This window comes from Apis cerana, linkage group LG10, assembly GCF_029169275.1.
Source record: "Apis cerana isolate GH-2021 linkage group LG10, AcerK_1.0, whole genome shotgun sequence".
Lineage (NCBI taxonomy): Eukaryota > Metazoa > Arthropoda > Insecta > Hymenoptera > Apidae > Apis > Apis cerana.
The window spans coordinates 1,951,569-2,239,926 of NC_083861.1; the positions used below are offsets into that span (position 1 = coordinate 1,951,569).

The window sequence follows — 288,358 nt, forward strand, 5'->3', positions numbered from 1 at the left end:
AAGATCTTTGTAATTGTTGCGCGATAATGAAAGCCTCCAAAAATTTAATTTATTTTGTATATTCTTTCACCGTTTCCTAATTCCTCTTTCGAGGTAAAACTTCATTTTTCTATAATTAATCCTTCGCATTACGTTTTCTATATTAATTTGAATTAATAACACGTTAAAAATTGATTTTCGTTCTCTGTTTACCCATGGTTTCTCTTCTTTTCGAATTGCAGCGAATATCAATACATATATCTATACATATATATTCTTTCTCAAAAGAAACAAATAAGATTCAGGGTTAAGCCGGATTCACTTAATATTTCGTCGAACCATTCGAAGGAAATTCCGAGTTTCCGAGTGTAAATTTCAACACGACGAAGCGCAGAAGTCGCCTACGGAGACCACACGGGTATCGAAGATAGATAATCACGCTACTTACAATAACAAAACTCTGTAAATAATCACGGCTGAGGCCGTACCGCCGATCGACTTCGAAGAACCGGCCACGCTCCGCAATTTTCGACGTAATAAAGAATCGCATATATGGAGATTCCATTACCGGCTCAGCTGTTTCAGGGTCGCGGCGTATTAAGTAAATTTATACGGCACCTGACTGTCATAAAAGACAGGCGGCATGCCGGAGCTCGCGTCACCGCGAATCGTGCTTTCGTCGCCGTTTAGACGCGCTAGAGCCGACGCGCCGAGTCGTTTTCATAATTTTAACAGTCACCGGAACCAACATCGACTCGAAACGAAGGAGAGGAAAAGAAGGAAAAGAAGAGAATCGAGAGGAAAACACGGGGGAGGGGGAGGATTGGGAAAAATCCGGTGGAACGCTAACGAGAAGAAGATGAACAGCTGGCGCGGAGGAGCGCAGAGGAGGGACGGCGTTGAAGAAACTCTCGATGATGGTCGAGAGAGGGTATGCGATCGGGAACGAGTTGGGCGATAGCAATGACACTCGTTGCATCGTTCGAGAGGTTGGTTCGCGGGGTCACGCTTCTCTGTCTGTATCGGGAAGGTGTTAGAGGGAGAAATGAACGGTGTTGGGCCGAGATGGAGCGAGAAGGAGAGCGGCGCGAGGGTCACGGAGGGGTCAAGAGGCTGCCGGCATGCGGGGTTGACGGATAAATATAATGATTTAATGACCATTTCGTACGCGAACGACACGAAATTCTATGATCGCTGCGCCTAATGACACGGCACTTGCCACGAGGCTCTGCAATTATTTTGCGGCACGTTGGTCTCCGATGACGTCATCGTCCACGTACCTTCTCACGCCCTATGACCGAGCTACAGTACACTCCGCCCTAGAACCTATTCTACTCTCTACTCGGTGTTTCTTCCAGCCATTTTTGCTTGTGTTTTCCTTTCAACTTGGTTAATTTGTTCCTTCGTATCTTTAAAAGAAAGAAGATACGCGTCTTTAAGCTCTTTTTATCATTGCTGTGTCCTTCGATTTGATTGGATATAAATGAATTTAAAAATTCAATTTCCTTTTTATAATGGATTAAAACGAATCAAAGGAATGTATCAAAGGATACGTTATAAAAAATATATTTTAACATTTATTATATGAATATTAATTTTCTTCTTTCTCGATTTGAATTCGATGTAGTAGAAATATAATAATTTCTTTCTCCGTATCGAATATCGTGTGCGCAGCAAATGTTTTCGCTCCTCAACATATGTTCTCGTATATTTTTATGAATACATTTTTCTTAAATTGTCGAGGAATAATCTCCTTCTAAAACATCTTGATAACCAATTAAGATCCGCTCTTGTGAATAAAATGTATGCATTAAGCGTTGATATATCATCTGTATTCATAAATTACCATAGATGATTTTAATCATTTAAATTGTTGCTTTCGTAATGGGATGAAATGTTCACAAGATCTTTTACGTAACATTTTTTTTATAATGAACAAGTCGAGACGACATGGTCGAGAGAACGATCGACTCTTATTATTTATTATAAACTGTGAATGTATTCGCGAATTTTCATTTGGATAATTATAAGAAGTTAAGTTAAAATCAATTCGTGACAACGAAAAATATCCCCAGGGAAACATGGCCGGATTAATATGATTTTCTGGAACAGAAAACAATTATAATTTCGTTAATATTAAAAGATTTAACGATCGAATGTAAATTTTCGCGTATATTATAGAAAATATATTCTATCAGAATGTATTTTTTCAAAGATCTATATTTCTATTTCATGATCGACGATTAGATAGGAAAAAAATCTTTTGGAAGAATGTTCGCGGGCAGTGTCCAAGGTGCGCCCTGCACGTGGAGTTAAGTGTTACCCATTCCTCTTTCTTTCTCCCTCCTCCTTCTTTTGTTTCCTTTTGATTTTCGTTGGCACAGGGATCGCGATTGTGAGCCACATTGGGAATTCCCTTAAAGCAACTAGGAATAGTAAAAAGGAAACTGGCGAAACGCTATGTCTATCGAATGGTAAGTGACGAAAGGTGAATGAAATGGTCCGTTCTCGATGAAACATTATTCCACGAAGCTTCTGATTCATGGAATGACTATGCCAGGTTAATTTAATCCACTCGTGACAGTTGTTGAAATGCGTCCAATATATTTAAATTCGATGAACACCTTTCGCGAAACACTTCGTTTTACGCGAAAGATATGGCCCTAAATACAATTACACCCGGAATCTTAATATTATAACAACATTATCGAGAAAAAAATCTTCGATCCATGAAAATTAGTATTGAATACAAATTCCACGTTCACACGCTCATCGAGCTTTAATCATGTCCACCGACACAAAAAGACTCTCGTGATCTTCGAAGAACTTGAAGAGAAATACTCGTCTAGATGTCGCAATCTCACCCGATGGACATACGATTTAAATAAAATATCAATTAACGCTTCCCGCGAGGCCGAGCGCGTAACCGCGTTGAAAAGCAACCGTTCGCCTGCGTTACTAGCTTCGTGTTCAATATAAATCAGATTGTATCATCCGCCGGTTGGATCTCGGTTTATCTGACTTGTGGATCTCGCTTGGTCTCGTTCGTTGGGCAATTATCGTCGATACATCGACGCAGGGGAAAATGTCACCGTTCCGCGCTCACCAGAGAAATCCGTGATCCCTCTATTCCTCTCTCTCTTCGTTTAATCCCCTTATTTTTATCTCCCTCGTATACGAATAATTACATCCGCGCGTCGAGAAATTCGATTCATCTCGATCGATTCAGCCAGATTAGTTTCCACGGGATGCGACTCACTGTCACGGAGGAGGAAGAAAAATGATCCTCGCGTTATGTCAGTTCGCCGCTCGCGGATCCATAAATTGCTGGTTGAAAGAAGTCGCGAGTTGTTGTGCGCCTCGTTGTGTCCCTTTTCCACCTCGCCACGTCCATAGCGTTTTTCCTTCTCCATTTTATGCGCGCTTCTCCCACCTTTCAGGAGGAATTACGCGCGCGTGGATGCACCTTGAGAACGAGAAATAAACGTGATTGCACGCGTCCCGGAGCGCACGGGTATTGTGCCAACTCGGCGATAAATTTTCTATTACGCCGCGACGTTAATATACATTTGAATGATAACGCGGCCTCTTGTATTGTCAGCGGTAGATTCCCTCGACACGATCGTGGAACGATTTAACGATCATTGTTTTAGTGTTTGGGAAGGGCGGAGGGGGAGGGGTTGTCGAGGAACGTTTCGAGATAGAGTGCGTTTGTGGGAGTGTACGTGTGTATGCGCGTGATTGTACTTTGTCGATATGGGGGACAAGTAGAGGTAGAGGTAGAAACGGTTTGTGTTGGGTGATGAAAAGCTGAAGATCGATCATTTGTTTGCTCGGAGACTTTATGGGTATGGGGAGTAACGAGTTGTTATGGAAAGGTGGGATGTTCGCTGGAATTGGAATAATGGAATTTATGTGGTGCGAATTAAGTATTTGGGGGAAAGATATAAGATATATGATTAGTGTCGTTGGAATAGAATTATTGGATGATTGTACGATTAATTAGATTTCATAGTTCATTTGAAATCACGAGTATTTTAATAATAAGTGCAAGTTATGATGAATTAAAGAAAAAAATATACCTAATTCGTTCTTATTAAATCTATATCTCGATACATTTCATATAACATTATTGTAACAATCTTATAATTCTTGGGAAAGTTATTCATCCATTAATTTCAAGATTCAAATAGGCTGACGCGAAAATAATGACACGAAGAACGAGAAAATAAGCATAAATTCGAAATTTTAGCTGGCAGTTTTTTTTCTTATTTTTAAAATAATAAAAATATTTTATAAATACAAGGTAGCAAAAAACCTCAAAATCGTAAAGGTGACAAAATTTTTACAAACACGTTTTATAACGTACAAGAAAGAAAGAGAGAGAGAAATAAGATACAAGGTACTCCAGTTTACGTGAGAAGATGGGTTAGCAGTTTCATATCCGTTTATCTTGCTCTGGCCTCTGTTAAAAGCCACGGGGTGCAGTAGAGTTACCAGGGTAGAGAACGAAAAACGACGATACCAATGAAATTTATGTTTCAGGACTAGAAGCGAGGACGAGCTCCCTTTTCGACGAAAAGAAAAATATCGGGGCGCGATGGGGAATGCGAGCCTCGTAATTCCTGATACTCGGAACGCCCACCGCGACGACACTGATGTCAAGGGGAATGGAGCTCGGACGATTTTGTCGCATCACTTTTAACACGAGATTTTGCATATTGTTGGAAAGTTTCGAAAATTTTCCAATACAAAATTGCCAAAAAATAAAATTCTTCTCTCTTTAAATTCTTGCTTTCTTGGAAAATCTTGCTGGATTTCATTTGAACGTAAAAATTAAAAATTGAATTGGAATTTACTTTGGATTAATTAAAATAAGTAAATTTTCTTCTTTTTTTTAATTCAACACCGAACAATTTAAATAAAAATGGAAATGAGATTAGACATCACTCGACAGACTCGATTAAAAATACAATTACAATATAACAAATGAAATGAAGCCCACGAGTAAGATAATAGCCGCTTGATTTACCGAACGCGCAACGATTACGGATAAAATAATCCTTGTATAAATTAATCCGATAATTAAGAATAAAAAAGAAGAAGAAGAAAAAAAGAACAAGATACGATTTTTAGAATAATGAAAAACCTGATCGCAGAGGATGTCTCATCTTCCCGATTTTATTTCCTCACAGAGGGGATACGTGTACGATCGCACAAACACACCTGTACCGTAAACACGACACGGTTCTTAATACTCCAATTCCAGTTTCACCGAATTATCATAACGACCGAGGTCGGAGTCGAGAGATGGAGGTCGATTTCTAATTCCTCGTTTGCGGTGTTCAACGGCCGTCTCCATAAATTCTCGAGTTTATGCGCGTTTGCTTAGTTTTTACGATCCGCCCAGTTTTCAACCGTTGCCCACCGCGCTGGACCGTCCGAATCTCTCCCAATCGGCCATCGCCCGTCTTGATTGTCCCCATTCGTAGCTTTCACAATCCTGTGCCTCTCGAGAGGATGATGAGAATATCCTAAAACATCTCTACGAGGCGAACCATTGCCCGTAATCGAAGCTATTTTCGAGCGATTACGCGAACCCGGTCGACCTTCGTCTATCGATTTCCGTCGTTCTCCCTTGTGATTCTCTCGCGAGCCACTCGTTCCAGAACTGGATTTATTCAATGTTAAATGTTGTTAAATTCCGTGTTAGATGACGCTCGGTCGCTGATGATTCAATGGATAAGCAGGAAGCGATTGGAAATGTTTTTGTTGATTCAGCATCGCGGTCTTTAAGACGGAATATCAATATCAAATCTAATCGGAATAATGATTACGATTTAAAAAAGGAGGAAGTTAGGAGGAAAAAATAGACATTCGGTAGATGAGAAAATTGATAAATCAATAAACTCGAAATATAATGTTCCCAAATTCTTAAAATTGAAAAAGAAAAAAAAGAAAGAAAGAATTTCAATCAATCACTTATCCAAATCCAGCAAATCAATTTCTTTCGCAATCAAATTTTCCGTTCAAGCCCATAAGACACCAGCACCACCACCCTTTCCCATCCGTCCTCGTGCGCGATCATCACGCATGCTATGCAGTCATAATGGTCTTATCTATCGCGACGCTGAACAAGCCGTGACATATGGTAATTAATAAATTCTAGGGAACCAAGCTGGATGAAAGGGTAAAAAGTAAGAGTTAAGAAAGCTTCGATTGCTCGTTTCACGCGGCTTGCGTCTATAAATAAGCCCCGAAGACAATAAAAATATACGACAATAGGAGCCCCTCGCTAAGGGAATTTAATAACGATCGTGTGCAGGCTCGTTGATTACGTGTCAACTAAACGCGTGTGAGTGTGTATCTTATTGACGCAAATCGTTCGAACGGACGTATTGCCGATGAAAAGTTAAAGCGCGTCCTTGTCGCCCGTAGTCAGCCGGCCCTTAACGTGTAATTCCGTGTGTTAACGTTATTATAATCCATCGGTTCCCAGCCACGGCCACGGGATGATTGTGCGCTTGAAGCTCGAGCGTGCGCGCGCATGCGCACGAGCGGTCTCCATAGAGCTCGGCCGGCTTACAAAGCAGCTGACTTGTAAAAGGATGTAGACGCCGCGCGTCCGTTAATAGCTGACATCGTGAATGGCGGGAATTTCATGCCTTTCCCGGCCGCGACAGGTCCCTATCCACCTCTTGCTTTTCTTTCGCTCGTTTCGCGTCATAATGAACGAGACATCTGTATCCTTGACGGGGCCGACCTAGCTCCGGTTTCACCGGGTTCCGACCGATGGATCGAGGTTAGCCCCTGTTTCCTCGCAACGGTAATGATCCCCTTTGGAGAACGTTCGTCCCTCCGTGCGTCGATTTCTCGTTGCTTGGAAGGATGGTACGAGCAAAACTTTGTTTACGGAATTAACGAAATATCTTTTAATCTTCGGTGTTATATAAATTATCGAATTTCGACGAATTGTTCAACGAATCACTCTGATTTTTCATCATTTCTATATATATACCTTTCATAAATACTAAACGCAAAAAGGAGGAGAAAAAAAAGAAGGAACAAAAAATATTGAGAAACACTGTTACGACCGAAAATAGTCACGGTTACCAATACCTCAACGGCCGCGTAAAAAAAACTCTCTATCATGTGGGAACATCTGAGATCACGCGATTTTAAACTTGTTTGCGGAGCCTCGATTCGTAGCCTCCATAAATTCGAATAATCGAGCCGATTTTGAAACACCGAGAAGGCCTAATACGCTCTCCCGTTACGTGCAAACTCTCGCGGGCCTTGGTACACCACCGTGAAACCGAGGCCCAATTGACTCCGTTCTCAGCGATCGGGGCACAGGTGATCTCGTCTCGGGGTCCGAAGGGCCGGCGTGTAGGATGAAGTCTTCCCCGCAAAGCGACCATTATCGTTATGATCGCGGCCAGGTAGATGCCACCCCGTGATTACCGTATCGGGCGGCGATCGACGGCGACAGGACTCGCCATTATGCGATCGACACCTTCCGAGACACGTTCGCGCCGTAAATCATCGGCTAAACGGAAAAACCCTGTGGCTGTGTTCACGGGCGAAGGGAACGGTTCGCTCGGGCCACGGTAACGTGCACGCGCCTACACGTGCATTGATTTCACGCCAGGACACAGGTGGGTGTGAGCAAACACGCCGACACGCCGTGGAGATGAGCGCACGATCCGGGAAAAAAGACGGTGGTTGCATTTGCGGTGGTTGCGTTGCTCGCGGCAAGGCTTCGGAGAGAATTGAAATTGCTGGTGGAAAATTGGTGGTGGGACGAGTGGATTGTTTAATCAATTGGTACATTGCTGACACATTGGACGATGATGATGCCGATAAATCACATGGAAAAGTAAATAATGTGATGTTTATACGTGATGTTTATACGATATACTGGCTCGTCGGGAGGAAATGATTTTTCTCGAAAAATTCACGGTTAAAAAATATTTGAGGGGATCTGATTGGACACGATTTTACGATTGTTTTAATAAAGTTGTATTAATCGACTTGGGCGATGTGAAATTTCCCGTTTCTGAATATTTATAGGCTGTCAACGAAATTCAACGAAACGTAACGACACGAAATATATATAAGGATTGTTTGATTTGATTTTTAGAAAAATAATAAAAGATTATGCGATGAAAGATGATGCGAAAAAAGGGACCAATAATAAAAATGTAATAGATATGATAAATCTTATGCTCTATTATACTCACACATTATACAATTATATATAGTGATAGAACGAACAGCACAAATTATTTATTTATTTCGCAAGTGGAAAGCATTCGATGGAATATTCGAACGATTTACATATTCATCGGGTTCGACGATTAAAAGCGATCGAGAGGAGAGCGCGCAGGCATTACGATGACAGGCATTAATTTATCGAATAAAGATAACGCGGTACAGGTATGGATCTATGATAATCGATTCATTACGAATTCCACGGGGGTATGAAAGGTTCGTTACCGTCGATCACGGAACGTTTGATCGGTCGTGCATGCGGCCGGTTACACGCGACCGATAAATGGGCAACGTTTTGCTCGTGAGGCGCGCCACGAAAAATCACCAAAATTGACAGTAATTTGCGACGCTCGTAATCTTTAGCCCTCTCTTCATTCACACCGCGAGCGCTCGCGCGCGACCGGCCACTACACCATCATCATCATCGCCGGATGAGGTCGAGAGACCATCCGCTGCTACGTGATCGGTGTGGTGTTACAGCAATTTCTACGATACCAAGCACGTTGCCGTACGTGAGCAACGTTGTCGTGAACGCAGTCTCGAACCGACAATAAGGGAATCCTATGGATCCTCCGTATCCTTTAGAGAGCTTAAGAATGCTTATATTGTACAGGGAGAAGAGAGGAGAGATCGTGATCTGAAAATCTGTAACCTCGATTCCGTTAAGATCAATTTTTAATACGAATTTTGGAAAATCGTTACGGTTTCTAAATTGTATCGGAACGCAAATACGATAGGATAGAATATTTAGAATAATGGATGAATTTTGAGGAGAGAATTTTTTAAAAGTCATCGATTCGAGAATATTTAAAAATTTAATATTTACTTTTTCTAACATAGGATATTCTGAATTCGTAACGAATCCAAATGCGTCCTTTTCCAGGTACGTCTCGCGCTCACGAATTCTTCCAAATATCGGAATAAATTATGAAATATTCCGTTAAAAAGAATCCATAAAAAATTAGTTACTATCTTACACGTTCACCGACGACACGAAGCTGTGAGCAAACAGTCCGGTTAAAGATCGGATGGATTCTCTACTTCGTTACTCAACACATCGAATTTACATTCGTCCACAATATTCTGGAAACACGTCCCACGGCACATGTCAACTCGTCTCTTTAAATATTGCCATACGATGATGCTCGAGGCTCGTTTCTTCTTTTTTTTTTTTTTTCGGCGAGTCGCGATCTAAAAAATTCGCCGCCCGAGGCGTCGTTAAATCGTTAAATCGAACCGTCCCGATTTCAAAAGCTCGGCACGCTCACATTTCACGCGAATCCTACGCACCGACACCGAGAAATCATGGCTGGAATTAATGCCATCTGATCGTCCCCCTGTTTGAACACGGTGGCTATAAGTCATTGAATAAATCGGCAGTCAGCCATTTAGGCTACCCGTTCGCGCGAAACTGACGTCACCACGTGGGAAATCGTGGGTGAAAGTTTTTAAACCGTGCCTGTTACGCGTACCTCATTCGCGCATTCCCGATCGTTCCGTGATTATTTATCGTTGTTAGACTGGATTGGAGACTAGGCCGGACCGGATTGACCGAATTCTTGCCACCGATACATGGGCGTGCCTCGATGATCGCGAGACAGGGTGATAAATTTCGTCGATCGTGGTCGAAAAAGGTAGAAACTTTGATCGGATTCTTTGATTTCTGAATGGTTTCTTAGTTAACGTGTGATCTCACCTTTTTCTTTTTTTCCGATCCTTCTTGGAACTTGAGATTTTGAGGAATTTGATACATTTTTTCGGCTCATTAAATTAACTTCTTTCGTTCAATTTTCCTTTATTTTCTCTCGTGTTAATCGCAACACGAGTACACCAATCGATTTTTGTCCATCTTTCTAAAATGACTTACTCTTTCCATCAACTATATACCTCTTCGCTCTCCATCGAATAATTTCAAATTACTCTAATCTCCGTCGAAAATCATCGGCATCTATCCCAAGACGCTGATTTTCCAACATTTCCTTTTTATCCCAGCAGTGATCATCGACCAGCGGAATCTCGTGAATCTCTCAGGGAAAAAATGGAGCCATTCCCCGTTTCTGTTCCCTAGAATGGTGAACGTGGTAGAATGAAAACGGGCGACGGAAAGAAAAAAGAAATCTCTCTCGGCCCCCTTTAATCCTGATTTAATCCTCGGACGATTTTCACGGAGGACGTCCTCTCTAGGGGGTCGAGGCGCCCCCGCCTCCGCATACCGTCACCCTTCCCGGCTGTCGGGCGTGGATTTACAGGGAACCGCTTATCCACCGTCGATCTCTTCGGGAACGCAAGCTCATTTAAAACAATAAACCGGGACAATTTCATAAATTTCGCCGCGGAAATCTCGCCGGATCTCGGCAGAGTAATTTTAATCAGGAGTGCCGGCTCTCGCCACGGGGCGTCCTCCTGCGTGGTGTATAGGATGCGAGGGGATGGGGCCAAAAGGGGACTGCTCGCATCCCCGCGGGACCCCTTGCTCTGGTAAGCCGCGCGGTCGAAATTCGGGGCCCCACGCTACTAATTTACCGCTACCTGGGACATATGCACAACGGCTCATGGCCGTTGTTTCCTAAGTTGAATTACGGCTGCGATGGCGAGGCATACACCGGCAGCCACCATGGGCCTCCCCTTTCCAAGGGAACGGTATAAATAATTCCCCCGAAGGCAGAAACGGACTGCCGGACACGGGGGGAGGGGGGCGGACGGGTGGTCCGTATTCGTTTCCTCCGCTGCCTTGTAGTCACACCGATACATAAGGGGACGCACACTGGATCGTGGATGGGGGTAAGTGATGGTTTAGGATGACTTTTGAAAAGTGGCAATGATAAAATTGTGGCAAATTTAGAAAAAAAAATAATAAGGAATATCTTTTGATTTGAAGTTGAAGATTGGGAAGATCTTCCAATCCAGAATAGATTCTTCCTACGAGGTGAATATTTCTGACGAAGAAGAACTCATCAGCGCACAAGTGTAGAATCGTGTTCCGTGAAATTCCGTCACTGTCGAGTCGAAAAAGCGTAAGATTCGATGGGGATTCGACAACGGAGAGCCGGTCTTCAACCAGCCGTTACGGCTCAATTAAAAAAAAAGCCATCTCTCTCGCAGTGTAGCACGCCACAGACCGCTATTAATCTTCCAGTTAACCTTTATGATTATATTTTTGACGTTCCGCAAGGGGAGGACGCGATCAAATCGACCGAGAAGGTGAACACACGCGGCGTACGTCGCGGGGCCCGCGACTCGGGGGCCCCTCATGTGCGTGCGTGTGTATCGTGAGAAAATTATGGAATCTCATCTCGCGGGAATTCCGATGGAACAGCAGGTGCGGATCCCAACGGTGCCAATCACCGTCCAGGACGAGTCGGTTCGATCATGCTCCTCTAGGCTCCTCTCGCGTCCGAGTTTAGCTTAATATCAATCTAATTTAGCCGAGGATTTCGCGCGGCTAACGGTCCCTCGCCATGGCATGGGAATCGTGCCGTGATCCGGACAAATGGAGCCGGGTGTAAAAAACCCCGATTATCCTTGCACGCTCGTTTTACGACGAGCTTGCTCGGTCTCGTCGAGGATTCTATTCCGAGGCTCGATTTCCAGGATGCCGTTTCGATTAATTGGCCCCTGTTTCGATTCGATCTTGCCGCGGGATATTTGTGATACATAGTAATGGCTCGTTCGTCGATAGTTTATATACTTCTCGACTTTGATCGAAATTATTCTTCGATGAAACGTATCATCCTTTGTGTTTATTTTTTGGTCACAGAATATTTCTCCTACAATTCTTCTCTTTTTTTTTTTTCTTACGAAGAGAAAAGGAAGTTTGTTAATAAAGTGTTCATATCAGTAATTTGAAGAATGATTAAATCTCTCATTTAGAAAAGTTCTTGGTGTATTTAATTCCTTCTTTTGTTTTTTTTTTTTTTTTTTAGAAAATTCTCGCAATAAAATATCGCTTGTCATACGATTCATCAATGACTTTGATTTTTTATTCTCTGCTCACCCCTGAACAATCTTTTTTATTCTTCCCTTTTCACAAAGCTCTCGTAAAGAAGAAAGGATTGCCATTAAAAATATCGCTTGTCATGTGATCCACCAACGAGTCCGTGTCTTAAAATTAAGTTCTCTTAATGAAGCGATCACTCCGGGATCACGTGGCCGTGGGGATAATGAAATTTTTTCCTCTCACAATTGAAAGAACAACGAAGGGAGGGAGTTTCGAGTTGCGCATCGAGTCACGAGGATCTTATTTCTTCGTAAGTTCTTTTCTTCTCTCTCTCTCTCTCTCTCTTTCTCTCTAGCAACGTCGACAAAGGGCGAAGGGTCGAGCGAAAGGCTCGACTGGAAAAGGAAGAAGAGGGCCGATTAATAAATTCGCGATGTCCACTTCCGGTAACCGTAACGCGTGTCTCATTAGTTTCTTAGGGCCGGCTTAAAGAGAAATTAAATACAACGTCCCAGGGATGGGTGTCGACTCCGTGGGGACCCCATGCAGGGTTCCATCCTTATAATGAACGCTCGCAACATCGTCTTTAAGCGTAATGCTTGAACATGCAAAAGTCGCCATGCTCGATGAACGTTTGTTAAGCCTGTTATTTTGTTAATTTTGGGAATTTTGACAGTAAAGAATATGGTACGGAATTAAAATTATGAATTAAAATTAAATTCATTTCTAATTATTATGTACGATACGATACTTATGCAATTGTTTTGTAAAAATTATTAACATGGTAAAGATGGATTTGTTAAAAGAATGAAGAAATTAAAAAAGAAAAAAGATAGATAAAATTTTGGAAAAAATAAAAAGCTGTAGATATTAAAATTTTCCAGCATTATATCGATGAAATGTCCCGATAAGATGATATTTTCCACTTTGAAAATTAGTTTCATTAATAGGCAAGTTGAATATGATTTTTTGAAAACGTCAAAATTACGATTCATCCATCATCAAATTGAATAACGTTTACAATTTCATAGATACTTCGATATTTCAAACGTGCTGCGCTTCTTCTGCGTTAACAAAAAGGGTTAATATAGTAGAAAAGTGTGAAGCAATTTTAAATTTTCCAATACGATCATCCTTACCATTCATGCGCACAATGATCCTCCAATTGGCGCCTTAAATCGCTATTCTGCCGGATGAGGATGCAACTAACATCGGGCAAGGGAGGATAAAATGTTGTAAACAGCAATGGAACGAGGAATTTTCTTTCATATCGGCGGTTTCAATTAAATCCGTGTTCACAGGGGGATTTCTTTACAAACGGCGACGTGTACCTCATCGATCAGGCCGCGAATGATGCAAAAGGCGTAATCGTCCCGGCGGATTGTAGAAAGGTCCGTTGTCGTGTCCACGGCGGAAAGCCGTCGATTTACGCGACAAAGCGACGCAGGGTCGACGTTCCTTTCGCCCAGGTTAATCCACTTGTCGGCGTTCGTGATTTAACGTGCGGTTGCACACTTTCTGTCACTCGTTGCGGAATCTCGTGAAATATTGTGATTAATACTCTTTTATCGCGGCCGTTATTATTACACATTTCATCCATCGTATTTCCTTTTCTTAGATTCTCCCCCTTTCTTTTCCTTTCTTTTCTCTCCAATACCGATTTGCGAAATAATTTGTATTATCTTGAAAACCTTAATTGCCATGATTTATTGCCAATGATTGCTGATGTACGAGCGGTAGTTAATAAATTGTCGAATTAATTGATATCGCGTTATCTTTCGTTTCTTTATATCGAAGATGCGCAAGAGGTTTTGAGCTAATTGAGGTAACTGGAGGAGACTAAAACGTACGGATGGGGAAAGAAATTGCATAAATTTCGTAAGTTTTTCGAAACTTTCTAGTGAGACAGATGGATGATTAATTGCACGATATAAAATGGTGATTAGTTATTAGTTTTTTCTCTTTTCTCTCTCTCTCTCTCTCTCTATTCAAGTTTGCTTGAAGAAGTCTCGCAATTTCTCTGATTGAGGGTACCGGTGTTGGAGTCATCAGGTTTAGCAAGTTGAAACGTAAAAATTAACGTAATCGTTAAACGATACTTCTCAATCTTCGTGTCTATCGCGAAATTAATTTCAACTTTTCTCAACACTCAAAACTATTCATTACAAATCATTCGACGCGAAATTGTAATAGTATAACGTAACTTCGTAAATAGAATTTAATTACACAATTTCTGGAGAACTCGTGAATTTTTCGTGCCTCTGGTAATACCATTCACAAAATTATCAATTATCAATTAAAATATTGTTCTCGTTATTTAATTCCACCGATCGATCAGTGCTGCGTCGAATCAAACAAATCCCTTTCTGGCGCGGCAGCAACAAGTACACGAAGAAACCCATTGTTCGTCTTCCTAAAATTTCTTCGGAAAATCAGAGGTAAAAGCTTCATCACGAGCGAGGCGATTTTCGTTTCGAGTTTGGCCGCGCCAGGACGCCGATGCTCCGGCGTAAATCACCGAGCCACGCGGAGGTTTTCCGTTGCCAGCAGGGCATCGGGGCCCCGGCGCGGGCCCCATGGCGGTGTAAATGTATAAATACTAGCCACAAATCTGCCAGCCGGCTAATTTATAAATTTCACGCCGATCTCGTAAATGCGTTTCTGATTTAGCGCGTTTAAATTATCGCTAAACCACTTCTAACTGCCTGCCCGTGTAATCTCTCTCCGTGACTTCGGGGCCCCGGACCCTCCATCCCGTTCAACGCGGGCCCGTGTTGGTATACGCTCGATAAATGGCATACGCATAATCGCGAGCAATACTTCTGCGGCTGGACCCCCTCGAACGTGCGAGAAAATATGGAGATTGCCGGATAATGGATAACGTGGCGCGGATTTTTCGTTGTTAATGGACGTGGGTCACGTGGATGACGATTTTTTTGAGGAAGGGGGGGACTTTTATAATTTGTCGTTTATATATTTTATCGGATTCCGTTTCGATTATACGCGATGCCATAATAATTCATCCTCGATGATATTAATTTCGTGCTTCTTGAATTAACGAAACGTATCTAAATAGATGCATCTCGCGTTGTAACGTATAAAGGATGACTTGTCTAGGATTTTATCTCTGATGAAATAAAACTTCAATCGACTTAAAAGCGCTTCCATTGTAAATCGTTTATCAGATCCGTCCGGTTCTATTTCCATCTCTCACCCGTATCCAATATTCCAGCGAATAAAATCCACAATCGGTGCCCATCGGGATCCCTGGGGGTAATGGCTGTCCGCCATTTACCCCATTCGAGCAGAGGTCAACGACGCCATCTAGCGCGTTCAGTCACGTATCATTGGTGAACGATGAATCGAGTGCGTGGATAGCCTGTCCCCCCGGCAGTCAATCGCGCTTACACACGGGGTAATTGAAAATTATTTGGTAATACGGTTGATCGATTGCGACCCGTTAACTCGTTCATACATCAACCGCGTCCACGGCTCCCCTCCTTCTCTATCGTTTCTATATCTTTTTTCGCCGAAGATCGGCGCGCTCGCCTCCGCGCGCGAGAGGCGTCTTAGCGGGGTCAGGTCGGCCAATAAATCCAATACGCCACGGTTCGTCCAGCGCGAGAGCAGCAGTTTTACAATTCATGAATTTATTATGGGCACCACCGAGGATACCGCGGGGCCTCCGCTATTGATTTATCGTTACGCTTCGCCGGGCCCCATCCACCTCGATGCACGCTCCTGGCCGAGGAGTGGGCCGGGGAGGAGGCGACGTGAGAAAATTAAGCTCATCCCCCTCGCTGGAGATATTCACCCGTCATCGTTATCGCCGTACTTCGAACTTTTGTGAGAAATGTATCCTGAATCTTAATCACGCTCGATGTTGCTTGAATAATGATACCCCTTTCTCCAATTGCTGTTCTTTCGAACGAATAAACTTCGATCGGTGGGGATTTCGTTAGAAGCAGTCGTCCGAGTAATTGAAAGTCTGATTATAAAATTTCCAATCTCTTCGAATTCTCTTCATTTTTCACCTCCGCCGTATACGTAGGAGCGCCGGGTGAAAACGGAAGCGTATCCAAGACAACGAACCGTCTGGGAGAGGAAAAAAGAGAAGCGTCAATTCTTCACGTTTATTCGTGACAAGTACGTATCCACGAGTCGAGGGGTCGAATCGGTACGCGGAGACTTACCTTAGAAATCCCGTAGTTCATTAATCAAGCAACGCCCGGAGTCGGAATGCCTTCGTATTTCGAGAGTTGCAGTCCATTTATCACGGCGGAAACGTATTTGTAGGCAGTGGCTGCGCCCGCTTCGCTAACAAGTGGATACGCTGTCCCCGTGGATGATGTAGCACCGGCTAGCCTCGGGACCCCCTACGGCGCCCGACACCTCCAACCTTACAACCTTCGAACCCGCGCTCCCTCGAACCTCAACCCCTCGTTTAAACGAATTTTCCGCAAGCGGAAAAGCGTGCGGCATGCGCGCGGGACCGAGACGAAATGTAAGAAATCACGGGGGAGGGAAGGGGAGGCCCCTGTTTGGCGGCCTTCTCTCTCGAGGCGCTTCCCGGTTTCGTCTGGAAGAACTGGAAGAACCGGCGATTAACCCTCAGGGTAAAAATGCGAACAGGGGAATGGAGCGGCGAATTTTCTCCAGGAGGAAATCGGCGAGAATCCAACGACAGGCCGGTTTCGAGGCGCGTGTTCCTCGCGGGGAGGGTGTAATTTATCGAAGCGAGCCGCGGTCGGCGCGGATGGTGACGCGTTACATAAGTTACAAGTTGTCGGGTGCTTTTTACGCGGCTCGCCTGCCGCTGCTAAATTAAATATTAAAATGCCGCGGATTAGCGGCCGTTCGGATACCGATCCCGGACGTTTACACGAAGGGAGAAGCGTCCCGTGTACAATTGCCACGCGATTTATCGACGAAACGCTAATAATTAACTGCGAGTCCGTCTCCATTTAATACGTTATAATTAATATTCTTGGGTAATTTCTGTTTGGACTGTTATTAATAACGGTTTTATTTTTCTTTCCTTTTCTTTTCTCCGGGGCTGGAATCCCCGTGAGTTAACCGAAAGGTAAGTGTTTTCGACGTTGGAGGGATGATCATGCGACGATATTGCGCGAATCGTTAATCGAGATTCTTTGGATTCTGGAAAAGTTTACACATTATTTTGCGGAATGGAAAATCGTTCAAGGAGAGAGAAAAGAAGAATCTTCGATCGATAAAATTATGCGTCGAAAAGGATTCGAATCAATTATCCGAAAAATTAAAATATAGTACCATAATAATAGTAATACGAAAGTGCAAAGGAATTTTTTAGAGATCCATTAAAACCACCCCCACATATCTACTCGTCGTATCGTCTTTCCCCGTGTCACGGATCTTTCAGAAACAATGCCTCATTACGATTTTTCCGAGCCGCCCATCCTCGCACCCACAATACCACAACCATTCGAGCGATTCCAAGAGCGAGAGAGCTCGCGACTCGCAGATCGACTGAACTGGATCCCGATGTCGGCCGAAAGGTTAGGTCTAGATCTAGAAATCGTGGTTCGTTCACGTTGCATGCAAAAGGGCACGGCATTCGCCATAATTCGTAGCGCGGACACGACCGAATCGGAATCTCGAACGCGCTTTTGTCCGCTTCCTCCTGCTGGCACACGAGCCGCGCCAGGTGAGAAACGGGCCCCTGTAATAAGCGTTTCCCTGCTCGATCGTAGCGATCGGCTCGATTATCCAGTTAGATCGAATCGCGTAGATTGAATTTTCGATCATCGTGGGGAAAGGGGATGGTCGGGATTAGAACCACGATCGTTGTTGTTGTTTCGTCCCGATTTCAATAGCAGGCGGAACGAGCTCGCGTGTGAAGCGAGTGAAATTTTTACCAATTGAGCGAGAGAGTGAAATCGATCGAGCCAACTTTTCCACATGGAGGAGAGTTATTCGCTTTCGGGCGAGACCGTGCTCTCGATCATCGCTTTCTACGCACGATTACATTGTTGTATTGTTTGTTCTGGGAGAATGGAATTGATAATCGAATGCTTCGCGTGTGGCAGGAATACACCATATGATATGATGGAATTGGAAGGTTATATATATATGTGTGTGTTAAAAGTTGGTAAAAGTGTGGGAAGTAAATGAAATTTTATGGGAAATATTCTTTCATTATTGTGACGTTATTTATACGATATATACAAATAATAAATAATATATTTTTATTATATAAATAATAAAAATTATTTTTGTACGTACAATATATTTATATTTTAATTAATTAATTAATTGTATTATATGTATTATATAATAAAATAATAAACATTATTTATATATCTTATATATTCGTAATAATATTGAGAATAATATGGAGTATTAATACGGAACGAGGCACGAGGAATAATAATAACACCGGTTATATATTAATAACATCGATATTCAAAACATTGATTTCGATTCAATCGCTTTCCGGACACGGAGCGGAACGGTCGTGTTTCTCTCTGTTCTCCGTGCAAATATTATATCGAAAAATTATTAAATATCGTGTAAACGATTGTTAATAATGACTATTGTAAAAAAGGAATTTAAATAAAAAAATATTACGGAGGAATATCTGCCGGATATAACAATATTATATTATATTACATGTATAAATATTGTAATATTAATATTACCAATTGTTATTTACATATTATACCATATATTATATTTAATTATTATTGCACGTTTTATCGACTTTTGTTATTATGATTCTTATTATTTCCTTTTTTACGATAATCTTACAACTTGATGGATTATTCGAGGCATCTTTATTTATAGATCGCAATTTTAAATTCCAAACAAGAAATCCATAATTTGTTTATCGAATATTCCCTATAAAGTAATAACTGCAACTCAAATAACTAATTCTACACCGCTTTTTCAAAATAGGAAAAATAAACTCCCGCTGAGATGCGATTACAATAATCCATTCAATATCCAACGATTCTCTACAATTACCACCGCGAAACTTCATGATATCTCCACCGTATCCCACATTACTTCACCTTAACTTCATATATCTCTTCCTTCGAATAGCTCAAGCCCCGTCACGAGTCGTTCATTAGAAATTTGCCTAGGGTCTCTGGACGGAAAATACGATCCATCGGTAGCCGTAACCACGGCATGATCTACGACGAAACCGGTGCCCGAGGCTCGCAAGGATCCTCGCCGCTGCGCATCCTCGAGTTTTCGCGCGCGAGATGCAATAATGCTAACGTGTCCGCGTTTATAACGCGGCCGCTCCACCCCTTTCCTCTGGGCCCTTCTTTTCCTTTTCTTTCTTTTTTCCTTTTTTTTTTTTTTTAGAAAGAGGGCAGATCCGACCGGGGAAAATAAATAAAAGGCAGAGCGGAGTTATTGAAATCGGCCGTCCACGATGCTCGTTGCCGGGTTTGAGGGGCCAGATCGCAGGTTTGAAACGTGGCCAAGCGCGAAACTTGACGTCCCGACCCCTCCCAACTGCTGTTGGTCTTCCTTCCATCGAGCTCGTCCGCCTTTCGTTGGCTTCGACGCATATTGTATTTCTATTCGCGCGTTTCGCTCACCATCGATGTGGGTAATCGACGAGATTAATCGTTGAAAGCTTCTATATATTCCTCCGTTTAACTCCATTGTTAATTTCTTTTTTTCTTTATTAATTCTTCGCCTCGAGAATAATTTAAAATCCAGCAGGTTATATCATCATTAATTAATATTTTAATTCGCAAAACGATTCTCGTAAAACGAATTAAAGATATATCCTCCGAGTTTTATAATCGCGTGAGACCGAATTCCACGTGGATGCGTGAATTTCGATAGAACGAGAACTCATTGTTCACTTCATTCACCATTGTCTTCGCAGCAAGTCGTTCTTGTTACCCGCTCGCTATGCAGTGCACATATCTCGCGCACCTGCCTCACATAAGTTTCTTCCCTTTCCCCTATATCTCCCCTCGCACACATTCCAATCCGTCCAATCCTCATAATCTTCCACCAAAGAATTCATCGAAATGCTCGCTCTCAACTGCCTTCCTTCCTTCCTCATACTTCATCTCACCCCCATAAAACCCTTCAAACATCCTTTGAAATCTCTTCCACTCCATCTTTCCTCGAGCAATACGTTCCACCGTTACTAGCCTGAATTCCACCGGTTACAAGCCAATGTTCGCACTTTGTTCGCGTCGACCGATCGCACGTGCCCACGAAGATAGCTCAGGTGGTGCTCTGCCTCGAGCTTTATTTCTGCCAGGGCGAAGAGATTGCTCACCCATCGGCCGAGCTACTTGCTTATCCGATTTACACCGTCGAATTAACGCGAATTGAAGATCTCGATTGAAATTACACATCAACTCGAGTATTTTGCCAAATAATATATCATCGTCTTCTTCAGATGATAACTTGTGAGAGTATTATATCGAGCTGCCTCCTATGTCCTCCTAAACATTTGAGAATTTGCATATTCGTGGCTTATAAAGCGGGAATAATATGTTTCTTTTGGCTCCCCGATCACAACAGATGTAAATATTTCGATTTAATTTCTTCATTTTCGTTATCGTATCACCTCCGTTATGCTGCAAAATCGCGATTTCAAAACTCTTCGCAATCCCTCCTCTCGTTAATTACTTTTCGGATAAAGTCGCGTTAATATTACGCGCTTATAACACAACGACCAGTTTTCGTAATCGATCGATCGCGGTTCGGCTAACTGTTCGCCGGTGAATTGTAAATTTTTCTAGAATAACAGATGCGCGATCCGCTAAGTAACGAGGATCGCGATCTCCCCTCCCCGGCGCTCGTGCATCGTAAAGCTCTCTCGCGAGGCCGGCTGGAATTCGGCGATGCCTGCGGAATATTCAGGGACTCGCCGGCCTCCCAACAGATCTTCGGGGATCTACATATTTAGAGTCGTGCACGCGAACGTGACTTCGTACTTTAACGATCGGCGAACGAAGGTGACGTTCGAGGGAAGCCACGTCCTCCTTCTTCCCTCCCCCTCCGCCTCCTACGCGGAGGATACCTACACACGCCGCATAAGTCTAGATTTGCATTCCCGTTAAGGATATTTCTAGATCTGTTGTGCCAGCGCCATTTCTCGCCACCAGTGCCGCATTCTCGCCATGCATTCTTGATGACGGCGGCCTCTCCGCTCCTCCCTCTCCCTCGTCCTCCGTATCAATTAATCGTTGTTCGATTAATCGAGGTGATCGAGGTCGCTTGATTCGCATTGATCCGTTGCGAAGTTGTTAGATAGCGAGGGGGAAATTTTGATGGATTTTGATGGGAAGATGAGATGCGCGAAGAGATTAATAATTGGTGTGGCGATGCGTTGTGAGGAATTTGATTGATTTTAATATTACGTTTCGCCTAATTGAAACGTTCTTCTTCTTCTTTTCCTTTCACGTTCTATCCGTTCTTCGATTTTTAAACAAACGCTTGGCGAGAATCTAAAGTTTGATTCGTTTCGAGAGACATCGCAAGTTTTCACGCGCGTTTCAAAATGACGAATAGAGTGGTGGATTAGCTCGGCTGGAAACCACAAAAATAACGATATTACCGTTGAAAAATAATAAAACGAATAACAAATACAATCAAAACCTACCCCCTCGAAAAGTATCCCTCCATCAGAGACGTACACGATACATACATACGACACGCACACATCTCACAAAATCTCCATTACGCGAGTACACGTCGACAATACTCACGGGCGAAAATCCACCGCGGAAGCGAGCCGCTAAAATCGCGATAACCACAACCCAAAGCACCCCGCTGTCTTTCCCATGACACCCGACCCTCTCCTCCACGCGTAATCAAACGTTAAACGCCTCGCCACTGGCGCGAGTTTCGACTCCAACTCGTATAAACCTTGGAGCACGAGTCTGCGCCATCTCGAGAGAGAGAGAGACACCGCTCTCTCGATCGATTCCACGAGAGGAGAAGATGGCGAAGATACTTTGCTTCCGCGGGATTAGCGATCGGCCGAGCGGTCAGCCGAGGCCGTGGCTCGATTCATTCGTGAAAGCACTACGTGGGAATACTACGTCGCCCCCTTCTTCGCACGGTACACGTCTCCTACGAGTTCGCGAGCGTGGACGCGTTGGGGCGTCCAAGCGTTATCTCGGGTTGCACGCGAGCGGGCGAAAGGAGCGACCCGCCGCGGATAAGTATTCACTTTAGCCTGGCCGGTGGTTCGTGACCTCGTATCGCCGCGGCATTACAGCCCTTCGCTTTTTATCGGGGCGCCACGTCACGCGGAGGCTGCAATTACTAATTTAGAGGCGAGACCGAGTCGTGCCAAATCCCTCGCGGAAAGCCGCCCTCTTTCTCTCCTCTCTCATTCGAACAACGCGTTCCGCGAGGAAGCGAGCGAGTACGACCTCGTGGATCATGGCTGCATACAGGGTGAGCCGTGATCAAAATAACTCGAAGCAGTTAACAGTAGGGGCAAGAAAATTTCTCGTATAAATTATTAACTCGACTCTTTCTCTTCTTCTTTTTTCTTTCTTTCGAATCGATGCTGCGATTCCTACGAAGAACAAGGTTTTCGGAAAGTCATACGTTAGAAATATTTCGATTCGAATTTTCCGATACTCGTACTAGAATACTTGTCAAAAATACCTCTTTCGTGGGAATAAATTTAAATCAGTCGATAGGCAGGAATTTTTATTACATAAAAAGATATACAAATGTTGGTACACGAGTCTGGACGCTTCTCCCGATATAATAAATAAAGAGAATAAATTAATCTTTATTTACAACTAAGAAAATCATTTCGACGCATAATAATTTTTGTACGAAACACGCGTTTCTTCGAATTATTTACCAAGTTATCGAAAGTAAAGAGATTCACCCTGTATAGGCCCCTCGTTTCCACCTCCCGACACTGAGAGCACGGAGAGGCCGTGGTAGCCGCGGGTAACCCGTGGCCGGGTATATAGCATCGCGATATGCAACCATCGAAATATGCAGAGCCCTGGAGCCCTCGCTAATTACATGCCTGTCGCGGCGCGCGAACGTCGTTTCCTAATTGTAAGCGCGCTCGAGAGGAGAGTGTCTGGCCATCGTCGGCCGTCAGATCTGCTCCGGGCATTTTTCGCGCTCCGACATGCTGGGGGTAATAGAAAAGCGGCCTCGGATTAATTACGCCCGCAGAGTACACATATTTCGCGGCCGCTTATGATTCGTACGCGAGTGTTGTTCGTTTAGTGAATCTTGACGGGTTGATGCGTTTCAGGTCTGTGCACGTAGGTGGAGGCGTGAGAGATTTTTCGGCTTAGATTACATAAGATAAGCGAATCGAGGATGCAGATGAGGTTGGAGGATTATTGGTATTAGGATTCGTTCTTCTAATAGTTCGGTATTGCGTTACACGAATATCCGAACGAAGACAATTACACTTTCACTTCCATTGTGTCTCGTTTGAACGCTGTGTTTTGCGTCTATACGCGTTTAATATTATTTCCCTTTCGCGTGTATTTTACAACGAGACAAGCGATGCTAATTCCGTTCTTCTCAACTGTTCCAGTCTCGTCCGGTTAAAATTGTCCTATTTAATATTGCGAAATATTCAACGAGTTTTAACGTTTCCTTCCTCTTCTTTTCAAGATAAATAAGTACAAGAAGGAAGGAATTGGCAAATTTTAAATTTCTAACACACTTTCTATTATTCCAAATTCACTAGATGTCGCTCTCGCTCGTTAAGTCCGTAACAAAAGACGACTAGATTCAACAAGATTAATATTCGGAATGGAAATCGTGTCGTCCATCCAATACACCTTTCCCGTTCGACGAATCTTCCCCCGTGTCATTCCTCACCCGTGTACACATTCCCTCGGCCAGCAACGCTCGGCCGGTCCTTAATTCAACTCCCCTCTCTATTTCTGTCCGCGTGTTCGAGCGGGACGGAACGAGACATCGAGAAACGGGGGATTCGTGGAGCCGACCCTCGGCTCGGTATCGTAGAACAATGAAGGGCCGCTATTAATATTGGCTCACTATCTCGACGGTATCGCGCGTTTCACACTCCCCACGCACTCGAGTAACACGGCCCGCGCAGGGACATTTTCATTGCATATTAATGTGCCTCATTACTGCCACTCCGCACCGCATTACTCAATGCTACACCGCCGGCCCGTCTAGTGTTTCAAACGGGATCGAGCCGGAAATGTTATTGACCGCGTGGGTTATCCGACCGCGAAAAACTCGCCCCCGCTTCGTGCGCACTCAGGTCCCTTCTTCCAAGTTAGGAGGTTCGTTAACGATTGACGTTGACGAATTAGTTAGGAAAATCTTTATCCTCGTCGACTGGTTTAGTTACGTAAGTTTGATAATTAGCTAACGAAAACGAAGTCCAATTTCTCCGCGATATTCTCTCTATACGCTCGAAAATTAATGTAACGACTCGCAGGATATGGAATACTGTCCCGTTATAATGGCCAATTTTTGGAAGAATAATCGGCCGACTCGTGGTAATTTTTCCAGAATTTTGTGTAAAATTTATGAACTTTTCAAAGAAATAATTATTACGAGTATAGGCAATGGAAGAGAAATATTTTAATAAACTCGAATAGCTGCGTCATATAAATATAATTTTGCGGACGGAACAGTTATGTACCGATAAGGTATATAGGCAGAGATAAATCAAAAATAATTAAAAAAAAAAAAAAAAAGAGAGAATCTAGAAATCTCCACGCAACGCAAGATTCGCATTTAACACGGATAACGAGTCGTTCCCAAGCCTCGATACGCGTTTCCCATCGTGTACATCTTCCAAAGAGCAATCTAATACTTCCCCTCGACTCGCGGACACCCGATATTTCTACGTTTCCGTGACAGTCCATTCTTAACCTTGTCCCATCTAACGAGCGGGGAATTAATAAGATTATTAATAAGCGAAAGTCTCGGGTGAGGGATGCGCGATACCTTTCCACGTAGCACCGGTCGGTCCGCTTTCCGGAGATCCCACGAATCGTGCGTACACGCGGATGTACGTGTTGGAAGCGCACGAAGCTGGAAACCTGGTGGTGAAAAGACACACGCGCAACGCCTTCGGGATGATTATTAATCGTTTCCCACCGGATCTGGCCAGGGTTCAGGGGAAACCTTTCTTCTGTGCATCCTCTTTCTCTCTCTCCTCGGGGTTCAACGGTTGAGGTCGTGTTCGCCACTAAAGTGTAGAGGATGCGCCTCTACATAAGAGACGTCCGGGACATTAGCTATCGAATCTGCTGCCCCGTGTAGGAAATACTTAAATGTCGAGGACGAGGGAGAAACCGTTGGCCGGGTCGTGGTTTTATCAGAGCGATATGTCAGTGCGTGACAGCGCCGTGTGTAGACATCGGTCACGGGACGAGCAACATTTCTCACCTCTTAGAGGCTTAGGCAGGTAAGGACGTCGCGGCGATGCCGTGTCGAATCGCTCGATTAAATTACACCATTTTTCACGGCCTCGTTCTCGTCTTTGGAACATCCGTACACGTTTCTACTATTTCCTCTTTCACGACATTTCTGCTTTCGTTTCCTCGCGCTTCTTTCCGATATTCCATCCAGATGTTGTGACAGGGTCGGATAGGGTGGTGAAAAGTTTTCTCGCAGGAATCGAAGGAGGAAATTAAAGAAAAATATATAAACGATAGAGGGTTGACTAACTTGATTCCCTCCAGAAAGAGCAAATTATTATTCTATATAATCAAGTATAGGAATATTGCTTCGAATTAAAACTTCGGGATTATCAACGAGGAATAAAGGTTCTGTCCTCTCCCCTCGGACGGAAGCGACACCGCTACTTAATTGCGAGGACATTTCTTATATGGAAGTTATCGGTTGAGCCGCGCGTGCCGGGGTGGCACGACGCGAAACGCTTAATGGGCCCCTCTCCCTCCTCGAATATTTTTCAATGCTCTCTTCCGCGCTCTCTTATCTAAATACGATTCCCCGTTATCCAGCCGTTGTCTGGACTCATCACCGAGGGCCAGAGGGTCTTGGTCTCCCTCTTACTTGTCCCACCATCGCGGAAACAACAAGAGGACGAGCGAAAGAAAAGAGGCGGAGGAGAGAACAACGGGTGGAGAGGAGTGGAAGAAAGGAAGAAAGGCCGCGACAAAGAAGAAGAAGAAGAAGAAGAGGAGGCAAGCTCGAACAGTCCAGTCGGGGACTTTTCTTCGGTGGAACGTATATACGCGGCCACATATCCCGGTTGGCTCTTGAACGGTCTCTCTCTCTCTCTCTTTTTCTCCACGATGGCTGTACGTTCCAACGTGTACATACACACACGGGGGCCCCCGCGCACGTCCCCCTCCCCGTATACCGCGAGGAGAGATCGAGATGCAAAGGAGACCCGCGCCGCTTTTAAACTCGCCGCCACGAAGCGGATAAATTCGCCCGGGTCCCTCGATCTATTAATTCGAGCCGCCGTTGCATTCCTGCGGGGTCTCGACCGCTGGGGCCCCGAGACTCCGCGACCTTCCTGCTTTCTCGCGATTGCCTCCGCTGCTGGCCGCCTCGCTCCCTCCAAGAGAGTGTGCACGCCTGCCGTTTCAGCTCGCTTCGCGCGTACCCCGCGTCATCTTGTCGCCGACCGACTCTTCCACGGCTTTTCGGGGGGAGGGAGGGGGTTGCGAGAGCGCATTAAGCAAGTGGAATATTTATAGGATCGTATTGGATCGAATATAAAATTTAACGAAACGGGAATGAGAATTTTGGAAGAAAGATTCGTCAGTGGTAGTTGTAAAGATAAAGTATTTGATAAAGGTCGCTTAAATTTTCCAATTCCCTGTGTTCATCAATCTTTCGATATCTGCGAAATAAATGAAATCAAATTAGAAAGGAAGGGATCCTACGTGAACACGCGTCTTCTATTCCGCGTAAGTTGATTCGACTCTACACATCTCATCTTCCGCGAGAACTTTCGACTTCCTAGAACTCGTTACGCAAATACTCCTCTCCCCCCACGTTCATCTCGAATCCACGATAAAACTTTTATTCAAGACCCGCCAAGGTATTCCTCGTCGAAATAAGATAAGAACGAGAAGAAACACTTTCGTCCGTTACTTGCAGAGGGTTGATCTGAAACCTCGTCCAACTCGGTCGTCTCGTCCCCTGCGAAAAGAAAGAAAGAGTGTCAATCACCGTTCTGTTCATCTTTACGATCCCAACTTCCTCGAGGTTGACGAGCTCGCGTCCAACTCCGACATGAGCTACACGTCTCGTTGCGAGTGGGCCGGTTGTATCGCATAATTACCACGCTTTACATCGCTCTTTACACTTGTTTCCTCACCACCGTATCTCCCTCGGATCGGCACCGTGTAACCGGAGATCGGCGGCTTCGGAGAAGAGAAGGAAAGGCGCGGGAATAGGCCTCGCTTCCCCCGCGAGCAGTAAATCCGCGCCGCGGATTTATCCAAGAGGTGAGGCGGTTTTTATTCACCGCTGCGTAGATAAAGACCTATCGGCAATATAGTATCAAGAGCGGCGTAAATAAGGATAACGCGGCGTGGCGAGGGTACACTTCCTGCCAGGCGTGTAGGTGTAACCACGGCGTAAAAGGTAGATTAGATTGGCATTACCGCGGACAGTAAACTAGCCGTGGTTATTAAAAGGCGACCGTAATGTCCTGGCCAATATTGTTAGCGTTTCTTGGCGCTTATCGCCCCTTCGATTCGATATAATTACCGCGAGAGAAATGGGTGGGAAATGGATGGGATTTTTCGAATTCGTTTTAGGCAAAGGTTCGCGGAGCTTTCAAAAAGTGCGATTTCGATTTCGTGGAATCCAAATTCATCTCTTACGAATATTTCTTATTGTTGCGTCTTATTAACGAATTAATTATTGGGATGAGATTGGATGCAACTCTATTATCTTCTTCTTATCTACTATGAAATAACGTAGAATATTAATCAAACGCGATCTTTAAATGTCAATGAGGAAAAATTATATAACATTTTTATTGAAACGCAGGTATGAAGTAATTTTTAAAATTGAAAAATTACGAAGGAGATATTTTTCATATGTATATATATATATATATATGTATAAATGTTGGTAAACGCGAACGCGGAGTAAGAACGTTTACAATAATGTAGACGTCACTCTGAATGATGATGAATTACGAATCGCGGACTTTCGATAGAAAAGTGCCAAAGTTCATTCGAAACGAATCCGGCTGATAGATCAAATCATCCATAGGTTTTTGCCGCGGCAAAGAAATTCCCAATTTCAATCTAATAGCGAACACTCCTTCCATTAATGGCTCTGGAACGAGTGTGCAAACATGTCTTCATCGTCATTTATTCCTGCACTTTAAATTCAATTAGCGATTTCTCTATCATTCAAGTAAATTAATCTCCGCCAAATGCGTTTGCGCGGATCGATTCTGTACGAGTATCTATTCTTTAAACACTTCGCTTCCTCCTCCCAAACGAGATATCCGAAAAAAGAATTACTTTCCACGCGTATCCTTCTTTTTTTCCTTTTCCTTTTTCTCGTCTCTTTCCCTTCCCTTTCGATCCCCTCGAACCGGAAGACACGTCGATCGACGACGGATATCCCTCTCCTCTCCTGCATTCCGGTAACTCACGGTTAAGGATGGCGGCCGTTGGACAGCCGGTCAACGACGGATCTCTCGTTGATCTCGTTGAAGATCCAACCGTAGTCTCTCTAAGCGGATGTCAAACCGTTTAGACGCACGAGGATAGGACTCTGGCCGGTTTCTCGATTGTGCGCGCCGCGTATGGTCTCTCGAGAGGGAGCGAGCGTCCGGAAGGGCTCTGGCGGAGAGAAGTGCAGAAATCTCCTCTCCTCGGGATGTATGAAGCTATAAATCTTGCGCGACAAATCGCTAGCTAGCTCGCTCGCTCGCTCGTTCTCAGGCTAATTGTTGGGACGCGGTCGAATACTCTGGATGCAGCTCGGCTCCTCTTGTGCGCCTAGCCTCCATCCACCAGCCCGGCATCGATGAGCGCACAATCGATTAATCGATTATCCGCTCCCGAGCCCCGTGGCACCGCGTTCCGCACCTGCGTATCCGAGGAGACGTCCCACGGCGAGGATTATTCTGTCGCTTCGCTCATCACCCAAGATTTCTTCCTTAAGGCTCGGGGATACGATTCTTCGTCGAGTTGTCGTTCCCCGGCTTGACGAGATTCTCTGAGATTTCTCTCAGACAGGTGGGTGGCTGAGAGAGAAGTTTCGATTTAGTTTCCAAGATCATTAAGATCGGGATTTTTCTTATTTTTCATTGTTAAAATTTGGAAATAAATATTCGCGAGTGAATTTTATTAAATGTAATAACTTGAAAATACTTGAATTATATAGTGAAGGCAAGTAGCAACGAGTATTGAACAATGATGATTCTTGAATGATAAAGAATTATCGAGCGAAACTATAAACGTAATATTTATTTCCATCTTTATGAACGCATCTCAGAAATTGATCGATATAATTTGCAATTCACGTCTTTTATTACTTTAAAACCACGATATTTCCGTTCTACGACGTGTGAAATCTTCGATTCTTTCTTTACGATTTCTGTTATTATTCATTAAATTTTCCAAGGCTCGATATCAATTCAAATATCGATATTTTTATATCGACGCTGATATATAACTCGATATTACCAGTAGCGTTGTATTGATTGACCAACTTCCTACTCCTTTCAATAAGAATCCTTTCGTTATGAATCTTCTTGGCTTGAAAATCAATTGAAAAAGAGCGGTCCATCGCTATTAAACAACATGCTTCTCGGTTATATGTAAGTATTTTTTTAAACGGGAGAGAAAGAGAGAGAGAGAGAGAGAGAAAAGGAAAAATTAAATATCATACGTGCGTGTGTCACATTACTCAACAAGTTGATGATGTTGTCCACGCATCTATTCCAATTTATTTCAACCTAAATCATTCCAATCTGCGCTGGCTTGTTGGAGAATCAAGGCTTGCTGAACGTGTCATTGTGTCGCGCTTATCCAAATGACGAACGCGCGAAGCGGTTACAAAAGAGAAATTCGCACATCCATTCCGGTTGTAAAGAAACTTTCTCGCCTAGCGCAAACATCGGTATCGCTGTAAAACGAGATAAGTTCGACTACAGGTCACGATCTATGGGCGCGCAGGTGCATTTTCCAAGGAGGAACAATCTGCGCCTCGATCGTAAACGAATAAACAGGTGCGGTCCACAAGAAAAATCACGGCGAAGCGATAAAACCAGTCACCTGCGAATCGATTCTTGGTTGGAACAATAAACGACTGTAGTATTCTCCGTGATGGAAAGCGGATGATTGTCGTTTTACTCGTAACACGTTTTCACGTCGTCTTTTTTTCTTTCTTTTCCCTTCTTCCGAGATGCAGTAGAAAGTGGACACTTTTTCGTTCCGGGAAATGCAGCGAATTTGAAAATTTCTTCGCACCTTGGATAAATATTCGATTATTGAGAGCGTGATCGAACATCGAAAGTACTTTTTAATATAAAACGAGAGAAAGAATCACGCGGTAATGCAAGCGGAGCTTCGAGTTTCGAGATCGTAAAGTAACCAAGGGAACGAATGCACGCTCATAATTGAATTATCACGACAAAACGAGACGGAAAATTCGTTGGCGGAAGGTAAAAAATTCTCAAAAAGCTAATCGATCTTTTCGAGAAAAAAATTCTATCAACATTATTCTCGTTGTCAACGAATCACTTGGAATTTACAAACGAATCTAACACAGTATCCTCCAACTCTACTAAATCCATAAGAAGAAATCGCACGAACGGTCGAGGAAGAGGAGTAACGACGTCCAGAATTCCAGAGATTGATCGAAGATTAATCGCCGTGGGAGGAAAAATGCCGTTCGTTCGGCGTGGTAACGGTAACCGGGTGTACGTCGGAACGATGGCTGGCTAGCGACTTTTCCAAGAAGGGTTCTGGCAAATCAGCCAGTGGATCGTCTCTTCTGTTCGCGGTCTTGTCGTGCGCGCGGAGTCGGCCCCTTTACCGTCGTCGCCCTAGACGCCCGTCCGGAAAGTCAAACAATGCGACGTGCAGATTCCGCCTTATTTACTCGCGGTATCCGCTAGAAGGGCCCTCGACATGCAAAGCACGCGTTGTCATTTGCTCCCATCTCGAGCGGATCGGTTTACGTTCGCCGCGCTCGAGAAAATCTCTCTCGCCGCGCACTCCACTCGGAACTCCACTCCGACTTCCTTCTTCCTCGGGCATCCTTCTCGCTGTCCGCTTTGTTTTCGCTTCGGTACTTTGCATCCTCGTCGACGCGGCTCCCTCCCTCCTCGCTTCACTGGTTTCGGGGCGACTCTCCGCGGAGGAAAGTTTCGTTCCTTCCTCGATCTATCTTTCATCGGTATCGGTGTTCCATCCTCTCTTTATAAAACATAGCGGCCAAGTCGGCGAAGAGGTGAAAGTGAATCGAATCGTTGCATCCTTCTTCACTCGCCGATACTTCGATAACTCTTTGGAAAGAAAAGAAAAGTTCTTTTCCGAGATTGAACACACCTCGTTTCAAAGAAACGTACGCATTTTGTGGAAAAATATTTTCATCGTTTCCTATTTTCTCCCTCTTTTATAATCGTGCACGTACAATTTCCTTTTCACACGAAATTCGAATTTTAATAGAATATTTTACTATGACATTCAACAATATGATGAAGAAGGAGACGAGCCTGAAACGGGCAAAGTTTCTCGGAAATTTTTCGCGAAGAATTCGAACTTTTCCGGGAAGAGGAAGAATCTGGAGAGTCCAACGCGTGCATTTTTCGTATATCCTCGTTCCAAGAATTAATCAAGCGGTAAAGAGGGGCCCGCTGTTCACGCGGTTAAGCTCGCGAGAGAAAGCGGAGCGGCAGATTTACGGTAGCGCGAAAGGAGGGCGGGCCCTTAATCAGGGCAAAGCAGCCGGCGTGGGATCGCAGGCCGGAGGCAATGCGTCATTGGATTAAGATTGTATCCAAATTATTCATCCGCATGGTGGACGTCGCGCGTGTAAGATAGCCGGGGGATGGTTTATATCTGATATATGGGGACCACACACTGCCGCTGCCTAACGGGAACTTAAATCAGAATTAATAGCGCCCTTCGCGGGACGTTTCCAGTCCTCGCCGCGTTTACGCGGCCTCGATAAGGCGGGATACAAGCGACGCGAAAAGAAAAGAAAAGTATCGAGAATGAAAAGAGTCGGAGCGGGTGATTTAAACGCCTTCCGACCGATCCCATAATTCGTGAATGCCGGTTTTCCCGGCTACCGATTAACGGAGCCGCGTGTATCGTTAGATCGAGGAGATTACAAGCGGTTGAATGATCAGAGCGAGAAAATGATCCTTCGAGGTAAATCGCCACTTTCCTTCGTTCGTTCGGGGAGGAAAGATCATAAAGGACGTTTATTGGTTGGTTGAGTCGAGTCACGATCGAAGCATGCCGGAAGCATGAGAATCGCGAGTTCTAATCCCCGGCGGAGCCAGGTTGGGGATAGAAATAAATCGGAACGTCGTATGAATGATATAATTGTTCACGTTATCGAAGGATTGTTTTATCCAAGGTTGAAGATACAATGGATAACTTTGTTCGAAACTTGTTATCTTGGAGAAAGATCTCCATAAGAGATTCTCTTGCATAAAATTAACAAACAATCTCTTTTGTTCCTCTCTTTATATATATATATATATATATTTATATTTATATATATATATATATATATTTATATTTATATATGTGCGTGTTAGAATTACGCATTGTTTGGCGTAGATAAAATGATATTTCTCGATGATGTATCGTTTTTTTTTCCTTTACATTTAATGCTATAGTAATAAGCTTGAGGAATTATTGCTAATGTTGCATATTAACAACATTGTTATCTGTTATTATTATTAACAATACGCGGGTACATTTGTACAAATATTCTATAGAATTCGACTGAAAAATATCAAACTCGGAAATCTGTATAATTAAACAAAGTGTACATAAACTACATTTACAAACGGTTTTGTGAGAAATTTGAATGTAATTAAGACAAGGTAATAATAAAGATTTGCTCGGAACGGCGTCTATAAAATAAGAAAGAATAGAATAAAGAGGAGAGATTCCAGCATCACAAAGGATTACTTTACCACGGATTTATGAATCGCGTTAATTTTATGCCATATTACAATATCAGTCGTTGAAAGTGTTACTAATTCTGCGAACAAGTGTAATTTATTTATTTGATCTTGGCCGAGTAAATTCCCTTTTTAAAACTTCTCGACACACAAAAGAGTCACACGCGGCAATTCTCGACTAATTCACGGCTACACGGGGCAAAAGCGTGGTCGGAACGTGGTCGGAAGTCGCCGCTCGTACTTTCTTCCCTCTCCCCCTCCTCCCAGCTGGGCCTCAGGAATCCGGCGCTGAATGGTTTGTAACCGTGTGCACGGAATTCCCGCTATAAATCAGACGTTGGAAACGAAACGGGGGGAAAAATGCGGCCCGCCGTTGTTCGTGGCCCCCGCCGGACCGTGTAACGTTTCGCGGATCTCTAGTGTTGGCAGTATTTCGTGCCAGTGTTCACCCTCGCTCGTCCCGCCCTCGTTCGCGGTTCAGAAGCGAATGTACGAAGCGTAAACGCGGGGTACGGGCCGAGGACCACCTCGCGGCTACAAATTGCATTGTTCGCTCGTGTTGGCGGTCAAGGTGTGTTTAATGGTATTCCTCCTTTGGCGAACCTCTCTCTCCATCCGCGACATCCTTTATCATTGCCGTGTTAATCGGGAATCTTTTAGATTTTTCAAAAATCCCTCTCGCTCGTTATATATTTATTTAAAACGGCAATTTATTGTTGTTTCAATCTCGTCGGTAATTTCATTTAGTCGGGGAACTTAGGGAACTTAAATTAAACAAATTATTAAATCTCGTTTCTTATCCCCAATCACCTCTGCTGCTCGATCATTGAATATTAAAAATCTTACAATATCTTTGACCAGTGAGTAAAATTTACTTATCGATTCCCCTATTATCGTTGGTTGAATAAATTATTACGCGCAATAAGTTAGATTATTATTGAAAGCTTTCAGGGGGGAGGGGAAAAAAATGCAAACTATCTCTAAACCTATTAGATCGTTCACCATTACCAGCGTGTCTCGGTTCAAAGGATAATCGTAAAATCCTTCTAAAATGCGATTGTCTTGAAAATTCAATACATCCAATTAACCAAATCCAATCGAAGGTCTGAAAAAAGCCCAACACTGTTAGAAACACCGTCCACGCTATTGGTGTCTCGGTTTAAACGTCTATCTCGGCGAGGTCAATGGTGAAATCATCTCGAAAGTCGTCCGGCTGTTTCACATACCTGGGTCTCGCGTTCTTAAGCGTTCTGCGGTCTCAATCGGTCCAGCAAGAGCGGTCCGTGACGCGGGACGGACGAGAGGCCGAGCACGGAGGTCGAGCAATAAGGAACAGAACGGTTTTGCGGTTCGGTCTGCCGGCTCTCTCCCGCGGGGACTCTATTCTCCTTGTCCCCTGTGTACGTACATACGTAGCCCGGCCGACCATCATCAAGAAATATGATGATTGCAGGCTGCTACCATTTACAGTAGTGCGGTTTTGTCTCGTACAGGCTCCCTCTCCCTCCCCTCATACCTTTCCGCCTGCGCTCCTTGTTCTCCCCTGCGATCCCCCAACTCTTCTCACGATTCTAAGTGACTTTAAACTAATGCGCGTTTCGAACGAGTAATCGTTGTAGGAGAGCATGGGGAGCATGTCTCAATCTTTCGATACTTTGCCTCGAATTTGATCTCGAATTTTCGAAGGGTTCAATTTTTCTGATTCGTTGGAATTGGATTAAACGGTTTTTTTTTACTCGAAGAATGGAAGAGAGATGATCTTGGAGATTCTCTCCTTTATTTCTCCGTTACTCGAAATTTCAAGAGAGAGAGAGAGGAGAATAATAGAAATTGCGAAAGCAGAATAGAAGGAAGGGAAGATGGAGAGGAGAAGGATCGATAATCTGGTGGGATCTTCGTAATCGAAGATCCATTTCGATGATCGCGGCAGACAGAGTCACCGGTGCGCCGGTTTTCGTAAGCGATAAATCATCGCGCGCCTCCACGGTGCTCGCACAATGCCGTACTAATCTTCCATCACGCACGCACGATATAACTACGCCCGCATGGCGTCTCGTGATTTACCATCCTGCGGCTAACCTCCATTATGTATGGCGCACGGTGGAAACTGTTGAGAATACCGTGCACCTTGCGCTCTCGGATAGTTACGTACAGCCCGTGTCTCGAAAGTGTACGTAAGGCCGGCGATGAATCGATTTTCAAGTTCCTGTTCACCGACACGGAATCCATTCGATCATCGCCAATCTCCCTTATTTAACTTTCGATTATAATTTCACGGGGAAATAAGAGGCGTTTGGAAAGGAGATTACTTTTATATTTCAATTATCTCTCCTTTCGTTCAATTATCTTTTAATATTCTTTTCTATTTTTCGAGCAGATTAAATCTGAACGAAAGTTGATGAACAAGTTTTTTTGAAAAAAACAAAAGAAAAAAAGAAAAAAAAGGAGAAAAAAAAAGAAAAACATTTCGTTATAATTAGGCAAGCCTTCTTCTGAAGAAAGTCTTCTTTTATTGATTATTTTAGATGGGATGCCTATATGTGTATATATATATATATATATATATATCTTGACGAATAATAGAATAATTTCCATAGTAAATTTAATAATTTTCGTAGTAAGTTAATTTTAAAGTTAAATTATGTCCTATTATAGTAACTTTTACGATCTATAGTAACTTTTTACTCAATCAACGAAAACAAATTATTATTAACTTTCATTCATAAATGAAATCCGTGAAAACTATTGCATCTAATGTGATATATTAAAAAAGAAAAGAAAAGAAAAGAAAAGAAAAAAAAAAAGGAAAACGAGAAGAATGTGTCTCGAGTATATACACCTAACCTAAAAAGGTATTTCGCTTGAAACACACCAACAAAGAAGCCTGGGATCGTTAACAAGAGACGGACACCGGTATGACGATAATTCTCTCCGGATTTAATTGAACCAGAGCTCATTCCTTTCAGCTTCGGTTAGATCCTCGTTAACATCGATCCCTAGCCGGCCATCTATCGGCGAATATCCGTCACGGGTTATCTATACCTCTCCTCCCCCCTCTCTATTAGAATTCTTTCCCGGCCACCATTTATCCCCAGCTTATTCGCGGCTTAACATTTGAGATTTTCTCTTGGTTCTGGCGCTCGATCGCAACCGGCCACCATCCTCGTTACGATATTCTCGTTCTAATGTCCGTTGACATTACAACGTCCTCGGAGATTCTTTATCGGCGACCCGTGTGAGCCCAGGAAAACCGCCGTCTGGCAGAACAAGCGGCCGTGAGAAGGAGACTGATAGAGAGAAAGAGAGAGAGGACAAGACGAAGGCAAGGGGAATGGGAGAGAGAGAGAAAGAGAGAGAGTCCCGAAGAAATAAGGAGATAACGATATTTGCGCGCACATAACTCGCGTCCGATAGGAATAGGTCGTCGTAGTCGTCGTCGTCCTCGTCGTCGTCGTCGTCGTCGTCGTCGTCGTTGTCGTCGTCGTCGTCGCCGTTGTCGTTAGGTAGCCTGGCGCGTTTCAATGAATGGAGCAATAAAGGGGTTTACCGTATATGCGAACGCGGGGTCCCTACGAGGAACGTACGATCGGGGGGATTACAATAATTAAGTGTACACATCGCATCACGATAAAATTTCATGGCTTTGCGACCGCGGCTAATTCGCGAGAATTCACCTGGCGAACAACTGTTCCTTCGCGGAGGAATCCTTTTCTCCCGTTGGCCTAACGACGATCGGGCTTCATCTATGATAAGCTACTTGGGAACTTGGGTGTCTGGTTGGTTAATCTGGTTGGTAAACTCCATTTTTCTTAACTTATGGGGGAATAGACAGGCCAGTCTTGGAGTTGGGTAAATTGACGAGTAGATCATCGATTTCTCTTATTGAAAAGTAATGCAGTTAATGCAGTGAGGCAAACAGTAAAACGAAAGGATGATCGATCCTTTTGTTATGAAGATTCTTTTAAACAGGATTTTCATTTTTATTGCACGGTTTAAAAATTAACAAGTTGTGGGTTGTGTCCGAGGGTGGTAGCGCAAGGGTTAAGGTCCGAGTATAAGAGAGCATAACCTAAATCCGTGTTTCAACCGTGGCTCTGAGTTGGGATTAAACGATCGCGGATTACTAGGTACAAATTATGTATAATATTTCAACGTCTTGGGTCTGACACGGCGTTAAAGTGATAAATACCTAATACCAACACATGGAAGCGATGGAAAAATCGTAAGGTAAGGGATCAATTATATAATACTACGGTTAATTATGAAATTGGAGTTAACCTTTCCAGAGTGTGATGAAATTACCAGGAACGGATGACCTTAGACACTAATTATTCCTTTACAATCAAGCTCTTTGACACTTTTGATTTAAAATTTTTTAAATTTATAGCTAATAAATTTCAATAATTATTATGTATAACAAAATAAGTACAAACTATGAAATTTCTAACAATTTCAATTCTTGTAACAGATTATTCGAGGTTCGTTGTTCACAGGCTAACCGATTCCACTCGTGAAACGTTCTTCAATAATAATTCTCTATAAAAATAAATCTCCTTTAAAAATACCCACCCGTTCTAACCTTAAACGTTTCCTTTCCAGGCTATCCAGACTATCGAACCGTCTTTCCATTTCAATTTCCTGCCAACTTATATCCACCCACAACATCGAGATTCACCTCTTATAAAGAGTCGCGTGGACTCAAGCGTATCATAAATACGAATTCAGTAGCCCCCATTTTCGATCCTTAAAAGCCGAGCGATAACGAGCACTCGCTTATTCTTTAGCCCACTTTCCCCCCCGGCCGTCTAACGTTTCGCTTCGAGCTCTTCTCTTTATCGAACTTCCGTAACCGTGGAGACTTCAACGAGGGAGAGGAGACGCGAAATTGCATGGAGCAGGAGGAGGAGGAGGAGCGGAGGAGGGCGAGCAAGTTGTATCTACGAAAAGATAAGGGGATTTACGCGTATACATAACTCGGGGCAGATAGGGATAGGTCTCGGTTGTCGTTAGTAGGTTGCCACAGAGGTATGGAGCAATAAAAGGAGAACGAGCGGGCAGAAAGGCGCGATCGCCCTCGACTCGCCAGCAGGCTTTTTACGACCGATTTTCACGGAGTAACGGTCGTACGATCGAGAATTACACTACGGCGATCGGGGATCCACTCTCGGTGCTAATAGCGTACAAATCGGGCGGCTGGTATTATTCACTCGGCCGTATATGTATCGATTCTCTCTCCTCTTGCAGATTTGCGACCTGCTCGATCCGATACGTCCGTTCAGAGAGCTCGAGATTGACCACTATTTCTTCCACTCCGCATTATTAATTGTCGAAACATCGAGTCGGAAAGTTATTGTTGCAAGAAGAACTCGTTTTCGAACGATGATCATCTCGATCGTTGGATCATTGGAGAATCCACCGCGAATGTGGAAAATAATCTTAACGGGTTGGACGGCTAAATTATGGTCGTCTAATCGAAGCATGTAGTTTGTAGTTGCAGCAGAGATTGGTCGTACGGTAGTGCGAACGAACGAACGCGCGAATTAATCGGTTTTTGCGCAATCGGGATGAATAGTGTTGGAATAGCGGGCCGCCTCTGGTGAAATTAAGATTGAGTGACAAGTACTTGCGAGAGCCAGCTGATTGAGCGATCTTGAGGGAAATGATGGGAACTCGTGATTCGTCCGCCGATTTATCGATGCTTAAGGATGATACCGAAACAGAGATTATTAAGTTTGTGCAATGATTTTTCTCCGACCATTTTTACCGAGTGTTTGAAATAAGTGTTTCTAATGGGATATCTCTTCCAGTTTCTTCACTTCGATGATCAATCGTAACGTAGTTACAGCTATGGATACGGTAACACGATCAATAATTTTCGCTCTTTCGTTCAATTCCTCCCTCGACTTGCACAAGGAGCCATCACCGCCCCACGCATCGAGCAATTTACAAGGAGAACACCAGGCGATATCCATATTCTTCCTCGTAATTCGTAATTCACGATATCCTTTGGTTCTCGCTCGTGGCTGTTATTACGCGCATTAATGATGCGCGTGCACGTCTGGCGAAATACACGGACGTCGCATAAAGACATAAACGGATGAAATAATGGTGTGACATAATCGGCGGGTGTGCGTGGCTTGATCCCACGGTTAATCCACCGGCTCTGGACTGGCCAGCTCTAATGACGCAATCCAGCGAAAGGAACGTCTCTCCTCTCTCTCTCTCTCTTTCTCTCTCTCTCTCATAGGTTTCGTTTTGATTTCATTAATGGATCGGGTGCGCACTAATGCGACTTTGTTTGCTGAGCACTCGGCTCGCATTAAGAGGAGCTACGCCGCGCTGGACACACGCGTCGTTTCGCGCTTCACCGTCACACGAGATCGCCTCTCCTCTTATTTTTCTTCTTTCCTCTCTATTTTCTCGTTTTTACCGTCGAGATCTTGTTCTCTCCATTTACCTTTTGCTCTTTGCTTCGACCCCTTTTCTAGGACTCTGGAAGGATGACGCTATGCGAACGGTACTTTGCGTCGAAGAGATTCCATTTTTTTCTTTGAAAAATTGTTGATTCTTCATCAATTTCTCAGAAAAGAGAGAGAGAGAGAGAGATACAATGATCAGAATTATTTTTAACAGTTTTTAATAATTTTTAAGAAGTTGATAGTTTCCTTATTTTAATTTTCCACCCCAAGAATTTTATGTATCTTATTTTCGCAGCTCCTTCACTTCATTCTATTACTTCATTTTCTTCTTTTCTAAAGTTCTTAACCAAACAATGCCACTCCTCCTTCTGTCTTTGCAGTGCCTTCTTCACGCATCTTCCATAAGTCTCTTAGATTCTTTATACTTCCTTTTTCTTTAAAGATTCTTCTTCTTTAAAGAATCTTTCCTCTTATCTTTCGCGCATCCTCTCTCTTTCCTCTCCCTCCAACTACTCCCCTTCGAATATATTTCATTTCCGATATTTCGCTTTTCTTGACACTTCTCCTCGCGCAATATCCTATATTCTCTCCTCACGAAAGAGTCTCGCGGAGATATCACTGTCAAAAGATAATCGGTTTCAAATTAACGACCGTATTATTATTAATATTTCAACAACAATATACATATACATATATTATACATATATTTCCTTGGACGAGCACACATCCCTCGCCTCTATCCTCGTCGTCCTCTTCCTCACCCTGTTCCACGGTCACCTGACCACGCGGCGACCTAGCGAGGAATTAACACTTCGAGGAGCGTCGTACCGTGCGCTCGCCTCGCTCGGTTTGCTTATGCTAATCGACGCGAGCGGTTTCGTGCCGTCTCGCCGCGTCGCCGACGCTTCAAATATATTAATTAACATCGTCATTAAGCCGCCTGGCCGCCAGTTTACCGGGCCTTCCTCTCCTCTATCCTTCTCTACCGTCCTCCCTTTCTCGATTCGTCCGTCTCTAGCAACTATCTCGGCAAAGGTGTACACCCAGGACAACTTTTGAAACGAGCACCACGGATAAACCGACGACTGTTTGCGAACTTGCGGCTTTATTTCCACGTTGATTGCTAGAGACGAGCATTACAAGTGCCGACGCTAAATCCAAGAGCTTCATTCGCGAGGACGCGCTAGATCGATCGCTCGATTATGTTAATGGGATTAAGTAACGGGCATCTCCCGCGACCATCACTTGGCTCTTTGCTTCTTCTTTTTCCTTTTTTCTTTACAGTTTTTTTTACAATTACCACGTTAAGAAGCCCGAACGGTTTCACGATCTAATCCGGATTTCTTTTGAACGAATTGTATTGCATTGTATCACAGCTCGATCGTTCGTTGTTGAGAGGATATTTGTTTATTCGAAACGTATAATGATAATATAATTAATTTCGCAGAAGGGAAATTCGTTTCTATTATTCGTCTATCTTTTATCTTTCGATACCAAGCATTAAAGTATATAAATTAATAACACGCGTTTCCTCCCTGATTATCCGAAAAGTTTTCCTCTCTCTCACGAATCTCGTGATCCATAAGCACAGACGACGAACACGGAGACGTTTCTCCGCTGCTCCTGCGAGTTGGTCGACTCGTGCGAACTGCAGGCGGAGAAAAATGGCCCAGGAAACGGTATCACACGTTGTGTACCGGTAATTAACGATCGAGTCGCCCCGCTTTGCCGCTAATCATTTTCACCGTGTATCGAAAGTCGTCCGCGGAGAGGAAATATGGCCTATCTAGCCGGGGCCGTGCACCGCTCCTTAACTCGTTGTTCGATGCAATCGCTCCGACGATACACGATCGTCCTAATTAGGCGGTAATTAGATTCTGTTCGGTGATTCGAGCTCGTGCACCGGTTCGTGGCATCTGGCGGGCACCGCGCGCTGCCATCTTCTCGCGGAAGCGTTTCTGCTCCCAACAAAATTTCTTTCGGCTCCGTGACCCGGTTACGTCTCGAAATCGTATTTCGCCGATAATTTGGGCCAGGATCGAAGGGAGAAACTGGCCACCCACGCGTGGACGCAACGATCCACCGCACATGGATTTTCTTTTTATCGATTTCTTACTCTTCTAAAGATAGAATAAGATAAAATAACCCGTATATTCGTATTCTTCTGTTCAAATCATTTTTTTTAATGATACCAGTACTTTGAATTACTGAATGTGTTCGATTCAAATATTATTCTTAAAAATTTCGTCCAAAGAAGAAATGAAATGACAACGGAGGAGCGAATTTCGATTCCGCTCGAGGCAGTCCTGAATTCCGCAGGCGGCCTCCTGCACCATCCGGCTTCGCTTTGTCCGCTGTTATTTACTGCGCGCAACTCTGACCGCGTAAATTATGGCGAGGCCGGCTTTCATAAATTCCGGGGCGAGATATGGAGCGACAAATTCAAGTCGGTGAGCCTGGCGCCCAGGTCGCGGTCCCATTGCCTCACACGCGCGCGATCTGACGGTAGCTTGCGGGAGATTGATTTCACTGATTTCGCGAGAAATGGGGGGAAGTGTAAAAATATTATAATTTTATTCCTGTCTTAATTCCTCCTTAAATTCTCTCTTTCGTTGTACAGATTTTCGTTGTTTTTAATTCAAAATTCAAAATGTCGGATCGACGAACTTTTGTTTATGGTGAAAGCAAAGTAACGATGAGTAGATTTGTCAATTTCTCTCTTCTCTCTCTCTGAAGCTTCCATCTTCTTTCTCGCGAATTCTTAAAAAGTGAGTTTACTCTGAGCTGTAAGTGGATCGAGTCTCGCCAAGGGAGAACCAGAAGATCGTCACACGGCGGAAACGACATATTTTAACAGGGTGAAGATGCGGGTTAGAATTTATAGGAGGCTGATAGCGATAAGGACAGAGGTCGTTTGCGGTTGAGCATCGCGTTATTTATTGGCGTACTCGATCACTGGACAATCTAGCTTACCCCATAATAAAAAGACTCTTCTATTAGATCAGGCTGATAATTAATCGTGAAAAATCCATTATTCTCCGTACGCTTTACATCCATAAACATATGGACGAACGAGAGCGGAGAGAATGTTCAGCATAATTAGAAGAGCGAGGATGAATCTTGGTTCTAGACTAGTTTCACACTCGGACCTTAGTAGAAGATCTTAAGTAGCAAAAAAATATGGGGGAACATTGACGGGAAGGAACGAAGGAAGGAAGAGCAAATCGAGAAGGTGCACCGTGTTTCGCGTGGAAAGGGAGGAAGAAGAAGAAGAGGAGACGGTGGTCCCGAACGACGTCGAGGAGAGAACACCACGGAGATCCCAATCTTGCGTGGAGGCCTCTCGAGCAGTGAGTAAAAGGTGGCTAACATCTCGAACATCGTCCCTGTAATCTAATGAGCACCTGCTAGGAGCGCCGCCTACGCTTTGTATATAGACGAACACTTCTATGCACAGCATCGCGTACATGCTCTTCAGGGCCGTAGTAGTCCCAGCAGCCCACACGATCACCTTTTCTCATCATTTCCTAACAAATTCCCTTCTATATTTTACTCCGTGTTTCCGAACCGAACCGAACTTTCACACAAACACAGACCATCGCGTTCCTTTCCGTTTATTCGGATAATAAATTCGCGCTCCTTACTTCAATTTACCAAAATATGTAGCAATAATGCAATGATACAGCTTACCGTCGCGAACAAACGCGAAATTTCCAACCCATCCGAGCGGTGTGGGACGAGCGAAACGCGGAATCGTTAGAAACCATGTCCCCCTAACAGCTGGCCGGAGAGGCGATCCCATGGTGGATAGTCTTAGGGCCGATAGAGCACGAGCACGAAGACGAAGAAGGTAGCCGGTCGTATCGGATATCAACGGCAAGGAAGACAAATAGCGAGACGCAGCGAGAACGTTCTCTTTGCGAGGCCATCCACCGCGCAGGGCCGCATATCCTCGCGCGAGATCTCGAACCCCTGACGGATCGCTTCCACTGGCGTAGACACGCAGGCGAGGAGAGAGAGAGGGAGAAAGAGAGAAAGAGAGAGTATCGGGTCCAGTTGAAGGTGAACGAGTGAAGAGAAGAGACAAAGGAGAAGAAGAAGAAGAAGAGGAGGAGAAAAAAGAGGAAGAAGAAAAAGAAAGAACGAAAGAAAGGAAGGAAGGAAGGAAGGAAGCGGGTAGTGTCGCGCGACGGTCCTGCGCCTTCTCGCCGTCAAACAAACGGCCGAACGCACGGTCCAACACCCGCGGATGCGTATGCACGAACGTAGACGTCCGCTCGGACCCCGGGTAGAGGGGCACGGCTATATGTTATGAGGGTACAGGTGCCGGTTTATCCTCCTTCTTCCACCGTCGTCCTCTTCCACCTCCAGCTGAAAACGCTCCTTGTCCCTCCCCAAGGCGCGTTCTCTCGCCGTTGTCTACGTAGCCACGCTGCTGCCTGCCTGCCTCCTCTCCTCTCTCTCTCTCTCCGTACTTCGTTTTTTTCCTTCCTTCTTCTTTTCCTCCCCCTCCCCATACCCCCCTCCGCCATCTCCCTCTGTCTTTCGCGCGGGCCACGCTCCTTTCGTGGTGGCTCCGCGCGCGCGCCTCCACTCTTCGTGCTCTCCGAGCTCTCGTGCCTCGTCTCGTGGTGTGGTGTCGTCCCGCGGTGTCCGTGAGGACGCTTCGCCTCGACCGTGCCGCGCAGAATCCCACAGCTCGTATGCGTGAGGTCGTAGCGAGTGCGGGTGAAAGTCTACCGCGGGTCACCAGCCGCCTCTACCCCGCCCCTCGCCTATATGTATATATATATATATATGTATAGGTGCACCTATATCGCGCGATGGTCAACCCGTGGAGAGAAGGATGCCCTTCCCTCCTTGTGAAAATGCCGGGCTACCATCCACGCAGCCACGCCGCGCCACCGTATCTCAATATCTCTCTTGCCTCTCTGGGATTCGAAAGATAGCCTCGCGCCGATAAAACCAATCTACCGACCTTAGCTTCCTGCTCCTCTCTCTTTCCGTCTCTCTTTTGTGTTGCACTTTTTTATTTCCCTTTCCTTCCCTTTGTGGAGCTAATATTTCGTTATTTCGGCTCGAATACTTGGGGTCTTTGTTCTGGAGGAGGATGGATCGCGTGGGATCTCGAAATCTCGGTTCAAAGTGGAGAGAATTTATTCATTTCGGAAACGCCTGCTCCAAATTTTCGAATTTTCACGTCACCGTCTTTCCTCTCGTGCTCTCGACTCGCTGCCTCTCGAATCCAGCGACAGTTCACCTCGGTCCACGATCGGTGAAAGCGTCGGGTGTAACATTGTCGCGAGGCGTCGGTCGCGGGGTTAGGCGCGAAACTGCTCGTGGAATCGAGTGGGGGGCCCTCCCTTCCCCCTGTACGATTCGTTGACTCGCACGCTCCAGGATGTCGTTCCTAAGCTACGCGACCTCTCTCGGTTCCACTTTTACCTGTCGCTGACTCGGACTGACTCGATACGAATGTTATATTCCATCAAATCGACGCGCGATTATCATTCAAGCTTAACGCGAGGAAAAAGAAAAAATTTTCGAACGAAATTATTCGAGGTTTCGTTTCTCAAGTTTTGTAGTTTGCTCCTCGTCAAGGAGGGTTTAATTAGTTGGAAAGAAAGAAAGGAAAAAAATAATAAAGGAAGGAACAGTTTCGAATGAATTTTAATTAAAAGGCCGGCTAATGGAACGTATCGGGCAAAAATTCAAATGAAATTCGATTTTTATCTGGAAGAAAGTAACAGAACCATTACTCGGTGTGTACACGTCCACCTAATGAACGTATCCTGATAAGTATACAGGAAAGGAACAGGAAGTCTTAGGCGAGCGATAGTTACTCGCGACGAGGCAAAGTTACGAACGGACGATTTCTAACGCGTGCCAACCTCTCGCGGAACTAAGACGGCGTTTTCACGGAGCGATGCGGCTTGGTCGCGCGTAACTCGCTTCATTTGCCGCTAGTCACGTGTCTCCCTGACAAAGTACCGGCTTGTAATTCGCCTTAGGTCCGTGGCTGCCTCCAGAGTCCGTGTATCCCTGTGTATCCGCGTGCAGCGGGCACCAACGACACTCCACTATTTCGAGTGTCGATAAATCGCTTAAGGAACTCTATGCGGGTCTCTCTATGGCTAAAACCTGCTTGAGTTGTTTAGAATTATTGATCATTAAGAGTATCTAATTTCTGAAATTCGAATATACCATACATATAATTCTTATTATCGCGATTCAATCTCTAATCTCTCTCTCTCTCTCTCGTTCGACGTTATTTCAATATATTCCCGATTTGTTTCCGTATGTAAAAGAAACTTTACTCGATTTTCTCCGATCTACCGTTTCAATTTTTAATCTCGTAAAAATTCTCACCTCGTGCTCCTTTTTAATTAGCGGTCGAGTCCGTTGATCGGACAACGCCGAGGATGACAACATCAACAACTCGGCCACGATCGGCGGAACAGCGTAATTTATAAACCGACGTCCACGTCGGATCGGTAAGCGTCCCGAAGGTAATTACCGTCGAGCTTCTCGACCTGTTCGAACTTGGAGTCACCGACGACGACCTGCCGCTGCACAAGAGAATCGAATCGCGACGAGGTGGAGGAGGAATGTAAGAGAGAAAGAGAGGGAGAGGGAGAGGGAGAGGGGGGCGAGAGAAGAGGAGCGAGGAGAAGGTGGTAGGTTCTCCTGATTTATGCTATGCGCTTTATGAGCGGCGCGCTTCTTGCTCGGCCGCGGCGTAAATTTTGTCCGTTGTTGGCTGCGAATCGGCGCGGATGCAGGAAATACGTAGCGAGGAGGAGACGTACCGGGGAGAAGAAATCGAGACCTCGCCGGTTAGGCCCTCCTAACCCGAGACTTTCTTTTTAAACAACGACCCCGATCGCTTTCCCCGGAACGATTTTCAATGTACCTGCAGTTCAACAGTCGAGGATCGAGAGACATTTATGGACCTTGGCTTGATACATCCTCCATGTTCCATCCATGTTGATTTATTTACGAACGTGATGAACTCTTCGCTCCTTCGATCCGTGGATTGTGCGGGGCTTCGATTCGAATGAGGATTATCGCGATAGAGAATTTATCTTTCCAATTTCTTTTCTTGAACTTCGTTCAGAAAATAGTTGTTTCATTTTGTTTCTTAATTCCAAAAAAATCCACAATGAGAGGAAAATTTTCCCGTCTCTCCGTGCATTTTCACAATTTCTCTAAAATTTCTAATCAACACTCGAATAGGTCAAACAACAACGCGTGCGCGTGAATTTCGCATTCATCACAGATATGAATCTGTTAACCCCGCAACTTCGTGTTCCGAGACTTTGTAATAACGATACCAATCCAAGAATCCGAAAAATCACCCGATTCGTGAAAATTAATCATCCCTTATCGATCCTTATTTCCCTTTCCCCGAGAAAGAAAATCCCGAATATCCCAAAAATTGAGGGAAGATAAAAGATAGAACTCTACATGCAAACATATAGATAGATCGGCTTCCATCACGGTTCGCAAAAGTTTCAGACAAAGGCTAACGAGGTTGATGAATTCCTCTCAGATTCTCACGCGCTGCCTCGCCGTTTCCTCGATGCGTGCGCTCGAGAGAGCATCGGGGAATAAATCAATAGCGGTATGTAAATGCTGAAGTCACAATGGGCCGCGCGGCGGATTGAGGAATCGGCTTGTGGCCGGCACCGGTAATTTTCCCACGTGTCCGTCGGTTATCTGACCGGCGCTCTCGCGGGAGCATCGCTTTAACCGATGTCGCTCAACGGCGCGGTATTATACCTCTGCGCATAGCTTCACTTCGCCGCGGCGGAGCTATGCGACCGGGGCACCTATGCGCGCATCGCTGCTCGCAATCAACATACCTGAAAGCTATAAGGGGGGAGGGAAGGGGAGGGGGGAAAGCGCGCCGCCCCTGATAGAATTCTATCCCGCGTTCGGCTATGCGCGTTTCCTATGGATATATTTTTCATTGTCATTGTTTCGTTGGTTTTCGTTCGAGTTGGAATAAATATTATAAGGCGAATTATCGATCCTTGAATGGATGTTAAACTTTCGGAAGTGGAAATGATTTTTAGAGATTGGAAGATCTTTGTTTTTTTTCTGCATTGAATTTCTAGGAATTGTTTCTGTTTTTTTTTTTTTTTTGTATTGCATAGACTTGTTTCATCTTTGTAAATTATTCATGATTTTTCATTTTTTTTTTCTTTTTTCTCTTTCGGAATAGTAATCAAGGTGGATTATATTTACACGCATACTTCCATCTCCTTTGAATTTAAATTATTTTGTTTTTCAAAGTGACTTTTAACGTCATTTAAAGAAGCTAATTTTATGGAGAATCGTGTTGTCCTATAAAATGAAAAATAACCGCATAAAGAGCAATTTGTGATTCTATCAATTTATAAACTTGTTGATTTTTTAATATCGATAATTGGTGAATTTTGCGTTTAGAAAGTTAGGAGGGAATACACGAGTTATTGAGAAGCTAGAAGAAAAATCGATTCTAAAATCGATGAAAAATAAACTTTTCGCACGATTGCACAAGTGCAAACAATGTGAAACGCTTTTATACAATGTCGGAAGATGAAGATATTTTAAATATTTGCGGTATTAAATTATATTTTACAATATCGATTGCATTGTAAAAAAGGAGATTTTTCAATCTTCCCTATCGCGCTTTTTCAATTACAATTTTAAATATTTAAAAGTTATTTTCTATGAATTTTCCTATTTTTTCTTTTTTTTTTTTTTGAAGAAATCATCTTCAATTTTCTACTCAATCCCTAATCCTATTCCTGCTAATTCCTACTAATCCTACGAATAGTTTTCGAATTTATTTTTAAAATACAATAGTTGAAAAATTAATAACGTTTCGACGAAAAATATTCCAATAATCGGCATCGTAATGTAGAACTCGAAGCAAAAGACTGCCGATTAAAGATTACTAGCTAAAACGTGTAGAAGAATTTAAAAAAGTTGAGCATCGCGAAAAATCTGACTTTCTAGCGCCAATTTTTCTTCCGTTTCATTCCAGCGCATCGTTCCTTGTTTCTAATCCTAAAGCGCTTTAATCGACGTTTTTTTTTTTCTTTTTTTATGTCTGCGGTATGCACGTATCCACGAATAGCAACGTCATTGCAATCAATCAAAAGGGAATCGCAATTAAGGAGATTCCCGAAAGAAACGATCTGCATAATTAACGACCGACGATTTCCTTCGTGACTTTACGATCGAATTTCACTTTCTTACACGGCCATCGCGTTGATCGCATCGATGTCTCGCTTCTAAATTCCAGCAATTTCGTTTCAAAATAGAATTTGTACCAACGGGATAAAACTGTGCACGTTTTTCGAAATCGTGCAATGACTTTCCAAATTTCTTCTATCCTCGAAAGAACGTACGTAACGTTATAAAAAATAAAGATTAAACGTACGACAATCGATTACGATTTGTTTGAATTACAAGGTAGATAAAAGAATAGAAAAACGTGATTCGTTTCGTTGACTTCGCATACTCTCCACTCTGCGAAATAATTTAGCTGTGGCAAATGTGAATATATTACGAGACCCATGTAGTCAGACGCATATATCTCATTCAAAAAATTTTCGAGAAACGAGTAAAATATATAACTCGAGTCTCGTGGATTGCTAGACTAACTTCTCAATCGATCAAGAAAGTTACTCGTCGAATCGCATACATATTGTAGCTTATACCACTTTGTCAAACCCGATGCAAAGATTTGTACAAAAATTCTTCAACATTCGCAACTTGTCAACCTCTCAATTTGTCGTGCTACTTAAAATCTTGCAGCAAACCGCTGCAGACCGTTTTATTAATCGACTTTCCATTTCGCAAGAAGATTAATATCAACGACTTAAGATATAAAACTTCGATCAACCGAAGATTTATACCAACGATTCCAAGACTGGAACGGAAGAGTTTCCATTTCTTTAATACTTCCACGTATAAAAATAAAACAATCCATGCACTGTCTCCCTCCCTATCCATCTGCCAGGTCCACGTTGCGAGCTGCGCAACTTCTCTCCAACGTGGAATCGCAAGAAAAACTTCTCAAGTTCTCGGCAAGTTGCGTGGCCAACAACCCAGCCTTGGCGCACTCATCATCATCATTCGTCTCCCACACCACGTTACGCGCCTCCATACTCGATTACGAAACTAGTTGGCCGCTTCTGCGCGGCATCTTCCCGTCGAATCTCATCTTCGGCCCCTTGAAACAATCTCGCGGAAGCCAATCATTATTCTCGACCCAACCAGAAGCAAGATCGTTGGTGTCTTTACGATCGTCGCGACGCGAAAACGTCGCCCCTTCCCCCGCTCTTTCCGTACTTGAAACGCGTCGTATCGCCGTCTCCTTCCCTCGTCCCCATCCTCGCCTAGCCTCCTCCTCCTCCTCCTCCTCCTCCTCCTTCCGCTCTATGGCGGTCGCGATGAATGGTGGACCGTTTTCTCCAGCTGGTTTACGACCAAATTCCATTCTCTTCTTTCACGCATGACCAGAGGAAGGCCTGGGGCTGTCTTTCTGCCGCTCCAGGCACGGGAGATGGAAGGAGACGCGGATGGAAGAGGACGCGAGGACTCGGTCGTGGACACGAGGGGGGGGAGGCGGACGGATCGCGAAAACGAATGCCCCGGAATGGGGCATGGCGCGCGCACGAAAAACTGGTCGCGCCACCTACACCGGAGCCGAGTAGGGTCAAAGGTCAGCCGCTCGTGGCAGGATCTTTTCTTTTTTTTCTTTTTCTTCGTCGCATACGCCAACGTGTGCCAATGAGAACAGGGTTATTAATAAATCGACGTATCGCCGCGGAGGAATGGAGGAAGATCTGGAGGGAGGGAGGGGGTGTGGAAGAGCGTGGTCATCCTCGGTGGCGATTTTTTATAAGGCCGATGGGCGGAATAAATTAAAAATAAAATCAACGGAAGAAGAAGGTCAGGCGTCGCGACATCGCGTTAATAAACCTCTCTCTCTCTCTCTCTCGCTTTTCAATAGTCGCCTTCTGTCCGAACGGTGATATCTCTTTTCTTGCCTCTTCTTCTTCGAGACTAAACGAAATACCGGTATACAGTCGAGCGCTTAATCGTGGCCCGTCTTAACTCGTGGATTAGAGGGGTGTTCAACGTTTCGGATTCAATACGGTACCGCGTATAAAGTAGTCGAATAGAAGTCGGGAATTACGAATGGCATAAATAAGCGATAAAGAACGGACGAGATCATCCCATAATGGGATCGTTTCGTCGAATCAGTTCCACGCACACACGCACGTATACATATACGCATAAAACGGAGAATATCGGCTCGAGTTTTCACGGTGAAAACAATTTTTCAACCGCCGCCCCCTCTCGAAGGACTCTCGAGTGGTGGTTGCCGTGGAACGCGGGGCGAACCGTGGCATCGTTTCTTCTTTGGGAACGAAAGGGGTTCGAAGGAGGAGCAGTATCCTGGATACACAGGCATCTAGATACTTCCTTGGCGAGCTTCAGTCCCGTATCTGAGCGTAGATCGGAATTCAGGTACACGGTAGCAGTACCTCGAGGCGCACACGGCTCGTGAACGCCACCTCCGTGGAGACTGCCTTCGGAGGAGAGAGAGGAGGAGGCTCGCGAGGGAGGAAGAGACGTGTGTAAGGGAAGAAAGGAAGGAGAGGAGGGAGGGGGGAAGCGAGAAGAAAAGAGAAGAGAACAAAAGCGAGTGGGGAGAAGGGGAGAAGAGAATGGAGCGTGCGAGAGAACGGAGAGAATCGAGGCCCTCTCTCTCTCTCTCCCTTTCTCTCGAGGTCCGCGGTGATCTACCGTCCCGAGCCAAGCCCCTCATTAACGCCTTTGCTAAGAAATTACACGCAGTCGGTGGCAAACAAGAGCAAGAAGGTGTTGGCCGTGCTCGTTCGAATACACGAGACCTGTGCGAGAGTTTCTTCAGCCCCTCGCCCGATCCTCCTCCACCTCCTCCCCACCCTGCTTCTCTCCTCTCTCTCGTCCACCACCGCCTTCCACCACCTTATTCCCTCTCCGTCTTCGAGGTTTGCACGTCGTAAACCGTGCGAACCTCCGCAGCCAATTCGATCGAGATTCTGGTCCAGATAGCCAGCCGACCGACCGCTCACCCTCGCGCAACCTCCATTTTTCTGCCTACTTCCGCCCGATACCCTCACCCGATACTTCGTTGCCGTCGTTTCGCGGAAGGAGGTATATGGAGGTTCTTCCATTTTTTTTTCTTCTTCTTCTTCTTCTTCTTCTTCTAAGTAGAATGCAAGCGAGGATGATCGTATCGATATCCTCTAATGAGATTAATTTAACGCTTAACAAGAACTTCAATTTATCGAACGAAAAGTAAATCATTTTGTAATCTGTATAATCTTCGTTCTAAATTTACGCTGAATATCATTCTCAAATTACAAGCTCAAATTTGTGCTATTTTTCCTTGTCTTTTAGAAATGAGTGAAATAAATGTACTTTCAGGGATATTCTCGATATCTCAATTCAACCGACCCGCTTGCATCTCTTCCTCGTGAAATCTCGATCTTAACCTTTCCTCTTTGTTTCTTCTTTTCTTCCCAGAAGGCCCAGAAAGAATCACCCACATCAGTCACCGGCACGATCCGCCCGACGACATTCGACAGCGGGGGGTCGCGATGTTTCCCGTCAGTACGTCAGTCATTTCGATCGTAACACGCACGGAATTCGGCCGACCGACCCGTGAAACATCCTCGACGTCATCGATGAACGACGTCACTCGGGAATGGCTCTTCGATAAATGTAACATGCTCGGCACGATCTGTAGAGATAACGATCCTGGGTATTCAACGGGACTCGTTGAATCGTACGCAGAAGTTGTACAAGAACAAGGTTAAGGAATTGGGTTTAAGAAAAACCTCTTGGATGGAGAGTGGAGAGAGCAACTTTACATTTAAATTAGCTCGAAAGGCTGGATGTTCGGGGGATAAGAGAAAAATTCTTTCCTGGTCGATTATTATACCATTGATCGGCGTTGATCGAGTCAAACTCGTGTGAGAAAATAGAGAGAGAATTTAACTCGAATTCCACATCGATACGACGGACGGAGAAGCGAATTAACATCAAGACGAAACGACGAGGCGATAGAAGGAAAATTTTCGGAAAATTAGAAAAAGATTTCCTCGCGTTTCGGGGGGTTGTTCCTCAGGCCGCGTAGAGAAATACAAGGGAATGCGTTCCCGTGTCTGGCGGATGTCTAAATGTTGACAAGCAACGGCAAGCAGCTAATAGCCGTTTAATAAGATTACGTCTCCGGCCGGACGGACTTGACGTGGCCGAAACACGCTCACCCCGGTTCGTCTCTGCTCTTACGGCCTCGTTTATGGTCTCTCGCTGTACGCGAGAGTGGCTTATGGCCCCGTCGCGGTAAATATCGAAGACTATTGCAGTAATCGTGCTCATCCCGATACGACTCGAACACGATTTTTCGCGGTGGATTCCAGTCCCTTCGGCTGTGTCAACAACTTTCATCGTCTTTGACTAATCTCAAGCTCGCGTCTTCGTTCCCCTGTCATCTTACACGGCTCTCAACGTCGGACGGTGAGAATGGTACACGGTTTGATGGGGCACGAGTGAAACGTTGATTGGAAATAGACGTGGTTGGATTAGAGGACTGCGGCGTGTCGAACGTTCTAACCGTCTCTAGAATCCGTCTCTTCATTCTTCCCCCGTGATAATAATAATAGCCCCTATGGATCGTGTTCGACCGTCGAAAAATATTCCAGAGATAGCGAAGAGTACGAAAAATACTCTTTACTCTCCTCCAAAGCAAAGCTCTCTCCTCTCCGAGTGATGGAGCTTATCCCATCCCTCTCGACTGTCGCTCTCGCGATCGCCAAAATCGAAAGGACACGAAGGACGAGGAGGAGGAGGACTCGAGTACGAAGGGGGAGGGAAAGGTTACGAGGCATCTGCATATTCTTATTTTCGAGCGCAGTTTCACGGGCAATATCGCGAAATTTATCGGGCTGCGGTTTGCGATGATATTTTACGCGTCGAGGCCGGTGGTTGGCGCGGGCCCACCCATGGCGGGGCCCTCGACGTCACCCCATACGTTTGGCCCCCGTGCAAGAGGGACGGAGGCAGGCGTCGAAGGAGGCGGAGGGCGAGCGAGACGTGCGCCATAACCTCGCTATTATTCCGCTATTTATACCAGGTGCGCCCGCTGCTCTCGGCCACCTAAATCTTCTTAATACGCGCCGGTTAGTGCACTTTATTAAACCCCGCGTGTGCACGCGCGCGATTCACTTTCCCCTCTCTCGTTTCTTTCCTCTTTCTCTTCTTTTTTTTCTGCGAGAGTCTCTTTTTTTCTCTCACTTGGGGAAGAAGGGTGGTGGTGGCGGGACAAGGAACACTGCAGGATGTCGAATCACTTACACGATCCACGGGAATCCAATAAGAGACCGAGGTCGAGAGACGTCTATACGCGTATATTAAATTGGACGTAATGATCGCGAAGAATCTTTGAGAGGAATCTATTTCGATTTTTTTGACGCTGCTCGATCATCGTTTCATTGTCTATATAGAACGAATTTCTTCAAATGATAAACGTTACTCTTCAGACAGGTCGAGAAATTAAAATTTTGAGGTTTGGTGTGTAATATACACCAGTCATTACAAGCAAAAAAAAAGAAAGAACTTGAAGTTGTGTACTAATCCCCCAGTGTATATATATATAAGATTATTTTCACATTAATAATAGAGAAAGAGTACACGGTTAATCTCTCGAAAGATCAACAAGCAGCATTAATCCGTTGCACTGTTATTAACCGTTTCGGATTTAACATCTCATGCTTCCGCGAAATCGTGCAGTATTAACTCGTTATACTTTCCGAGCGCAACGAGACACGAGCAGATCTACATTATACACGAAACGTCGAGCCGATATTAACTCGCTGCGGTTGAATATCCAGTCATCCACGATACGACCGTGCACCATGTCTACTTTGTAATATTCCACCTCTAAAAAGGAGAAAAGTGCGCAATGGCCGTGGTCATCATCGTTCCTTTATCGTCGACTGTAAGACGGTTCGTTCTACAAGGTTCAGTTGCAAATTCTCGAACGGCGAAGAACGCTTCTACGGTAACGAGGGTCGGAGAGACTCGCGCGCGGACTTGACCTCAGTCCTCGCGAGGAGATCAAAGAAGTATTCTCCCAGTGGGGAGATTTCGCGTCCATATGGGCGCGTCAGAGGTGTAAGATAGCAGGGCCGCGCGATGGCATTAAAGTCGATAATTTACTGCCTTTTAAGGAACTCTTACCAGCGACCCGCCTATTATCCGCTTCTGATCGTCCAGCTTCATCCTCCTTTCTCCCCCGGAACAAATGAGCTCGAGATGCCGCGCTTTTATTCCGATCTCTATATGTAGACGCTTCGATACAAATATCCATCCAACTTCGTATCCTCCAGCAAATTCCACCGATCTCTCTCATTAAACTAGCGTCTCAAGAATCCTCCGACCGATGAATTCGCGTTTTAATAAATGTTTCCAACTAATTGTTATTTTCTTGCAAATATTCTAATTCCTATTATCGTATTTTGACGTCTAAGAGACATTATTAATATATAACGAGTATAACAATAAACAAGTTCCTCCAACAACTTCGAAATTCCATCGCGATATCGTTCCCCAAAAATCAAACTTCTCGACTTTACCTTCAAGCTTCCATCTGTCCCAGCTTTTTCTCGCAGGCGAGCCACAAATTTGCATTTGTCGAGATTCGATCTTCATAGAAGTTCCTCCTTCGCCTCCTGGAACGCGTCAGCGCGGTGGGTGATTGTCAGCCGGGAAATTTATACTGTCGCAAATTCTCTGGAATCGGTCAGATACGGGCCAGATTTATATAAAATTGTAAAATGCGGCGTCGCACGTTGTATAACGAGCGAAACCATAAGCTGCCCTTTCGAAGAAAAAGGGAGAAAGAGAGGAGGAGGGAGACTTTTATAGCGGCGACCGCATCGTGGATCGTTATACTTGCTTGGGATTTATAGATTTACTCTGGACACTGGCGCGACCCGGTAGTTTGGGGCGCTTTTAGGACGAGGGAGGGAGGGGGCGAGTAACGATCGACTTAAAATCCATCGTTTAACGACCGTTTTAAATTCGCTCGAGTTGCATTGCGTTCCTTGCAAAAATGTGTTCTTCTTATCTTGGGGGACGTGCGAGGAGGATTCGAAGTTCTCCTGGAAAGTGAATTTAATTGCGTCTGGTTTCCTTTTCTTCTTTTTTTTATCGCAACGATCCTTCTATTGAGCAGAGACAAGAGGAGGAGGGGTTGTTCAAACGTTGTTGAAGCTGTTTATTATTTATCGATTTACCGAGCTCTAAGCTGGAATAATATTTTGATTTTAAATGTTTGTTTTCATGCATCAAAGTGTAGAGGGAAGTCGTAAGAAGCGTAATAGTTTTAAACACGATTTATTATTTTCGTGTTTGTCATGTATAGCGATGATACGCACGTTGTATATAATATCTTGGCGTACGTGTAATAAACAAAGAGGCATTAACATATTGTTTTAATCCTTTCTTTCGCGAATCGCTTCGTATTTCGAATTGATGAAATCGTGTGTAATAAATACGCAGGATGAATTTCATTTACCTCTCTCGCATTCGCTTCACTTTCGAAGAATCCCAATTCGATTTCACAGCCTATCTCCGAATCTATTCTCTCATTCACGATTCAGATTCATAGCCGTTCGATCTTTGATTCTCGGCTTACTTTTTTCTTTTTATTCCGTTCTTTTCCCTCTCTCTCTTTCTCTCTCCCTCTTTGAGAAAGAGTCGTTCGAAGGTCAGACAGCTATCGTTTTAAATTTCACGGGAAGTCCGATCGCAATATCGGCTTAATTTCCTCCATTGTCGTCTGCGGTTAAGCATCGAATCGCGCGCACGGTAATTTACATTAATTTCAGAACGTAAACTTTCGTTGAGGTTTACGACTGCTGGAATTACCACGGAATATACTGCCTCGGTTTTTGCCAGGCTTTATGCGAATTGCACGAGCTTTACTGAACGTATGAGGCGAGTAATTGGGCAGGCCATTAGTTGTAAGGTCGAAGTTCAATCTAGGTCATTTTCAGGAAGATAATATCGTGACGCGAACATATTAAATACGCACTTATACTTTGCCTACGCTGCTTTATACCATAGCTAAAGAAATTTTTTCGATTCTTTTAAAAGGAAATTTTATAATAATTAGACAATTAATGTACAAACACATTGGATACGCGGAATTACACGGAAAGCTCAAGAACGTAGAAAGAAATTCAATCTCTCGGAGAACTTTGTTACTTGGGGAGGAAACGTTTCACGATAAAACTTAAAAGAGGATTGTTAAGAGATTAAGAGATCTGGAAATTGATAACAAGTTAATAAATAATTTTGAAGAGCATCGATCAATTAATCCAACGACGAATCGTCCGTCGAAACGTCTGCTCCCACCCACGCCCACCGCCTCTCACGATTCGTTTCGCGATCAAAATCGTAAATGGCGTACGCGAATCGATCGTTTCCGCCGCGATTCCCCCGGAAGTGACTATCCCCCGGCCAACGGAATATCCCGATAAATATCTCGTACACGGCTGAGACGAGGGAGGTATGGCGAGGGGGGCTCCTCCTCACCCGGGGGAGTACGTGCTCGAGGGTCGGCCGAGCACGAACGAGCGAAAGACAGCGTCGTAATCACATTACCGCGATTTTTCCGCGGCGTCCGGCTATTAATTCCGCGGGTGTACATATATGCCTGCCTCGGTAGAACCACCACCACCACCATCAGAAGAAGAAGAAGAAGAAGAAGAGTAGAACGATACACGCGAACGAAGTGCAAAGGCGAGGAAGAACAAGGAGGAGTAAGAATACCGAAGATGGAGGGAATAGAGGAAAGGAGGGAAAAAAGAGGAAGAGGAGGAAGGAATGAATGAGCTAGAACGAGTAGAAGAAAGAGGCAAGCGAGAGAGGCAAGAAAATCAAGAAACGCCAAGAAGGAGAAGAAGAGGAGGAGGAAAGAAGAAGAAGAAGAAGAAGTGTACAGGCCTGGGGACCCCACCTAAGCGGGGCCCCTAAGCATCGGTGTGCGGGTGTGGCGAATACGTGCCGGGGTCGGAGGGTCGAACCTCGATGGACCCCTGGAACCTGGATCTTCGTGAACGCGCACGCAGCGTTCCAGGCCCTTCTTCCTCCCCCCCTTCTCCCCCTCCGAAGAGGAGCGAACGCGTGTGCGAGCGCCAAGCACACGCACGGAGCTCGCGCGACTGGGATGGGATGGCGCGAATAGGCATAGGCGTGGGAGAGTTCATTGAGAGGCAAGATACTATCGCCGATTTTATTCCTAGCCGGATATAACTGCGCCCGTTAACCTGGCCGACGCAACCCTCCCCCCTTCTTTCCTTCCCTCGAACAGACAACAACAACACGCTCCGACGATCCCTGCCAACGCGTATCCCTGGCCCTCTCCGCCGTCCGGGGATTTAAATTAGAAAGATAATTTTCTATTAGTCGCGCGTGATAAACGCGCCGTTGTTCGAGCGGAGTGATACGCGCGTCGAGGCTTTAAAGCCGAGGCGATCGGTTTCTTCTCTTCGGCGGAATCGGCCAAAGTTTTTTCTTCCCTGGAGGGAGGAGAGGAGAATCTCTCTCTCTCTCTCTCTCTCGGAGGCTTTCCGAGGCTGATTTTATCTGGCCGTGCGTGACGGAGTTACCGGAGGATCCCGCCTCGTCTATGCGGCTCGTGGTTGGTTGTTGGACGCGGCGGGATAATTCACGGGGCTTTTTGCGAGATTTGATAAATCGTTGGCTGGTAACGGTGCTTAGGAAGGAAGATTTTGCAATTAGCGAGTTTTCGCGATTTAATGCCGTTTCCTTAACGATGCCGTTTCTATCTTGAACGGTGTAGGTCTCGTTTTTTTAAGATCGATCTAAAAATTAATTTTATCGTTGAGGGTGGAAACTATTCGATAAACTAAAGTTGCAGGTATGACTGAGGCTGAATATAAATCAATTACGATTATCTTTCGTTCGAATCTATCCGAGAAACAAACGTAAAAGAATTTTCCCGATCCCATCGAATCACATTTCATACGAGGGTAGAGAAAATAGGCGTAGGTAAAATTGCAGGGAAGAGGGAATAGCTTCTCACAGTAGCCGCGGACAGAGCGGCGCCTTCCCTAAGTAACGTGGTTTCTCCGCGAGACGAGAGGAGGCGCCTCGAAGGGATTTCGTTTTCATTAGCCGCGCAAGTACGCACACCGCGGTTGCAGGCATCCACCTTCGTCATTTCAACCCGTAAAAGTTTTAACTCGATTATGCGTCTAACTAGCAATTTCAATACTATTAAGAGGTCGGTGGCGGGGCTGTTTGATCCACCGGCAAAAAGCCGACGAGATTTGCATGGACAATAGACCACAAGCCGGCTCCTTCCCTCGTATCCGAGTATAATTCATACGAATGCGCGTGGTTGTCGAGTTCTCATTCCTTTCGATATTCCAATATTTTGACTTCGATCGTGGAATATTGATGAATATTAAAATATAGGAAAAACTACTCGATAAATGTGATTAATAAAATAAAGGTAAAGGATTGAACGCAGCGTCTCGTCTCACTTACGCTTATTTCTATCCAATTATCGTATATTTGAATTATTGCGAAATTAATTAAGAAGAAAATTTAAATAAACCGTCAACTTGTTCGAGATAACTTTAGATTCAAATGAAGTTTCTACAAGAGAGAAGATATATATAGTAAAGATCTTATCTAATGATGTTAGAAATGACACTAATCATTTGACGAATGATCGTCTTCGAAAAAAGCTCCTTGTTTCACACCGATCTCCTATTAGAACGTATCCCCGATCTTTTCACCTGTTTGACAAGATCTCGCGATGTCTAACAGCTTTTATGCCGGTATCTATTTTACACGCGTTCCTGTTCGAGATCGAAAGAAAGGAAAGGAAAAGAAAAGAAACGAAGGGGAAAAGAAAGAGAGGGGAAAAAAGGCGAAGAGACACGGGGCGGGCGACACCGATCGACCGGTGTCGGGCATGGACAATGCTTCATTAGAGCATTGTCGGTGTACAATATCGCACAATTAGCCCGTGCTTCGAGCCTTCTCCGCGCTCTTTAAAAGATCTCTCCACGTCTCGGTATCCGGCCACCGCGATCGGCATCGCCACCATGATCAAACGATCGATCGGCCCCCATCTCTCCTCGATCGGCCGTTACGTGGCTGCATTATGAGCCGGACATAATGCTCCTCTTTATGCCGTGCCCCTATACCGCTAAAATCTCCCTTGCATCTTGCGCCACAGTCCTCGATGTTCTTCGACGTCGAGTCTTATGAATCTTCTTGCATTATACCTGGCTCGGAAATCGGGATCGCGGAATAGTTAACTGACGAAAAGAGAGATGTTATTTCGATTCGAGTTCTCTCTCTTTTTTCTTTATTATTATATTTTGTAAAGTTTGTAAAGTAACGCGTGGAGGTGATATTTCTTCGTTTCAATCTCTTGTGCGCGATGATGAATCAATGTTATCCATTTTAATAGAACGTCAGAGTGGTACTTGTCTCGAAAATCTTGTTGAAGATGGTTTCCTTTCGAAGAGTTTACTTGATAAGTAAGAAGAAACGAAAGAAATGCTCGATTTTTTTAAATCGTATTCACAAAGATATTAAAATAATAATAATTTTTTGGAGACAAAAAGACGCAGAAATGACGATTCTTTTTCTCTTCGCCGCGAAAGGTCAGTCGAAGCTTCGCTCGGTTGAATCGAGATCCGATCGAGTCGTAAGACGATAGGATTCCTGGTCGGCGTAAGGCACGTTTCACGCGCGTGTACACCGGTGTCACAAGTTTAGATACACTCCTCACCGTGGTAGCCGTTTCGTCACGACAAAGTTCCGCGCTAATGAAAATTCCGGTAAAGCATATATACACGGTTGGGAACTCGGGTGGAATGCGGTCCAATTAGAAGACGTTCTCGCCCAGCCACGCTTTCTTCCCCGGACAACCGAGAGGGAGAGAATTGGTTTATTACTTCCAAGCTGGCGATACGGTTCTCCCACTAATGGCGATTTCGTTTCACACTCTCCGCGCTGTTCCCGTATTTATTGTGCCTCGATATCCCCTTTCGAAACCTCTCTCCAACGTGTGCCTTCCCTCCTTCGCTCTATCCCACTGCTAACGAATCAATTCGATGTTCGATCAACGAAACCGTCGTCATTTTTCTAAAAATGAAACGAATATATCCACTTTAATTAATCGATCTTTCCCAATTAAACTTAGTCAAACGAGAAAAGGCGGTTGCAGACATCTCCATGATCTCGAAAAACCGAAACAATTTCATCCCATTTTCATCCCATTGACCAGTACGATTCGCAGGTTGATTACACAACACGGAGAGAAGATAGGCTGGATTCGGTGGGGCACGGTTCCTCGAAGCTAACCTGAGATTCGATGAGAGGAAGAAGAAGATGGATAGATCGGTGTTCTCGAAAGCTTTTAAACGATCACGAGGAAGGAAGACACGGTGAACCTGTCCGTCACGTCGCGGCTGAGACGAGCAGCACCCACTTCTTCGGGACCTCGCGCTCTTCCTCTCGGAGCTGCGTGCCGGACCCCGGTGGGAGGTGAGAGGTTAGACAAACACGAGCTTATCTGATGGCCCGTCAGCGGCTCTCGGCCCTTCTGCGCCCGGTGCCTTCTGGTATCCCGTAACGCATTGTCCGCGCGCCGAGACGAGAAGTAGAGCCCTTGAAAGGTTACACGAGGCACGGCTGAATGCCTTCTCCGTTCTGATAGATTCAATTTCTCTCTATCGGAACAGGGATATCGATTCTCGACTCGATTCTAGCAACGACGAAGAGTCTAAGACTTAAGGGATTCGACGATGAAAGTGTTCTATCCTCTTAAAGTAAAGAATAGGGATAAGAAGAAAAATTTCTCGATCCGCCTCGCGGTTCCCTCGCACGTAGAACCGAGGATCGAAAAACAATCGAAACAGCCTCGATCCAGAATTCCATGACGCAGCCCTCTTAAAGATCGGCCGATGAAAGAATCCAGGGATCGTGAGAGCACGTCAAAGAGAAGTGCATCTCTCCACTCGTGTGCCCGCCTCTCGATCGTGATCCCGCCCCACCCGGTATTCGATTCAGGTCCGTCGTCCCGATTCTTGACCCAGAACTCGACCTCGTCCCTCCTTCTCCCCTCTCTGAACACGCTCGAACACAACACTCGCCCCGACAGCGGTACAGAATCCTTTACACGCGGCACGTATTATATCGATAAGCCTCGGTTTCACCTGGGATATACCCGGGGTATTCGGTGTATGGTTGGGATTATGTAACGCGTCGTGTTAAGAGTCCGGCCGGTCGGCTGGCTAACACCAGTTTTAAGTAACCTTAAGTGCTTAATGCTCTTTCGATTCGAAGACTTTCGAAAGAGGAAGGAATACGGTAAGAGAGAAAGAGGTACGAGAGGAGGCGAAGAAGAGGCGACCATCTCTCTCCCTCCCTCTCTCTCTCTTGACGACTCTATCTACCCGTCCCCACGTAGCCCCACGTCCTAGAAAGCGACGGCGGAATAAACGGAGACGCGTTCCAGCCTCGCGTGCACCGGCGTCCAGCGCGGAAATCTCCTCGCCATAAATTGGGGCCCGTAATTGAGACGGCTCCATCGGCCGTCCACTAAATCCAAAGCGTACCATCCCGCGGCGTGTGTACGCCGCGTGACTTACTAACGCGTCCCCCTTAAACCGTGAACCGTGTACACACGAGGGGGAGGGACGGGGGACACGTCCAGCGCGCGGGATGCATTAACAAATTAATTCCACCACCGCTATCTCGCTCCCTCTCCATCATCCCGACTCTCCGCCCCGGCAGCCCGGCTCGCGCTGCAACAAGCACCGGTGCATCGCGCCGCTGCGAAATTCCGGGAAGCGGCGCGCGTGTGTGCGTGCGTCGGCGAAATTTACGCGTGCCGCGTTTAAATACGCGATGCGATCATCGCGGGCGAGGAGGGGGAGGCCGACGACGGGGGTGCGTTGTCGTATCACCACCGCCGCTGCTACGCGAGCACGGCCCTTCGAGACAACCACCGGCCGCCGATTTAGGATCCAATCGGCCGAGTTTATGCGAGCTTCGCAGCTGGATACACGGCCGGTCTTATTTCACGGCAACGTTATTACGCGCGGGGCCGGGTCTCGCGGATACGAGCCTCGCTCGAGCGTGTACAACCGGGGCCTTATCCGGCTCACAGGGTGTCCCTCGAACCGACGACAGCGCGGGGTTATCCCTGCGGGCAAAAGCCGCGGCGGGACGTGGCTTCTTCGATTATCGAGCCTCGTCCTTTCACGGCAAAATACGGAAATTGCGCGCGTAGCTTCTACGGACGGATGCCTGTTTGGACGATCTCTCGTGGAGGGTACAATTGGGAGGGGGTAGGTTTAAAGGGGTGGGCTGGAGGATCGCGTTTGTGGAGGAATTTGAGACACCCTGTGGATGGAGCGGGCCGCGTCCCGCTCGAGGATAGGCTTGTTCGGTAATTAGGCGGTCGGAAGGTGGCCGCGGGGGGCCTGTTTTGCCTCGAGGTGGATCGCGTGGGCGTGCGCGCGCTATGCGAACAGGGTTAAAATGTTGGCGGTGAAATTGACGGCGACTCTCTAATTAGGCGCGCGACCGGCCGCTTCCATCGATTCTCACTCGATTCGTGGTTTCGTCCCGGCACAGATTTCCGCCGAGTCCATTCGCGATCGGTCGCAAATTGGCGAGAATTTCGAGGTGCGGACGCCTCTTCGTTTCTTGGAAACGAGAAAGCCTTGGGAAACGCGCGTCGGGTTCCCAGAAAGGTATGAGCAATCGCCGGGATATACTCTAATTAGCGGTGAATGGATTTGAGTCAGCCGTCTAGCCACAGATTTTCGCTAACTTCTCGCCATCCTTCGACTCGTTTAAAATTTCTTCCAAATTGACAACAATGAAATTTCATATTCGATTCATTTCCCCGAGTTATTTCGCGTGACTATCCTCCTAAAACATGCGAGATTATATACGCGTACGTGCATAATTGTACGAAGAAATACGTGTTTTAATGAAACACGCGATAAAAAGAATTATTCAAACCGAATGGCTGCGCGAAGAATTGTTACGATGAATACAACAAGAAGAAAAATTTATGGGTGGTCTCGAAACCTCACGAGGCGAAAATAAAACAAAATTAGCCCCGACTTGCGTCGTTTCTCTCGAGCCTCTCCGCGCAGGGTAGAGATACAGGGTGTGACCGTATTAAATTATATCGTAATTATAATCAATGCCAGGGGGATACGGTCTCTATGGGTACTCTCCCGTTCGGCAAAACAGAAACTCGAAGCGATCGAAGAACGCGAGGGAGAGAGGGACGGGCGAGAAGGACGTCCACGACGCTGCCCACGCGCTCGCGAACATCTCTCCGTATGAAGACATAAATCAAAGGCTTTCGTGGACTCCGATGCTCGCAATTACGTACGCGTAAGCGTAACGTAATATATAATGACGCACGCACGGCGTGGGGTACGCAGCGAAGGGCCTCGTTATAATACGCGCCAGCTTCGTTTCCGAGCCTGAATCTCGGCCTGGCCTTCCTCTTTGCACGCGAGACAACCGATCACAACCGGTGTGGGAGTCGTGCCAATTTGCCCGCTATCTGGACCGCCCTTTCGCATAACGAGATGCTGCCCTTTCACCCTTCCCGAGTGGAGGGCAACGATCGAGTCGAAAGACGCGATACACCTTCATCGCTACGCTCGTTATTCCGACTAAATATCCACACGCGCGTGTTAAACGCATCATCATCGACTGGCAATTAATCATCGGTGGAAGGGCGCGCGTATGGAGGAGCTGCGCGCCGCTTTGATGGAAATGGAAAGTTTTCGACCTTTCCCGCTCAAGAAGATATTCTTTTCGCGACTCCTCTCGGTTGCGCAACGAGCTTCCACGAATCTGTTTCCGTCCACACGTTGTCCCGCTTCGACAAGAGAATCTAGGTTACGGACTCGTAGATTAGATTAGGGATCCGCGTCGAGGGATTAGGAGAAGTCATAAGGAAGAGAGATAAAGCGAGGACGTAGGAAGACAAACGAGCCATGATTTCCTAGCGGAACGGCGGGACATCGCGCCGAAGAAGTAAACAGGTGAATCCTCGATGATCGGTGACGACTTTATCGTGGCATCCGTGAGATAGTCAAACAAGCGGAAGGAGATCTGTAACGGGCCCGGTCTTTTGTCGTCGGCTCGTGTGCCATATATATATCGGCGTGTGAACGCGCACTCTCCGACTTGTTTGGTGAAACAGTTTGACGGGGTTACATAATTTGCCGAGCAAACGTTGACTGTCTTCGACAACTCGGGGAACGTTAAAGGAGGGCAAACATTCACGAGATAGAGACGTACCTGGGATCCGTTCGAGCCGAGCCATTCCATCCGACGTATTGTTCCACGATATGGTCCCGTTTTCTTCAAGTCGTCGACACGAGGCGAAGATCGATCGGATTGGGCGGATGATTTATCGATCGGGAAAAGCTTCTCTCTCTCTCTTTCTCTCTCGTTCCCGTTGATCTGACAAGACGCAAAGTTGTAAAGAGAGGAACGGTTGCCTGCGGCATTTTTCGTCGTTTCTTCCGTAATCTGTAACAAAAAATAGGGGAGAAATCAGTGGGGCTGTTTTCATATTATGTAAAATGAAAATATTTCCGAGCGAAAATACATCACATCGTAAGAATAGAAATTGAAGAAGATTGAAAGGAAATACCTGCAAGGCTATTAGTGATTTTCAAGATTTTTCTTACTTTCTTTGTCTTTCGATTGATTGGACAGATGATTCGAATAATTCGAACACGAAGCTTTAACCCTAAAGTTTTCTCGATTACTATATTTATTTTACAGCGATTGATTCGCGTGGGTTTCCGGGTTCGCACGAATCTTAGCCGCGAGCCAAGGAACCCGTTAACAACAAATTATATCAATTTGTTAGTGGCGCGAAAGCGGTCTGCGGGGGTGGCGCGTTGCATGCGTGTTCCATGGCTATAGATCAACGTGGCCGGGTTCGCAAAAGGCGTGGAAGAAAAAGGACTATGCACGACTGTGAGCAGCCTCGTGGGCCTTGCGAAGAGAATACGAAATGAGAACGAAAGCGTGTAACAGGTACTTCTTTCAGGACCATCGGATTTTCGGTGAGTGAAATTTGAAGAATTTTTGTTAAATAATATCTCGATGAAACTGATTATTTTAGAAAGATCTTAGAAATTTATTAGTAATTTGGAGGAAATTTTTTATCGTCGTTAAATAATAGATATTCATTGGCGCGTTAATTTAAGGCTCGAAATTTAATATAATTTGAATATATTTTTATTAATCGTCGTCGAATAGTTTTCTTATATATGAATTCATGTCTAAAATTCAATATAAAAATTGAATTGGTTGGTATTCGCAAAGATTTTGTTCTCAAAAATCGTTGGCGAGAAAAATCTAAATTACACTATTATATAAAAATTCTCTACTGTTTTAAAAATTCTATCGAGCATTCGCTACGACGACTTTTTGATTTTCACCCCGAAGGAAGAGATAAAAATAAACTTCTTTCCCGTTATCAGTTCAGAGGACGAAAATAATCTTCTCGAGAAAAGAGAAGATGATATCAAGGCGGACGCATAATAATAATGGCGAGCAGGTTGGATGGCATTAGCCAGAGAAACAGCGCGATGAAATAGATCGCAGGTGCGTGGGTGCCCGAGCACCGGTTGTGGAACAGCGAGGGTGTTACAAAATATGAAATTGAGCCCATTTGTTCCAGTGGCCTCTGTGAGAGCCGACTTGCCGTGCCGCAGGGAACCCAGTTCGGGCCTTCCTTCCTTCCTTCCTTCCTTCCCCACTCTGTCTTCCTCGTCCACGACCCCCTCCCTCCCCCTGGTCGCCTCACCCCGGCCTAATATCATAAATCCTTCGAGGTGTTAATACGTTCGCACATTCCTCGCCTCTTTCGGAGCGCGGCACCGATTTGGCCCCACGTGGAGATCCATTCGGGGACCGTTCCATGCCCTTTGTCCTCGCAATTCTCCCCTCCCCGCATCTTATTTGTCTTCCTCGAAACCCAACTCCTCGAAATGATCCTTGCTCGAATCAAATGAACGCGTGATCGCTCACTTCTTCTTCTTCAGTTTGTGTTATTTAACAATTTTTCCATCTTATCGCGTTTCGACAAATTCTAATTTGAAGATCGACACGAGGCTTGAACAACGCGTCGAAACGTTTCGAGAATCTTTAAAAGAATCCCTTGATATGTTGTACGCGATATTTCGTAATTATACCGACAAATATCAAAGGAATATCATAAATCTTCCTTCGCGACGAAACAATAAACGATAAACTCTTAAAAGACGTCTTTTGCCCATCGCTTCGTACCCGCCTTATTCGTATCAATCAATTCCACTACTGCTGTCGCAATAAAGGAGAGAACCGCAACCTCGTTTGAATTCCACAGGTGAAAGATTGCTTTCCGTCCACGATTAATTCTCCGCCCAGGTGTATACCGAGCCGAGCACGCGACGGGACTTTAATCGCGGAACGCGTCCGAACCAATTACGCTCCGCCGAGCGTATCCTCGCGCTCTCCCCTCTCCCCACCCTCTTCAATAGCAAAGCAGCGTACACATTTTTTTCGCGACACGCGCGAACATTCGAAGAAACGGTTCTCCTCTCTTTCTCTCACTCTCCTCGCGTTTCACTCGATGCACCCTCGTCGAGTCGAGGAATTATCGCAACATGCCGTGAAACATAATAATTAGTTCCAGTTTAGCGAGGTAATGAGCGCCGGCCTCCATTACCCGGTCTCATAATTGTAACCAAACCCCTATTAAAATCGACCCTATAAAGGGCCCTCTCCCCCTCTCCCTTTTTTCCAGCCGAGAGAGAGAGTGAGAGAGTTTGCGCGCCGCTATCTACCTCGAATCGCATAAGACTGGCTCGTGCGATGCCCCGCGAATAACACCCTATAATTTCCGACATACTACACCGCCACGCTCTTATCCGATCTCGTGAGCTGATCGCTCGATTTCCAGATGGGATTTCGCGATCCAACCTCTCGCAGAATTTTTATCCTCTAACGAAAGCAAAGAGAAGGTCGCGTCGAGTATCGCTGGTTAATTGAGTCGATAAATAAATTGAATCGAGACGAGAGATCGTTTCTCTCGTCTCGTTACGTAATTTGCTTTTTTTGAATCGTGCTTCGGTTCGATGGATGCGGTAAATATATACACGATCCACGATGAATTACGCATTTTCAAGTCGTTACGAATTTTTGTAATATCGCAGCATCCGGTAAGCAGCATCGGGTTAATGCTTATAAAATGTTCGTTTCCTTAATGGAACTCCTCCAAGACGCTTGACCTCGCGTTCTTCATGGATTCAAGTAAAGTATTTGCCTCGAAATTAAATATTCCTCGGCGAATCCTCTCTATCATTCGCATTATGTGGAGCGAGAAACGCGTTTCGGTGAATTTTCTTCTTCCTCGAGTTATTCCTTTAACGAAGAAAAAATTCGTTTCTAAAATAAACTATCCATGGTCAAGAGATATCTTCCTCCGTCGTATTCACACTCATCGCGAGTGAGATTTAGTCCGTAACGATTTCGAGATCTGGAGAAGGGACGAAAAAGGAGAACGATAAATCCATTAACGCGAAGTTCGACACAAAGTTCATTTAGTAACGGGGTTTGTTTTTGCTCCTCTCGCACGTCCCGCGAACTCTCACGACTCGTAAGTTAGTGGTCTGGGAGAGGCAAACCAAGGCTGTTAAAGATTTAGAGCCGGCCGTTAACGGTCCTCGGCAATTTGCATTCGCGACGCGCCGGAGAGTGTTCCAAGATTTCTGTTTTCCTTCTTCTTTTTCACCGTATCTTCTCGGAGGAATAACGAGGATTCGCAAAAAACGAAGAGTATCGATCCTGTAATGTATTGTCCACAGTTCCCGCGAAAACCTAATAAATTCGATGATAAACGAAAGCCTTGGGAGGGGCGCGAAATCGTCATTGTCATCGTGTTAAATCTGAATATATCGTACACGGACGAGTTTTAATTTTGCCGATAGATTCTTTACATTGAAAACTTTGTAGTGAAAACGAAACAAGAAGAAGAAGAAGAAGAAGAAAGAAAAGTATCATCGATCAATTTCTCAAATGTGCATCCGTGTTAATCGTTAAAAGTGTAAAATGTAAGGAATGTAAGTGGCGATCGAGTAGAACAACAACAACAATAATAATAATAATAATAATAAAAAAACTCGAGTTTGAACCCATTCTCCGAAAGAAAATTCGCGCTTAACACCCGAAAACCTTGAACGGTATTTATTACAAAGACTCGAGTCGTAAAAGTATCCACTTACGCATCTCGTTAACTCGTGTATCCTTGACGTTATAAAGCATTTTACTGACAACGATAGAAACATTCAATTTTCCGAGAGCATTGATTAACATTCCATCCGACGATATATCAACCGAACAAATAAAACTTTCCACCACGGCAACAACATTCCATCGTCCCAACAATAATCGATCGACCCATAAATTAATAATAACGTTATTGTAACTCGATCGACTAGTTTCCAAACGTTTCACTCCTTCTTCTATCCGAACAAACGATTTCTAAAACGATATACACCGATTCGCACACAGGAAGCCAACCAGCCGTATTATTCACACCTGGGTCACGAAAGGTTCAAGAATCTCATTAATTAGTCCCCACTTATCTACGTCTCATCGAGTCGATCGATTATTTCATTTGTAAAAGGAGGAGGAGGGAGGAGGAGAGGGAAAAAAATAAACGATCGTCAAGGGAACGTTTCCACCCACGTCGGTTAAAAAGTACGATTTCCCGCGAAGCATCGATCAACATTCCGTTCAACAATACGTCAAATTAAGAAAGACTGGCGGTCTTCTAACGTAAGCGGGAAGCTTCTGCTTTCCAAGAATAATTGCGTATTCTGTTAATGCGTCGCTTATCAACCGTACGACACTCGCGATTACGTAATTGACGAGGAATTACGTGGGTTTGATGAAAACGTGCAATTTTTTATCTCCTCGCGATAGAAGCGTCCGGTTGAAAGATTGCTTTTCGGCGATGTTACTTATTGATGATTAGCTGTGTGTTCGTTGCCCATGTCGAATGCATAATTTAGATCCGACGGTGAATCTAGATTTTTAAACTGCCGTAAAGAAAGATCGCGTCGAAAACGAAGACCAAATTACAAAAAACAATTTTTCCATGCCTCGATTTTTGAAGAACTACGATAGAAACTTACTTTTTCTTTTTTTTCTAATTCAAACATTAACGTTCCTCGAACCTCAAAGCTTTTTCAAGCTTCACGCAAAATTGATTTCAATAACGTTCCTTGGGCAAATAATCGATTAATTATATCTCTATTTGTCTACAATATTATATTATAGACGGGAATCGGGAAAATTTTCTTTTTCTTCTTCTTCTTCTTTTTTTTTCCTTTTCGCATTAAATTGCGTTAAAAATCGCAATTTTCCAAGAAACACCGATCAACATTCCATCCGTCTCATCCTCCTAGTGCCCAACAGCCAATCGTCAACTCTCATCATGAGCGGCGTCCCATTAATGCGGCGATAATTAATAATATTACACTCACAATTACGCACGACTGTGTTTGTTTTATCGCGATCTATCGGGCAGGGATCTTCTCATCGCAGGAGAGGCACGTTTCACCGAGGTGCGTAACGAGCCGTCGTCTCTCGCGTGCGAGCCGCGCGCGTCCAACTTCTGTAATTTATGCGCGCGCTATCGCCGTGCATAAATTAATACTATGTAATACGCGCGCACCGTTCTCGAGATCGGATCGAACACTCGCGCTGACGATCGCCGAGCTTTAAAAGGATGTTCCAAAGGATTTCGTTAGATTAATTATTGTCTGGACCGTGTCTTGACGTCTTCACTAACTCTTCCTTTTTCTCTCTCTCTCTCTCTCTCTCTCTTTGCCGTGAACTTTCCCGTGAATCGTGAGAGATTCGTTTCGTATCATCATTGAAATGATTACTATTACGGGAAGAGGATAATGGAACGTGGATAATAGGTTCTATATTAAGTTGTCGCATAAACGAAATGATCAATTAATTCGTAAAGTTCGTTTAAAAATAAAGTTGTATGTCAAAACTCTTGTGTATTAAAAATTCATCTTTAGCAATAACTTAACACACGTACAACGCACCGTTTGAAATATGGACTTGCGCAGATATTAATTTTATGAAGAGCCAAGCATGTTTCTGCCATCAAAATTTATAAGTAATTAATAAAGATTCACGAGGATGCCGGAAAGACAGAGAGAGAGAGAGAGAAAGATAAAAATTATCACAGAAATACTCTACGTTCAACGTCATCGTAGATCATCAGAATCGATATTCGAAGTAAAAAGTTGGACGATCGGCTTCGAAATATAACGTCGTTGGAAAATTAAATTTCAATCTCAAGCATGTGCGCGCATAAATAAAAAAGAACCTTGCCTTCTACTACAGGAAAATAGGTGTGTATAGTAGACAAGGAACGAGAGGGGTGGGTGAAGGGTCACCGATGCTCGAGCCGCGATTTAACCGCGAGCGGCACGCTTGAAAGCTCGCGTGAATTCCCGATCCGGATTATATTAAGATAAAGGGTTTGATGGGCGTAGCAACCATCTCGTTACAATTTCGGAAAGGTGGAAAGGGGGATGGATCGCGCGGCGATCGAGGGTCGAGATTCAGCATGGCGCTCGAGATGGTGGCCCGATAACCGCGCCACGGTGCCCCTCCTCTTTATACTCGTCCGCTCGAGGGCTATCGCGGCGAGATATCGTACGCTTAATTAGAACTTTTAGCGGCGGAAACTCGTGCCGCTTTTATATTATCATTGACAGTGGGGATGGACGGAACGAGCCCGTTATCGGTAACGCGATAATCCAAAATGGTGGAGCACCAATTGTGAGTGGAAGATTTTCTTAATTATTGGACGGGGGGCACGTCGAGACGAAACAACGTGAAATTAAGCAAGTTGTTTCATTTTGGATAAAATATACGTTTAACTCTACGTAAAAATGTATCGAAAGTAAACTATACTTGTAATATTTAATAAATGAAATAGACGCGTTGAAAATATTAATTTGTAATTAGTAATCGATGTTTTTACAAATCATTTTCATATCATAGAATGATATGAAAAGATAGATATTCGTTTAAAAGTGACTATTTTTTTTCTCTTTTTCCAAGAACACACAACCACGTTTCAGAAGCAGCATACTATTACCATGCGAGGTTATCGACTGAAACGTCTACCGGTATTACGAATGGTCCATAAAAGTTTCAAGAAGGGGATGAAGCATTGGGACGAGTGCTCTGATTGGCGTGGCTCGATCCACTTTACAAAAGGGCAAAAGAGGGGTCCACGAGTCGAGATAAAAGACCGATTTTACGGGGCCCCGCGGAACTCTGCCGAGCTGTTTTCGAGCCATCCTGCGGCCTGATCGAGGAAAGTATAAAGGGTGCCGACGGGCATTGTCTGGCGTTTAGTGCTGGCCCGACCTTTGCTACATGTATCGCGGCCCCCACGGCATCCCGATGGGCTTCTTAAACGTTCCCCTCTGCCGTTCCTCGGGCGTCAGGTCTTGCATCTCGCTGCCGTCGAGTCGTAACATCCGCGCTTACGACTCTGCGCCTCGCACCTCGGCTCTCCTCTCCTTCTGCAACTTCTCTCTCCAGAACGGGAAACTTATTCCCTAGAAATCCGTTCATCGAACGCGTTTTCACGATTCCTTTCCTCTCTTTCCTCTTCTTCCTTTCTCAGCGAGATCAGCGAGAACGAAATTTTTTGAAAGCGTATCGATACTATTCGTCTTATCGGATGTTAATTGATGAGATCTTCTATGAAAAACAAACTTTTGATAAGATCAAAGTTTTAAGACGAGCCGGCGATCGATAAAGAAAGAATTTATTCCTTGGATCCGTACGAACAAAAACGTCTCGATGGTGAGGGAACAAGGGATCTCTCGTCATCCTCGCGAATCTCGCGTGCCTACCGCTGGAATCCGTAATTAAAATCAATCAGAGGATCTATTTATATATATTCGTGTCGTGGCAAAACGCCACGGCAAAAAGAAGGACGGCTATCGATTCTTCATTCCGATGTCGTCCTTTTTTTCTTCCTTCTTTTTCATTTTTTTCCCCCGCGAGTCGTCCCATCGCATCACCATTTTCGTCTCGCTCGTGTCGTTAGGCGAAACACGCGTCGTTAGAAAACGCACACCTACCCACGGCCCCATTAACAGGCCGATAACGGACGCCGGTTTTTATCATCACGTTTAACTCATTTCGATAATCGTCGCGGCAAATCTGCCTCGCGTGCCCCTCCGCCTCCGGGATGAGCCTCCGAGGTGGATCGTTGGAAGGAGCCCGCGCGTTGGAATTTCCTTTACCTTTGGAAATTAAGCGTAGTTTCAGAAATCGACGTTGCACCTGGGGGGTCGTCGATGGGGACACTCTTTAAACAGAGAACGTTACGTGCACCGTGCAAATGTAAACGACCGTTACTCCCTGACCTCGTCGTATCTCGCATGAACGTTTCCACCGGTTGACACAGGCCGTTGTACACGCGTTAACCGAGAATAGGATAAACCTGACTTTCTGTATACCGTTTTATGGATTTGCCCGGCGAGCCATAAAGGATAATGCCGCGCGGCCGGCTACGTATTACATTTATGCATGTGTATATCACGCATCTAATTGTGGGGGAACGATAGGGCATTACGATGATTGTTAACGGTGACCTGGCGACGATGGTTGCAGTAATAGAATTCGAGATTCTTTCTCTCGTCGGTCGGAAGATCGATTTAATATATTTATACGGTACGCGAGATTTTCCTTCCCCCCTTTTCTCTCTCTCTGTCTCTCTTTCTTATTCAGTTTATCATAAATTCGGGTGGAAGATTTTCGCGATAGATTTTCAATTCCGTGATAATTGTATTAGGTCTTCTCTAATATATTCTTAGGTAATTCAGAGACAGTGGTTATTGCGCAATAAAGAAACCGAATAATTTCTCTAATTTTTATTACCCTCTATGGGAAGATGAGCGGCAAATTATTTGAATATTGCGCAAGAGATCGCAAACTTAGAAAAAGGATTGGAATGCATTGTTACAAACGCAGATGAACGTAAAATCTGGATGTTGAATAATCATTTCGTAACGAAGAAAGTTTGCGAATGCGTAATATTTAAAACTTTAGTGGTGGTGGTGGTTGTTACACCATTTACGCATTCCGGGAATTATTGTTGCCATTTTAGAAACATTCGATCTACGGCGGGCGAAACGGGCGAATTATATAATAAATGTTTCTAAAATTTTGAAAATCATGGTAAAAATTAACATGAGATTTAAGGAGAAAAAAAATACATGGAATACATTCGAGAAAAGGTCAAATAAATTTGCATGAAATTTAATAGTATTTCGGTTCGGAATTGTGACATTTATACGTAACTCTCTACGTCGTAAATCCGTGACAATTTTCATATTATTCCGATCTTGCCTATTTTTACGAGATACACCGAGAAATTGATCGAGTCGAAATCGAAAATGTTACAAAATTTATACGAGAATTCATCACGAGCTCTCCCTCCCCCCGCAATAATCATTATTTCATGCAAATCGAGCCGATCGAGCAACGCATTGATATTAATATCGTTCATCCAAGTTCCACGATACGATGCGTGTTCACTGAACAAATTAATCGGAGAAACATTTCTTCGCCGTTCCAACTTCCACCTCTTTTGCATTTTCGAGGAATACTTAATAAATTGGAGACGAATCTTTTTATCTTGATTAAATTCAAAAACATATTAATTCACCCGTAAAAGCATTCACCCGTAGATCTAAAAATTTAGCCTCTATTTATGGATCGAAAAAAATTTACGTTTCCCCTTTTATATCACGTTGAATTATAAAGGAAGGCGAAAATGTCGAAAATACTCGTTGAATAATTCATGACGATCCTGACGAAGTAGAAAGTTTTGGACGGGATCGAGTCCCCTCTCGAAAAAGCACAACAAGTTTATCGTAAACATCGCCCTCCGTCAACTTATTTATACCGCGAAACGTACAAAAGTCGGCATTCAGCGTCCCCTTTACATCGAATTTCTTCTTCGTCGCGTTTACTTTGTTGGCGATAGTCACCGCGAGCACAACAGTCACGGCCAGCGAAGGAAGGATCTGGGAAGGGCTGACGGTCGGCAATGCATGAGCATGCATTATCCAAAGATTACGATTATTTTATAGCACTATACGCGCGAGTCATAAAATTCGCGTGCCATTTTAACAACTGGCTTCCTGCTGATGCAGACCTGCACCGACCTCAAGATCGCGGTTAAGAGACGGGCGTGTGGACCGATACGGGTACCATTTAATCGACGAATAAATCACTCCCGATCACTGGCCACGATCGAGGCTCGCTCGATCGACGTTCATCGTTCATTCATCCCAAGAAAGAATAGAATTTTTTAGCAAGAGAATCTTCTTCTCTAAGAATTTTTCACGAACCTCCTTCTTTCTATTCTATCCGATACATATTTTCGTAATCGATTCTTGCTCGTTCGTTCGAGTAGCCTATTCTCCCCCCAAAAAAGGAGTCTCCAAGTTCGACGAAGCGTGCAATTAATGGAAAAGTGGCGGGGGACGAGGCGCTCTCGCCGGCTCATATTAATAGCGAACACGACTTCTAGACTTAGCTCCAGCAGCAGGTTACGGAAGCCACGGAGCGGCGATTATTCGTCCTCGGGGCATTGTGGTCCTCCCAGTGGGGGCGCGTTTACACGGTCTATCGTTCCTTTCGTTTCGACTCGTCCAACTCTTTCCGAGGAGGCGAACAAGCCTTTGTACCACCGACGTCGTTCCACACTAGACCTCCGTGTTCCGCTTTTACGGCCGGGATGGATCCTCGGCCGACCTCGCTCTTCCTCGCTCTTCTTCTCTCTTTTACGCGCCCACCAGTAGCACCACAGTTATTTACCTACTTACGCGTCGCAGCCACACACGTGGCGGCCGACGTGTGTGCATGCGCTGTCGGGACATAATGCTGGAGAAATATGAGCTCACGACCCCGCGGCTATACGCGGATTCTGATGATGAGAACGAAATGAGGCTGAGCAAGGTAGCTGCATCCGGAGGAGATCGGAGAGTGATTCATCGGCCGAGTGGCGGGGATTAAAAATTGCCCGGAGTCAGAGGTGGATAGTATGTTACTTCGAAAATCGAGCGATAGCACAACACCCCTTCCTTCCTTCCTTCCTTGGCCGCCCTCTTTGTTGCAAGGGGATAGAAAACTTCAAGGGGACGGTATTGGCCTCGAGCAGTCTACTCGAGTAGAGAGATTCTATCCTCTCCTTTGCGTTACGATTTAATTTATTATTCGCGTTTGGGAGAAAGAGAGGGGGGGCTAAAGTGGACGGAAGAAGAAATCGATAATTGATATTTTAATTTGCAATTTCGTAATGAATCGAAAGAGATAAATGTCGAAGCCGAATAAAGGAGCGAATTAGATTAGATCACTATCATTTGATGGAAGATGGAATGAAAATTTGATGGAGAGGGGGAAATTACGAATATTGCGAAATTGAATCGTGTAAAATCCATCGATCCGGGGCTCGAAGAAAGGGTATTGTGAAGGAGGGAAACGAATAAAAACATTGAAAGCGGCGAGTCCGTCTGTTCGCGGGCATCATACAATTATTCCACGTTGGTTACCATACAATGCTTACTTAAAGTCAGAGATTTCGTCGCGCGATTTCTAAGAGCTACCAGCAAAATGGCTTCATCAGCCGGGCTGTTTGCATGCGGCCAATCGTTCTGGCCCATTCTCCGTCGTGTTGCACACGTACGGCTGCTCGGAGAAGATTTTCTCTCTCGAATCGAATCTTGTGCTTTCGAACACGTCAAACTCCTTCCTCCTCGAATCCCCGTCCTCGGGATTTGGATTACTTAATAACGCCCCTCCACCCCCGTCTCGTTTTGTTGAAATTACATAATAATTCTATAATCTCTAAATCGCGCCGAACAATGAAAAATTGGAGAACTTTTTCCGGTAAAATTACTCTATTCTTTTCCTGCGGTTACTCATTCCTTTAGTTCCAAGCCTTTCATCGAATCGTTGGAAAACTAAAGAGAATAACCCTTTCACGCCAGCTATTTTTACCCACAATTACACACCTCATAAACATCTCAACGCGGCCGATTCGTTCCACGCCGATGTTTATCGTCGTTCGTAGCTTGATCGTTGTGCCGTCCAATAATAATAAATATGCACTGGCAACGTCCATAATCCGTCGTATCGTGACGTTTGCTCGGTCTTCTCCTTTGTGCGCGCGGATCCTCGTAGGTTAGACATCACGTACCAGAGAGAAGAGAGAGAGTGACACGGAGATTCGAATCCGGTGTCACGGGCAACACAGGTGCACAATGCACGTGAGAGAGTCCCGTATGATAGACTATTTAAAATGCATTGGCAATAAGCCACGTCGCGTTACGCGTCGCCGTTCGAGCGCCTGAGACTTGTCTATGGGCTGAGCCATTCATGGCTTCGTCCAACCTGTGCCAAGCTTAAAACTCCTCTCTCTCGTGTGTGTGTGTGTGTGTGTGTGAGCAACGTTTACACGGAGAGGGAGAAAAATTGTTCGAAAAAGAGAGTGAAGCAACGAGTGGAGAACAATAATTTGGCAAGATAGGAAGACGATAAGATTAAAAATGAAATTTTGTACTCCGCAAATTTTTCGATTGAAAGATATTGATCATATCTCGAATTAACTCTTCTTCTTAATTCTTTCATACCGATCGTAAATCGAATTAAATTAAACCATCAGCTTTCCATTTCTCCTTCGACTTTCTAAAGTTACTTTACATCCGACTAATTTTCACGATGTATCGTGGTCCTATCGTGCTCGAAGGATTCCCGCAATTAACCATGCATTCGTAACAAGAAGATTAATTGGGAACGCTATTAAAATCATCTATCGCTCTTTCTCGTCCATACTTTTGGTTCGCTAACCAAGAACGCGACGTTTTATCGCCTCCAGAACCTAAACTCACGATCCAAAGTACGAATTTCTAATCCAGAAACCATCAACGTGCTTCCAGATGAATAGGAATAAATGGTACCGAACGACGAATTTGAGTATGAGAACATCTTTTCCATCTTCTTCTCAGTTTCATTTACAAGGATTGAAGTTGTAATGGTGAAAGGTAACTCTACCCAATAAGTAATTCAACCATGGTCGCGTCAAAATGCGTTATAAGCTGCCCCACTAGTCGTAATGGTGTTTATGGGCAATTCTCGACCACCGGTCTGTGGTGCTGCAGGTAGCAACGGGTTGCTTGCACCGGAAAAGTACCGATGCCATCCAAGGGAATTGCGAGTGGAATAAATACTACTCTCTCCTCTTCCCTTTCTGACAACTCGCCACAATTTTATCGATCAAAGAAACCAGGTGATGAATTTTCCCGCAAATTTACACGTACCTTTTGCACTTTCATGATCGGAAGATTCTAGATTATTTTTAATTATCTATCGTGTGCGTCTAAGCCTACGAATTTAAGCAAGCTAATGTATCAGAATTCCAGTTCCATTCTGGAAACAGGAAACGGGCAAATGTCTCGAGCATAGCAATGGTTATCCCGAACAAAAGCTGAATCCCATCCCAATGGTGTATCGCCGAGGTTCTCACTCCCGTTCGCGCGATCGTAAAGCTAGTTCATTTGAATATGAATAAAACGTTCTCGTCGGTGCGGTATACACACGGCCGAATGCAGCCACCCATCCCCTTCCAGTTAGGTCGCCGGCTCGCCTCGCCCCGAACTCGGCAGTGTTTTACGCGCACGCATTTATGGATTGTTTAATGGCGGCCGCCTACAAATTAGACGAGCGGTAAATCAGCCATCGAGCAGACCACACCGTGCTAGCCCGCCAACAATCGCACGGTGTGGGCATTGTTGGCGAGGTGGATCGTGGCTTGGCCAAATAAAATATTAGGTGCACGCGCTGCTTCGGGCGACACGACGAAAAAGGGAGAGAGGGCGATCATTTCTTCGCGTATCCTTTTCCCGGCTCGTCACACCAAACAGGACGAACGTGGATAACGCAATGCGAGAGAAATAGCCACAGGCTTGACCCGTGAGAAAATTCGACGAGGAATAGGAATAATACGAATGTATTGTCGCGGTAATGGTGAAACTTGGGTAAAAAGGGGGGAGAAAAGAGTACGGAAAAGGAGTTGTTTCTTCTCTCGGGTCGCCGGCCTGTTTTTCTCGTAACGTTGGCTGGGTAAACACGTCTGAAGAGTGTTTTCTAAGGAGGCCGCGGACGTAACGCGCGGAAATGACGGATTATCGATGCGTCGCGGCAGACTGGATACGCGTATCAAATTGTTGCTGAAAAATTTCTCACGCTTCTTACGCGACGATATATTTAATACACTTTTCTTTTCTTTTTTTAAACGCGCAGGTATGGCGAATTGGAAAAATTTTACAGATCGTCAAGTTACGTAAGGTAGACGTCGATATAATTTTCTCTGCAACTCGATTAAAAAGGAATGATTGGAAAGGGAGGAAGAGAGGAAAAGGGAAATTATCGTCAAGATCGATTCGAAGGTCGCGCAAGGATGAATTGGCGGCCAAGGTCATTTGAAAGTTACAAATCAGGATTGCGAAATGGAGGTTAGAGGCTTATTCGAAGGTCGTAGCGATCGTTAATGCCATCAAGATCGTATTCACTAATTCAATCGCGTTAAGCAATCGAATCGTTGTATAGTCGAGCAGAATGAATTCTGCTCATAATTGCGCGAACCATCCATCCATCCATCGATTATTATTGATTATTCCACCATCGCGTTTCGCGTAATTGTCGCGTTCCACTTTTACGGAGAGACACGAGCTAGAGATTCCTTTTACCTCGAAATAGGATACAAGGGCGCGCGTACATAATCGGTTCAACGTGCCTTCCAATCACCGAGGAAAACCACAATTATTGGAAATAATCGAAGAAACGTTACGGTCGAAACATCATACAGCACCGGTTTATATACAGCGGCGAGGAGTCGCCATGAAATATGAAAAGACACCATGTGCGAATAGCGATTACAAAGGTGCTCCCAGCTATGGCTTCGGGTTGATTATCTCACCTGTTCTGACTCTCGCTCCTGCTATAATAGGTTCCTCGTCCCCATTGCCAGTGGTCTGCCACAGTCTCGCTATGCGATTATATTTCTTGCTCCCATATATATCTTCGCTTCGCCCTTCCACTCCCTCCCACATACCATTATTTCTTTCTCTTCCGCAATTTCTACCTCTTCTTTCAATTCTTTCTCGAAACATTTCAAACAAGGAAATAATATACATTCGTCCCTTCCAATTTTCCCGAAAATCAATTTCAGCGAAATCCTCGTAATTAACGAAGAACATTTCGTTCAAGAGTCCGTCCGTATCTTTTCCCATAGATCTCGTTTCCTCCCCATTTCTTGCCCAGAGGTGTTCGTCAGCGGCGCGAAACCAATCTCGGAGGGAGGTGAATCGAATCGCCGAAAGAAGAGGCTGCTGTAGCCGCGGCTAGGAGAAAACTCCATTAGACGTTAGATCGTTCTTCTCGATGCCTCCTCCTCGTGATTCCGCCATGTGTGCACAGAGCACACCGGCGTTGTAAAGCGAGACGTCTCGGGCTATCCTGGGGGCGGTGGAGGCCGGAGGTGGAGGGGACTTTGCGGCGGCGGCAACCGCGAGCAGAAGAACACTCGCTTTTTTGTCCAAGTCAATATATCAGCGCGGGGGCCATGTCTAACGGGTAATGCACCGTCCGATCCCTTCTGGACGCACAACTGGGAAGGAAGCTGCCTTCCATACGACCACCTCCATAGTTATTCAACCGGTGGAGCTCCAGGCGCTCCAACGATTGTCAGAGAAGAAAACTACTTCATTTTCCACGTTAGGTGGCGGACGGGGGCTACCGGAATGCGTTACTCGGTGGGATATTTTTAGCCATTTGATTTTTACCTCCTCGATGACTGGGGGGGAGGTTGATACGGACAGAGGGAAAGGCTGTTTCTCGTAATTCTCGAGGGGAGAGATTGAAAGTAATTTTGATTAACGCGAGGAACAATCGGACGATTCAAATTTAATTCTCTCTACAGTGTTTTTAACACTGGTACATATACATGAACTTGGAGCAAAAATAGAAGATTGAGTAATTGAACTTTCCTCGGTTAAAAACGTACACCAAGTTTTTACTATGAACCAAAAAAAAATTCGCACGTTAAAAAAAGAAACTTGTTTTTAAAAGCAACGATGAAGAGGATATGCTCGCGTATCCTGGTCGCGTCACCATCGAACACTCGCCGTTCAATTAGCCTCGCATTCCGGCAGCGACAGATGTTGCCACCACCCGCGGCGCGGCACCGTGAATTTGATCGAAGGAATATGGATACGGTCGCCGTGGTATCAGTGGTAAAGGTTTCTCGCGGCGTGTCGTATTCCCGCGTGAAATATCAAATTCAGAAAAACGATTAATTACAAAATTGCATAACGACGTAATGGCGCGGTGCATGTGCACGCGCGCGATCATCGAGCACGATATGCATAATGCATGACAATTTCACCGAAGCAACGAACCTTTTTGATTTAAACGAGCGTCCCGATCATTAAGCGCGATCGTTCCACGGACGAGCCGCTATCGATCAGACTGGCCAGACACCGCTCGATCCCCTACCTCTCGTGCCCACTTGTGCCCACTTGTGTGGTGACGTCAAGTTGATTAGCATCTGCTGGCTTCGATCGAGCCACGAATTATTGTCACTGGACGCTTCCGGGATTACCAGGCTCTCTTTTCACAAAGACGCCCACGAGAGATCGACACGGTTGCCGATCAGAAATCGTAATCAATTCGCCGAGACTGATCGCCAGGGTATAATTACCGTAGTTGCGCGACGATTGAAGAAGAAGGCTATTTTAGAGTCGATGATTATCGGGTTAATTTTAATGACTTTACGATTTTCTTAGCCAGTTTGAGAATATTAATTTGACGGATGATCAAGGAGAGATGGAGATTGCTACCGTTGCGAGTAATTTAATCCTTTTTTTCTTCTTCCTTTTAATCCTCCCGAGAAGAAAAGGTTTTAATGGAATCGGAGTTCAAGGTTTTCGTTCCCGATCCTGATATAAAATGTTGTTAACGCGAATTGCTACGAAGTTGATGCACGACGTTAACAGAAGAGAAAGAATATCGGATTCGTCTTTCCAAAGCTGGCGAAATAATTCCAAATAATTCTAAAAATTAATTCGCAAAGATTGAATCGAATCGAGGAGTGGAAGATGATCGATCGGGCAACGATTTCGCGCATCTTCGATCGTCTTTCGCGCGTAAGACACGGCGTAAGATTCGTTCATCCTCCCCCCTTTTTCCTGCTCGTCCTCCCTCTTGATTTACGATCACCGACCGATGGCCACCGAGCGAAAGTCACCGGCGAAAAATGCGCTCCTCCTGTGCGAGCGCATCCGCGCCGATGGCGTCCAACTCGCGCGATTTTCTTTCGAACGAACCGCGAGGCAAGGGCACCGCGGCGATCTTCCTCCTCCTCTTCTTCTTCCTCTTCTTCTTCCACCGCGACGGCTTAAGTAGCCGCGGCGTGCCGTAGGGTTTGCCGCCTCAAAATTACCGGCACGCCGCTATGAAAATGATAATTTACTGTGACGGGCCTCGGGCCCGTGTATCTGGTTCACGCCGCTACCGTGTTTTCATGCTCGTGCCGGGGCTACAGGCTGTTCCTTGGATCACTAGATGAGGCCGATAGTTATTTCTGGTATACGAGAGGATGCCACGTTGTTTCGAAGTGCGTACATAACGTATATTTCTCTTGAATTATCATCAACGATTGATGAATAATATTCGCGCAATAGCGATGCTTTCCTAAACCTTTCCTTCTTGTATCCGAATTTGTCCACAGATTTTATTTCGAGTCAGAAATGATATTATTGAACGAAAGCTCGGAATTTCTGTCTTGTGCAGTTTCAACGAGAAAATGGGAAGGAATGAAATCGAATCAGCACGTATTTGGAATTGAACGTTTCCCGTCCAACCGAACATTAATTAATAACAAACATTTATCCACGAACGTGGCGATTAAGTCTATCGGCGAGCCGGTTCCCACACAGAGAGAGCCGTTCGTTAGGGAGTGAGGCCGTCTCAGAAACGTAATCATTACCGTTGTTATTATCGTTATCGTCATTATTATACCATGAATAACTAAAACGTGCAGACGGAATCGGCGGAGTCATTCTCGCCCTCGTCTTGCGGGAGAAGAGGAGAGATGGCGGGGAGAGGAGGAACCGTAGAGACTTACGGTCACGGCTACGGACCAAGATGAAGAAGCAGGCAGGGGCCTTACAGGCGCGCTACACGTACATTTTCATTCGTTCCATCCCGTGCCAACTCCCCGTTTACCCGTCTCTTTCCACGACACATCTCTCTATACACATGGACGCGCGCACACGGGGCCGAGTATTCGCCAATTAAGCTCTATTGAAGCGGTCAGGCACCGCAAGGTGGCCTCGGACCTGGCCGTTAAATCCAGATTAAGAGCGGCGCATGACACGTTGAATCCGTGGCTCGTCGATCCAGAAACATTTAATTTAGACGTTACCGCCTGTTGCCAGGAGGAGATATCTCTTTATTCGAGCTACGTACGGGCGCCGCGCTCACACAGGCGGATTAAAACGTCCCTCCCCCTCCTCTCTTACGCTGGGAATTTATTATGAGCGATTCTTTTTTCTCCTTTTTCAAAGGGATACATTACTCTTCCAGAGATCTTCGTTACTTCGCGGAAATCACGTCGAGGACAGATCGATCCAAACCACGATCTAGAAGCGATCCTAGAGTTATCACTAAGGAAAATATTACACGAAGTTTCTATACTCTTCCTCGAGTAAGCTTCATTTCGTTCGAGGTGAATACGGAGGGTCTGGTCCAAAGGAGGGAAACGAGACGTGTTCTCCACCTACTTGTTCCTTTCGATGTGTTTATTCGATGATAACAAATTACCGAACGAATCTGTGCAGTCATACTCTATAATTGCGACTACCGTGGCGACCCGGTGGATAAAGCTGGCCGATGAATCGTTCCGGGAGGATCGCGAGATCCGCGAGAAAGTCGAAGGTGAAAAAGCTGCGGCAATAACAAGGGCCGAGGCAATAGAACGGCCCGTGTAAAGAGAGTCAAAAGGATCGCTAAACAGTATGTTCTCGCGCTCGAAACTATTCATCCTATTTCTTTATCGGCGGTGTGGTGATTATATCGCTCGAGCTTTTTCCCCCTTTCGTCGACCTCCTCTGTCTCTGTATACAGCGTCGATATCCTAGCGTGGAATTATTCTCTCCGTCGAACGGAGATGAACGGCCGTTAACCTTTAACTGCAGGATGAAACTCGACTCGATATTTCGCACCGTGGACCCAATACGATTAGCATCTTGGACATAATTGGCCAACATTTGTCGACGATCGCGACAAAGCGATAAGCCGCTATGCATTTTCTTTCTTTCTTTTTTTTTTTTCCTTTTTTACACAGCCGCATACAGCGCGTTCAAAGCAAGTAAGGATACGTCGATTCCTCTATCTCTGTCTCTAATACCCGCTTCCCAAGGAAAAACTCTTTCAAAGAGAATCCCTGGCTCGCGAATTGAACTTCTCGTCCCTCGTATCCCTCCAGATCCCGTCAAACGTCAATCAAAAGAGCGCAGAGCCACGAAAGTATCATAAAGCATGAGCGTGGAGGAGGTGACGTCGTGGAGGAAAATCGATAGAGGGAGGCGCGAAATTGTAACGCGGAAATTGGCGGCGGCGCGATCGTGCACCGTAACAGAGAGGGGGCTGTCGGCTCCTCGGGAAGCCGGCAAACTCTCACGGCCTCTGAACTCGTCATAACTGCAAATGGAATGAATACCTGGCCGCCTATAGTGGTAGCCACGAGTGGCTGGCCATTGCCTGGTGGATGGTTACTGGCATTTACGGCGCTAACCCAGTGAATGCAAGCTCTAAGATTGGCTCGAGATATTAAGCGCGGCGTGTGTACACACGCACCAACACGTCAGTGGCGAGGGAGGGGAGGGGAAGAATGTGAGAGTGCAGAGGCGAGGATATACCTATCTGTCCTGGCCGCGTATGTCGGCAGGTATAGGAGGTGCGCACGAAATATACAGCGTGGCTCGTCGTCGACGGCGTCTACGTGTGCACGGGCAAGAAGATCAGGGGAGCAAGGTGCGAAGGTGGCGTCGCCGACTCGAGCACCTGCCACCGTCATTATCATCAGGAAACACGGGGAGAGGAGACGCGGGATTCGAGTCTAATTCCTGCCTACGGCTGCAATCCGCTCTCGTTGCTCGCGTCAGGGCATGCACCCGGCCTTTAACCGATTTACCGTGCCACACTCTTCGTTGGAGCCGGCCATTATCGCGTGGCGTGACCGCGAACGATCTTCCCCAGGGCGAAAGATTTGTCGAGTGACTTCCGGTAGCCTTTCGAGCCGATGAAGCAGTTATTTCAGAGAATTAATGGGGCAAGAGTGTATTGAGTCCTGGGGAACAATATGTCTCTCTGTACGTGCCTTTTTTCTTTCTTTTCTCGGGAATAACGTAGGTGTACTTCCAATAACTGTACTCTCGAGAATCGTCTACGAGAAGTAAGTATTTTCTTTCGATACATTCGAATCTATCTTTCACAATTCGATCGTGGAATATTTCTTCATCTGTCTATTACGTTACGATTTTTATCGATATATAAATAAACGGTAGTGACAATTTCAGAGGCTTAAATGTTGCCCTAAAGAATTTGGTTGGGTAATAAACATGTACGCGTGGCTCGATCGAATTTGAAGATACTCGATTCATATGTAAAACAAGGATATAATAAAAATTATAAACGTGTCGCTTTCGAAAGTCGAAATCTATGGGGTTCCAAGCGGTTTATAAGCGGCATAATTTTGCCCAAGATGGAACGGCGGCTTCGTTTCAGAATCTATCCTCTCGGGTAGATACGGGGACAAAAGTAAATCAAACGGGGTCCACGTTGATTCGTTTGCATCGATAACGATCCCATGGAGAGGAGTATAAACCTCGCGCAGGCACAAGCCTAAGCCTAAGGAAAGTCGAACCTCTCCATTTCCCGGTTTATGAGAGATATATATTTCCACGAGCAAACAAGGTGCCGCGGGAAAGAATAAACGGTCCGGGAGAAAGGTATGGCACGATGCGATCGTATATTAGGCCGGTGTTGGGAAACGAGTGGCGAGATCGCGAGAATTCGAGCGGAAGGAGAATTATGAGCCGAAAGAACGTTTCTTTCGATCGGCACGAGATCGATGTATCGAGTTATCGATCGAATTCGAATTATTCCAAAACCTCGCCTCGGGCCTCGGAACGATCGATTTTAATCCTACGGTTGAATTATTGGTATTTGACGAGGATATCGATAGCTCTATTAGGAAACAGAGTGATCAAAACCCGAAGAACTGTGATTTATCGATCGTTCTCGAAATTGATTTTGTTTCATCTAACGTGGAATAAATGGAAAAACTACTTTGATAAGTATAAGAAAAAAAACATTTGTCGAATTCGATTTGGTATCGATTCAATTTCGATCGCTCTCGACGAGTATGAATAATTCGTGCTATCGAAAATGAAGTTCAACGACGAATTATTCAATATTTGGAAAATATTTGATACTTAAAATTTTGAGTCGTTGAATATTATCGATCGTTCTAATAATGGTAAAGGTATTTTAAGGGTGTTCTTCGCGTTTGCCCAAGAAATCCCCGTTGTATTTCAGCAAAGGTTCGAGCCTCCATAAAGAGATGGCACTGGCTGCACTGCTCGTGAGAATTCAAAGATCCCTTAGCTTCATCCCTTCTCAAACGTTTAACAAAGAATCGACCCATTACCCTCGAAGATTCAAAATCACTTACTTCTAATCGTACAATTAAATTACCGAATTAAATTCAAAGACGAATCTTTCGTCCCTTCGAATTCCGATATATACAAATTTGACCAATAATTTAATGTCGAAAGTAAGAGATTTAAAATCCAACCCCCTTTCTTTCTCCCACGGTAAATAAATCCCCTCGAGAGGAGTGCAAGTGACCAGCTTATATGCTTACATACGCATCGTATAACCGAGCTATCGGCTCGTAAAATAGGGAAGAAGCTCTCGGATGCATAAAGAACACGGAAGGAAGAGATAGAGGCGAGGCGCGAGGGCGAAGGTGGAAGATAACCGTCGGGAGTGGAGCATAGGAACGGTGTACCACCCAGCGAAAAATTAATAAATCCTGCTCTTAAACAAACAAACTCCACCCACCCGCGGATCGGATAAGGGGGGCCGGCTATTGATTTATTAATTTAGAGCTGCCCATTCTAAGACGTGGCCACGGGAACAGGCCGGAGGGGGATATGCCTCGCTCGCGCCTGCGCCCTCGCCCTCCCCCGTGACCGAGGGCTTCAGGATCCCGAAGTTAAGGATCCGCTATCCGACGTGGTATCGGTAATTATAGCCCTGATCCCGGGCGCGCGTCGGTTACGTTCATTACTGAATTATCGGCTCTCCTCTCGGCAAACAATGTACCCCTTTCAACCCTCCCTCCCCTTCTATCTATTCCCCCCGTCTACCGCGAGGTTCGTTACTCTTCTTCGTTTTTCCTCCACCTCCTGCAATATCGCCTCTCCTCGCTCTCGAGGGAGACTGGATGGGCTATCTGATGGGCCACGGGCTGAACTACGACCGGCCCCTTCTTTCCTTCCTCGCCTTTCGTTCGGCTCCCTGGTTATCTCGCGAAATCCCGTGATCCTTTTCTCGCAAATGGGAATTGAACGATGGAGAAATCGGAAATAGACGATTTTCACGTCCGATTCGGAGAGGAACGGTGAAGGGAATGGAATTGAAAATTTGAGGAGAATTTGAGGAGAAGAAATGATTAATGGAGTGAGTCATCTGCCGGAAATTTCGTATAGAGTTTAAGAGAAATGAGAGTTGGGTTGATTTAATAAATTCGACGTTTCTCAAAATCTCGTTACGATGTTACGTACGGATTCGCCACGGTGTTATTAAGTGTGAATCGACCTTAATACCTAGGTGAATCGTGTATGACTGTACGAAAGACGTGGATGCATCTTTGCTTCGTCATCCATGATGAGGAACGCAAGAACCGCGCATTACCCACGGATCGCCGCGGCTTTTCTGGTCCACCGTGCGACCGCCTCGACCACCACCATCGACCGTCAGTCCACGGTTCACGGCGAAATTTCTCTCCCTGTCAACTTGCCCTTTCTTCTAAAATCAAACTGCCAAAATTCTCATTTGTCTATGAAAAAGGATCGTAGCGATAAATTGGAGAAGCTTATCGGTTGATACATGGAACGATAATTGTCGATTCATTCGAATTACTTCTAAAGAGCGGGAGTAAGAAGAAAAAGAGTTGGATTCGATAATCCCTATCTCGGAGGACGATTATCGGGCCTCATGAATTGCAAATCGAACCAAATCATCCGAATGTAAATTCGACCGTGTAGATAAGTGCTTAGGGACTCGTGCTAGCAGGTGTCGATGATTCACGAGGAGCCGGCCGCAAGGCTGCCCGGTTACAATTTTCGAGGCCGGCCCGATGCTTTATAGAGCTGGCCAACAGCTTCGGCTCGTAGGTCACGGTAGAGAAGAATTTCTACGAAACCATAGTGGATTTCGAGCGAAACGGTTCCCCCTGACGCGAAGTTTATGGTTCCAGTTGCTGCGGTGTTGGCCGAAAAAGAGAAAGAGAACATGCGAGGAAATGCGCGGAGAGAGGGATGGAGGACTCGTGTAGCAAAATGTAGCAGTCCAACAGTTAGGTATAAATAGTTGCAGTTCACCCGCGTCCAAGTTACGTCGGCGAATAATTTATGCCGCGGTGGTTCCGCGCCGCCCATTTCGCCCTAAAAATTATTTATTTGATTGAACACCCGTTGGTTCGGGGAAGGCTATTCCTGGACCGACCCATCCGGATCATCCACCGTTCGCGTTATGAGGCTCATCGCGTTTCGAGGCGCGGAAGAGGAGAGCATAGGTGACGAGCTTCGAAGCTTCGTTGCATTATTCGTCCGTTCCAATAGTAAATTACGTGTGAAATTTGAGAAATGATGATGATTGCCAATTCCAGAGATGCAACTCTTGAACCCGATATAATAACGATCTATGCCGAGGAGTGGAATTAGCGTGCAGGCGAATACCCTGCGCGCTATCATTAAAATTCGGAGCGTTATTCAGTTACGCGATCCCATCGATTAACGCGAAGAAAGAGACGACACGTTGAACTTCGGCGATGCATCGTAACGAACGATAGTAATCTGGTATAATTAGGTATAACACCTGCGAGGCTGATTGCCAAACAACGTCGCTTCACGCGTGAATCACGTATTCCTAAATGACTTGGAGGTCGAGTTACGTTAACCGATTGCGATCGATTATTCCTCCCACTCCTCCTCGACGAAATGCGACAAAATATAACTTTCTACCATAATAACCCATTAAACTTCCCACGACTCGAGTCCCAATGAACAATGCCAACCATTGTCTCGCCTCGACTATAATTCGTAATTAGTCCTCTGATTAATTATCGATTTATCGTCCAATTATTATAATTATCCCGGGTCCGAGAGGCATCTTCTTTCCACCTCTCCTCTCCACGAGATTATATAACTCTCTGGCCGAGCTTCTTTCGCGGATAGACGTTAGTTACCGGCAACCAGCTGGCCTCGGCATGGGTCCGAGCAAACGAGAGCCTTCACCACCGCTATCTATATATCCCGATTTTACGACGCGGTACAGGAAACCCCCAGGTAAATTGGCACAATTACCCTCCTCGATATCTTACTCGAAGAAGAGGCGCGCGTGTACCAACGCGAATCGGGATCCGCGACCAACGCATCGGGTTACAGGGGAAATAATTCATCTGGCTAATACGCCGAGATAAATTACGTAGGATGATAATCGATGTCTACGCCTGTGTCATCCAAAGTAATAAATGCACCGCATAAAGATCTACGATCCTCCTATCGAACTATGCTCTCGAGCGCGGTGGAGACCGTTCTATCTTCCTCCTCGTTTCCCCGTTTTCGTTTCGTCCGTTCCTCTCTGGTGAGCGCCGCCAAGTCTCGTCGATTCACGTCGTAGATCGACTTGGAGTCAAAAATCATCGAGGTTTACGACGAGGCTAACGTTTAATGACGCCGCGCGCGTGTACGTGTGTGTTCTTTTTTCTCGGATATTCGCGAGTCCGAAGCGGAATCGGGACGGCTTCGACGCGAGCTCGACGGCCGATTGGAGGAGTGGCCGATCCCAGATACGAGGGTCGACCTAACTTTATTGTATTTAATTAATTACTCCGTCCGATACCCGATCCTGCAATTTGTACCTTCCCATATCTTCTCCTCGCCTCTCCACACCGCCGTTCCTCAACGTTGCTCGTCGCCGCCTCCGCGATCTATGGAATCTCTTTTTTTTTTCTTTTTCGTTCCACGAATCGACGAAGTATCGAAAGTCGCGTTTGCGCGATATGTGTCAACGTAAATCGCAATAGATCGTCTATTTATCTTGCGAAGAACAAAGTATATCTCGATAGACGTGAAGAGAATCGTAAATGAGAGGAGAGAGAATAAAATATGAATTTTTCAGTAGATTTATTAAAGAAAAAGAGAGATACAAATTATCGAACGATCGATAATAATTAATATTTTATGTTTCTAAAAGATTTAATAAATGCACGAGTTTATATAAACAGTTAAAAATTATACCAATATGCTGATATCCAGATTAGAATTTTGAAAAATATCTGTTTATTAAATCTTAAAATATCCAAAAAGATAATAAAATAGAATCTATCGTTCAAGAAATCCTGATGATATTGTAAATCACTAAACTCGGTTCACGATAAGGAATAAACTATATATATCGGCGTCGTGAGTCACGATTCGTGGCATAAATCAGAGTTAGAATGAGCTGATCCTACGTAGGGACTTGTCACGGATGATCTGTACGCGTGTAAAGTGGCGTCACAACATCGGTAATGCGACTATAATGCTAATTTACCGTTTACAACGAACGAAACTACCCTTTCCTTTTCCCAATCCCTCCCTTACGTCGCACCGATCGTTTTGTTATTAACGCTGGTTTCTTCGAAAGAAGCTTGAACTCGACCCTAGGCTCAACGATTTGCATTTGCGCAAAAATATAGGTATGGATGGTGAACAAACGACGTCTCGAGAAGCTAAGCCACGACTCGGTCTTGTAAACGTCCTTATTTTTTCCTGATTTCGAGTTACGAAGCTTCTTAACAGTGAATTTTAACTCGCGAACGGATATCTATCTCTTTTTGAATGTGTCTACCTGTACGTGAGAATCGGTTATAAAGAAGCTACCCCGGGAGATATTATGCGGGTGATGTATTATTGCACGGTAAGATCAGGGTTGTGTTTCATAACAAGATAAAGTACCGCAGGCATGGAAAGTAATAGGGTAGAATTTATGTTCATACATTATTGACGATGCGTTGCACGTGTAACCTACTTCCAACACATGCATAAGTTTGGTTGCCCTCCGGTGGATTTATTTTCCTAAACCTCCTCGCTTTTGAGTTATTGGTTTTTAATTTGGCATTGAAACGATCGTGGATGAAATATCGTGATGAAATAGCACGCAACTCATAAATATTCATAATCGCACGTGAAATCATTTTTATAATATAATGGTATATCGTTATAGGTTAGAATGATAGGTAGAAAAAAAATCACGATTTTGTTGCATGCAATTTTTATGAGCCACGACTTATTCTAATATCTTCTAATAAATTCTCCCGATAATATCAAATTCAGTAATTAAAATTAATATTACCGAATTTTATAAATATATAATTTTATTCATAAATTATATATTAATAAAATTCTCTTACATATTTAAATCTTGTTATAATTTTCTTTAACCGAGATGATTATTAATTACTGAGATGATATTCAACATAAAATTATAAAAGTTATTATTAAAAAATAGAATATTATTAGTTCAAAAACGATACGTGCGCGGCAGCACTGATGTCTACTTTTTTCTAAATTGCTCTATAGTTTATAAAGATAGATAAGATGTCGCTGATAGAAATATAATTTAAACAATTAAGCTCGAAATGGATAAAATCCTACCTTGTATTCCGTTGTATCTTTGCCCTTGAAGAATCTGGAACTCAGCATACCGCCCACCACGTTCTGCGACTATTAGCTCGAATTTAGAGCTCTTCATCCTTTCAGAGATTCCTTCGTCGGTGTTCCATTCTTCGGCACAGCATCCTGAAGTGGCTCCCGAAGTGGAGGTCGAACGAGAGTTTCCAGCACAGTTCAACATGCGGATAAACATTCATCGAGCCCGAGGTAGGTCGGCTAAAAAAGCGTTACACTATTGAGTCACCGACAAGTGTACTTGTATCAGGACATTTGCAAGTCACTTTGAACCGTGAGAAAAACAAATATGGTGGTGGTACGTACGGTTAGAAAATTTTTCGTCGATTCTTTCGCACATGATCACTGTTATTATCACTTATGGTTCATTTACACGATCACGACGAACAACATGGGACGTTATAACGTGATATTATTCTAATCACACCATTATTTGCGAATCAAAACGTACGAATAATATGAATAATGCGTAATAGAAATTCCGACGTGGTCCTCTCTCGGTGACACGAAATTTTACTGAATGTGCAGAAGACTACTGCGCATCGGTTTGAACTTGAGCGCTCTGCGCATGGGAACGCGCAGCTGAAATTCGCGGGATACGTCGTCGAGACGGGACAACACCAGCATTCGTACGTAATTTTTGATCGAAATAATTCATTTAATCGAACTGTGTGGACATTTCGTGATCTATTTTGTGATTCTTATAGTGATATGTGATACAGAGACTCAGAATCGTGATAAAGTTTCGGAATATAACGTCGAGAAAGGACAATTGTACGTGTTCGTGAATCATCGTTCTCTACGAAGAGCTCGGAATCGAAGAATTGCGTCATTCGCGTTCGAACGAAATGTAAACAGAAGAAAGGTCAGGAGCAGTTTAATTGTGGCGTATATTTTCATTGCCTGGGGCTTCGATTCTTCACAACATAAAGAATCTACGTACAGGTACGTTAAATATATATCGAAATATATTCTCGACGATACGTATAATAATTCGAGACACTTACCGACGAAGGTATCATTACGAAACCAAGTTATCGACTATAATATCGAAAAAATTCAATTTATTTGATCGATTATCGCAATCTAATCATCAAATTATATGATATTTAATAAATTATCATTCGTATAAATATATTCATCGTAATCGTTTTATGTAAAATTACGTCGTAATACAAATGACGTAATTTCCTTTACAGCGCCACTCATCCCAACTAGTAACTAATATGGCGCGTTTTTCGAATTGAATTTTATGGATTAAGATTGCATGCACATATTGTATAACGTTTTCAAACATTTATAAATATTGAAATATTACATCTTCTTGTCTGAAAATGATATAATATTCGTAATTTAATAAATATTATATTATTTTAAGACTATAATTCGTTGATTTTCTTACAGAATAGAATTTTAATAATTTTAATTTTAATAATATACGATTGGAATTAATTTAAAAAATTATCTTTCTTTTATTTTATAATAATATCCGATAAGAAAGAAATATATATATATATTGATCTTCATATAAATAACATCTCATAAATAATATCTCATAAATTAATACAATTAAAAACAATTTATTATGCACTACTCGATATGAAATGAGACCTGATTATAATTCTCGTTTAATTATATGAAGATCCTTTAATTATTATGAGCTCGATCCATCCAATATCATCTCTCGTTAATCCGGACTCGAGATACACGGAATGATTGGCCGTTTCCCCTCTCTGCTCGTCGTTCCCGCGCAAGAAAGACACGGTATACAAAAAAAGTAAAATAAAACGAATAGGAAGGAGAAAGGACGGGAGAAAAGCGTGGAACCTGGCTCCGGGATATTAACATTATAAATCGTCCAGGCCGGCGACACGCCCGGGGCGGAGTCGATCGTATCGAGTCGATACCCACCTCTAGGCTCGATATCGATTACATTGGCCGTGATTGGCAGGATTCGTAACACGCCACGGGGATATTGTGGTGCGATCGATCGATCGTCGATCACGCGCGTATCTTTCGATAAAACGCGGTTAATGGACGCGGATTTCCGCTCGAACGACACGCGAGAGAACATCGAATTAGAAGGAACAATAGATATCGATATCGAGATCTTGGAGATGAATTCTATAGAAATCTCTTGCTACCGTTTCGGACAATTGATTTGAAGCGAGTTTTGAGAGAAAATACGTTTATAATCCGATACGTTAATCGCGTTTAGGATGATCGCAGAATGTAGAATCGGTTAGAATGGTATCCATTAATAGAATTAGTTTTAGAATTGAAAAATAGTTATTAAATTCAAGAAGTTAGTAATCAAAATTTCGTCGAGACCGAGAAAATATATTATCGGAACAATTGGCTTCATAGTAGATAGATTTCTACACATTTTCTACGACTTTATGTCCCAGAAATCGATTTTACGATTAAAAAAAAACGCGAACAAAGTCCCTTCTCTATAGTAATTATCCTGCAATTCAGCGATCGAATTACGATCTTGTTGAAGATAATTTTATCCTTATTATAGAATAACCCACACGAAATTTCCTTAAAAAGCGGAATGATGCCATCTGGAAACTTTCGCCAGTAAACAATCGGCAAAAGACTCTCCCCGAACGACTCGGTGAGATATCGTAAAGCAGTCTGGCACGAGGGACAAGGCACGAAATTCGAGTCAAAGGGGGTTACAAGTACCGAGTCTTTTATTCGCCACGCGGGCAGTGAATCTTGCATTGACGGCGACAAGAACGGCGTATGTTGGCCAAATTAAAGTATTCAAAGGAGTGGGAGCGTCCGGGCTGTCGATGTACGGTAAACGATCATATTATAGTACGCGGCGCGATCAACGTCAAGGAAATTTATTGGGAAGTCGCGAAAAAGCTCTTATCGACGCCGAGTCGAGCCGCGCGCTTTCACCATATTTATTGACACTAAAGGTGAAAACTCGTCACCCCGTTGACGACAGCCGTTGTTGCGCGCGTCCACGTCGCGGAACCCGTTCGAGGCGCGAAAGGGGCCCCCCTTCGACAGCGAGTGAAATCGTTCGTCCCGCGTCCTCCCAACGGAATTCAACCGGGGGCCCCGGGCCCAGGCGTCAATAATCTTGACGTTAACTGTCCAAATGTCATTGATGCCACGCTGAATTCCCGTCGTTCATAGGGCGGTTTTATGGCCGCTCGAGAAGCCACACCAAGCCCCGTCCCTCGTTTCATTTCGCGTTCGTATCGCTGACTTAGATCCCGAGATTCGTGACGTAACGAAACGTAAACGAGAAAGTAGGTTAGAAGAGGCGATCGATCGAGAATTTGTGAAAATTAAATTTCTCGGAAGGAGAGAAAGTTGAAAGGTAATCGTGATAATTAGGAGCGATAGGAATAATGGATTTGGGATAGGTTTGTAGGTTCGAGGTTAGGTTCGACGAGCGTTCCGTTTCCCTTTGGTGGGATGCGTAATTCTTCGAAAGGACGTACGAATTTGTTGGAACACGGCGAGCACGAGCGTGCTGGCTGGTTTCAAGATCGATTTTACGATGCACGGAAACCGGGCGTGAAAAAGTCTTGGAAGTTTCTTATTCCCTTCGCTCGTCCCTCTTCGCGTTAACTGCTGTGGCACGCCAGAGAACGGGCCAACTTTGCGGTCGTGATCGTTCCGTTCTTCCGAACAATGGGCAGCCAGTGTTCAGGGGACTGTGTCAAACTGCCCTTTTATTGGGCCGTATTTTACCCTTTCGTATTCGAGAACGCACGCGTAACGATGCCGGACGATTCACGGCGGACGCTGTCGATCGATGTCCGACTCGTGTACCTTCTTTACCTTAATCCAATTTTACCCAAAAATTTATTTTAAACGTACGAATAATTTTTATAACTTTTAATATTAATCATCGCGGAAGACTAATTAGCGAATAATCGATGCAATATATCAACGTGTCTTTGCAAATTAAATTTCTGCATTGCAAAAAACATCGTCTTTAAACAAAGTTAGAAATATGTTTTTTTAAAAATCTATTATTTCGCTTATCCCAACACGAATATACCCGCGTTTAACTTAATTCTCAAAGCTTATATGGAGTGAGATCAATTTTCAAATTCCTCGATTATTTACGATTTTACGCGTTCACGAGCGGGCTCTCGCTGGCAAGATTGAAATTCTCGAGCCGAAGGGAGTCGTCGATTGACAAGAAGCCTTCGGGATTTCCGCGGGAAGAAGTCGACCGCACGAGAACGAAGCGTAGTGAGAACGCGAGTGTGGGCACGTCGCGTCATAACTCGCCGGGCACTGTAAATCACGGTGGACGCCACGGTGCACCCATAGAAATGGTTATATTCGGCCATAACGGCTCGTACCCACCGCGACGACGACCGGGCAATATTTTAATAGTAACGATAAATTACTTACGAGGAGGGAATGCGCCGCCTCACCTCCTCACCGGCGATGAAACCCTCGCGCGGAGAGGGCGCGATCTCCTTATCGAGCTTCTTCCCCTCCACTTCCCCTTACCTTCAATTACACTACCACCACTACTGGGCTACTGGGTCAACCTACTGGGTTCCCATAAACATTTACCATAAACTGTTTAGAAATGGCCGGCAATTTTTACAGACAACCGATTTAATAGTAATTTCCAAGCAAGCATATAAAATTATCAATTTACCACATGTGGTTACCACAGACTTACCTTTCACTCAACTTGACAATACCCATTCACGCGGTCATTTTTGCCAAGATAACTCCCGGTCGTGGCAAGAAATGCCTACAAATTGCCACATCGATTTATTGCCAGGTGGCATTCTTCATTTCCCCAAAGAGAATGCCAGTTTTCAAGAAGATGGAAATTCGTTGTAATGCCAACGTGTCAGATTTCTCTCGGGAGGGGCAAGCGCCTTGGTCGTGTTTCGTTTAATTGTCGGCGATCCGGCGCACGGTGGATAATATTTTCCGCCGCCCACGCGTGCCGCGCGTGCTATGGGGCGCGTGTGTTCCAGAAACGCAGGACTCGGACCCTCGGTGGATATGTAATCACGCTCGTTTATCAGAGGCCGTGCACGATTCTCGCTTTTAGATATCGCGCGGGTGGTGGTGGTATTACGGAATCCCGAAGATTAATGTTCCCCTCGTGTCATCGTTCATTAATACCCCGCGAGCACGGGGTATGTTTAGGATTACACCCCGTGATAACACGGAATAGGAATCGTAGTGACGTTAGAGATCGTCGCCGCGAACACGACACGCGCGTACTTAATGAAATTCCTTGGTATCCGACAATTTATATCGCTCGGTGTATCGATATCGCGCTTTCAGAGGCAAGGCCACGTGGGTGGAGATGAAACGAGTGAGTCTGAATCGTAACGTGTAATTATGATTTTGTATCATTTTATTGTGTGCTTGCCGCGACAGGTTTAATATATTATTGGATCTTTTTTAAAAGTAACGAAAATTAGTTCTTTAGGATTCGACAAACTTAATTGAGAATTTAATAGCAAGGAGAGGGCAAATTTATTTGATCGTCTTAATGAAATGATAGTATTTTTCAACGCGTACGGAAAATTTCAGTATATATTTCTGCAATTTTTATTATTTGCAAGGACAGCTTCGAACTTGAAAAATTCCCCAAGCAATAATAATTGCGCAAGAAGTTTATTTCAATTTCCCTGAAAGTAGACAGAAATTAATTTCCATTTCAATTTTGCTGAAAACTTGTAGAAATAAGAAATCGCGAAGGAATTAAACCTTATTGCTCCAATTTTCTCTGTTCGCCCTTATAATGCTCCCTTTGATCCCCTCTACTGCGGAAAGCAGCAACTTGCGCAAGCCAGGCTAACTGCTCGCCCACGCGGCGTGCAAGGTGGTCCGAGCACTTGAGATCTTCGGGTCTCGGTCTCTGGACACTTTTATGCCCCCGACGACGAGCGACGACGACATCGCCGAGCACCTTCCACGCGGCGTGGGCGAGTCATGGGAACCTGCAGTCCGTCGTATCCTCTTTCCTTGTTTCCTGCCCGCCCATTTGTACAACGTTAATGCATAACGTTCCACTTCGTTGTATATGAATACATATCCACTTCGCTGTTGTATTTCGTTAGATATCAATAGCGCGAAGAGAAAGAATCTGAGAGCCTTGATTTCGTTTCGTTCGTAAATTTGTTGAAGAATGTTTGATTTTCGAGAAATCTCTACGTTCTACGATCCCAAGCTCGAAGTAGATTGCAATTACGTTTAAGCGCTTCCGATTTTCGTCGGGACACGTTACATCGAGCGATTTACCGTGGTGGAATGCGGCGCAAGGTGGTACGCGATAGAGAAAGAGGAGAAGCTTGCTGCGAGAGAAGAGAAGCTCCGTGACTCGTACTCGACGTTCCTACATACCCATCTCGTCGTCTCTTCTCTCGTCCATGACGGTGCCCTCCCTCCACCTCTGTCCACCCCTCTTCTCTCCTTTTGCGCCTCCGTTCGTCCTTCTCGATCCGCGTACGTGTTGGTTAGGGCCCCGTGAGAGAGCCGTGTGTAATACCCCGGCGAGGCCCGGAGAGCGTATAAAACGCGTCTTTGTGCGCGCTTGGGCCAGCTGTTTGTCTAACACCTCGTACCTGCCTGAGGTCAGTGGCGATTCTGTTACTGTAGTCCCCGGGAACTCCGTTCGATTCAGGGGCCGGGGTCAACGTTCCACGTTCCTGGCTGGATCGACGCCTCTCCTGAAACGTCTGTCCACTATATAGACACCACGTTGTGATTCGCGATCAATTCTATTCTGGAAAAATACACTCGTTTTCGTAATTTAATAATCTTGTTGCCGTGATCGATTAATCTGGTATCGTTATTAAAATATTTATTTCAGAGAGAGAGAGAGTTTCAATCGTCCCTCCAACGATTGATCAATCGCAGTAACATTCCAATGTCGTTAAATTAAAATATATTCCAACCCCTCTCCCCCCGTTCACTTTAATTGGCCAGCGTAGCATATATGTGTACAGGCGGGGATCGGTATTCGCGGCAAAATCGATTAATTCACTTTCCCGCTGAGAGTTCTAGCAACTCGTCCAAAATTCCAATCAACGATCATCTAAGCAAGAAGCCCGCCACTCATACAATATTTAACAACGCGACGTTTTAAAACGACGCGTTCCGTCGCTAGCCCATATTCGATCCCGTCCAATCGAGCGCAAAGCCGCCCCGCCGTTCGCGTCCCTCGTTGGAAGAAGCTCGTTCGAAGCGCATCTCGAGGCAGGGGGAGGAGGGGACAGACACCCGCCTGTGCCCTCGCGGAGGACGCAATAACTCGGTCGTGATCTTCTGGCGCGCGTAGAGAAGCGAAAAACTCGGTCGCCGGTAATAAATACATCGCGAAACGGGGTAAGTTCGGGTCGGCCATTGATATTCCCGTTCTTTTCTTTCACGGGCGCCGCTAATAACTTATCCGGTAGACGGTGGACCGGGTTCTTGCCCGTCTATCGGGCGTCTCTCGGGTCGAGAGGGATCCCGTACGCACGCCGTCCCCGTCCCCTTTTCGACCAGCGTCTCGGGGGCGAGTTGATGTTTTCTGGCGCGGCTAGCATCGCTCTGTGTGGTCCTCGTGTCAAAATGTGTCAAAACTCGAGTTCGCGGTCCCGGCGTAGACCGCAAAAAGCGGTTCGACGGCCCTACAAATTAACGGCCCGTCCGGCGTCCGCGCAGTGGTGGAAAGGGATCGTGGAGAAAAGCTGTGACGCCACACGATACCCCCCTCCCTCTCGTCTGACGTGCTTACGGCCTCTGGTCGTTAAATTAGGAACGCGCGACATCGCGAAGATATTAATGTACGCGGATGAATTGTGCGGAGACTGGATTCGATTATATACCGATCTTGTTTATCCGTGTTGATTACTTTAGAACGTAATTCCTCGTAAGAGTGGGAATTAGAAATTCGATTCGAGTGGAGGATGAATAAATGGCTTCGATTTAAAGCGGGCTCGAGGAGAAGAATTCCACGAAGAGAATTCCACGTTTCCAACGTGTTCAAATAGAAATACCACGTTGTTCCATGAAACGTTACTCCATGTTTCCCCGGTAATTATCGCAAGTGTTAAAACGATCGTTAAGCCGACGCGGCCAAGATGTCCAAGAGGATACGTCTATTCAACCTTTAGAATGGCATCGTCTCGGCTATGCATCGGTTGAATGAAACGGTCGATTCTCCTTCAGGGAATTGCACAACGATCGCTTGATCGACACCGGATTTATCGACGCAGCGCTCTCCTTAACCAACCGATTGCGACTTGCCGTCGACCTTAACACCGTTGGAATTTCGCGCCGACCTTCGCACGCCACGCGTCCTCCCCGTTTCCTTTTCAGCGCGCGGCTTCCGGCGCGCTCCTGGCCATCAACCGAATCAGATAAAATCGCGGCTCTAACGGGACGACGCGAACGGCGGCCCTTTGTGCCGCAGAATCGAACCGTTGATTTTCTATGGGGATACGGCATTGTGCGAACCGCAACAACTGGATGCGCTTCGATATATACACCGCGCGTATACATCCGATCCGTGCGTTCTCAACTTGACGAAGTTGTGTTTGGTCTTCGCCTCTCGATTTCCACGAGATAAAATATTATATTGCTCGCGCCGGGGTGAAAGAATACAACCGGATACGGACCGGGGTGCTGTTGCGACGCGACATCTGTTGCTCTTTCGTGTTTTCTTTTTTTTTTTCCAACGTACCCAACGATAAATACGTTTTCTAAATAAAGAGCGATACATCGTCAGGGCTCTTTGTTGCTCGATCGTGAAATAAATTGTATAGGCGTGAACTTTTCTTCGTCGCGTTGATAAGATCGAGAGCTGTTGGAAATAATTATGAGATCTCGCGTACGAATCTTGCTGACAGAAATGGAAAGATCATGGAAAGATCGTGGTTCGAGAAATAGCAGCGTGTCGAACTCGTGGAAATTTAACATTGGAGGGTCTGATATTCAGGACGCAACAAAGAAAATAAATGAATTTCCTCGGATTTCTTTCTAATTTCTAGACGCACTTCACATTCGAGAAAGAGGTTATTGCTGTTTATTAAAACGAAAATAATAATAATAATGTCTGCTTAGCTTCGAACCGGGTTGAGAATCCCTTGATCTAAAAGAGATTGAAGACTGCTAACGAGGTTGTCCATCGTGTAAAACTCGATATTTGCTCGATTATCCAGCGTAGGTATCCAACATGTACGACACAGTATCGTTCCGTCGGGATACGAGGAACGATTTCCTCGTCGATCGACGATTTATTTGTGGATCTGCAACATACCTGATAAATCCTTATTCGCGGCTCAAGGATCCCGGCGTCGCTTAGCCACGTTTGCTGCCACTCTCTTTCTGTATTATATACTTGTCCGACATTGTTATTATTGCGAGCACGACTGCAGCTGCTCACCAGGAATAATAATGATCGTTCGTGCACCCCTTCGTTACACGGGCTGTATCGAAGTCACGTACGCTCGGGTTATTGTTATTTAATCTGAGGCATTCGTTTAAATTAACCGAGCGGCATCGGTTTGTATCAATCTAAATATTTCTGCGTTGTCAGACACGGAAACGTTAGAAAACGATCGAGCGAGCCGATTAAACGGCGTTTGTAATCGTGCACGCCACACGACTTTTCAGGGACGTCTCCCGGCATTGATAAATAATTGAATAATTCTCTCTCTCTCTCTCTTTCTCTCGTTGCTTCGATATCTCGCCATCCTCGACATCTGTCATCGTGTTTCCTTCTCGCGAATTAAATCAATCGCGAAATAATTTTGAAAGGATTTCGTTCGAATTGTTTAAACGAAGGATTTTTGTTAATTTTGAAAGTGTCGAACAAACATTTCGATACTTTATTCTATACACAACATCCCCGATTATCCTCCTTCAGGCTCGACATAAATCACTTAATTTAATATTAAAACAAAGAAAAACATAATTGTTCGATAATTTAAAAATTAATATTTCCATACTTCGATCGCGAACGATTCTCATCTGGAACCGTCCATCAACGACGTTTCACCACGCACAATTTGATAAATCCCCTCGCGAAGAAGGACCTCGGTTCGTCGATCACGCGTTAATTGACTCTCGCAACGTTGTTATTATCCAATCCGGTGAGGATGCATTAATAAGAATCGCGGTGAAAGAAAGAAAGAAGAAAAAAAATTCTCAGCGGAATGTTAATTGAAAATTAAGAAGAGTGCCCGTTTCGATTCGAGGCACGGGAAGGAACGGTCGGGGGCGACACAATGGACGGGCGGCAATAATCCTTCGGGACAGCTTCTGTACAGCTCGAATCCCGGGGCGGATTCGAAGGCATCGTGGCTCGTTATATTACGGAGGCGAATGAGACGACCTCACGCACGCACGGACAAGGCAAAAAGTCGTTTTCGCGTAAAACGATCGGCGTTGCTCGGCTTTCCGTCGTAAAGTAGCGCCCACACGCGCCGATGGGCCCCGCTCGCATGGGCCTCGTGCCGCCAGCAACAACGTGAGAATGTCCACGGGACGATAAAACTTATGCTCGTGAATATTACGAGGTTCCCACCCTCGTGTCCTCGATCCGTGAACGACCGTGAAATATCGGCGAGTGCACGCTCGTCTTGCGATAGTAGTTAACGTGAGTGGCAACGTTCATTTTTCTTCTTACTCGATTGTTTGTCTTCCTTTTTTTAAATCTTCCACGATCGAAAGATTTTGAGAATTTTAGACGCGAGAATTATGTGCAAATTTTAATGGATACGAATTCAATCGTTGCATACGATAAGTAATTCTTTTTCGTTCTTTACGCATTGGTTAATTTTTTCATGTATCGTTAAAGTCGGTATTATCGGAGTGAAATACACGTACAACGTATGAGAGTCTAGAGAATAGGAGAGCAGAGTGTGGAAGAAAGTACGTAATATCTGTGATGCGCTCGGAAAAATTCGCGGATATATCGATCATTATGTAATCGGAGGAATAAAATTAATTGTTGAAAAAAATTGTTGATTTTAAATAGCAAAGGAAACTATTCTTGATGAAACTCGTTTCTCATAAAAATCGTGTGGTTAACTTCAAATATTATTAACGATTTAATAAATCATTGGATATATTCATTAAAAAAGAAAAATCTTCGATCAAACGTGTTTATTTTTTACACAAGACGACGAATATGCTATCAATAATTGATTAATAAAACATCATTGATCTAAAAGTACACATATATAAAATACAATTCCTCCTTTTCATAGTCGTATATACAACATCGCCTACACGAAGTCATGACCACTTCAACCAACAATTGACACCGTTACGACGGAACGAAACGAAATCCTGAGGCGATATTTAATTGAAAGAGCATCCGCACGGTATAAATCGATTCGTTATTCACAATGTAATAATGATTGAAAGATAGATTCCAACCCATAGTTCCTGTTAATGCTCATTTGAACGAAAGATGCCACTGTTGTAACAAAATTTCCCTCGACAAATATTCAGAACGACGATTAAGCAATTAGTCTGTCCAACTAGAAAGAAGAAACAATATTTATCCAAGAATCGTATTTATTCGTTGCAAATCTATATAAACTCCAATCACTTTTTCATTATTATCATTATTATTATTGTTTGATTATTTCCAGCAAAATATCACATTTTATTGCTATCTTTCAAACATTGACAATTACTTAAACAAAAAAAAAAATCTCGTTCCTTGTAATCATTACCTGTCCTTTTATATTCGAGCAATAGAGTTCTCCACCTTGTCAAACAATCGAACAGAATTTCCGCGATCAAAGATCCCCAATTGTTTCACCCCCTTCGATTGTATATACGTTGAAACGCACGCGCCTTCCCGATTGTTTATATCTGCCTACATTCCACCTCGATAAATTCGATTTTTTACACGCGTACGAATATAGTGCCGGCCATTCAGTCGGTCTCTCGCACACGGGTCGTGTTGGCTGGTAGTCGAAGCAGTCGTCGTCGTGGTCGTGAGCCCTTTTACAAGAAGCGCGGTCCATTCAAGAGTCAAGCTCATTGAATTTATACCCCGCCACGGATTCGCACGGATCCTCGCGCGAATTCGCAACCGGATTCCTCGCGAGGCCAAGAGTGCCCCAAGAAAGGGAAGGAGAGCTTCTGCTATCGATAGAAATAATGGTAAATCGATTAATAAGGAATAATAACGGAGATTATTGCCTTTCGAACAATGGACGACTTATTCTTTTAAAGTAATCATCCTTTCGAATATATTATTTACCGGTCAAGAAATAAATTTGACGAAAACAAGCAAACAAGAAGGATAATCCCTGGAAGAAAAACTTCGTAGAAACGATAATGATCAAACATAATAGATACGCTTGATATTTACATAAACGCTTGTAATCTTATCGAGTCGCGGTTGACCGCAATAATATTATCGAAACCGACTACGTTAATAACAACGCGTATAAAACCGAGTAGAGAGAATAAAAAAAGATACCGTCTTCCCGAGGAGGGACACTGCACGATACAATACCTCTTCTACGTGTGGTCGTTCGACGGAATCGCGAGGCGATCCTATCCCCGATGAAAATCTAGAATCCTGGAAATCAAATGATCCCGAGTGGACGTGGATCGATCGTTGTCGATCCCCCCGCATCGATTTCCATCCGCCAACGATCTCTCTTCCTCATCGATTCCCATCGAACGCGTCTGTTCCTCCGAGTACACGGAGGAGGTCACCGCCACGGTTACGTACCTTGCGTGATAGACCTATTCGAATAATTTATAGTCGCGTTAACCATAATAGACACGGCCGTGCTATTGGTCGACTGTGAAATGACAAGCACCAGCAAGAGTATCGACCGCGGTTCTCCTTTTTCTCTTCTTCTTCTTCTTCTGCTTTTTCCCTTTTCTTTTCTCGTTCGTCTCTCGAACTCGTCCTTTTCCATCTACTCCTCCTACTACCTGCGGCTACCTGACCACCACGGACGAGCAAATAGAAGCGCGCAGAAGACGCGTCTTCTTAACGTGTGGAGAGAGAGAGAGAGAGGAAGACGAAGGATGAGATCGGTTGGAGAGGGGGGATTGGCTACCGAGGATGAGGAGGCTCTTGAACGATTACAGGTGACTTACGTATGCAGGCAATCTCGTTTGCGTTTGCGCAATTATTGGAACACCTCATGTTCGTAATAAATGGCGGAATATGCCCTGAAAGGTGTTAGTTCAAGATCATCCGGTGATACAAGACCAGCGGTATCCCGGCTGCCTGTCACAGGATTTCATCACATCCACGGCTACCTATATAGGCAATAGGTTTATGTAACCGGCCGGGACATTAAGGTTACCCTCGATCGTGGAAACTCTCTCGCCTACCCTCGATCTCCTCCGTTCCGCCGTGTTTTCATAATTATTTTTCCAGCCGTTCTTACGCACGTTCTACGTACGTAACGATGCTGTAGATCTCTCCTCTCTCGTACCTTCGCGGGAAAGGTCGTCGAGATGGTGGATCGCGATCGAGATCGCGTGCTTTGCGACACACGATGGCACGTACACTGGTCTCGAATCATTATTTTTCCATTAAACTTTGACATGTTGATTTTATGGGACGGAGACGAGGGAATGAAAGGTAGTATCGAAGGCCTCTCGGTTTGGTAATAATCTGCATCGGGGGAATATTGAGAAATAATTGAGGAGGCAGACGTAAATTTTTTTCTTCTTCTTCTTTTTTTCGACAACTTTGCATTCTGACTAAATATAGATACACGTTGATTACACGTTGAGTTGCCATAAATTCCTTCGTGAAATATTGGATGCTACCTATTCCATGCATTAATTCCATAGGATGTTAGTTTGAAGATTGATTTAGCGAAAGCAATTTTAGTTTCTTTTTTTCTTCTTCTTCTTTTTTGTAAATTTGCACCAAAGCGAAGGTTTCGAGTAACATCTTGGAATTTTGTTTGGATAAATTTATTTACAGATTGTAATATTTTTCTAAAGTAAAATCTGAATACGAGCAACATTACTTATAATATTTGACGTAAATAAATTTCGAATAAATTTTGCCCAGGTTTATTTACAATCGTACAATCGTATCTGCGATAGAACTTATAGTGTAGATAATTGCAAAAAGATGACCAATAAATTATGATCATTAACCTTTCCACGGCATTCTTAGAATTGAAAACTTTTCTGTTGCACACTTTAAAGCAATAAACGTATGTATGAATATTTAAATACTTCGGTAACATTATCTATAGAAATTAAATTAAAAATAATTGCATTGTGCAATGTTTATCAATCTCATACGAGCTTCGCTAAAGTAGCAAAAAGATCAAATTCCTTCCTCCATTTTACATTCCATTATACACTTCCCTGTATAAATACTTGGATCGCTAAAATAAGAAACTTCCCTGTGTCAAGAAATGAAACTTCTAGGTAAAATAATTCTGTAAAAAAGAGAAAGAAAGAAAGAAAAATTCCGAAAAAATTCCAGCGACGTCCACTCTTCACCGATTCTCGCGCCGGGGATTTCAATGTGCCGTGACGTGGGAGTAATTGCGACACACGGAGGTACAAGCGCTCACGTACGTACAAACGCGTCTCGGCCGACCTTGCGCTCGTCTTCCCTGTACGGTGCAATCGTGCGCTCTGCGATCAATTACGCGATATCCAGTTTCGTCGCGCTCCTTTCTTAACGACGTGGCCCAATTAAGGACGACGATTAATGCGTTCCCCGCTCGCGAGACCTTTTCTCCCGCTGCGATGGCCTCTGACTCATCGCTCGTTAGCCACTCCGTATCTCTGCTAACCGAGTTTTTAAGGATCTAGGAGCGGCTGCCTAGTGGAATCTAGTGAGATTTTTCGAGATGTCGTCACTCGATCGTTCTTCCTTTTTTCCCCCTCTGAAATCGAATATACGTGAATAATTTTCACGTTCGTTTTCACGCATTGTAACGAAACAGTTTTGTATAATTTAGATCAGGTTTTTTCATGTCTGATGCGTTTAAGTAAGCTTCTTAACTCGGTACATAGTTTTTTTTTTTTTTTAACTCTTGTTAAGAGGAGTATCTCAGGTCCTTTGCAATTTTTCTTAACATCTTTTGCTAAAGTTAGGTTTACTGTTAGGTTCTGATTCTCGACATCTTGGCATTCAGCAAATTAACTTTTCATCTTCGATAAATGATATAATAATTGGGATTTCCACAATTTTCTTACGAATCGAAAATCATTTCAAGAATTGGAGCATTAGATTGGATCAGGATTGACAACGAATAGCTTCTCAAAATTTTTAGAAATTATTCCACGTTATTCCCATACATCGATTCTTATTACGTATCTCGTAATAAGAAAGATTGCAAAAGAGCGTAGACTTCTTCTTCTTGGAATCGTTAAACACATTTTTAAGACAGAAGATCGGTAAAAAATTTTCTCTCCCGCTATTCAATATCGGTTGAATAAATCCTTCCAGAAATTGCAAGATCTAAATGCTATCTAAATAATCGAAAATCAACAATCATAAATTCCAATCCGTCTCGATTCTCCATGCCACGATTAATTTTACAACGCTAGGCGCGTTTACATCTGGGGCCGCAAGAGGGACCATCCTCGCTATGTATCCTAGCCGTAGGATGATCTTTCAAGTGAGAGGAGGACTCGTCCTTGTCCGGATGGCATGGTAAGAAGAAGCGTGTACACGATGCCCAGGCCGGCCAGGCAGACGGCTCTCAAGATCAGGCATTCGCGTGTGACCACACATGTGTAATTCCAATTAACATTGGCAGGCATCGGTGCTCGCGAGTTACGGGTTGCACGCAGGGTTATTTCGCGCCAAGTTTCACGCGTGCACACCGAACCGACTTATTGACTGACTGATTGACTTCTCCGCCGATCCTCTCCTCCCTCCCCTCTCTCATCTTATCTTCCCTCTTTCCATCCGATCTTGGCCGGTTGCCAATCAAAACCTGACGGGTTTCATACGGCGTCGACACTCGCGCGCGGAATTCGCTACGATTTCGCGAAAAAATCGTCGTCAATCCGGCCGCCGATTCGTTTGGCCAGCAGCCAGCTACTGTGAAAAGCGTAACGAGCCAGCCGGTAATTGGGAGCGAGATGGGATCAGGCGATGAGACACGAGGAATTCCCAGCGACCACGGATATTCTATCTGGACTTTTCTGGTCTCCTGGTTTTCCTCGCCTCGACCGGATCATTTCCATTAATCTTGTCTCCGAGTTGACTCTCATAAGTATCTTGACGTTTTTTTAATCGTGATCTAAAAAAGGAAAAAAGAAAAATTTATGAAGCTATTGGTGGAACTAATGAATAAATTTTTTTATATTTATTGTTCGATCGATTAATAATAGATAAAGGAATAATTTTCTTTTCGTCGATATATCGCGTACTTTTAATTTCTTTGTTATTTCATAGCCAATAATTTTTCTTTTTCTTTTTTTGGTTTGACTTTTTCGATACCGTTTTCAAATACGGTTTAATTATATAAATATTTACATGAATAATTCACATCACATATCGAACATTCCAATTAAAAACAGCAATTGGTTAGAAACATACAAGATTGTAAGATTTTTATTCTAATCAAGATTATCGAATTTCCCAATAACAATTTCTCGTTTTTTTCACCGCAGAGGATAATAATACACGAAATACGAAATACGTATACTACGAGCATTTAACAAAGTTGTGATTTCCAGTGAGATGATTAACGAGATTACTCATATCTCTAGGAGAAACCGGTTAGAATAGGAAAATATACAGATCGAGATTAGATTGAAATTATTGTTTCATATATTCATATGCGTGTAACGAGAATAATTATAACGCGTCATCAGCTCGATGTAGCGTGGAATCATCGACAGGAATTACATGCGAAATATTACGGCCTATCGATATTCCATCTGATTGGATGGAAATATCAGGAAAGAAAAAAAAAAACGAATAATTATTATTACTCGATGCATCGATCCAGGAACTACGGGAAATCGAAATAACGTAAATAGCATAAAAGAGATATATACCGTCTCATTGGGAAATATCAGGAAGGAAAAACGAAATGTATTATCATTGCATCTAATTGCACTCTGCCGCAGCGCTAACCGTACAGACCGCACAAGGCGCGGTACAAGTGCATCGCATAAGTGGCCTTTATTTCGAGAGAAAATATTATCATAGCATGATCGCGAGTAATACAAGCTACCGACCAGCTTCTTCTTCCGCTCGAAATAATATTTTGTCCCGGCATCCGAGCCTCAGGTGCACTAACGTATCGGCTCGTCGGTTAGGTTCGCCCGACCGTTCCATTCTTCGCTCCAGCGTCGATAGATCTCTCTATTCGTCGCTCGTTTGTCCGAGGAAAGCGACGGCCAACAATTCCGTCGAATTATTGTTCAGCAAACGTGACAATTACCCAGGGGGGAGGGAAGAAGCTCGTCGGTCGAGCTCATTGTGCTCGAAAAAATCAAGCGGCAATTTCGAGGATCCTCCCCAACGCTTGTGCGCCAACGTTGCACGCGATCTTTTAACAAACGCGAAATTTATCTACGATCTGGTCCATGGGCATATCCGATCCCGGACAGGATCTTTCTTTCAGTGGCGCTGCGTTGACTCTATTGTCGGCTCTTGGGTCAACGGAGGAGTCGTCATTGTTCAGAACTCGAAGAATGAATGTTTTGGTTTCCGTGAATGCGCCGAGTGCCACTTTCCGAGAGCACTTCTCCGTCCATCGTTTTTCTTTCAGATTTTCCTCTTGACCACGATCCCCTCCTACTTTCGGCCCGCCATTGTCTACGCTCTTGTGTTCTTCCTCGGATCGCGGTCGAAGAGAAAAGAAATCGCTCGAACACGAATCGAGAACGTCATTTCGGTGCTGTGTCGATGAATTATCACTTGGCCGATCGATCGTGACCCCTAATGGATTCCGTTTATTATTTGGATCTTCTAGGCTTGTTGTGAATCATAGGTTTCGCGTGGGTGAGTGTCTTTTGTGACTTCGTTTTTGCTAGTTTCTTTTGTGGACAATGTTGATTTATCGTCGTTGGATCATCATTATTATTAGCACTTTTGGACAGCTTTAGTCTTCCGTTTATGTTAGATAAGTAGGCGATCTTGACAATAGTTTTCTTTTTTAATTTTATTCCTCACGATGTACTTAAAATTTCAAATCAAATTTCAAGAGGATCGGAACACGCGTATCCATTTATCGATCACATCGAATTTATTGATTTCTTCTCGTTTGCGAAATCGACTACGATCTGAATGTTCTTAGAATAACCGAAGAAAACGGTTGAAGAGCCGAATCCGTATGAGATACACAGATTGCATCCGATTGTGATCGGCAGCCATGATTAATCACGACGATCAACCCTGCTGCCTGCCCTTCGAGCTCCCTCAATGCTCCTAATTAACCGAACTCTTCCCCTCTCCATCCCTTCTTCGTTTCTCAAATTGTCCAAGTTCGAAATACGTACGATCTCTTTCGCGTGTAAATAAATCGATCACGTTTCCAAGATCGCGTAAACCACGGAAAAAAACACGCGTTCGAGGTCACGCGTCAATCATGCTCCGATTACGTCAGACAACCGATGGCGGAACAGGGGGCAATTATCCTCCATTTAAACGCTCGCCATGACGCCTTTGAAACTCGTCGAATAAGGTCCGCCAGTCACTCGTTCTCGTGCATCACGAGAAAAGAGCAAACGATACATCGGTAATATTTAGAATGATTTACACTCGTAGTATTAATGATCGCGATAAAAGAAAGAAGAGAGAGAAAGGGGGCGGGGAAAAAAAGTATTGCCAGGAGGCAGGATTAAAAAAGCGACGATCACGCGACAGGTGATCGATAGGATAAAATATTATCAAGATCGAAAGAAAGAAACGAGCCGTTTTCCTTTTTTTTTTAAATAAGAGTGGAAAGGGTGATAGAGGGAACATCTGTTCGTGAAACTTTTTCTGCGGCTATGACGGGTCATTAATACGAAATAGCGACCGTGAAATCCTGAGGATCTCGTTATGCGTAACCGAGTACACGGAAGTGGCACAATGCAGGCGCCCAAAGGTGGAAGAAAGGAGAGGAAGAAGGGACGTCCCTTAATCTGACGGCGCACATAAATTCGCGGGAACGAGTCAGTTTTCGTCGATACAAATCCGGGCCCGCGTCTAAAGGGGTTTCGCCAGATGTTCCGTTCGTTGGTTCGATCGTTGTTTCCGATTCTCAGGGCCGATCTAACGAGACGATTATCGATGATCGAGCTCGCCACGGGGAATTACGCTGCAATTTGCCCGAAGAATAAATTGTCCGTGATGTTGTCGTGCCTTATCTCTTCGTAAAATTTCCGTTTCTTTTTTTTTTTTTCTTTTTTTATTACGAGCTGGATTATTATTAGGCGAGACAAGGGATAATAACGAGTGGATATTATTTAAGGATGCGTGACACGCGTTGTTAACGTTGGATAAGGGATGGTATTGAAATTGATTGGATCGTTCGTTTTCTCGAGGAGATAAAAAATTGTGGCCGGAAATTATGAAGGAAGGCGCAGGAATTCCGGTTATGGCTGAGCTGGGAAAGGGATGATTTTAATTCGAACGGCGTATTTAATTGGACAAAGGTATGGTACGATTTCGGAATGTATGATAGATATCCAGCATCGTATCCGCGATCTCGGAGCAAATCGACGATGAAAATGAATAATGGAGGAGAGCATGGTTGATCGACACTAAACTAAGAAAGCCATAAAACAGCGACTTATATGGGCGGTGAATGTATAAAGCTTCCTTGCTAAACAATTTCTCACATTTTTTTCTTTTTTTTGATCTATTCGATCGAGTTAGGTTTTAACAGTCCTTTTTAATCACGTTTATTATATCAAGTTTCTAACAATAAACAAATAAACTTACCAAAGTGTACTCCATTTGTTAAATTAACTATTTCTTCAAAGTACGAGATGCAACTTTTTCACTTTCTTTATTTCATTGCACGTAAAATATTTTAGATTACAGGTTGTAGATTTTAAACAATATTTTTCTTCATATATTTTTGGCAACGTATAATTTTTCCTTTTTTTTCATTTTTAAACTACTTCACTTCTACGTTTCTCACGAACCTGAATTACTGAAAATTTTTCGATGCTTCTTCTAATCAAAAATCACGAAAATATGAAGATTCGGGCACACTGTTGGAAATTTTTTGAACGAAATAACATAATGAAAACAATAATCGGCCAATAATCCAATGGACATCGATTCTCGAGGAAATGCTTACTGGGGGCTGATGCACGCGTCGCGGCCAAGTGCCCTTGAATTAAAATGGTAATAGAAATGTACGGATTTGAATTGCGAATGTCATAGCGTGCAGGCCGCGGCTGAGCCCGGGATATGTATATGCTAAGCAGCGTCTTGTTTTGAATTTAGAACAGGCGCCATCTTGCCGGCGAGCGGTTTGCTCTTTGCCCCCTTCCAGCAGGTAATTCGTGCGCGACCAATGGGGATGCATTCCGGAAACGACGTATGCGCCAGTTGCTATAACCCACGAGAGCTATTTCATCCCGGCTGAAACACCGAACCCTAACCTTGTATACCTTTATCCGTGACAGGTAGTAGCAAACTCATTAACCTTGGCCTCAACCCTTCCCTCCTTGACGCTCATTTTTCTACGCTACTTCGATTGCAGGAGAGTTGCTCCATTCGGAATTTGGACGTGTATTTTATTTTATCTTCTCTCTTCATTTTAAGAAGGTGGATAGATTTTCAAGAAAAAGAGACATGTATCGTTCGCAATACTTGTCATTTATTCAGGGACGATTAATTAATATCGTTGAAAAATGAGGCAAAGAAGGGAAAGCACCGCGGGTACGTCGTTGTTTCTCGTCGTTAGGTACGTACGTAATACGAGAATCGAATCGAACAAGTTATTATATCTTCGAAAGCGCGATGATAGCTGTGATATTGAATAAATTAAAACGAATCTTAATTATTACACGATGCGTCCCGAGGAAAACTAAATGCTAAATGTTAACGATAATTCAAACGTGAGTGAAATGAAGACATTTCGATTTGATGTCTCGACATTCCATCAATGAAATTATTTTATTTTCAACAGAGAGAAGAGAATTCGTTGAAAAATCGAACCCGCTTCCAGCCACTTTTCCATCGTCACGGATCTCTCGCAATCAGATCGAAAAAAGATCTTCCAGGGATTCCGATCCCTTTCGCCCTTTGTTTATCCAGGACAAACGGGGCAGATTTCCGCGCTTCCAGATCAACGAAAGAAAAGAAACTTAAGAAAACGAATCGAGATCGAGGAAAGGGAGGAGACGACCTGCCTCGAATCCCGACAGCCACGAATCACCACCCTCCTTTTGTGCCAGGACCTTTCTCCGCCTCGTATTATCCGCTCGCCTAAGTCAACAGGTCCACCCGTGATGTCGTGCCCTCTTCCCCTTTTCCCTTTCTTCTTCTTTTTCTTCTTCTTTTCTTCCTTTTACCCGTCGACACCTTCGACGATATTCCTCGCGAGGAAACCGTCGTTCCTCTCTCCGTCGTTTTAATCGAAGCACAGAAGCTATTAGGGTAAAGATGATGAGGTGAATTTCAGAGAGGTAATTTTCAGAGCCAGATCTATTTAGCCGGATGATTCATAATTCGGTTTCGTAGTTGGAAATGATCGAGGTTGAATCGCGATTTCGTAACACGCCACTCCCCACAGAGTCCAATTTTAATTATTACTCGGCTCACGTGAGCGAGGATAACGGAGACGAGAGAGGATCGATTTGATGGATTTGAATCGAGAAATGTGGGAAATAACGGGGGAAAAATTGCGGTTACGTTTGCAGGGAAACGTGACCACTTTGCGCAGGGAATTACTGCCGTATCCTTGCTTCGTGCGATTGAAATTTCGAACAAGAGTTCAATTCTTATCATCGATACACACCATAAATATTTCAGATCGACATTCATCGATAGTACTAATTTCAAAAAAAGTACAACCTTCCACGTTCCGCATTCTCACAAAACGAGCCAATGTACAATACCACCCCCCTCGCCATACCACGAAGCTTCTCCCTTAACGATCGAAATTCCGCAATTAATAAATCCCCCCTTTCAGCATATATAGCCACCGTGGCTCACATAATCGATTATATTATTACACTCGCGCGTTTCCCTTTAAAGCTCGGGTCAACAGCGGGCGGTTTACTTTAATCGGGGGGAAATTTCATCTCCACGTCGGGCCCATCATATCGCACCGGCTCGTTACCGGCCGATCGAGCGTTCCGTGATCCGAGTCGAGAATGCCAATTACGTTTGTTTCTTCGCCTAGAAGTCGGGGGAGGTCGAGGCGAGGCGAGGCGCGTGGTGCGCATCGTGTGTGCGTTTTTTCGCCTCGGTTACTTCCGCATCGATGGAAACGTAGTCATATCGATGGAGCCGCGAGATAGCCGCGCGTGTGCGCCGAGCGTTGTTCGCGATCAATAGATCGCTGTACCGGCGGATCGGCGATCCGGCGATCTAGCAGCGGGAGATCGTGTAGCGATCGTTCGTTCCGCGATCGCGCACAATACGAATCGTACGTTCCGGGGTCGTACAGGGGGCGACTGTCTACGTATACCACCTCGGATCCGTGAGAAGTGTGCTGCTGCCTCCGCTCACGAAGCTCGTACACACCGCTCGTGCTGTGTAAAAGATACTTTCGACCGCGCTGTATTCGTTGGAGGGTGAGGCCGCGTCGCGAGCCTCGTTGGACATTTCCACTAAAATATGTATTCGGGGTTGTTCGATGGAATGTTTCTAGAATTTTCTCGTATTCCGATTCTTCGATGTTTGACGAGGAGGAGAATTTTGGAATGGAATTTTAATACGAACGGTCTAGATTTCTGGAAAAATTTCGCAACTCGTGCTCGCATCCGAGGCGATAATTTTTGGGGAAGTGATGCGTTTCCAAAGGGGCGCGTCGGGCATCCGCTGCTCGCGGAAGGTATGCAGCGTCAAATATCTTAGCGGGCAAAAGTTATATTATACCGAGCGTATCTGATGTCTACATGCATGCTGCTCGTACATAGCAAGGCATTCACGCCGGCTCCGGCCACGAAATAATGCACGAGGATCGGGCACGGCAGCTGCCGCCAGCCTCACAACGATATCAAAGGATTTGCTGATTCAGAGGCGAGCGCACGAGCGCGCACGGGGAGCGGAGTTCAGGTGAGGAAGAGGAGGGAGAAGAGGAGGATCGGATCGGATCGGATCGTCCGTTTTCCTCGCGCAGAATCGGAACGTCGATCGATCATCGAGGGTGTAACGTCTTCTCAGGGGCACGGATCTGGGGATAGAGAAGGCGGCTGACAGTCGTTCTTCACACGGAAGATTTATTTTCTCGATGAAAACGTGTATATAGATCCGTGGGAGTCTACCAAAAAAATCTCTTCCTTCCTTCTTATATATATTCCCGTTCACGATTTCAATCGCCACAAAGAAATCTACGAAACTTACCACGACACTATTTTTATATATTATTTCATGCTTCAACAAATCGTTATATCCTTGGCAAGAAAAAATGTCAAGAAAAATTCACTTTGCTATGATGTTGTTGTTATCAAAAGAAAAATTCTAGAGAGAATCGGAGAGATTTCCGCGAAATTCACACTTGGACCGGTCCCCCCTGGCGACAATCCATCTTTGGGGTTTCACTCGCTTATGTTTCATTTCGATGGGGTCTGCGGGGTGTCCCCGGGGCGACGTTTCGCAACGCGATTTATCGGCCGTTTATTTATTTTCGCCCGTTTCTGTCAGAGCCGGAGGGGAGGGAGGCCGATACCAGGGTGTCGATCGCTATCTTAATTTCGTATTGTGATCGGTCGAACGCTTTGCCGGACTCGGTCTGAATGGTGTACACGCGAGCGCGACACTCTCCCGCAAGGCAACACCCTTTTGTACACGGTACACTGACACCGGTGTACGATGACGTAGTGTCGATGTGAAACCACACACTGCGGCCGTTTTACGAAACGTCGCGTGCAACTATCTCGGCTTCCCTTGTCAGGCAATCAGCGTCGGCTTGTGGCTGGTCGCCGTCGCGAGGTGAAAAGAGTGTTTTGGAGCTGAGGTTGAACGCGACGGCGCATTCTTGTCACGCCGTTCTAACGTGAAAGTACAAATAATTTAGTTAACCAGGAAACGTAGCGGCGCGGCCATTAGGAGAGCCGTGTTGTTTAATGTTTAGCCAGTTTCACGCTCGATCGTGCATGCATGTAAGCCGCTGCCTTTACATATGTATATAAGTTTAGGCGTTCCAGGATCAAGAGGAAATTTTTGAACAGTTGCACCGAGATTCGAATCATTCGACAACTTGGGTTTTATACGTAAGGGCTGTTTCCTTTCGATAATCAATCCTGCGATGATGTATTATTCTCCGTGTCAAATGGGATAAAAACATATGTAAAATCTATCTTCTTCGTTTAACTGCTTAGAAATACTTCAGATTCATCTTTGTATATCCATTGGACTGGACAGGTTACAACAGACAAATTCACGTTTCGACTTGATCCCCTAAATATCGTTCCAAGAACAAAGCGAAGAAAGAAAAGTAAACCGAAAAATTTACGTAATTCTGGACTATGTACCTGCAGAGAGTTCGAAAATTCTCGAGAAGCCAGGTAGATCCATCGGTTTCAGATGCGTCACGATTAGGTCGGTGGGTGGAGCTCGCGATCAGATTAATGACGTCATAAACCCAATAAAATATCACCGTGAGGAGCAACAATGCGGGCGAATATCCCTGGGGAATCGGGAGCGAGCACCATCTCTGTCCCCTCCTTCCCTCTTTCACCCCGTGGCTGATGGATGATGCAAATAACTGTGCCCTGGTCTTGACGCAACCGTCGAACGGTCACGGAGCACTTTTCTCAGCAGGTGGCTGGCTGCAGGTCCCGAAAAAAAAGGGAAGAGGCGCGCGGGGAAGGGGAAAAGAGAGCGCGCGACTCGGGGGCGGACAGGGTGAAAGGGAGAGGGAGAGAGAAAGAGACCCGGTGAAGAATGCATCCTCGTAAGAAAGTCGAGCTCGACCTCGACCGAAGATGCTCCTTTTTCTCTTTCCTTTTTTTCTTTTTTTTTTTTTCCTTCCCCCATCCATTGTCGGCAGTCCAGATCGACGGATCGCGCGTCGACCAATAAAAATGAAAGTCGGTCGGCGAAGGATAGGTCCCACGCTTAGGTCACTTTTTCACCTAACTTTTACACCTTGTGCTTCTGCTCGACACTTGTTGCGCGTGTATTATGCACAGGATGAATCGAAAAAAATCGAAAATAAAAATCTTTCCGATTGAAGATTTCGTGGAAATTTTTCAAGTAATAAATAGTGAATAATTAATAGAAATTTGAAATTTGGATTTAATTTAACGAATAGTTTATGAGAATTCGTTATGTAATATAATCATCTCTTATATTCATCTACTTATCGTTTATTTATTGGTGTAATTTCTTTTGGATAACGATAAAATAAGTGTTTCAAAGAAAGTAGGAAATTTATGATATCGTAAAGTTTCAACAAAAGTACACGCGATTTTTGTCATACCTGCAATCTAATAATTCTTGCCTGCAAATTTCATTGCCTGCATTTTCATTAAAAGAAAAAGCGATATATAATCTTCGTTTACAAACAGATTTACCGATAACTAGAGACTTAATACGGATTTAGTGTTTAGTCGAAGCAGTAAAAAGAAAAAACAATTGAAATGTTAAATTTCCCTACAAAAATTCCAAGTGTATTCAATAACAAACACTATCATATTGAATCACTTATCGTTTCATCGATCCACATAATATACACTCAGAACTTAATTCAAATACTGTCGTAATACGCTTTTGTTCGAAAATTTGTCCGAATCGATGGAAGATCAATCGAATGGAAATAAACTTTTGGAGCAAACGCTCCAAATCTGGATGGACGAGTGAGCGTCTCTCTAGTTAGTTCGACGAGCATCCGGCGATGATATCGAGGCTTCGTCCTTCTCGGGTGGATGTATCGACAAATTCGTGTCCCGCGGCGAACGAGGCAGATCTGTCACATCCGTGGAGAGCAATCAGAACCTGCAGCATGTATATCGCGTTATGCAGCCCCACGGGCCAGCCAAGGGGTCGTGGGGTCGGATATCGATAGTTTGAATCGACGGACGATGTCTCTCGTCGTGCTCATCAAGACGCGACAAGACGGCTCTTGCATGGTTGCTGCGTCATCCGCATCCAGACGCAGGATGTACGCTCGTTGACCACTTGGTTCCCTCCCCTCCCTTGCCGCCCCCTTTGTTTTTCATGTTGGAGGAGAACACTCGTAGAAGCTTCGTAATTACGCGGCTATTTTGTAGAAAGTTGAATCGAGAAAGCTTCGTTCCCGCTTCTTCAGATTGATCCACGGGATAAGGAATTTTTAATAATAAACGGAGTTTATTCGTGAGAATGCTCGATCCGCGGAATTTAGAAATAAGAAAAATAAGAATATTTTTACGAGCAGTATCACGTAGGATGTTTTGCGTAAAAGTTATAACATCATCGCTTTACAATCCCCCTCGTATTCAGATTTCGATGTTTCGCTTTTGCGAAGCGATAGAAGGATTTATTGGTGGCATAAATCCTGGCATCGAGCGATGCCCAGTCGTGGTTGATTTGTGCTTTCTATTATGATATAAGGAAGTAGTTTTAGTTATTTATTATCTTTGAATCTCTGTCGCATATGGATTATTTTTTAAAAAATGCAATTTCAAAGTAATTCTTTAAAAATTTAAAAAAAAAAAAATAGAAAGAAATCTAATGGATAGAAAATTTGCTACGAATGAATGAATAATCATGTTCAAAGGAACGTTTCCTTTGTGCGAGCTACGAGCTATTCCATCTCTTTTTTTTTTCGTTCTTTCTTTCTTTCTTTCTTTCTTTTTTTTCTTTTTTTTTTTTCGTTTTAGTGTCTCTAATTGCCCGTATACAACGCAACCAGTGGTAAAAAGAAACGATAAATTTCGAGTTTAAAGAATGGCTATGTAAACTCGAACCTTGAAAATAGCTTCTGTTGTGAACACATTATTTACCAAATTTTTAAATCTCTTACATTACAACTTGAGGACTGTTTGAAAAATAAAATCTCGGTCGGGAAAAAAATTCATAACGATTTACAGGGCTGACGACAGATTTTCGAGGTAAATCCTCCAATAAAATGTTGTAATAATTACATACCTGCCTCGAAAACAGTTTTCCAAGCTTAAAGGTACAATAAAAACAAAAATTTTTGTTTCTTCAGAGATTTTCAGGTATCAATATGATCCGTTTATTGATTATGATACACTTATTTTTGTTCGTTACTTAAAAATTCTGGTAATTATTTTTTATGGTAATCAGAGGGAACGTATAAAATAAGACACTAGAGATATATCTTAATTAATAAATAAAGGAAAAATAAGATTATACGTTTATTAGAAGTTGGTAAAAAAACTTGGGAAATTATACTAATCGGATGAAAACAGGTAAAAAAGATAAAACATCGGAAAAATACCGTGGGCAATAAAAAAAGAAAATAAAAAAAAGTTAGACTTGATAAAAGCAGGTAAAAGAATTTAAAAAGTTGCAAGTGACCAGGTAAAAAAGGTAAAACACCAAAGATAGTCAAAAATGGACAGTAAAAGAAGGAAAAAAAAAGAAAGAACTTAGATCTAATAATAAAAGCTAGTAAAAAATTTGAAAAGTTAAGAATGACTTGAAATGAAAATATTGGAGTCATCGTAAAATTTCCCTTTGTATTGGCCGACATTTTTTTATTGTTCGTTATAATAATATATTTACCTAAAAATCTTTTCTTTGAAGTTTAAAAAAATTCCATACGATAAATAATGCAAAAGAATTTTTTGTTTTTAATAATAGATTTCGCCAAACAAAGAAGAGAAAAGATAGAAGAAATAGATTCTTGTAATTCGGATAGATTTAATGATATTTCTACAAAAATAAATTAAATCATCGCGTTTTTAAATTTCGATGCGCAAGATTTTTCCTTCTTTATCGTTTATATGAGAAAAAAAGGTATATATATACATATGCATATATGTGTGGATTATCTGTTTAAAATATTTCTAGAAGCAGTAAAACTATATTCTCCGAAACGAACACGTCTAACAGCATGCAGAAATATCTCACGAGGGTGTACGACGTGTATCTTTTTACGGTCTAACGGTGTCCGTGACTTTTTAGCATCGGCACAGGACTCCGCTTTCTTTCTTCGTTTCTTTTCACCTTTCTCTCGACTATTTTACCAAAGGAAAATCGTACGGTTCTTGTATTTTTATGGCACGTGCGCCGCCAGTGAAAAGACACAGACCTGTACCCTCGTTTCCTCTCGAAAAATGTGGGTCAAGTCGTAAAAACATTGGACAGACAGAAGGGTTTCTTCTCTCAAGGGTAGTTTTTACCGTTACTTTGGGTAAAGTTCTTGTAAAATCATTTTTACCATTTTTACTATCATATTCGAGAAACAAATTCAAGTAGGATCGGGGGGCCATAAAAAAATATTTGACTAATTTTTATTCTTGGTCTTGGGTTTTATACAAATTGTATTTTTAAAAATATTTTTTACCTAATACCTTTTGCCTAATACCTCGATGAATATGCTAAGATTTTTAAAACCTATTCTTCCATTTCTGAAGTATACCAGCAATTAAAATAAAAGTATCCAAAAAAATTTCCCTTTTTACCATTAATAATTTCAAAACGATACATATTCACGAACAAAATGGCACAACAATTTTTATTCGATCTTTATCTCATTATTTAAAAAATTTTTCTCGCTCTTTGATAGCTTAAAAAATTCGAAATTAAAAGAATTAATAAATTTCAACAATTTTCTTCTCAATTCGTAATACTTCACAATACAATAACACGATCTTTTGATCTTTATCTCGTGATTTTAACGAATATTTTTAATAAGAAAAAAAATTGAAATTATCTCCACACAATTTTCATTTCGTTTCCTTTTTTTTTTCTTTTCCAATTTATACTTCGCATCGTGTAGAAAATCACGTGCAAGCTCGAACGCGGGCAAACGGGCGGATACCGTAGGATCAGCTTCGAGTCATTTTCATAGGTGGTTTCGAGAAAGGGCGCCGAAGTGGAGCGTTCTCGGGACGTATCGTTGCGTGAAACCGACTCATCGTGGCACAACGAGTGCCTAACGACGGGCATTCAGTGTGTGCCCGTTTGGCCACGTGACATGCAAAAATCACCCTCCTGTTGCCCGGAACCGAAGGCCCCTTTAGCCCGAGGAATGACTGGCACGTGATTGGGCCCCGAAACTCGAGAAGACCGCGCTGATCCTGCCTCCCTCTCCCCTCTACCGGCTGAGTGGAGACCACGAAGCTAATTCGACCAACAAAACGAAACGTTTACTCGCCTTTTGCATAAACGCTTACTCACGCCGTCCACCGGTTTCCTTCTTCGCCGACTCTTTGACCGACCCCTTTTCCTTTCCCTTTACACGCTTAGAGAATCGTAACGGGGGTACGCTTTATTGGTATTGGATTCTTGGGTGATTTCTTTCTTTTTTCTTTTTTTTTTTTTTTTTTTTTTAGGGATTCACTTAAACTTTCTTTTCTCGAATTTTCAGTACTCGGGATTTTTAGGGAAGCTTTTTAAGCTTTGGAGGGAATTTAGGAGTATTAACTAAGTAATTTATTTTATTTCCGATTTTCGTTCTTCTTATTTATTACGAAAACATAATCTGTTGGATTTTTAACATAAGCCGGAGAAGATTTAATATTGCAAGAGAAAGTAAAGATTATATTTTCGAGTTTCTATTTGTAATTAAATTATAGTTCTATTCCTTTTTGTTTAATGATAGAAGAAATTTAATGTTTCATGGGGAAAATAAAGATTTAAGAGTCTATTTTTAAAAATTTTTTTTATCTATTCTTCATCAAATGTTACTGATTTTCTTTTTTTTTTTTTCCAAAATAAATTCTAGTGAAGTAGGACGATTGATTTTGAAAAGTAATAAAAGGAATATTGAGTAGCGCGTCAGAAAGCAAAAATGTTATTTCGAAAAGATTCCAATAATCCAAAATACTTCTCTATTTCAACTAGGAAACGTAAAAATAACACATTTTTAAAACCAGGAAATTTTTCTTAACATTAGATTCCATTCAGTATTATACCTAAAATTTTAATTCTCAATTGAATCGATCTTTCTTTCAGATTCTCCACTCACAAAAATCGAACAAAGGAGAGGAGAAAAGAAAACCCTCGTATCGTCATACTTTGGCTGGCAACCCCTCGCGTTTCAACGCATCGAGCGCACGCAGAAGAAATCGTCCCTTCCTCTTCCGTCCCGCTTCGCCGTCGGTTGGCAATCGCTCATTCGGGATCACGGTATATCACGCTTCATATAGAATGCCGCGAGGCCGATGAATTATTGACCGGCTTGCACCGTCCGGCCATTCGTTCCTAAGCCAGAAACGATCGACAATACCAATCCCGTTGGCGGCAATGATGAATCCAATCATAATTTAGTTACATCTTATTAGACTCCTACCGCGCTGGCTCACCGTGAGACCAGGTATATAACCTTCTTAATCCACGAAATGCATCTCGCTGCTACCCCATCGACCCCTCCTCCCCTCTCTCGTTTCAGACCCCACTGGCCAAGGAACACTTCGATTCCTCTTTCCCGCTTGCGTTTGTCCTTCCTTCGTTGCTCTATGAAACCGCTCATCTTCCATCCGAAGATTATTGCCAACCCGAGTCTAATTTCGATCCGACGATCGCGATTCCTTTTGACGTTATTCCACTTAGGATCGATTGCGTGTATAATTTTGAAGTCTTTTTTAAATGGTTTAGAAATTTGGATTGCAAAAGTGTCGATTTTTAATTGATGGTTTTTTTTATCAACGATGACTAATTTCTTCGATGAATGGGTCGGAGAGTAAAATTAGACTCCTTGGAATGCTTTCTTTTCGAATTGAAATCCAACTAGAAATTTTAATTTAATTTTCATACGAGTTTTGCATTCGACGCGCCGCTATTGCTCGCGTTTCACTCAATTTACTAGCTTGCTTACCGAGATTGATTACACTTTACTATACGGTTCGTTATACCCGCACCAATTGGAAAATACTTTCAACAAATCGAATACACGCGAAAGTAGTTAAAGTGGAAGCTATGATTGCGGATCAATATAGTTTGCATTAACGGAAATTCCTCTCCACAGCGTTGCCAATAATTGTGTCTTTAACGTGTACTTGAAGTAATCGAACCATTCAATTTTATTACTCTCAGTTAATTAACTTAAATCAGGTATAGACAGCAATCGGCCTGAATAAGTTCGATTGATCGAGTAAGTCGAGTGAAAGATGTGGCATCGAATTACGATTGAAATCCAATCACAATCCAATCTTGATACTTCCTTATGCGATCCTCAAAGAAATCTAATAAATTTTCGCGAAAGAGTTCAGTTTCGATTGAATCTTTCATTGGACGAGGCATTGATGTTAATTCGACGCCATTCGAGTTTAAATAAATTGTGAAAAAGATTCGTGTACCATCGGATGTATCGATAATTAAACAGATGGAGTTGGCGAGGCTTATCTGATCAAGCCTGTCGTTGCGATTTCAAACACTTGAGGCGCATCATGACGCGGGATCGTGTTCAAAAGTTTGACACGAAAGTTTCTAATATTCATTCTCGTTCCAACCAAAGTGGCTTAAAGCTCTGTTGAAAGATGCGCGAGTGCGCGTTTCCGATTATTATTTTTTTAATATTTCTTCCCCTTCTTCTCTAATGTACAAACATTAATTAAGTCAGGCTTAAACATAGAGACGTTGAAATTAATGTCAGGCCACGATTGTTGTTTGTATCTCGAAACGAGTAATTTGTATGTTAATGAAAACAGGCTTAGTTAACGCATCGATAGGCTGTATAATGAGTACTGTATAAGAGGGTGAGTCACGTAACTGGCACGAGCTATATCTCACCTCTGATTGAAGTTAGAAGAAAGATGAACGCGAGAATTTTACGACTTAATAAGATTTCTTGAGAATCTACTTCTGGGATGAGCCTATGAAACGTAATTTCTTCCTTTCTTTTTTTTTCTCTCTCTCTCTCTTTTTCTATTTTAGTATTCAAATGTGACAACAAACGAACAGTAACTGAGAAAATCACAACTACATTCTTCTGTAATTATTCTCGAAAAGATGTCGCTTAAAAACCTTAGGGAAAAACTATTATTTAAAAGAGGAAAAGCAAAACTTTGATAAACTTTGATCTCACTCCAATATTCCACGGATAGGGTCACACGACAATGGTTAAAAATCGAAATAAAATTTCGATCGATATCGCTGTCCCCCTCCCCCTTTCGATCTGATTCCCGACTCGGCTTTAACGCAGCCCAACCGATCATTGCCACGCATGTAAAACAAGCGCAGCAGCGTTGAGTCACGGATTTTATGGCCCACGACCCCGCATTTCGCGGTTCTCACGCTGGCTTAACGCAGGAATGTTAAAAAGTCGTTCCTCATTAAACGAACTGGAACGGAATTCCGGAACGGTAATATGGAAATACCCGGCGCAACGTGGTTTAAGCGGGAGCAATATGGATTGTGCATCGCGTGTTCGGCCTTTCTCGTGTTGCGCGTGTACACGCGACGCGTGAAATAGAGACGCTCTCTCTCTCTCTCTTTCTTCGCTCGCCGAACGCAGCCTCTCCCCGAAACGTGTTACGGCTCACTCGAGCTAACACAGGAGAGAAGGAGGAGAGTTTGGTCGGTAGTCGAAAGGAGGATTTTTGCCGTTCGCGGATTTTTTTGTCGGCCGAACGATGGATGTTGCTTCCTTGAAGGTGTTTATTACGGTGGAATTATTGCTCGAGGTATGGGAAAATATTTCGTTACGATGATCCGGTGAAAGATTGGAATATTTCTGGATATTTTTATTTTTTATTAGGAAGAATAAGAGTAATTGGGGAGATTCATTTTTTTTTTTTTTTTGAAAAATAGAATCGAATCTATCGCATTTCGAGGAATTCCTCCGGTTCGATTCTCTCGCATTTTGAGAAATTCTAGCCTGAGGAGCGCGTACATTCCTCCATTTTTTCTCTCTCTCTCTCTCTCTCTCTCCCCTCCACAAAATTCCATCCTTTCTACTTTGAGGAACTCGTTTTCGAACGAAAGAGCAGAAAACTTTGCGTGAAACTTCCCTATTCTATTTCCATCTTTCTTTTTTAAACGAGGAACGTTTCAGTTCCGCGAAGCTATTTTAAGAGTAGAAGAGTAGGAACTCGTAAGAGGCTGCGAGCAGTGCGAAACAATGGCGCCAGGAACAAATTATGCACGAGCACGTTCGCGTAATCAGCCGTGGCTAACTATGTAATTCATGTATTAGACTGGTGGCTAAAGTTTTGACGGGACGTATCCAACGTCTTTTCCAATTACACGCTCTCGCGTAATGAGAATATTAAACGGCGAGTTGAGTAGATTTTTATGTACCTTTCCATCTTTAATGATGTTTAAATACGAAACTAATCGATGAATAAATTAAAATTCGAAATTCAAGTGTGGGATATTAGAGGCTGGTCAATGATTTTCCTTCGAAAATTCGTGGAAAACAAGCAGGAAGGAAAACAGGTGACAATTTGAAGTAGACTGCCGCGGATCAAAGCGGCAAGAATGTTGGTCGGTTAAACGCGGCGTTCACGCAAGCTTGTAAACGCTTCTTTGTGGTCTTTCAGCGGTTGATTCATGTACGGAAGCAACGTGCAAACGATGCCTCTTAGCCGCCGAGAAAAAGAAAAAAACGTGCAATTGCAACTGCAATCTATATTCAAGGTTGCCGAGATGAACGTGGTAATCTTTGGGCGTTCAGGAAAACCGGAATAAAAAAGAAACGTTTTTACGCATCGTTTCTTTCATTTTCCTTCGATTAAACGATTATACGAACCCACGTTTCTCGCTTCTCGCTCGGAAAATAATTAAACCGAAAATATTTCGTTACACAAGATCTCAATCAACACCTTACTTATTGTAATCGCGTCATAAAAACTGAATAAGCTTTTTCCATTCACGAGTTAAGTGTTTGTACAACGAAACTTATTTATTAACGTTCGTTTCGATATTACAGTAACGTGAATAACAACAGGATTAAGTATTAATCAATTTCGAAAAACTTTTCTCAATATCCTCCTCCCATGAATGAAAAGGTATTATAATAATAATAATAATAATAAATTAAACCGCAATAAACATCCATTCCATTCACGTGACACCTGTAACCCTTTCCCTTAAGCAATCAGAAACGCGGCGTCATTCCAGCGGCATTCCTAGCCGCTCTAATTCCTCGACCCGTGACCCCGGCCTTGTCGTTGATTTACCGATCCACTCCGATACGTTTCCACCGCCGATAGCTTCGAGCGTTGACGTTTCAGAAGAAGACGAAGAGGGATCCCCTTTCCGCGTGTGTCTTGCTGGAAGAGCTGGACGAGGAGGAAGGAGAGATAGAGCCGAGGTAGAGCCGAAAGGGAAGCGACGTCGAAACGAGAGCCGCTCCAGAATCGTGGTAGTCGTGCATCCGATAATGAGGCTCGCGCGGCAAAGATTTTCGATCCCGTGCCGCAAATAATCCCTTTTTCTCTCTACATGGGAGGCTCTCATTATCGTGCAGAGCAAGGAAGGTGGCACGAGAGAAGGATAAATGCGAGGGAGGGAGGGAGATGGAGGGTTGGACCGGTTGGATTGATCGATGCCGTTTTATTTTTTTCAGAAGCTGATTGAGATCGCCAGAGATCATTTACCGGTCGACCTGTTCCGGGCCTGGACTAATCAGATCAATCAGACGGAATGATCGCGAAATGAGTTCGGGATCATTATCCTCCAGCAAGAATGCTTTCTCCTTTGCTCTTTCGCGTTTGTCTCGCTCGTGACGGGTCCCCCCCGATCGGAAATCGAATCGTGAAATCGATTCCGACCGCGACGCTGCGCGAGCAATTCACTTGGTCATCCCGGTCATCGTTGCAAGAGGGAATTATTATCGGTGGTATATATATATCGTATATGTACGTTTATCCGCGATTAGATGGCTAGATTATTTGCTAGCCCAGTGGCAAATTTGATGGAATTGAAAAATTGGGTAAAATATTTACATATTTATACATAAATGTTTAATTGATACGTTTGTATCGTTTATGTATAAACATGCGCATATTTGTTTCAAATTTACATACTTATTATTTAAAGTTATTAAAATATCTTCGGTTCTGTTATATTACTTGTTTATCAGAAATTATAGGAGATATTAATTTCTCATTTTCGTGACTAATTTCTCTTCTCGATTGAAAGAAATAAATTTGAATTGGGACGCGAATTCGGGGCAATTCTTCAAAAACGGAACGGCGTGATATAATAATTATCGCACTTTTGCTCGGCGCATTCGCGTACGTACACATTCATGGATCGTTTCACGTTTCTCACGGTAAATCAGCGCGCGGCTCGAAACAATTAGTCGGCTCATTAGGGAGAACGGGGGCGGCCCAGCCACGCTTTTCCATCGTGTAAATTACCGCGTCCCGTTCGTCCCGAGAAACCTCGCCTCGTTGCTTCGAACAACGTGGAAAACGTTGCGCAATAATTCCGCGAAAATGTTGGCCGCTGCTGGCAAAACGAAAGTTGAACGAGAGAAATCATCTCGCTTTTCAAATTGATTTACACTCCTGCCTCTCCATGATCGCGTAAATCATCTCGGGCCACGGACAAACGTAACGGATTTACTCGGTTCGTTCGGTCTGCTATGAGGCTATTTGCATTTTTCAACGTCGTTCCTAATACATATCGAGTCTCGTCGTTTGTCAAAGGATAATCTTGAAGTTTATAGGTATTGGACAGGGAATATTTATGCGATTTAAAATATACGTTGGTGTACTCGCGGTCTGGATAAAAGTTTTTCTCGTGTTTCTTCAGATATTATAAAAAAATATTATTAGAACTAGACTGCGAAGTCTAGTCTATTTGTCCATTTCTGTAAAATTGAAACGCATAAAATATCGAAAGCAAAATACGTGTACTATGGTATTTTTCGTACATTCAAACATTTCTAAATTATATTAGATTAGATATTCTTTATTTTCTTAAATCTTTTATTCATTATCCCTTCGCCGCTGTATTTTTCTATTTAATATTTTTTTATGAATGATTCGAGCGAAGAAAAAGTTTAGCTAATACGACGAGGAAAGTCGATCCGCTTTCGAAAAACGACAAACGTTTTGACTCGAGCACAATAGATCCATTTCACCGAGCTTTCACACGCTGCGTTCTTTGTCGTGTCGGTAAGGCGTGGTTCAATGTCGCAGGTAGATCCTTTTTGCGGAACTCACCCTTTCGAGTCGATTATCGATCGTCCTGTTTCTGTTTTTCTGTTTTTTTTTTAAAGATTTCATTCCTCGATTCCATTAAACATACAAAATCGAACGTGAATGTTTGAAATGAAATCCGAGCTGATCCAAACGCACAATTATTTTTCAACTCAAATACTTGCAAATTCCGAAGATAGAAATTGTCAATCTCTTCATAACAATATTATAATCTATTTCCCAAATTAAAATCGCTTCGAAGAATTCTAGTGCGCGTTAAAAACTCGTGTATCGATTTATTTTCTAAATTGCATCATCGCAAAATTGACCAATCGTCCGTTCCACACCGAGTATAAAACACTCTGAACTTTAAAGTAAGCCGATCCTCTCTACAAATAAATTATTCCGATATAGTCGAGGTGTCGGCGTACATTCACCAAACTCGATGAAAATTCGTGTCCATTCCCAAGCCAGCTCTTCTCAGACGCGGTTCAGCTGCAGCTGGATTCTCTAAACTCACGGCTCCTCGACAAAGATCTCGTCCGGTCGCAGGAGGGCCGAGATAAAATAAAATAATTTACGCGGCGATGCGTCGGGGAAGTCAAACGAAGTCAAAAGTGAAGGAAAGATAATTACCGCGTAATGTTGCACTTTCTCCTCCTCGGAGCGTTGGTGTGTACGCGCGGTCATTTACACGCGTGTAAAACGTTGATGCTTGGAAGCAGCTTGCTTCAAAGATATTAATGTCGTGCTACGTAATACGCGTAATAGCGCGGGGCCACGTGGACGGGCGGCATGATTTAAATCCAGTGATTAGAACGAGCAGAAAACAAGCTTGAGATAGGTATTTTACACGATTTCCGCTCTTTTAACTCGTGGAGAATTTTCTTTAATTTTCTTCCAGACGTAGATGCACATGTATATACATTTGGATATCGAAATGATTCTTTCTCAATATTTTGTTTTGAATAATGAATAATGGTTTTGGATAATTAAAATTTGTTGTATCAGAAAAAACTTTATATTCCAACTAATCTTTATCTCTTAATTTTATTATATTTTTTTTAAAAATTCCTCCATCAAAGAGATTCGTGCGATTGTTTTCAATCCAATGGTCGATCGAGAATAAGAAACCATTTTATCGGAGCATTTCAGAAACGTACAAGTTCCTTCTCTCCTTCTCTTTCTCACAGATTCATCGGAATCCGTGATACGCACGAGCATAACATAAATCCTGCAATTTCCCGCGTATATCACCCGCGTCGAAATTTACAACCCAAGTTATTGCCCCGGACGATACACGACCATCCGCCGAATTTTTCCACCCTTTTATTTATACCCGATCCTCTTACTATACACGTCCACGAGACGCGATCGAGAAATATAGTGCAGATCGTGTTACTCTCAGCCACTTCGTCCACCACACGCAACTATAAAAGTCCCGATGATATATTCCACTGTACAAGTGCGTTTTAACGATTCGTCAAACCTTGGATCAAAATATATTCAATACATTAAACGGCACAACGAAATAAAAAATTCGCAAATGAATCTTAAGGATTCATCGAATCTCGGAACATTTAGAATACATAAATTCTAATTCACAAATGTATGTATTTCAAAGTATATTAAAAGGATATGAAAAGTATATTCGATGTACCAAATCTATTTCGTAACAAAATTCGTTCTTCGAGAACGATATCGAACGAAGAAGAAGCGAAGAAAAATCCAGAAATTCGTATATCTTGGAGGAATTATCCACGCTTGATCCCGTCCTTGAAAGAGAATCACGGTCGAGGATTTTCATGGTGCGTAATGGTTAAAAGGAGGTCGATTTCGTTTCGTGAGCCCCGCCACCGAGAAGAGTCGGTTGCCAGGCTGGGCTCATTTTGATTGATCGGGCAATATAGCCTGCTCGCCCCCCGCGGTTCGTGCATTACCCGCCGCGACGTGGAAAAATTACCGGATTGAGATGCACCCATTAATAATCCTCGCGTACACTCCTCGTCGCTTCGATCGTACACGCACGCGTGTAATTACTCGCGAAACGCGACGTGGAACTGGACACCCAGTTTCGTGGACTTCCAAGGAAAAATACAGTTCCCTTGTTCCACCAACGACGACCAAGACGAGAGTTTACGCCGGTTATGAGTTCGAGCCGACTTGTTTTGCGCTTTGATTTATGGCAGGGATGATTGGACTTTGGAACGCGAGTGAACGCTTTGAGGTTATCAATTTTAGAATATTCTTAGTTTTATATCTCGCAATTTTAAAATGTTGGAAAAAGATATTACAGTTCTTGCTTATAAGGATAAGAATAAATGCAATATTCAAGCTGTCCAAAAATTCTCCTCCAAGAGATCCAAGAGACGTTGATTTAAAATTAGGCAACTATCTCGATATTTATCAAGGATCCACTTTGCCCCGTTCAGGAGCCTCCTTGTCGCCGATCGAAGCTGCTTCGCGAAGCCCGTATCCGTGAACGCGGATAGTTTTATGGCGGCCCTCTGCCACCCCGGTAATGCGTTTGGCTAAGAACTCCCGTGCGAGGAGAGAAACCAAGAAGAGGAGAAGGTGGAGTGGCAGTCGAGGCGTATCGTGAGCAAGAAGGAGAAGGAGACACGAACGGTCTTAATATCCTTTGATTTATCTGAGGGCTGGGTCAGTCACGAGCTTCTTTCTCTCCGTTCAGCCTTTCCCTCCCCTTTGGCCCAGTCACCCTCCCCCAGTGCAAACCGCAACGCATGGGCGGGCCAATAAGTTTTTAAATAACCATAACTCGTGGTTTTATGGGCGAAACGGCGCGCGATGGCCCACGGCATCGATCTCCTCCGCTGCCGAGATACGGTCAAATTGTAGCGAGCGACTTGTTTGCTTTTAGATTCACCCTTTTAGATTCGATTGCTTTTCGGGAACAACATCCTATCGTGGCCCCCTCCCTCGAGAATTATTGCCTCTTCTTCCACGTTCCAGTTCGAGCCGATTCGTAAAGTTGAGATATAGAATAGCCGGTGGGTATAGAATATATTCTCTTTGCTATCTCGGGGGATAAGAAATCGTGTATCGTATCGTTCTTAAGTATGAAAAAATGCTATAAACGTAGAGATATTTAGACATTTTGTAAGAATGTTTCAAGTTTATCGATTCCTGAACTTCTACAGCTATAAATCTCTGTACTTATATTTTGGAAAGAATTTTTTAATGCTTGCAAATATTTGCTAAATAGTTAGTGACAGAAAGGATAGCATATTATGATTACGAGTCATTTTTCCCAATCGAAAATGTTTATATTAAATCTATTAAAAGTTATAATCTAATCATTGAACAGTTACAAATCTTTCTACGAGATAAAATCTTCACATCTCGTAAATTCACCTGGAACTACCTTCGTTACACCGATCCGAGCATTTCCAATCATTACGAAACCATTCTCACCATCGGTCATTTGTTCTCTCTGAAGGCAGATATATCCGAAAAATAAAAGGGGGGGAAAAAAGAAGGAAAGGAAAGACGCGTGGGTGAGCATTATCGAAAGAGGAGGCGTTCGTGAACGTGAACGAATGGTCGATGCACGAAACATCGGGCCAGATTCGTGTAGATCATTACAGAATGGAAGCTAGAACAGCGAGGCGTCCTCTTTCCTGCTCTCGACAGACGGACGCGAGCGTTCTACACGCCGTGTCATGTTGCGGAGGCGCTCCTACTAAGTCACGGGCCATTGTTCTAGTCGTCGTTTGATAGACGATCCTCGTTCGGTACACGACTGCTCGAGAGCACATGCGTCAGGGGTTAGACGATGATGAGCATCCCGTTGCCCTTTTCCGTTCCTCCTTTCGTGGTTCGAACGATTTTGTTATTCAAATAAGCGTGCACAGATATGGATCAGAGCGGGTTGGCCGCGTTTCGATCGAAGGTTTCGAAAGAAAGCTGGAGATCGGCTTCGATCCTCGGCCATCTGTGCACTTAATTTCGTTCGTAAATTTCGACTCGAGTAGATTGTAGATCTCCAGGTTGAGACGAGAGACGTGGCTAAAGGTTGAACGCGTTGCAGAAATTTTTGAAAGGGAAAATGGTCAGAGAAAATCTCTTTTGGATAATTGTAATTAGATTATTGAAGTTACGTGTATTAAGGTTAAAGTTTAAATGTGTATTCCATCGATTTATCGGAGAACGTGAAAAAAGAAATTATTTTAATGCGAATTATCGTAAAAGATACGATCGAAAGTACGGGTAACTGATCTTTAAATTCGAATCGATCGTTTACGCTATCGTAGTACCTGTCGATACTTGTAGACGTTTCAATAGAACATTTCTTAGTTAACACTCGACGGCTGAGAGCCAGCAATTTTTTTAATAACCAGTTTCATAATTCATGAAACGTGATCTTCCATTTGAATATTTCCATACCGTGGCAGCATGAAGTCTAACAATAGGTTCGTATTCTATTGAAAATATTTGAATCTTACGAAAGTCGATCGATTGATTAGAATGGCTCATACAATTTTTTATTCGTACTGCATCGTAATATCGTGTATCTTACACTTGTCGAAATATTTTCCCTACCTGAAAAACTCCTATAATCCTATTATCCTCCAAATATTCGTTTATCTCCTCAACAACAAATGATACGTATATACGCTCGACTTCAATATTTACCAGATTATATACAAACACTCGTAACGACGAACACAAAGTTTAATCCTCTGTTTATAATATTTCGGAACGCACCTGTTCGTACAATTTATAACGTACGAAACTCAAAGTCGAAACGTTATTCCTCTTTCGACACTATCCACGACCGCACGTATCGCGCACGTTTAAGAAAATTATCGATTAATTATCGTGCGTCTACTCTCATCTTATCAAATTTCGTGATCGAAAGGCGTATTATCATCACACTTGTGACACTCTCGTGTTACGTTCCGACGAAAACAACAAAAATCTTGGAAAGGAACGAAAAGAATTGGAAGAAATAACTCGAATTGGAAATATCACTCGGGTGGTCCACTTTAACGGCCTGCTACCAGACAGTGGGTGGTGGTGTTTTGCCTTGGCAACGTGGGGTGAACGTGGATGCGGTTCAACGGATGCGTTGCTGTATGCGTGAACGCGCGTGTCGGACTTGAGCGCACGGACGTGGCACCCAATGAGTTTAAATCATGCCGGGAGGAAGGCTTGGCTTGGGGTTAAATCATAGAGGAGTAGCAGGAAGCCGCGAAGGAGCTGGGAAGGCGAGGAAGCTCGGATTCCTCTGCAATTCGTTTCGAACGATCGGTGGATAAGCGCAAGTGTTTTCCCTCTTTAAGGGGGGTTATAGCGTTTTGGCATGCCTGTGTTCACATCGACGTTGTGATAAATCTCGCGAGGGATTTACAATGGTGGATGGAGCGTCGATCATAGTTAAGGGGTGCAGTGATTGCTGTTAACACGTTTCTCTCTGTGGAGGGTTCGAACGTTGGGACGAGATACAGTTCGAGTTAACGTGATTTAGATTAGAAGAGTATTGGATTAAGGATGAGAAGGGTTTGGCCTCTCGCAGCTCGTTTTCGAGTTTAGGATTGAAAGTGGATTACGTTGAGTCTAGATGGAAGATAGGATTCTTCTTGCCGTAGTTTTGGTGGTAAGTGATGATTTAATATTGTTGATCGATTATGTTGAATTTTCTTTGCTGCAAGATGAAAATAAGATCTATTGGTGAGTAAAAGTATGAGAGAAATTTTTTTGTAGATGATATCACTTTTTCACAATTCATTTTTGAACAATTCAAAATTGAATATGATAAAATTATAGATCGATTTACAAGGACTAAGTACTATTCGTTATAATTTTTCAAAATCAATTGCGCAAGAGGACACTTCATTACGATCACTCTCATTCAGATCAGAAACCGAATCGACTGTGAACTCCACAAAAACTTTTTCCCTTATCCCAAGCAACTCGGATCGTTTCCGGCGAGCTCGGGTCTCTTGTTAATCCTAACAAATCGAATTCAACCGTCTCGAAGGCACGAGCACCGTGGAAAAAGAAGCGGGAAACACGATGATAGCGGCGAAACGATGCAGGGAGGAAGAGAGAGAGAGAGGAGCGCGTGTATAAGTTGGCGCGGTGCAGACAGGGACACGCGGAAGAGGAGGAACGCGGAAAAAAAAGGAAATAATAAAGCCTGGAGTCTCGATGCCAGGTGCCTGGACGGCTGGCGTAAGAACGCGTCCAAAAGCGGTGCGTGTCATTAGAGAGCGTGAAAGACGTGACAAATGACAGTCTGTCTCGTCTTGAATGCGCATTGGCGCCCCCTATCGTTGCCACTCGTTTGTTTGCGGTCCACACATTGTCGTGCGACCTCCTGAGAGCTGAGAAAGATCGGGCAAACGTACTTCCACTTCTTCCACTTTATCGTTGCTGCGACCTCCTCCTCTCCCGTGTGTACGCGCGTGTGTGAGAATCCGATTCGCCATGGATCCTTGGGGATGTTTTGACGGCCGGTTGACGAGCGATTGTCCCTTCTCTCTGCCTTCCTGTAGCGCGTTTCACTGCGTTTTTTTTTCCTCTCCCCCTCTTTTCTCTTCTTTATCGTCCTCACGAGGACGGATCCTTCTCCATTCCACGCTACCTTTCAAGTGGCCCCGATTAACGAGCACACTTTTTTTCTAGCCCCTGATGGACTCCTTGGACCTGGAATATGAATCGCCAACGACTGTTTACGGAGAGGGAGGGGCATGTTGTTCCCTGCTCCAACCTTGGAAAGAGATCCAGAGATCCAACTGTTCGTGGACTGTCGCCTGTTCGCGCGAATCACCCTGCCTACGCCGTATATTTTATGGTGTATTTCATCCATACCCACCACGCATTCCAACAAGAAACGGTGCATTGAGGAAGGCCTCGAGGCGACGTAACTTCATCGCTCCCTGACAACAATTGACAACACGGCCAGGAACGATACAACGGCGCGATAACGGGGGAGGTTTATCGTAAGTGAAGCTTAAATCCAATAAAGTCGGCCGCGAGCAGCCACGTTGGTGGCCTTTGGCGGACATTTAACGACGATCTGATCCGATGAATGGGGGAAAAATCGGATCGACCACCCCGGTCGGCGGTCATCGCGCTATTTCGCAATTACCGTTGTAGAAGAGGGAGAGGGGGAGGAGAGGGAGAGCTTCCGTAGAGGCTGGCTGGACTGAATGGACCCGGCTCCTAGCAGGGTTAGGTCTCACGGATCCATGTTAACACGGACGGCCACTAATCGTTCACGTTTTCGCCATAAGGGCTGATTCACTGGCAGCCCCGCTTCTTTACGGCATTGTTCCAAGCCGGCCCGCTCGGATCGCTATCTTAACTAGCCTCGTGCGCCGCGGTGGAGGAACCGTAAGGCAGCTTCCTCCACGGAGCGCCGTTCCGCCGCTGGTAGCCCCGCTTACGTAGACATGATCGTTCCCTCCGCCGTGTTCTGCCGCCGTGCCACGGCCTATACGTGACGGCAGTAAAGTAAACGTTGGCCGGGTCCGGCTGGCTCGTCTCGAACCCCGGCTCGAGGCAACAACGGTTGCGGAGGGCAACAAGGTTGTGGAGCGTGGAAAAACGTTCCCCCGTGGAGAGAAAGAAAGATCGAGGGACGATACGAGGGGAGTGGAAAGAGCGCGGAGTTTGTTGCGGAGCGAAAGGTGCGAAGAGATGGGGATTGGCCGGTGCTACTGTGGCCCTCCCCTCCCCCCTCTCCCCCCCTATGGAACCCCTATCGCGAGGATGCGAGCAAAGGTCAAGTTACGTCAAGTTGTAACCCTCCTTCTTCCCCTGTCGCTTCCTCGCCACGAACCGTCCTCCCTCTCTCTCCATCCCTGTCGCGTGCACCGTAACGCGCTCCTTTTTCCCCACGGACCCGTACTCCGCTTCCTCGAGGTCACGTCCTTCCCGCGCGAGACGATTTGCGGTTATGGGGGCCGCGGGGAATCGTGATCGCCCGATTGGGTGCGAAGCACGCCGTTCCTGCGCTCGTGGTTAAGGACGAGTTTCGGGGGAGGGGTGGGCTCGTACACGATTTGAAGATCGAGATCCAGACTTTGTGGATGAATTGCCTGGAGGAATGGGCCGGATTTTCTTACGTTTATTCCATCCTCGCGAATTTTACGGGGAAATTCATGTATCTGGAACTATTCCATCTGGGATTACGATCGCGTTACTTTTGATCTTATTAATCGTCGTTGCTTTGAGAGGGAAACGTTTGTTATGAATTTATAATAAAATTCGCATCACGAGCTCGTCCCTGATATTTTGTTATTAAGAATCAATTTTTTTCGAGATCGATTATTAGAGCGACAGGGTAAACAGTACGACAGTTTGAATCAGAGATCGATCTTAATCGATTGCCCATTAGCCGTAATCTATCATCGACATCGGCTCTTTTCGAAAGAATCGACGCGTGCTTTTTGCTCGAGGTAAATTCGTTGAAAGAAACAGGGCATCGACGACGGTAAAAATTTGTAAAGTATCGGTATAAATACGTCGATCATTCATGTCGATCCTATCAGGAATGACACGTGAACAATATCCTATCCAACTTTGACATTACTTGCATCGAGGAATACATTTTTTTCTAACAAAATCAGAGAGAATCGATATTTATTTGCAATTCTGCATACAAAATATCGAAATTTCTTCTATCTAGAATATTTATCCGTTTTCAAAATTTTAACTTTGGTAATTGGAAAATGATCTAGGTAGAATAATCATCTTGATTCTTCACTACTTTCGACTTGTTAATTTTCTAATATTAGTCAATTTATTTTGCAAAAGAGTTTAAAAATTAGAATATGCTTTTCTTGGATAAGAAATGTCCTCCCGCATCAATGAAAAAGATTACACAGATCCTTAAAACGCGAATGCGAATAAAACTCGTGGCGGTACAACCTATTTGAGAAGCGCAATTCTAATAGAAATATTTTAACGCGATAAGATCACGTTAAATTTCCATTTTGCGAAACGACGAAATGCAATCTCATTATTTAATCAGTACACCGTACAACGATATCTCGCGAAACGACCAACGAACGGTTGGAATTTACAATTATACTGCGGTTAGAATCGTCGTAAAGTACCAGCGTGGTCCACGTGGCTCTGGGTTTTTCTTCTTGCGGCCGCACGATGACTTTCCAAGCCCAGCTTGGAAACAATTAGACGACCCCTCCCCAGAAAATTTCACTCTGAAATAATAATCGATGATGGACCCGTTTAGAGATATTCTATACATCTAATATCGTTCTAGACAAATTGATTTCACTTTTTCCAAGTGAATATTACCATTTTAATGATGACAGCTCAAGTTAATACGCGATTTCGGTGATGAAATATCGAGATACTCTATCATATCACCGTTGCCCCGTGGTTTTTTTGCCACTTTACAAGTTTCGAATCGGTCTCTATAATTCAACGTCAATGGACGCTATCGACGTAGCGTCCGTTTTATACATATATAAGAGAGATTGAATTCCGTCGTTTTTTTTTTATTCATTATCCGCTCGTTAATTTGTCTCGACGAGGATGATTTCGAGCTGTCAGCTCGAAAACCGTGTCTAGTTTCGGATCGAGAAATTATGGGTAACGATTTTCTTATCTCTGTTACAATTAGTGCTTCGTGTAGTATAAAAAAACGTTTCTCTATATTTAAAAAATATATAAATTGTATAAATAAATTTATTTACTTATTCGATACGATGGAAATAATTATTTATAAGTTGTAATTACTTTATATATTGTAATATATTGTAATTATTTTAAATATTTAGGGGGTAAATATTAGTGTAATCTAGCCTCGAATCAAATCATTTTAATAGTATAGTTTATAGTTTCCCTTATCCACGAGATTTGAACAAATTTTCTAACCAATAATAATATCGCGATAAATATATCAACTTTTGCGAATCAATTTTTAAGTAATAAAATAGATGTTTCGTGGTGTATGACGAAAAATTAATATATCTAGATGATTTATGAAATCGTTCGAATTTTTCCAAATAATTATTAACAGGGCAAATTCGAGAAAACCTGGAAATAATTAAAATTTCTTCTCATAGAAATCGTGAGAGAAAATATATCGTTTATTTAAATTATTGTCAGATAAGATTAGAAAGCGATTCTAATCTCTTCAACAATACTTGCACTTTTTATAAAACTTACAGTATTGTAACAGTATTGTAACTTGAAGTATTGAAAATACTTAACTATGGCATTAATATTTGGAGCTTTCTACTCTATTTGGAAAACCACATTGAACTTGTTAAAAGTATTGTTTTGAATACTTAATATTCAAAGAACCGATTGTTCTAGATGTTCTAGAGGTTTAAAATGTTAAATAAATCCAGGCGTAGAGATTATAGGTTTCACCTATAATCTCTCTCTCTTGCGTGCTCTCCTGCAAAGAATTCCCGCTGTGCTCACATTTTCTTTTTCCATCTTTTGTATCCGATCGTGTTCCCTTTCCACCGGAAACAGAATTCTAAATAAAAAATTGACCCACATGCGTCATAATGGTGTCTGGTGCAGATTTAGATAGTACGATTGCAATTTCATCTTGGAGGTTTAGATAGCTTTGTTGGCGAGTATAATACGCGAGATAAATTCCTTTTTTCTGATGGTGAAAGAGATTGGTCAAATATATCGACACATTTTGAATTTTTTTTTATTGGCTTTGTGATGATTAGAGAAGATAGAATGATAATAATGATTATATTAAAAATGATTTTGCCAAGTTTTACTAAATCCTCGATTATTATTATTATACTTTTTATTGTATTTGATCGAAGATTATTTGGTATTTCGCATAATATGGGAAAGGTAGGCAAAGATTGAAAAAGATGAGGACGATAACTACGCGTTCAGGTAAAATTTCAGAAATAGCGAAAGAGATTCTTTGGAAGAGATTATCTAACAATGGAAAGTATGCGATCTGTTCGAGATTTTCATTGAAAATCTACACTTGCCAACAAAATTTGCGTCAATCCTCAACACCTTCTTCAAACTTCCCTCTAACGTTACATCTTTCAAATGAAATTCCACTCTTAAAATATCATTTTAATTTATGCAACTCTACATTAGAGTTCATATGATCATCCTCAAATGAAATTTGATTCTTTCCATCTGAATTTTCTTCTTTAATAAAATTCTCTCTCTCGATCCTCCAATTAAAAAATCATTCGAAAATTAGTAACAGCGTTGAAAAAGGCGGTAGATAAAAAACAGTCTATTCGTTAAAACAAACGTAGAGGGAGGGAAAGAAGCTGTGGAACTGATTTGTTCTATCGGTAGGCAAGAGATGACAATTTTTCAACGTATTTATTAGTATTAGGATAATCCCATTTCCCGAAATGTGCTTATGCCAGTGGAACCACGCCCTGCGCGTCCACGATTTCGTGGGCAAAATCTTTAGAGCGCAGGAAAGGATAGAGAACGGGCCCATACCGGTAGATGGGTCCCCGAGGATACTTACAACCGCGTTTGTTCTTTCGTCGTGGTGATATTGTATGAACAAAAATGGGCTGAAGCGAAAAAGCCAATTCATCGCTTCTTAAACCGCGTACCGTTACAGATGTCGAGCAGAAGGAAACAACAAATGATGCCTCTTTTTGACTGGAGGTTGTCTTGGTTGTCTCTGCGGAAAAGGATTGTCTTTAATGCTGGAAAATTTAGGTTCGTTCACAGACATCCGGACAATTTGTCTTTGTCTAATTTCTCGATCTCTCGTCGATCGATCGATCGATCCGATTCGAGAAACGATATCACTGCATAATACGTTAATGCATTGCGAGATTGGAAGAAGCAATATTATATAATCGTCGTATCGTCCTCTCCAGTTTATAAAATGTTACAATATAAAAATAATAGATGGTTAAATTTGCCACAAATATTGGCAGACGAGCCATTAGCAATTGTCCCTAAGACGAAGATCTCCATCTATAGCATAATCATTTCGACCGATATTATCTATTTATGGGAATTGCGGTGTCATCGTTCGAATCTTATCTCGAGGACTTTGAACCAGCAATCTGGTTAACCAACACACCGTGTCTAATCCTTGGATTGACCGTAGAGAGGAGTGAAAGAGAGAGTAAGAAAGTAAGAGAGAGAGAGAGAGAGAGAGAGAGACTGGTTAATCCTCGCTACGGGATCACCAACGTGAATCATACCGAAAGCAAATAATCGTAAATATCGTGATGGTGTTGGTGCACTTACGATCCTGTTGGAAAGGTGCATTCTACGTTAATCCCAATTTAAATGGGATCCATCCACATGGACAAAGAATAGGAACAAGGAGCAAGAAGTGGGCGGTACTTACTCCATGGATTAGGATGAAAATCTGGGAAAGAAGATTTGGAAGCAGGTCTACTGTGAAATTGTCAACATTTTGAACGGACGGACGGGTGGATAACTGTGAAACGCTTGTTTTGTTTCGGTGCATACCAATACCAATCGATTTGGGAACCTTTGATGTTTTTGGTGTTGAGTTGAAGATAAATGATGCTCGGTTTTTGATTGATTTAGAAGTGGTCATCTCAAAATGATGGACGTTTCATTGTTTATAGAGCCGAATTATAATAATGGATATTAACAGTGTCAGTTTCTGTGGAAAGAAATTGAAATTATCAATGACAAATTGTTGTTCCATTATAATCATTACCATACTTAAAATTTCACGAGTGACGTTAAACATTTGCACCGTATTTATACATCGTTATATTATAACAAAAAAATAAAAAAAATACGTCAGAAAATATAATATAATTGTTAACTTTCCATATTAATAAAAATATTTTATTTTTCCAGGTTTTTCCACAACTTGGAAAAATAAATAACCATTAACCATTGAATCGCATGTTGGAAAAATTCGTCACAATTATCCCCAAAAACGACTCTGATCTCGAATAAAACTAACTCTTCCAACTCTCGCAGATTAGTCATTCGCATCAGAGGCATCGCATAAACGTCAACCGTGCTTCCAGTGATTGATACCGCACTTCGAAACGAGTGACGTTAACGAGAATACGCACGGGGGAGGGGAGGAGGAGGCGAGGCGAGACGAGGCGAGGCGAGGCGAGAGGAGGGGTGGGGAGATACGGGGCGAGCGATTAGCCCGAGCGTTTTCAAACGTCGTTCAAAAGCGGAAACGGTTTAAAAACACGGTCGTAATTGCTCGCTAGATCGAGGCGCGGGAACGAAGTGGAGAATCGTGTCTGCGTCGATATCGCAATCGCGTTGGCCCCAGCGAGACGAGATCGGCCTCCTCATCGGGTTCTAGGAAACGACCATGACGACCGTACGAGTGTACGATCGAATTTACCGGCGGTTCGTGTCGCGAATATTCCATCGCGTTTCGCGGAAATGAGGATGAGAGGGCAAAAGGAGCCGCCGCGAAATTTCCCGCTTTTACGCGGCTAACCTCTGACCCTCCCCCTCGAGATACGGACGCACTATTGCGCACCTTTCTCCGTGCTACGGATCGCGCATACCGATTTTACGATTGTGTTCGGGGAAGTGAGTTCTATCTATCTGGATTTTTTCGTTTTTTCCTTTTTTCTTTTTTTCGAGGCTCGGTTCCTGGTATTCGTTCGGGGACTCGGTGTACTCGTTCGAAATTATTCGAGCAATATAACAGAAGTGAAATCGAAGATGGATAGATTAAATTAGAAATTTCTCGAATTTAGAGAAGCATTATTTTTGAAAGTAAGAAATGATTTATTATTTGTTACAGGTTGTTACAGCTTGAACATTTGGACGATCTTTTGATGATGAGAATCGGTTTCTTGTTTGAGAGCGGTATTTGGGGAAAATTAATCGAGTAATTTAATAGAAGTGAGATTGAAAGGAACTAAATGAATTAGAAATTTCTCGAGGATTTCTTGCCGGAATTACGCATTATTGCGTAACTTTTTAAAAATGAAATGATTTATTATTTGGTAGATTGATCAATTTCGCTTCTCGCTGAGATAGATGGCGGATTTTCTTGATGTTAACTATTAAATATCGTTTATTCCCTATCATTCAACTACAGGGATACATGCTATTGCGGTGTACAGTTTTTATTTTATTTATTTTATTTTATTTTATTTTTCTTTATTAAACTTTCTTCATCGTATAATTTAATATTTCACAATGATCTTATTTTATAACTTCTAGTTATAGATATCAAAAAAAGAGAGAGAAAGAAAGAAAGAAAGGGAAAAATAATAATAATAATAATAATAATAATAAGATGAAAAAGAAAGAGAAGAAAAGATGTTAAAAATCCAGACGAACAAGATGATATCAATTATTGTAACGAAAGAAATACGTAAGAACAATTTGTAATCATACTTTAATAATCAAATATCAAAGATTACGAATGTTTCTTCGTTATCAGATACATATCGTAAAAATAATTCAATCGCATCGAGGAGTCAATTAGAAACGAACAACAATCCAAATCGATTGGAGATCCTTCACTAAACAAAGAAGAATTCGAAATATTTATGTGCTATCGTTTCTTTTCTAAGTAGCCACTCTCGATCATTTCTCAGCTAAAATTTAAAACCCTTTACCTTTTTTCATTAATTTACAATACAACACTTGACTGCATTGCGGATGACCACATCCTAGAAGGGATGCCACAAAATATGAGAATTGGTCATAAATCTTTGTTCTGTCCATCGGTGTGGCACCGTAACGAAACAGGATCAGTTTGACTTTTCAATGAAGCTCGAAATGCCTTTCTGAGAATTTCCTATATTTATATTTACATTTTCCATCCAAGATCGAGAGAAGAAGAAAGAAAATGGCGAAATGTACACGGGATAGATTTTTCAAACTAATAAAATTGAAATTCGAACGGAATCGAAGAAATCTTGGGAGAATGGACAATGACTCGTACAATAGCCTACATTCTATAAATAGCAACAAGTACGTAATCTAATCGAATCTTTGACCCTAATTCGTCTCGTGAATACTTGGAATCCTCGAAACGATTTCGCTTCGATTTGTTCAATTATTCGACATTTTCCAGTGCAAAATATTATTTCTCCAACAATTATTAATTATTATTATTATTATTAACTTTCATATTCAAGCGTGTTCCAGATAAAAACCAACGTACTTTGCCAACTTTGCATCAATTTCTGATTCACCAATGTTAATTCTTTCTTCTTCACACGATTACACCACACTCTATATAATAAAATCCTCGAATCTGTTCCATCCTCCATGGATCTTAACCCCATCGCTCAACATAAGCTCAACGAACTCGCTTCTTTTCAACGCTGTCGGCTGTTGGAGGAAAAAAATTGCAAAATCATCGAACGCAACGCGTTAACGAGAATCGAACGCGTTGCACGGCCCGCGAAACGTTATAATTTTAGTGATGAATCTCCTTAGAGCGGAGAGGATGACGCAATTACGGCCTCGTGGCCGATCGAAGCCCGGGATCGTTTGAACGTGAACCACGATGACGACGCGACTTTTCGATGTAACGATGATTTATTAATCGGCAGCCGGATGCACGCGGCCGCATTTCCCGAATCCCGTGCGATCGAGTTTCGTGGAAGCGAGGCGAGGGATTAGCCTGGAAAGAAAGGTCGCAATCGATTGGATTTCCCGACTCGATGACACTGTAATCCGCTTACCATGTCCGCGCGATGATTAACTACGTTCAACTGGATCGAGTCGAATTGAACCAAGCGGATTAATCGCGCGTTTTCTCGTGAATAAATTAATGATGTTCAGAGTTGCGTAAACGACACGAGGCGCTTTTCCGTACCGAAATTAAATTTAAATTGAATTTCGACGTTTCAAAGTAAAGTGAAGCTGTTGCATGAAAATATGCACTTCTTCTTTGCGCGTGAGAATTTTCCAAACTGAGATTATAAATATTTAAACGTTGATGATGTTTTCAAGAGGCTAGGATAAAAGATATTTGCCAAGATCGAGTATATAAATTGTTCGAATTACGTTCGTTTACTCAAAAATGATCTGGCGAAATTCGATATCCAAAGAACCGACACTTCCTCGAGATTAATCGAAAGTTGAACCCGTTGCTCCTAGCCAAAATCACGAGGAATATGGTATTTATATGCTTGGGCAATTCACGCACACAGATGTGTCTCGTTAACAGGCCAGGTAAACTCGAGGAGATCGATTCTTGACCGGCGTCTCCCTTCTTAAGCTGGCCCAATTTCTATGCTGACTCGCCTTATAAATCGGCCATCGGCTTTTTTTTACGAGCTTCGCATAAAGCGCTTGGACGAATCCTCTCGATAACGAGCGTTCTTTTTCTTCTTTCCTTCGAATCGTTTCTTCTTTCCCCGTCCACAATCTCGAATTCGAGCAACCCCCGTGTATTGAAACACGGAGAGAAGGCATAGGCGTTTCTTTTACGATTTCCATCGTGTTCGTATGAAAGGAGAAAAAAAACGGAACGAACGGGTTATCGCTATTAAACTCAACGCGATTTCTTTCCTACATTCTCCACGACGGAGATCTTCGATTTAACGACCGTTTATTTCGGGTTTCAGGAGACGGTTGATTTGTATAATCTCGTGAAAACAGGTCTGGATATTTCGTTAATTATCTTTCTGTTATTGGACGGATATTTAATAGAAATAATTGCGTTATAGTGTGAATCGTTGCGAGCAAAACGATGTTTTTCTTTCCTTAAGCTTGTTAAAAATTTCTCTCTCTCTCCCTTTCTCTCTTTCTCTCTCTCTGTCTCTCTTTTTGATTGGTCATATTTCGTTTCTATTAACGACCAGTTATGTTTTTACGTGTTTTTTAATTGATAAATAGGTGTCGGATTTATTACGACGTTCGGGTGATTTATGGGACAGTTAAATGCCGAGTTTCAGAATCGAAATTATTTAAATTCCGTCCTCTTCTATTTATCGATCGAGTTTGGAATTCAAAATTAATAGGGGAAGAATTACCAATAATTCTCGAGTTTATTCAGAATCAGAACTCCGTAGAAGAAATAGATATATTCCTGCTATAAATTTATATTATAGACTCAGTGTCCAATACAGTACACATTATTATAAGTTTCACGTGTCACGAACGCAATATTCCCACTCCAAATCGTTACGAAATTCGGGGCACACACCGGTTCTTTAATATCGTTATAAAGAGATCTTGCTACAACTTTCGTAAACTTTCCTAATTTCCAATCTTCGTTGCACATGCAGTAACAACTCCGCCCGTTCCAATTGCGCGCCATCCGTTCAACTACCGTCACATATGCGACTTTTCCAAACGAAAATTGCCTCAGCAGTGAGAGCTGTTGGAACCGCTCCTCAGACCTTCCACAATGCCACGAAGAGCGAAGAAGAGAGAAGAAGAAGAAGAAAAAAAGAAAATAGGGAACGGGGCGAGAGCCGAATGGATCCACTCCACTCCCTCAATATTTTGACTACCGTGTCAACGAGCCGGCGTGGCGCATTCAGCATGCTCGTCGGCCCGTGACGCCATTCATTCGGGCCGCGTTGAACGCTCCCGAACGGAGCAGATTTATCGAACGACGCGCGTCGCCGCGCTGAAACGGTGCGCGTCACCGTGCGGTTAGATTTGTGGCCGTTGCGGTTTTGTTGCCGGTTGCTGGATGAAAAAGGGACAAAACTCCTCCCTGCAAAAGGGCAATTACCAAGTGTGGCCACCGTGCCCGCATCCTCCCCCTCCCTGGATTACACGTCGTCCAAGCCCGAGCTGCCTGTTTAGCGGATTTTACACGCGGAAACGAGGAGGGGCAGTTTCTGTCTCGCCTCGTTGCGCTTCCACTTTCGTTCGAGCGATATTTCTCCGTTATTTCATCAAGGATATCGAGCGAATCGTGATCCTCCTTTTTATTTATTTATTGGGGAGCGGTTCTTTCAAAATATTCGTAATCGTCGACGAATGAAGATCGTCTACGCTATATCATTCGTAGCTATCCTAGAGTCTAGTGATATTGACGCGTATCGTAGTCACTTGTGATCGATTCGATTCATTAACGCGGAGGAAATATTTCCAGCTAAGCTGGTCTCGCTACAGGGTGCATTTTGTAACGTATAGAAACAATGGGAGGGGAGCCGAGAGATGACAGCGGAGAGGTTGATCGACTGAAAGTGAGGCAGTTACGAGAGTGTATACTCGAAGGAGCGCTCAATCGTGCGGAACGATATATTCACCGTGGTGGTTCCGTGTTATGTACTAGCCCGGTAGTTTATAGTTGTCATCCATTAAGCCTATTTAGACGGAGGGGTTAGACCGTCACTGGTGTCGTCGATCCGACCAGGCAAATATCTGCACGGAAGGAAAGTATTTCGGATCCTTTATCACACACAATTATTATTACGTTTAAAATTTAAAAGAGAATTATATTCCCCAAGATTTCCCCAATTTTAAAAACCAAATTTGTGATTTGAATTGGATACAATTACAAAAAAAGGGAGAGAAAAAAAGGACAAAAACTTTAACCATTTCTAGTTTCGATATACTCAAGGCCTCTTTGAATGATCAAAAAGTGATCATTCCGAAGGAGATTGGATCTGAGGCGAGGGGAGGGGATCGGGCAAGCGGGTAATTATCGATTCGTTCGCGTTTGAGGGAATTCATTAAGACTCTTTGTTCAGCGACTCTGAAAGATGCCCTGACTCGCGGCGTGGACGCACGTGGGGAGGTCCGCGCGAGGGTCGAGCGATTTTCTGTAATTAAATATGCCGCGAGTGGGCGGTAGGCGGTGGGCAGTCGATTTATCGCGAAAACCGCGAGGACGCGATATTAAATTTCAGATAGGGCCCTTGGTAGTCCCTTGCGGATTACGTTTCAGGGCCCGTGCCGCCTTCCACGTATCGAACCAGCCTTTTGTTTCGATTCGTGTGCCATCCATCAATTATAGAGAGTAGAATATTTTTCAATATCGGGAACATTTAATCGACAACGAGTATTTATCGAGTCGAAGAGATTGCTCAGTGACGAGGCAAGAAAAATTATTGTAGAATTTTGTTTCGATTGAATTTTTCGTATCCTCGTCCCCCTCCTTCGTATCCTCGTGCTTCTAATCAATCGTTATTATACTCCAGTAGTGGTTGATCGTTGCAACGATTAATCAGAAGTCGGCGATTATTTAGCGGGCGTTTGGATAGGAAAAGGAACGAAGCCACTGATTTTCATCCCCCGTCGTCATAAATTTCTGCTGATTAAGGGCGCGATACAATGCACGCTCGAGAGGCAGCTTCGTTATTACGCGTATCGAATACGTCTGAGGCGCCGTTCTCACGGAAAACCTCTTCCGGCGGGCGCAAAACGCGCGCGATTCGACGCGGTTCGAGAGAGAGCTGGCTGGCGCGCGTCGTTCAACCACTAGACTCTCATTAGCGTTATTCAACAATTATTCACAGGGATGCCGCTGTGTCGAAACGGTGTGTATCGATACACTCTGGCCCGGAAAAACGTCCCGTGACAAATGGAACAGATGTCTTGGAGGGGTCTGGTGGTGTTAGGCCACTTTGTCACTCGATACTCGAATGTCACGATCGATGTTAATCATCGCTCCATCCTTGCTGATTCGTCATCCGGAGATCGAACACTTTTCTTCCTCACCGGTTCTGCGATTTCTTTTTTCAATGGATGATTCCGTAGAAATTCGGTGGATCGAGGATCGATGGAAGAAATTGGAAGAAGTTGAATAAAGGAATATTCACGTATTTTCGTATCGCGGCTTTGATATCAATTTTATCAACTAACTTATTTTCTACGAGAAAAAAAGAAGATTTTTATTTCATAATTCTCCATTGATTGAAAATTTCACGAAGTTCTCTCATTATCCAATGGATACAGATCGCAAGCAATAAACCTCTACAAACCACGTCCACGGGGGCGACGGATCTCGCGACCTCTCGAAAAGTCGGGTATCTGCGGGATATCGCGTAAAAGGATTCACCGAGTCCGTGGAATCCAGCGGGGGCTTCGATCCAGCCTGGCCGTAGATCATTGAAACGTATATCCCAGCGATCGCTGGCCTGTACCTGCACCGCTTGGAAGGACACAAAGTAGATTCGAGATATCGAAGACGGTGCACTCCCAGTTCCCGTGGGGTCGCGCCGGTGTATGGCCGCCGCTTGACTTCCAGTTGCCGAGTTTCGAGATCAAAGATTCGCCTACGCCCATTCCCCCGCGAGAGGGATCCTCTCCCTCGCGACGAAGGACGCCACGAGCACGTTCGAGATCCTGTTTCCCCGCGAATCACTCGAAATAATTCGTCGACCGTGGCTGAAATCGATACGCCGATGTACGACCTAACTGTTGGACCGCCCTCCCCCTCCTTGAAACAAGAATTATTTCCTAAGAGGGGGTGGGCAGGATTGCAACTGGTGACCGATAAGTCTCGACCGATCTCGACTGTCGCCTGGTCGATAGTGGTCCTCGTGCTGCTGGGAAAGGAGCTGGGGTTCGTGATGCGCCCTCGTGGTCGTGCATCGGTACATCAACGGCCTTCCTCTTCGAATACGTGGAAAGGTGATTCGAGATGAAAGCGAAATGAGAATTATTTAGATCGAAATATCGGCGTGAATAACGTTGAAGATGGAAACTGTTTGAATTTCTTCTGCCGAGTAAAGGTAAAGTTTCGAACGTGTGATCTTCGGTTTGGGTGAAAATTAAGACTCTCGTGAAGTTGTTTGGTGATCGGCGTTGATGGTAAATAAACGAGGAATGGATAAATTGAGCAGATTCACCGTCCAATAAAATTCATAATGGAAATTAAATTAATGGGAGTGTTATTAATAACAATCAATGATAAGAAAACGATTTCCAAACGAAACGAGTGCCACATATGTCTCGCATAGAATAGAATTTGGATATAATCCTTTTTCGAAGCAAGTAAATCCAACAATTGTCCATTATGCTAAAACTTAAAAACCGTTTTACCGTACGCACAATATTTCAAATCCCAAGATTTGGCTTTCAAGTAAGATCAGAAGTTCGAAACGAAGGAAATACTAGGGAATCTCGCAGTTTCTGTCGCAGTCGGTAAGCCAAGATATCCGTTACGTGCTGATTTGTATAGGCCGACGTTTCATCGAAAAGAAACTCGACTGTTTGGCAGATCGGCGAAGGAGCCGCTTTAACGATGCCTAATAGGATTCTCAGTAGCGTGAATTCCTTTAGGAAATCCGAAGGTATACCGGTCAAAAGATCGCTCGAGATCGAGTCCAAACAGCGTGAGCCATTTTTCCGACTGCACTTGTGATGATTCTTTGACGCGGACCTCTGTTCCAGTAGGTATCCTGAGTGAATGGTCACTCGAGAGTGGGCCCGTCCACTCGCTAAACGATGTTTGGCCACAATACGATTCCCAAAATGTTTCAAGCATCCCTTTCGGGACTATTTCCCTTTCCTTTTCCCTTTAACCATTTTTCATTCTCATTTTTTATCCGTTCATACTTGCATTAATTTTTGTTTTGGGAAGTTTACGAGCAGCGAAGTATGCGAGAGACGAGGATGCTTTCATTTGCCGCAAAATTTATGTTAAGATTGCATTTTTTCATACTAGTCGGTTTTTTCTTTTTCTTTTTATTGTAAAGTTAGAAGGAATTTTATGCAAAGGATAGGATAATGAAACGTGTGATTAGATTTCTATTTGCCGAGCACGGATTCGAGTACGTTTGTTAAATGCTTTCTAATAAAGTTGTAAGAGATTTATGGATTAATTAGAAAGCGTATTCTGATCGCGCCCGATAATTCCACTTGGCACAAACGAACGTGTTTGTTGTTAATTATACCACACGGTGGGATATAATTTATTAAAGAGGAATATCAGATAGGATCCGACGAATATTGAATCAGAGATATTCAATATTCATTTCCGATAATTCATAGTGAAGTAAGCGGAGGAGGTCTCATCCGTGAACCCTCTGTTCGCGCCAGTGGAAATGCAACTAAATTAACGAATATGAAAGATGGCTCTTACAATCAAGTGTCTTCAAGTGTAACGCTGCTGCAAAAATCCTTACCATTCCGCACGAAGAAATAATCCCAATTCTTTCTTTCCGATCTTCTACAAAATTTTATTCGCCAATCTATAAATTCTCATCCAAAATCTAGCGAAAAAAAGTTTCACTTAATTCTTTATTTGCAAGCTGCGCTCGCAATTAATAAGCTCGATGCTCCCCGTCTGGGTGACTTCAACGCCGGCGCAAGCCGAGACGTGCGCGTGAGATACTCGAGAAGTTTTCGCGTCGTCCCATACGTGTCCCTTTGACCTCCTCGCGCGTTTCCTCGGCTCGCGAGGAACTCGGCGACGCTTAATAATCCGGCGCTGGTAATCGATTACCTCGACGACGACGACGACGACGGGCAACGTTGCACGTAAACTACGTCGCGGCGGCTGAGAAAACGTCGCGCGAAGTATACGACATTCCGTCGTACGCGTTCGATTAATGGGGTTGAGCGGCAGGTTTTCAGCGGTGCACGGCGCAGGCGCATGTGCCAACCCCGCGGAATTCAATTAATCGTCGCCGCGTTCTTGAAATCTCGGGAATACCGCGGGCCCGATCCAGCTCGAGAGCCGACACGGCATACTTGAACGTCATAATTCAGCGGCACGGATAGCCTGAATTTCAACGGATTGTAATCATCCGGCTCGATCGTGCCGCGGCGAGATTGATCAGAGATCCGAGTCGAGATTCGTGGATCGAGAGTCTTTCGAGGATTCGCGGAAGGATGCGTGTGAGAAAGAGGGAGAGAGATTATTTTATTCTTGTTATTATTTATTTTTTATTACAAAATTTTAATACTGTGGGAAATAATATGTAAAGTGTAACATGTTGCTTTGAGCAGGGATTTTTGAAATTATTTTATTCATTGCGAATTAATCGGTACGAGAATAATATAAATTTAATACTATCTTAACGATCACTTTATTCGAAGAAAGAGAAAAGAATGTAGGAAGAATTTAACTAATTCGTAATACTCTATAAAAGTAGCATATTATAATTTCTACGATTTTCCATTTTATTCAAAACAATTTAAAACGGTAGATTAATGATCACGACAGTTTGTCGTTCGTCACAGAAAAGTGTATAAAAAAAATTCGTGTTAGAAGGTCTTGAAAAATGTCACGGCGAACCGTTTTACCCGACAGGAGGTGACCGCTGTTCGTGTTCGGGAGAGGACGATAAATCTCGTTTCCTTCCGTGTCGATGAGCAGACACCTTCTGGAAAGAATGAGTTCATATCTTCGGGGGCAGAATCGAGTTCATATTAGCCCCATCTGCCTCCTCGAGAAGGGCTTCTGCATGAACGAGCATACACACAGGGACGAGACAACGATGGACAAAACGACGAAAATACATCCGGATTATTTTCGACCAATTGATCACGAATCTGATGTAGCTGGCCGCGCCTCTCGTGTTTGATACACACCGTCGGACGTACCGTGAAGCTCTTTCATGTCGCCTCTGTCCGTTGGCCGACACTCGAAGAAATTATTTATGACGCTTCGATATAATATCCGTTCTTCTTTTTTTTAGAAGAGGGGGAAAGAGAGAGGGGGAGAGTTACGTAACAGGGACGTTTTTTAAATGGCTTGCACGATGATTTTGCGCGAATGAGGATCTCGAGTTAATTTATTGCGGAAAAGATTTCTATCCATAAGTTTCTAGACAAGTTTCTCAATTTTAAATGTAATGTTAATACAATCGAAAGTTGTAAATATTGTAAATAATATTAATACAAATGGTCAGTGGTAATTTTATAATATGATATAAATATGATATATAATGTTACACGGATATAAAAGGATATTTTCATTCGTTTTCTCTATTTACAATTTTTATTTATTTTTATCTAAATTCTATTCCACGCTTCGCGGATGAGATTATAAATATAAAATTGAAACGGAAATAATAATACGGCGATTAAAGTAAAAGAAAACATCATACGATTAACATTTAAAATTTAAAAATATTAAAATGTTCTTTATTTTCTTTACATACAAAATTGATTCGATCTTTATCAAATTACAACTTCCCGTTGTAACGCTATTTAAATATTCGTTTATCTAAATCACATCTGTTCGCGCGTATATTTAGATTCGACCAATCAAAGTCTTTCGCTCGAATGACGAAAAAGATCGAGATCCTCTCGATCTATCCACCTGACGCAATCCTCATTTCGGGATTCTCCAAAATCTCGAGAAACATTTCGTAGTCCGTATCTGTTCACCGCAGAGCACATTAGATCCGACATGGACATCATCGGCTATCAGGCTCGTAAAAAAAAAAAAGAAAAGAAAAGAAAAGAAAGAGGAAAAAAAAGGAAGAAAAAAAAGACCAGAGAGATCGAACATCGAGCAGACTTTCCCAGATTCGTAGCCGTTCCTCTTCTTCCCTCGGGCGCTATCTCGATAAAATGAAATCGGTCGTTAAACGAGGAAGAAGCGAGAGACAGCTCCGAGGAGAAGAGACACGACCACAAAAAAGGCAGCGGCCTCACGAGGATTCATAGGGTCAAGGCGCGGGTAGAGGGGTCGAAGGGAGCGACAGAGAGGCGAGGATGAGGCGAGGAGTTGGACGAGACGGAGAAAAAGAGACTCCGAGAAGAGGGATCGAGAGCAGAGAAGGAGAGAATCGTTTTACGTTTCAGAAACCAGTTTCTATGGTTTAATTTCTACGGGTGGACATCTTCTTTAATTTATGGCGCCGTCCAACCCCGTCCTTCCTGCCCTCCTACTCCCTCCCTCCCCTCCCCTCCCCCCGTTGAACGCCTTTCGACATTTTATTGGGTCGACCAGTTTCTCTGTAACTCTGTGTATATGGGATTCCACACGAGTGCCACCTTGGAAAAAAATATCTCGAACGCGTGATATAAACGCGTCTCCAAGGTATCCAAAAACCCAAACGGAATCCACGAACCCGCCTCGCTCACCTCCATTTCCATTCCATTCTCCCTCCTCTTCCCTACGACTCGTCTAATCGCCCTGGCCGATTTCGCAAGGTCGAACCGTTCCCAGTCCCCCGCACCTGTGCACGAAAAAGCGACAAGATCAACGATTCCGCGCCTCTCCTCTCCAACCGTGTTTATCGGATCTGTACGTTAATTGAAGCAGCGAGCGGATAATAGCTATGATTACGGCCGCTTACGTCTTGCGGCCCGGGGACTAAATTATATGGGCGAGTCTCTTCTCCTCGTGTGTACAAGATACACACGCCGCTATTGGAGCGAGACGTTACGACTCGGGCGGAGAGCGGAGGTGGTGTAAACACCGAGGGGGACGGGTTCATTAAGCCGAAACTTTAGAAAGGATATTGGATTGAAAGCGAAAAAAGGAAAGAACGACGTTAGATTGTCTCGATAGATAAGAAGGAGGTACAAAGAGAACACATCTACCGGGGATCCTTCGAATCTCGAGGATTGGCGGTGTTTGAAGCACCTGTCCTCCTATCGATCCTTCTTTTTTATTAATACTTGCGTGTATAATTTCAGGTCCGCGGATCTTCACGGATCGGTCATATTCACAGGGAGTACGAAGGAATCGTTGCACGAGTGGGGAGGGCGAGAAATTAACGCGAGTCTGAAGGAAAGGACGAGAAGGAGAGGTCGGCAGCTCAGCGCGCTCGGCCGGCAATCGGTTCTCTGCGGGGGCATCACCGGCGACGCGGTGAAATAGTGGAGGCTCGAGAGTGGAGGAGCGCACGACCTCGGCCGAGTGGGGAAGAGATGGGTGGCACCTGGACAGCCGGTCTCGAGGGACCCGGCCGCATAGGATTGGCGGAGAGACAGGGGCCAGCCGGGGCCCATTGGCAGGCCAGGGTACAGGCGTGTATCGAGGGGCAGGTACGAATGGCCCCTACCAACGGGGGAAAATCGGTTCCCGTCGGTGAACCCGTGGCTCTACTTAGGCGCCTTCGATGCAGTCGAACAGGTCGCAGCGATCGCGAAGCGCCAGTCCTCTCCCGTCCATCGACGTGGCCGCACCGTGGATCGTGGATGTTCGAGAGAGACAGAAAGAGGGAGACGAGAACAGAGGGAGAGACACGGGGGAAGAAAAAAATCGTTGGATCGGGGACGGCCAGGGAAGGAGGGACGGAGAAGAGAGACGATTGGAGAGAAGGAGGCGCGGTGAGTAGAGGAGCCACGCGAGTACGAGCGTGGATCATCCGGAGCAGAGTTACTCGGGGGCTCAGTCGCAGGATTTGCATCGAGGGGAACGGTGCTTGAGAGTCGGTCGCGTGCCTTCTTTTGAAAAAAAAGCAGAGAAAGAGGAAAGGAAAAGAAGAGAAAGCAGAAAAAGTGTAAATCGATCGCGTGACATCGCGCTGAAAAAACGTTCGAGGAACGAGGCCGAGCATCGTTATCGCCCAGGATTTTGGAAAGATTGTACGCGTGTGCACAGTAGTGTGCGGTGTACGAGCCACCGCCACGTGACCGACCAGAGAAACATTGGGAACATTTTTTTTCCGGGCAGTGTGTGTCGTTCAAGAATCCAACGTGAAGATTTTTCGACTGTCGAGGAGGAAGGTTATGGTGTGAAACGTGTGAAAGAGGACTTGGACAGTTAGATATATATATATATATATACATAGAGGAAAAAAGTTTTTTTTTTTTTGTTCGTTTATAGTGAACCGAGATACCGGTTAGCCTGCTCGTAGTGTTATCATCTGAACTCTAAGGTGAGTGAAACTATATTCACGTTGCTCGTTTAGTGACTGCGTTTCTTATGCGGGCGTTGATGTCTCCGCTCTGAATTGCTCTCTGCCACGGGCGTTCAAGTCTCCCCTCGCTTCTTATTTTATTTTTGGGAATCTGTGACCCTATATAAATACCATCACTATCCCATATCCCATTCTATTCGCGAATTTGTTGCAATAATACGAATGTGTACTTTTTTTTCTTTTCTTTGTTTACCAAAACTTGGAGCATCGTGGAAGGGAAAATGGAATCGTGTGTCTCGCGCGATGAGAAACTGTAAGCGGAGACACAACGGGAGGGGACAAGAAAAAAAAAAAGGACCGACTAATGATAGTTATAAAAACTAGAAAATAAATCATTCGCGTTCAGCCGGTAATCACCGGCGTTTCGTCAATCTTACAGTCCATTCACCGCTCCATTTATCCCTCGTAAATTAAAGTCTACATCCAAAGTGTCTGCGTTGCTCGCGATTATACCATGGCGTGAAATTGATAATGCAACGTAATAGCAGCCTAAGTACGCTCTACCGTAAAAAATATCCCTTCGACTAGTAAATTTTGATTGGATTATAATTGCGAAACCGTGAGGCCGCGTGCGATTCGATCGATCGTAGTTATCTCATCGAATAACAGCGAGTTTACCGCCCGTTTTGTTATTAACACTTCGAGCTTTCGATCCAAGATCCTCCCTAATTACGAAGTGGAGGAGATCCTATCTGATAATTGATCAGAATCAATTATTCAATTCTGAAGAAATGTTGAATCATATGATTAATATCTTCCACGTCCTCTTCTAATTTATAATTTTTAATTATTTTAACGATAATCGAAAATTCGTTTCATCTGATCGAATAGACGCTATTTTAGCATTCGATCGCATCCCTTCAACGGAACAAACATCCTTCCCTTCTCTCAACAATATCATCAACCGCACACTTTCGTGTGCCTTTCGTCCCTTTTCTCTCGAACTCCTTTCGAAACCAACTATCGAAACGATGCGGTCGGATATAGGGTTAGTCGCAAATGAAAACATTATCGTCCTCACCCCTAGAGCGGTATCCTGTTGCTATAATATTTGCCTACTGGTAGACAGTGGCGTAATTCGGTCCGCACAAAGGCCGACACTTTTGTCGTTGGATAAAAGCGAGCAAGAGTCATGGACGGGAGCGTATGTACGCGCGCACGTGTGCGCCGACGAAGAGGGAACGAGGCGGGAAGCGAGACAGATCGAGCGGAGCGTTACAATTACTATGCATAGGTGCCCATGTCTAGGGTCTCCCATGTCAAAATATATTTATTGCCCCCCTCCACACCTCCCCCCTTCTGTCTTCTTCCTTCTCTTATCCTCTCTTTAACCTGGTTGCGGTGTGTCAGTCCTCATTGTTACCCTTTCATACGGTTATTACCCACTTGTACATCTGTAGAAGCTTTGAAGAGCCTTTGAAAAATAAAGCCTCGTACGCTATTTATTCACCTACATTTCTTGGCGTATTCACGTAGGTGTTTAAAAAGCGGTAAATCCGAGTCGAGAAGAGAGATGAATTCTCTCCTCGAGGAGGAAGAAGCGGAGGATTTCCGTGGATCCGTGGCTTTTTTTAGGTGAAAGTTCGTAAAAAAGTGCACGATCGGGGAGAAAGCGTGAATATAAATAATAGCTTTAAAGTTTCATCGAGGACGGTGAAGTCTGGAAATAACGATCCAATCTTAATTCGAACGATGGGACAGTACTTTTTTTTTTTTTAAGGGACAATTAACGGCTCGGATCCCTTGGTCACGATCTCCGGTAAGTCGGCTAAGAATCGTCGATCCTCATTTGCATGCCAACCCCTCGGTGTCACCGACCGGGGTGCGCGATCCGACTTAACGCCTTTTCGCCTTCGCCTTCACCCCTTCACCCTACAATCGAAATCGTAAAACCTCGCACGAATCCGCATATTAAGCACTCTCGTTTCTCCCATTCTTCCCATTGAAGAGAAAAAACACAGGTTGTCCAGGTGATCCTTCCGTTGAATCCAATCTGTTGAAAACTGGTCACGTCGAATCGAAATTTTTCTTTCTTTCTCTCTCTTTTTTTTTTTTTTTTTGACAGTCGACATATTCGACAGAAAGCAATATTCGTGTTTAGAAAAAGATGGCGCGTTTTCCAGTTAGTCCTTATCTCGACAGTCCCCTGGAACATGCATTTAACGGTACAGGGAATGGCTCGATTCTACGGATCCGTTACTTTTCTAATCTGATACGCGATAATTCGCGAATTACAGGGAATCACACTTCTCCGCGCTTCCTCCCATTTGCATTTTCAGCGGGAAGGAGGGAGGGAAGGAGGGAGGGGGAGGAGGGAGAGAGGAGGGAAACACTCGCTTTTATCGTATGTTCGACGCGACTTAGCCAATCGCTTAGAAAGTAAGCGAGAATACGTTCCGACGTTTTTTTTTTTTCCTCTTTTTTTTCTTTTATCTTGCTTCTCGTACGTGAAAGAAATAGTCGATCATCCCGTGCGAACGCGGGAAAAATGGTACAGTTTTCACCGAAAAGAAATTTAACGGTCATCATCGTGTGCCGCGCGTAGTATGCGAGAAATGTAGGAAACGTTTCTTTTACGCGATTAGTTATTCCTATTCGAAGAAGGCGAAGAAATGGTTGTTTATAGAGATTAGAATAGAAATTTAATTTTCATTCCGTATCGCATTAAAGGAACACTTATTTCCATTTATCAGCGATTCCATGCGAACACAGGAAAGTTACAGTCGAAGAAATTCATTCGAAACGTAGTCAAATGTAAATGGACGCTTGTTTAAAATATGGTTGATTATCCCATACGAACGATAAGACAATGTAAGTTTGTAGATACGAGGGAAGTAATCGAATGCCACACATTTCAAAACTTCTTCTCGTGAGAAGAATTCTTTCGATAGAATACGCTTCCACGTTTTCCGCATATTTACGAAAGAAATTCCGAGAAAATTCGAATATCATAATTCATTTCCTCTCAATTTCCCCATAAAGCAACTGTGCGACTCGAAAGGCTTAAAAATCTTCCAGAGATACACTTGATCAAAGCAACATTTTTAAGTAAAGATATAAAAATTTGGCGCGATTTCTCGGAAAATATAAGAAACAAATTTAAGGAACCGTATCCCGAAACTGGCGTTCAAGTTGAACAATTTTCCATCCGCACGGTCGGATTCGAACTTCCGAGACAATTTCGAGACGCGATATCCTTGGGGCCGTTTGCGTCGCGCGTTTACGATACCGTAAATCAACGACGCCGCGCTTAATCGTCGAATAAAAGGAGATTAAATTGCATAGGGACCCGCGTCGCGGATCGTTCCGCCGGCGAGAAAAGCGCGCGCGTAAAATCGGCCGTGCTCAAAATCGAGCGTAAATCAATGGAGGAGCGCGATTAAATCGAAGTTTACGACTGTACGTTCATTCTGTTGCTATTTGCCCATATGTAAAGCAAATTGACAGAGATTTTTCAAAAGGCTCCATTAAACGGAGCCTCCTCATTGTTTAATAATTTAACATTCCGCCGTGCGAAGGCTTTTCACAGGCCTTCTCCATTTACGATTCCACACATGGGAATGGGTGAGAAGTATTATTCAATTTTGTAGCCAATGATAATTGTACGAGTCCATAAGAATAAAATGTTAATGTATCGTTTATTCTCGATACTTCTATTCAACTAATAATAATTCCATTTTCTCGCGAGAAATTCTTCGTCGTTATGTATATATATACACCCATGGATATATATATATATATTAGATACAGGTCATCTGTTCGACGCATCTCCCCTCCCTCCACATCTCCTGCTTTTATTATTTCGTCTTTACTCTTCTCCTTAGCGAGACGTTCGTAACTTATCGTTATTTTCATACCGACGAGACGGTTTTCACTTCGTACACTTTGCGCACACATCACGGACCGAAAGTTTGAAACATTTATCACATTTTTCCTACGGAAAATATAACAATTGGGAGAGAATTATTGTTCGATGAATAATATATACTATTCTCGAGATCCTCAACCCCTCTCACAATTCCTCGGCATAACGAATTCCTCGTGTGCTATTCCAGAAGAGGATTCTCACAGGCGGCAAGGGTTGGTCGATTAACTTCGAGTGGTTGAGGAAAATCGAGAGAGAGAGAGAGAGAGGGAGAGGAAGGTAGAGAGACGGTGTTAAAAATTGGATCGGTCACGGGACGAGGAGATGAACAATACTCTTGGTCGGTTCGTCAGCGAGGTTTCTCCTTCACAGCGGATTCGGCTTCGTGGGGCTAAACTGTCGCGATAAATGATCCTGCAGAAGGTTATTAATTGTCTTTGACTCCCAACCGGGCGCTTTATGGATCGCGAAAACATATTAACCGAAAAGAAGCTCCTGCCGTCCTCCCTTGCCATATGCTCGGATCTCGGTGGTAGTGTGAGTGACAATCCGTGGATTCGAGTGTCTGAATAGCGCATACAACGATCTGGAGCATCATTTTTCAAGGACTCGATCGACGTGCCAGCGAGGCGCAGCCATCATCCATCAAACCGATCGTTAAAAACGCATCCAGAACGATACAAATTGCGCGACCTGTTCCTGCCCGCATTCTCGTCGCACTCCAGTTTCCCTTTCTAACCGATTTTCCTCCATCTTCGTCCCTTTTAAAAAGTCGTAAGAGCAATTTCCAAGCTAATGGCTAAATTAATTTTTACGAATCCCGTTAGTCGAACGGGATTTAATCAAATGTTGTAATATTTTTATTCGAGATTCTACAAAAAAGAAATGATATTGAAAAGACATCGCTCCGTTTGATCTCAAATTACAGATATTAATTAGCTATTTTATCCCCTTAATTTTGCAATTAGAGTACACTCTTGCCACGTTATCGTTAATTATTCTCGACATTGTATATCAAAATTAAATTCACCGCAAGTTTCACCCGTGATCTTCATCTAATACGAATAATCCCTAATTTATCGATATATGGTAATAAAGCCAACCCGTAGGAATTCCCCTGCCGCCCGAGAACACCCATCTTCCTACGATAAAGTAATCCAGAAGCAGTAAACGATCTTGTTCCAAGCATCGCGCCTCGGGTAATAGCAAACGAAATCGTCCGGTTCGTTCCCCCTAATTGGCGATAAACGGGCATAATCGTCGGTATATTTTAACCAGGCCGCATGATCCACGCGCTCGTGGCCGCGTAACTGCGCCTCGCGATAAGATCGCGGAGCACCGGTGCCCGAGCACCCGGCTGAGTTTCGTGCGAGAAATTCCCTTGACGCCGCGCGTTCAGTGCGCACAGTGCACACGGTGATATATCGACTCGTTCTTTCGACCGGACTCATTAACTCATTAACTTAGCGGGAAAAATGGCCGGCCGTATATCAAACGGCGGCCGGTAATCAAGCGGTCATTCTTAACTCGGTCGTAAATTCGCGAATTAATATAACCGCCAATTAATTAAATCGCGGGTTACGCTTTCTCACGGAGCGTGGTAATGGTGGAATTGTAACGACACCGAGTCGTCAACCACTCCTGTCAAAGGAGTATAATTGCACATCACTCGGGGAAACTCGTTTGAGGCAGGGCGCTGCCATCGCCGTGGGGAATCGACGAAAGATTATTCGAACCGTTTAATTGGACGATTATCTCGCGGGCACGCTTTCCGAGTTTTTGTCCCTTTCGTGGCGTGTCGAGGCTCTCCATCGAGGGAGGGAGGGAAAATTAATTTCGAGGAAATGGAACGGCGAACAGCGCGACACGGTTTATGGTCGGTTCTCGGAACTTTTCTTCCCTACCTTTCTTCCTTCGAATTTTTCACGCGTTAAATCACACGTGATTTAACAATGCTCGGAGCCAGAATTTTTGACTGTCGAAATTTCGAACGACACCCAGGTACAAGATTCGTGCGATAATGCGTATATGGGAATAATGGGAATTTATTAGTTACGTGCTGGTTACGAAAGTTCAGAGTCCGTTATCTCGTTACATCCAACTTTTCTTCGCTCGAAACAAGTAAAAGATTCGAATTAATTATACAAGTTATATAACTCCGAGGAACAAACTCTCTCGAATTTTAACCATCGAACAAATTTCAAGACTATTTTAAATTTACAGATCGCACGAACAATAAATTTTATAAATTCGAATCGTTTCCTTTCCAATACAATCGAAACCAAGAATCGTATCCTCTACGTATAATCAACATCAAGAAATCCGACAATCCAGTATCAGATTTCATCCATCTCGTCATTCTCTTCTATCATCCATTCCACAAAGAGAAGATCCCAAACAACTCGGAGCCGAGGAAGGGGTCTCCTTCGAAAGGGGTGTCGGGGTCACAATGGGAAGGTGGAGGAAGTCATCGCGGGGATCGTCGTTGGAAAAGAAGAAAAAAAAAGAAGAAAAACTCTCATAAAGGGATAAACGTCACACGGGACTCGAGTTTAATGGCGCGTAAACGTTCGACGTGCCCCTGGACGCGCGCGTGGTACGACGAAAGGGTGCCTCCCTCCCTGTCTCTCTCCTTCCTCGATCCCTTTCGTGATCGCTCCTCTTGCAGACCGGCTTCGACCAGTAAGCCGATATTTGGAGCAGGTCGATCGACTTCATTAACGGACGAGTGCCAGGCAAATATTGACTCTCCTCGTGGAAACTGGGGTACGAGGTGTACGCGTGAGCCTTTGTGCAACGTCCGCCGGGACCAACGAGGCCGTCGATGGCCAGATTATGCACTCGTCCGCCTCTTTGCTCGCTCCCGCCTCGGTATTTTTGCATATCAATGCGCGGCAATACGACTCCTCCGGTAGCCGCTGGCGCGTTATCTGATAAGCGTCTGCCGATAAGCGGAGGGAATCCTCCCCCCTCGCCATGGGAAGAAATTTCACGGAAGAGGGGGGCGATCGTTTCCGTAAAATCCCTTTACCTGAACTCGTTATCGAGACGAATATCTCGAGCGGAGATATTCGCAAAGATTGAACGAAAGTATCCGAAACATATCTTGGAAACTGCGGAATAAAATCTTCTTCCAAGATCCATCGAGCAATTTCCTCGCAAATTTTTGCGGGATAAACACGAGATTTTAGGACGAGGATATTCCTTCCCTTGCGTGATTAAGCGAGAGAGAGAGGGAGAAATAATCAGAGATGCATAAATTTCTCGAGGAAATTTAACGAGACACTTTAGGGCCTTTAGGTAAACGGCTGTAACGCCAGCCTTGGCCCGGATCACGCGAGCTCGTGGGATAGAATCGATATCGGGCCGTGCACGGTTGTCCAGATCCTTTGTAAAATCAATAGGCTCGGCTACTTAAATGGTACCGTTCGCTGGTTATAGTCACCGGTCGGTTACGGGCCACGGATACGGTTACGAGAAGGCTGAATCGATGCGCTCTGTGATTTACTGTTAATCGCGAGACCACTGTTAATCAACGTCGGGCTGCGTGCACTCCGGCTCGATATTCCTCACGCGGTTGCGCATCGATGGAAAACAACACGTCCCGATATTGGCTCCGCGCCCCGCTTTTTACACCGTTTAACCTTTCCTCCTTTTCTCGTCCCTCTCCCTCGAAACTCAGCGGATAAAAAGAGGAGAGAGAGAGAGAGATATCGAAAGCTCACACGCTCTCACGCGTTCCGTTCCTTCGACGTGTTTCTCCCCGCCTTGGAAATGGAGTTATGGAGGCTTGTATTTCGATTTCGTTGCCTCCAAGCGTTGGGGATCAAGCGTTGCAAATGTCAGAGTTCGAAGACAGTTGTCTTTTTTTTTTTTTTTTGGATTTAAGGAAGACGCTCGTGTTTCGACCACGCTCCTCATCGCTCTTAAATAGACCCCCATTTTCGAGCGTATCTCCTTCTCCTTCTCGAGGAGAGGATTCGAATTCGAAAATTCTTTTTTTCTTTTCTTTTCTTTTTTTTAGGCAATATAATGTGAGGAAGATTGATGATGAAGAGAGATCTTCTGCGGGGCTTCTTCTTAATGAAATCTACGTAATATGGTTTTAGAGGAGGATAAGCCTCGTTAAACCGTGCAACCTTTAGATGACATAATATATTGCAGCTTTTAGCGCGGTGATCGTCAGGTGCATCGTATTTTATATCATCAAGGTATAATATAAATAATCTCTTACATAACCGTTCCGCTCCTCGCCTCTTATTCTTGACGCATCATCCCATGCATCGAGATGTTATGTCTCGTGGTAATAAAACGGTGATAATTCTTTTTCTTTCGAAAGAAGAGGATTAACCGATTTCGATATTGCAAAGAAAGAAAATAAAAAAGAAAAAAAAAAAGAAAATAAAGAAAGTCTTACGATCATAAGGAAATCCTCTATCTCCGTCCAAGCGTTATATCATATTCCAAGGCAACGACTTCCGGTAAAAATGATTCGAAGATTCTCTCGAAAGAGAAGATATGGCGAATAGGTCATTGTCGTGGTGAAAAGAGAAACATGGAAGGAGAGAGAGAGAGAGAGAAAAAGAAGAAAGACACCTATAGCGCTGTCTGTTTCTTCGTGGAAGGGGGAGGAGGAAGGGAAAAGAGGATGGTCTCGGCTCATCAGCAAGCGGAATGAAAGAAAGAGCGGGCGTCAAACAACTGCGTCGAGGAAAAAACTTGGAAACCTTAACGAACCCGTGAGTCGACTCCTCTTTTTCTCCATACCTCTTTCACGGTCTCTCCTCATACCGTTTCTCCGTGTCTCGTTTCGGTTTAATACCGGAGACTACCGTTCGCGGGCGCCAACCTCCCCTTTCCTTTCAGAAGAACAGAATCGTTGGGGAGGGGACGATTAGAAAGAGGCCCGAGCGTCTTGGCTGGACACTAATTACGGCCACTTTGAATTCTCGTCGTTGAGTCGTAGAAAAAAAAAAAGAAAAAAAGACGCGTTTCCACGAGATTACCACCCTTCGAGGGATCGTTTATCGCGATACAATGCGATGCCTTGTCTATTTCTTGTCTTCGAGCGGGTATTTAAACATTCGTCGTGAATCAATCAGAGGTTTGCAAGCGATTGAATAAGGATAGAGCGGAATCGAGCGTGTTAGATGGAGGCAATCGTGTTTTTCGCTACGATTCCTCCCGGTACGGTCATTTTTTTAAGTGGCGAGTAACAAGAGGAATGAAAACGTGAATCGAGAGGCTAGAATTGGAAAACTTGGACAACTCGGTTGAATTTCAAAAAGCCACAAGGCGCAACAATTATGTGATTAAATGTGTCCCCTTTTCCAGCATATCAGAAAACAGTTCGGTTGTGTTGCGTTTCGCAAGGTCTCTCGCGACCGTCGTCGTTCGAATGATTTGAACCGGCCATCTTTGGCCAAGATAAACGCGTTGCGACATTAGAGGAAGCCAAGTGTGCGTTCGAGGCCCCTCGTAGGTGAGCTTCCCTTATCGGATCATCGATGGTCTAATTTTATTCCAGTTTTACCCGAGAAACGCGACCATCGCCCTGACACAGGACAGATGGCGATTGCTTTTACCTGAGATAGCGCTGATTTATGAACGCCATTGCTTCGATCTAGCTCGCTGACACCGAGAAAAAAAAAGAAACGGATTGGATTGGATTCTAAGGAAAAGAAGCTCTTTAATGATTGCTCTGTAAATATCGTGGCGATTAGTCGAGATTAAAGTTAAGACCAGAGATTAAAGTTAAATGCGTGCAATAGAAATGCAAAAGTGTAAAACAAAAGGAAAATTGATCCCTTTCTAAAGTAATTTATATGTGTATCATAAAAAATCTTATATATCTTTTTTATTTGATATATCAATATATGAGTATATTGATTATCAAATAAAATTGGAAATAACTTTAATATTTTTCTTCGGGAATTATAGCGCCACAACTAAGTGTCAAATATGTATAAAAATGGGAAGACATACAGAAAATCGTTTATAATTAAAAAAAAAGCAATTGGAAGGACAAGAAACGAAAAAAAAGAAGTCATTTTTAATAATACTTAAAAGATAGACGTGGTGGAAATTCATCGCACAAAATTGAGTTACTTCTAAAAGGTGTGACAACTATAACTATAATCCACGAGGAAATAGCTTATTGATTAGTGCCACCCTCTATGAAGTATTTATAGAAATAAGAGATTTTCATATTTGCACATAGATGTCACTGATGTATATTGCATAAACGAAATTTTACGTATAGCAATCTTTTTTTTTTATACGAATATCTCGAAAACCGCGTGATTAAACAAACTTTTCCTTTCTCAACAACAAATTTGTGCAATTGTTGTCTTTTTCGATGTTTATTCACACATTTCTTTTTAATTTGACAAATAAATACGGCCTGTTGATCTCTTTAAATTTAAACTACGCTAAGAAAAGTGAAAGATCAGAATGGACGAAAAGACAAAGAGATAGGATGGGAAGAAAAGTTGAAAAAGAAATCGATCGCCGTGTGTGGAGGAGGCATTAGCGCAACGTTGAACCGTGTCAGGGGCGATAATGGTCGTAAAGAAAGCTCGGCTCAGCGAGAGGGGAGAATAATTTTTCAGGCTGTTCTCGGTAATCCAAATAGCATTGGAACATCCGTAAGATATTGTGGGAGGAATAAAAATCGAAGCGAACGTGGAGAACCGGTTCGTCATCCCTCCTCCTCCCCCATCTTCTTCTTCGTTCCATACTCCCTGTTCCTCTTCCTCCTCCTCCTCCTCCTCCTCCTCCTCTTCTCGTCTCTTTATCTCGCCAAGGATGGGACTAACTGACTGACATGACGCACGTCCTCCGAATAATATAATTTCTATAATTGCAGATGAACCAGCAATGCAAGGTCTGCGGCGAGCCGGCGGCCGGTTTTCATTTCGGAGCGTTCACATGCGAGGGTTGCAAGGTAAGGGGTGTATTTAATCACCGTTTGAACGTGTATTGTAAGGTGATTTATCACGTTTGGAGGAATGCATTAGGGTAGTATAGGTATTATTTATCCTTATTGGTTTCTTTGGAAATTTTCATTCTTTTTTCCTTTTTTTGTACTTTTTTTCGTAAATCTTTATTATTATTCCTTTTCAATGGTTCGTTTTAAAAAGAAAGCTTCGAATCACGTACGTTTCACTTTGGTTATGAAAACTTTTACGCGAAATTAGTAAGGCAGAAACGTTAAATTTAAGAGATTTATCGCAGGGTTTAGCTCAAGGAAGGTTGAAACGTCAATTTTCTGTTTCGCTTATCGCGAAGTAAAGAAATTTATTTTGCTATGAATCGACGCCACGTCACGCGACCTCTCACCCACTCGTTCAAATCACCGACGAGAGATCGAAGCAACGTATATATATCTCGTATCGGATCGAAGTTGCGCCTCATCGCGTTCACTCCGATTTAAAAAGGCGGGAAGTTTAATAAGCCGTGACGAATCGCGACAGGGAGGAACAGGCACGTACACGTCGGACTATCGGCGTGGAAGGTGAGAAAGTCCCATTCGAATGGACGCGAAAAAACATTCGCCCGGCTCGAATTTGTAAGTGGACGGGAGAATCGAGCGCGACTAATCGATTATCTCAGATCGTCCCCCTTCTCGGACGGTTTCGTGGGCACAACGCGATTGTCTTAGAAATCGTGACACATGGCGGAGACCATCGTGACTTTTTTTTTTACACGTGTTTTTTTAACATGATTGTCGATCGAATGTTTCACTCTCTTTCTTTCTTTTTTTTTTCTTTTTTTTTTTTTTTAGCAATTAGATTTTTCAGCAAAACGGTTTTTTAATTAATTTAATAACGGAATTAATCGCGATCGGGACATTTGGGACATTGTAATGTAACAATGACTGTTTTTTGCGAAAGGAAAATTTAAAAAAAATCTTCTTGGATGTGCAACAAACGAAAAGAGATTTCGAAAGATTGGGAAAATATCCGCGAATTTCGTCATTGATTGCGAGCCACGTTTCGCTCAATATGCAAATAGTCGCGCGATCAACGGTCGTTTTATTTTCAATAAATAATTTTCCAGCAAGGAAAGGCTTACTCACGAATGTCGTAAGGAAAATTCACGTATTTATTATATATTTATATACAGATTTCAAATAAGAATTCATGAACTTTGAATTAAAATTTAAAAAAAATCCCGATAATGATTAAAAAAAATATCTGTATGTATATTAAAGAAATATCAACTAATCTCAACATCTTGCAAAATAGAAAATAAACAGAGTTAAATGAATATTTAGTGACAATTAAATAAATATTGATCAAAATATTAAACATTCCGTCGTATTTACCGGACAATTATGAACTTCCGATTTTAAATTATTTTACTTACCTATCTCCTTCACAGTAAAAATAATACTTTGAGCACATTTTATGCCGTAATGCAACGAAATCTTTATTTTATTAGCCTCTATATTAACTATTTCTATAACAAAAATGGATAAATTACATCCATTTTTGTAATAGAGTGATATTTTCAATAAATAATTTTCATATCTTTATTGACGGATCTTATCGCATTGATGCGTACGTGCAAATGAAAGATACATATACATATATATATCATTAATCACAAAATTGACAAAAAATGACAAAGATCTAAATCCCCCTTTATCCTCGTCTACACAACCATTCGTTTCACAGCAATTTACTCGCTTAATCTCCGATTTTTCTTCAATTTTTAGAAAAGAAAAAAGAAGAAAAGAAAAGAAAAAGAAAAGAAGAAAAGAAAAAGAAAAGAAAAACCCAATCCCTTCTTATTTCCCGGAACGATCCTTAAAAATCCTCCCCTCGTTGGACAAGTACGCCTGAGAGCGGCCACCGCGTTCAGACGTCAGAATGGCAATAGAACGTGGAGGTGAACACAGCAAAGAGGGGACCGCGCTTTCATCGCGATGTCCTTCGACGTTCCCGCGGCGGCAGCGATCGATAAGGGCCGCAAATAATATTCAATCGGCGGATTCCGCGGGCGCACGTGCGCGTACGAGTCGTGAACGAGCGACAGGACGAGCGTCTCTCTCTCTCTCTCTCTCTCGTTAGACCGCGCGTTCCCTTCGCAAGGGTGTTGACCCTTGCCTCTTCCTCGTCTCTTTCCTTCCCTCCCCACCCCCCTCGCCCCCTCGTCCCACTAATGTGGTGCACCGTGGAATATCGGTACCGCATACTAAGTGACCCATCCGATAGTAATTGGACCTCATTAAGGCAACCACGGGGCCACGGCTGTCTCTGTTTTCTTAGCCGCGTGCGTTCAGGTTTCCCGGAGAGACCGACCGAGCAGATAACGCGTTTTAGGTAAATTAGAATCCCCTCCCTTTCCCTCTTTCCAGACGTGGAATCGTGGGATCTCTCCTAGGATCGAACGTTACCTACGAAAGAAAATACGGCCTACACGGTGATACGGATTTATGTGTGGATACCTATCGGTGGCTTTGAAAGCCTCTCTCTCTCTCTCTCTCTCTCTCTCTCGATTCTCCGTTGCGTGATACGCTTCCCTCCTTTTCTCCTCTTACGGTTTTCTCGCCCTCGTTCTCCATAGTGGATACACCTTGAAGATAAGAACGGCGACGCTTACGTGTTTATTAGTGGTTGATGAGTGGAGAATGGAGTTTTGAGGTTATCGGGTGTGGTTTTTTTGGAGGAGGAGAGGGAAAGAAGGAGGGAGCAGGTTTATGGGCGATGTTGAGCAATTGTAAATAGTTGGTCTTTTTCTCGACTTTAGTTGATGGTATTTGAATTGAACGATTCGTCAGGAATATGCGATTCTTTATTATAAAATAACGTAGCATTCCTCGAACATGAACCTGCGTCATAATGCGTCGTAACAAACAACTATGTATTCATCCTATAATTTAATTCATCCTAAAACTTTATTTCACAACTTTATTCTACTTTTGTTCACGAGAGCGTAAACGTTCGCTAATTTTACAACTTTATTTCAACCTCTCTCTTTCTCTCTCGAGAGCCAACATATTTCCCCCTCGCCTATTAAGTACTTAAGCATCTTGCAATATCGATGTATCGAACCACATTACGACCTCCTTTCTCGACGAGCATCATCACGGCCGAATTTTTTCCCTGCCCAGGTTCCCGTTAGGAGGACAAATCGCCGCTCGCCGCGTTCCCGGGACCTTTTTCCCGCCCCTGATCCAACATCGATCAACGTTCCCCCGGAGCGAGGCTGGGTCGATCGCGAAAATTTCTCATACAAATTGAATGTTTAATTAATGATCGCGGATCGCGGGATCGCACGAAAGACGATACGCCGGCACGAGGAATTAATATTATCATCGTGTACACGGGAGAGGTCTGGAACGCTGCTCTCACGGCGTTTTCGATCTTATCTGCGGATGGGGGATATATATATAACGGCGCCATCGGGGCCCCGATATCGAAAGTCGTCCAGAGGCGAGAATTAAAGGGAGAGAAATATAGGTGACCGATCTTTTTCATCCACACAAACGCGGCCGAGGAATACTGCTCTTTGCGCCCTCTCTTCTGGGTGAGATCGTTGTTCTTTCGGCTGAAAATTTATTATATCGTCGAAAATAATTAATAATTAAATTTTTTCTTCTCATTATTTTCGTCTACTCGATAAATTACTACGAATGTAGTTTCCATTTATTGTTATTATTTTAATTCGTTCGAAATCTTGGATCCCGGAATATATGCAATGATCCACGATAACTTTCGAAGTTACAACGAAAGTAACTCCCTAACCTTTCCACGTGAGAGTCATACGTGATATTGTTCGGTAACGCTGTCGAGTGAGCATCTAAAAAAAAAGAAGAGAAAGAGAGAGAAGAAAAAAAGTCTCGAGAGAGGACATACAAGCAGCTACAACTTCGCGCGTACATAAAGAATTCTACTTTTCCATTTATAGTCCAGTGAAAGGAGAAAAAATGAGGGTCAACTTTGACATTGTCGGCTCGAGCGTCGACAAATCGCGCGCGATCTATCTAAACTTTTTACATGTATTCCGTTTCAACATAGAGAGCCTCGTGCACGCTCCGTGGAGGAGCGCTCGATTCTCACGGAGAGGACTAGAGACGTTGATCGAGGATAGGTGGGGACGAGTTCGGGAAATATTCGAAATAATTTACAGACGCACGAGGAAGAAGCGAAGAAACGGTGGACACTCATTAGCATACTAACGACTGCCTCGAATTCTTGGCGCTACATCAGGGATCAGCCTCTCCCCCTTCTCTCCTTTTCCCCTTTGGACTTGTTCCATTTTTTCGTCACATCGTGTTCCCCCTGATATGTACACGACGTATGATATTTAATCCTCGATCTCCGATAGATCGGATAAATGTGATGCAAATAATTTATTCGATCGTTTCTTTCGACGTTAAGAATAATAAGGGAAAGCTCGCTCGTCCCTGAGGTTAGGTGGATATAAGGAGAGTGAGGCAATGAAAAAAGTGAAGGTGCAAACCTTCAAGAAGCAAACACTCGATAAATGTATAACGTGTTGAAAATGATAGGAAATGTGCAAACTTTTCTACAGACACAAGAGATCGATGCTTCTTTAGGAAAATGCGAGGATCAGACTGAAAAAAGAGAAAAGAAGACACGAATTCTCAATGCCAATCACACACGGTGAACGTTCATAATTCTCCAACCCACTTATCCTCCTCCTCCTCCTCCTCCTCCTCCGTTTCACCTTACGCCGAATTCTGCGACCATTCCACCTGGCGAAGAAAAAACAAGTCACATCGGTCGGTGGAAGGTCGTTCGAGGTTCGGCGTAGAGGCGCGTATGAATATTAAGATTCGTGGCCGGGCTTCCATCCTCCACGGCTGCACCTCGAATCTCCAAACCTCGACACGCTCGTTAACGTGTCCCGGCCGGAAGAGGGAGGAGAATTCGGGGATTCGCGGCGCGTTCTCATGCAAATCGGGCCAGCGGGGGCCATTGTTTTCCGCAGCCCGATTATGCGCGACCGACATCGCGACAAATTTTTCGCTCCGTCCGAAACTCTTATATACACCACGTGGGTGATTCACCACGTTTCGGCCCCTCGTTATTCATCGGCCGACAATGGAGCCGGGGACGGATCGAGGACGCCGATTTCGTGGCGAAATCGCTTTTCACGCCGTGCGCTCGTCGTCCATCCTTTTCGAGGCGGATCCACCTCGGCGCGGCGTGGACGCTTCGGCCTGGAATTCGAGCCACTTCCGCTGGAAATACCTGAGAAAGCACTTAGCGCCGAACTGGAAGTTGTCGAGTTTTCCGGACCGGTGATTACCGGGAAGAACGTTTTATCGCGGAAAAAAACGTCGAGCGATTACGTTCTTGGAATTGGCTCTGTTCGAGGCTAGTTTGAATTTTCTCCGACTTGGTCGGAGAAGCGTTTATTGCAGCGGATTGATTTCTCTGATTTCCCCTTCTGAAAGAAAGAATGGAAGGCAATTTTTCAGAAATGTTTGAACAACGGTTTCAATTGTCAATTGGATAATACATATGTTACTTTTTTGCGTGGTGTATCGATTGAAACTAGCAAGAAAAAAGAAAGGAAAAGAAAATTTCTCCGCGGAGGATTTCGTATTTCCATAATAATAACCGAAAGATTTATCGCCATCGATGCGAAAAGTTCCTCAAGATCAAATTTCCCATTCAGAACCGGCCGTTAGAAACGATCAGCCCCCCCTCCCCCCGTTATATGCAACCTTATGCAACAATACAACGACTCTCCTGTTTCTTTCGCAAAAATACCCTGGTACACGGAATCGGAGCCCAGCACTTGGCGCACACTACGCCTGTGTGCATCGGTTACGTCACGAAGAAGTAGATTACCAGAACGTTTTATGCAACGATCCTCGAAGAGAAGGTTTCTTCTTCGTGTCCAAGTGGCGCAGACAGTGGAAGTCGATAATGGCACGGGACCAGAAAACGTTGCAGGGGAAAACGTAACGATTTCCATTTTCGTTGCAGATTTCTCGATTAGCGTTCCGCGTCACGATCGACAGATTAGTTCGACCGGTTCCTCCATTTCCCTCCCCTCCTTTTCTCCTTCGTTTTTCTTTTTTCTTCCCTGGCTTCATTGGCCTCGCCACCGAGAATATATCGACTCGGCAGTCCCCCTGTGAAACTGCTGTCACGTGCCGTATTTTATCCTCTAGCCACCACCACTGGGCGAGAATCGGGCATCTCCTTTCGTTCCGCGCACGCTCGTCGCAAATCGTCGCAAACGATTCCGAGCTGCCGACCGACCGGTTACGCAAACGCATGGAACGCCGGGCACTGAATCGACTCTTTGCAATTGTATCGTTTGCGAAATCGCGTTCGCCTCGCGAGTAAATGAACTGCCAACGACAATTGCGACCCCTCCCCTTCTTTTTTATTCTTCTTAGATTCCTCGGGATCGAAAAGTCGGCGACGAGAGCCACGAAAGAGAACGCTTTCGATGGACGGTCTAAAAGATATCGAGGTTTCGTTTACTCTTCTATCAGGAGGAGAACGAGTTTTTCACCTTCTTTCGCGGATTCGTAAAAGCTCGCTTGGCTAGGTCGTTTCTATTACGGAGGATCTGTTTATCGGGGGTATTTGCGCCGACGGGGTTTAAACGGGAGGCAATTAAGGGGCGCGTAATAGCTGCAGTTAAGAGGCACGAAACCGAATCACCTTGAGGGAAAGGGGACCGCGAGGGAAAAGCGGCGGAGGCGGAAGAGCGCGTACGGATTCTCCTCCCCGTGTGTTAACACGCGCCACCTTACGCGCCCGGAGTCGTTTTATGAGGGAGCTAATTGTACCAACGGAGATGTAGAGGCGAGATTAGCCTGGTAATCGAGTTTACGGCGTTGTCGAGAGACGCGAGGGAAGCTGGAAATGGTCGGTCGCATTCAATTTCCTCGAGGTTGGAAACTGCGTGTTTTCTTGTTATTCAGGTGTAATACGGTTACTGGAATTGGATATTTATTTACGCGGGGTAATTTATATTGATTAGCACTCGAGTCGTAAAGAGTTTGTCGTTTCTCGAGTCATCGGCCTTTAATTTAATTTTATCGATTACACTGTGAGGGAATACATCAATTTTATGGATTAACATTGTTATTGGCAATGTTTCTTGGAATATTATTTTTGGGAAAAATATTTAGATCATTTTTTTGTTATCCCACTTATTCGTTATTACTTTACGTAGAAACGTGCGAATCCGTACGCTGATTTTCGTCAAATTTTCGGGAAAGGTAGTTCTCGAATTGTATTATTTGATGCGATCTACGATTCCAAGTGAATTCGATCAATTTATAAGTTACATTGTTTTAAAAATTGAAGCCGTGTGTATGTGTGCGTGTGCGTGTGCGTGTGTATGCTCGCAGTTTCGAATATACACGCAGACGATACGAAATTAACGAAAGAGTTATTAATAATGAAAGAGGTATATAGTTATCAAAAAAATGTTTTCCCTAATGTTTCTGATAACGTAGTTTTATTACTCGATTTCAGGAAAGGATACAGCGAGGAGGTTGTACAAACGCAGGAGGACAAACAATTGAAAATATAAAACAATTCCAAAAGATATGACGCCACTTAATCAACCTCTTGACGTAGGTAGGTCGCATTTGGAAAAATTTTATCCGTAAAAATTGGTGATCACATTAAATACGAAATAATGAAATTTACATTAGAGAATTAGTACAATTAAAATGTAGTCGTTGATCCGTAATTAAATTATCTAGATTAGCTACGTATCGTAGATAATTGTTTCGCTTGGTCTCACTCCGAACAATCGATCAAGGGAATTTATAAAAATTTCGACGTGTTTTTACTTTTTATTTACACGTTTCCCGATATTGGCGTGCGAGGATTCGACATTTTCTTTAACCGTTTCCAATTCTAGAGCTGATCAGAAGCTCATCTTCTGAACTGGCGTTGGCGAAAATTTGATTTCGACGGAACAAAGTTCCGATATAAGAATATAAATCGAGATCCTTAAATTCAAACGAAAATTTCTTTCGACAAATCGTAATTTAGACATCCCAAGTTTTTCGAACGATAAGTAACAGTCGCACGACAAATATGACAAGTGAGAATCATAGGAAAAGAATAGAAATTCCTGTTGTATAACATTAGACAGCAGCCACGAACGTGTATTGTTGGAAGCAGCGTTAAAGCTTCGACAATGGTCATGCATGTCGAACGTGAAACACATGGACGGGGAGGAAACCGCGGACCAAAGTTGCGTTGCTAGCATAAAATCGCCATTTACGACCAAACAGGATGAATATCATCGCGGAAACGCCGCTTTTCTTCTACGCGAGCCAAATTGTGGCGACGTTTTCTCTACGTGCTCTTTTACGAGCCAATAAATCGCGATCTATCGATCGTCGCCAACCTGCTCCTTCTTATATGCCTCTTTCGAAAGCGTAATATTTCGCGGCATAATTCAACACCTGCTGTAATTTACGACCGCTTTGCAAATTAGAATTGTTAGCTGAGTCTCTTACTTTTTCGAATTTCGAGCTCGAGATGGCATCGAAATTTTGTAACGGGGCCGAGTTTTTCGGTTTTTGCTGCTCTTTATTTAGAGATAATGAGAGCTGCGAACTTTGAGGATGATGAATGGCGAAGAATAGATCGTGGTGAGAGTTGTGGATGATGATGTACGCTGTACATGACTCCGTTTCTTTTTCTTCTTTCCCCTCTTCTTTCTTTCTCTTTTCATTACATTCGTCGAACAGGGAAGTTTGAATTTGCTGAATGGTAGTAGTACAGGATGAAGTTGAGATAAATTATTTTATAACGAGGAATTGGAAAGTTTATTGAGAATAATGGAATAATAGTGCATCATTAAATTGTTATATGTTATTATTAAAAATTTTATCTTGATTATTAAATTATCTACATATTATTTTCTCGTGCCACAATCGAGTCAAGATAAAAATGAAATCAAATGTAATTTCATTGATATTTGTAAAACAAAGGAAATCAATGCTACACACACACGTATATAATGCTCTATAATTATGCCTAATAAATAGTCCGCAAAAAAGATGGAATTATTTTTGAAAGAACTTTCTTCGCGAATTCTATTATCGAATAGAATAAAGTTTTCGAGTTTAAAAGCTTTGGCAAGATCGAGATGGCCCGATTCACGCCCGAACGATCGCCACGTCGCGCCCTTGAGGATGCTCGTTTAACATTCAGAGCGACGCCCTGCGACGCTCACGTCCCGATCTTTTTCAGAACAATTGCGCAAACGCGGAGCCATCGATTGACGCAACCTGCGAATTCCTTCGAAATTCACCGCTCTTGGAAGTCCCTAGACCGAATCCAATTCGTGGGGAGGGGAAAAAAAAATAAAGGAGCCGCGACGATTCTTTTCGACGTTTCAATGACTGTCGACTGTCGAAAAAAACGCGGCTCTCGATGGAACGGAAACGCGTGATGAGTTGCGCGTGAAATCGTTCTGAACTTCTCGTCCACCGACTGAATACCGACGTCGGGATTGGTTCGTGGTCTCATTTGCATGCGACACGAACGAGGCAGTTAGTGGCCTGGATGGATCCTTGAAATTGTCGATATTTCGGCGATGACAATATTTTGGGAATCAGGAGTCTAATGCGTTTAAAAATATGATAGAAAATAGGAACAGTGTATTGGATTTATTATTAAAGAAGGTGTGCAATTGTAAGAAAATTGTACGATCTTTGAAAAATCCGAGAAAATCAGAGATTTAATTTAAGCGATTCGAAAAAGATGCTTCCATCGACACGCACATTTTAATGATTACACGTACACTTGCGATCCGCAAGTGTACCAGGCGAATCATTAACTATTCAACGACTTCCTCGTGTCAGCGTTTAATCATCATTTATTACGTTTTCAGTTAATCATAATCGGGCACTACTGTTACCACTGTGAAAAATCATCGTGCCCGCCTGCCCTCGACAATCTTTCACTCTGCTTTCACTTTTCGAAAGTCATCGAAGACCCGGTTAACAAACAAAAGATGTTCATTTTCAACGGTTATTCAACCGATAACGTGCCGCGATACGGCAAATCTCGGAGAAAACAATATAACCAACCGGGTTTATTTCCTCCGGATTTACACCGGGCCCCGATTCGAAAGATAGCGCAAAGATAGATCCACGGTTGCTCGCGTGAATCCCCCCTCCTCCTTGATAATCGAACGCTTTCCACCGCGTTCGATATTTCATCCGTGGCTCGCGTGACTGAGAGAACCACCGGTGGTCGCGGCCAACACGACGATTGTCTCGCGGACAGGGAGACAGATTTAGCAAAGAGAACGGGGCCACCGCCAACGTAGAACCAGCCTCAACCCCGAGACGACCGCTTATTTACGAGGTTGAGAGCTGCCAGACGCGTGTCTCTTGCCGAGGACTTCCGGTGAAAGCAGTCGGAACATCGTCGTCGAGGAGGTATCGACACTCCTCGGATTTATTCGGTACGAGATTTTGAACGGAAGGAGAAACTTTCCAATTTAACGATAATCCATAAATTTTTTAGACACACACTTGCTTGTTTCGCCCTACGATTAAATTTCAATATATTTGAATTGCAGATACATCGATATCATTAAAGCGATTTTACTTAAAACTGATAAACTCTCGTTGCTTTTCCTAAAAATTCGATCGGAAAGATCGATCGGATGTACGATATATACGTGCGAGTCGCGTGAAAGGAGCGCGAAGCCGTTCTGAATCCATACTAAGAATACGCCACGACCCGATTCCACCCAATTCCGACCCCAATCGATGACAGATAAGAAGCATAGTTGCGCCACGTGCGACACTCGATCTCGCGGATATATTCGTTATCCACCCTTCCGTGCATCCACCGCACGCCAGGTGAAATTTGATACGGGCGTTCTTTTCCCTTGGAGACATAATAGAGAACGTAGGCAGAGAGCGATCGCGGATTACGAACGGATTGGATTGAGCAACGGTTCGGTAGCGATTCGATAAACAATCGATGCCAGCTCCCCGAAGCTGTGCAATTTATCGCGGTTCTTGCGAAACCCCCCCCTCGACTCTGTCGATCGTTCGACATTTTCCACGCGCACTTTTTCTCCATTCCTTCGCCCATTGAATATGATCAAAGCAATTAAATCCATCTCGCGAAACGCGGCACGTAATGGCATGCGGCCTTTACGCCGCGACATCCGCGCGGGTAGACATTTTCCAGGCGCGCACGCAACGAATAAATCGCCTCCCTGTCTCCTTTTTCGGGGTGAGCAGGCTTTCCTTTCAACAATCTCCTTTCTCGCGATCATATGCAACATGTTCTTTCTATTTTCAGCAAACAACTACTTTACCTCCTCCATCGAATTTGAATATCATTTGATTCGAGCTTAACGGAGTCGTAGATCACCTATTACACGTAGTCGCAGCATTTTTCGGCTCTTCCCTTCTCTTCCCCCTTTTTTCTCGCCTCGTCTCTCCTCCTTCTCTCCTCCCCCCAATTTATTATTCGAAAGAAATGGTGTACGCACGACTCGTGCGTATGCCACTCTCTGCTGGCTATTGGAGAGAACGTTTCGCCATGCATCAATCCGCGCGCAATCCGGGCTATCCGTGGCAGAGATCCGCGGAGCGCCGTTCGTTCGACTTGGACGGCTAATGTAAGCAAATAGCTCGCGCGCGGACAAATTCCCCGCGACCATATCGGGCCTGGGGCGAGAAAAATCGGTGACGTACGAGCGTGGACGGGGCCATAAAGCGCCCCCGGGTGCAAGCGAGGCACAGCCGTTCGAGACAGGCACGGACGTGGAGGAGGAAGAGGAGGACGACGATGGCGACGAGCATTGAAACACTGGCTCAACGTCTCGCCGCCCCAAGATCTATGACTTCCCGAAGGGGGACGCTGCTCTGTCCCTTCCTCTTCGGACGCTTCCAATGTCGAATCAAGACCACTCTCAGATCGGGTTGATTCCTTTTGGTGGATGGATGAATTGTGGAATAGGTACGATTGTCTGAGAATGAGTATTTTTTGTTTTCTTTTTTTTTTTTTTTTTTTAAGGAATTATACTCTTACGCCTTTGGAGTATTACTTTTTTTCTTGTTTGACGAAACGGAAAAAGAGATTATACTATATCTATTTTCACTCGCTGAATATTTGGTTCGTGAAACTTTTTAAGAAAGTTCTTTTTTTCTAAAGATGGTGCGATGTATTGGTAATGTTTTGTATATTTAATCGTTTTGTTATATTTATGTGCAATGTTATTATCGCGTACGAAGATTTAATTCTCTAAAAATCTTTATATATCTTAGAAGAAATAAAATAATAATAAAAATGGGGATAAAAATACCGAGAATAATCTGGTTTCGAGTTGATAGAAGGGATTCCTCGAATGCATAATATTCAGATTTTATTCACGCAGTTTCATCTGGAATGGAAGAATGTAGTCGATGTGTCATAAATTAGATGCATCGTGCTCGTCGTGTTAGCATAAGCGTACGCAACCTTTTGCCATTTTATCGCTTCAGATACAAGTAATAGACTAGTGATAATCAATTGCGGACCGTCTAATGCTATGCTTCGTACGTAAAGAAAGATAAATTATGATGTTGCCGAGCACGTGTGCTTAAACCAGGAAGTAAGCTGGATCATATTGTTAACGTCGTGAATCGGAAAATATGCTTCTAATAATATATGTTTATTCAGCAGTTTTTTTTCCTCTCTCTCTCTCTCATCGAGTTACGCTCCATATTTTCCATATTTTAATATTCACGTTAAATCGAATGTCAACAAGTGATAAAAGATATAAAAGGAATCGACTCTTTGATTTTTATATATAAAAACAATATATACATATAAGGAGCAAACGTATGAAAATAATATAAGAACGAAGTAATTGCGTAATTGAAAAAGGATAGATCCAAAAATCAATTCAGGGATAGTCGAGGTATACAAATAAAAAGAAAATACGCAGAGAGAATTCCAAAGGAGGAGATAACGTAATCACGGTTTTAATTCAAACGATCTGCTATTTGTACTTCATTTATCAATTAAGAAAAGGACGGATAAAATAACGAAAAAAAGGAAAAAAGATAAAAGAAGGAAAAAAAAAAATTATGTAAATTTTTTTCCAAGTAAAAAATTTACATAATCAAACAATTCCAGTTTCTCGATTATTTTTTGTGGAAAACGTTATGGCATCATGCTGTTCGGATCGATCTTAAACGTTCCACGAGCTGTTAAATCAACGTTTGTCTTGAATTTCCGCGATCGTTGAGATTATTAAGAGATTATTACCACGAGTTCTTCGTGTTTCCTAGAAAGATAGAATAGCTCCAAGTTCGAGTTTCGTTGAACTTTGTTTCCGTCGCGCGTAGCGCCAGCGAGACAAATCCTACGAAATCGCGATAGAACATCAGCATACAATGACAATCGTTCATTGTTCCCGCAGTTACGAACTGTCGACACACACAATCTGCAATTCAATCTGGTATACCATAGTACATGGAAGCATCCAGTGTCATAAAAGCGCGCGAAACCGCGTGAACTCGAGTGACGAGGCATTAAAATTACTGTTAACACTGTTGGCGAAGTGTCTGGTGGTGCTATTTCCGGTACATTATTTTTTCGTCGGAGAAAAATAGATTCGTTGTCCGTTGGACAGATGTTTACAGTTTCATAGCGAAATATGATAATTAAGATTTCGATCGAAAGATTCGAGAAACCGATCTTTCAACTCGAAGATTTAAAAAAAAGTTCGTGTTTTCTTCAATTGGTCATTGGATCGATGCCGAATATCTTTACGAATAATTTCACTATTTTGTTTAACAATTTAATTTGTTCCTAATATATTATGATTATTATCGTTGTCTTCTTTCTTTTTCGTTTCCCTTGAATTATTATGGGGCGCTAATATTTCATTTCTAATTTTCTTTCTGCGAATGTCTTCACACGTGACGAAACATTTACTTCATTATCACGTAGGAAACCGATCCTAACATTGACTTTAAATGCGAAGAGAAAACCCAACGTCCTCGCACATAGAGAGACAATTTTTCTACACCTGAGTAGCCTTCGTATCTAATTCAATTTCTCTATCGCGTTTCATCGAACCCGAACGATGCCGCAATCGCGACGCCCGATCTATCGAGCGACGCAACGCTCGAACTCGAAACGAAAACGAGAGTGGTACCGGCGTTCAGCATGCAGAGCGTACGTCAGCCAAGGTCTTCGTGGTGGCATGATGTCAGACCGAGTCCATCGCTTTTCAACGATCCCGTTTCAGGCCAGGTTTCCCTGGCCACTTGCCAAAAATCCCCTAGATTATCTGACTCGATGAAAAAGAAAAATCCCTTTCTCGAATATCCTACAATCTATATTTGCTTCTTCTCTCGATCATCGTCCAATCGAATCAAGTAATCGCTCGAAATGACCGACTCGAAAGTAGATAGAAAGTGCAGAAATCAAATTTTTGCTTCGATTCGGAATATGAACAGTCTTCTCGATTAAAAAGACCGTTTACTCTATACTTTTCCCCTTTATTTATCTTTCTATCTTATTGGAACAACTTTTTGTTTAATTTCTGATAAACGAAGCGTCATTTTTTTAAATATCTTCAGACAAAGCAGACGGTTCAACTTCCAGTTTCTCTATCAAAATTATTCGAATTCATTCGCGTTCATAGAACAGTCTTCGACAATAAACCGATAATCACCGCGTAACCAATGCACAATGTGCACAATGTTCCAATCCCAGAGCGGAAAAGCGGAAATCCCAACGTGCCGGCGGAATATCTGTTCCAATTAATCCATCCACGCGTGTAATCGATCGGAATAAAAGGCGCGAGACGTGATATTCTAGCGTGGCGGCCGCCGCCTGCTAGAAATAGCCGCCAGAGATCTAGATAACTCGTTACGTGGAACGTGACGGCCTTTATCACGACGCGATTTCCCGATTGGAGGGAGGGGGGCTTAGTGACCGATCCGCAGACAAGCAGGTGTGGTACCACGTAGTGCCAGGGCACGGAATCCAGAGCGCGGCGTCGAGTCATCCCCGGTGGGAAAGTCACGGGGGAGGAAGGAAAGGAAGGAAGCGGGCGCGAGGAAGCGGATTCGTTGGAACGAGGATGACGCGTGTTCCGCGAATCCGCCGCTTGAATCGCGCGCGTATCAGGGTCACCGTGGACGAGTCACGCGCCTCTCCGTGAACGGAGGCGGGGAAATACTCGCTTCGTCTAGCGATTCGACGCGTCTCTCTGCCTCGTAACCGATCTCTTCGACATCCCGTGAAATTTCGAGGATCTCGAGATTTGGAGCGCATTTTGTTATTCAGCCTCGGAGTTCCACTCCGTCGTGATTCGGTGTTGATCGAAACTATTTGTATGGATATTTGTATCACCGATTCCATCATGAATTTTAAATATGTTGAGAAAAGGAGTATAAGTGACGATCTCGATATTCTCTACAGTTCGCAAAGAAGAAATTTAGGGTTAGCAGAATCAACGAGAATCTTATTTTCGGTAGAAACTTTATTTATACTTGAATCACGTATCGCATATATGGAATAACGAAAAACCTGTACGTAGCTTATATAATCCCAATCCTCCTTCTTATTGTTCACACCGACATGGAAAAAATCGTTGTCGTAGATCGGGAGTGAAAATTACTTCGACCTCGAGGCGGTTCATCTGCCCCCCGCCCCCTCCCACTAATCGCGTTAACTCGCGCATCCATCATCCGTCTGTCGGCTCTCAGAAAGCGAGATGTTTGCAAGCTCACTTAGCTCGGCCGCGCGACAACCCAAAGGTCGCGGTTATTCGCGGAAACAGCGACGCATCGAAAACGGAGGAAGAGGGGGATATCGTCCCCGACCGTCGTGCGTAAACCGTACACCGGCATCCCAAAAATTTCGATTCCCAGAAACGCAGCTCTCCTCCCCCCTAATCCCCCCTCCAAAGGCGAGAGAGTGTTTACAATCGCCGGTCGCCTCGATACGGCGCCGATTGCCGCCGACCGACCACGTTCGATTCACGTCACGTGCGGGGAAATGCATCGGCATGCTCGCGTTTTTTTCCTCGCCCCCCTCCTTCCCTCCCCTCTCCCCCCCTCTCCCCGCGCTCGATTCCGCTCGAGGAAATTGTTGGCCGCGGCGAAACACGCCGTGCCAATCGCATTCCCGACGCCGGCACCGGAGGAAACGTTGGCTATGTTGGGCGCGAGACGAAATTGATCGACGCTGTGAAACGAGCGGGGGCCGGGCAACGTATATCCAACCACCGTTGTACCACCGTTCCCGTTGCGCCCGTACCGAAATGGCAGTGGGAAAATTTCCGGCCGATACTTGGAACCGGGCGAATGCCGATTAAATACCGATATGGATGCGTATCGGTGTATACGGTGGGCGAACGAATCGAGAGTTAATAACGAGGCGGTTGTTTGGAACGTATAAACGCGAGTGCGAGGATGGTTGTACCTCTCTCTGTACGTATATACGGTTTTGGAAGTGGCGGTTCGGTTGTTGGTTCGGTTCTTTTTTCCTGCGGTTTTTTTCTCTCCTCCCCTGCTGCCCCCTTCCCCTCCTCTCACTTCTTCCTTTGGAACGTTGGCGAGCAAATTTGTCGTACAATGTTCGGGTAATTATTATGTAGGGTTTAGTACATTTATATTCATTAGTTTCTTTTTACTTTTTTTTATATAATGTGAGTCTTGGAATTTATTTATTTTTCTTGGATCTATCTTGGATGGAACGAGGTCATTGTATTATGCAGTGTTTGGTTAATTAGGAATTAATAAGAAATATATATTTTTTTTATTCTTCGTTCGACAATTACCGGAAATATAAAGATATCCTTCAAAATTAATATAATAGAAATATAATTACATATACATATATACTTGTTTTTTTTCCATTATTTATATAAAAAGGAATTATTATTATTGTTAAACAACAGAAATATATTTCTATTATCATTACATGTACGTTAATTTTTTAAATTGTTTTCAAATATAATTATAACATACACATATAATTGAGAATTTTTAAAAAAATTAACTCAACTTTACGATAATTTTATACATTCTTTCTTAATTTTTCTTTATCAAAATTAAAGATAAAGTTGTCCAAAATATGTGATATATTTCAGATATCCCGACCCGGTTCGAGGAACGACCTCTTGAATTTTTCATCGGCAATTTGTTAAGCTTTCCCGCGGTCCGCGGCCGTTCACGATCACGGACAAACGTTTTCCCCGGCGGCGTTTCTATATGGCGTTACAAATCGGCCCGGGATTCCGGGCGTGCCGGCTGATTTGCGCTAATCTCGAGATCTGTCCATGACGGATTTGTCGCGGTCGAGGCCCTAAATGGCTCGCTCCAAAGTCCGAGGGACTTTTTCCCCCTGTCTGATTCTGATTTTCTGGTATCCACGATACGTGATTCGCGATCAGGACCAGCACGGTAATAAAAAAAAAAAGAAAGAAAGAAAGAAAAAGAAAAAAAAGAAAAACGCCGCGAAGTGTTGCGCAATCTCTACTCGCGAATCCACCTTGTTGTTGTTGTCCACCTTGTTTTTTCTGTCTATGGTCGTGATATACACAGCTGACTGAACCGTGAGCGACGCAATCGCCTCGTGAAACGTGATTTATTTATTCAAGAAAAAAGGAACGATTTTCAGATCGTATTTTTTTAATTTCTTGTATAAATTGGACGAACGGAATGGATTAATAATTGGATTGAATCGTACATCACCTTTTCTCGTTGTACGTTATATTAGAAGATGATATAGGAATTTTTCTTTCTTTCATGATTATATAAGAAAGAAAATCAAAAAGATACTCTTATCAATTTCATCAAACTTTTGCAACAATTTTTTTCACCATTTGCAAAATTAGATACATTTCACAAGAAAAAAAGAAAATCACACGATACTCTTCCAAACAGACTCTTCCATCATTCTCTTCCTCATCATCATCGCCTTAATAATTCCACGATATTTCAAATCCCACGAACGCTCAGCCGCACAAACCACTTACCATCCACGCACATACTTCATCATATACCCGAACAACGTGTATTTCATAGGCGGAAGAGATCCAAGCAGCGCTATCTCCCGCGTGCAAACTCCACGCCACCATGACCTCTTTCGCACACAGTCTCGATGACAGCCAAGGATCACCTGGCGTACAGGAGTCTTTCTCCTGCGCGTCTAAGATCGCAGGAGATTACCGTTTGGATCCGTTTTCATCCCGCTTTCATCATTACCACTTTGTCACGGCGTTCGCCGTTGTTCCTGAATCCAGCCGATTAATCAACGCCATCTGCCGCCACTGAAAATCCTTCCGATTCCACGTTTCTCCTCGATCATCTCACGCCTTGGATCTCTTGTCGGCCGCTTCTTCTTCGTTGGCCTGAAAGTCTGTTGCAATCGTTTTGGGAGAGGGAGAGAGAGAGAAAGTCGGTTGATACACGGTTATTGGTAACAGCGAGTGATTCATTGGTGACACACGGTCGGATAATTTGATGAACGCATTATATCGAAATTTAAATTTGGGGCACACGGATCGATACCTGGTGGATGATTGGTCGATCTCGTTTGGAAGTGGTACCGTTATCGTGAAACGCCCACACGGTAGTAGCATCAAGTGGAATTCGTTTGGATCCAGTTTCTCTCCCGCAATCGAATAGCAATTGAACGCTGATCTAAACACAAAAGTGACTCTCTCGCGAGAGTGGTAAATTTCAAATTTTGGATTTGGATCGCAATTATTTATATAATATTTATATTTTGTCGAATATTCACATTGGTCGGAGAAAATGCAGGAGGGACATTCGATTAGCGCAAAGCTCGAGCACGGAGAGGTCTCCGCGTCGTAAATTAGTTCACGATGCGCCGCTTTCAAGGCGGTTTTATCGTCGGCCGACAGGCGTTTAACTTTACGACCAGCCGCGTACAACGCTCCATCCAGCTATCCACCCTTTCGTAGATCATGCCTTCGTCCCCCGACCTTCCCCATCCTTCCGTAGAGGGATTCGTCGTGCTAATTCCCGTGAGACGCGTAACATTAACTTGACGTTTAATCCAAGCAAGAGAAATCTTGGCGACTTGGGTTTTATATATATATATATAGTCACGATATCATGGTACGCAGGGTCCTCGTATCTCGCCATGTTAAAATGATAAATTGAAATTGAAACGAAAGCAACCGAAGCAAATGCCAGCCTTCAAGCTTTTCTTTCTTTCTTCTGTTCGCAGTCTTTCTTTGGGAGAACCTACAATAACTTAGGCAGTATATCCGAATGCAAGAACGGGGGAGTGTGCGTGATAAACAAGAAGAACCGTACAGCGTGCAAGGCGTGTCGCCTTCGAAAATGTCTGATGGTCGGGATGTCGAAATCTGGCTCGCGGTATGGCCGTCGTTCGAACTGGTTCAAGATCCATTGCCTTCTCCAGGAGCAGACGAACGGGAATCAGAGCGTGACGTCGGGCGGTGCATCCCCGTTTGGGCCAGGTTTTCTTCCGGGATTCCTGCCGCAGGCACCGGGCCAGCAAAGCAGCGGGATTTACAAAGACGGAAAGGATCGCGCCTCGCCTAGTCAAGAAGACCTAGCCCTTCAATCCCACTTGTTGCACGTGGCCATGTTGAAACAGGAACGGGACAGAGGCAACAAGTCGCCCCATCCGGATGACGTGGCGTTGCAGAACCAGCTCCGTCTGTTGGCATGGCAGAAAGAGCGGGAAAGGGTGAGTGGTAATCAACAGCCGCCCGGGACGCCGCCTAGGGACACTTTAACGCCACCGTTCTACAAGCAGCAGCAGCAGCCTCAACACCCCGTCTCCCCAATATTGCCCATGAATTTCACGCAAAAGGACGGCATCCCTACCAGCCCCTCGGACGTGTTCCGACCTTTTCTACCCACCTACAAGAGGACAGCCGACACCCCGAGCGACAGCGGGGCGTCGTCTGTCGAAGGGGGCGATGGCCAGGACACCGAGTCAAGGAGTAACTCGGCGTTGAGCTACTTCAAGGCGAGCACCTCGTCGCCGACACTGTCGGAACGCGAGTTCCCGGCCAAGAAGATCAACGCCACTGTCACGTTGACGACAGGATTCCATCCTCATTCCAGCCTGAGCCTGATATACCCTCCACCGGGTCTGATCACACCGGCAGCGTCCCAACTCTCTCCCAGAGGCGGTGATCTCCTTCTGGTCAGCCCGAGCCCTGGCGGTCTCGCTGTTGAACAGGACGAACCGATAGATCTGAGCGTCAGATCGACGCGAAGTTCCCCGAAACCAAGCCAATCGGCTGAAGAAGACAACAGGTCGAACGACGTTGAGTGCGATCGAGACAGCCCCGCGAAAGAGGAGACAACCACGAAGAGTAAGCCATTGGATCTGACGTTGGGAGTGAAGAGGCCTGCGGAGTTGCCTATGTCGTTGTGAAGAGCGATCTTTGAGGACACGTCTTGAAGGTTCACGATGGGCTGGTCCCAGAACAACTGGCGCGCAGTATACTGGATATCGCATCCGATTTGGTATTGCCAAATTGCCTCGTTCGACCCGATTTCTTGAATCGACGAGCAAAGTCGAATTAAAAAAGGGGAGATACGAAGAAGAGGACACGCGCGAGAGAGGACGTTGGAAGGAAGGAAGGGAGAGAGGAAGGGAATCGTGGCAGAAATCCATCCGAAAATGTGTTCAAACTTGTACATACGTAGTTGACTTCGATCCGATTCGGAAGACGAGAGAATTAATTTATTGTGATCGAATTATATACGTGGATTGAGCATCTTTTTTTCTTTGTTTCGAAACATTGGACGTTGTATGTCGCGTGCGCAGACGGGAAAGAAGCAGGAGAACTAAGTGAAGTAAGTTCTTGTATAAAAGTAACAAAAAAAAAACCATAAAGTCGCGGATATATCGGCCAGTAGTGGAGTGCCTTAATATAATATATTTATATTCCTAAATATCGTATATTGTATATGTATAATGTATACTTGGAATGGACCGCTTTAGAATCATTTTATTTTTTTATCGTTAAGCACGATCTGCATCGTGAATTATTAGTCATTCATCATTGTACAGCGAAATATATCGTGGTAAGCACGGTAAAGTCGATCGTCGATCAGTGATCAAATCACGACGATATAGGCCAGTTAATAAAATTGTGCGAGAGAGAGAGAGAGAGAGAGTGAGAGAGAGAGAGGGAGAGAAAGAGAGAGAGAGAGAGAGAGAGGAAAAAGGTGCGCGTGTAAGTTAAGAGGGGAGGAGGAGAGGATTGCGAATAAAAAATATCGCTTCTATGCTTCCGCTTGGATTCTCTCGACTGGCGTTAATTGGCCAACGTTTTTATTCATGCTCTACTCTTTCAAGAATTCTTTATACCAGATTTATTTTTTTTTTCTCTCTTTTCTGTATATAATAGCAAGTAAGAGGTGAAGCGCACGAGCGGCCAGTAACCAAACATAATGCGAAATTAAAATATTTTTGTTTTATCTATTAAACAAGCTTCTGTGTAGTTTCTTCTGAAAAAAAAAACCTTTCTCTTCCTTCGTCACCTGTTTCGACGAAATAGAGGAAATATAGTTGTTTTTCTCTGTGTAATACGATTTTAATTATACTTTATATATTCTTCTGTCCATCCTGTTGTTCCAAATACATAATATCTCACAATTACCGCCTTCCTCTCTCTCTCTCTACGTGTAATTCCAGATTTCCAAGTAATTGTTTCAAGCTAATCCTATAAGCGATTCTTCGGAAACTTTTCCAACTTTAATATCTCTCTACACGTTATATTGAAAATTGTTAATTTTTCAAATCAAAAGTCTCCATTGTCTACATCTATGAAACTTTCTTTCAGGTGTCATCCGTATCTTCTCACGATAAATTTCAACTCGGAATATATATATATATATATATACAACTTCCATCGTTCGATCTTCCAAAAAGCAGAAAGATCGATCGAAATCCGGCAACGGTTCCACGCGCTAACCTTGAAGATCGTTCGTCCACGCTTCGATTACATTGCGTATAATATCCAGGTGTATATCTGTAGCGCAACACGACTCATCGTCATTAATCAATTGCAGCAGGAAGCTCGAGAGCGTTGCAAAATCATCGAGTTACGGATATCTGCCCACGCCATGGTGGCCTTGCCGGGTCGAACGCGTTCGTCGCCACTACCTTCTCGTGTCCCTCTTCTGCGCCTTCTCTCCTTTGCCCCACGTGATGCATCCTTTTCGCGCAAGCCTCGATCATCGATGCTAATCGACCGACACGTCCGAGCGATAATCGTTTTTACGTAACCCATCTAGAACCCATAGTGGACGAAGAAGAATTCTGACGAATGATTTGATTCAACGTGAAGTGGCTTTTGGGTTTCTAAGTTTGACTAATCAGAAACAGGTGAAACGTCGAACGCATCGAACGAAGTATATAAGCATCGGTGTAGTATCGATAGATTTTAGAGATTTGCTAAGAAGGGAAGAAGATGGAAGAAATTTTTCCTTACCTTTATTATTTCAATTCTCAATGAAATGAAGCGGTTGGGAAATTTTCTGATAAAAAGGACGTACGCGTTTTTTTAGGAACAGTAATTCCGCGACGTGAAAGTTTTGAAGATGTGTAAGTTGTGAAGAACTTTCGTTCGGTTTTGCCTTCGTTAGATGATCCAAATTCATTAGGGGCAACTTTCAAGGAAATGGCTATAACTCACTGTATGGTATGACGGTATGAGGAATCATTCATTTCACGCTGTAATGTATACGGGACATAAAGGGACCACGTTCCGCGCGCGCGGTAGGTATCGGCTCGAAAAAAGTGGTACACCCTGAAAAATCGCGGCTACGTCCAAGTCGATTTGTCCGACTAGGCGAACAGTAGAGAATACACGCACGAATAGGCCGTATATCGAGTATAGTATATATATTCGATAGTTATATCTAGTTTAGTCTCCGTCGAGCTCACCAGGGAATATTACCCAAGTATGTTCGAGATCGGTTTTGTTCTATTATAAATACACGTATCGGCGAGAAGAAAGAGGGCTATGGATAATCAAGGAGTTTAGACGTGAAGTTTTATTTGAGATTGATTAGTTTCTTGTTTGAACGATTTGAAATATTTCTCTTGGGGATTTCTTATACGTTTGAAATGTAAAGAATAGAGAGATCGATCATGAAAAGGATCCTCGAAGGGAAATTTCATCCTTTTACTTCCCCATTTCCTTCCCAATTTTCAATTCCATTGATTCAACTTAACAAACGAACGATATTGGTTAATAATTATTATTAAAAATTGTTTCCAGGTTTTCTTTCCCCTACACGATAGAAAAGATATTATATGAGAACTCGTAATAACTTCAAACAATCTGTCTAGATATACATTCATCATAATTTAATCCAACATTATTCTATTTATTCGAAATTATCATTATCCAACTCGATATCCATCATTCAAACTACCCTCGAGGTATCGGGATGTCTTAAATCATCTTAAATCAACCAATCTGTCTTCCTCCTCAAAACTCTCCATGCTTTCTCCAGATCATCCCGCGCTCCAAGGGGAGCAAGCTCCACGACACAGACACTCGGATAATGTCCCACGTCAGCGTAATGTCCAACGGAACCGTGTGGATGCAGTGCGTCAATCCACTGACGACCGGTTGCAGCGGCAATAAACAATCGCTTAGATCCGTCATGACTCTATGCATGAGAGAGATTGGCCAATATTGGGTGCACGCGGGCTCTTGCCGAGTGAAATATCGACGACGAGACTCCTGGTTGCTGGTCAACTATCCGGAGATCGACGTCCGCCCGTTCGACTCGCGCTGCGGGAGAAACTGGAGCGATCTAAGATCGAGGGGGGAAGATTCTACCGCGAGGAGAAGATTGAGCCTCTGCGGAAAGAATCGTATAATTCATAGAGATGAAGATTTAGAGATGTTGGATTTCACTTGGAGGTGAGTAATTGATATGTGGATTGATGAATTGATGGCTGACGGTGAGGATTAAGAAATTGTTTTGAATATTAAGATCGGGGGACGATTTAATAAAAGTTACTTCCTTTTGTTACGATTGTTGGAGAGAATTTATAAAAGAGATAATAGGATAAAAGGGTTCGAAATTAAACCCACTACTATTTGATTTTTCGATTAATTTAATCTAACAATCTTTCTAAAGAAATAGAATATTCGATAAATATTACGAACGTCATACACACAACGACTCCCTGAAGATAAACTTCAACGTCGAAAAAATGATGCTCGAAACGAGACCAACATCTTCAAATAGGAAACTCGATGATTACCAGGCAATCAAGATTGCGATCGCAAGACCGTCGATCGATATTCCGCGCGCCGTGGCTGGCTTAACGAGCCGGATCGATTAAGGAGAACGAGCGTCGACGTTGATAGGTTCATTTGCACGAAACAAAAAAGCGCAGCGTGCATTGTCTTGTGGATTCTCGAGACGATACCGGAAGCGCTTTGGTATGCGAAGGCGAGATCGCGATACCATTTTTCGGTCGTGGCCGTGTTCATAGGGGAAGGTCTACGAAAGGAGAGACGGTTGTATAAAATACGAGAAACGGGGAAACATAGCGCACCGGTGCTTCGATGTCGACAGCTCTCCGGGGACCTGGAAGTCCATCGGACACGAGGAGCCATTGATCGACCACTCACTCACGTTCTACGCGGCTTGAATAAGAACTATACGCGTCGTGTATACGCGACGGTCTCCTATCTCGTCTATTTTTCTTTTTCTCTTTCTTTTTTCATCTTTGGTTTTTTATTCGTTTCCTCCCCCCTCTTTCCTCCCATGTAACTAAGAGAATTAAGAGAATTAACGATCGAAGGGGGGATCGAAGTGGAAGAAGGAGGAGGAGGAGGAGGAGGAGGGAGCGTAATGAGCCTTAATCGATTACGACGAACGCGTACTCTCACGTAACGACTCTCGGCCGCGATAGCGGTGAGTAATGAGCCGTGTCCTAGGGTGAGTATTATTTTATATTGCGTGTGTGTGTGTGTGTGTGTGTGTGTATATATGTTGATAAGATTGCTTCGATCGAGAAAAATGTATATCATATTTCTTTTATTGGAGAATCTTTGGTTTATTGATTTCACGATGTATCTTAATATTATACACCGATTTAATTTCGTCTGAATTATTTTCATTTTTTATTTCCTAATAATCATTCTTTAATAATGATGCGATATTTTTTTACTAATATTTTATTTTCTTCGAAATTTTTATATCGTATATAATATTGTTACGAGTCGTTCAAAACCATAATATTATATCGTGTATAATATTGTTACGAGAGTTTAAAACCATAATATTATGGCCATAATATTACGGAAATATAAATCGCGATAATATTACGGCCATAATATTACGGCAATATAAATCGCGACACGGGAAACGATAACATCAAACGTTATTCGTATTCAAAATATTATGATTCAGTCGTTTTTCGAACACGGAGCGGAACGCTCTTGTTGCTTTCTGCTCCTCGCACGAATATTATATCGCTCGTTAAATAAATTACTATCGTGTAAATAATTATAATTACGAGTAATTAATTGTAAATAAATTATTGTGACTATCAAAAATTTATCTACGTACATCGCAAACTCGCTGAAACGAAATTAACGAATAATAAGATGGACGAAGTGACGAGAATCAGATAAATATCTTCAACAACGATTCTTCCGCCGAAAAAGAAGAAAAAAATATAATATAATCTTACAATTTTTCTCACCATCTATCCCTCGGATGGAAAACTGCAGTAACATAAGGATCGATCCCATAAGGAGCGATCGACATTCGCCAATAGATCAGCCGCTCCAGATTTCGATAGTCAAAAGGAGGATGGTTTCACGAAATTGGTATGACGTGCTTCCTGCATGGCCATATACGTCGAAGGAAAGAGGGGCGACATCGACGGACGGCACGACGAAGAGGAGAGGAGGAGAATGAACCGTGGCGTGCACGGAGAGCGTTAGGGGTTAACGAGGGCCGATCGTACGATCGGTCGATCTTTCCCAAGAGGCAAGGCGGCCCAATTAGAAGGCACGTAAAAGCCGGGCGCATAATCAGCAATTTGTATTGTCGAGGGATAAGGCTCGACTCCTTTACAACCGACTCTCTCTCGGCCTATCTCTCCGCTCCTTCGTCTATCCACGATACGGTACGTACATGGTATCGTCCCGTATCGTTCGCGAGTCCCTTCGAGGCTTAATCCCCGGTGTTCTCCTCCGACGCCGAACACCACTTTGCGGAATAACTTCATACGCGAGACGAGAAGAACACGTGGGAGGGGAGTGGGGCCGAGGGATGTCGATTAAGCTGTGCAATCGCCAATTATAGGCAATTTGATCCGGTTATAACTCAATTTATAGTAATTGGACCGCGTCTCTTTTCTTTATCCTCTCCCCTCTCCCCTTCAAATTTACCTCATGAAAGTGTATGTAAATGGGTTCGAAATACCGTGTTACTTGGAGTAACTCTCGGATGACGAGATGAGAAGACGTGCAGGTTAATTTTTCGAAAGAAAATAAAATTTAGATGTGAGCGTGTGATGCAAGAGGTGTACAGCGTTTAAATACTTTCAAATACTTTTCCACGTTTCCACAAATTCGAATAACGAGGGTCTCTTAAAAAGATCTTTGGTCTCATAAAGATACATATGCAGATGAATTTTAACACTGGTCTAAACAGTATTGTATGTAAATTAGATTTTATCCGCGTTGTTCTGAATATTTTCGGTGAAGGAATGTGATAAGAAAAGGAGAGAAGAAAAAGAAGAAGAGGAGGAAGAAGAAGACATCGCGTATTATGTTACATAGATCTCCGCTTTTATCGCTTCTCGATGATCGTAAATTGAGAATGGGGCGAACGTGCACGCGTACGTGATGTTCCACGATCGGGAAAAGATACAAGGTGCGTGATACAGCCGACCTAGCACGCAGCGGAACGCGCGGTTCCTTACTGTGGATGCAACCGCCACTTATATACCGGGAAAAACGAAAATTGTCTTATTATCCGTGTGCTCAAATTTTTCGGATAGATTGTAGCTCGAAGAGAATCACCGGTTCTGTTATCTCATCGACGCGACCAGTTGCGTTTGACGAGCTTGATTTACCGATTTTTGGAGATGGTGATATATCGTTGCAGGTGATACTGGAACGTTTGGAACAGTTTGAAAGGATTCCGATTTTTAACTCTTCATCTTCTTTTATATATACATATATCATTTCTTCGGGGATCGCCTCTTCGCAAATTCACCGCGTTACTGTTCCATACGTTTTCAAATTTTCCTCCGAAATATCATTCTTCGCGCTTGAAAGGAAAAAAAGAGAGAAAGAAAAAGAAAGACTCGTCCCTTCGCGAATTCACGAATACCATTCCATCCGCGTCGAGAGAAAGATCGCAACCCTTTAATCAGCCCCTCGAACCGCGCTCTCTCTAAACCTCAACTTTCATTTTTAATACTCACCGACGCACCGTCACGCTTCCACTATATAATCCTATTCAATATCCACCCACGCAATCCTTCCCAAAATTACCTCCGAGTACCGAAGTCGCCGAATTTTCGATCACGCGTGCCGTTCCAGACATCCGCTCGACATCCTCCTTTCTCCTCCCCTCCTCCCCCTCTCCCTCAAGACCTCTTCTTTCCCCTTCCCGAGCTCGATTCGCGTTTCGCAACTACGAGGCTGACTCCGAGGCTCGATCGTTATGTCTGCGGCCGGTTCGCGCCCGTTGACAAATTTGACAAGACACGCAATCGATCGTTCTTAACCGGTGCTAATCGATACAGCGATCGGTTCATTAGGCGGATCAGGCTCGTTTCTCCCTGCGGCCAGAGCGCAATCGAGCGCAATCGAGGTATTGGCTTTTCGATCACGTCGGCTCTCACGGAAATCTCGCCGATTGCGCCGCGGCCTTCCTTCTTCGACGTTGTCGCGCACGTTTTCCAACCGATCTTCCACATGGAAACAAGGTTACACAGCCGTGGAAAAGTGTCCTGGATTCGATCGAGATTGATAGCCGGACACGGGTAATGGACAAAGCTACTGTTTTTCTGGGTTCTAGTTTTTTCTTCTTTTTTTCATTGCTGTTTGTCCGTTTTTTTTTAAGGGATTATTTGATTCAAGTAGTTGTAAAAATGTATTTCACATAATAGTAATTTCATCCATTCGTCCGAGATTACGTTTCGAATTAATTTTATCGATATCGATTCGATTCAAAGTGTTTGAAATAAAGCAGCCTGGTTCGACTAATTTTGGCTTAAAAAAGGAAATAGAAAAATAGGAGTTGTTACAAACAATTTGTGCATGAAAGAAGAAAAAAAACGAGCAGGAGGAAGTGAAAAGCAACCACGCCAACGAAGGAATTCTCATCTCGTCGATCGACTTTCGATTTTCTTCCCCCCCTAATTGAGTTTCCTTATGAATTCGTTAATGACTCGTCCGGCGCGCAGTCGTTAAACATCTTCATCCTCCTTTACTGTGCTTCAAGGTAGCTAAGGCCCATGCCTCGGTCACGAAAGGAACGCGACCGCGTTTCACGCGCGGAGAAACTTGATCCAAAACGAAGAGAGGGCAATTATTAATGAAGATCCGAAGGACCCGATGCTCTGTTGCAACATTCTTCATCTCCTCTTCATCTTCCTGATCCGACGCGTGCTATCTGCGCCCGAAATCGAAGACGACGCTTTATCACGAGGAAACGTGCGACTCTCGCACGACTAGACCTCCTACATAATTTTCCTAAATTGGATGGTGGAAGAGAGAGAGAGAAAGAGAGAGAGATTAGGATCGTCTTGCTGATTAAGTGGAATGATTTTTAAAAATTTAATCGAGAAATACAGTAGATAGATGTGTTTATTTGAGAAATTTTTATGTTTCTTTTCCAATATTAATTTCGTAGAAAATCAAGAGGTATATAAAAGTACTAAATCGTAATCGATTTTTGATTTTAGATTAATAATTAAAATCAAACTTAACTCTTCGATCGAATATTTCCATTTCGTATTCAAAAATCTCTCCTACACTTCCTACCCATCTCGAAGCAATTTCCCTCAAGACACCGTTAATCCTTCCTAGAAACCCTTCGCATAAACTCGTTTCGTAAAGGGACGATAGCCGGAAGATCGCGCTTGTCGCATCGTTTCCCTACAATGTTTCATCACGGCTATCCCCCAACATAGTTGATCGTTCCATGGCTTGCCAAAGTAGTGTGGAGGAGGAAGGAAAAAAAAGGCGGAAGGAGGAGAGAGAGAGGCAAGGGTCACAACCGCTTATGTAAACCATATAGAAGCGCACACTATCTAACGGCGTGCCGTTTATCTAATAATATTACGGTGCAACGCCAGCGCATCCCATAAGAGGCGCTCGAGATGCACCAGCCGCGATGCATATAGACACATTTACGGGGGCCGGGCTTACACGCCTCTGCGGGGGTAATGCTCGTGCACGGCGTGGCTAGCGCAAGGTGTACGGGTTCTACGGGGTTGTGCGAGCAGTTGTAGAGATAATATCGGCAGATATCCGGATAGAGGAATATATACCCCGCCGATATTATCGCATGGCGGAACTAATACGCTTTTCGCAGCAACGCCTCGAAGGTTAATCGAGGAGGAGTATCGTGAGAATAGGCGATCGATTTTTTTTTTTTAGCAACTCTAATGAATATTTATACCGAGTCTGAGGTGTTATTGCATTTTACGAGGTAATGAAAATGTAATTTATTTTTTTTATTACGATAAAATATGTTTCGTACTGCTGTTCTTCGAGTACTTTCTTTCGAAGAATTATAAACATATTTCATAAATCATTGCAACGAGTCCTTTTATTTCTCTATAAATACAGAAACTGTATATACATCTTCTAGCGAGCAACAGCTAGATTAATTAAAGTTGAGTTCAACTTTATCACATCCAACCGCGCAACAAATCCACAATTCAACGATCACACCCACTTTCATCGTCCAATAATTATTCACTTCCACGATATCCAGTTCCCTTATCCAGCTTTTCATTTCCCAATTATCCATCCGCTTCCTCGAGGGGAGGGAGGAGCGCTCGCCGCGTGAGATCCAATCCACGGTTTCGCCGATCGTTAGCGTCGAAATTACGAGGCGTTCTATCAGAGGCGGAGGCATGCGACTTTGTAACCGAACCGTTGCAGACTTCGGCGACTTACGAGCCGCGTAAATTACACGTCCGTGGCCGTGGCGGCCGCAATCCTCTAAGTCATTACACGGGAACTTACGAGCGTCAAAAGCCCGCTCGCGAGCGGGTAAGCTCGTTCGAGGAATATGGCCTCTTACGATCCGTGAATCTCCCGGATGGGAGATGGATTCGAAACGAGGGAACACGACTCGCGAAACGCGGCTTTATGAACTATTAAGTGACGCTGGATCCAGACGATGGTCGATTAATCGAAGTTTGCATTTCGAGCCGGAAATGCTTGATTGCCTGGCCGTTCTGAGAGGTTCGTGGATTGGATTGGATTTTTGCCACGAGGGAGTGGAATGGATTTATTATTTTGTTACTTTATTATTATTAGAGTGTTCTTTTTCTTTTCTTTTTTTTTTTCGATCCTTGATAAAATTGTTCGTTAAAGCGAGAGGATGTCAAAATCTTAACGATTTAATCGTGTTTATACATTTAATAAAATTAAGATTTGGAACGTACATAATAATAGCACGTGAAAGAGTAAATATTGTTTTGCTCGTAACGTTTGTCGATTCAAATTACATATATTATAGGAAAGAATAGTGAGATTTTTGTAGCTTTTATTTTTTTTATTCGCTTTCTCTGAATACTTTCTCAATAAATCCACATTAGGAAATACTTCTGGCGCACCAATCAACCTGTCTACAGGTACCAGATTACAGATACTTTCTTTCATGTTACAACCAAATCAGATTTGTTTAAATCCATAAAGGATGGATTCAAGTAGAAATCGGACAAACCGGGAACAGCAGCTTTGAAATTTTTTCTAAAATTGTGATTATACAAAAACTCACAATTAATTGTATTAATTGCTCTTTATCGTCTCTAAATTGTATCATTACTTCCATCTACATTACTTTCTCTTTGAATTTTGAAACGTCCAAGAAGCTCTTCCTCCTCGGAAAAATATTAAATCTAAAAACTACGTATTCGATTATTTAATTAATTACTCATTAGAATTAATTAAATAACGATACAAGCGCAAACATTAAATTTATCATATCGTTCTCTCAACTGATCCAAACCTTTGCCGAAGAACGAAGTTTCCTCGAATGCACGATAAACGTTTCCGCGAATTAAAGTTTTTCTCCGTCGTCGAAACGAAACGAAACCACCCTGAGAGATTGAGGTTGTAGACCGCACAGATAGCGTACGATCGCGTTGATGTTCCAGAGTGAATCCGGAATGGATTATAGGCAGCTCGCTAATACCAATTCCGTTAACAGAGTTCCCGATAATTCCTCGAGCCGTGTCCAATTTCTCTGCACGCGCGTTCTACGCCGCTCTCGAGCGCCACCGTCGCCTTTTTTACCCAGTTTGCGCCGCGCGCCTGGAATGGCGATCGGCCACGCAACCGGTAGCACACGCGACGCATTAATCCCACAATTTTTCTGGGATCGCGGCATTAACCTTTAAAGTAGACGGCGTAATCGCCCGCAATCACGTGTGCCACCGTTTCAGAGCCGCCTATCGTTCCACTTAGATCGAAGGATCTCGCCTTGTATTCCTCCCTGTTCCTCGTTTTTCTCCGACTCGAATCCGGCCGTGTTACCGACTCTTCGAAAGGAGTGAAAAAGGTAGCGATCGATCTTGGGGGATAGTTGATGATTTCTGAAGTTTCTGAAGCGTAAGAAGGTAGAGGCATAATTTAGCCCTGTTAAGGATCGATTCTCTCCCCTTTTGGATCGCTTAATGGAGTCTCTTCTGATTTTGTGGATAGGTTGGGTAAAAGTTGATTACATTGCAATCTTGCCTCCCTTCGTTTATGCGCGTGGTAGAAATTTTATACGTTTTTCTTTTTTTTATTTAAAGATCTTTATAATTTAAAAGTTGATGTCGTAAGTGAAACGTCAATCTGTGCACGTCGAACGATTTACCTCTGTTTCTTTGTTTTTCTTTCTTTCAGTTTCTTTTAACAAGTACAACGGGGTTATAATTTTATCAGAGTTTCTTTAACTCTATTTCAGTTTCGTCAGTTTCCAAATAAAGTATGTATAAAAATTGTACATACGGAATATCATGAAAAGTTGAAAGGGAGATAAATCTTTTCATGATCTAAGTTTAAAGAAACGAAAGATCGTAAAGGAACAGATCTCTTCCTGCTATCTATCTATCGCTAAATCTAATTTTATCCCTAATTGAATAAAGTTTAAAAATACGTATTTCAAGCAATCAATCCTTTTTAAAGAAGGAAGAAGCAAATATACAAAGTGGTAACGATTACGCCTCACCCTCAAACTCATCTTAAACACTATAAAATTCTATCAAAGAAAGGTGTACTCACGGTACATCGATCCGTCGTAAACGTAATTCAATCGCGCGGCGTAAAAATGGCGCCGCGGGTCGTAAAGATCGATGATCCAAGGATCGACTCACCGCGCCTCATCTTCACGCATGAGCCACGATGCGGATCGAAGGAGATTAACAGCTTTGCTCGAGAGGGAAACTCGAGTGTGCACGAGCCCAATTCGAACCGACAAACTTAATTACACTCTCCAAGGTTCGCGACTTAATTTATCGCCTGCCTATGCCTCGAAATCGAGAACGACGTCGACTTTGCGCTCCACGACAGCTAATTGTTCCACCGTCGATCATTCAATTAGAGATTTCATCGAGTTAATTGAACGATTGTTCGTCACAATACACGATGGAAGCTTTTGTCTCGAGAAACAACATCGAGAGAGAATTGATCGAACGTTAGATTGAGATGGCAGAGAGTTGACGTAAAGTGGGTTTAGATGATGATAATGAAACGAGAGGAAAAGTGGATGGAATTGTTGAAGATGTTGGACTTTTGAAGCGAATACGAATTATATATAACTTGATAAATAATATCGTTTGAGAAATAAAAAAATTCGTTGCTTGGATCTCTGTAACTCTGTCCACTTCTAATTAAGGATAATCGAAACATTTTTGGATCGTTCATTTGCGAGTCAAATGGTTAATCAAGAGAATATTAAGATTAAAAAATATGTGTTAATCCGATAGTTTTTCGATTAAACAATGGTTCAATTAGTTCCTGACAAAAGTTTAATCGAAATAAAGATTCTTAGAACTTTGGATTCGTATAAAAAAGACGATTAAATAATTCTACAACGATTTTTTAATTTAACAAAAAATCTTTGAGAGATTCAATAAGAAATCTCTAATTCTAAATTCATTGCAAAATATTTTTTGCAAAAAAAAAAATAATATTCATTCTCTACCTCTATAATACTCAATTACATACGATTTATAAATCCCTCTTCATTACATTCCCGGTCGAGTAGAAAGATCCAGTTAACAGACAGACGGAAGCAACCGCGTGGGTAACACGTAATCCGCGATTAGCAACGCGTCGATTGGTTTCGTATCGCGGATCGACGAGTCGGACGATATTTCAACGTGATCAGGACCATTGGACGGGTGAAACTCGATCTCGTGGATCGGGCACACGGATCCCCCGATCGGGAAAGCCCCTTTGAGAAGCCGGCAGCGCCGGTGGACGTATCGCGAAGCTTCGTCCCGGTTGAGTGATATAAAACCGGCATCCGCGAATAAATACTCCATTGCAGGAGCACGGGGGCCCTAAATATTCATGGGGCACGGGAATCTCGATCTCCTTAGACTCCTTCCCTCTCTCTCTCTCTCTTTCTCCAATCCTCGCCTGTCCAAGATCGATTTCCTCTTGCTTTAACCTCGACTATGGCCGTGGCGGTGGTGAAACGTCACGTTTATTTCGAGAGAACTTTACCATCCGTTCGATCGATCGAGGCTTTTGTGCTTTAGTGCCGATTCGACAATACGCGTAAGTTTATTATTTCTTTGTCTTATTACGGATCTATTTGTCGTGTAATTATTTATATATAAGTGAGAGAAATTTTCGTGATTTCGGGACGTTGTGAATTCTTTAGTAGTTTTAACACTTTCGAAAATAAAATTACATACAAAATAAAATTCAATTCGTTCGACTCGTCGAACGCCTATTAACAAAAACACTTTTGTCCCTCGATAAAAATTTGAACAAATAAACCTCGATACTTCACACTTGTAATTTATTACCTGCAATTTAATAAGAACTCTTTCGCGACCTTTGATGATATTTAAGAAAAAGCACATCGTCACATCGAAAGAGAGAAAGAAGAATGGTATATATATCCTGTATACACAACACGTTTTCCCAACTTTCTCGTCCTTTTCTCCAACAGCGCGAGTAATTCGATTCCCCCTCCCTCCCTCCCTCCCTCCCTCTCCTCCCCCTCTTTCTGTTTACTCCGAAGCACCTGAAGGTGCAAAAAGAGAGTCATCACAGACGTCGCAATCCGCCGTGGCCGCAATTATCGGAAAAGTCAACTCGGCTGCGATCGATGCAATCGCGCGGGAAACACCACCATTCCATTCTTCTTTTCTCTTCTATGCGGTGTGCATATTCTGGAAAGGGGAGAGAGAGAAAAAATGCCTTTCACCGTGGCGCATTAATGCCACCCCTTCGAGGAGGCGCGTGCACGTCGGATTCAAATTTCGCAGGCACACATTCCCACTCGAGGCTATTAATTCCACGTGATTTCGTTGATGGACGAGGCCTGTATTCGTAGGCCTGTTTCATCATTCGCCACCTTCGAACCCGAACGGGAACGAGACAGCTCCCTCGATACCTGCACACGCAACCGCTCGTCCGATTCATCGTGGCTGGAAACAAGCTCGTAAATCCTCCTCGACAAATGTGGAACCCCGTTGCCACAATGGACACATTGCGAATTAACACGTCTCCGCGGCGGCACAAACGCTCGGTAATGGTGAAATTTCGAGTTGGAACGCGATGATCGCCGTGGATTATTGCGGATAATTGCGCACGTTGGGAAATTTGAGTCTATTTTGTTCGTGGGCGTTGCTCGAGCCAGGGATTGTGCAGGATCCTTTCGAACCCGTGCGTTTCAAATGTTAAAAATTTGTAAATGGTTCGAAAGGATTTATTTCTCTTTTTAGAAAATCTTTATAAATTCGAAACGAACGTTCAAACGCGTCTTACAATGGATACGATAAATCCATTTTCATCGTTGATCGGTATTTACTATAAAGATTTATTCAATCATTATTTTCACTGTTTACACGAAGAGAAATTTGTATGTCATAAGATCGAGTCGAGTCGTTTCTTCCTCGTTCTATCCTCGTACACTGGCTGACTATATTAAACGAATCTACTTATTCTCGATACTCCAAATTAATACTCCAAACGTGTATAAATATATATATATATATTCATTATTTAGAAGAATACGTAGAAAGTATCTAACTATACTTTTTCGTCTATTTCCCTCCTAACCAATCCTACCGTGGAACGAAATGACAAATATATCTTCCTACAATTTTCAATTTTTCCAAAATATACTTACATATACTTGAATATCTCTGTTTGTTAAATATCCCTGCGCAACTCCACCTCATCACACCCACGTCCAATCCCTCCAATTCAGAACTCTACTTATCGATAACGACTACTCCTCCGCCGCGAAATGTCGTCGAGCTGACCTTTCGGATCGACCCGGTTTCCGCGATTTCTCGAGGTTTCTAGCCGCTCTAGACGAGCTCGTTCCTCGACGCGGGCTCAATAGAACCGCGATCCGAATCGTCTCCTCGTATCTCTCCCTCCCCATAAGAGAGAAAGAGAGAGAGAGAGGAGGAGAAATATCGCGGTCTGCAGGCCGATTGTCAGAGGGAATTTCTCCTATTCTGGGAGTATCCGCGGTCGGGCATCCGCGGTCGCTTCCAGCCTCCACTAGACGGCCGCGAGCTCTCTAAATAAGGCCGGCTGCGTTTGCCTCGTGTTGTAAGGAAATAATCCGGATAATTTATTCCGATCACTCGATCGCGTTGGAAATGGGAAACGCGGGAAGATCCGGAATGAAAATCGCAGATCCCCTCCCCCAAAGGAAGGGAGAAAAGGGAAAACCGAGTGAAACGGGACGTAATATGGAAGTTTATTAACTGAGCCTCGTGATATTTTACTCGTCTTTACAGCCGTTTTTCTTGCCGTTTTCTAGGGCCGGCTCCATGTGTCGGCAGACATATTAATGATCTGGGAAAGCTCGCCTCACCGCGACGAGGATACGGTCGAAGGCGATTCTGCAAACGGGAGGGAATTACGCTGTCGTAAACGCGCGATTAACTTTTTACGCTTAATTGGCCGCGCTCGGACCCCCTTGTTCTTTTTCCCCTTTCGCGGTGTGCAGCCTCAATTAATTCTTGATTTTTATGCACGTCTCCTTGACGAAAGCGTTTGTGCATTCGTATATATACATATGTACATACACGCGCGACAAAAGTGCATTGGCATTGGAAATGTTAACTACGTGTTCTGTCTTCTATTTTCTTTTTCTCTCTCTCTCTCTCTCTCTCTCTCTCTTATTATATAGATGGAAGAAGTGTTATTATAGAGATTCAATCGGTTTGTTGCATTAAATAGTATTGGCTGCAATCGAATTGCGACGAACGGTTGATAATTATCGAATTTTTTCCCTCTTTGTAAAAAAGTAGCGTGAGTTTATGCGATGATGTTATTGTATCGTTAGGCAGTTGAGTTGAAAAGAAGAATGTTAATCGAAGGTGTTTTTACTTATTTTTATTTTAAACCGTGGAATTTTGTTTTCTTTTCTTGCGAAGACCAATTTTATTTTTATAATCTCATTTCACGAAAAATTGGACACTCAATTTTATATTCGTACGTATACCTTTGCGTGTAAATTCTTTTGAACGGAGAAAACAGGAACCAAGATACTTTATAATTGCAATTTATGGTTGGAAATTCATACCTTAAATACACATCTCATTTCCTCGAATATAAACTGGAACAAAACTTTCGTCAGTAAAGATTCACTTAGAAGCAAAGAAAAATTGAAAATCATTTAGAATCGATTTATTTTTATAAACGTTCGCAGCAACGTTCAGAGGGGATATAAAATTGTGCAACATTGTACAACGTTCTCTTAAAACCAATTTAGCAATTACGCGTTAAAATTCATAAGCATCACCAAACACAGCCCTCGCACACCCCGAAATCATCCTCCTCCTTCCACCTTCTTTCGCCTATCTCGCGATCTTTTTCTCGGGGACCTTGATTAACTTGTAATTCCCCGTTGATTCCCGCCGATAGCTCGAGCGACATCCTGTAACCCTTCCTCTCGTTAAAAATTCCATCGAGGCGACTTCGAAAAAATTCTCTCAAAGTAATGACTCGCACCTCTCTGACTCGAGAGGAGCAGGGACGATCGAGGGTAGGACGAGTTATCGGTGGCGGCCGATCGATAAATTATATATCAAGCATATGAAAAAGACGATGCGTATTCCCGATCCTCCCTGCTACCGGTAATAACTTGGTGGATGTTTATCCGCGACAACGATGGATTCGTATCGTGCAAATGATCAGTGATAAATTGAGTCACGATCCACGGCGAGGAGGATCGAGGCGAGGAGGAGGGAAAGAGGTTAAACCCTTTTTTCGTGTCTCCCTTTAGACCGCCGAATCTGTCGTCTGGTGGAGAGAGAGCTGGACCAGCATTCGTCCTCTCTCTCACGAGGGTTCCTCTCTAATAACACGTTGCCGATGTTGCCCGGCCAATATATTAATTACCGCACAATATATTAATTATCGAGCCTGTAATCTCGCCGATGCGCGCCGTCACGCCAGCTTGTCCGCATCGTCTACTTTTTGGTAGTTTGGTTTGTCGTTTCCGCGTTTTTTTTTATTTTATTTTCGCCTCCCGAGATATCTTTATCCCGGACGAAGATCGAGGAGAGATGAGGCGGCGGGCAAATTACGATTAAAAGTTGTTTTATTGCGATATGTAAGAGTGAAATTGAATTTACAATGGACGAAGATTTTTAATCTTTGGATATATTTTTAAATAAATTAAAAATCTACTAAAATCGATCGTTCATCTTAATTTAGAGAAAGGGAATCTATTGTCGAATGGAAAAAGGGAGGACGAATCAGATATGCGTTACAGTTAATCGAGTAATTTCCTTGCGAAAGGATCAAGGATTCTAAAAAATTGAAAAGAAGCAAGCCGCTTTAATCGACCGATTAAATTACCTTTTTGCCACTTGTTGTCAATCCGTTCCACTACACGCGATAAATCACATCTTTGGAATTTCCCATTGCCCAACCCGGCACGGGAGAGAACTTCCAGCACTTCAAACTTCGTATTAAACGTTTCTCTCAAACTGCCTCTTTCCTCTTGTCACCGAGCGCGTGGCAAAAAAGCTACGCTTTCGCAACAGGAATTCGATTCTACTGTAACTCCTCGCCGATACCGATCAAATTCGATTCGATTGCTTACTTATCCTCGGCCGCAAAAGAATTGTAAGACGCAAGGTGGCTCGCGTAACGATCTCCGCAGTCCAACCGCGCTTATTACGGCGCTTGTAAGTGGCCACGTGTGGGACGAAGTTGGGGATGAATCCGTTGATTTTTGTCTCATTAGTCAACGACGACGAGCGACGACAGTCGGGATAATACACGCCCTGAATGGAACACCCACGTGCACACGGAGGCGAAGGATAACGATTGCACGCGTTCTAGAACGAGCAACAGGGAACGTATAGAGGTAGGGTACGGTGTCGTCGTTATCTTCGACATTAGCTAATTTGCCACCTTTTTTGCCGTGGATGTAGATAGTGGGTGTGTTACCGGACGGCATATGTATATATATACGTGTGTGTATATGCGAGAGAGCGTTGGTGAAGGTACAAAGGTGGATTTTTAAAATGAAACGAAAACGTGAAACGATGATATTTCACCTTGGAACCGAATTAATCGTCAATTTAGACGGGAGCCGCGAAACGAGATCCCGCTCAACATCGCGATATTCCAGAAGAGTGAGCACGGCTAGCCGCATTCCACCGGCGATCCCTCTGACCCAGGTAAACATCCGTTTTACCCAGATCCCCGCGTCGATATACGAATCTCTTTGATTGCGTGGAAGACGTAGTGCGGATCGTGGTCGAAATCGCGAAACGCTCGCTTCGCTCACGATCCTCTCGCATACCGAGCAGGTCCTTTCGATCGAGGGAACCGATACTCGATCGGAATTCAAATGAGACACCGTGTTGTCGACGTGGCCCAGCGCGTCCCACCGCGCATACCTCCGATATATGCCTCCCCCTCCCGCGCGACGGAAGTCGTCCAGATCTAGTCGTCATCTCGAGGTGGTCTTATTAAATCAAAAGGCGACTGATCGCAGTGGACGATAAAGCGCTTTACCTGTCGACAGGTGGATTCGTTTCACATTCGTTCGAAACGGTTGTTTCGAACCGGGAGCCGCGCAGCTCTCGATATCCCGGCCGAGATAAAACGCTTTAAAAAACCGGGGACGGACGTCACCGGTGTCACGCACGCCACTTGTAACTATGAGTGATCAACACGGGCTGATACGGAGGGGGGACGTGTGATTAACAAGAAATGGGGGAATTAAATGGTTCGTGGATCGTGTCGTCGATAGATTTCGGTGTGTTGTGATACGGTTGGGTTTGTTCGTAATAATTATTCTTCTTTTAAGAAGGATTTGTTGATTCGTTTGGAGAAAGTATTTAGAGAGATCTGTTTTTATGGAATCGTTTGGTTAAATTGACGAGATACATCGGTAAGAAGATTTTTCATCAAATCGTTTGGAAGCATAAGAGAAACAAACGGGTCAAGGATATGTATTGTTACTTTTCTTTGGAATATAAATGACCGTGTTCAATTTTTGATATCGTTGTTGCTATGGATACATTCGTATCGAGGTATTCGTCCTCCACGATATCTCGCAATCGAGTACCAATACAATTCACATTCGCCTTTGCGTCCACGAGAAACAATCGATCGGCTCGCGATGTGGCTGCAGCTGCTGACACAAATCGGCCCTGGCTACTGGTAATTACCGGCTACAAGAATCATTTGGCGTAATTGATGGTTTCTCGTGGGCGTTTTAAACCTCGAACCCTAACAATCGCACTCCCATTTCGCTCCAACAGAAATGTAATTTCAATCTTGGTTGTTGATCGATCGAATTTCGTGTTTCGATTCATAATGTTTCGCTTGTAACATTATTGTCGTGGACTCTTTTAAATTGTTGTAAAGTGTCTCGATAATTCATCGAGAATGAAGAATCTCGTATTTTTTTATAAATATATAACCGTCGATAAAATCGTTGTATACGATATAATTTTATTAGCAATATTTCTAAAACACGATAGCGGTCTCCTTTCACAAATCGGCGGGATTATACCCAATAATAATATTTTTACTATCGTTTCTAAATTATTCACCGTATATTTTACTCTCATATAATTCATTTTTATATCCATTCCATATCATAAAATTAACGTTTTCGAATAAATACGAAAGATTTCGTTTATCGTTCCACATTTTAAGCCGTGTTCACGTTAGCCATAATTTGTTACTTCATCTTCTAAAATCAAGTCAATCCAAAGTTAGACAAACAAATCGACTAACCAACATGCAACGTACAACGTTTTCTTACTTATCCAGCTTTAAAATTCTTTTTTTTACAATTGCCTCCGCTCGAATGGCCTTAGTCTTCGAACGATCGTCTCGTAGAAATTAATCCTGTTATTCGTGCGAATAAAAATCGAGGTTTGACGAATCGAGCAACATCGGTGGTCCATCTGGGTCGACCAGGCCAGGTCACGTGTCGTGTCAAGAAGGAATCGGTCGAGGAACGACGAAGAAGAAGAGGGGGGAAAAAGAAAGAAAAAAGAAGAAGAAAAATAAATGAATAAAAGAGAAAACATGGGGAAGGATCGAGGTTGAATCTTCTCGTCTCTCGGCCGATCGAGCATCCGAGCAAACGAGGCGATTTAAATGTATCGAGAATCTGCGACGAGCGCGAAACGATCGCAATCGGTCACGACGCCTCCACCTGCATTCCGATCTCGACGCAATACGTCGGAGAGATTCCTTTGTTGCGTCGATCGTTGCTGGACGTATGAAGCTCGGAGGAATCGTTTCTTCTCTGATGGAACGCGTTTCATTGCGACATTTCAACGTAGGTGGAAAATGTTGCGAAGGGAACTCTTCGAGTAGTTACTTTTTTTTTTTTTTCAAGTGAAATGTTTCACAAATTAGCTGGCCATCGGAGTCATCGCGAAATGCCGTCGCGTTTGAAGGATATATATTTGCTCGTGAATGGTCGCCAGACTCTTTTTTTCCCAGCATTTCTTGGGAACACGAGAAAGAAGAAATATATATCGCGCAATAAATAATTTAAGCGGTTTAACGGGGAAACGGAATAAAACCGTTTTTATTACTTATCTTCAATTCCTTTTGATTTTGTGGATATTTTTACGCGCGTTTCATTTTTCCCCCTAAATATTTTCAACAATAATTTAACATAATTCACCTATAATAAAATCGAAAAAAGTATATTTTAATATCATCGAGCATGAATACAGAAATTCTTCTACATTCGAATCCCGTTTCCAAAATAATGCCAATCGCATCGACAATTGAATCAAATTTCGTCCCATCCTCATCTCGACGATCTCGAACGAAGACAAACGTTCACACGCGATCCCAAGACACTGGCCCAGATATCTGACCGGCGTAACTGATCGTTAGAATCTCTGCGGACGAGGACGAGTCGTGATCCACGGTGGGATCTTTTGCTTTCTAATCATCCTCAAGGTTAAACCCGTGGCCGAACCTGCTAGCTCCCGCGCGACGTGGTTATTTCAATTCCTCCTCGGGGTCCACCTTCTTCCATCTCCCCTCCTGCCCCGTATTATAGCGTACACGGCGTATAGCGTATAAGGGTACGACCTTAGCCGCGGGAGTAAGACGTCGTCGACCTGCTCTCCTCTCTCGGGGTCTCCTCCGATTGTCCCTGTCGGCCGAGTTACGAGGATATTTCTATACCGTTAAGCGATTGGAACTCGCCTCGTTCCATTGTCCGCGCCTCGAACTCTCCTTCTCTGTGTGCAGATACATAGATAGATGCACCGACGCGTCACCGACCCGTTCACGGTTCAGAGGACTCTCCTCTACTTTATAGGTTAATTACCAACGGCCGATGGACTCTCTCGACGATCTACGAGAGAGAATCTCGAGAAGCCGATGAGGCAACGCAACAGTTGGCATGGGACAGGGGGGGAATTATCGCGGAAGGGGAATCGATCGGCGCTCTTGATAAACGAATGATTTTACGAAGGCAGAATGGAGAAGTGGAAGAATTGTTTTTTCGCAATCTGATTCATTATAGAATAGAAAAGATCGCGCGAAAATTCTTCCTATTAGTTTGAGGGAAATATTTATTTAATTCGGAAGGAAAGGTAATTCCAGTTGGAGAGGTTTCGCGGTTCCCGGGGCGTTTGAAGCGCCGTCCCCTTTCCCGCGTGACGCGTAGAACCACCCAGGTAGCCGGGTGTAAGCAATCCCCAACACGGCGTACCGGTGAATAGGTGAGAACGAATCCAACGAATATGTTGGTCGTGTTACGACAAAGACCACGAGCCGCTCGCTATCGGTGTTTCGCGCGAGCGCGAGATAAGTAAGTGCTTTAATTTATTCGAAACACCTCGGTTATTAATCGTCCGCTCCGTGGACTCTACCTGTCCCACTCGTACCTCCTGTCATCCATCTCCTTCCACCTTCTCTTTTTATTTTCCACTCTCCTTCTCCTCGCGTCCACTCTCCCCTTCCAACTACGTCGCTCCATCTCCCTCGCCAATTCTCCTTCCTACCACTCTCTCCGTTTTTTCTTTTTTCTTCGCGACAAGTGTTCGATTTATATATCTGTTTTCGTTTCTTCTTTCTTTTATTTATTATTCTCCCCGTATCATATCGTTCGTATTTATAATTAAGTTAGAGAAACAGGTTCTAATACCTTTTTTCGCGCGTCGATTCTTCTTTCCCTTCCCTTCCCCAAATTTTTATTATTATTATTATTATGCAATGATTAATACATTATTCTTAGAAAAAAAACTCTTTCCAATACTCGATTCTTCTAAGATTAACGAACAATAACAACTCGATGCTCGAACACGATTTAAGGAAAGAAAAAAATGGCCAAATTCAGCCTCGGGTTCTGGCCCTAGCGCACGCTCGCACGCCATAACCGAGATCGTATATACACGTAGGTAGTTATATATGCATATAAATACGTGGGTACAAATAACGAACACGCGGCCGTGTCTCGTTGGAGGCGCGCACCGGAGTGCCTGAACCAGAGAAATGTTTTAAGCGAGCCACTCACAGCGCCCACGCTCGTCCGCGGCAACAGACGCGCCGACACGCGCGCGCACACGCCGGGCCCCTTATTTCAACCATAAATTAATGTTCTGTCTTCCGCGGATGCATAATTGTGCGCGCTGCTCGCCCCGGCTTTTCGTGTCCAAGCCGCTCGGACACACGACCAACGACCGGGACGGGGACACCACCGTCACGACCACGACGAACGGCTGATATCCATGGCAATGACACGTAACGAGCCTTCTAATGGCTTCGCAAACACGCCGTGTAATCCGCGCGTGCACCATCATCCGCGCCAATGCTACGCGCCACTCTTGATACTCTCTCCGTTCGCTAGACTTTCGGTGGATTTTGTTTCTTTTCTCTGCGAGGGGGATTTATAGTGATTTAATTTTGTTCAATCGGATTATCGTTCAATCGTAGAATCGGTTCGGTGGAAAGTTTCACAAGAATGACCACCTCACCCAGCGCAGGTAAGACAGGATTCGAGAGAGTTTAAGACTCTCGAATTTCCCCCGGAGAACGAAACAGAAAGAACGTTTTCCGTTCGAGGCTGACTGCATTCGACTCACGTTCCTGCATTTACATTCGACCTATTGTCTCTTCGTCCCTCTGTCTACCTCTCTTCCTTCGCTCTTGAACTCTCCCCGATTCGCTTTCAACGCTATTTTTACAAGCAACATAAGCTGTCGTCGCCGTTGTCATAGCCGTCGCGACTGCTCTGATTTATACGACATCCGAGAGACGTCCGATCAAATGATCCATCACGTATGCAAAGTGATAGGAAAACACGCTGTTGACATCCTGGATTTATGCCCGTTATGTATTACGCATCTAGACGGCGAAACATCTGTATCTGAAACGATTTTTACGAGCGATAATTGTCTATGTTATGCGCGCATAACAAGGACGTAAGAGCGGAAGAATAATCGTGGCGTGTAAAGGAGTTTGAGAGAGGATGAAAATCCGGATGGCGAAACATTTGTATCCTCGATAAACGGATTCGATTTTATAAACGATAATTATCTATCTACGTGCAGCGGGAGAGGAATAATAATAACAGTGGATGTTTGCAAAAGAGTTTGAGAAAGAATGAAGATCGAAGATAGAATGCTACTGTGAACGCGATACGTGGAACAAATTATTGTTTTCCGATACTCGTGTTTTCGAGTAGGCTGTGAATAATAGGTCTGGGGCTCGTGTGTGGTGTTGGGAGGCATGGAGAAATAAATTTTGATATGGCGAAAGGATAAATGATGGGGTATCGATAGAGTAATATTAAATAGATAAATTTTTAACGAGCGGGCACGATCGATTTATCGATCGTTCATATTCGTAATGTTGCGCAACGCTTCGATTATTCAAATTAATCTTTCGTTCAATTGAATGAGTCACACTCAAATCAGTTATAAAAGCTTATCTGTAATATCCATGGCTTTCAAAACAAACTCTTTCTTTAAGGAGGAAAGAGGAACGAGATCTCGAATCCGATATAAAAATCAACGTACGATAGAATATAAAATTTATTTTAACTTTAGCTCATTATTTCTCTAGGAAATTGATATTTCCTAAGAAAGAAGAAATATTGTTCACATTTCAAAAATCCACTTTGAGCACTTATTTTCCCACGAAAACGAAATCGAGCATCTTTAATTAACCAATCCCGAGACCCACGAATCCACGTCATTGCTCTTACGATGGTTTAATTTACTGCCTCGACTCGCTATCACCTCCGCGTATTATCGTCCCTCTTCACGAACAATCAGAAACGAAAAAAAAAGAAAAAGAGACGAAAAAGTAAATAAGATAAAAGAAAGAAAGAGAAATTCAGCGCGCGTGCGAATGTGGCCAAACGATAAAATCGGATCCCCATAGGTGCTCGCGTGTTCAGTTGAGCGACAGGCCGGCTTCGTCACCGCGGGGATGCTGCGGCGAGATAAACGAGGCGAGCGCATAACGAGGCGAAACCGTGGCTCGCGTCTCGCGCGCGTATCTCGCGCGTTCGAGCGATACAATTATCCCGGAGCGCGCGCTCGGCCACTTGCCCCGGCTATCTTGGCCGAGTGGATGCTCGAGATGACGCCGGCCGAAGCGGGCAACCGGAGCGGAATCGAGATGAGAGGGACGGGTGTGATGTAAGGGATAATCGGCCGCTTTGGGACGATTCGCTCGAGGATGAAGGCCGTTTTCGTTTCGAGAACCGGAATCCTGGTGGATTTATTTATTTGTTTTTTTTCTCCTTTGGAGGGGAGCAAGAAGAGGAAGTTGAATCGATGCGATATATCTCTTATATAATACGAAAGAAGAAGATGGGCTCGAATTTTTATCGTTCCATTTCATGGTAAAAATGGTATTCGAAATTATGCAATCTTGTTACTGTAACGTCTTTTCGAAAATATCGATCTAATAAATTCTGTCGTTCGATGATGAAATTTTGCGAATTCAACGCGCTCAACGAGATTTCACATTTCATTTTTGTTGTTCATATCTGTTGAAAAATGTGGGAAAAAATTCATCGATCTCGCGAAATTCGAGGCCCGCAAGGCATCAAGAATCGCATTACGCGGCGATTAAAATTCAATCGACAAATCGCGTAACCTCGAACCGAAAATTCCACTGTCCGAAAATCACGACGAGAGAAAAACGAACGATTGGGTATTCCGTCCGGAATTCGATCAGGGTCAGACGTTGCGGGATTACAAGGAGCGTAGCAGATTCGCGAATCCAAGCTTATTTTGCTAGGCGGTGCACGTCTGATGTCACCATCAAGAGGACGACCTCAGACGAGCGCATCAGGGCCGCTCACGAAGAACGCGGCGGGGAGTTGTGGCTCGATTTTAAAGCGTCGAATTAACGTGCAGAACACCGCCTGCTCATCGATCCCCGTGACCGTTTTCGGTCGTGGTTGGCTTCTTCGTATCTCAAGGCCGGGAGCAAAGTGTAGTAGAGGCGTGCGAATCGCGTGCTGCTCGATCATCGCGATCATCAAAACATTGCTCAACCGGAACTTATTGGATAGCGATTAAGACGTCAGAATGATAGAACTGTCGCTCGAAGCGTGGAGGAACAAGAGGAGGGAGAATTCGTGTTAGAACGAACGACGTGGTAATGAAATAGTTTCTTTTTTATTATCCGTGTGTATGGAATGGATGGAAGTTTTTGACAAATATCTTGATTCTTTCGTTTAATTATACCATCGTGATAATAATTATATAATAAATAAGTCCCTCGTTTTTAGATTGAATTAAAATTCGTGTGACGAAAGAGATTTTTGAAATATTATATCTCTTTCATAAAGATCATGGATGAAAGTGTTTATATAAAATTCGATATACCGTGTTATAATTCGTATAATCTAAATTATCACGATCTATCAAGAACAACTTTCGATTCAACGATGTTGTTTGAGAGTTCGCGTTGAAGTATCGTAGGGAATTATTCAAAATTACGAGAAATAATGATTTTTACACCGGCGCAACGAGTAATGAGCAAAATAAACACGTTCCTTTCGACGATCGACTGGAAACGATCGCCGGATCGAATCGTGGATCGGGTCCGCGTGTCAAGAAAGTGGTACGAGTAGATCTTGGAAACATGGTCCGAGGGAAGGTGCATTATTTGCTTGTCAGTTAAGGATATTGCGATCCAAAGAACGTGACTCGACTTCACTTCGGGGAGTAAATTGATCTTCCGCGAAGTGCACAGGAAAGAACTTCGTTTCTTGGGAAAATTAAATGAAACCAACATCTGAATAAATCTTCCTTTTTTCTACTATGTAGTTCAGTTCGGATTTCTATCTTCTGTGTAATTTCTTCCGAGGATGGTTTCAAATTTCAGATATCAAATTGCAATTCCTCTTGCAATTTACACATTCTTTTCGATCGTATAAAATCATACATACCATTTATTAAATATTTTTACAAAGAAATGTTTTAAGAAAGTGCAAATTTCAAGAAATGAAAAGTTTATTCTCCGAAATGATGCGTGTAGAATGATCATCTTCATATGTAAAACGTTTAAAAAGAAAGATTTGGGAAATTGATTTAATGATATTCAAAAAAGGAGGAATTATATTCGTTTATTTCGTTCGAGCATGCATCAATAGCCATTAACGCAACGATTAACACGTGCCTGTTGATTTATCGCGCCAAAAAGAAGATGAAAACGGTGCATGCCGATAATTCCACGCGTAACGGCAGCTTGAAGAAACGTCTGAGCTTATGTGAACGCTCGATGAAATCGAGAACCTCTTCCTCGAGGATTTCTTTCGTCAGTTCCAGTGATAGAAAAGGAAAACGGCGTAACAAGTTTCGCTTCATCTTGTTCGAATATCGATTTGCTCGAATCACGCGTGTTCACTTCCGTGGACGGATCTGCCAATTAATCATCCATGGTTGATCATCCCACTACCGAGCAATTATAGACATTAAACCCGTCTATCATCATCGAGATCTTGTTTAACCCTTGGTAAATTATTTGAGTATTCGACGAGAACGTGTGAAAGCTTGTGCAATTACGGTATGAGATTAAAATTAGATTAATTAGTTGATAGAACTGGTTGATAATATTAAGTAATTACGAGTGGAAATAAAATAAAAACGTGATATAACTATGTGGAGAATGAGGTAAGAGATAGATTTATCGAACGAAGATAAATTAATCAAAAAAATTAAATCTGTCTATACGTCAAATTAATCTAACTTTCTAATTTTCAGATATATAAATAAATCTATCAAATTATTTATAATTTGTATTTTATATATATATATATTAAATATCAAACAGCTGACATGGTATCAGGAAAAGAAATTGATAGAAATTTAATCATGTTGATTTTTTTTTTAAATTCAGTAGTATGTACACATACGTTTGATATATGATGATGATTAGCATCAATCAATAGTGTACCCTTTTACGTAATTTTGTATTTTTTTAATTAAATTATCAAATGTCAATTGTCTTGCTCAAAATTATTATATAAGCCTATTATATATCTTTTAATTGTATATCTTTCAATGATTTCAATTAAAATATCTTAAGAAATGCTTAATTTCATCGAATGGAAAAAAAATTTGGGGAACAATACGCATCTATCCAGGATCTCGTGAAGGATCTCGTATCTGGACAGACTTTAACAATGTTCAGAAGTGGCAGACCACTCCGAAGTCCTCTCTCGAGTGCGAGGACCTCGTACCTCATTCTTCCTGTTTCTCTTCCTCATACCAAGATCGGTGACCAGCGAAGTAGTCGAGCGGTTTGAACCGCGAGCCGAGAGGTCCTTGTAGGGCATAATCTTTGAACCGACCTCCTCGTACATCTCGAGTTCCCATTTAGCTTTGATCTTAATTTTCTCCAATTACGCGTTTGCGATTCTTTATTAGCATACATATAAAAATTGTGATACGTTTATTACTTCTTTTTTCCCCTTTTTTCAGAGAAATTAATCAAGTAAGTGGACTTATTTAATTCGTATAATTTTTCTTGAAAATGATTCGTCTAGTTTAAGAAGCATTTCATACTTAAAACTAAATCATAGAATCTTTTGCGAGTACACTAAAATGTTTATTACAACGATTCTCCAAATAATTGGCGCAGATCTCTTCTTCGAATAAAAATTCGAATAAACAAATTCCACTAATTTATCAAAAGTTATCAAATTCCGCATCTCACAATCTTAGTTTCATTCTCCGTTCCAGAGAAGGCAAAGGCGTTGTGTCGAGTAATTTCCAGTCGGAATCGAGGAGTCTCATCAGTCTTAAAAGCTTGAGTCAACAACGAAGCGTTCGCGTTCGCGTTCTCAGCAACAGACGTTTCCATAATCGTCTCTGTACCGTTCGATACTTGGCCAACGATGATCGTGAACGACACCGTGGCCCCTTTGCCTATCAGAAGCATCGTCGTTTCGCCTGGTAATTACACCAGGTCAGGATAATTTGCAATAAACCGATCTCCTCCACCGGCATCCCTCGTCCTCCGCGGTGCATTGTTTTCCAACTCGGTCAATCGAGATGTCCTTCGATCGAGGATCGGCCGAGATAGCATCGAAAACTCAGGGTCGCTCTCCCGTTCCCGGGATTCTCTCGTGCTGAAACGACACCGTTCGGCTGCGCCTAACCTTTAGACACCTGTCCACGGAACCCCAGCTACAATCTAATTTAATCATCAATCGAGAGATGTTTTTTTCTCTTTTCGTAATTCTCATTTGATAATCGGTAGAGATTAGTAAAATTTGTATATCCAATTATTGAGAAAAGTTGACGAAAGAAAGAACGTATATACTTTTTTTTAAGTCGATTAAGAATTAAAGAAAATTAATATCGGATTTGAAAATTAATTAATGGTAATTTTGTAAGGAGAAGATAGATTTTAATAAAAGGAACAGATTTTCATACATATAGAGCACATACATTGAGTTATATATCGTGTTATAAAATATACACGATATTTTATTCACATTGTAAAATATTAAATGTCAATACAATCCAGAGGAAGGCCGTAGTATAGTTAAACGAATCATTATTATAGTCGATCCATCTCACAGTTACATTCGTAATGAAACAAGATTCATAAAGGTCGGGAACGAAGTCGAGCAACATCTTGATATCACGCTCAAACGAACATATTCAAACGAATTACTAGGATAGATTCATCAAATATTCCAGACGCAAATAACTTCGTTGTAGGAAAGAATAAAGGATGCGCATTATTCGTTTACGAGATTATCCCGGTTTTCTTCGCCTTTGTTACACGATATTTTATTTCGACGTGCATACTAGGTGTGGACGATCGTGTGTCACGTGTGTCGTGTGTGTCACCTCTGGCATCCGAGCTTCTCTGACCGTGGCTCTCGTCGTCATTATCTCCCAACGATGATTACAATTATTATTCCGATCGGCCGATAATCATGCCCCGTGTACAATTGCGATCGAGGATCACGTAGAACGATCATCCCCACGTTTTGCACGCTTTGTGAAACCGGACGCACGCTTCTCCTCCACGCGTGTGTATCATTTTCTTACGGCTTTTTGAATTTTTGTTCGGGAGAAGAATAGAAGAATAATAAAACGATCGATTTTTGCTTTTATAAAATCGTCCGGTAAACTTTCACGCATTTCTATACTTGTATTCCTTCAAATCTCTAACTTACTACCAATTCTTTCTTTCCCATTCGTCAAAAGGAATGAAAATTTACTTTATGCAGACTTCTTCGACTTCCGGCCTTGCCATTATTAGGCGGATCAGGATTAACGAGGCCTGGATCCCCCTGCGAGATTGCCGCGAGACGAGGGCCGCGGATACGCGCGATGACGCGCCGCCAGGATAGGACGCCTGAGCGCGTCATGAGTCAGATATCCTCCAGGTTTCAGCGTGCCGGGTCAAGGGTCGATTGCATTTGCTCGAACCGCCCCCACCCTTCTTTCGTCTCGGCGGCCCGTGTGTCTCGGAGTCCTTGATATTAGAATGGTCCAGGGGAACACGCGCGCCTCCAGTGACCGTTACACGCTGCAATGTTGCGCCGCGCACACCGTGACACACACCATCTTCGTCTCTTCTCTTCGATCGTTCACTGACGACATCGACTCTCCGTTACGATCGTACGAGAATTCCTCCATTTGATCGTTCGTCTCCGCGATCGTTCTTCTTCACTGTGTTTTTGGTGACGTTTAGGTTAGAGGGGACAGTCGAGGGTTTGACGTTTCCTGAAAGGGATGGAATCTTGGGATGGAAATGGAATATTTTTGGAAGAAATTCGTAGAAGAAAAATGTTTGCCTATTAAAGATGTTGTTGTGTAATTCGTCGTTAGCAACGAATGATTCGAGAGAGAACGTAGAATTTGTTTCGAGGATAACATAATTTTTTTTTTTTCATAGATGAAAAGAGTATGAAGATCAAGTTTATTTTCGTAAATGGAATTGTTTTTTCCAGTTCTTTCCATTCGCTTACGGAAAAATTAATAATATCGTAAAATATATATATATATAATTATTAATTGGTAATGAATTTGTAAAATAATTAATTATTTTTTTCTTTATTTTTTAATTTAAAAAATGAATAAAAATTTCGTATTTCTTTTGGAAAATATTCCTTGCGATTATATTTATCAAGTAGCTCTTGTGAAATGGATGAATTTATATATATATATATAATAAGAGTTAAAAATAAATATATACCTCATACATATGAGATTTTACATTATATTTACAGCATATGTCGCAAAAACCAAAGTTATAATATAATACATGGTATTTATAATGTTATAATCGTATATAAACACACGTCTTAGTGATTTACGTTTCCATTTACGTTTTGAAAACAAATTCTTATTAGAAGTAAGATTCCTTACAAACGCGTCAAAAGTAAATATACGCAACAAAAGTAGCTAGTCTGTTATGAAAGATAGTCGGCTAAAGTGCTTTTCTAGAAGCAGCAATTTCTGAACAAGTGTGAATTCGTGTAAATTTTCATTCGGTGTTGATTAATTTGAAATATTTAATGAAAAAAGTGAAATACTTACGATGGATAGATTTCAATATCTAGATATTTTAAGAACAAATTTAATTACAAATGTTACAAATGTTACAAAAATTCAGTTGCTAGATTCGTGAATCATTCAACAAGATCGAGATTCTGAACAGCAAAGATTAAGGATTGATCGCAACAAATTTTAAAAAACTTTTGATTAACTTTTAATTAATCTTAATAGAATATTAATCAAATTAGTGACAATCTTTACTCAAAACAGATTGTTAAATTGTATCTTGAACTTGATATATCCTGTGAAAGATTAATAGAATGATCGAGCATCTCGTTTAGCGAGTTACATGCATTTCAATGCATATTCTTGATAATTGTCCATATAAAGTTTCCAAATATTAATATTAATGAAGTTTTGATACACTATTGGTAAAATTTTTTATCGATTAATAATTAGATCATATTTCTCAATATCATAAATGCACGGAAAATTATATGCTTTGATATTTAAATCTGATAACGATTGTTCCAGACTGGATGAAAAAAACTCGCTTCAAGATGGATAAAGACTATTGGCGATCCAAGTTCAAGGTTCTGGTGTATATAATGCGTCAAAAGATCAATCATATTCCAATGAATGACCGACAAGAAATATGAAATGCGCAAAAACTTGGTGCTTAATAAATTGAGTCCAGAACAAATATAATTCCATCGCGATTAGAGATTAAAATTGTTACGCATTATTATTGCAAAGTAAATTATAATACTGAGCGAATATTAAAGAAAAATCTCCATTTTATATTTTAATATTAATTCATATAAATAAATCTTTCAAGTGAGCAATTTATAATTTTAATATCATTACAAATATATAATGTATTAAAATTATATATAACTAATCAGGTAAATTATATAAATTTATATTTTATTTATTTGATTCGTTCTAAATATTTTACATATTTTTGCATATGATACGTATTTTTTTTAGATTTTAGGTTTCTTATTTAAATTATTTATAAATTCATTCGCAATCTACATATGACACAAAAAACTCAATTTATTTTTTCAATGTCTGAGAAATAAGAAATGAAAAAGTTATTTTCGATTCTCATTTCGTTTCGATTATACAAAAGATACGAGTAAACATTTTATTTGTATCGAATCCGAGTATAAATAATATATAATATTTGCACGTGATTCAGAATAAGATAAAAAACGAAGAAAACACCTAAAAAATTCATCGATTCATGAACTTCATTTTCAAATCGGTGCATCGTCGGACTTTATTTTCATACTTTCTTTAAGATCCTTGGTCTTTTGCACTCAACTTTTTCACCCGCCATGCCATTTACTCCGCACAACATGGATGCTCAAGGCCACGCGCCGATTCAGCCCGGGATCGATCGCTTTTCCCGATCTTTATCTGCCCGAGCTGCTTTTTTTTACATTACTTCGTGATCGAACACCGTGAATCGGCCATCCTATTCTATTTCAAGATGTTATCGATAGCTTTTCCCCTCTTCTCGCCGATTTTTTCCTTTTTCTCCTTTTCATCCCATTCACCAATGACCGTGGGTTGCTTCCCTCTGTTCACCTTTAACTATTATTAGAATCGTCTGATTTAAAATTATGCATATACAATCGGTAGCCTATAATGATTTTGTATGATCTTTTTTTTTATAGTAGAATCGAAGAAAGAAAGTGTGATCGTACGTTTCTCCAACCAAATTTGGCATTTTTAGAGATACAAATATAATCTATTGTGCTCATCTTATAGCAAATAATTATAAATATAAATATAATATATTAGTTAAAGAAAATTATCATTTTTCATCATTGGTATATCAAAAGAAGAAATAACATTTCTTTCCTTACTAAGAAATAAAAATAAGTGTAGAAATAAAGTTCGTTGATTCGTTGATTGAATTATAAAAACAAGGTGAATTTTTCTCATTTATATTGATAAATTTTCTTGTATAAATACATTTAAAAAAAATAACATTTGAATAAATGATTTCCTTTATATACTAAATATCAAAAGTACTAATATTTTAGATTTTAGGTTATATTCATCAATAATTCATTCAATTTTGGTTTAAAAAAACCTATTTATTTTTATTCTTTATTTTATTCACTTTATTGACAGAAACAAAAGTCGAAGAAAAATTTACTTCTCGTTAAAAAATAAATATACTTGGAAAAGTATACGTACTGATCGAAGATATCCATCTTCCACAGGATCTCTTGTATCTCGATGAATCTTCATAATCAGTGATCAACGATGGATGGAAAAAAAAAAAGATCGATTTATAGATGCATCATTGCTGTAAATAATCGTCCGATTGTGCCGATTCTTAATCGATTAGTTCATAGGGGAAAGTGTTTTGTATTGTCGGTGCTGAAAATAACGCGAGGCATTCGGTCTGGGAAACCGCAAGCTGACGCGAGGTTGTTCAGAGATCAGAGATGACCAACGCTGATCGACTCCGTGTAGGAGGTGAGGGAATTTAAGAGCGATGCGCGAACGTGATGTTCAGGAAATGAGGATGCCGCGTGGGAGTCGGTCTCTCGAGGGTGAACGGAGAGGAAAGATATGGGGATAAAGCCTTTGGGTTTTAGAGCAGAAGAAGAAGGAGACTTTTGAAGAGGAATTGGATATTGTGAGACTTGTGCTTGTTCTGCCATCGATAAAAAATTGTGTTCTTTCATTCTCCTTTAATGTTGCGAAATAACATTAAAGGAGAAGAAAAAATTAACACGTTAATTCCTTTATATATTTTCTAAATATAAATCAAGATATCATATTAACTTGATCTAATTTAGAAAAATTATAACAAAATTTTGAATTTCTTATTTGATATTTTTAGTTAATTATTTAATTGTCGATTTTTAAATTTATTTGTTTAAGAGTTTTTTTTAATAATAGAAATAATTAAGATATCCACAAATTAAAATTATTGTTGCGTTAAAGCGTCTTTAAGACGCTTTTATAAGTCTGTATTATTTCGAAAAGATACATCATCAAATAAATCTTGAAAGAGGTTTTACGAGATTTTTCCTTTTTTAGAATACAAGCAAATAATAATTCTAGATAAATTACTACTTTAACTATTTTATTATGGCTTTAATTTTAGTAATAAATCTTTCACTTTTTGCGCAATTATTATCCTTGCTACGATTAATAAATCCATATGATCGTTGCATATTCAATATGGGTGACAAGTTCAGAGCACGTAAAAACAATGAACATCGAGCACAAATCGGGTGGGCTCATTTGCAAGTTGCAATCATATGTACAACCTATGACATTTGTTTTTCTGTTCGTCAGAAAAAAAAAAAAAGAACTTAAGATGACTATTCTTTTTTTTTCCGTTTTTCTTTCTTTTTTTTCTTTTTTTTCTTTTCACGATTGCTTTTTACGATATATGGTATATAACGTGTCGTTAACGTTGTTTTGTATCAATGATTTAAAAGTCAGCCAGCTGTCAGTAATCATTCTACAAGGCTGAGTTAGAAGAAGTCGAAGCTAATGACAGCATCGACCGTCGATCGTTTTGGATCGAATCGTTCGATCATGACAAGTGATTCGGTTTTAATTCGAACAGCTTTCACGCGCCATAAGAATACCTCAAACACGTTTCGATCCTTTTTCGGTGAACAGTTTGACCCAATGATGAAGGTTAAACGGTTGCCAAAAATAGAAACGGGAGATGGAATTTATAGCTGGATAAAAAGCCTTTTCAATTATCCAAACGTTTGTTCGACTTTTGAGTTTAAGGCCCTCGACGATATCATTAATTTTGAAGACTCGCGACAGGTTGATTGGAAAGTTGAGCAGATTCGTGGTATCTATTTTTGATTTGGTGTTAGGAGATTTCATCATTTCATTCGCGTTTGTCATTTATAAAGAAGTATAAGTTAAATTGATCTAAACAGGTTACTAATTTAATAAGTGTCAACGAAGAGATACAAATTAAAATTAAATCTTCTTAAACGAAAATAACTTAATCCGTCCGATTTCTTATTATCCTATATGACTCGACTCGATTTCGAATGTTTCCAATTCGAATGTTAAATTGTATCGCAGCATATAATTCCAGCAATTATTTTCTTCATCGAGAAATGATAAGACATCAATAAAATTACTCCCAATTCCCAAATATGATAAAAAAAAAATCGTACAAGCTCTACCAACGAATAATTTATCTTTCCTGTTCATTGAAATTAAAATATTCGCGCATTAGTCAAATTCAAGCAAAATCAAGATTACAAAAAAAATAAAATAAACGAGAATTCTGAGCACCGATAAGAAGCGCATAAAATAATGTCAAAGATGCAACTTTCAAATACCAGTTTCAACCGAATACAAGTTGTTTCAGATCGCGTTTCCCGGCTAATAAATGTTTTCTGCGCTCATCCTGGATTAAGGACAAACGGTACACGGCCTCGCGTGAACATAATTCGAAAAATGCGCAATACACGACTCTCAGAGCGAGGATAAACCCGAGGAACGTTCTCTGAAACGAACGGTGATTGGGAATTCTTCACAAGCGTGGAATTAGCGAATTACCAATAATATTACCATATCGCGTCTCGATATGTATTTCGACCGGTCACAACCGTGCTCGATTGCGCAAGGTGAAGGCAGGATCGTCGTAGCCCTGTAGCCGTTTCAGACCCAGTTCTCATCTATTAATGCGCAATTACCGACAAACAATGTGATTACAGCCGCGTTTAAGTCATTACGCGACGAGCCTTCCATCCTCTTCTGTCCACCAGGCTCCCCCTCCTCCCTCCCCCTTGCTCGTTTCGACATCTGTTTCTACGTTTTACGGTACGTTTGTGGCCGATTTCACCGTGACATTATATTATCAGTGAAGGAAATTGAAGCCTCGTGTAGTGTTAATAGTATAATGCTAAGGGAAAATGTGCTTTGTTTTTTTCCCTTTCTTTGGAGGTAATAGTTTTTAATGCGTTGTAACGAAGTGGTGAGAGAGTGTGTAGTTTTTTTTTTGTAGCGATCCTTTTGAATATTTCTTTCTTTTTTTATAGAGTAACAGAATAATTTCAATTCAGTTTCTCGATACGTTTCAACGTTAATTAATCGAAATTATTTAATTGCTATACAGAATTGCTGTACAATCTTGACAATAAAATAATCAGATCGAAGGATGGTACCTCTTTGCCACTAAATATTTATACAAATATTTTCAATTTCAATACAAGAAAGACTATGTACGAATTCACATTCCCTCGTATATTTTTCCAAGCGCCCGACAATCCTCCTTCACTTGCACCTTCACCGTTCCATCGAGATCAACCTATTTACAGAATTTCAACCGTGCCCCACAGTTGAAAGAGAGAGAAAGAGAGAGAGGAAGGCGAAAAACGTTCACCTCGAACGTTCAACCATCCATCTCGATGGGCCAACCGATCATTAAACCGCGTCTCCCGATAATTAGAATTTCATGCCGTTCCATCGACGAGCGATCCCAGCGGCTACGTCTTCATCAAGAAGCCCGTTTAGCGAAATCTCACGCGCAAGAAACAACACCGACGACAAGTGGCGCCTCGAGTCGTACAGGACCATGGAAAACCGTCGTCTTCTTGCGCAACGAGGCGCGCCGATCCGTCTTCTGGGTGACGACGATCGATCGGTGCGCTCGTTCAATTACACCGGCGTGCATTCTACGCGAGCGAAGGCAAGGTTCAAGGACGTGACTGAATGCGTTCCAATGCTTGCCATGGCGCTGCTATCAAGAAGTTCCGGTAAGTATCGATGAGTCAGTCAGTAAGCTGAAGCAAGCTGAATTATATACGAGTGATCTCTCAATGTGCGTGTTACGTTGCGGAATGAAAGAGATGATGGAGATGGCAGAGGCGGTAGAAGAAGATGATTTCGACATATTCGCGGCAACCTTCGTTGTTTTTAGTCATCCTTTTTCTTTTAATTAGGAGGGAAGAGAATGGACAATTCGGATCGGGTCGAGCAGGCCTCGGGTCGATCCGAAATCCGAATCTTGTTCTTTGTTCAGTTTCGCAACTGGAGCGCGAGAAAGGGAAAGGGAAATTGTATTGTGGGAATAACACCTTCTTGCGAGGTGTTTATGCGCGAGCGAGATAAGGTTAGGTAAGATTTATTTTAGAGAATAATATATCGACGTAGAATATATCTAATCTTTTACAATTTTTCCATTTTCGTGTGGTGGATTAAACGTATCGAGATGATTTTACGATTCTCGTAGAAATTCTCGATTTTATTATTTTAATATAGAAATATAGAAATTTGGCAATGATCATCTCAAACATTTTATTTATTTTCGTGTCATACAAGGAAAATTTTTGCATTGCATAATTTTCTATAAAACTTAAACGTAAACTTATTAAACGTTGTATTATAATACGTGCAACATCATTTACGATGCAAAAGGAAAAAGATTCTATATTTGCAATTTCAAAACCCACGAAGTGATCCTACACGAAATCTCAATTTCACCATCCAGTTCTTTGTTTCCTCGAAAGAAAGTCAAGTTTCCTATTCACTGCAATATATCTTCAGTCTTACTTACATTTTCGACATCACGGAAAGTTTCTCCACAGTTCAATAATCCATAACTCAGCTGTGGAAAAATTCTTCACTGTGAATCGACCAAGTTCGACAGCTGTAAAGCTCATTCGCATGTCCTTCCACTGAATGATCAGGTAAAGGGCGCTATTTCGTAACACACACATTGGGAACACGCTTGTTTCGAATCATTCTCAGCTATGCATCAGATGATATAAGAGGCGCTGTCTGTTCGATAATGTGAGTCATGGTTAATTAATGTTTGAGCGTGATAATTTGTGATCCATTGATAATTTTTTTTCCAGTTTGAATAAACATCCTGGATGATTCATGGAAAATTCATGTCTCTTCGTGGATCTTCGATTACGTAGAATCCTGCGGAATCTTGCGAATCCGTTGTATTTAAGAATTCGTTTAGAGATTGTGCATTCGTATGTACAAAGTTTCTTAACAATGATTTCAATAACTATCTTATTGTATTTTTTAACAAATGTGTCCAGCACGAAGTTGTAATCGTTTGACAGAAAGGAATGGATTATCAAAAATTGATACACGACTACTATCAAATCAAAAGTAACATTAATAACTTTGCAAAAGTTCTCCCATGAATCGGAAATATAAATATAAATATAAACCTGAATTTCCTTTTACATTTTCGACTTGCGCAACACATACACAATATGATCGGACTGAAACAGTTAGAATTAACCTCCTCCCCCCTCCCTCCACTTTCATTTCCACAAACCTCCAGTCCCATAACACCTATCAAGGAATTAAAAACAACTTCACGTTCTCTCCTTAAAAAAAAAAAGAAAGAAAAAATAGGGGAGGGGGAAGAAAAAAAAAACCAGTCAAAGCGACAATTCCAAACCCACCGTGCGCCGATCGCTCTCCCCTCGACATCTCTCTCTCTCTCCCTCTCTCTCTTTCTCCTCGCGAAACAAGAGGAAAGAAACCGAGGAAAAAATCAGCAAGCGCGCAAGAACTCGTTCCAAAGTAGTCCCGTCGCCGTCCAGCCAGCTTTCACCGGTCGAATATTTTCGTCCGGTGTGAAATCCGCGAATAATTGCACGCGCGCGTTTCGCGGAAAAGCCCCCGGCCTCCCTTTGTCCCCGTCCTGGAAAAACTGTCCCCTTACGACTTAATAGGTAAAGAGGATGCTGGATACGCCGCGTTACGTCTGTGTAATGAGAAAATCTTAATCACGCGCGTGACACGCGTGCCTACGTGCCTGCACGTTATTCGCGCGTGTAATAATCCCCGCCACGATTTCTCGGGGAACGCATCGCGCGCGGTTCGACGCGTAGAACGAATCGGCGTGGACGCGTTGTGTGCACGCCGCGCGGAGAACCGTGTGAGAAAGGCCGCGCCAGAATACGCGATTAGAGGGCCGAAGATGAGAGGGACGCCGAGCGAGGCGAGTGAACGTTGGGAACACGGAAAACGAGCGAGCGAGCGAGCGAGCGAGCCCGCCGGCGCTGATAATGCAAGCTAGCGGTTACGAGCTTCGTGTGTTACGAGGCTTTCGAGTCCAATTCCCGTGGGACACCTACCATGGGCTCCTACGTCGCCATGGGAAAACGTGTACACGCGCGGCAATTGTCGTACATGATGTTTCGGTTGTTGGGTGTTTCGTCGAGGAGGAATGGAAGCGAATGCCTCGATGGTTTTGTACGAATTTTTTCACTTTTTGATTGGATTTAGTCTAGGAAATTGTGAATTTGCGAGAGTTTGTACACGTGTGCAAACATATGTGGGATCCATTTGTTCACGTCTCCGTTGAAACGTGTATATCGGGGCTAAAAGAGTAAAAGGGTAGTTTAGAGAGTTTATCTGACAAATTGCGTCATCAGGATTGATCCTGTTGGATAATATTTATATTAGAATATCCAGTATCTTTTTTTCTTTTTTAATCATGATTTTCCAATTGCCAAAAATCCATTGAAATCAAAATCTTACTTTTGTAAGTGACAGTACAATTAATTACTTCTAGATCTTCCATCCAAATCGTGATGAAAAAATTCTTCGACTGTATACGAAAGATTCAATAAAGGAAATCACGAATTTCTTTCATAAAATTATCTATATGATAGTTTATAAATAATCCCCAAGATATTTCGCGCAGCCAATTCGTTATCAATCGGTAAAATTCTATCGAGAAGATCTTTGATCGTTGGTAAACAAGGTTCGTCTAACGTAATATACGATGCTGGCCGGCTTGTTAACCACCACACTTGCTCTTCGCTTAATACGCATCGAGAGCCTCTAATTACGAAGCCGCGTATCTCGCCGCGCAGAAAAACCGATCGCATTGCGCACGATAATCTCCTGTCGAAGAGTAAACTCAACAGCGTGACGTGAAAAAAATAACCGATACAAATTGCGACGATCCTGTTGTCAAGTCCCGTATTAACGAATTAATTAGCTCAATTAGCGAATAAATCGGGAAGTGAACACTCGTCACGATTCACGTCTTCGTGAAAATAAAAATCACCGATCCTATGCGCGATATCCACACCCTTGCTGTGTCTCTTTATCGCTCGAGTTGTCAGCTCGTGGCATATAAGAGATTTCTTTGCGCGAATGTGTTTCGCTCCCGTTCGATTGCTGAGCGTGAAGGGAACATGGATGGTTAATTGGACGGATAATTAATGAACTTGGAAGAATGTAAATGGGGCTTAATCGTATGAATCGTTTGGAATTGCGAATATCAACGAATTCGAGAGTAAAAATTTTTATCGCTCTATGAAATGAATTAACTCTCGCTTCTGTGCCTTATATAAATTTAGCATCTAGTAACTGAGCTAACCTGGATCGATTTTCGATTGACTTTTTCAGTTTGGACCTAATTATAATAAAATTCTTGAATCATTGAGGAACAAAAAATGAACTTGATCCAAAGCGAACATTTCTATAAATCGAAAATTTGCCAATGCATCTACGATATAATGTCTTGACAAAGGAAATATCGGATTTTTTATACGATTCTCTATACGAGAGTTCACTAACCCCAAGGAAGTTTTTCAACGTAACGAATTTCATTCGACCTTTAACCACGATGCATACCGTGACCGAGGGTGAAAGAATTTATTGGAGCATCTGGAGGCACCTGAAACTCGTTCACCTGCCAGCTGGTCAGGAGGTGAATTGGAATTTTGGCTCGAATGAGCCGGTAGTTTCAAGCTGTTCATAAAATATCGAGACGATACTTTGTGGCAAATGGAGCGAAACGTGATCGTACCCAGCGAGTACGTTTCTCAGTGTAATTACATCGGTGGTTCTCGATTATCCGACCAGTAATCGTTATTTAATATTTTCATCGGTGAGATATGTATCTTCGAGAACGTGAAGATGGTAATCAGACGATTTTTGATGTATAATTTTGACGTATAAATTTAGAATCTATCACTTTGTTAAATTTTGCTTTTAAAATTTATAGGCGACATTCAAATAATCGAAATTGCAATTCAGATTTATATTTCTAATTATTTATCATTATTATCTAACATAAAACAATCCTTGAACCGAAATTGTTACCGAAGGATTCTCTCTGGATAGACACAGATGTTTTTACACAAAATTTCGCGTTTCTTTATCGCGATTCAACGATAAATTAGAGATTTACCGATTAATTTCGATAAAAGTACAAAATAAATATCGATTTCGTATTTATAACTTGCAGATTAATCTTTTCGAATAAATTTTCGTTCGATCCTCTACAGCAACATATATACTTCGACTACTATTTCGAAAAAAAAGATCACAAAATCATCGCACAATCCACATAGTTGCACAATAACTATTCCACTGTAGATCACCGTACCACTGCTCGGTTAGGCGAGTCACCTGCCGCGGTCGGATTCGTGACCCGGTTTCCAGCTCCTCCTGAATCGGCATTCGTCACTGTCACGAACCCGTAGCTGATAAATCGCCGTTTAATCGCGACAGAATCGAACGAGCATCTGCGACACATCCCTGGATAAAAATGCCACGCTCGAGGAAAAGTCACTCTCCCCCTCGAGCACCGTACATACGTAAAAAGGTTCGCTCGGGGAGAACTTTCCTCTCCGCTCCTCTCAGCCGCAAAAAGCTGCCCCAGTTTATCATCCGCCGGCCCGTTGTTCTGGACGACTTCGGTTTTCTCGACCGCGTTGTACCCGTACGCAGGTACAAATCCCGGCGAAAAAAGGAGACGCGGCGGTTTCAAGCGGAAATAAATCAGCGCGGCGCTTCTGCGAGTACTTTCCCGTTGTGAGGTCGACAGGCGGCGAGGAGCGGTTACTCGCGAGACGTCGGCGAACAAAACGAGTCGGCGCGAGCGCCAAACATGGTTTAATTGCCGGTGCATTGACATGCGTGCGGCTCGCCCTCGACGCAACCGCACCTTTTGTCTTTCTGGCTACGGGTGCTGGCTTCGTGGAACTTCCACGTCGGCCACAGGCCAGGAAAGTCCGCGCGGCCGTGTTTCGCAACCTCGCGGAAGCGTGCGTTCCGGGGACTGTGTTGGGAAAGAAAGAGTGAGAGAGAGAGAGAGGGAGGGAGGGAAAGTCGGGTATTTTTCATACAATGAAAAACGATGGCCGCAGGCCAGCTGGGCGAGGTGGTGATTGATGGCTTCGAGTGGTCGCGTAATGGATTGTTTGGTTATGTTTGATTGGAATCGATTTATTTGTAAAATGAGTTTCTTGTAATTGTGCAAATTATTTATTTTTGAAATATTTCTCTTCAAATAGTTGAAGTTTGAATGTTTTCCACTACTATTAATTGTTATATATATATGTTTTAACTTGTTTCTAGAATATTTTATCGTTTAATTTGAATGATGATGTTGTCTATTGATTTTGTGTAATGTCATGTTTTACCTCGTCTTTTTAAAATATTCTTGTCTAAAGTGTCTAGAAAGTGTCTAAAGTGTCTTTTTCCTATGCTTATAAAAATCAGTTGGCGAACAAATTCTGTAATTAATTCTTATTATTCTCTTATATATATATTCATTAATTAAAGATATTTTTATTATACTTTCATACGTAACGAATAAGCATTGTAACTTAAAATAGACAACGTTCTACATCTTTTCTGTGGAAAGGGATTAATAAAAAGAGTTTGATCGAGTGAATATATAAAATCCAATACCGTCAAAGATCGTAAAACTCTGTATATAAAGATGCAACGTTTTAAAATAAAGCATTCTCGAGTTTCTCGAAAAGAAATTGTGCCATCAAGAGTTCGAGTCCCGACCTTCCTGTTCCGCTTATGTAATTCCTCTCCGATCGAGCCAATTCCTTTTTTACTCTTACCAGTCCGATCTTTTCGCTCGTTTGCACCTGCTTTTATCCCACACACTTGTAACATCGTTCGAGGGAAGAAGGCCTTGAACGCCCAATTAATGTTGCTCGATCGGTTCGCAGGTTACTTAGGGATACACGCCGATGCGTTTTCGTTTCGGCTACCTGGGGCTCGTATCTCGAATCCCCGCCACGGTCAGCGCCAGGAATAACACCACCCCCGGCCTTTCGCCGGCAAAGATGCCGCGGATTACGGGATTCCTGACTTCTTTCGATCCCCGCGTAGCGTTATTCTTGCCTTCGAGCAAGGTCTATCGTGGGATCGTGAGAAAAACTAGTAAACGCTGATTCAACGCTCCATCCGATTCATGAGCACCGTATATTGCCAGGATCTAGCCGTAAAGACCGTTTACGATAAAATGACATAATTGTGATAAATTTGCCTCCATTTCAGGGCGCCTCGAGAGATGGACTGTGTTTGTAATACGATGAACTGCTTGATGATGGCCGAGAACAAAATTGGTAGACGCATTAGGAGGAATTTACGTTTCGAAGGTGTACGGTCGTGCGAATAGCCTCCGTTCGTTGTTTAGGATAGGGAAGATCTCGGAAGGTGAGGTAATTCAATGAGGATGCAACTTTCTTTACGATCGGTAGGGTTTAAAGGTTGTTCTAAAATTTTTCTTTGTGTTAAATTTTTACGGATCGTACAGATTTTCATTCTTCTCCGTAGATTGGAATAAAATATGGAACCGCGTTTAACGTTTATTTCAAATTTTATATTAACACGTTCGTAACAGGTTCTTTAAACCAGAGTTCAAGAACGGTTAATAATAAAATTAAATACCGCTTAAATTCCAATATCATCCTAACCTAATAGATGACTGCTTAATACGAATAAATAGTTTGTCTCTCCACTCTATCAGGAATGACAAATTAGACTTTCATACGATCATTACCAGCCTCTGAAAAGAAACTAATATAAAGGAATAATTCAAAGTGTTCGAATTGCGGGTAACACCGCCTCATTCCAACATAATAAATTTTCCATTTACCAATATCAAGACCTACTAAATCACCGCCAGTCATCATCAATTCACACACACACACACGTGACATTCAAATCGATGGAGCAAAAGTTCATACGACTCCTGGATCCGTACAGTTTCGCGCCACGCGATCTATACCGATCACGACACGATCGAACATACGAGTACAAAGTTGACTACATCGCATCGTATCGATCCTCTGGATCTCTGGATCCTCAGGGCGAATAAACAATTTCGTTCGAACAAGTTCGGGTTTCTGTTCCCAATGATCGTCGATGCGCCAGTTTCTCATGATGCGCCGTTCTATACCTGTCAAGGAACTTTCACGGCCCTGAGAGAACGAACGAACGCGCTCCAACTTGGTCCTTGACCGTTTCTCGCGATCCCTTTAATAAATTACGCCAACGAGCGATATGGAAAGCGATTGGAACGCGGCCATTCCCCTCTCTCTCTCTCTTCTCGCCGGTTAATCTGCGTTGCGATCGAGGCCCGTGATCGAGAGATGAAAAATCGCACAATCGTCCGCCACCATCGGGACGCAATTACGGCCACGATCAGATACGCCGCCCAATCACCCGTTTAGACGAACTTTTTTTTCACGTGAAATCGACGTGGAAAACGCGAAGGATATATGAGAGAGTAAGGAAACTATATGGATATTGGTTCTTTCAATTATCGAATCTTTAAGGAACTATTAAAGTGGTATTTCTTTTGTTCCAATTCGTTTCGTGAGATATGATGGAAGGAATGCTTAGAAATCTTGATATATCGATGCGTGCAACAATTTTAAGATTAATGTTTTTTAATTGTAAAGCATTACCAAATATTAATTATATTAAATATTAAGCTGGTATTTATGTGTTCTACGTAAAATGTTTTCGTGAGATATATATTTGGAAGATCGATTTGGAGAACGGAGACCAAAACAATAATAATAGATTCTCGTGGTTCGTGAATATTTAGGAAATCGTGGTGTTATGGAAATTTTTTTTCGCGAAGAAAACAATCTGCTCAACTAAATCTCAGATCTAATTCCTGTATTTATTATTTGATCGAAGAATCACGTTATACGAAAGCAGTCGCTAGAATACAATAAACAAGAAATACATAAGTAATTTAAATTCTCAGTCTAATTCTTTTTCATACATCAATTTTTATTTTAAGAGTAAACCTTTTAAAAATGTCCTATAAATATATTAACATCTCGCACACGCAATATATTTTAAATTATAGATATTTCGATTCACACGTTCGCGATAATTGTTTGAAATAAAAAAAAAATTCTCTCGATATATATATATATATTTTAGCGATTCCACTATTAAAGGATTCTATCGATAGAATCAAGTTCAACAACATCGAAGATCAAACCTCGATCGAGTTTCACGAGGAATTCATCATGCCCGTGTTCCGATCCGACGAGACGGAAGATCGAGGCGTTAAGACCCGTGTCTACGAGCGACTTTATTATCTGCGAAACAATAAAATCGCCCGATAAGGATCTTTGGCGCGCCCTGGTGGAGGACCTGAAATATTTCCTCCGGTCCGAGGCGCGGATGTCCGATTGAAATCGATTTATGGCCCAGCGACAGACGAGATATCGCTCGGGGCGGGGTCGAATCGAGACGCAGCGCGCGAGAGTTTCGGAACGTGGGAAGTTCACGATTATTTTTCTTTCCTTCTTTCTCTCTTCTTTTTTCTCTTTTTCTCACTTCTATCTCCGACTGTTCCTCCTTCACCGTCAGGACAAGGAGGAGATATACGAGTCGGGTAGGAAGATCGGGCGGGTGAGTCACCTATAAAGGAGTGGTGACTCGCCCCACGATCGGTGTGATCGGCGGCTCTCCGATCTCGTGTTTCGTGTTCTCTCGCCAGTAGAGCCAGACTTGTTAACCGTCAAAACGAATGACGTCCCGACGTTTTACAAGAAGTGCACGAGGTCTCTCTTCCATGGACGGTGCGAGCTTGGAAGACGCAGTTCGATCGCACGTGTTTAGAGAAACACGTTCCGGTCACCAGATGAGGAATCAGCAGGGATAATTTGATAAAAGTATAATAAAATTTAATACACGATATTACGTATAGAGTAAACGAGGATGGATATAAGAGATATCTTCGTTAAAAGCAATAAAGTTCTCCCTTCTTTTTTGCAAATATATGTATAAAGAGAGCATTTAAAATGCATTAAAAGTTCAAGAGATATAATCTGAAAAGGAAAAAGGAATCAAGGATCGTACAAAAAAATATATTTTTTATCATAATAAAATTGAGATTAATATAATTAATGAATAAGTAGGAAGAGTTAGAGGTATGAATTTCGAGTAATCCAAAACATTGGTTTCATTAGCTATTACACGTCCCTGACCCATGCGCGATGGTTGGCACCCGCTGCCGGGCGTCAAACGTTTAGCAAGCGATCGCGTGAGGATAATGGCCCGTAGCCCAGTTAGACGGCCATGGAAAACGAAACGGGATGAGTCGTGTGAACCGATCCCCCCGATTAAGTAAACCTCATAGTGACATTTAACCAGTATCTGTCTCTAGCTTCCAGGTCATCGTCAGACTCGGAGGACGCGATTGCGATCGATCGTTTCCCCTCGCTTCTTCCGACCGCAGCTCCACACCAAGCGTTAATCGTACTTGAATGTCACGAGAATTATATTACTCTCGCGTCTGTCGATAAAGAATCACGAGGAGATAATGACCGAGCGAAGTGACGGGGCACCAGCTTCGAAGCTTGTTACGAGGAATTCACATAATTACCCTAAGAAAAGGCGCAGGTGGTAAAGCGACTTATGAAATGAAATTGCAAAATTCCTTAGCCAATTCATTTTTCAAACATTCCTCCCTCCCCCTCCAAACATCATCAAACAAGACGATCCCGCCATACTTCGCAATTCCTGCTACTCACCTTACAAAGTTGCCGGGCGAGAGGGGACGAGGCGGGACGGGACGAGAACGCGTTTCGCGTGTCTAAAACACCGACTTTATTTCTCACGACTTTGCCGGTCGAGGGTGATGGTCGAGAGCGGCAATTTTCCCGCGAGAAATCCGGTAAATCGCGCGGTAACCCGGCGCCGATGCGGCCGATCCTCGGCCGATACCTTTGAGCGTGTACCGGTAGTGGGTGCAGAGATGGGTGGACACGGCGAGGCGCGATTAGCCGGCCCCGATACGGCTATCTCCGGAGCACGAGGGATCGAGACGGTTGCACAGAGTTTCGCGCGCCTCGAATTCTTCCAGCTTTCGCGCCTCTTATTCGCTCCTCCGCGCTGCTTCCGATTCCAAGCGGCAGATAGGGCCGCTGGGGTTGGCGAGAGAAAAAAATCGCCTCGATTCGCCCGTAAAAATCGGCCGGTCGAATGCGCGCGCAGCGATAGAGCGCGAGCTCTAGCGGTGGCGTCGGTTAATTAACACCGGACGGTGCGCGCATGCGCCTACCACCTCGGCAACATCGGGCAAGATCGCGAGATGCGATAGCGGTTGGAACGGGGATCTCCCTCTTTCGAGCCGTTTCTTCCCCTTTCCGCGCGTTTCACGCGCTTATTTTTTTTTTCCTTCGCCTTCGGGCTGCGAGCAGCCCGATCTCGACCCGATCGATGCCGGCACCGTCCCTTGCATCGATAAATTTCGGAATTGGCGCCTCCGTCGACCCGGGCCCACCTAATTAAGCGGTTCGCCCCGTAATTACAGCCAATTAACGTCAAACTCGGCCGGCGAGACCGCTATCGCGCGAAGATTGCGCGCCCTTACGGCCACGTTAACGTGGTGTATCGATGACGGAGACTAAACCGCGCGACCCTCCTCGTCATTTTTGCTACACGGAAACCGGCGAGGTGTTGCGAGGCCGTGCGATAAAGAATCTGGAGAGAGAGAGAGAGAGAGAGAGAGAGAGACTTCACAACATGATTTAAAACGATGATAAAGATTGATAATAAATATTTCGGGGCGGAATTGATGGCTCATCGGTTGATGGTCTCTTGGTTGGTCGCAGTCACAATGTTGCGGGGTTAGTACAGTGGGTATCGGATATCGTTCCATCAATTTCAGCTCGAAACATTTATCGAGGTTTATCAGGGGTTTGAATCGTGTCAAGCGAGCTGCTCGTCCGAGGCGGACATCCTATCGTTATCGATCGATCGATCGAGTATCGGAGTAATATCGTTTCCTCGGATATTTTTCTTTTTCTTAAATTTATTTGTCAGAGAAACACTCGAGGATCAGTTTTCGTCGTCGATTCAATCTCGCGTCGGGATAATCCAAACCGTAACCGTTCAATTTGTCAACGCCTGATGTCCCCGTGGAACATTCCCCGCCGAACTTTAAACAGGGACATTAGCATCGGAGCGCTGGAGAGAATCACTTAGACCCCTAATGAGCCGAGTGAGCGTGCACACGAGCGTGCACACCGCTCGCTCGGTGGAAAAGGTTAAAATCCATCAGCGAGCTCGCACCTCGTGGTACCCGGAGGCCTCAATTAAACGAGTTAAATCCCCGAGAGATCTCGCTACGCAAGAAGCTCGAGCCAGCGTGACGAGAGTCGGTACACCGGCCGCGCTCGATTATTCAGACACCCTAATGAACCGCGGGACGATTTCGACGGGCGTTCTCAGCCGTGGCCTTAATATCGGTCCTCCCGACGAGGAGTACGTTACATAAGCCGCGCTTCTCGCACACCAACAACCGGCAGTCCCGTCCGTGTACGCGTGCACGTGTGCGCACGCGAAGACGTGACCACGATGAGCACGGTGCTGAGACCGCGCTCGTGAGCCGTGGGCAGGCGCATGCCTCAGAAAAATCCCATTAATTGCTTCTATGGTGATAAATTTCCCCCTGGCGGTGCACGATTTCCCCTCCGCCTCCCTTCCTCCGTGCCACCTGCCCCCCTCGAGAGGTAGCTTCTTCTCTCTCGGGGACTCGCCTCCCGAGAGACCGTATCGGCCCGTCTATGTTAATTTTCAGTTTAATAAGGTACACCAGGAAGTGACACCGGGGCCTGTTGCCGCGTCGTCGGGGAACGCGAATGCCAGGTGAAAATGTCGCGGCGGGAGTGACATTTCAATTAATGTGTAGCTGTTGCCGCGCGCGTGGGAAGGGACACGGTGACGTGTGTGTGCGTGTGTGCTTCTTCTTCCACGGTGGCTGCAGGTGCAGGGAAAAATTCGAGGATCGAGCTTGGGTGCGGGTTACGCGCGGAACGTGGATGGATGATCGTAGCTTTGGTGAGAATATCGCTTCGTTGAATGGGATTGTTGTATGATATATTTGTATGATGTATTTTTTTCAAAATTCTAAAATATTTTAAGTACAGAGTTGTATATATGTCTTTTGAAGATAAAGTACTTTCTTGATGAAATTAATTTAAAGGCAATAAAAAAAAGTTTTAAACGAGAATGTACTTTTTAATGTGACAGCGTGTTATTTAAAATCTTGATAAAAGGAAAATACGTGTGTTTCACGGTCATCGAAGCGATTTTATCTGCCCAGAATTCCAAGTGATTCCTCTTACGTAGAAATTCTACGTATGACACTTAATCCGGTTACGATAGAACCAGTTTTCGGTACCTGGAACACTTTTCGAAATTTTTATTTCGCTAATTCTCAATACTCATCGCATTCTCGGAAATATAATGATTCATTAACCAGTTTGTTTTCAATATCATACATCCTCGGTATTCAATTTTAATATTCAATTCGATGTGTAATAAAAAAGTTGTAGAAGAAACTTATGGAATCTAGAACTCTCCGATTTATCACAAAAAATTGATTGCTGAAGAAAATTCGCAATTCGTGAAAATCAAAGCGCAATCAAATACCTGTAAAAAGAACTCGTTTCCAGGAATAAAATTCTAAAGGCATTCGCATCGATATTTATCAAATTTCTCCACACGATTTTTACTTCCACGAATAAATCTCAAATCTCCTCCGACACCCCTCTCGAAAGTCGTTCAAAAGGGCAAAAAACCTTCAGCCCCTCCCAGCAAAGCAAAAGCAAACGTTTCGTATTCAATTTTCAATTTGCGGCATAAGAATTGCGCCGCGTTCCCTCCGCCGTAATAATATCTGTGTCGCTCGATAATAAATGGCAAGCGCCATCGCGTTCGTCGCGCATTCGAGCACGTCAAATGATTATAAGAGCGGGACGGGGGAGAAGAAAAGTCCAGATGAATCATCGTATGCCGTGGAATGCCCTCCTTCCTTTTTGCGCTCCTCCGTACCTGCTTTCGAGAGTGCTCGAGCACGCTCGAACACGAGCGTGGTAATGAGCGACGACGCAGGCGATAACTATTAACCAGATTGTTCGGTTAACGACGAAGGCGATGAGAAGCGTACGCGAATCACGTAGATGGAAACGAGGCGCTTTCGTTTATCAAGGACGCCGACGAAACTCGCTCGCGGGAGTGCAATTCTAATCGGTTTGTACACCGAATAAAGGACGATCGGGATAAAATTACCTAGTCTCCCGGCATCCGGCAAGCGAGAGACGCTTCATTTAGTAACCGTGAATGGGAACATGGAGGCAACAGGGAAACATTACGCCTTTTTCAAGACGTTACGTCTGACTTCATCTCGTACGCTACTACTGTGTAAGTTGGTTTTTCTCTGTATCTGTATTTTCATTTTTCTTCCTTTTTTTTTTTTTTTTTTTCGTTTTCTCGTTAAGCAAGTCGGATTGAGGAGGAGAAGGGGAGGGGAGAGGATAAAATATCCCGCGTTGCGCAAGATTTGACGAGGGTTTATTATCGTTATGAGTGCGCGTTCTTAGGTTTGAAATGTCAGGTTTGTGTTCCATATTTCTTTTATACGGAGGAGAATACGTTTATTGGACTCGAGAAAGATGGATCTTCGGATAGATCGTTAGAGATTGATCGATCTTGAGATTGATTTAGTCGAGATTAATTTGGTGATTAGATAGTTATCGAAGCTGCAACCAATCTCGTAATGCTTCGCGTCTTGTAATTTAACATATTCCAAGTAGTTCGAGGAAAAGAAACGAGAATTCAACTTCTAATAAAAGTATTCTCCTGCGATTCTTGCGCGATCAGAATTCCGCGAATCGTTCCTCTGTATACTTTATATTTAACACGTTTTTAATTCATTTTGTCAGTAATATTTTACCTTGTTAAGAATCCAAGAATAATTTTTAAAAATATCAAATATAAATATAGACTGTTACAAAAACATACAGTTTTACATAAAATTAATTAATAGTTTTTTTTTATATCAAAATTAAAATCTCATCGATCAACTTTTAAATTAGACATAAAAAATTCTTGGAAATTTCCTTTCTTAAAGATTTATAACTGTTATAATCTAATAACAGACTATACATATACGCTTCCTAATTTTCCAGATACCATCCCATCCCGGCCAGCCTCTAGAAACTGGATCAAGGCCAACTCTTACACAAATCTCCCATCGAAATTCACTAAACCGTCCCTCCGCTTTCTCCTCGTGGCTCACCATGAAAACCCATCAGCAAAGGAGGAAGGGAGATTCCACGAAGTGGCAAAAATAGAAACGAGTCTCCCGTTTAAACGATCTCTTAATTACCCGAACACGGTTGAAAACGATCTCGCGACCATCCTTTACGGTCGACACCCGTGTACCTCGTAGACGAGAGGAGAAACAAGTGGACAGGGGTCCAATTTCGGCGAAGCAACAATTACAAGGAGAACGTCGCCGGGACCAATTGGCCCCCTTTTCTTCTTTTCTTTATTTTCTCTGCCCCTCCCCCCTATTCAACCATCATCGCCCACCATCTTATCGTGATCATCGACACGAGGAAGGTACACGTCTCTCGTGTGACGCAAGGCCAAGAATCGTTTCGGCCCAGCTTTCCATCTCGACGCTTCTTCGCCCCGGAGGCGTTCTATCGGCCCGTCACGGTTCTCACGATCTCGATCGCGCCGAAAATGGCGAGCGTTGGACCCACGAAAAAAATCAATTAATCTCAATCGAGGCGACCGTGCGCGCGCGGAAGGGTAATTTCCAATTTGTCGCGGCCCCGAAACCACGAGCGAGGCCCCCGGGTGTGAGAACGAGGTGGGGAGGAAGGAGCCTCCAGTGATCCCGCGTGACCGGAGAAAGTATCTTTTCTCCCGGATAAGAGGATCGCGGCCCGCTGGTGACGAACGATTTCGGATGAATAACTTCGGTTAAGTGTCCCTCGAAGAATTAAGAAGGGAGAAGAATTTGTAACGAGTCTTTTTAGAGAAGATTTGGATTCTTTTTTGTAATATTATAATGTAACGTGTGATGTAGTATTGTGATACAATGTAATTTGTGAAATATATACAATAAAGAAAATGAAAAAAAGAAATTAATGTTGTTTCATTATTGTAGGATAATTTTATTTTTAAGTTTTTTTTATATTAGAATAAATAAGTACCATCGATTGAATCAACAAGGAAGCAAGGAAGAACCAGACGGAGAACCACTGCGTTGAAACGTATTCTAATCTTTCCGGCAGAAATAATTAATCATATATCGATTATTTTGAATTTTGGGATCAAGTTTTTAAATGCAATTAATATATTAATTATTTATTGATTTTCATATTTTTGGTTTCGTTCGAATTTAAATCTTTAAATTAAAAAATTAAAAAAAATCACTAAAGATAAAAAATGGCAGTATTCATAACATAAGTATGAAAAAAATGAAGATTCAGATACATGTAAATTATTTAAAAAAAATATTTAAATTAAAAAAATGACAACGCTAAAAAAACGATAAAAAATTAAACATAGAAACGGTAAATATATAATAAATATGAAAACATTCCGATTAAATTATATTCTATTCATACAAAGTGAAATTGGATAAATGTTTCGATTACTTAAACTATAATTTGAAAAAAATTCCAAGAACATTAAAGATTCCAAGAATTCGTCGTCATTTCCAAGAACTGTTGAAATACTCGGAAAAGTTTTTCGATCGACCTCCTATCACATTATATTCTCCTAATACAAAATCGAATTGTTGGCCAAAAGTTTCGTCCGTACGAATATTTGAAAATTTCCAAGAACATGACGTCATTTCCAAGAATTTCTAAAATTCTCCGAAATTGACATCATTTCCAAGAATTTCTAAAATTCTCCGAATTTGACGTCATTTCCAAGAATATTAGAGATTCCAAGAATTTGACGTCATTTCTCGGAAAAATTTTTCGATCGACCTCCTGTCGTATCATGTTCTCCTAATACAAAGTCGAATTTTTGGGCAAAAGTTTCGTTCGTTCGAACATTTGGAAATTTCCAAGAATTTGACCTCAGTTCGTGGAATTTTCAAAATTCTAGGAATTTGACGTCACTTCCTAGAATTTCTAAAATTCTAAGAATTTGACGTCATTTCCAAGAATTTTAGAGATTCCGAGAATTTGACGTCATTTCTCGGAAAAATTTTTCGATCGACCTCCTATCGTATCATGTTCTCCTAATACAAAGTGGAATTTTTGGACAAAAATTTTTCTATCGCTCAGGGAATTTCGATCTTATTCTTTTTTCTTAAATATCTCGTTTATTCTTCGTAATATTAAAAAATGCTTGAAACAAAAGTTGAATGGTTTCGAAAGGGCTATCTTCTGGTGCCATCAGTTTTTTCGTAGGTGTACTCATAAAAAAATTATCAAGCAAAACTTTATTCTTTCAATTGGCAACATATGCTTTTTAATAGCCCAATCTACGTGTCCAGACATTCTTTATAAAAATGTATAGGACCATTAATGGTAAACAACCATGAGTTTAAAAGATATTTAACCAAAACTAATTATTTTCTATACTATAAGTTTTTTGCTATATATACCTGAATACTTCTTTATAGAAAATGCAAAAATACATCACTTGGAATATTAAAAACTGTACACTTCTATTTAAACAAACAACAGTCAGTCTTATAAATCCTTTACGCTTATATATATTAAAAAATAAGTAACGGAGGGATGTTCCTCCCACGAAATGCTTTAACTTTTATTTGAAACATTTTTTAATATTCACAAAAATAAACGAGATATACCAAATAATATTAACCGGACATCAGGTGCATTATATTATGCAATTGGCCATTAAAAACGATCGATTCGTACCCAATAATAAAAATACAATGCTCAAAATATTTTCGAATTTTTAAAAATGATAAAAAATGCACCAAAAGTACGAGGAGATATGCGTAGAAGCAGTAAAAATATAAATATATATATAAATCGGGAAAAAAATTCTTTGAAGCTCTAAAAAAATGGGTACGATAAGAGGAATGGTAAAAAAGTAAGCAGAAGTACGGTAAATGTACGACAAATGTGAAAAAACTCCTTTTAGATTATGTTTTCCTAATAGAAAGTCGAATTTTCGGCTAAAAGTTTCGTTCGTTCGAACATATCGAAACATTTCCAAGAATTTGACCTCAGTTCTTGGAATTTCTAAAATTCTAGGAATTTGACGTCATTTCCGAGAATTTTAGAGATTCCGAGAATTTGACGTCATTTCTCGGAAAAATTTTTCGATCGACCTCCTATCGTATCATGTTCTCCTAATACAAAGTGGAATTTTTGGACAAAAATTTTTCTATCGCTCAGGGAATTTCGATCTTATTCTTTTTTCTTAAATATCTCGTTTATTCTTCGTAATATTAAAAAATGCTTGAAACAAAAGTTGAATGGTTTCGAAAGGGCTATATTCCGGTGACCTCAGTTTTTGCGTAGGTGTACTCATAAAAAAGTTGTCAATGTTAATTCTATTTCTTTAAATGCAATCGTGTAATTTTTAATGCATCAATCGATGTATCACGATATTCTGTAGAAAAAAGCTCTAAGCCATATATTGTAAAAAATCATTAGTTTAAGAGATATTTAAATAAATTTAATTACCTTCTAAACTATACGTTTTTTGAAATATACGCCTTAGTACTTTTTTACAGAGAGTGCTACGATACATCTAATGGAGCATTAAAAAGTGTATACTTCTATTTAAGAAAACAATATTCACCTCTATAAATCTTCTACGCTGCGATCTATAAAAAGATCGATAGCAAAAGGACGTGCCCCACTCGAAATCATTCCACATTTATCCGAAACATTTTTTAATATTTCCAAAAACTAGCGTGTTGCGTCAGATAAAACTATTCGGACACGCGATATGATGTATCATGCAATCGTTGATTAATTATTGTCGAGATATTCGAATTAGTAGAAACATAATGCTTGAAATCTTAAAAAATGAAAAAAATGATAAAAAACGCATAGGAAATGGCAGCTTTCATGATAAAAGACGTTTGTGCAAGAAGTAGAAGTCAAAATTTAAATAAATTGTGAAAGAAAAAGATTTAAAGCTCTAAAAAAATGGCAACGCTAAGAGAAATTGTAAAAAAATACGTAGGAGAGCGGTAAGTGTATGATAGAAGTGAAAAAACTCCTTTTAAATTATGTTTTCCTAATAGAAAGTCGAATTTTCGGCTAAAAGTTTCGTTCGTTCGAACATATCGAAATATTTCCAAGAATTTGACCTCAGTTCGTGGAATTTCTAAAATTCTAGGAATGTGACGTCATTTCCGAGAATTTTAGAGATTCCGAGAATTTGACGTCATTTCTCGGAAAAATTTTTCGATCGACCTCCTATCGTATCATGTTCTCCTAATACAAAGTGGAATTTTTGGACAAAAATTTTTCTATCGCTCAGGGAATTTCGATCTTATTCTTTTTTCTTAAATATCTCGTTTATTCTTCGTAATATTAAAAAATGCTTGAAACAAAAGTTGAATGGTTTCGAAAGGGCTATATTCTGGTGACCTCAGTTTTTGCGTAGGTGTACTCATAAAAAAGTTGTCTACGTTAATTCTATTTCTTTAAATGCAATCGTGTAATTTTTAATGCATCAATCGATGTATCACGATATTCTGTAGAAAAAAGCTCTAAGCCATATATTGTAAAAAATCATTAGTTTAAGAGATATTTAAATAAATTTAATTACCTTCTAAACTATACGTTTTTTGATATATACGCCTTAATACTTTTTTACAGAGAGTGCTACGATACATCTAATGGAGCATTAAAAAGTGTATACTTCTATTTAAAAAAACAACATTCACTTGTATAAATCTTCTATACTTCGATCTATAAAAAAATCGATAGCAAAAGGACGTGCCCCACTCGAAATCATTCAACTTTTATCTGAAACATTTTTTAATATTTCCAAAAACTAGCGTGTTGCGTCAGATAAAACTATTCGGACAAGCCCTATGATATATCATGCAGCCGTTGATTAAAAATTGTCGAGATATTCGAATTAGCAGAAACACAATACTTGAAATCTTAAAAAATGAAAAAAACGATAAAAACATAGGAAAAAGCATAGGAAACGGCAGCGTTCATGATAAAAGACGTTTGTGCAAAAAGTAGAAATCAAAATTTATATAAATTGTGAAAGAAAAGGATTTAAAGCTCTAAAAAAATGGCAACGCTAAGAAAAATGGTAAAAAGTACGTAGGAGAGCGGTAAATGTATGATAGAAGTGAAAAACTCCTTTTAGATTATGTTTTCCTAATAGAAAGTCGAATTTTCGGCTAAAAGTTTCGTTCGTTCGAACATATCGAAACATTTCCAAGAATTTGACCTCAGTTCTTGGAATTTCTAAAATTCTAGGAATTTGACGTCATTTCCGAGAATTTTAGAGATTCCGAGAATTTGACGTCATTTCTCGGAAAAATTTTTCGATCGACCTCCTATCGTATCATGTTCTCCTAATACAAAGTGGAATTTTTGGACAAAAATTTTTCTATCGCTCAGGGAATTTCGAAATTAGTCTTTTTTCTTAAATATCTCGTTTATTCTTCATAATATTAAAAATGATTCGAATGAAAGTTGAATGGCTTCGAATGGACTATATTCTGGTAACCTCAGTTTTTTCGTAGGTCGACTCTTAAAAAAGTTATCGATGTTAATTTTATTTCTTTAAACGCTATTCTATAATTTTTAATGCACCAATAGGTGTATCACGATATTCTCTATAAAAAAGGTTTAAGCCATATGTAGTAAAAAACCATTAGTTCGAGAGATATTTAAATAAACTTAATTATTTTAAAAACCATACGTTTTTTGCTGTATACGTCTTAATACTTTTTATAGAGAACGTCTAGATGCATCAATGGGAATATTAAAAAGTGTATATCTCTATTTAAAAAAACATCATTCACTTTTATAAATCCTTTATGCTTCAGTATATAAAAAAATAAATAGCAACAGGACGTGCCACCCACGAAACCATTCAACCTTTATTCGAAACATTTTTTAATATTTTCAAAAACAAGCGACATATATCAGGTAATACTGTTCGGACACCCGGTGCATCGTTTTATGCAATGGTGTATTAAAAATAATGGAGAAATTCCAAATAATAGGAATACAATCTTGGAAGTCTTAAAAAATATAAAAATGATAAAAACGAACTAAAAGTGGCAGACGACGTGTATGCAAGGAGCAAATATCTAAATTTGTATATATATTGCGAAAAAAAATGTCTCACAACTCTAGAAAAGTGGCAACGATAAGATAAATGGTAAAAAAGTGAGTGGGGGAACGGTGGATATACGACAATTGTGAAAAAACTCCTTTTAAATTATATTCTCCTGATAGAAAGAAAGATCGAAGTAAAATTTCGTTCATTCGGTCTATAATTCCAAGAATTTGTCGCCAGTTCCAAGAATTTTAAAAATTCTCAGAATTTGACGTCATTTCTTGGAAAAATTTTTCGATCGACCTCCTATCGTATCATGTTCTCCTAATACAAAGTGGAATTTTTGGACAAAAATTTTTCTATCGCTCAGGGAATTTCGATCTTATTCTTTTTTCTTAAATATCTCGTTTATTCTTCGTAATATTAAAAAATGCTTGAAACAAAAGTTGAATGGTTTCGAAAGGGCTATATTCCGGTGACCTCAGTTTTTGCGTAGGTGTACTCATAAAAAAGTTGTCAATGTTAATTCTATTTCTTTAAATGCAATCGTGTAATTTTTAATGCATCAATCGATGTATCACGATATTCTGTAGAAAAAAGCTCTAAGCCATATATTGTAAAAAATCATTAGTTTAAGAGATATTTAAATAAATTTAATTACCTTCTAAACTATACGTTTTTTGAAATATACGCCTTAGTACTTTTTACAGAGAGTGCTACGATACATCTAATGGAGCATTAAAAGTGTATACTTCTATTTAAAAAAACAACATTCACTTGTATAAATCTTCTATACTTCGATCTATAAAAAAATCGATAGCAAAAGGACGTGCCCCACTCGAAATCATTCAACTTTTATCTGAAACATTTTTAATATTTCCAAAAACAAGCGTGTTGCGTTAGATAAAACTATTCGGACAGGCGCTATGATGTATCATGCAATCGTTGATTAAAAATTGTCGAGATATTCGAATTAGCAGAAACACAATGCTTGAAATCTTAAAAAATGAAAAAAACGATAAAAAACATAGGAAAAAGCATAGGAAACGTCAGCGTTCATGATAAAAGACGTTTGTGCAAAAAGTAGAAGTCAAAATTTATATAAATTGTGAAAGAAAAGGATTTAAAGCTCTAAAAAAATGGCAACGCTAAGAAAAATTGTAAAAAAATACGTAGGAGAGCGGTAAATGTATGATAGAAGTGAAAAAACTCCTTTTAGATTATGTTTTCCTAATAGAAAGTCGAATTTTCGGCTAAAAGTTTCGTTCGTTCGAACATATCGAAACATTTCCAAGAATTTGACCTCAGTTCTTGGAATTTCTAAAATTCTAGGAATTTGACGTCATTTCCGAGAATTTTAGAGATTCCGAGAATTTGACGTCATTTCTCGGAAAAATTTTTCGATCGACCTCCTATCGTATCATGTTCTCCTAATACAAAGTGGAATTTTTGGACAAAAATTTTTCTATCGCTCAGGGAATTTCGAAATTAGTCTTTTTTCTTAAATATCTCGTTTATTCTTCATAATATTAAAAAATGGTTCGAATGAAAGTTGAATGGCTTCGAATGGACTATATTCTGGTAACCTCAGTTTTTTCGTAGGTCGACTCTTAAAAAAGTTATCGATGTTAATTTTATTTCTTTAAACGCTATTCTATAATTTTTAATGCACCAATAGGTGTATCACGATATTCTCTATAAAAAAGGTTTAAGCCATATGTAGTAAAAAACCATTAGTTCGAGAGATATTTAAATAAACTTAATTATTTTAAAAACCATACGTTTTTTGCTGTATACGTCTTAATACTTTTTTATAGAGAACGTCTAGATGCATCAATGGGAATATTAAAAAGTGTATATCTCTATTTAAAAAAACATCATTCACTTTTATAAATCCTTTATGCTTCAGTATATAAAAAAATAAATAGCAACAGGACGTGCCACCCACGAAACCATTCAACCTTTATTCGAAACATTTTTTAATATTTTCAAAAACAAGCGACATATATCAGGTAATACTGTTCGGACACCCGGTGCATCGTTTTATGCAATGGTGTATTAAAAATAATGGAGAAATTCCAAATAATAGGAATACAATCTTGGAAGTCTTAAAAAATATAAAAAAATGATAAAAAACGAACTAAAAGTGGCAGACGACGTGTATGCAAGGAGCAAATATCTAAATTTGTATATATATTGCGAAAAAAAATGTCTCACAACTCTAGAAAAGTGGCAACGATAAGATAAATGGTAAAAAAGTGAGTGGGGGAACGGTGGATATACGACAATTGTGAAAAAACTCCTTTTAAATTATATTCTCCTGATAGAAAGAAAGATCGAAGTAAAATTTCGTTCATTCGGTCTATAATTCCAAGAATTTGTCGCCAGTTCCAAGAATTTTAAAAATTCTCAGAATTTGACGTCATTTCTTGGAAAAATTTTTCGATCGACCTCCTATCGTATCATGTTCTCCTAATACAAAGTGGAATTTTTGGACAAAAATTTTTCTATCGCTCAGGGAATTTCGATCTTATTCTTTTTTCTTAAATATCTCGTTTATTCTTCGTAATATTAAAAAATGCTTGAAACAAAAGTTGAATGGTTTCGAAAGGGCTATATTCTGGTGACCTCAGTTTTTGCGTAGGTGTACTCATAAAAAAGTTGTCAATGTTAATTCTATTTCTTTAAATGCAATCGTGTAATTTTTAATGCATCAATCGATGTATCACGATATTCTGTAGAAAAAAGCTCTAAGCCATATATTGTAAAAAATCATTAGTTTAAGAGATATTTAAATAAATTTAATTACCTTCTAAACTATACGTTTTTTGAAATATACGCCTTAGTACTTTTTTACAGAGAGTGCTACGATACATCTAATGGAGCATTAAAAAGTGTATACTTCTATTTAAAAAAACAACATTCACTTGTATAAATCTTCTATACTTCGATCTATAAAAAAATCGATAGCAAAAGGACGTGCCCCACTCGAAATCATTCAACTTTTATCTGAAACATTTTTAATATTTCCAAAAACAAGCGTGTTGCGTTAGATAAAACTATTCGGACAGGCGCTATGATGTATCATGCAGCCGTTGATTAAAAATTGTCGAGATATTCGAATTAGCAGAAACACAATGCTTGAAATCTTAAAAAATGAAAAAAACGATAAAAAACATAGGAAAAAGCATAGGAAACGTCAGCGTTCATGATAAAAGACGTTTGTGCAAAAAGTAGAAGTCAAAATTTATATAAATTGTGAAAGAAAAGGATTTAAAGCTCTAAAAAAATGGCAACGCTAAGAAAAATGGTAAAAAAATACGTAGGAGAGCGGTAAATGTATGATAGAAGTGAAAAAACTCCTTTTAGATTATGTTTTCCTAATAGAAAGTCGAATTTTCGGCTAAAAGTTTCGTTCGTTCGAACATATCGAAACATTTCCAAGAATTTGACCTCAGTTCTTGGAATTTCTAAAATTCTAGGAATTTGACGTCATTTCCGAGAATTTTAGAGATTCCGAGAATTTGACGTCATTTCTCGGAAAAATTTTTCGATCGACCTCCTATCGTATCATGTTCTCCTAATACAAAGTGGAATTTTTGGACAAAAATTTTTCTATCGCTCAGGAATTTCGAAATTAGTCTTTTTCTTAAATATCTCGTTTATTCTTCATAATATTAAAAAATGGTTCGAATGAAAGTTGAATGGCTTCGAATGGACTATATTCTGGTAACCTCAGTTTTTTCGTAGGTCGACTCTTAAAAAAGTTATCGATGTTAATTTTATTTCTTTAAACGCTATTCTATAATTTTTAATGCACCAATAGGTGTATCACGATATTCTCTATAAAAAAGGTTTAAGCCATATGTAGTAAAAAACCATTAGTTCGAGAGATATTTAAATAAACTTAATTATTTTAAAAACCATACGTTTTTTGCTGTATACGTCTTAATACTTTTTTATAGAGAACGTCTAGATGCATCAATGGGAATATTAAAAAGTGTATATCTCTATTTAAAAAAACATCATTCACTTTTATAAATCCTTTATGCTTCAGTATATAAAAAAATAAATAGCAACAGGACGTGCCACCCACGAAACCATTCAACCTTTATTCGAAACATTTTTTAATATTTTCAAAAACAAGCGACATATATCAGGTAATACTGTTCGGACACCCGGTGCATCGTTTTATGCAATGGTGTATTAAAAATAATGGAGAAATTCCAAATAATAGGAATACAATCTTGGAAGTCTTAAAAAATATAAAAAAATGATAAAAAACGAACTAAAAGTGGCAGACGACGTGTATGCAAGGAGCAAATATCTAAATTTGTATATATATTGCGAAAAAAAATGTCTCACAACTCTAGAAAAGTGGCAACGATAAGATAAATGGTAAAAAAGTGAGTGGGGGAACGGTGGATATACGACAATTGTGAAAAAACTCCTTTTAAATTATATTCTCCTGATAGAAAGAAAGATCGAAGTAAAATTTCGTTCATTCGGTCTATAATTCCAAGAATTTGTCGCCAGTTCCAAGAATTTTAAAAATTCTCAGAATTTGACGTCATTTCTTGGAAAAATTTTCGATCGACCTCCTATCGTATCATGTTCTCCTAATACAAAGTCGAATTTTTGGACAAAAATTTTTCTATCGCTCAGGGAATTTCGATCTTATTCTTTTTTCTTAAATATCTCGTTTATTCTTCGTAATATTAAAAAATGCTTGAAACAAAAGTTGAATGGTTTCGAAAGGGCTATATTCTGGTGACCTCAGTTTTTGCGTAGGTGTACTCATAAAAAAGTTGTCAATGTTAATTCTATTTCTTTAAATGCAATCGTGTAATTTTTAATGCATCAATCGATGTATCACGATATTCTGTAGAAAAAAGCTCTAAGCCATATATTGTAAAAAATCATTAGTTTAAGAGATATTTAAATAAATTTAATTACCTTCTAAACTATACGTTTTTTGAAATATACGCCTTAGTACTTTTTTACAGAGAGTGCTACGATACATCTAATGGAGCATTAAGAAGTGTATACTTCTATTTAAAAAAACAACATTCACTTGTATAAATCTTCTATACTTCGATCTATAAAAAAATCGATAGCAAAAGGACGTGCCCCACTCGAAATCATTCAACTTTTATCTGAAACATTTTTTAATATTTCCAAAAACAAGCGTGTTGCGTTAGATAAAACTATTCGGACACGCGCTATGATGTATCATGCAATCGTTGATTAAATATTGTCGAGATATTCGAATTAGCAGAAACACAATGCTTGAAATCTTAAAAAATGAAAAAAACGATAAAAACATAGGAAAAAGCATAGGAAACGGCAGCGTTCATGATAAAAGACGTTTGTGCAAAAGTAGAAGTCAAAATTTATATAAATTGTGAAAGAAAAGGATTTAAAGCTCTAAAAAATGGCAACGCTAAGAGAAATGGTAAAAAGTACGTAGGAGAGCGGTAAATGTATGATAGAAGTGAAAAACTCCTTTTAGATTATGTTTTCCTAATAGAAAGTCGAATTTTCGGCTAAAAGTTTCGTTCGTTCGAACATATCGAAACATTTCCAAGAATTTGACCTCAGTTCTTGGAATTTCTAAAATTCTAGGAATTTGACGTCATTTCCGAGAATTTTAGAGATTCCGAGAATTTGACGTCATTTCTCGGAAAAATTTTTCGATCGACCTCCTATCGTATCATGTTCTCCTAATACAAAGTGGAATTTTTGGACAAAAATTTTTCTATCGCTCAGGGAATTTCGAAATTAGTCTTTTTTCTTAAATATCTCGTTTATTCTTCATAATATTAAAAATGGTTCGAATGAAAGTTGAATGGCTTCGAATGGACTATATTCTGGTAACCTCAGTTTTTTCGTAGGTCGACTCTTAAAAAAGTTATCGATGTTAATTTTATTTCTTTAAACGCTATTCTATAATTTTTAATGCACCAATAGGTGTATCACGATATTCTCTATAAAAAGGTTTAAGCCATATGTAGTAAAAACCATTAGTTCGAGAGATATTTAAATAAACTTAATTATTTTAAAAACCATACGTTTTTGCTGTATACGTCTTAATACTTTTTATAGAGAACGTCTAGATGCATCAATGGGAATATTAAAAAGTGTATATCTCTATTTAAAAAACATCATTCACTTTTATAAATCCTTTATGCTTCAGTATATAAAAATAAATAGCAACAGGACGTGCCACCCACGAAACCATTCAACCTTTATTCGAAACATTTTTTAATATTTTCAAAAACAAGCGACATATATCAGGTAATACTGTTCGGACACCCGGTGCATCGTTTTATGCAATGGTGTATTAAAAATAATGGAGAAATTCCAAATAATAGGAATACAATCTTGGAAGTCTTAAAAAATATAAAAATGATAAAAACGAACTAAAAGTGGCAGACGACGTGTATGCAAGGAGCAAATATCTAAATTTGTATATATATTGCGAAAAAAAATGTCTCACAACTCTAGAAAAGTGGCAACGATAAGATAAATGGTAAAAAAGTGAGTGGGGGAACGGTGGATACACGACAATTGTGAAAGATCTCCTTTTAAATTATATTCTCCTGATAGAAAGAAAGATCGAAGTAAAATTTCGTTCATTCGGTCTATAATTCCAAGAATTTGTCGCCAGTTCCAAGAATTTTAAAAATTCTCAGAATTTGACGTCATTTCTTGGAAAAATTTTTCGATCGACCTCCTATCGTATCATGTTCTCCTAATACAAAGTCGAATTTTTGGACAAAAATTTTTCTATCGCTCAGGGAATTTCGATCTTATTCTTTTTTCTTAAATATCTCGTTTATTCTTCGTAATATTAAAAAATGCTTGAAACAAAAGTTGAATGGTTTCGAAAGGGCTATATTCCGGTGACCTCAGTTTTTGCGTAGGTGTACTCATAAAAAAGTTGTCAATGTTAATTCTATTTCTTTAAATGCAATCGTGTAATTTTTAATGCATCAATCGATGTATCACGATATTCTGTAGAAAAAAGCTCTAAGCCATATATTGTAAAAAATCATTAGTTTAAGAGATATTTAAATAAATTTAATTACCTTCTAAACTATACGTTTTTTGAAATATACGCCTTAGTACTTTTTTACAGAGAGTGCTACGATACATCTAATGGAGCATTAAAAAGTGTATACTTCTATTTAAAAACAACATTCACTTGTATAAATCTTCTATACTTCGATCTATAAAAAAATCGATAGCAAAAGGACGTGCCCCACTCGAAATCATTCAACTTTTATCTGAAACATTTTTTAATATTTCCAAAAACAAGCGTGTTGCGTTAGATAAAACTATTCGGACACGCGCTATGATGTATCATGCAGCCGTTGATTAAAAATTGTCGAGATATTCGAATTAGCAGAAACACAATACTTGAAATCTTAAAAAATGAAAAAACGATAAAAACATAGGAAAAAGCATAGGAAACGTCAGCGTTCATGATAAAAGACGTTTGTGCAAAAAGTAGAAGTCAAAATTTATATAAATTGTGAAAGAAAAGGATTTAAAGCTCTAAAAAAATGGCAACGCTAAGAGAAATGGTAAAAAAGTACGTAGGAGAGCGGTAAATGTATGATAGAAGTGAAAAAACTCCTTTTAGATTATGTTTTCCTAATAGAAAGTCGAATTTTCGGCTAAAAGTTTCGTTCGTTCGAACATATCGAAACATTTCCAAGAATTTGACCTCAGTTCTTGGAATTTCTAAAATTCTAGGAATTTGACGTCATTTCCGAGAATTTTAGAGATTCCGAGAATTTGACGTCATTTCTCGGAAAAATTTTTCGATCGACCTCCTATCGTATCATGTTCTCCTAATACAAAGTGGAATTTTTGGACAAAAATTTTTCTATCGCTCAGGGAATTTCGAAATTAGTCTTTTTTCTTAAATATCTCGTTTATTCTTCATAATATTAAAAAATGGTTCGAATGAAAGTTGAATGGCTTCGAATGGACTATATTCTGGTAACCTCAGTTTTTTCGTAGGTCGACTCTTAAAAAAGTTATCGATGTTAATTTTATTTCTTTAAACGCTATTCTATAATTTTTAATGCACCAATAGGTGTATCACGATATTCTCTATAAAAAAGGTTTAAGCCATATGTAGTAAAAACCATTAGTTCGAGAGATATTTAAATAAACTTAATTATTTTAAAAACCATACGTTTTTTGCTGTATACGTCTTAATACTTTTTTATAGAGAACGTCTAGATGCATCAATGGGAATATTAAAAAGTGTATATCTCTATTTAAAAAAACATCATTCACTTTTATAAATCCTTTATGCTTCAGTATATAAAAAAATAAATAGCAACAGGACGTGCCACCCACGAAACCATTCAACCTTTATTCGAAACATTTTTTAATATTTTCAAAAACAAGCGACATATATCAGGTAATACTGTTCGGACACCCGGTGCATCGTTTTATGCAATGGTGTATTAAAAATAATGGAGAAATTCCAAATAATAGGAATACAATCTTGGAAGTCTTAAAAAATATAAAAATGATAAAAAACGAACTAAAAGTGGCAGACGACGTGTATGCAAGGAGCAAATATCTAAATTTGTATATATATTGCGAAAAAAAATGTCTCACAACTCTAGAAAAGTGGCAACGATAAGATAAATGGTAAAAAGTGAGTGGGGAACGGTGGATATACGACAATTGTGAAAAAACTCCTTTTAAATTATATTCTCCTGATAGAAAGAAAGATCGAAGTAAAATTTCGTTCATTCGGTCTATAATTCCAAGAATTTGTCGCCAGTTCCAAGAATTTTAAAAATTCTCAGAATTTGACGTCATTTCTTGGAAAAATTTTTCGATCGACCTCCTATCGTATCATGTTCTCCTAATACAAAGTCGAATTTTTGGACAAAAATTTTTCTATCGCTCAGGGAATTTCGATCTTATTCTTTTTTCTTAAATATCTCGTTTATTCTTCGTAATATTAAAAAATGCTTGAAACAAAAGTTGAATGGTTTCGAAAGGGCTATATTCCGGTGACCTCAGTTTTTGCGTAGGTGTACTCATAAAAAAGTTGTCAATGTTAATTCTATTTCTTTAAATGCAATCGTGTAATTTTTAATGCATCAATCGATGTATCACGATATTCTGTAGAAAAAAGCTCTAAGCCATATATTGTAAAAAATCATTAGTTTAAGAGATATTTAAATAAATTTAATTACCTTCTAAACTATACGTTTTTTGAAATATACGCCTTAGTACTTTTTTACAGAGAGTGCTACGATACATCTAATGGAGCATTAAAAAGTGTATACTTCTATTTAAAAAACAACATTCACTTGTATAAATCTTCTATGCTTCGATCTATAAAAATCGATAGCAAAAGGACGTGCCCCACTCGAAATCATTCAACTTTTATCTGAAACATTTTTTAATATTTCCAAAAACAAGCGTGTTGCGTTAGATAAAACTATTCGGACACGCGCTATGATGTATCATGCAATCGTTGATTAAAAATTGTCGAGATATTCGAATTAGCAGAAACACAATGCTTGAAATCTTAAAAAATGAAAAAAACGATAAAAAACATAGGAAAAAGCATAGGAAACGTCAGCGTTCATGATAAAAGACGTTTGTGCAAAAAGTAGAAGTCAAAATTTATATAAATTGTGAAAGAAAAGGATTTAAAGCTCTAAAAAAATGGCAACGCTAAGAGAAATGGTAAAAAAGTACGTAGGAGAGCGGTAAATGTATGATAGAAGTGAAAAAACTCCTTTTAGATTATGTTTTCCTAATAGAAAGTCGAATTTTCGGCTAAAAGTTTCGTTCGTTCGAACATATCGAAACATTTCCAAGAATTTGACCTCAGTTCTTGGAATTTCTAAAATTCTAGGAATTTGACGTCATTTCCGAGAATTTTAGAGATTCCGAGAATTTGACGTCATTTCTCGGAAAAATTTTTCGATCGACCTCCTATCGTATCATGTTCTCCTAATACAAAGTGGAATTTTTGGACAAAAATTTTTCTATCGCTCAGGGAATTTCGAAATTAGTCTTTTTTCTTAAATATCTCGTTTATTCTTCATAATATTAAAAAATGGTTCGAATGAAAGTTGAATGGCTTCGAATGGACTATATTCTGGTAACCTCAGTTTTTTCGTAGGTCGACTCTTAAAAAAGTTATCGATGTTAATTTTATTTCTTTAAACGCTATTCTATAATTTTTAATGCACCAATAGGTGTATCACGATATTCTCTATAAAAAAGGTTTAAGCCATATGTAGTAAAAAACCATTAGTTCGAGAGATATTTAAATAAACTTAATTATTTTAAAAACCATACGTTTTTTGCTGTATACGTCTTAATACTTTTTTATAGAGAACGTCTAGATGCATCAATGGGAATATTAAAAAGTGTATATCTCTATTTAAAAAAACATCATTCACTTTTATAAATCCTTTATGCTTCAGTATATAAAAAATAAATAGCAACAGGACGTGCCACCCACGAAACCATTCAACCTTTATTCGAAACATTTTTAATATTTTCAAAAACAAGCGACATATATCAGGTAATACTGTTCGGACACCCGGTGCATCGTTTTATGCAATGGTGTATTAAAAATAATGGAGAAATTCCAAATAATAGGAATACAATCTTGGAAGTCTTAAAAAATATAAAAATGATAAAAACGAACTAAAAGTGGCAGACGACGTGTATGCAAGGAGCAAATATCTAAATTTGTATATATATTGCGAAAAAATGTCTCACAACTCTAGAAAAGTGGCAACGATAAGATAAATGGTAAAAAGTGAGTGGGGGAACGGTGGATATACGACAATTGTGAAAAAACTCCTTTTAAATTATATTCTCCTGATAGAAAGAAAGATCGAAGTAAAATTTCGTTCATTCGGTCTATAATTCCAAGAATTTGTCGCCAGTTCCAAGAATTTTAAAAATTCTCAGAATTTGACGTCATTTCTTGGAAAAATTTTTCGATCGACCTCCTATCGTATCATGTTCTCCTAATACAAAGTCGAATTTTTGGACAAAAATTTTTCTATCGCTCAGGGAATTTCGATCTTATTCTTTTTTCTTAAATATCTCGTTTATTCTTCGTAATATTAAAAAATGCTTGAAACAAAAGTTGAATGGTTTCGAAAGGGCTATATTCCGGTGACCTCAGTTTTTGCGTAGGTGTACTTATAAAAAGTTGTCTACGTTAATTCTATTTCTTTAAATGCAATCGTGTAATTTTTAATGCATCAATCGATGTATCACGATATTCTGTAGAAAAAGCTCTAAGCCATATATTGTAAAAATCATTAGTTTAAGAGATATTTAAATAAATTTAATTACCTTCTAAACTATACGTTTTTTGAAATATACGCCTTAGTACTTTTTACAGAGAGTGCTACGATACATCTAATGGAGCATTAAAAAGTGTACACTTCTATTTAAAAACAACATTCACTTGTATAAATCTTCTATACTTCGATCTATAAAAAAATCGATAGCAAAAGGACGTGCCCCACTCGAAATCATTCAACTTTTATCTGAAACATTTTTTAATATTTCCAAAAACAAGCGTGTTGCGTTAGATAAAACTATTCGGACAGGCGCTATGATGTATCATGCAATCGTTGATTAAAAATTGTCGAGATATTCGAATTAGCAGAAACACAATACTTGAAATCTTAAAAATGAAAAAACGATAAAAACATAGGAAAAAGCATAGGAAACGTCAGCGTTCATGATAAAAGACGTTTGTGCAAAAAGTAGAAGTCAAAATTTATATAAATTGTGAAAGAAAAGGATTTAAAGCTCTAAAAAAATGGCAACGCTAAGAGAAATGGTAAAAAGTACGTAGGAGAGCGGTAAATGTATGATAGAAGTGAAAAACTCCTTTTAGATTATGTTTTCCTAATAGAAAGTCGAATTTTCGGCTAAAAGTTTCGTTCGTTCGAACATATCGAAACATTTCCAAGAATTTGACCTCAGTTCTTGGAATTTCTAAAATTCTAGGAATTTGACGTCATTTCCGAGAATTTTAGAGATTCCGAGAATTTGACGTCATTTCTCGGAAAAATTTTTCGATCGACCTCCTATCGTATCATGTTCTCCTAATACAAAGTGGAATTTTTGGACAAAAATTTTTCTATCGCTCAGGGAATTTCGAAATTAGTCTTTTTCTTAAATATCTCGTTTATTCTTCATAATATTAAAAATGGTTCGAATGAAAGTTGAATGGCTTCGAATGGACTATATTCTGGTAACCTCAGTTTTTTCGTAGGTCGACTCTTAAAAAAGTTATCGATGTTAATTTTATTTCTTTAAACGCTATTCTATAATTTTTAATGCACCAATAGGTGTATCACGATATTCTCTATAAAAAGGTTTAAGCCATATGTAGTAAAAAACCATTAGTTCGAGAGATATTTAAATAAACTTAATTATTTTAAAAACCATACGTTTTTTGCTGTATACGTCTTAATACTTTTTATAGAGAACGTCTAGATGCATCAATGGGAATATTAAAAAGTGTATATCTCTATTTAAAAAAACATCATTCACTTTTATAAATCCTTTATGCTTCAGTATATAAAAAAATAAATAGCAACAGGACGTGCCACCCACGAAACCATTCAACCTTTATTCGAAACATTTTTAATATTTTCAAAAACAAGCGACATATATCAGGTAATACTGTTCGGACACCCGGTGCATCGTTTTATGCAATGGTGTATTAAAAATAATGGAGAAATTCCAAATAATAGGAATACAATCTTGGAAGTCTTAAAAAATATAAAAAAATGATAAAAAACGAACTAAAAGTGGCAGACGACGTGTATGCAAGGAGCAAATATCTAAATTTGTATATATATTGCGAAAAAATGTCTCACAACTCTAGAAAAGTGGCAACGATAAGATAAATGGTAAAAAAGTGAGTGGGGGAACGGTGGATATACGACAATTGTGAAAGATCTCCTTTTAAATTATATTCTCCTGATAGAAAGAAAGATCGAAGTAAAATTTCGTTCATTCGGTCTATAATTCCAAGAATTTGTCGCCAGTTCCAAGAATTTTAAAAATTCTCAGAATTTGACGTCATTTCTTGGAAAAATTTTTCGATCGACCTCCTATCGTATCATGTTCTCCTAATACAAAGTCGAATTTTTGGACAAAAATTTTTCTATCGCTCAGGGAATTTCGATCTTATTCTTTTTTCTTAAATATCTCGTTTATTCTTCGTAATATTAAAAAATGCTTGAAACAAAAGTTGAATGGTTTCGAAAGGGCTATATTCCGGTGACCTCAGTTTTTGCGTAGGTGTACTCATAAAAAAGTTGTCAATGTTAATTCTATTTCTTTAAATGCAATCGTGTAATTTTTAATGCATCAATCGATGTATCACGATATTCTGTAGAAAAAAGCTCTAAGCCATATATTGTAAAAAATCATTAGTTTAAGAGATATTTAAATAAATTTAATTACCTTCTAAACTATACGTTTTTTGAAATATACGCCTTAGTACTTTTTTACAGAGAGTGCTACGATACATCTAATGGAGCATTAAAAAGTGTATACTTCTATTTAAAAAAACAACATTCACTTGTATAAATCTTCTATACTTCGATCTATAAAAAAATCGATAGCAAAAGGACGTGCCCCACTCGAAATCATTCAACTTTTATCTGAAACATTTTTTAATATTTCCAAAAACAAGCGTGTTGCGTTAGATAAAACTATTCGGACACGCGCTATGATGTATCATGCAATCGTTGATTAAATATTGTCGAGATATTCGAATTAGCAGAAACACAATGCTTGAAATCTTAAAAATGAAAAAACGATAAAAACATAGGAAAAAGCATAGGAAACGTCAGCGTTCATGATAAAAGACGTTTGTGCAAAAAGTAGAAGTCAAAATTTATATAAATTGTGAAAGAAAAGGATTTAAAGCTCTAAAAAATGGCAACGCTAAGAGAAATGGTAAAAAAGTACGTAGGAGAGCGGTAAATGTATGATAGAAGTGAAAAAACTCCTTTTAGATTATGTTTTCCTAATAGAAAGTCGAATTTTCGGCTAAAAGTTTCGTTCGTTCGAACATATCGAAACATTTCCAAGAATTTGACCTCAGTTCTTGGAATTTCTAAAATTCTAGGAATTTGACGTCATTTCCGAGAATTTTAGAGATTCCGAGAATATGACGTCATTTCTCGGAAAAATTTTTCGATCGACCTCCTATCGTATCATGTTCTCCTAATACAAAGTGGAATTTTTGGACAAAAATTTTTCTATCGCTCAGGGAATTTCGAAATTAGTCTTTTTCTTAAATATCTCGTTTATTCTTCATAATATTAAAAATGATTCGAATGAAAGTTGAATGGCTTCGAATGGACTATATTCTGGTAACCTCAGTTTTTCGTAGGTCGACTCTTAAAAAAGTTATCGATGTTAATTTTATTTCTTTAAACGCTATTCTATAATTTTTAATGCACCAATAGGTGTATCACGATATTCTCTATAAAAAGGTTTAAGCCATATGTAGTAAAAACCATTAGTTCGAGAGATATTTAAATAAACTTAATTATTTTAAAAACCATACGTTTTTTGCTGTATACGTCTTAATACTTTTTATAGAGAACGTCTAGATGCATCAATGGGAATATTAAAAGTGTATATCTCTATTTAAAAAACATCATTCACTTTTATAAATCCTTTATGCTTCAGTATATAAAAATAAATAGCAACAGGACGTGCCACCCACGAAACCATTCAACCTTTATTCGAAACATTTTTAATATTTTCAAAAACAAGCGACATATATCAGGTAATACTGTTCGGACACCCGGTGCATCGTTTTATGCAATGGTGTATTAAAAATAATGGAGAAATTCCAAATAATAGGAATACAATCTTGGAAGTCTTAAAAATATAAAAATGATAAAAAACGAACTAAAAGTGGCAGACGACGTGTATGCAAGGAGCAAATATCTAAATTTGTATATATATTGCGAAAAAATGTCTCACAACTCTAGAAAAGTGGCAACGATAAGATAAATGGTAAAAAAGTGAGTGGGGGAACGGTGGATATACGACAATTGTGAAAAAACTCCTTTTAAATTATATTCTCCTGATAGAAAGAAAGATCGAAGTAAAATTTCGTTCATTCGGTCTATAATTCCAAGAATTTGTCGCCAGTTCCAAGAATTTTAAAAATTCTCAGAATTTGACGTCATTTCTTGGAAAAATTTTTCGATCGACCTCCTATCGTATCATGTTCTCCTAATACAAAGTCGAATTTTTGGACAAAAATTTTTCTATCGCTCAGGGAATTTCGATCTTATTCTTTTTTCTTAAATATCTCGTTTATTCTTCGTAATATTAAAAAATGCTTGAAACAAAAGTTGAATGGTTTCGAAAGGGCTATATTCTGGTGACCTCAGTTTTTGCGTAGGTGTACTCATAAAAGTTGTCAACGTTAATTCTATTTCTTTAAATGCAATCGTGTAATTTTTAATGCATCAGTCGATGTATCACGATATTCTGTAGAAAAAGCTCTAAGCCATATATTGTAAAAAATCATTAGTTTAAGAGATATTTAAATAAATTTAATTACCTTCTAAACTATACGTTTTTTGAAATATACGCCTTAGTACTTTTTTACAGAGAGTGCTACGATACATCTAATGGAGCATTAAAAAGTGTATACTTCTATTTAAAAAAACAACATTCACTTGTATAAATCTTCTATACTTCGATCTATAAAAAAATCGATAGCAAAAGGACGTGCCCCACTCGAAATCATTCAACTTTTATCTGAAACATTTTTTAATATTTCCAAAAACAAGCGTGTTGCGTTAGATAAAACTATTCGGACAGGCGCTATGATGTATCATGCAATCGTTGATTAAAAATTGTCGAGATATTCGAATTAGCAGAAACACAATGCTTGAAATCTTAAAAATGAAAAAACGATAAAAAACATAGGAAAAAGCATAGAAACGTCAGCGTTCATGATAAAAGACGTTTGTGCAAAAAGTAGAAGTCAAAATTTATATAAATTGTGAAAGAAAAGGATTTAAAGCTCTAAAAAAATGGCAACGCTAAGAGAAATGGTAAAAAAGTACGTAGGAGAGCGGTAAATGTATGATAGAAGTGAAAAAACTCCTTTTAGATTATGTTTTCCTAATAGAAAGTCGAATTTTCGGCTAAAAGTTTCGTTCGTTCGAACATATCGAAACATTTCCAAGAATTTGACCTCAGTTCTTGGAATTTCTAAAATTCTAGGAATTTGACGTCATTTCCGAGAATTTTAGAGATTCCGAGAATTTGACGTCATTTCTCGGAAAAATTTTTCGATCGACCTCCTATCGTATCATGTTCTCCTAATACAAAGTGGAATTTTTGGACAAAAATTTTTCTATCGCTCAGGGAATTTCGAAATTAGTCTTTTTTCTTAAATATCTCGTTTATTCTTCATAATATTAAAAAATGGTTCGAATGAAAGTTGAATGGCTTCGAATGGACTATATTCTGGTAACCTCAGTTTTTTCGTAGGTCGACTCTTAAAAAAGTTATCGATGTTAATTTTATTTCTTTAAACGCTATTCTATAATTTTTAATGCACCAATAGGTGTATCACGATATTCTCTATAAAAAAGGTTTAAGCCATATGTAGTAAAAAACCATTAGTTCGAGAGATATTTAAATAAACTTAATTATTTTAAAAACCATACGTTTTTTGCTGTATACGTCTTAATACTTTTTTATAGAGAACGTCTAGATGCATCAATGGGAATATTAAAAAGTGTATATCTCTATTTAAAAAACATCATTCACTTTTATAAATCCTTTATGCTTCAGTATATAAAAAAATAAATAGCAACAGGACGTGCCACCCACGAAACCATTCAACCTTTATTCGAAACATTTTTTAATATTTTCAAAAACAAGCGACATATATCAGGTAATACTGTTCGGACACCCGGTGCATCGTTTTATGCAATGGTGTATTAAAAATAATGGAGAAATTCCAAATAATAGGAATACAATCTTGGAAGTCTTAAAAAATATAAAAATGATAAAAAACGAACTAAAAGTGGCAGACGACGTGTATGCAAGGAGCAAATATCTAAATTTGTATATATATTGCGAAAAAAAATGTCTCACAACTCTAGAAAAGTGGCAACGATAAGATAAATGGTAAAAAGTGAGTGGGGGAACGGTGGATATACGACAATTGTGAAAAAACTCCTTTTAAATTATATTCTCCTGATAGAAAGAAAGATCGAAGTAAAATTTCGTTCATTCGGTCTATAATTCCAAGAATTTGTCGCCAGTTCCAAGAATTTTAAAAATTCTCAGAATTTGACGTCATTTCTTGGAAAAATTTTTCGATCGACCTCCTATCGTATCATGTTCTCCTAATACAAAGTGGAATTTTTGGACAAAAATTTTTCTATCGCTCAGGGAATTTCGATCTTATTCTTTTTTCTTAAATATCTCGTTTATTCTTCGTAATATTAAAAAATGCTTGAAACAAAAGTTGAATGGTTTCGAAAGGGCTATATTCTGGTGATCTCAGTTTTTGCGTAGGTGGACTCGTAAAAAAGTTATCGACATCAATTTTATTTCTTTAAATGTAATTTATAATTTTTAATGAACCAGTTGATGTATCACGACATTTTCTATAAAAAAGCTTTAAGCCATATATAATCAATAACCATTTATTTAGAAGACATTTAAATAAATTTAATTTTTTCCTGAACTATACATTTTTTTGGTATGTACGTCTTAATACTTTTTTAGAGAGAGTGCTACGATACATCTACTGGAGTATTAAAAAATATATACTTCTATTTAAAAAAACAATATTCATTTTTATAAATCTTCGACGCTTCGATCTATAAAAAAATCGATAGCAAAAGAACGTGCCTCATTCGAAATCATTCAACTTTTATCTGAAACATTTTTTAATATTTCCAAAAGCAGACGTGATATATTAGAATAATTTATTCTGACACAGGGTAATGTTATATTATGCAATTGTCATTAAAAGCAATCGAGACACAAATTATCATTCTTAAAAAAATTAAAGAAACGCTCAAAAATGCCAGGAGACATATGTGCAAGCATGTGGAAATCCAAATTTATAGATAAATTGAGAAAAACAATATTTTAAAGCTCTAAAATAATGGCTACAATAAGAGGAAGGGTAAAAAAATAAGTAGGAAAACGATAGATATATGATAAATGTGAAAAAACTCGTTTTTAGTTATGTTCTCCTAGTAGAAAATCGAATTTTTGGCCGGAAGTATCGTTCTATTGTTCGAGCATTCGGAAATTTCCAAGAATTTGATGTCATTTCTCGGAAAAATTTTTCTATCGACCTCCTATCGTATCATGTTCTCCTAATACAAAGTGGAATTTTTGGACAAAAATTTTTCTATCGCTCAGGAAATTTCGATCTCAATCTTTTTTCTTAAATATCTCGTTTATTCTTCGTAATATTAAAAAATGCTTAGAATATAAGTTGAATGATTTCAAAAGGGCTATCCTCTGCTGCCCTCAGTTTTCGTAGGTGGACTCGTAAAAAACTTATCGACATCAATTTTATTTCTTTAAATATAATCGTATACTTTTTAATGGACCAGTTGATATATCACGACATTCTCTATAAAAAAGCTTTAAACCATATATAGTCAAGAACCATTAGTTTAGAAGATATTTAATTAAATTTTATTATTTTTTGAATTATATGCTTTTTGCTATATATGTTTCAGTACTTTTTTATAAATAATGTTGAGATACATCAACTGGACTATTTAAAAATGTATACTTCTTTTTCTGAATGCAGCATTCATTTTTATCGATCTTTTATTCTTCTACATATAATAAAAGAAATCTTCTCGAAACTATTTAATTTTTATTTGAAATTATCGGTTTTAATATTTTTTTAATTATGTTATATTAGTTTAATATAATTATACTTTATTATTTTTAAAAGCAATCACATACTCCAAATAATTAAAATAGAGTTCAGTATATTGTTTAATTATTTCAAATTTATTTGAATGATTAAAAATGCATAGGAAATCTCTATATACATTAAAGAAAATATATGTTGATGAAATGAATTAGATTTGATAAAAAATGTTTTAAATCTCTGAAGCAATGGAAATTTTAGCAAAAATATGTGAACAGTATATATATGATTAATGATCATGAATGTTGATTATTTTGAAATTTTTAGTATTTTGACATTACTTCCGAAATTCCAATGAATTTATATTACTTTATTTCCAAAAACCATCAAAAATACTTCTATCGATTTAAATGAAAAAAGTAATAATTAATGTGTGCCAAAATGAAAAAATACTGAAATAATAATATAGTAAATATTTAAATGGTAATTGTTTCTAATATTTTGTATATTTAATAAATTTTTAGTGCCAGAAAGTAGCTATAAAAAAGCGAAGTAAATGAACAATAAATAGAGGTAAGTATTTCTGGAATTAAAAAAACTGTTGAAAAGTATTTAATATCGCAGAGAACAATAGCTATAAAAAGGTATGTATAATATATAAATATATATATATATATATCTATATCCTATTATCCATATTTCTCCATCCTGTATATTCCTGTATTCCTATACTCCCATATTTGTCCATTACATATTCCTGTATTTTCCTATCTTTTTATATTCCTATTATTTATATTTCTCGATCCTGAATATTCCTATGTTCCTATTATCATATGTTCCTATTCCTATTATACATATTTCTTCATCCTGAATATTCCTGTATTCCTATAATCCATATTCCTTAATCCTGAATATTCCTGCTCCTATTATCCACATTCCTTAATCCTATACATTCCTGTGTTCCTATATTCCTTAATCCTTTAGAATTTAAGAAAACTGTTAAAAAACAATTAATTAAGTAGCTGTAAAAAGGTAAGTAATAAAAGGTAAGTAATAAAAGGTAAGTAAAGGTAAGTATTCTACAAATAATTTTCGAAATTTTTGAAAATAAACAGTACAATGTTTGTAATCAAATTTTAGCGCCAAGATCTTTACTTTTCGAAAATTTTATGTAAACAAACATTGGAAACGTAAATAAACAAACCGAGAATGTAAATAAACATTGAAAATGTAAATAAACAGACCAATGTTTATAAACAAACCGAAATTTTATGTAAATAAACATTAGAAATATAAATAAACAAACCGAGAATGTAAATAAACATTGAAAATGTAAATAAACAGACCAATGTTTATAAACAAACCGAAATTTTATGTAAATAAACATTGGAAACGTAAATAAACAAACCGAGAATGTAAATAAACATTGAAAATGTAAATAAACAGACCAATGTTTATAAACAAACCGAAATTTTATGTAAATAAACATTGGAAACGTAAATAAACAAACCGAGAATGTAAATAAACATTGAAAATGTAAATAAACAGACCAATGTTTATAAACAAACCGAAATTTTATGTAAATAAACATTGGAAACGTAAATAAACAAACCGAGAATGTAAATAAACATTGAAAATGTAAATAAACAGACCAATGTTTATAAATAAACCGAAATTTTATGTAAATAAACATTGGAAACGTAAATAAACAAACCGAGAATGTAAATAAACATTGGAAACGTAAATAAACAGACCAATGTTTATAAACAAACCGAAATTTTATGTAAATAAACATTGGAAACGTAAATAAACAAACCGAGAATGTAAATAAACATTGGAAACGTAAATAAACGGACCAATGTTTATAAACAAACCGAAATTTTATGTAAATAAACATTGGAAACGTAAATAAACAAACCGAGAATGTAAATAAACATTGGAAACGTAAATAAACAAACCGAGAATGTAAATAAACATTGAAAATGTAAATAAACAGACCGAGAATGTAAATAAACATTGGAAACGTAAATAAACAGGCCGAGAATGTAAATAAACATTGAAAATATAAATAAACAGACCAATGTTTATATACTAATCGAAATTTTAACGCCAAGGCTTAAATTTTCGAAAATTTCGAAATATTTTTGTAAATAACCATTAAAAATGTAAATAAGCCAATGTTAATGAACAAATTTTTTAATAATAAAGTATATTTTAAAAATGAAATTGTACTTATCTTATACTTACCTTATACTTACCTTATACTTACCTTATACTTACCTTTTACATACTTAGTTTCCAAAGTTTTGTTTTCAATAATCATTTTTTAACATTTTACTTAAATCTAAAGGTTTGGAAGGAATATAGGCTTGGGAATGTATGTTTTTTAAATAAAAAACTCAATTTTTTCTATTGAAAAATAACGTTTATTGAATATAATTCACAATTGACGATACATATGTTTTAATTAACAATTGATTTAATTATATTTTGATTTATACTTATAATATAATATAATGTATTAAATATATACTTATTTTTTTATACTTAATACTTTTATAACTAATTCACTTAAATTTAAAAGATTGGAAGGAATGTAGGTTTAGGAATAAATATTTTTTAAATAAAAAAGTCATTTATTTATTGAAAAATAACATTTATTGAATAATAATTTAATTTACAATTGAAATTATATATTTTCTAATTAACAATTAATTTAGATTTATGTGGACTATATATACTCATATTATTCTTCATAATATTAAAAAATACTCCGAATAAAAGTTGAATGGTCTCAAATTATGTTCTGGTACCTTAATTTTTTCGTAAGTGAACTCATAAAAAACTTGTCAAGCTCAACTTTATTTTTTTTAAATGTAATCATATATTTTTTACTGCATCAGTCCATATATCGTGGAATTCTCTGAAAAAAAAAACTTCATTATAAATGTCGAAAAAATTATTAAAAGAAAATTAAATATAATTGTTAAATTAATGAATTTTATACATAGTTATAACTTATATATAGTTTGGTAGTTTTTTGTAGAGAATAATATTTTTACTTATGCATTAAAAAATATATAATTGTATTTAAATACAGCAATTTAAGTTTCGTACAGTCTTGTATTAGTGGGAGAGAAGAAAAATAATTACACAATATTATGTCCTTTTTGAAACTACTTAAATTATATTTGAAGTATTTTTTAATATTTCCGAAAATAATATATTATATTATGTAATCGATTATATTTGATTAACTTTTTATAATATTAAAATATGTAAAATTAGACAAAAGTTATATGGAACGTATTGAAAACTTATGGAAGTTAACTTTATCTTTTTAAATATAAGTATTATTAAATTGAGCCAAACAGAACTCACATTTTTTAAGAAATAATTTAATTAAATTGATTTAATTTTATTTTTCATTCATTATTAAATAAATTTAAAACTCTAATAGATCACACTATAATTGCTTCATTAAAAAAAAAACATTCAATTGAATTTTTTATAATTAATACTTTCATTAAAATTTCTCCTTTTTAACATATAATTTATTCAATTGAATATACATGTGTAATAATGAAATACATGTATAATATTTATGTATGAAATAATAAATTGTAATGCTTTATTTTTGAAATATCATGAAAGTTTATAATAAATCTATTTACATTTATTTATATAGACATTTAAAATTCTCTTTTGAATGAATGAAAATACATAGATATTCGAACGAATGAAATGTTCTATAATCTAGTGAAACATAATATTGCTATTAGAAGTTTATTATTATTACATAGAATTCATGTTTGCTAATGTTTATAAGATTAATTGCTCGATTAGTTAGATAAAAATTTTTTTAAAATTCTAAATTCAATCTAGAAAATGGAGATAAGACTAGTTTGGATGTAAATGTATTGAAAGATACATTTTATTAACTGTAGTGTTCTTGCGAGATTTCTTTCTTAACATTTTTTGTGTTTTTAAATCTAAGAAAACACTCTAATATATCTTTTAAATTTATTTAGATCTTTTTCTTTGAATTTTTTAATCCATTACCTATGTCCTAAATAAAATGTAAAATAGAAATCACAAAATATTTCTAAGTAATTCATTATATGCAATGATTTGAAATTCACCAGTTTAAAAATTTTAAATTTAAAAAATACTTACTCTTAATAAAATTACCAAACATAGAGATATTGTAAAAAAGAATTAAAAAAATTTCTTAATATTGAAAAAATTCTTTGTAAATATTGAATCTCATTGATCTTTAGCAATCGAATAATTTTTCAATTCTTAAATATTCATCGAGTATGCATAATATCTATATTTATTAAAATCAAGAGATTAAGAAAAAAGAATAAAAGAATGCGCGAACAAATGAATGATATGCCACAGCAGCAATATTGTAATATGAAAAATTTGCATAATCACTCGATGTCATCGATATGGATTTGCATATACAATTCGTTGTCAAACCAGTCGAAGGTGTGCAAAATATGCGATCAACCATCTTCAATGTAATTCGATTCCATCTTCTTCCTTCTTCCTTTTTTTCTTTTTTTTTTTCTTTTTATTCTTTCAAGAATATCATTGATCTTTTACGACTTATGAAGATATCATTCTTTATCGATTTGTTTTAATAAAATGTTGGAATGCAGAGAAAAAATGGTGTGTAACTACATTACGATAGCTTAAAAATGATAGTCACTTTTTTCCACAATTTTTACAAATTATAAGTTTCATTATTTATTCCATTTTTTCTATTAATCTTCTCATTTAAGTAAATAATAAATTATCCAATTAAAAGCGTGATAAATATATATTTATAAGTATAAATAAAATTCGATAGAAAATAGTTTCATTAAAAAATCTACATATAAATATTCAATCAAAATAAGAACCTTTTAATAACGAGAATCATTCCTTTTCAAGAATCGATTATTTTTTAAAAAAATAATTATTTAAAGTTAATTTTTGCGTTTTGAATTTTCCAAAGATTTTATCATTTAAAAAATTTTTAAGCTTTTATACTAGATTAGAAAAATATGATAAATTTAATTATATTATTATCAGCTATTACTCAATTCCCTTATAATTTTCAACAATATTTTCTGCAATAAATTCTTCATTCTTCTATTCCAATATTTAATTTTATTTCAAAACTTAAACTGAATGGACTTTACCAATTATTAAATACTACTTGTTCCCAATGTTAAATCAGCAACGCGTTAAACTCACTCGATATCCTGTCGAGACTTCAACGCCCGCACAGACGAGCTCGCACCTCCGAGCTCTCTGATCGAATCTGGATCAAAGTTGCGCTGAACGAGCCCATCAAAGGCGAGGATCGTCGACACGATCACGATAGCACCGATTACCCAGTCCCCCGATCAAGGAATAATCCTCGTTCCACGCGTGCGCGTCCGCCAGTGGCGCGACGCTTGAAAACATCGAGACACGATCTACTTACCTCCGGTAGCCGCTCGATCGGAAAGCAATGAGCGGCAAAATGCATCGATCTACCCACGATCGTCTCGTATATCCGCTGTCCAATCACCGCCGCCACGTACAAAAGGTGCACAACCGGCCTGCGAACGTGTCCGTCTTACGAACGATCCAACGCGCCCGCGTGCACGCTCTATCACTCGCCTCGTGTAGGTGTCTGAAGCGGACCTGTGCAACGTGTGTAGAGGCGCGCGAGCGGTGCATGCCGCAATACGCGATGCACAAGCTTCATTAATGAGTCATCGAGTCGACGCGTTTGCCAGATACACGAGCCACTATCGAGCGGCTCGGCTTGCGCCCCGCGGCGAGGAAGGTGAAGTACACGCGAAGCCGAGATGGCTGTGATAGGGTGGCTGGAGCAGTCGAATTCGCGGAAGTGCGGCGAACTTCGTGTGAATTCACGGTTATGGAGTAACGGGGCTCTCGTGCATTGATACCTTGCGATTCCCTTTATGTTGCAACATTTAATGAGATGCATTCGGGAACGCGAAAAGAGAAAATGTAATTGGCTTGGCATCCCATGACGTGGAATCGGGAGATTTTTTTTCGGATTTGAATGGATGTTAAGATTGTTGATGGCGTTATCTTTAACGATTCGATGAAAAGGAGAATCCTTTTTTCACGTGTAATAATTCGTCTGAATGATTTAAAATATTAATTTTTGGACGGAGGAAATAGTAATTAAAAATATAGTTTCTTACAGTCGTTTCATTTCCAAATCGCTATAATCAGAGCAGCATGAAAATAATGAATTAATTACGTTGAAATGTTACTTGCCTCCTCGATGCTTAAAATAATATCAATTTCTATAAAAATTGTATAAAACAAAATTTTAACGTACTCTATATTCGATTGGACATGGAATACTTTATTGTGATGAAAGGGGAGGATCGTGAGAAGAGAATCTCTGAAGACAAGCTTGGAGATCTTTTCAAAACGATCATCTTGCTGAATAACTTTCCCCGGTAATTATCATGCATACGTGCCTGTACTTTATAAGATCTTCGTTCCTTAAGCATCCGCAGCTTTCCACCGAGTTTCGCCCCCATTCCCTCGCGTTTGTTACGGTGCCGCGCTGAGACCTTAACGAATAGTCGTACGTCAGCGTATTATTATATAGCGCTTTAAATGGTAGCGATAAATTATGGCCGCTACACCGAGCGTTAACCGCAGTTCGCCTTTTCGGCCACAAGGAAAAGATCCGAACTCCTCTGTGTCCCCTGCGCATCAAACTTCCTTTTCAAGAATCTGTTCCGATTATTAAAATTCGTTACTGTAAAAACTTCTGGAAAGTTGCATTTCTTTGAATATTTACTCGTTGTAATGTTAATTCTTAATATAAATTCTGTATATTATTTATCGCATTGAAGTATTTTTTATTTGAAATTTAGATATAAATGACAATAATTATATAGAGAAAATTAAAATGGAAATTTGTATTTATTTTTTTTTATATTTTTATTTCTTTTTTCGAGATTTCTTTTTTTTTTTTTAATTCTTTCTAATCTGTTCTAATTGGATTTATCGTGTAAATTATTATTTATATTGCGTGAACTTATTTATATTTTAAATGAAATATTTTGATGAATGACAATAATTATGGAATCATTTAAACATATATACGATTTTCACTCTTTAGAAAATTTCTGTTTTTTTTTCAAAAGTTTTAAATTAATATATTATTTATGTTGAAATAAATTATAAATTTTTTTGAATTTATAACGATAATGATTATAGAAGCGCTTATATTTATTTGCATTAGTTTCTTATTTAGAAACGTCTACTTTCTTCGAATCTACTATATATTACTTATATCAAGAAAAATATAAATTTTTGTATGCTTATGAAAATATTAATATTTACAGAGACACTTTTTTATAAAATAATCAATTTTATTTCCTGTTTTATAGATATTTATCTATGAATATTTTTTAATACTGTGAATTATACTCTATCATAATATTTTATACTAAATTAAATAAATACGACACCATCATTTTTTGTATTTTTTTTCTTTCCTTTTTCTTTTACGAGTGATTCGATTGATGATCAAATCAAGGTTATTTTTGCTTCTCGTGCTTAACATCATCACGGATGGAATCTGAAATTGGGACGAAGAGGAACACGAAATCGTAAAAAGTCCACCTGTTTTTTATCTTTATCTTTACGATCTATCGGGAACATCCGATGGAAAAAATGTAGTCGAGTATGTTCCCTCGAATCGTAAAGATCGTGAAAAGAAAAACACGTTTCGGGCATTGTAGGATCATTCGAATTTCGATCGTACCAGAACCGTCAATTTTTTTATTTTTTCCAGTGTAAAATAAATTAAATAAAAATAAATAAACAAATAAAAATTATCCAAATAATAAAAGATATATATATAATTCTCGTAATAAAAGGATTATCCTAGAAGAGAATCACAGTTACCCAACAAGCGTAAAAAGCATTTATCTCTTCTTGCCCATCTCACAAAGTTCGCCAAATCATCCTCCAACTCGAATACCGTGAGCAATGTTCGATTAATTAAAATCGTAAACCGTGAAAACCCCGGCCAACAGAGAAATCTACGCTATTAACTAACGAAGATCATAATTTCTCGGCAATCATCGCCGAGGAACGCGGCGGATAATTTATCTCTTCCGTGTTATCGCGAAACCTTACCAAACCTGCGTGGCCCAAATTCAGTCAGAGTGCACGTACGCCGAACTGAAAAAAAAAAAGAAAAAAAAATGAGAAAAAAATGAAAAAAAAAGCGTCAGAGATCTAAAGAGCAATCCCCGGGTGCTTATCAACGAGCCCATCGGAGGAGACTCGAACGATGAAAAGTCAGTATCCTTACCCGGCAGCGAAAGAGAAAGCAGAAGAGGTTTCCGGCTCGTGGCACGCCGGATCATTACACGGAATCAGTCCTCTCAGATTGTATCGCCGGTATACAAAGTATATTTCGATGTATCCCAACGAGGTTACAGAATCGGGAAGCTGGAGATCCCGATTGGATATTGGATGCACACGGTGGTCCATATAGGGAGTAGCGTGGCGAAGGTTCGTACGAAAAAATGCGTATGCAAATTAATAAGCCACGATCGAAACGGTGCCGCGACACCTTCGAGAGGATTTTCTCGTTGGATCGTCGCAGGTAGATCCCTCATCTGCAATGCCGCTACTCGACTTCCTGTTCGGCGCACCAACGCCACCCACACGCTCGAGAGCTCGGATATATATATATATATCCGCAATTTTGTAATTGGAAGGCTTGTTTATGGAGGAAATCGTAAAGTTGCGAAAGAAGAGTTGATCTCCCTTTCTGGGGGAGAGATTTTTGTAATGCGTGGCCGATACTGCGAGGAAAATGGTGAGTTCGGAATGTTGATTGAGATTTTTTTTCTCTTCTCTGGTGATAGGGTGTTGAATTATTCGCGATTGTTTGGTAAATTGTGCAATTGTGATTAATTTGTGCTTACGTTCGAAAGGAAAATTGAATGTGATTTGTAGCGTCGTAAATTTTGATTGCACTTTTTTTAGTCGACTAGATCGAATTATGCATTTGATGAAAATTGCAATTTTAATTTCACTCGTCATGAATGAAAATGGGTGGGAAGGGGATGAATCATTTATGTATTCCTAATTCGATATAATTTCCACGTATATGATGGTACAAGGTTAGCTAGCAAAATTATTCAGACAAGATAATTAAATTAATAAATTCGAGAATTAATAATTCGTGTTCCACATTAACCCAACAAAAATTCCCATTTTCTAAAAACCTAGCACACTAATTCTACACATTATTTATCTATTCAAATGAAACCACTTAAAGCGACTCCATATAAAGGAAGATAGAATCCTCCCTATGCTGATTTGAATAAATCTGAATACCATTACGTGCTCCACGGAACAACGGCAAATCAATTGTAATTGTTAATAATCGTAATACGGGCGCCGTGTCTCGGATGCGTTTCTATCTCTTCGTGCAACGTGCGCCTCTTTATAACCCCCTTTCTCCCTTGTACACCCACCGGCGAGCTCGGTCGTCGTGATCTGGTTACATTGCTACCCGTTATGTCGCCAGTTCGAGCTACATTCTTATCCGCTCCCCTCGTTCTCTGAATCTGTGCACGCTCTCACCCACCATCTCTCCTCTTTTCTCTTCTTTTCGTGCTCGAATCGCGTGCAACCCTCTCGTTCTTGCCCTCACGACACGAGATATAGCCATGGGTACTCGGTATACGTACGTACATCACTCTGACCGAGCTTCCTCTTCCGCCTCTTTCTCTCTCTTTCCTTTCCGAACTACGGATCGCTGATTTCTCTGCATGAAATTACGTTTTGAACCTTCGAGCCTTTTGAGAGAAGTTTTTATGATTATATTTTCCACGTTTCTTGACTTATTAACGTGTCGTTAAATATTTGGCATGTTTCGATTTTTTATAAATGATTCTTTTAAGTCGAAGTTAACGAATTTTCTTTATTGAAATGAAAATAATTCTCGAGAAAATTAAAACGCGAGAAGAATTTCTCAGAGTTTTCGATGTAAAGGATATTTTTAAACGAAGAATCAGAGAAATTGCAGATTACGAAGGATCGTGTAACCATTTTTGTGTAACGATCCTTTATACCACGAATCGTAAAAAATTAGTACCACGATCTCGAAACAAAACACACGATCGTGGCAAGCTGATCGATAAAGGATCTGGTGACGTTTGATTCCCAGTAAACCCGGAGTGCCGCCATTAGGTGCAGGCGGAAGTTTCTTGCCGATTTTTTGTCGGTTCGCGCGCGTCACAGCAAGAGGAGGCTTAGCGAAGCGGGATCAAAGCGCGCGGACCGATCAAGGGCACCGATCTTCTGCGTGCCCTTTTCCAGACAATTCGTTCCACGGGGTTGTCCGGTCAGTACACGTCTGCCTCGAATCATAAGCAGAGCTCGTTTGTCGCGCCTGTGTTGCTTTCGCCGAGGTAACTTGCTGCTTGAAACTTTTAATTGGCTCCGTGTTCCGCTTACCTTGTGAGAAGGTACATTGATATTTATGCGAATTTTTATTATTTTAACACGTTACGAAGTTGTTAACTATACTGTTTTTAAAAAAAATGTTCTTTTCCATGTATTAATTAATCACATAAACATGTGTCCTTTTTATATAAGAATTTCAAAGTTATATTGAAAATTGTATTTCAGAAAAGATATATTAATCTATTATGATTCGAATGATATTATAAATATAAAAAAATAGATGTCAGAAATTACGAATAACGAGAAATTTATATTACTGAAGAAAGGATCATATTTTACAAACTATTTCTCAATCTTATCTTATAAAGATAAAAATGCAATCTACTTATATGTAATTGTTCTACTTTGAATTTCATTAATAAAAGAGACTTCTTAATTAATACAAAAGCCAAGTCAAGATACCGCATTTAAAGAAAACTTTCAAAATAAATTGGAATTCCCCCAGAGATAAATTCAAATTTCCTTCCCCACGCCACGTACCATAAAAGTGTAACAACCCCATGAATCTCCATCACGATCAAACAACCATCCCAACAAACGAATCCAACCAGCTGCAAAACACCAACTACTCGTCCCCTTAAATACCCCTCGCCCTCCGATCATGATCGAGGAATTTCGGAATACGAAACGAAAAATAAACATCGTCGTTCGGATCGAGTCGCTCTCCTCTCGCCACAACGAAAATTAAATCTCGATTCGCGGCACAATATTTACGTTCGTAAGGTGTATAGCTCTCCAGAGCGCGGGGGGGAAGAGAGATGCGTGTCGGGCGTAAAGCCGGTGGGGAGTCCGTGCTCGAGGCGCAATGATTTTAAACGGGCCTCCACCGACATCATTGTAAATATCAGCGGCTATATGGCCTCGTAAACAACCCCCTTAGTAGGTCGAGGAGCGGAGTCGTCTCAATCGCGAGGAGTGGGCCCTTTCAGCTCCGCGTCGCCACGTTCAGGCGTACCGACGCCGCGTTGCACCCCACTGTTTCGAAACACCGAGCCTCGTTTTTTTAATAGCCCTCGTAAACGCGAAAGGACGGCCGCTTATCGCTCGCGAGCACTTAACGTCGCGCCAAGTTCGAGCGTCGTTAAAAGTCGTCCGCCGATCAATGTTCCGAAATAAGTGGAGCTATGATGATGCAGAAGTATCTGAAAAAAATGAATATTTTTTCGTGACTCGTGGATAAGTAGGATCTGTACGTATAGGCTTTGAATGTGTGAGAATTATGAGTAGTAGAAGAAGTTGAGATTACGTATTCTAATAATAAATTTGTTCGCTATAGAAAACGAGTAAAGAGTTGCTTTTAGCATCGATATGTATATTTTATCTATACCTTTCAATATCGCTGGAAATTGTATGCGGAAAATATACGGAGAATTCTTAAATGGAATGGATAGTTGATCTTAGAAGAAATGAAGTTGAATCGCTTTGAACTAAATATATTTATATTCGTTATATATACTTTGAATATCGTTGGAAAATGTGGACTAGATGTTTGGAGAATAAAATTTTTATGGAGTTGTTGAAGTTTGGTTATTTAATAAATCTGCTGTATGGGATATGAGTAAAATTCTTTAATATTTTATTTTGTACATTGAGAAAATCAGATTTATTAAAATTGTGCATATAATAGTGAATTCACTATTTGCTCTAAGGTATCAGCTTACAAGTGCGCAGAGATATACGTATGAAGAAATAAAAGAAAATATTATTCTTTTATTTCTTTTATTTCTTAGTTTTCACCGTAATATTCGCGGTTTAAAGATAACTTATCGTCATTAACGAACTGTAATGTATCTGTCTTGCTAAAACGAGGTATTAAAAGACGGTCTGTTATATTTAATTGTTATGACGGCTATTCGTTTCTGCAATCTTTGCAGATATGCTTTCATCTTATTTGCGCTATTACCCGTTAATGGAAACATTCTGTACTTCGTCCTCGCTTCTTGATAACGAATATTAAGAAAACAAATTAATTTTATGATCTTAATCCATATAACCTTTCCTTAACACTTATGAACCAATGTTATAATACCCCCAGAAATCGAAATGTTACGGAATAATTCATAATTATTTCTCGTTTTAATTAACATGATCACTGTACAATCAACATATACTATCTACACATTTCATATCAATTAACTACCATCATTCGCATAATAAAATCTATCTAAATACTGTTCGAACATGCTCCTATCGTCTCTTTACAACCGTTAAGTATTCCAAAACGAAATATACACGCGCGATTAAGACGGTCGCCCCCTTTAATTAGTCGAAAATGGATCGTCGTTTGAAATAGCGGCCGGATATTTTTTCCTGTATCCCGCTGAACAAACGTACGATAGCGTTGCTCGCCGTGGACATCATAAAACCGCAGTTACAAGTTAGAATCCCATTCGACCGGGACAAGTGTCCCGATACAATCGTATATTCGAATATAATCGTCGAATCTTTCCATTCGTGGAGCCCGATTAACGAACCCGGGCCACGTCCCTTGGCCGGTTTAAGGTGTAATAAACGAGCCACGGACCAGCTATTCGGTCAGGCTGCATTGACATTCCGCCAACGAAAATATATGGGGATCTCTGATACGGATATTAAAAAGCGGGACGTGTATTATTGTGCCCCACGGATCAATGAACTTCTGTATGGGATAATGCTGAGTGAATTTAATTTGTGTTATTATGATTATTTAAATATGAGCTGGATATTTGCTTTATTTATTGAATATCGTATTATGAGAAATAGTTAACTATTTAACACTTGTTATTGTAAAATTTTAATAAATGTAATTACTTAAGTTTATTATCAAATAACCTTTAAATCAAAAAAGAAAATAGGAAATTGTGATCAGTGACCATTACAAAATATGATAGTTTGATTTTCATTTCGTAAATTATCCAATGAGCCAAAGATGATACGACAGACAAATATGACATTTATATTTATTAATTAATTTTAAAAACAAAGCATCGACTCAAAAATGAATTCCGAATTTAATTATTATTCCTTAAGAAAATCCTATTACTCTCTCATAAATATTGAGCCAAAATATTCTTCTCGATATAAAAATGTTTCCAGCAATATTTAAAAAAGAAATATATACGTATATACAATTATTTAATAATTAAAGTATCACGTTTCGATATCAAAAATGAACGATGCCGGTAAAAAGAAATCCATATCTAACTGCTCTAGATTCCAAACAAATCCCTATATAAAAAGCGAACCTTCGAAAGAAAAAGTACACAATATCCCCGTGGAAAGGGTTACGCAATCGATGTTAACCGATCGTTTCGAGGTCGCGATCGCCGATAAATTTCATCTCGAGCGGATAATCGAGGGCTCGCAAGAAGCCCCCTCCCCCTCCCCACAACGAAATGAACACGAGGCACGACGGACGTTTCTATTTGTCGTTGATTTATCGTCGGCCGCGCTCGTGGAATTTCAGATTCAGCCTCGGCCGGAGGATGGAACGCGGCCGAGCCGAGCAGAAAACGGGTCCCGGAGCGCCACGTTTACAGGTAGGAAAAAAGGGAACGGATATTTAGCCACGGAGGGAACCGGATGATACAGTGCCTCTTATATGGGACGAGATGCCGGCCATAAGTCGGGCTAATTAAAAAATATGAATTCAACGGTGGACGTTGCGACAGCGGAGGGCTGATTTGCGTCCGGCCAACGTATCCAGACGATATTTTTCTCTCCGCCCCTCCCCCTCTTCCTCGCACATGTGGAACAGGGGGTGGGGACTCGAAACTGGGGAACTTTCTACGCGTCCTACGCGTGGGTGGGCGAAATCAGGTCCCTCGGTTTTCTCCTGGGACGGTTTAATTGACGATGAAGGGAGAAGGAAAGAGAGAGAGAAGATGAGTATGGTTTGTTTCTGAAAGCGGGAATTATTGCACGATGAGTTTTTCCCGAGACGGTCGCAAAAATGGGGAGTTTATTATCCGGTCGGGAGGAATTTCTTTTTCGAAATTGCGTGCGAAGTTAAAGCCTCTGATGCGGCGTGGAGTGGTAATGTTTGGTTGTTTTGGGTGAATTAAAGTCTTTTGCCAGTGACGAGGTGCAGATGTGGACGAATTTTTATGGGATTTCCTGATGTTACCGTGAGATAAGAGATAGCGGGAGAGAAGCTGGTTTACTTGTAGCGTATGGTTGTTATTATACAGTTGTCGTTGTATTTTAATGAATAGAAATTAGATATAATGGAATAGTGATATCTTAATAAACTGATTGTAGACATTGCATGTTTAAATTCAGTAAATAATTAATAAATATGGATGAGATTAAAAGATGCTTTACAAATTATCTTAAAAATATCGTAAGATATAAAAAAAAATTGGAGGGTCATAATAAAATTTCCAAACTTATAAATTATTGTATAAATTGTATATAAATTTTTGATTTTTTTACTTTTGATCTTTCAATTATGCATGCAACTAACATTGATCATTCTCTTAATTGATATAGGTATGTATATTTTCATAATAACTCAATAAGAATATTTCATAAAAAGATTAAAAACTTTCATAATTTTGCACCAAAAAAATTAGTATTACATAATAAATAAACTTAATCCCTTGAATTTATTATTGTGATAAATTACAGAAAGAGAGAATAAATTTATAACGAAGACATAGATTATAGACTATTATATTAAACAAATCATTCATTATGTATGCAGCTGAAGTCGTACATTTCCAATTTCTTAAAGATCACTGATCACGTATAATATTGAAATATCATTTACTACTTCATAAATTCCTTAGAGTAAAAAGAAGAGAAATTTTTTAAGGTGATAGTGATAAGTTGACGTAATTTTGCTTTTATATGTTAAACTGATATTAAACAAAATTTTAATAAGACATTCCATTCAATCAATTAATTCATGCATTAAATTTTAAACGAAACCCTCACGTAGTCATCTCCTTTGACATCGAATCAAAAAGTGTATATCGAATTTAAAATATTTTAATCCCCTTAAGCTTTGAAACAAATCTAAATAAAATACTTGAAAATTTTCTATACACCTCATTTTCTATGTATATCTATATGAAAAATTCTTTTACGTTAATATTACGTTGATTGACACTGACATTTGTTAAAAAATAATTTTCAATGCAAAAAGATACACTAAATTAATTTTCATACACATACTTTATATTTTTATAAACTCATACATTTTTACATCTATTTTTAACACCTTTCAACGCTTTTATTCTAATTTCAATTATGAATTGAATTAGAAATTGTATTTCGTTCAATGAAAAACATATATTACATAATTATATAACAAGAAAAAATATTTTTTTCCCTATCTAAATTGTTCTCTGAACTAATTCCATCGCATACCTCACATTTTCCACGAATACGCGCGTACACATTTACATCAGCGCGGAAGCCAGAATGTTGCATGAAATATCCGATCTAATGGGATCCCGTGGCGTACTGTGAGAACCGTGGCACCGATCGATCGTTCGATACAAGACGGATAAGCGTATGTATGACTTCATTCGAGCGTGTCAGTGGGCGATTATGAGAAATTGGAAATCGAAAAAACGAAATCGCTCCAGGGATCGCGAGATCTGCGATACTTCTCTCTCTCACTCACTCTTCTTAAATAATAAATTACCCTTATCGACTGTTGCGATCGACGCGTTCGTTCTCGTAAGTAATCTCGATTTAAAAGGAGAAAATTGAATGAGACCGAATGAATTTTCGAGGGAAAGTCAGGTTGAAATTTATCGCGGCCTGAAATTAGCGCGACGTTTTTAGAGGAGGTAATTAAGATTGTTTTTTTACTGTTTTATACGAAAAGAGAAAGAAAAATTGAATTGTACGAATTATTCAGGAATCCTGAATTTCAATGGAGTTGTAAAATTCGATGGAACGAGAGAAATGTCGATTTATTACGAATAATCCATTTATGCATTGACACCAATTTATTCGAATTATAAACTTTCGACTATCAAAAAGGAGCAAATTATCTTTGTTTCAATTTCGATTTTTAAAGAAGACCATATCGAAGAAAATTCCATACTTTATTACCCGTCAAAGAAAATTTTAGCCTCCTAGAATCGACTAACAAAATTCCAACTTCCATACACCGAATCTAATACTTTACTCTCCACTCTCGAAACTCTAAGCCAAGAAAAAAGAATCCATTAATGGATTCAAACGAGCAACCTGAATAACGCAACAGACCAAGCCGTGAAAAATCCTCTCCTCAACGTTCCCCTGTCAAGAATCTGGATCACGTTGACGTTTCTAAGCCCGTAAAGAATCTGGATCCTTTCCAGAATGATTAACGTTACAGTTTCACGAGCCAGCTACACCACACGCACCTCCTCTTTCGTAATACAATCCAGCGTATCTGCGTACTTTCACGGGTGTCCTCACCCGCGTACTTCCATCCGTGTCTCCATCTCCGTCGTAATAATAATATCGATCTTATCAACCGCCGGTCATTATCCGCCGCGAGCTCACGTCCCGTTAGCCTGAAATCTCTCTGGAACGGGACCTTCCTCGCCCTCCAGGAATATTCACGAAACGACGAGGATGGTGTGTCGCGACCGTGTCGTGCAATTACGTCGTGTAATTGGGCACCGCGATCCCAACTGTGTAATTAACGGACGCGGATGAGACGCGACATCGATAATTGCCCCCTCCTCGGAGTGGTCGAGGTGAAATTTCGGAGAAAACCTTCGTCTCCTCTGAATATTGATCCCTCCCGCAGGAGTTAACGCGTTGCCCGATCGTTGTAAATGACGGTGACACGGTAGATTTATAAAGCAGTTTTTCTCCGGTTTCGGCCATCTCCAAGGTGGAGAGAACTGGTATCGGTTTCATTTTGGTTTAATTTCGACGATATATTCGTGGAGATGAGTGGATTCGGTGGATGGGTGGCACGGTTGATTTCACGTTAAGATTGATTAATGGACGTTTTACGAATTCTGATTCCGAGTTTAATGATGGAATCGTGATAATGATAGTGGACACGGCTGTGATTACGAGGTGGAGTTACGTATGTTGATATTTAGCCATGATGTTGTCGAGCAATGTACGAGTTGTACAGATATGATCTGGGTGAGTTTGGATTTTGACGATGGTAGATGCTGGAGAGATAGAGGAATGATCAAATGTTCTTTTGATTAGAGGTGATAATAATAGTGTCTAGTTGTGGATATGTAAGCTTCTTTCTTTGTGTCTTGAACTTGAATATAAGAATATACGGAGTTATTAAATATCAAATTTATTATCTTTAATGAAATATGATGGATATAGTGAAATTAATACAATTAATTAATAATCTTTGTAGCGATCATATAATTTTAATTTATTTTTAAAGCATACTGTAGATATACTTCGTTATATAGAATTTATTAAAATAAACAAAATTAAAATTTTGATGTTCATCCACGGCATACAAATTTGGAAAAAGTATCACAAATAAAAGAGACGGATATTTTCTACGAGAATGAAACAAAAGTATCATTATATCGATCTACTTACCACTGCTTATAAATTCCGTTTTCACTTTTTACAAGCAAAATGACAATTTTTCGTCGATCATTATAAAAATTCATATTCGTGAAATTAGAGAAAGTTTGACATGATCGCGAGAGTAGTGATCAGCAAATTTTAACCGATTAAATTCGATGAGGTCAAGAGATTTCATAAATACGAACGATCATCGATCGACCGAGGCAGATGTCCATCGTTCCCAGAAGCTTGGCTCATTTCGTAACGTAATAAGGATCCTCTCGAAAATTTGGAATTCCTTTCTCAATAGCTCGAACCTGTTGCAACTCGTAATGCACGCCTCCATTTCTGCTCGGATTTAATCGCGACCTTTTATCGAATGGAAACCCCATACCTGGAACGAATTCACGTTTTCGCAATATCCATAATAAAATTGGATAACGTTCTCACAAATTACACGAGATAGGAAAACTAGTCGATTTTGAAGAAATTTTGCGAAATATAATATGAAAAAAAAGTTATAATACACGATATTATTTATATTATATTATTGCACAATATTACATTACATATAACATATTTTATTATGTATCGATCGGATTTCAAAATCATTGATTTCAAAATTTCGAGGAAGAGTTTATAGCAAAGATTAATCGAAATATTCTACAAACTCTATTAAAATGTAAATTCTATTAGATTTTAACTTTGATTTGTTTAATTAACATCGTTGATTTGATCATTTACTTAGTTTATTCTTGTACGATTATAATATCTATCATAAATATCATATTACGGACAGGCTCGAAGATTCCATAAAAATAATCGCATTAATCGTAACATTTGAGTCAAAGTATTCCAATATTCTACTTAATTTATTTCTCCTATTTGAATAAATTTCCTGTTCCTCGCCAATTTTTTTCAAATATGATCAAGTTAATAAATATTCATACGAAAATATACGAACCTGGCAGAGAGCGAATAGTTGGTATAATCTTATTGTTTACATAATAGAATCTTCCTATATCTCTCCTCCAATATTTATTTATTTTTCGTTCATTTCATAGAAATTCGTGTATAATAATATTTCAAATTCGTAAACAATACAATATCTAATGAATTCCAACTACAGGATAGTTTAAATAACATAAGATGGAATAATATTTAAATAGCATTATCCAATAATTAAAAAAATATTAATAAATAATTAAATATTTTCTGCTCATTATGAAACATTTAACACGTTTCTCAATCTTCGCCGATCAATATCTGTATCCAATCACGATTATTTCGCACAATGCTACATCTCATCGAATAAATCTCATCCGCTTTCCCCATCGACACGTTCGTTCACCTGTTTTAACTACCACTTCTTCTCCCTATCCTTGAAACTCGCGCCACGCGAGAGATGTTCATTATTTCTCGTCGCCTCGAATCGATTATGCGATCGCCAAGAATCAACTTCGATCGAGCAGCCTAATTATCTGGGATCGCGATGCACCTGAGCGAGGAGGGGACGATGGAGGTCGTCGAAGTCGTTCTAATGGAGGAGAAAGGTGGCACGTTTCGCCACGAAGAGGGAAAGAAAGAAGTGGACAAACCTGGACGAAACTTATTTCAAGTAATAACTTGAAAATAATTATTGACGTTAATTAAATGACGTTAATTATTATCTGATAAGTAATGTATTTCTGTCGATGTCACTTTTATTTGCTCCTTTAAAAGGAATTTGAGGCAAAGGAAATATTTGGAGAGATAATAAAAATAAATAACGATAAGTGATAAATAAAAGTAAGTATTGAAAATAAAGTATAAGTAGTAAGATAAAAATTTCAAGCTGCGTATTAAGAAACCATTTATTTTATCAGTTATGAAACAATTTATTTCACGAAGTGACAAACATATCATTTGATTGCAGATACACTAATTTTCTACATTCTATATATTTCTCGTGAAATATTTTTTTATTTCGAAAATAGATTATGTGTCAAATAATTTTAAACGTAATGTATGTGTAAAAATTCTTCAAAATTTCCTCGTCAGATTTAGTGGTGAGAACAGTGAAAAAGAAAACGAGTGTTACAAACCATCCGTAATTACCATCTTCGTTTATGCGACATAATTTCGAAGATCAAGGACGACAAGTGGGGAAAACGAAATGGAAGACGAGAAAAAAGAAAAAGAGAAGGAAGTGGAAGAGAAAAAGAAAGGAGAGGAATGTGAAACGAAGAGAGAGTATATAGGTATGAAGAGATTCGTACCACCTCCGGATTCTTCTTGTGTAATCGCGTTGGATGACCTGAAAACAGGAGCACAACGTGTTGTTGACGAGGTGAACCGCACGTTTTCACGCGATGGAACTGCGTATCTTGTGCCTCCCATCTGCGTGATCGCCCCCGTTCTTGGATCGAGCACAATTAACCCGGCCCCGCTTCCCTAATTAATAGCCGAACTTGGGCTTAACGACGACAATTTTTTCGATAGTGAAATCGAAATTACGACACTCGCTTTCGTTTCGTTTCATCTCGATTCGGAGCGTCTTCTCTCGCAGGTTTTTTATCTTGTGGAAGTTACTGAGTCCAATAAGAGAAAACTTTACGAGAATTGTCGATTAGATGTAGTATTTTGGATTGTAATATTGCGTTGAAAATTTATAAAATGAAATGAAATCATAACTATGTTATTATCTTTAAATTGCTTGAAATTTGTCCAATTTATTGCTCTTTTTTAATCTCTATTTCTTGTTGTCGTCTAATTCTCAATCATTGAAAAAATAATTTGAAAATATAATTAGTAAGGAGTACATTGATATAACGTAGTTATATCTTAGGAAAATTATTATATTTATTTCAAAAGTAACACAATTTGAAAATTAAAATTAATTATTAAAATTATACAAAGTAAAAATCAATTTCAACGAATTAAAAATTTCGTACAATTTAATGTTTATATAATTCATGATGTATGTTGAAATTAAAAAACGAAATTTTTTCCTAAAATATTCAAGCAATAGCATATTTATTAAATTAATTTATAATACTATAATAAATAATATCAGAAAGTATGTTAAATTCACAAATATTTAACAAGGAATCACAATTTAAAAGGTGAAATCCAGCTTATTTATTTAATCGTTCCGCGATTCCATCTCTTCACCAAAAGAAGAAACAGTGATGCCAATCCACACATTCAAGAGAATAACTTTGTGCTACTTAATTCTCCGACTCCGATCTGTAGAGACATTAGCTCCCTCGAATACGAAATCTTAATATTCGAAAATGTCCACAGTAGTTCCGACTAATTCGAATGGCGCGATTAGATATTAAATTAAATTCTACGCTTTCTCCGTCGAATCGTTACTCGGAAAGCGACGAAAAACAGGGAGTTCTCCCGAGGAACTCGAAGGCCCATTAGGACTCTAAGCCATTAAACGACGCTCGCGATCGAGATGAATTCTGTTTGGGCCCGGGGCGATCTTCGAAGCAACGTCACAAACGTGTGGATCTTCTCTTCGTTCACGGTTCAAGGCAGTAAAAAGATACGTGGCAATAAAGGCCAATCTGCTCTCGGTATCAACGAGCTACGACCACTTTTCGTGTCATTATCGGCGCTCTTTCCTATCGGATGAACAGGAAACGACCGATTCGCCGGCATGGCCGTAATACGTCGTTACCGGTGCCAGTAAAGGTGATCGTAAACGCGAATCGATTACGAATATCACTTTTTAATTCACGATTATGGCTTGAAAGCAGACATCATGCCTTCGTGGTTCAATGATCGTGACATAGGTACATACCCGAATGGACACGCTTGCGTTATGATGAACGCTTGAAATTTGTAGATTAAAGATATTATATATTGCGCAGATTTATGTTATTTATGATGATTCTTTGTGCAATTTTGTCATTTTCTTTTAATCCTTTTACGATTTTTTAATTCATTTAGACTAATAACGATACTTTTTAATTTCGTTTTATTTTCGAATCCGTATACATTAATACTTTCAATTATTTCATTTAGATTATTTAATTTATAATATTATCTTATTTTAAAAATATCTCATACTAACTCGTAAAAGCATATTTTCTTAAAAATTATGAGTCAATAAATAACAATCGTTGTATTCAAATTCTCAATCTTAAAATTCTATTCTCATCTTCGATATCAAACGTTTCTTCAACAACTATCTCCTCCAAAATCCAAAACGAGTAAAGATCCAAACATTCCCCTTGTGCAACACCAATCCGCTCTAACCAGACGTCTCCCACGCGCCACCAACGCGTCAGAACAACCGTCAACCACCGTCATCCCGGCGAAACAATCGAAGCAAGAAAAGAACCACAGGAAATCAAGATCCCAGAGAGGCAGAGACTCTCTTAGTGCTCGAGATACGAAGGAAGCAAGGGGGATCGATCGCGAAAAGGGAGAGATCCTCGCGGAGGTGCTCTCGGAGGTCACGAGCATCACGAGTCAGCGGCGGTAGCGAACGTGGTAGTCGGCCAGGCTGAATCATGCCTCCTTCGAGGTATATACGGGAGTCAATTGGACGGTTACGCCGTCCAAGGGTGCAGCCACGAGCGGAGGCGCCTTCATCTTTACGACAACGCGTCCTCGTAACTCCTGGTCGTCCTCCTCCTTGTCCTGCTCCTTCTTTCCCTCCGGCTTTCGGTTCTGCGGTGGATCCGCCGCTTCCCCCTTCGGTCGTGTTGCATACCGAATGCGCCGGTATCAACGTTAGATCTCTCTATTCGCGAGAGGACGTGCACGCTGAATGGATCCATCGAGGAGGATTCGCTTGGATACGGTTTCAGAAAAGGTGGAAAAAATGGTCCAAAGATGTATTTTCGAACAGTTTCGAAATTATGTTAGAAGATTTGAATAAATTGCGATTAGACATTAATGCTGAAATGTGCACGTGACGTATTTATGGCACTTTTTTGGAGAGAAAATTGTTTGCGGTATTGGAAGTTACACGGATCGATAGAGAAAATGTTGGGAAATAAAATGTATTGGAATATTTGTATGTATATTTGACTTCCATTCATTTTAATGGATCAGAATTGAGCGAACGAATATTAAAATTCTTGGAAAAATTAAATTATGTCTGACCATATAGCGTTGAAACTTAACGTGTTCACTGCTAATACGTCGAATTGCTTAGAAATATTTAAAAATGAAAATTCATCTTTGAATATTCAAATCATAAAGATTAATTATTACATTAGAAATATTCGATTTTCGTTTTTTTTAATTTAAACAATTATTATTAATTTTATAACGTTATATTTATAAAGATATATCTTCCTTATAATTTTTCAGACTTTGTACTTTACTTTTTATAAGCAATAGTCTTGCACATTATTGGTCAAAAATATTAGAACACCTTTACTCTTAGTAAAATTTCATAAATATTAAATTATACATACGTATGTTGTATATACTTCACATTGCTTAATGTTTTCCGTAGAAGTAAACGTAGAAAGTAAACACAACAGAAGAGCCTTGGCTCCTTCTATAAACACAAGAATATATCTTCCAAAATCAAAACAATGAGAACGAAACATAACAAGAAATTCCACGAAAATCACGAAATGGAAAGGGAAGCCACGAATCAGGAAACGGATAAAAGCGGCCTAGGTTGAAACACAAAGTGCGCCGATCGTAGCTCAAGGTGCGCGTTCAAGGTGTATTGAATATCGAGGCAGGCAAGCGTAACGGGGATACTTACACAGAGCGCGGAAGGCACAGCATCGAAGCAGCCGCGTAATGAGTACCGGTACTCGCGAGAGGTCGAGGCGGCCGCTCGTGATCAAGCCGTGCGAAAACAAGTGCCGATCGCTCCAATTACACCGGGTACCGATACCGACCGAGTGGAAGGGTGCTCGCGGGTACCCGGAGGCGTCCAAGCAACACGAGGCCCCCTCGACTGCCAACAAGAGCTACGCGAGCCGTCGTTACACGCTACTCGTGAGCGTTGCGTCGATCGCCGATCCGAGGACCTCGAGGGACACTGTTTCGCTTCGATCTTGGAGAAGCTGGAATAAGGAATTCAGAGATTGTTGCTAAACGCTAATGAGGAAATCTTTTTTTCAATCGTTGATAACATTAAAGATCGAAGTTGCTGAACAGGTATTTTGATTTGGAATCATATCTCTCGAATAGATCTGAAATGAAATGTTTAAAAACGGTGTTCGGGTATATCAGCATGATCAAATATTGTTTCGAATAAATATTTTTGGGAATATGACATTTTATCACAAATTTAATTTTAATATAAATGTAAATTGTTATCTTATCTCAATTTTTAAGAAATTTCTAGAAATACGTAGAAGATTCAGAAACAAATCAATAAGTCATATTCTCTGAAAATAAGTTACATAATCCAAGCTTCTTTGTTATTTGAACTTTCAGTTGACAAATTAACCAAGTAACACTGACTTTATTGCTTCGTTAACTGATTGGTAATTTGAATAATAAAAAGATTCTTGAACTAATCACACTTCGCATAGAGAATGCTTTACACTGATTGGCTTTTCAGACTCTCCATATATCGACACTGACTCAATTTATCACTGACTAAGCTTCATCGTACGAATCTGATCTTCAAACGATATCGTCTTCTATCAACAAATCCAGCACCCAATAACGCTTAAACTCGTCCAGTTAAATCAGTTCGCCCGGTTTCCCGGTAAATCCTCCCCACACGATCCAACATCTGTCGTCGCTCCTCGTGGCAAAGGTAACCGTAGGAACGAAACGAGGGAAGATACACGACTGGCCGGCCTGGTCCCGTGGAAGGGGCTGAAGAAAGCGAGAGCAATTTGGTGGAGGAGCCGGCGAGGGCGGTGGGCCCCGGCGCTGACATCTCATTTGACTCCGGCGAGCAGGCTATTTTATTTAATCCGTGATTTACGGATGCGAACGAGGCGGCCGCCTCGGCATGGCATCCCGTGTCGGCCATCTAAGCTTATAAAAGGGAAGATGCCCCGCAGATAAGGCTCCAGCTTAAGGAGGGAGAGGTAAGGGAGGGATATACCGAGCGAGATGCATAACTTAACCCGTGAGCTCGCGCCGCGTAGCGAGAATTTAATCTTCGGAGGAGTACCGTGTCGTGGCAGCGCGACCTCCAACCCCCTTTCAGCCCCCGAATAAAATAAATAAATAGGACGAGTTCGAAATATGTCCCCCGTCCGGCTGATATATATATAGAACGGACTACCATACGGTTGGAATTCACTGG

General features: G+C 41.3%; 1 protein-coding gene, 3 long non-coding RNA genes and 1 pseudogene across 17 annotated transcripts; 1 reads left to right on the forward strand and 4 right to left on the reverse strand.

Annotated features, from left to right (window-relative positions):
- Positions 1-4,065: 4,065 nt before the first annotated feature.
- LOC133666870 (uncharacterized) lies at positions 4,066-22,262 on the reverse strand. Its single transcript, XR_009831657.1, has 2 exons — positions 16,384-22,262; positions 4,066-16,285 (listed from the first exon to the last, which is right to left on the reverse strand). It is a non-coding gene; the product is annotated as an uncharacterized LOC133666870 (long non-coding RNA).
- LOC107994192 (uncharacterized) lies at positions 22,263-27,169 on the reverse strand (annotated as a pseudogene).
- Positions 27,170-27,324: 155 nt separating this feature from the next.
- On the reverse strand, positions 27,325-92,648 carry LOC107994195 (uncharacterized). The gene is made up of 4 exons (XR_009831653.1): positions 92,032-92,648; positions 65,159-65,392; positions 55,399-55,555; positions 27,325-29,384 (listed from the first exon to the last, which is right to left on the reverse strand). It is a non-coding gene; the product is annotated as an uncharacterized LOC107994195 (long non-coding RNA).
- A 5-nt stretch (positions 92,649-92,653) lies between these two features.
- Positions 92,654-187,493, forward strand: LOC107994194 (protein embryonic gonad-like). Of its 14 annotated transcripts, XM_062081077.1 has the most exons (8): positions 92,663-93,009; positions 135,031-135,347; positions 153,844-155,030; positions 162,962-163,148; positions 165,806-165,883; positions 173,421-173,525; positions 177,237-177,899; positions 185,145-187,493. In XM_062081077.1, the coding sequence occupies exon 8, from the start codon at positions 185,268-185,270 to the stop codon at positions 186,330-186,332; it is 1,065 nt and encodes a 354-aa protein (XP_061937061.1). In that variant the 5' UTR covers positions 92,663-93,009; positions 135,031-135,347; positions 153,844-155,030; positions 162,962-163,148; positions 165,806-165,883; positions 173,421-173,525; positions 177,237-177,899; positions 185,145-185,267; the 3' UTR covers positions 186,333-187,493. The 14 variants fall into 14 exon arrangements, with proteins under 14 accessions (XP_061937055.1, XP_061937061.1, XP_061937060.1 ...); XM_062081071.1 differs by lacking the exons at positions 162,962-163,148; positions 173,421-173,525; positions 177,237-177,899 and adding an exon at positions 142,115-142,179 and having other exon boundaries at positions 92,654-92,693; positions 92,772-93,009; XM_062081076.1 differs by lacking the exon at positions 177,237-177,899.
- Positions 187,494-265,747: 78,254 nt separating this feature from the next.
- Positions 265,748-268,791, reverse strand: LOC133666867 (uncharacterized). Its single transcript, XR_009831650.1, has 2 exons — positions 267,289-268,791; positions 265,748-266,035 (listed from the first exon to the last, which is right to left on the reverse strand). It is a non-coding gene; the product is annotated as an uncharacterized LOC133666867 (long non-coding RNA).
- Positions 268,792-288,358: the final 19,567 nt, after the last annotated feature.

Coding starts and splice junctions, on each gene's coding strand:
- LOC107994194 (XM_062081071.1), top strand. CDS start 165,806: ATGAACCAGCAATGCAAGGTCTGCGGCGAGCCGGCGGCCGGTTTTCAT. Junction 165,884..185,144: donor TCACATGCGAGGGTTGCAAG/GTAAGGGGTGTA, acceptor TTCTGTTCGCAG/TCTTTCTTTGGGAGAACCTA.